This window comes from Lissotriton vulgaris, chromosome 10, assembly GCF_964263255.1.
Source record: "Lissotriton vulgaris chromosome 10, aLisVul1.2, whole genome shotgun sequence".
Taxonomy (NCBI): domain Eukaryota; kingdom Metazoa; phylum Chordata; class Amphibia; order Caudata; family Salamandridae; genus Lissotriton; species Lissotriton vulgaris.
In genome coordinates, this window is record NC_141698.1 from 610,227,041 (window position 1) to 610,461,997 (window position 234,957).

Genomic DNA, 234,957 nt, shown 5'->3' on the forward strand with positions numbered 1-234,957 from the left:
CAACAAACCTCTCTGCCTTCCTCCTCACTAGCAGACTCTCCACTATCATCCTCCTCGCTGGCAGCCTCCTGACTAGATTTAAGTAGATTCAAACGCAAATCTGTCTTAAATCCTGTGCAATCCCGCTTGGCTTTCTTCTTTTCCCTCACAACAGACTCTTCTAGGAACTTTAAGAAAAACATTTCAAAGCCTATCGGTTTAAATGAACTCAAGTCAAATACTAGTAGTGGATCAGCAGTAGCTGGGACGTGGTCCCTAAGTCTGACTGAATCAAATATTTATTCGGAGTGAACCATAAAAGTCAATAAAAAGAGCAAATATAATGCATAAAATAAATAAATAATGCATTTCCAGTGAAAAAATAAAATTGTTAAAATAGCGTTACAACGACCATTGTAGAACTTATGTGGTGTAGAGATAGCATAGTAATAAGACCCCTACAACATTCAAAAAGTAAACGTTTATGAATTATAAGAAGCTACAATTATAAAATATCTATGCAACAGCTAGTTCGGAGCAAGGTTAATGCAACGATCACAGAAGGATGATCTCATACCTCTTTCTAATAACTAATGCCCTTCTCATAAGATGTAGCACCCCATAGCATGTTTCTTTTGTAGAAATGTTCTGTTGAAAAACTAGGCCTTCCCTATGGGTTTTCAATTTGGATTTCCATAAAACGGGTATTAAAAAGGAGCGTCTACGTACTGCATATAGTTTTGCCTCATGGTCGCGCTGGCACATGACTAAATCATGTGACCATACACATTGAAGGGGAAGGTAACCTTGAAAAGTATCATGCCAAGCCTCCCCTCCCGGTCCCGGCGGCAGTCCTCCGTTTCACAGGCGTCCATAACAACCAGGACTCCACCCCTTTCTTCTTCCTTACAGGAACCAGTCCCGACGAGGCAGAAACCGGAAGTGTTTCCCCGTGACCCTGGAAGTCCCTCCCCCTGTCCAGAGGCGGACCACAGAAAAGCCGGAAGAGCGGACAACAGGGCGTTCAAGCAGGAAGACTCGTGACAGGAGACGGCGTGCGACGAACCCCGGGAGCAGAACGAGGAACCAGAAGCAGGAGACAAGGTCTGGACGGAGGACTGGTGGAGTCCAGAGGAGGAAGCTGGAGAGCGGCCGCAACTCGAGGACAGAGTTGCGGCGGGCCAAGTGAGTACCAGTTCCCCCTGTGTGTAAATAGTATAGCCTGGAAATATAATACCTGTATAGTAGCTTCTCCCCTCACCAAACACCTCGCACTGTGAAATAGTGTATATAGCTGTGTGTGTGTCACTATCACAATTGTGTATAAATAACCCACACATCCCGGCACAGAGTCCCCCTCCTCCCTACCCGTGCTGCCTCTTCGCATCTCGTACATCTCCCCTCCCTACCTCACGCTCGCTTTACTCCCCACACGCCCGGTGAAGGCAAAGGTCAAAACATTAGTTCTGACCAGAAGAACTAACGGCCACTTTTCTCTCTCTCTCTCCTTTACACACCTCCGAGGAGCCACCGTCCCGCCGCTGAACCGACTGTTACCTCAGCGGACCAGCCAAACCCAGCTTACGACCCGTGATCATCCCCATTTGAAGAACCATCACCTCGGAGTCGGAACCAGCAGCAATCCAGAACCCTCTTCTCCCTTGTACCTCACCCTTTGAACACTGTACCATAATAAATACCGGCTACGAGATAGCCCACTACATACGGCCTCCACGCCTGTTATTCCGGTCCACTCCCACCCCACGCTTACAGGTGGTGTCAGAAGTGGGATTACCCGGAAGCATGGAGGCCGCGGTGAAAAAGTTAGCGGACTCCCAGGAACAACTGGGAAAGACGATGGAGCAATTCCTAAAAACGGCCGAGGAGGACAGAGGACAGTTACACGACGTCCTGAAGGGCCAGGGCACGGCCCAAGACCAAGCATTGGGGAAACTCACCGATGTCCTAGGTCAGCAAAGACCCACTACCACTCTTCCCTCGGTGGTTCTTCAAAAGTATGTACCGGGAGAAGACCCGGATTTCTTTTTTACTAATTTTGAAAGGCTGGCCCAAGCCGCTGCCTGGCCCCCTCACCGTTGGGGTCATTATCTTGGTCCCCTACTGACTGGCGAGTTACAAGCAGCATACCAGCAAGCAGAATGCTGTTCAAACCCACCCAGTAACCAGGTATAATTTTAATGAGCTACTCACAATACAACAGACTATGGCTAGCCACAGCTGTAAGGGTCATCCCCCCATTGATCATCTCTGGGGCCCATTCTCATTCCGCTCCTGCAGATGGTCATCCCTGGGATCCACTGGCATCATTCCACACCCATTCTCCCCACCCTCACACAAGCCAATAACCTTCCACTGTGGACTTATCAATGCCAGATCTCTAGCTTGTCACGGACAAGATATCCATGACCTCATACTTTCCCACGATCTAGACGCCCTTTTCATCATCGAAACCTGGCTAAATGACGCGTCCAACCCAGACCTGGCAACCGCCCTCCCTTTTGATTTTACCATCCACAGGCGGGATAGACCTGTCGGTAGGGGAGGTGGGTTAGCTATCATCATTAAAAAATCTGTTAGGTGCCACACATTCGAACTGGCCTCGCTCAAGGACTGTGAGGGCATAGGCTTTGTGATTCATATTAACTCCTCCACCTCCTTCTCTGGAGGACTTGTCTATCGCCCCCCTGGAAACGCTACGCCATTCCTGGATTCCCTGGACGAAACTCTTGGATCACTTCTGACCCATTATCCCAACTTTACTCTTCTTGGTGATTTCAATCTTCATTTGGAATCCTGCGTAGACCCTCACACTTTCCTTGGCATCTTTGGCCTTTCTCAATTGGTTGTTCCCCCTACGCACCGGCCCGGCCACACACTAGATGGCATTTGTACAAATTCAGTCACCCTAGCTGTATCCCCCCCAATCCCACAAATATGGACTGACCACTCTTTTATACCTTTCTCTATTAAGGCAAAACCCTCATCGCAACCGTACACCAAGAACTCTCCCACAACCTTCTCGACCAACTGGAAGAAAGTAGCTGAGCACATTAAGTCACACCCTCAGCCCCTCGCCCACCCCCCCCCCCACTATCGTCGGAGACGTATCACAAGACTCCAAAAACTTCCACACTTGGATTGATAAACTGGTTCTGGCCAATTCCAATACAACCAACCAATCAAAAACCAATCCCCCGCAAAAGAAAGCCCAACGCCCCCTGGTATACCCAGGCCCTTACCGACAGCCACCATATGTGCAGGGTTCTTGAAAGAGAGTGGAGGAAAACTTATGATCATACTTCCAGAACCCTATACACCCAGCAGAGGAAACAATACCTGTCTCACAAAAAAAAAGCTAAAAAGGAGTTCTTTACCACAGCCATAGAAGTAGCCAAACAGAAACAACAAACCATTTTCAATATTGTCAAGTCTTTCACCCACTCCAAGGCCCTGGCACTGGAAATCCCTCCATCCCAAATCCTTTGCGACCAAATCGCTGATTTCTTTGATGAGAAAATTAATAACATTCACAAGGATTTCCCCTTCCCCGCTATCCCCTTACAAGCTGCCAACACTAATTCACCCTCTTTTGGTAATTTTTCTACAGTGTCCCTGTCACAAACCCAGAAGGCCATCATGACTTGTCGATCGGGAGCCCCCACGGACTCCTGCCCCCGACTATCCTCCACCTTCATATTGAGGCCGTCAACCCTCTATTCAATACCATTGTTAATGAATCCCTCAGCTCAGGCACTGTCCCCGCTGAATGGAAGAAGGCTATTGTTAAGCCTCTAATGAAAAAACAAAACAAATCCCCGACAGATCTTTCCAACATGCGCCCAATCTCCCTACTCCCGGCACTAGGCAAAATTACTGAGCAAATAGTACATGAGGAGTTAAAAGCCTTTGTGGAAAATAACCACATTCTCCATCCACAGCAATCTGGTTTCCGCCCTGGCCACTCCACTGAAACTGCTTTGATCGAGCTATCTGACACCATTAAGTTCTTGCAGGATGAGGGGAAACACGCTGTACTCATCCTGCTCGACTTAACCGCAGCATTTGATACCATCTCTCATGACATCCTCATTAACAGAATGCGCGAGATTGGTGTGACGGGTGCCGCATTAAAATGGATAACATCATTCCTTTCCAACAGATCACAAACAGTTTCACTTGGCCCCTTTCTCTCTGGCGAAAGACCCACTACATCAGGTGTGCCCCAGGGGTCCATTCTCAGTCCTCTCTTTTTTAATATCTACATGGCCCCCCTGCTCACCCTGATTGAATCCCACGGCATCCTCGTAACATCTTACGCTGACGACACCCAACTTGTCGTCACCATAGATAAAAAACTATCCGATGCCGCCCTCAGATTCCAGAATTGCCTTTCCCAAGTTTTTGCGTGGCTCAACAATAACAATCTCAAGTGCAATAGTGCCAAAACTGAAATTATACCCTTAGGCAAAGACATCCTCTTCTCTCCAAAAGATTGGTGGCCTCAACACTCTGAAGCCCCGCCGAGTGCGGTTTCCTCGGCCCGCAATCTGGGTGTCCAATTCGACTCGTCCCTCAGTTTTGACGATCATGTGCGCATCACTGCAGGGTGCTGTTTTAACCTCATTAGACAGCTAAAGAAATTCTTCGACTTTCTCCCTATCTCTGCCAGGAAATCAGTTGCCGTGGCTCTGATCTTATCCCGGCTAGATTATTGTAATGGCCTCCTGGCAGGAATAAAGAAGTCCACCCTTAAGAAGCTCCAGAGCGTCCAACACGCAGCGGCCAGGCTCGTTCTTAAACTCCCAAGAAGGTCCTCGGCCTCTGCAGCCGTCAACACTCTCCATTGGCTGCCCCTTCACAAAAGAATCCTCTTTAAACTCCTTGTCACTGTCTTCAAAGCCACCAGGAACACAGGCCCCTCCTATCTAGCTAAGCGCTTTTCGCGCTACACTCCATCGCGCTGCCTGAGGTCATCAGGAGCCAATCTGGTTACTATACCCAGGTTTAAGCTCAAAACGAAAGGTGGAAAAACTTTTTCATTCCTGGCGGCTAAGGCATGGAACGGCCTCCCCTTCAACCTCAGGCACGCCCCCACAGAAAGCCTTTTCATGAAACTCCTGAAGACGTGGATATTCCCTCAGCCCGACTCTTTGGTCCTCGCAGCCATCTGATTCCTGTTCTTACCAAGCTGGTTTCTTCTGTTTGCTCAGCGCCAAGATGCTCCTTCTGGAGCGATAGTTGCGCTATACAAATTCCAATAAATATCAAATATCAAATATCAAATACCAACAGGCCAATCTACAGGGACAGACCCCATATGGGGACATCAAGACCTGTATCCTAGAAAGACTAGGTATCGACGATGAAACCTATCGGGTACGTCTACGCCAAGCCAAAGAGGGACCACAAGAGACTCCACGAGCCCTCTCATTCAGTATCAAAGACCTGGCTGATCGTTGGCTGAAATCCTCCACGGCCACCAAAGACGAACTTCTCTCCAAAATCTATCTGGAGCAGTTCCTGGCTTCTCTCCATCCTGCCACTCAAAAATGGGTTCGTCAGCATGCCCGTCTGACACTGGAAAACGCGATAGAGATCGCCAGCGCTTACAGTCGGGCCCAGGACTATCAGAAACCCAAAGAAGAACACAGCCATAGACCCCAAGCGCATGGACACAGCCGAGCCCCGAGACCTTTCCTAGCCAGGAAGCCCGATCCTCCCCCTCTTTTTCCTTACCCGGTGATGCCCCGACCTCCTCCACCCGGTCCTCAATGCTTCAATTGTGGGGGTTATGGACACATCGCCCGGGTATGTCCCCAGAAAGAAGAACCGATGGAGGTGGGACTAGCCCGGAACTATGTGTGCCTCTTGTCGGAAACCACCCCTCCTGCTTTTCATCGCCCAGTGCGAATAGATGGACACCCGGTATTGGCCCTTGCAGACACAGGTTGCAGACAGAGCGTGCTCCGACCCCAGGAGCTACCTCACCCTGTGGGACCTATGACTGGTACGGTAGCCATCCAGTGTGTGCACGGAGACACGAAGGTTTACCCAACCGCCAGAATTAGAGTTCAACACCCCCTGGACCATGGAAGCACGTTAACTGTGGGTCTTGTACCCTCTTTGCCAGAGCAAGTAATATTGGGCAGTGATTATCCCAAACTTCCTCGCCTCCTCCAGGACACCACCGCCAGCTTAGAAAAATGGTGGTCAGAAGCCCCATTTTCCAGCAACCCTCCACCCTCAGATCCAATAACCGCCAGGCTGCATAAAACCAAAACACAAAAGAAAAAAGAGAAAAGGAACTTTTCTGCGGCTTTGCCGGTTAGGGTGGAGGAACATCCCTGGGAAATCGACAGGGAATTTCGCGCTGCCCAACAGGAGGACCCCGTCTTGCAGGAAGCATGGGGACGGGCCCTGGACAATGAAGACCCGTTGCACGTAGGTCCATACTTCTATAAAAAGAACGGCCTTTTGTATAGAAAAGGGGGACCCCAAGAAACACCCCAGTTGATAGTTCCAGGACCCTTCCGCGATAAGGTATTGTTTCTCGCCCACAGCCATCTTCTCGGGGGCCACTTCAGCGATGAGAAGACCGGGCAGGCGATCCTTGAAAAATTCTATTTGCCAGGCATCCACCAGCAAGTAAAACAGTACTGCCGCGCCTGCCCCATTTGCCAAAAAAATAGCAGATATCGACCCCCTAGAGTTCCTCTTCAACCCTTGCATCTGATAGACATTCCCTTCAGTAGGGTAGGGATGGATATAATAGGTCCCATGCTCCCATCCAGAAGCGGCTGTCGGTATGCTTTAGTCCTAGTGGACTACGCAACCCGATTCCCGGAAGCCGTACCCCTCCGATAACCCACCAGCCAGAATATAGCTAAGGCATTGATTTCCATCTTTTCCAGGGTAGGCTTCCCTAGGGAAATACTCACGGATCAGGGGACACCCTTTGTATCGGCCCTCATGAAGCAAGTATGCTCCCAATTAGGCGTTAAACAAATAAGAACTTCCGCCTATCATCCCCAAACCGACGGGCTGGTTGAGCGTTATAACGCCACTCTAAAAACCACCCTAAAGAAACTCTTAGCCTTGGAGAGCAAGAGGTGGGAGGAGATGCTACCCTTAGCTCTCTTTGCCATCCGCTGCAAGGTCCAGAGCAGCACAGGCTTCTCACCCTATGAGCTTCTGTATGGCAGACCCCCTCGGACACTGCTGGACATGGCCAAAGAGGCCTGGGAGGCCGAACCCGACCGTACCAGACCCCTCCCCGAGTACGTAGAGAACCTTGGAACCCATCTGGGACAGATAAGAGACATTGTGCGACAGAACCTGGTGACAGCCCAAGCAAAGCAAAAACAGCAATATGATAAAGGCACGAAACCCTCGGTCCTTTCTTCCTGGTGACCTAGTACTCCTCCCAATGCCCTCCTCAGATCACAAGTTGCTAGGCCAATGGCAAGGTCCCTTTCCAGTCCTGAGACAGGTGACGCCAGTGACCTATGAAATATAACTTGACCCTATCCGATGAGTTACCCAGATATTCCACGTGAACCTACTGAAGGAATGGGTGTGACCTCGTCCTGTTCTCACTAACAGAATCCCAGAAAAGGAGCTCCCCTATGAGGTCTGTATGGACGCATATCTAAGGGACGGACAGAAACAGGAACTCCGCTCCACCTTGCAGCCTTTGCAGCAGGTGTTCTCCTCCTATCCTGGCCTCACGTCGGTCATCGAGCATGCCATTCTAACTGAACCGGGCAAAACAGTACGCCAGCGACCTTATCGGCTCCCTGAGGCCCGAAGACCCATTATTAAGGAGGAGATAGCCCAGATGCTCCATATGGGGATCATCGAACCCTCCATCAGCAATTGGAACTCGCCAATTGTGTTGGTACCAAAGCCCGACGGGTCGATCAGATTTTGCATCGATTTCCGGGAAGTTAATAAGATATCATCCTTTGATACTTACCCTTTACCGCGTGTTGATGAAATGATTGAACGCATAGGAAAGGCTAAGTATATCAGCACGCTCGACCTTTGCAAAGGCTATTAGCAGATTCCCTTAAGACCTGAAGATAAAAAGAAGACGGCCTTCTCCACCCCCGAAGGACTGTACCAGTTCACGGTGATGCCCTTCGGGCTTCATGGGGCCCCTGCCACTTTCCAGAGAGCCATGAACCGGGTGTTACGACCTCATTCCCTATATGCCGGGGCTTATTTGGATAACATAATCATCTACAGTGATGACTGGGACCAACACTTATGCCACCTGAAAAGCGTCATCTCCTCCCTGGGTTCCTATGGGTTCACCATCAATCCCTCAAAAACCACCTTGGCCGCTCAGACAGTGAAGTACTTGGGATATATGTTGGGGGAAGGACTGATTCGACCTCAAAACAATAAGGTCACCGCCATCCACTCCATTCCCTTTCCCCAAACCCGGAAAGAACTGCGCGCATTCTTAGGCCTTTTAGGGTACTATAGAAGGTTCATCCCCAACTTTTCACAGGTCGCAGCCCCCCTAACAGACCTCCTAAAGAAGTCCACAAAGACAGAAGAGGCTCTAAGACAGCCTCATTCCTTCTTGCTACATGCCTTCAATAATCTTAAACACACCTTGATGTCTAGTCCTGTACTCATCAGCCCGGACTATTCGCAGCCCTTTATACTCCAGACCGACGCCTCAGAACAGGGTCTAAGGGCTGTCCTGTCGCAGAAGGACGACAACGGAGACGAGCGGCCCATTCTCTTTCTAAGCCGAAAACTATTTCCCCGGGAGAGAAACTACGCCGTAGTAGAAAAAGAGGCGCTAGCCATCAAATGGGCGGTGGAGAGCCTCCGCTACTATCTGGAAGGACGAGATTTTCTCCTTTACACTGACCATGCCCCGTTGGAATGGATGGCCAGTAACAAAGGACACAACGAAAGGGTTCTTCGTTGGTTCCTGTCCCTACAGCCCTTCAGGTTCAGGACCTTACATCGGAAAGGCGCTGATCAAGGGAACGCTGACTATCTTTCTCGATACCCTGGCCCTCCTACCCGATCAAGAAGGACAGCTAGGGGAAGGGGATGTGATGGGACCACGATCCCTACCTCGCCGATGCCAAGCCTCCCCTCCCGGTCCCGGCGGCAGTCCTCCGTTTCACGGGCGTCCATAACAACCAGAACTCCACCCCTTTCTTCTTCCTTACAGGAACCAGTCCCGACGAGGCAGAAACCGGAAGTGTTTCCCCGTGACCCCGGAAGTCCCTCCCCCTGTCCAGAGGCGGACCACAGAAAAGCCGGAAGAGCGGACAACACGGCGTTCAAGCAGGAAGACTCGTGGCAGGAGACGGCGTGCGACGAACCCCGGGAGCAGAACGAGGAACCAGAAGCAGGAGACAAGGTCTGGATGGAGGACTGGTGGAGTCCAGAGGAGGAAGCTGGAGAGCGGCCGCAACTCGAGGACAGAGTTGCGGCGGGCCAAGTGAGTACCAGTTCCCCCTGTGTGTAAATAGTATAGCCTGTAAATATAATACCTGTATAGTAGCTTCTTCCCTCACCATACACCTCGCACTGTGAAATAGTGTATATAGCTGTGTGTGTGTCACTATCACGATTGTGTATAAATAACCCACACATCCCGGCACAGAGTCACCCTCCTCCCTACCCGTGCTGCCTCTTCCCATCTCGTACCTCTCCCCTCCCTACTCACGCTCGCTTTACTCCCCACATGCCCGGTGAAGGCAAAGGTCAAAACATTAGTTCTGACCAGAAGAACTAACGGCCACTTTTCTCTCTCTCTCTCCTTTACACACCTCCGAGGAGCCACCGTCCCGCTGCTGAACCGACTGTTACCTCAGCGGACCAGCCAAACCCAGCTTACGACCCGTGATCATCCCCATTTGAAGAACCATCACCTCGGAGTCGGAACCAGCAGCAATCCAGAACCCTCTTCTCCCTTGTACCTCACCCTTTGAACACTGTAGCATAATAAATACCGGCTACGAGATAGCCCACTACATACGGCCTCCACGCCTGTTATTCCGGTCCGCTCCCACCCCACGCTTACACTTCCTCTTTACATTTAGGTGTGATCATGAGAGTATTGTCAAACTCATTTATGCCTATCAGTTTGAAGTTTTTTTTCAAATATGCAACCCACAGGATCCGCGCAACCCCTTTCAGAGATAAACAGTCAGTGATGCAAGATCTGACCAGAACACCCTCTAGGTTTACCCACGTCTTAACCCACGATAAGAGGGGTGCAAAGTCTTTCGTTTAATTTTGTCCGAGCATATGGAAAAATATGAAGATTGCCTCAATGTTCCTATTACATTGTTGTGCTCTGGCACTTAAAAAGTAAGTTCCATGCAAGAGAAGAGCGGAAGAGAAGCCCTAATTAGTTAAAATCATTCACTTTCTCAAAAGCTGATTTCCCCGTAAAAAAGTTTTTGATTTCGTACTGCGAGGTCTGCAAGTTAGTTGTCCCCAAGATTTAAATTGCAGAGCGGAGCTGCAGAGATGCTAAGAAGGAGCGAGAACACACAACGAAGCCTTGTTAGCAAATAAATGGTCTTTTTAAAGACCTGTGAAGTACTCGGGTGCTGCTGTGTGTGTGTGGCCGCGAAGTTGTCTCTGCCAGGCTGACACACAGGAGGGGGTTGGGTGTGTCTGAAGCTCTTTGATTCCATGGGCGTTGCGCGTCATTTATCTTTCCTCTGAGGCCACAGAAATACATGCCAAATTCAAAACAAGGGCTGGGGCAGCAACAAAAGGACCAGGCGCATGGCAACTCTGGGCTGAAGCACGGCCGCCTGGCAAAATTTACTAGTATTTTGCCGTTTTTACATATAAATACACACAAAGGAAAAATAGTTTTTGTCTGTATTTATATGTAAAAATCCGTTTAAACGGAAAACCGGGAGCCCTAATCATGATCAAGAATTGGGTGATACATGGGTTAATATTAGTGCTGCGAATGATAGACAAGTAGGAGGTGCTAAGCCTTAAGATATTATTACTCAACTTCCTGGTAGGATAATTACTTACATGAAGACATTGATGCCTGAAGTACGTGTTAATTGGGACAAGTTGTCTGCGTGTAAGCAGAAGAAAGATGAGACTGTGTCTGACTTTTTCACGCGGTTTGAAGAGACTTTTGTAGATCATAGTGGTCAGGAAAGGCTACTGAAGGTGGCCAGAGATTGTTCGTTGACAAATTTGTGCATAATCTGCTTCCCGAGTTGTGCACTAAGCTGAAAGATTCTGAGAGTGCTTGGGCTGTTTCCACGTCAGCCCAGATTTTAGCTACAGCCCAGTACTATGAAAATAGGCACAAAGATGAGCTAGAGAAAGAGGATAAGAAGACTAAGGAATTGAAGAATAAAATTCTTCTACAACAAGCTTATCCACCCCGTACTAATAATCAACGCGATTATCAGCAGAATCAGCAATATTCGAGAAACTCGCAAAGGAACGAGTCTTCTCAACAGCGTTTTCCGTATGGGCCTAATCAGTGTGCGTATTGTAAAAAAGAGGGCCATTTCAAGAATAGTTGTCCGGTTGTGTTACAGCGCACGAATGGTGCTTCTGGTGTGAGAGGTCGAGGTACTCAACAAGCGCCTAGAGGTAGAGGTCGCGGACAGAATGGGCGTTCTTTGCCGCCACAGAACTTGATGAAAAGTTTTGATCAGCAGCAGGGTTCGTCTGGTAGGACAGCACAGTACTATACGGACGATTACTATGTCGAAGGTGTGGAAGTGGATGGTAACGATTGCTAGGACAGCCATAGACAAAGAGAGGGAGTTGTTTCAGTTCCAGTAGATCAGAGGGGACCTTATGTTGAAGTGATTGCATCAGGTGTGTCAGAGCCTTTTCTGTTAGATACTGGTGCTACAAAGAGTTCTATAATGCACTCTAAACTCCCTGGCGCACCTTTGTCTGGCTTTGAGAATGTTTCTGTAGATTTTTCTGGAGCCCCGGTTACGAATCCGATTTCTACTCTGTTGTCTCTTTCTGTTGGACCTCGTAAATTTGAAGCACCCCTCATTTTGACTACAGGTTGTGGTGAGAACTTGTTGGGATTGGATTTATTGAAAAGATTGTATGCGACGTTGTATTGTTCTCCGTCAGGAGTACATCTTACGTTGTGTGAGAGAGTGATCTCTCCGATGTACATGTAGAAAGACAGACTTCCACCTGAATTGTCTTCTTTACCAGATTCATTTTGGGCTACTGGTCCGAACGATGTAGGTCTTTTAGAGATTCCTCCATATGTTGTGACACTGAAGGCGAATGCTAAGTTACCGCGCATTCCACAGTATCGTATTTCGAGTGATGGTGAGCGAGCACTTTTAGCGATTATTTATGATCTGATCGAAAAGGGTGTGATTGAGGAAACAAGAGGTAATGTGTGCAATAGTCCGGTTTTGCCTGTTCTGAAGAGAACTGATTCTTCACAGCCTCCTGTATATAGGTTTGTGATCGATCTTCGTGAAGTGAACAAGATTGTCCTTCCACAGTTTCCTGTCGTGCCTGATATTACAGCTTTGTTGACTCTGATTCCAGCTACGGCCACATGGTTTTCGGTGATTGACTTGAAGAATGCTTTCTTCAGCATCCCGATTGCCATGGAAAGTAGAGATATCTTTGGATTCTCTTTAGGAGGACGAAGTTTCCGCTTTAAGCGCGCTTCTCAAGGCTATAGCGAGAGTCCATCAATTTATAGTCAAGCTTTGAAAACGCAACTTAATCTGTTGGTTTTACCAGATGGTGCTGCCCTTATTCAATATGTTGATGACTTGCTAGTTGCCGCTGATAGTGAAGAGATTTGTAGAGAAGCCACTTTGTCGTTGTTACGCCACTTGTCTGATTTTCATCACAAAGTTTCTCTCTGTAAGTTGCAATATTGTCGACATGAAGTAACCTACTTAGGTCACCTCTTATCGAAGGAGGGAAGGAAACTGACCCCAGAGAGAATTCAAGCTATTGCGAAAATGAGTGTGCCTACGACACAGAGAGAAGTATGTGCGTTTTGGGGTATTACGTCGTACTGTAGACAGTGGATCCCTAATTTTTCTTTGTTAGCGAAGCCTTTGATAGCTCTTACTGTTAAAGATACTCCAAATCCTATTCCTTGGACTGGCGAATGTCAGAAGAGCTTTTCTGAGTTACGCAATGCGTTGTGTTCGGCTCCTGTGTTGGGTACTCCCGACTACAGTAAGCCTTTCACATTGTATGTTCACGAGAGAGAGGGATGTGCATTGTCAATGTTGACTCAACAGTTTGGCAATAAGCAGCATCCATGTGCTTATTTTTCATCGACCTTAGATCCGGTAGCAAGGGTGTTGCCGAGTTGCTTGAGAGCTACAGCAGCAGCGGCTGTTTCAATCCGACAGTCTGCTGGTTTGGTTTTGGACAACACGCTAGTTGTAATGGTTCCACATGCAGTGGATACCTTGTTGAACCGTACAAAGACACAGCACTTAACTAGTGCTCGGTTGTCGGGTTACGAGTTGACCTTGTTAGCGAGTCATGTGCACATTAAATGATGCAACACGTTGAATCCAGCCACGTTGTTGCCGATTTCAGTTGAGACAGATATTGAAGATCAACATGATTGTTTTCTGAGAACTGAGGAAGAAAGGAAGAAACGAAAGGGAGGATAGACCTTAGGGATACTCCTCTTCCAGAGTGTGATGGTACTTTGTGGGTTGATGGTTCATGCTTTAAGTTACCGAATGGTGATACGACTACGGCATATGCTGTTACGACTTTGCATACGATTGTTGAAGCTGCACGTATCCCACATAATTCAGCGCAAGCAGCAGAGCTGATTGCATTAACAAGAGCATGTGTGTTGGCGAAAGGAAAACGAGTGAATGTGTATACTGACAGCCAGTACGCGTTTGGTGTGGCTCATAGCTTTGGGCGTTTGTGGCGTGAACGTGGGTTCTTGACTTCGCATGGAACAAAGATTCAGCATGGGCAGTTGGTGAATGAACTTCTTGAATCTCTTACTTTGCCGTTGCAAGTAGCGATTGTGAAATGTAGTGCCCATAAGAAAGTTACGGATGATGTTGGTCGCGGAAATGCGTTTGCGGATGAAGTTGCGAAAGAAACTGCAAGAAATGTCATGAGCCGAATGTATGTTGCAGGTCCGGCGAGATGGGTTCCAGAGAAAAGTATGTGTGAAGATACGATTGAGAGTATGAAATCCATCCAAGCTGAAGCTACAGAAAAAGAGTTGAATGAATGGAGAGAAAGTAAGGGTAGATTGGATTCGAATGGTTGTTGGACTGATTTGTCTGAGCATCAAAGATGGTTGTTGCCTGACGCGTATGTGCTTCCAGTCTTTACGATGGCTCATGGTATGGCACATATTAGCGTGAAAGGAATTTGCAAGTTGCTGGCTCCAGTTTGGCAGAATGTGGGAATTCCAAAATGTGCAGAGAATTTGGTGAAGAATTGTATGGTGTGTTTGATGTACAATCCTGGTAAGGGAACTCCAACACCAGCTGGTCATTTTGCTCCTCCTACGTATCCTTTCGAGGCTTTGCAGCTAGATATCATCCACATGGAGAGGTGCAATAACCTGAAATATGTTTTAGTGGTTGTTTGCTCCTTTTCTAGATGGGTGGAAGCTTATCCTTTGAAGGACAATACTGCCTTGTCCACAGCAAAAGCCCTAATCAAGGAATTTCTTCCTAGATTTGGATGGCCGAGAATTATCTGGAGTGACAATGGGAGTGAATTTGTGGGTCAAGAGATGAAGAAAGTATGTGAGGGATTAGGAATCCGGCAGAAGTTCCACGCTGCAATTCACCCCCAATCAGCTGGTTTAGTCGAGTGCTATAATGGCACTTTGAAGCTAAAGTTAGCCAAAGTCCAAGCGAGCTCTGGTTTACAGTCGCCAGATGCTTTGCCTTTAGCGCTCTTGTCCACAAGAATGACTGTGCATTCGCGAATGGGTCTGAGTCCATACGAAGTTGTTTTTGGCCGCCCGGCGAATATTTGGGGTGTGCCAAGGCCGACTAAATTCAGCGAGATCGAATATCCTGTGTTGCTTGATTACTTGCACGAACTGACGGCTAAACTGCGTGTTTTACACCAACAGGTTCATGAGAGTTTGCCACAAGCTTCTGAAGATCCAGGCCACGCTATTGAACCTGGATCGTGGATCTTTGTTAAGAACTTCCAGCGGAACAAGAACGATCAGCCCCGTTGGACAGGACCCCATCTAGTTCTCCTGTCTACACGTTCTGCAGTTCGAGTGCAAGGCACGAAACACTGGATCCACGGCGTACACTGCAAACGGGCTCTATTGCCCTTACCGTATGACCGGTGGGTCCAGGAAGGACTCCCAGACTCTGAAACAGAAACTGTGCCACGATTTTTGCCATTCAGCGATGCCCGTCTGATTGGAACAAATTCTGAGAGAGAAAGTGACGATCTCTTGCAAGAAGCTGTGCCTCCTTTGAATGGATTGAACACTACTGAGCCTGAGTTTCTGTTCAAGGACCAAACATTGCCTGGAAAAGATCGTTATAATTTGCGACCAAGAGCCGTGGGACTAATAAAATAAATTAAGTTTTCATGATTTTTCTGTTTACAGGTTAACTCCCCACCGAGGATCTACTCATTTTTGTTTTTCGAACCGCCATCCGGGTTCAGCTGTAGGGTCGCGGTTGATAAGTCTTTGGAGTGCAAGCCCGAGACAACAGGTCAAAGGTTCTGGTTAGCCTAAGGGAGTTGCCCTGGGTTGACAGAGGCATTCCTTAGCATAGAACACCCTACCATCGCAAGCAGCATATTTAGTTAGGATGGATTTCTTCGAGTTGGAGAGACATGTAAGGACAATGAACTTTAAGAATAAGATACACAAACTAAGGAAAAGATTTTTAATACTGTGTTTGTTTTTGCTATTGAGTTTAATGATATTTTTAATTGGTTATGTGACATTCTCTTTTAAAGTGACATTTATTCCCACTGTACAACCTACACCTCCACCTACTATTTCTTCTCATTCTTTTCACCCTTTGCCTGAACATGAGGTAGTTAGACGATTGGAATTTGCCAATAATTCCTTTATTCAACTTTTGCACCAACACCAGTTAGTGATGAACACAACGAACTGTTGGATTTGTGGTCTAATGCCCCATACGACCGATAAAGGTATTCCATACTTGGCTTTGCCTTTTAGCTTAAATGGTTCTATTTGGGCTTACAGAACAATGTTTATTTACACCCATAGTGTCTATCCCCAACGTTCAGTGAAGGACAATCCGAAGAATAGTGCTCTGGTCAAGGGTATAGTTGATATGATTAGAGGGATTAGTTCATATGAGACTATTCCGAGGGATGAGACACAAGCATACATTGGTTGGAACGTTACTGGGTATGGAGTTAGTCTGAGTGTTAACCAGCGAGCGAAAAGTTCTCCACCGATTTGGATAGTGCCCCATCAGGGTCGCTATTGTCTGTAGGGTAATGGCAAGAATCTGAGAGCTCAGCTAGGGAAGAGCGTTTGTACTGACACCTACGTATTTACATCTCAGTCTTCCCCAGCATTTCTAGCCACTAAGGGTACCTACTTTGTTTGCTATGACAAAGCGTATACATGGTTGCCCCCTGATTTTTCGGGCACATGTTTTGTTTCCTTCCTGTTGCCTCCCACTTTTACAGCTGCGTCAGATTACCATGAGACGAGAGTTGCCAGAGGTGTTTTCAGTCAGGAAGACACTGCAGGGCAAGAGTTGGGAGATTTCTTTAAGGGTTTTCTGCCGTTCTGGGGACCAATGGCTAACAGCAGGAACATTCGCCAGTTGACGAGAGTGGTTGAGTCCACCATAGTCGAAACTGCCGGTGCCCTTAGTAACGTGACTGCTGAGCTCCAGTCGGATAGACTTATGACACTTCAGAATAGAGTTGCTCTTGATGTCATACTAGCAGATCGAGGTGGAGTATGTAAACTGATTCAATCGAGCTGCTGCGTTTTCATTCCGGACAACGCTCCGACAGTCTTGCAGGCCATTTCCAAGCTACATAAGATCTCCGATTCTGTCCATTTAGATAAAGGAGATTGGTTGTTGATGGGATGGTTCTGGGGATCGATATCCACTTGGGGATGGAAGATTCTGATGGTCATTGGGATGGTTTTAGCTATCCTTTTCCTGTTCTGTCTCTGTGTACAGTGTGCTCCTGCTATTTGTAGCCTCTTTGCTACTTCGTGTGCAAGGAGACCTGTCCAGAGAGAGGTACTAAGTACTAGGATGATGCTACAGCAACATATTGATGATCTGATGATGATAGATCTGGATTCAGATTAACATGGGTTTTGGGTCTGTTGCCTATGTAAGGGCAAAAGGAGGGTCTGTAGTTCCGTAGTTTGAGGGCCTGAGGTTCGGTGGTTCCGAACCCGTTCAGTAAAGGTCGTTGGAAATAGACGATTTTGGTGTCAGCGGACTGCAAATCACGAGTGTGGTGTGTACGAGTGTTTTCGCATTAATCAATCAAAGAGAACACTACGTATTTAGGGATTTAGTTTAAACCCTTGGGTTCCATTTTGTGTACGGCAGCCATTTTGTGTGGTTGCCCTCACATAGGCCGATGACTGCGGCCGAACGAGTCCTTGGGACACGTACACCTTAGCTGACTTCTGAATGACCTGGCCGAACTGACTCCCTTGCCCGAGGCTGACCTCGCTGAGCCAGTTCCTTGTTCAGCAGCTGGTCAGATAAAGATCAAAGAGCAGGACATGCCGGAGTTTATAGTACACTGCACCCACCTTTCTATCTTGCTTCCAATCTGTTTCTGCTCCTTCCTTTACGACATGATTACTGATTTGGGTTGAGGTTTTATGATGGGTTTGTCCGGCCTGATCGAACAAGAAAATGGAATGTGCTTGGTCATTTCCGGTGGGCTGGACAACGGAAAATGGGATTGTCGTCATGCGCTATGTTTGAAATGTCACAAGCTGATTGGTTAGTTTGTATGTATCGAATGCCAACTGTGGAATGTGATTTCTGGCATAAAAGACCATGCTCCGCTCATTAAATTTGTGCAGTCTCTAGCGAACCACCCATGTTGTGCTTCGTAGATCTCTGTTCCTGGTTGCAGCCAATAAACTTTGGTCTTTTACGTCATCAAGAAGCGTCCCGTGTCTCTGTTTGCCAAGGCAGGGGAACTCGAAGGCATCGGGCGTTTTCCCTGGCGCCGCTGGGTTCTAAAACCTGATCCTTCAATACTCCTCACTCGTCCCTGTCCCTACTCTAACTGCCCCTTTCCTGTCCTCGCTCCTCCTCTTCCTCCAACCCCTTAGCTCCACCCACACCCAGCTACTAGACTGTTCACATCATTACACGCCGGAGTCTTTTCCGAAGTTTGGCTGTGGTTCCGGCGTAGAGGGTGCTTCTGTAGTCCAGTTGGCTGATGACGAGTGCCTGGGTGACAATCTGCCTGGTTTCGGTGGGGATCCATCGGAAGATCTTACAGAGCATGCGCAGGGTGTTGAAGCATGATGACGAGACGGCGTTGACTTGTCTGGTCATCGAGAGGGAGGAGTCCAGGATAAAGCCCAGGTTGCGAGCATGGTCCGTTGGTTTGGGGGTGGTTCCCAGGGCAGGGGGCCACCAGGAGTCGTTCCAGGCGGAGGGCGAAGATCCCAGGATGAGGACTTCCGGCTTGTCTGAGTTCAGTTTCAGGTGGCTGTCCTTCATCCATTCGGTGACGTCTTTCATCCCTTTGTGTAGGCTGGTTCTAGGCGGTGGCGGGGTTGTTGGTAAGGGATAGGATCAGCTGGGTGTCGTCGGCGTAGGAGATGATGTTGAGGTTGTGTTTGCGTGCGATGGCTGCGAGAGGGCTCATGTAGACATTGAAGAGGGTTGGGCTGAGTGATGATCCTTGTGGTTCGCCGCAGATGACTTCAGTGGCCTCGGATCTGAACGGGGGGAGGCGGACTCTCTGGGTTCTACCGGCGAGGAACGAGATGATCCACTCCAGTGCCTTCTCTCGGATTCCGATGTTGCTGAGGCGCTGTACTAGGGTGCGGTGGCAGACAGTGTTGAACGCTGCGGAGAGGTCCAGGAGGATGAGGGCAGCTGTTTCCCCATTGTTGAGCAGGGATCTGACGTCGTCAGTGGCTGCGATGAGGGCGGTCTCGGTGCTGTGGTTGGCTCGGAAGCCGGACTGCGAGGGGTCGAGGGATCCCTTCATCTCAAGGAAGGCGGCAAGCTGTCTGTTGACTGTCTTTTCGATGACTTTGGCAGGAAAAGGGAGGAGCTAGATGGGGCGGTAGTTCTTGAGGTCGGTGGGGTCCGCCGTTGGTTTCTTCAGGAGGGCGTTGAGCTCGGCATGCTTCCAGGTCTCCGGGAAGGTGGCGGTGTTGAAGGAGGTGTTTATGATGTCCCGGAGTTGAGGTGCGATGATGGAGTTGGCCTTGTTGAAGACGTGGTGGGGGCAGGGGTCGGTTGGTGGTCCGGAGTGGATGGTGTTCATCGTGCGGGTGGTGTCTTCGGTGCTGATCGGGGTCCAGGCGCAGAGGGTGGTGGTGGGGGTCGTTGGTTCGGCGGTTGGGTGCGTGGTTGGAAGCTGTTGTGTATATCGGCGATCTTGCGGTGGAAGAACGAGGCGAGTGAGTCGCAGAGTTCTTGGGAGGCAGTGATGTTGTTGTTTACGGCGCTGGGGTTGGAGAGCTTTTTGAGGATGTTGAAGAGTTCCTTGCTGTTGTGGGCGCTGTTGTCCAGTCGTTCTTTGAATGCTGTCTTCTTGGTGGTGCGGATCAGCTGGTGGTGTTTGCGTGTGGCGTGCTTGAGGGCCTTCATGTTGTCTGTGGTCTGGTCGTGGCGCCAGGCTTTCTCGAGGGTGCAGCAGTTTTTCTTGGAGGTCTTGAGTTCGGCGGTGAACCAGGGGGCTTTCTTGCTGCCGGGTCTGCTGGGAGGGTCCTTCAGTGGTTTGATGTCATCTGCGCAGTTGGTGAGCCACTGTGTGAGGTTGCTGGCTGCTTCGTTGGGGTCCATTGTGCTGGCTCCTGCGAGGACCCTGTTGCGGGTCCTACCCATCCCAACCAAACAGCGGACCTCCTCTGTCTCTAAAGCTGCTCTTAAAAATATTATAGCAATACCTCGACACTGGCATATAAGGATGTACCTGTATCAAGATCATGTTTGATAGGGGAGGAATGAAAGCTGACAAACACAATGTCACCGCAAACTCTAGTAAATGCAGCATGTAGTTCAAAATGTAATTTATTAGTATTAGATTTGAGAGCTACAGGAAAGAAGTATCATGTATGCAAGGAACACAGTGCTGCAGGACAGCTGAATCATCTGGACAACCTAAAACAATGTTAACATAGAAGGCTGAAGAGCACCAAAAGTATTTAGAAACAATAAGATAATAAGAACACAATTTTGGACTTACTGTATTACGCCTATGGGTCAGCTTCACCTCCAAGTCAATGAATCCAGACTGGAGCGGAAATTCTAGAGAAACATAATTTCTTTCACAAATGGAAGGAGGAACAGAAACACTATATAATTTCTTCCGTAGATGGAGAGAAGATGGCAGGAACCAACAATCAAAATGGAATTTAATAAAAGAACAAAGGTAAACTCAGTGAAAGCTGTGTGTGAACTCACGTAAAGCTAAAATTCCACCAACATGAACCGTTGCAAGGCACTGTTCTGAAATTTCAACCCTCAGTGCCCAGGAAGTAAAAACAGGGAGGGCTGCCATCTTGGAATAGGAAAGGCGCATTTCCATGCACTGGACTTGCTGCCATTTTGGAAGAGACCCATTGCTACAGGAGAGGATGTAATCTAATGTGCATCCCTGACAAGGACAGCCTGAATACCACACCTGGACGCTATAGACACAATGATATCATTCTCCCTATGCTGTATCTTACTCTGACCACCATGGCCCACAATAATCCTCTGGCGTGGCTGGTGAGGTTGACCCTGACCTGACATAAAAGGGAAATACTGGAGCATGTGAAGCTGGGATGACAGCTCCTGGGCATATAATGCTGGACTTAGCACATAATGACTGTTATTTCGTGATGTGAGACTGTAGTCTCCATGGCTGACATATGAGGCTGTGCATGGACATATTAAGATGTACTTAGAAAATGAAGCTCCACCAGGGCCGGATTAAGACCTTTAGAGTCCCTAAGCACTTACAAGATGTTGGTGCCCCCATATGTATCTAATTCAAAATATAAACAATAATAAACCGTACAATAGAATAAAAATTCGAAATTAAATAAAACTTACAGAAACATGAAAATTATGTTAATTTTTGTATACTTCCACTTTATTTATAGGTTCAGCTGCACCATTTGCATTAATGGTTAATCCAACCTTGAACTCCACCTACTGTCTTATCTCAGAATGTAGGTATGGGGTGCTGTATCTAGTATAGGATGACTTAACATTGTAATATGAGGCTACACCTGGGCATGTAAGCGAGTTCACCTATTACACAGTGGATATATCTGTCGAGGGCTGGCACAAGTGACAATTCTTGTCCTTTTGCCCTTTTTCACATAGTTTTGAAATAAGAGTAACCATTTCAGGATGCCAGAATGCCACTTAAAGCGCAGTTTATAGATGTACAGCCGTTAATGCAACATTCAAAGGACAAGGGGGAAATTACTTTTCAGACGTTCAAATGCAAAGAAGATCACAAACCAGGGAAGGGACAGGTGGGGTGAAGGATTTCAGAACCAGTGGTGGCAGCACAGGGTGCAGTCTGCTGGGCTGGAAAATGACACTGAAAAAGGTCACGCCCCAGGATAGTCCAGCTCAGAAACACACAGGGTGAAATGTGCTCATTACTAAATAATAAGCACTTTGCCCTCAATTCAATCAAAGGCAGGGCACAAGTGGGGGTATGGCACTAGTTTATGGACTCCCCTCCCCCTCCCACCATTTATATAGAGAGAACTTTGTTTCCCTTACCTGAGGCACAAGGAGGTTGATTGGTACCACCTTGTGCCACAGCACTCTAGCTGCTTGCATTTGCAAATACTGTTTTTGAAACCTGGTAATATCCTCTTTATTTGTGGGGGTCACTAGTGAGGGTTATCTTTGAATCTTCATACCCTTCCGCCGGGGCTCTAATTGAGATAGAAAAAAAGTGTGTGTGTAAGAGGGAGAGAAAAGGGTTATAAAAGGGCTGTGTCCTATGTAATTAGGGTGTGGCTTGAAAATGTCACCAAAATTACAGTTTTTTCCATTGCGTGATAACTGACCAGTATTTTGGTTTTTCTCTGAGTTTTCTGTTATTTCATCCAGACATATATGACATCAAAACTAACATACACGTAAAACCAGACAGGACTATTTGCTTTGTCAGTGGTTGTTAACTGTTTAACATAATGTGTAACAACAATTTTTGTTGTTGTAAATATTTAATATAAAAATGTTTAAATTCTGAAATTTTGAGGCTGGGAATGAAATCTTGGCAGCCTGTGAATGGGGTACTGGTTTTCAGAGGAGCTATTACCATGCTGCATTGATTTGCATGGGTAATGATTTTTCACATGACATGACTAGTCAGATACCCTGTTTGTTTCATCCATTGGTCAAAAATGTCAAGACTTTTCACTCTATGTGTCTACTTTAAATGAGAACAACCTCACGTGAGTCACCACCACACTACCCGCTCCAACAGACACCATCATTATTCTCAAATGTGTGCTCCGAAATTGTACATCAGCACCTAAACTCGCTGCAGACATTGACAAACTCACCCTGGTGCAGGATCTTGACCTTGTAATGTTGATGGAAACCTGGCTTAACCCCTTAAGTGCTGCCTCGGTGCATTGGCCGACGGCAGCACTACCTCCCCAGTGCTGCGCACGACCATTGGACGTCCATTCAGCACTAGTTCCAATGGACAGCGCAGCACTGGGGAGGAATGTTTAATAGCATCTATGAGGTTAAGACTCAGCTGCCCCCTTCCTGGACCTCTTAATACCTCCCAATTATGATATCATTAGGTTGGACAGATCCTTGGGGCAAGGTGGAGGCATTGCATGTTTACATCAGAGCTATCTTACAGTGAAGGTATTACAGACTGACCTTCTGCCGTCCTGTGAATACCTATGCATTGAAGTGACTGGAGGCAACAATCACTCCTGCAAACTGCACACGTTTTACCACCCACCTCGCGACAACCTTCCTTTCACAGACCAGATCATGGACATTATTTCAGCCAATGCAGATGTCCACGGCTCCCAAATCTTCCCGGGAGATTTCAACCTCCATTGGAATTATGTAAACACTGTGGTGGTCAATAGCCTTAAAGCCTTCCTTGACCTCAACTTAATCCAAATTTGTGACAGCCCCACGCATATCAAAAGAGCTACCTTAGATCTCTTCATTGGTAAGCCGAACTCCATCCTCCTGGATTCTATCCTCCCGTGTGATTGTACAGATCACTATTACATCACCTTCCATATCCTGGATTTGGTAAGTACAAGTAAAGCCCAGCCCAAGAACCCAAAACAGTTGAAAAGATGTCTACGGAACATCAACACGCAGGATCTGACTTCTCTTTGTGATAACATCCTGCCCCCCCACCGCCCTCCACCGAACATGTTGGATGTCCACGACCTTACAGCCCATTATTATCACGCAATGTGGAATGTAATAGACACGGTCACTCCACTATAACTCAAAGGAATCTCCTCTAAACTTTCCAAACCATGGTTTACTGATAGTCTCAATTCAGAATGAAGAAACCTAATACTTGCTAAAGGTTGTGGCGGTCCAGTCCATCCCTTGAGCATCTCTTCCACCTAAGATCCCTGAGAAGCACTTATGATAAACGCATCAGATGCTCGAAGGCCACCTTTTTCAGAACTCAGATAGACCAAGCAAAACACGACCAAAAAAACTGTTCAAACACATCAAGTCCCAAGCCAATAGTCATCCGAACTTCGCATCACTGGATCAAGGGACATTGCCCAACTGCAGAGAATTCTCAAATTTCTTCACAGATAACACCAGTAAAATTGAAACTGAATTACGATCTGCCCATAACCACCTGTTGATCAGTCCACTAACCCCCCTATGCCCACCTGCTAGGGATTTCATGGTTCCGGCGCAACCACACCCCCCCAAAAACAATGCCTCTTGGAGTCACTTCCTAACCTTGGATGAATGCGCTATACGCAAAACGCTGTTGACTCTGAAACCTTCCAACCACTACAATGACCCGTTGCCTTCTAACCTTTTCCCGAAAGTTAAATCCTCCCTATTAACATTGTGGACTACGATCAATAATGCATCACTGTGGCAAGGTGCTATTACAGATTGCCGATAAATGGGTTAAGTCACGCCTATTTTAAAGAAACCTACTGCGGATCCCTCGGACCATCATAACTTCGGCCTAATCTCCAACATCCCCACCTTAGCAAAGCTCCTGGAGAAATGTGTGCTTGCCCAACTCTGCAACCATATTGGCCATTTCCAACTCCGGGACCAATGCCAATGTGGTTTCCGCTCGAGCCATAGCAGAGAGTTGGCCATAACGCACATTGTCGATGATGCTTTAAGAATGCTGGACCACAATGAGTGCCTACTGATCCTTCTTGACCTTTCGTCAGCATTTGACACTGTCAAACATGATAACCTAAATGACCTCCTGGAACACAGGATAGGGTTGTCTGGGCCTGTGCTTCTGCGCTTAACTGGTTCTCTTCGTTCCTCCTGAATAGATTCCAACGCTTCAAGGTGAACCAATTCCTGTCCCATCCTACACCGGTTACGCTGGAGGTTCCCCAAGGTTCAGCACTCTCACCCAGGCTCTTTAATTTGTTCATGGAGCCTCTAACAGAAATACTGAAATCATCCAGCATTCACTATCACATGTATGCGGACGATACTCAACTTTACCTAAAGATCGCCTCCCCTGAGGTCATTCAGTCCCTCAACTCAGTCCTGCCAGAAACACAAAGCTGGCTGACATATAACCACCTGAAACTAAATGCTCTTAAAACAGAATTCCTCCTCATCTCACCCCACAAGCAATCACCGGTCATTGAATAATGGTTGAATCAGCATTTGGCTCTTAACTGCAGAACTCACCTCGTGGACTCTGCATCCTCGCTTGGTATCATACTAGACAAGAGTCTGAACATGCAAAAGTTCCCTCACCAAAGGAGCAAACTTCCAACTCAGCATCCTTAGGAACCTCAAACGCTATCTCATGACCTAAAGGTTGCATTGCAAGCATTGGTAATCACAAAGCTATGGCAGTGCAACACTGTGTGGTCGGCCCAGAGTGAATACGGCTCCCCTTAGGGTGACCTTCAATACTGCGGCTAGGCTTGTAATGGGCACAAAAAAATTCAACCACATCTCTCCGGACCTACTAGTTCTGAAATGGCTCTCATATAAAGCTCAGATTCAGCTAAAAATTGCATGCATGACACACAAAACCATCCACCTCAAGACGCTCAGAACCTGGAGCTCTCATGTGGTTCAATAGCCTCCAGAAGTGCCAGCACACTCTTACTCAAACCTAAAAAATTCAAGAAAAAAAAGACCTATAATCGAGCATTTTCAGGTATGGCGCCAATGATCTGGAACTCTCTTCCCCCCGAAGTTAGGGTGATCTCCTCCACTGTCCTCTTCAATCAGAAGTGAAAGGGCTCTTGATTAAGAAATATCTGCCTCAGTCTGCCTTCCCCACTTGACTGCTGGGCTATCAACGCTGCTTTGTGTCCTTGAAGCTAGGTTCATGAGATTATTGGTCATTCTAAGTCTATGTACTTATCGATATGTTGAATTTCTGTGTTTGCATGTACGCGTCCTTCTGCACAATCCGAAGGCGCTCTGATACCTCAGTGGTCATGTTCACGCTATATAAAACTTTCTAAATAAATACAAATAAATAAATAAATGTGTGGCATAGAGCACTTCCAGTGACTATAAAACTGTGCCGTGATAGAGGCCCCTGCTGTCTGTGCGTAGATTCTGAGCTTAAGTAAAGTCCATCATGTGAACACCGTCAGTGTGCTCACCTTTGGTTTTCCGACACCAGCTTCAGACATTTTTCTTATTTGTAAGAGTGAATGACACAATCTCACCCTGCTCAGTTATTCCATTCAATGTCAATGGTTATGTTGGGTTATCACTACTGCTGTTTCAATAGTGTTTTCTATTTAACACAGAACAGCATTTGTCCATGTTTAATCTCCAGTTGTGCCTGCATATTAATCCGGTGTGCCTGTGCACAGAATTTCACATTTCCACAAGTTTTTCTGTTCCATAATTGAACTGTACAAGAGAGTCACATAGGGTGTTCCTAACACCTGCCTCATGGATCACCTTTGTTCCAGGATTGTCAGTTTAGCAGTGTCTGCTGGGCAGTGTTGTAATATATATTGTTAAGATCATTGATGTAGCTGGCTGTTGTTAAAGCCACTTGTGATGTGTAAGTAAATGCCTCATTCTGCATGATCACCACCCTGTTGACCAGACGTTAGTGCCTGTGTTTAAACCCTTCCAAAGTATATGTTGAATTTGCTACTCCCAACTGGCTAAAGCTAAATTACTTTAAGTCCTTAGTATATGGTAACAAAGGGCATATAAGACAGAGTGTCACCCCAGGGATTCTGTACCATATAACTCCCAGCTTCCCACTGCAGCCTAGAAGAGCAGTTTTAAGCTGGCAGTTCGACTTTGCCATTTAAACCAATGGCAAAGCCCGCACTTCCCTTAACAATTTATGTAAGTCTCCCCTAAGGAAAGCCTATGGAGCTCTGAGGAAGAGAGCTATATATTATTAAGTTGAGCAAATGTTTTTGATCTGTCCAGACAGCAACACTTCCAAATTGTTGGTTTTGCTGTGAAAAAGTTAGCAGCCCCATGGGCTAACACAGACTTACTGGCTGACCCACTCAGCCTGGATAACTTCTGAATTGGACTACTAGAATGGGCACTTCAAGGTATCAAATTACTCATGGCATTAACCCTGACGATGCCCAAATCAAAGTTAATGTCAATTTTAAGGAAAAGCAGCTTTTAGAAAGTTGCCACTCTGTAGACCAGTTTGTCCAGTGTCTTCACATAGTTGCTGGCCCCCAGTCAGATTTCTACCCTCTTGTGGACTAGTGTGAGTGACTCACAGGCTTAGGAACAATAGTAGCAAGCTGCAGAGAAAGGTGTTAGCTCCTTCTTCCAGAAAATCACTAATTGAATTGGCCCAAAAGGAGAGCTTTAAAAGAAAAAAAAGAAAAGCCATCTATGATGGGCAAATGACGATCATACTCCAGAGGGGTTGCCCTTTTATTTAGATAGACAGGCTGGTGGGGGGAATAGAGAGGGACGGCCAGTGCTTAAACTGGTTTTCCCATGGGTGTGTAGCTACAGGTAGCCACACCTCTAGGCTGGGCTACTGAGCTCCTAACATCGAAGGAAGGGTTCAGACATCTTGGGAGTGGGCAGGGTAGTGCACCCTGGGATTGCTAGATGCCACAGATAGCCAGTAATCATTATAGGGTGGGAGGGATCATGGTAGCCCATTGGCTAGTGACTGCATCATCCCTCAAGGCACATTCTGGGCATACATTGTGCACCGCTCTCAAACTGAACCTCAGATCATGTTGGAACTGAAGCAGGGGCTGAAGAAGGACTGCCACCTTGGACTGAGAGGCCACACCATCTGCTGAACTACACCTCCCACACCTTGGGCGAGCAAAGAGGGGACTGTGTCTGTAGCTCCTGGCTTGAGGAAATGCCTCTCCCAAGTCCCAGACTAAAGAAGTGATTTCAAGCGTCAATTGGCTGACCCCTAGAACCAGCACCAGGGTCATCAAAGCTGGTGCGTTCGGCGCTAACAAGGAGAGTGCACCATATTAGATTGAATGAGCTGCACCCAGGGCAGCTAAAACTCAGGCTCCCCTGGGGGCAGCGCATTCAAGTGAAATATGGAGTGGCTTTGAAGCAGCCGTTCCGTGTTTCACTGTGCAGGCGGCACAAGAGTCTGCGTCTCATCTGTAATACCAAAGCGCCCCTGGGCTCAGCCCCAGGACCAAGGTGTATTTTTTCTAGAACCACCCTCAACAAGGCCCAGTTTACCTGGTTGAATGCTTTCTCTACATCCATGCACAAGAGCGGAGCTGGTATGCTGCGCCTTTGAACTTTTTCAACCAGATAAGTTAGGCACCAAGTGTTGCCCACTCCCTGTCAGTTTCAAATAAAGCCACCCAGATCCAAATCAATCTGCCCAAGAAAAAGAGGGCCCATTTGTATTGCAAGTATTTTAGTGTAGATTTCTGCATCCATGTTTACCAGTGCAAAAGGTAAGATGCACAGTTATAGGGACCAGGGTGAGACCCAATAATGAAGCTTGACATCACTATGGTTTGTGAGGTTCCACAAACAACCCTTTTTTTCTGGAGAAGCAGGTCTGAATGGGAGTCTTTACTTTATAATTCCGAAATGCCCTTTGTGAATACCAGAAGTCGTAAAGTTAGGATTTAGTCTCAGTTAAACTTAAGTTCTGGCCTTAAGTTTAACTTAAGACCAAAACTTAAGTTTAACTGAGACAAAATCAAAACTTTACTACTCCTAAATGCCCTTTGTAAGTACTGAAAGTCGTAAAGTTAGGATTTGTTTCAAATTACTTCTGTGAATTGGGCCCGTGGCCTTTACCTGGAGGTGAAGCTGACCCATAGGCTTAATGTAGTAAGTCCAATCTTTTTGTTATTATTATCTTACTGTTTTAAAATAATTTTGTTGCTCTTGTGCCTTATTTGTCAACATTGTTTTAGGTTGTCCAGATGATTCATCTGTCCTGCAGCCCTGTGTTCTATGCGTACCATCTGCTTCTTTCCTGTTGTTCGCAAATCTATTACTAAGTACTTAGGGGCAGATTTACGAGGCCGTTGCGCCTCTTTGCGCCGCAATTGTGTCACTTTATTTGACGCAACTGCGGCGCAAACAATGCGCCCTATTTACAACGTGACGCATCTAGGAGATGCGTCACGTTGTAAAGCACTGCGCCATAAGGAGGCGTTCCTGCTCGGGGGGGGGGGGAGGGGGGCGTTCCTGCGCAGGAACGCCTCCTGAAAGTGGCTGAGTGAAATCTATGAGATTTCACTCAGTCACTTTCAGGGCAATGCTGCGTCAAAACCCTGCGACTGCTTGAAGCAGGCGTAGGTCTTGACGCAGCATTGTGCAGATGGTGTACCCCCGAGCCCTGCTGGAGCTGCGTCGCGCTTGCGATGCAACTCCAGCAATGCGCCACATTTCCGGCACAGATGCGTCACGCATCTGTGCCGTTTTTGCACCATGGTGTGCCGCATTATAAATGCCGCGCACCATGGGTGGCGGAGCTGTGGCGCACTGTGGCGCACGTTAACTGGCGCATCCCTGGGGATGCGCCAGTTAACATAAATCTGCCCCTTAAATTTTGAACAACATGCAGAGTCTTTAAGCCTTTAGGGTGCATTCAGCCGTGGTCGGTAGTGGGAGTAGCTGCCAGGTAGTGATGTGGGGAGGGGGAGGGGCAAGGTGGGGGTAGTAAACTATGGATTACGGAGGTTTACAGGAAAGTAAACATATAAATAAATAAAACTAATTTAATTGCGCGCACTGCATCTCCAAATGCGATGCAGTGCACACAATGTTATATGTTTACTTACCTGTAAAGCTCCATAATCCATAGTTTACTAGCCCCCACCCTGCCCCTCCCCCTCCCCACGTCACCGCCCAGCAGATACTCCCACTACCGACCGCGGCTATGTGAATTAGGACTGTCTGCTTCCATTCTTCCTTATCAAGCTAATCTTTGAGGATGTCTGATAGAATATCGATAGCAAAAATATCCAGGCCCAAAATGTTGAGAAGGTAGGCATAAATAGATAAGTATAGAAATGCACATTCACAATGTTTTTGTCCTCGATATTCTTGACACAAAATATTGTCCACGCAATATTTTTTCCTCAATATTTTGTCCAATCTCCAATCTTGACATAAGTACAGCCTCATATAACAGTGTCATTGATAATAAAATATATGCATCCTGAGAAACATATGTGTTGCTGAGATATCCTTGGGACAGCCTCATACACTAGGCAGAAACAAACAGGCTAAGGCACATTCTCACATGCCAAAGGTGCAGGTTGCAACCTCAGATACCAAAGTACAACTATCACAATCTAGGTTCCGCCTAATCTGAACAAGAACTGTCAATGCAGTCTCTCATGTACAGGGACTCCCATCATATGCTAGGTCAGGTTCAGTCTCACATGCCTCATTTAAGGCATTTTGGCATAGGGCGGAGTAGCAAGGTACCTTGCTGTGCAGCCCTACGCCAAAATGAAGGGCCAGAATACACTGTATTTAAGCAATACAATGCATTACTGTCCTTTCTACCTACTCTGGCATAATTTCGGCAGCCTAGGGCCAATGTAGGCCCCCTTGCACCATGATGCAAGGGTGCCTCAGTTGCTGGAAGGATTGTTTTGGTGCAAGAAGGGGCACCTTTCAGCACAAAAACAATCCAAGAGGTTTTCCTCTTTCTATGTGTGCTGCAAAATGCAGCATTTATGGACAGAGGAAAAAAACGAGGAGAAATGAATTTATATCTCCTCATTACGTCTCACCTCAGGAGGATGGCGGAGTTTGCACTTCCCCAGGTTTTCATGTTTTAGTAAATCTGGAGCAGCATCAAATTCCATGGGTGTTGCATAGGAAAAACCTACTGCAGCAGCTATGGAATGCCTTACGGGCTCAGAGTAAGATGGCACGGCGATGTGGGCTGCCTCACCTCACTCATGGTTTATGAGGACACTCAAAGCCAAGCAGGATGGCTTTGCATGGTTTCATAAATCTTTATGAGAGCCCTTCGTCACACATGTGCCACTTTATGTGGTGCAAATGTGATGCAGGGCTCTCATAAATAACCCCCAGAGTTTGCTCCAGTGTTCTTAACTACTTGCAGGGAGGAGAGCCGCAGTTTGGTTAAGCTGGGTGTAATATGTGGACATAGCTAAACTGAGAGCTGATGGTGGTTCTAATGCTACTGTGAAGTCCTTAGGGTAATATAATGAAACATAAGGAAGAATAGGAAGTGGTAGTGCTGGAACATTCTGACCACAAATCTAATCTGGTTGTCAAAGTTCACTTTTGAGCCATTCGTCCTTCCTGGGCATTTCAACTTGGTGCTGTGAGTAAATAATTAACTCCGAACAAACGTCAGATATTAAAGTAACAAAGTGTATGTGTTTTTTCAATGATTTACACAATGTCGCTTAACAGTGAAACAACATCAAGAGCACTTGGAGAATTCTACCCACCCCACATCTAACGGTCTGGAGCAGCGGCGTCCCGAACCCTCCAATTTAGCAGCTACAGCCAATATACAGTTTTTGATGGACCTAATCTGTTGGCAACTTGTCAGACGAAGACTCAAACCGGTAGATGCATCAACGTTTGAAAATGCGATTTCTTATCTGCGAAAAATAAGGAATCGCATATAAAGAATCGCAAATGGCTATGCATCAATTTTTCCGCTAAATTTTTGCGTGTCGGTAAAATTCGCATTTTTCACAAAATCGCATTTTTTATGCGATTCCTTAACTGCGAAATCGCTGTTTGCGGTATCGCATAATGCGATTTCACACACATGATGCATCTCATTTACCGCCAACTGCCTAAAAGCCAGTACAGCAATTAGGCGCAGCTGCCCCTCAGTTAGAAGGTGTGGTAAGGGCGTTCACAGTGTGAGCTGTTCGCGGCGGTTGCTGTTGGAGTCTGGGACTTGCCTTTGAAAATGGAAAACGAGAATTCCGTTGCCGAGGGGCCTGCTCGAAAACGCAAAATCAAGTTCTCTGATCAAGAACTGGAAATACTCATCGAGGAGGTGACTGCAAGACATGAGCAGCTGTTTGGAAAGCTGTCTCTTAAGGTACCTGAACCTGTGAAAAGGAACCTATGGATTGCAATACAATCAAAAGTAAATGCAGTCGGAGTGGCACATCGTGACATCAATAATCTCCTGAAAAGGTGGTATGACCTGCGTAGCCGTGCAAAAGAGAAGCTAGCCAAAAGAATGAAATCTTCAAATCTCACCGGCGGCGGAACACCCAGGGATACAGGAAACACTCCCCTAGAAGAAATGGTGGAAGCCACACTTTTGCCGGAGACTGTAGTCGGAGTGACGAACATCGACACATCGGAGATTCCAACTCCTACTGAAGGTAAGGGAATGCTATGTGTGTTAAAAAGTGTGACTTCAGTCACTGAATTAACAAGTAATGATGTGTGTGCTGCATTTTGAATTAAAACTGATCTTCCTGAGTCCCAAAGTCTCTCCCAGTCATGATTAGAAAGACTTAGGAGCAGTGCATTGTGGTAGTTGTAGGTCTTTTGTTGGACTACATAATGATGAAGATTAGCATCACATATAAACATCGCCACATGCAAATCGGAAATAAGACACGACATCATTTTGAGTCAATTCATTGTTGAACTTTATATAGATATATAGAGTAATGTCATTGCAAACAAAAAGTAACAAATGTTTTCACATTTCGTTGATCCATAGAGCAATTACAAGATCTCATCGAGCATGACTTAAGGGATATGCACCACTCAGAAGGGCCTGATAATGAAAATGAAAATGCTCCCAGTACATCTAATGCTCATTCAGTGCCAAGTGAGAGAGAGCGAGTGCGTCAACTGCTCCAGACTGATTCTGAACCAGAGCAGAATGTAAATGTGACACCAAGCCAGCCACAAACCACTCCAGCAGTGTCAAATATATCGATGAGCAGGCGTAGGAGACAGCAACAGTTCAGACTGAGTCGAAGTGCAGCGCGTGAAAGTGGAGTGGATGCTGATGGAACCTTCACAGGCAATCATGTGGAGGACAAAATTTTGAAGGTGCAGCGTCTGCAAGGGAAAGACATTCGGATTATCAAAGGCAAAATGGGTCACATAAGCGAACAAATGGGCACTCTAGCAAGCAGTATGAATGCGATGATCAATGTTATGAAAACTGGCCATGAATCAACAACATCAAAGCTTGACCGGATTGCTAACTCTTTGGAATTGATGTGCAATTTGTTTAACAAACATCAAAAGATTTCTGCAAAAAAACAGGAGAAACTCTTGAACAGCATGCAGACACATTACAAGGAAATAACTTCCCTTACTAATTGTACCCGTGCCCTCTGCAAACAAACACTATCCACACAGGTACTTTTGATGAAAACTTTCAAACACATACAAAAAGGTGTGGGGGCATCCCTAGCGACATCAGCCCAAACACAGTCCAAGGCATCCACTGGAAATGTAAATGACAATGAGGAACAGGGTGACACCAGTGCTGAGAGTGGCACATCTCAGCATGCCTTGTGTGCCACACGGAGAAGTGTAAGAAAGCAGAGTGATGCCACTCATGGCAAAATGCTTACTGTGAAAAGTCCTGGAAAGGCATTAGGAGTGCGTGGCCACAAAAAATGACATTTTGAAAAATCTTGCAGGGTATGCATGAGTGCCATTTTAGTTCAATTCTACTTGTTCATTGGACCCTGGCTGGTTTTTTGGCCGACAATTTAATTTAAATTTCAAGTTGAGTACGAGTCATGTAGCCATTCATTTCATTTGACCATTAAAATGCACACATTTATCTCAAGATGAACTGTTTGGAGTTTTTCTTACCTCTTTCAAAAATAATGCTGTGTGATCTCTGCCCTTCTCCTCCTGCCCTCTGCTGCCTCTGGTCCATGTGCTCTTGGTTGAGGTTGTGGAGGCTGATTTATGTTCGGAGGTAAGACATCGTCCTCATCAAGTTCGATTCCCCTTTCAGTTGCTAGATTATGTAGCATTGCACATGCAGCAACAATTTTGCAGCAAATGTCTGGTTGGTACTGCAATGCTCCTCCAGTTTTATGTAGAATCCTGAAGCGTGATTTCATGACTCCAAAGGTACGCTCTATGACATTCCGTGTTGAAATGTGCGCCTGGTTGTAGTGCTGCTCTTTCCTTGTAGTTGGGTTCAGGTATGGAGTTAATATGTAGGACCTCACTCCATAAGCACTATCTCCTGCAATAGAAAGCAATGTAAATGTAAGGTAAGCATACATGTGTGCAGTTCAATTCAAAGTCTGTAGAGTTGAATGAATCATTTACCTAGTAGGTATCCATCTCCAAATTCACCTGAGAGCAATCTTGCATGAATGGCACTATGTCTAAAGATGAAGGAGTCATGGGCACTTCCAGGGTAACTGGCAACTAGGTCTGTGATTATGGTTTTTGAATTGCAGATCGCTTGAATATTAAGGGAATGGAAGCATTTCCTGTTCCGATAAATATATTCATTTTCAGAGGGAGGACAAATGGGAACATGTGTACCATCTACACAACCAATTACATGAGGGAATTGTGCCATATTGTAGAAATCCAGTTTGGTCTTCATTAACTCCTGGGGTGTGGATGGGAATTGGATATGTGACCTGATTCGTTGTAACATGGCATTTAAAAAGGAATTAAAAAATCGGGAAAGGGAACTCTGAGACACGCCACCAGCAATGGCCACTACCCCCTGAAATGACCCCGATGCAAGGAGGTGCAACGAACACAATACCTGCACATGGGTAGGTATGGCTTGTGTCCTGCGTGTTTGCCTCTGCAGGATTGGGTCCAATTCCTGAATTAAATCTAATATTAAAGTGGCATTCAGCCTATATTTCTTGAATATCTCAGCCTCTGTCTGCCCCAATAACGTTATGCGCACTCTGAAGATCCTCTCCTCGATGAGCCTTCTCCTCCAACCTGCAGCTGCTCTCAGCCTCTGTCTGCGTGCCAAAAAGTAAAGTGCAGCCATCTTGAAAGGCTGGATCATGGTCTGAGAGGTCCTTATATGCAGTACAGGTGATTGACAGATCCACTCCTGCCACTTGCTGAAATTAGCACCAAGTTTGAGTTCTTCTTATTTTTGCATTTCCTAATAGCGATTTCTGACACAATCGCAAATTGCTAATTTTGATGCATAGCATTTTTTCGCTAAATGACACGAAATCGCAATGTTAGCGAACTTTTTTGGAAATCGCAACTGAAAATGCGATTCCTAAAAATGCGAAACACTGCCAAATAATGATGCATACCAATGACATGCTTTGCATTCGCAAACGGCCGTATATTGCGATTCGCACCGTTTGCGAATGCGAATCTCGTTGATGCATCTGGGCAATAATGAATGTGAAAGGGGGTGTGGGTGAGTGAATCGATGGATGGAGGGATGATGGTTTGATGATTGGATGGATGGATAGGTTTGGAGATGAATGGATAGGTTTGTGTTTCGAAGGGCAGATGGGTGATAGGATGAAACAGTGAAAGAATGAATGATGGATGAAAGAATGAATGGATGACAAAAATTAAATGTTAATAATAATAATAATAATAATAATAATAATAATAATAATAATAATCTGAGCTTATACAGCACCTGGTTACACTAGCCAGTGTGTCCCCACGCTAGTCATTCGCCCCAAACCAACCAAAATGTTAAAGCCTCCCCAATCCGCCCCAAGTGGACCTAACCCCTAGGGAATAAATAGGTTTTTAGTTCTTTATGGAAAACCACCTCTGAGGCTTCCAAACAAAGCCTGTGGGGTAGGGCATTCCAACGACGGGCAGCCAAAAATCGGAAGGATCTCCCTCCCATTATAGCTCTTCTGAATTTAGGAACCTGCATCAGGCCAGCCCCCTGCGATCTCAGAAGTCGAGTCAGAGTATAAGATGTTAATGGATTGCGAAGGAAGCAAGGACCTTTCCCCTGCGCAATCCTGTGACTGACACAGAGGGCTTTAAAGTGGACATGCTCCCTGATTGGCAGCCAGTGCAGCAATTCCAGGGCTTTTTTTGATGCGGCTCTTTTAGGCAGCATCAACACCAGGCGGGCGGCAGCATTCTGGATATATTGTAGTCTCTGGAGGCATTTCACATTTGCTCCCAAATAGAAGACATTCCCGTAGTCCAGCCTGGAAGTAACCAAAGCATGGACTAGGGCTTTCCTAGCTGTAACAGGGAGCAAATCCAATGTCTTTCTAAGACTACGCAGAATGCCAAAACAAGTACCGGCAACACGACTGGTATGATACTCATAGGATAGTTTTGTCGCCGTTCAGTCTGAGACAATTGTCGGCCATCCAAACAGCAAGGTCTTGGAGACAGAAAGCAAAATTGCTAGCTGTGTGCTCAGTTGGCTGTGCCAGAGCCACAACCAGCTGAGTATCATCTGCATAAGTCACCACTTCCACCCCATATTGCTCGGTTATTATAGCCACAGGCGCCACATAAAGATTAAAAAGGGTAGGGCTCAGGCTGGAACCTTGCAGAACCCCTTGATCCAGGTTAATAGCCTTAGACCTATGGGGCCCTTGTTAAACTCGAAAGCTGGTGGATATCAGTGGGCGGATGGAAAGATGAAAGAATGACTGAATTGATGCTTGGATGGAAGAAATAGGGGAGGGTCACAAGCGCTTTCTTCTCTTGTTTGGTGCAAAGTGGTGGGTATTGTAATTTTCTTGCTACTCCTTGGTCTGGAGTCCACCCTTAAAGGTGTACCAAAACCACCTCAACCAATATGAGGAAAGAACTCCTTAGATGAGAACAATAAAACAACCTTTATTGTGCTTGCCTCTTCTGCCACCTACAACACTGTTGAAAATACAATGCTGCTGAAAATGCTTAAAGACTGGGCACATACGTTCGGAACTGCACTGCAATGGATCCAATAATTACTCACCAACAGAAACCAACAAATCAGACTAGGATCATTGTCATCATCCACAATCCTAGTGTTTACTGGTGTTCTTCTAAGATCAACTGCAACAAAAGGTATCCAGGAGTCACACCCATGTTTTTGTACTTTAGACTGACCACCATACGACCAATAAACTAAATTGTGAGTTAAATACCGTTTGTATGTAAACACCATTCAACCACTCATACATTTGACATGCAACCAAGGTAGGAATTTTTCCCATCAGTTGCCGTTCTGTACCACCACTATCACATCATTTGGGTTCTCCTTACCCAGGAGTTAGTATTTTTTTCACGTGCACTGCTTTTTTTCAGTTGTAAATATCACACCAACACCATACTGACACCACCCAGTAAAACAACTAACATCAGTCTCCTTACTCACACAGTCCTCACTTTCCAACTAGTGTGACTGCTTTCATACTAACTCCTGGGTAAGGAGATCCCAAATGATGTGATAGTGGTGGTACAGAACGGCAACTGATGGGAAAAATTCCTACCTTGGTTGCATGTCAAATGTATGAGTGGTTGAATGGTGTTTACATACAAACGGTATTTAACTCACAATTTAATTTATTGGTCGTATGGTGGTCAGTCTAAAGTACAAAAACATGGGTGTGACTCCTGGATACCTTTTGTTGTAGTTAGTCTAATGTTGGGGGCATGTGTCCAGTTCAGAGTCATTAAACTAGCCCTTAGACCCTCATTTATATAGTGTGTGTTTCGTTCTTCTAAGATCACCATTCTTGTGTCGCTTTTCATTATTAATGCATGCCCCTATAACCATGAACTTAAGCAGGACTAGGTAAGAGTCCAAGAAATCTATGCTGACATCGCATAAATCCATTTCTGCTTTCCAAAAAGCTCAGAGGGTGTAATTAACATTATTTTGTGTTTGGATCATTTCTTCCCACTAGATGACGGTAGCTTCCTGTGAAGAATTCGCAAAGACCAATATTCAAGTAACCTGAGACTTGTAGTCCCTTTAACTGACACTTAGACATTGGAGTCCCTCCTTCCACCTCATCAAAAGTAGGAAATTTGGAAATGCTTTTTGATGCTGATCCCACTTTTTAAACTATTACTGTTGATTTATTGCCCATTTTTTGACATTCTAAGTCCCATCATCAGACTCTCACGAAAAAAGGTATCTTTTGAGTGGTCCCAAGAGGCTAATGATGTTGCCTTTAACTTACTTAAAGAGACATTTACACTGGCCCCAGTACTCAAACATTCAGACCTCTTGAAGCCTTACTTTGTGGAGGCGGATGCCTCCCAAGTGGCAGTGGGAGGTATTTTATCACAACACGACAGTACAACAGGATACATGCACTCAGTTGCCATTTTTTCTACAAAGTTATTGCCAGTGGAACACAATTGATGAATGATAGCAATTGGCAATTAAACTATGCTTTCACGAATGGTGACATTACCTTTTCGAGGCCCAGCATATTGTCACATTATACACTTATCATAAGAATCTCCAATTCCTCAGTTCTTTGAAAGCTTTGACCCCTAGACAAGTAAGGCGATTATTATTGTTCTGTGAATTTCACTTTGTTGTCACCTATCAACCAGGCACACAACAGATTAAGGCTCTTCTACTATCTATATGGGGTTACACTAATCAGGACGCTCAAGAACAGACACCACAGAACATTGTAGACTCAGATCACATAATAGGGATTTCTGACTAGGAATATTTCTTCTATAAAGTTAGGCAGAGTATGAGAAAAAAAAAGTGTATGCTTGGAAGACTAAAAAAGATAATCATTTACACAATGAGCTTCCTTACCATGGTACCACTTTACATGTCCCCAAGAAAGAATTAAGACAGAAAGCCTTAACTTGGGTTCATGACATTCCATTAGCAGGCCAGCCAGGAATCTAAAAGACCATAGCAAACTGTCAACAATGGCTTTGATGGCCCACATTGCCTAAGGATGTTCATGACTAAGTTCAGACCTGCACAATATGCTGTCAAAACAAAGCATCCCATTCCATCCCATCAGGTTATTTGTGAACCTTGTCAGTGCCCCCACATGATGTGGGGGCACTGGCAAGGTTTGTATATACTATAAGTATGTGCTTTATGACTGACCTTCCCAACTCCAATGGTTATACAACCATAAGAGTGGTAGTAGATCTTTTTTCCAAGATGGTGCATTTTATTGCCTTTAAAAAAAGTCCCACTGTTAAGACTCTCGCCATGCTGTTTAATCAACAAATCATGCAATAGCAGACTCACTTCGGTCAGCATTTCCAAAAGAGGTCCACAATTAATTTGCCGATTTTGGCGCGGCCTTTCCAAATCATTGGACATTGATGCCCGACTCTCGTCTGCCTATCACCCAAAAACTGATGGACAGATGGAGGGGGTAAATCAGGTTTTAAAACAGACACTGTGATGTCTTTTGACCTCTACTCCTAAGGGGTGGGAATCCATGTTACCTTTTACTGATTTTGCTTACAATAACACACAGCATTCAGCCCCTGGGGTTTCCCCCTTCTATTGTTTAAACGGTACGCATCAACGTATGTTACCAGAAAATGTTATAATACACTTTGAAAATGTACCTGCCATACAAGACTCTGTAAAACATCTGGCTGATTCACAACAGCAGGTGTTATCACACTTGCATCATACTAAGTTGAGAATGGAAAAATTATGCTAACAGTCATGGACAACAACAGACAGACCACAAGGTTGGAGATTAAGTTTGGCTTTCCACTAAACATCCGCAATTACAGGGGCCATATAAGCTACAACCAAGATATATGGGTCCCTTTTTATTGAATGACTCATTAACACAGTAGCTGTGAAATTACAGTTGCCAGAAGATTTACCCATGCATCCAGTGTTTCATGTATCCCTATTGAAACCTTAATGTGCCCAAACTCTCCTACCCCGCTCCCTCACCTACAACACTGGATGGTTATTTGGAATTTGAGGTACAGAGAATCTTTGATTCTGAGTGTGTGATTAGATGCTTGTTTTACTGCATAGCTTAGAAAGAGTATGGTCCTGAAGAGCACTCTTGGGAACCAGCCAGCAATGTTCATGCCCCTCGTCTATGGCGTTCCTTCCATGCCTGTCACCCATACAAATCACGCCCTATAGGTTGTTCCTTGTGGGGGTAAACTATCACAACCTCCTCCCTCTCTGTCATGACCTCCGCTGTCAAGACCCAGACATGCACTCTCTGTATAGTGGGCCCAGCTCATAGGGCTCATGTTATATTAACCCTGTGGCATTGTACAATATCATGACTAATGTCCCCCAGGACCTGTAATTCCATTGTGTTTGTGTTCCCGCAAGCATTCTCCAAATCCCATGATCACATTACGCTTGAATCACCACAAGCATCCCCTACCCCCAGGCCTGTGAACTCATACAGCATATTGTACCTGCTGTTTCAAGAGCTTGGTGTTGTTTCCCACCATTGTGCACTTTTGAGCAAGAACAATACATTTGTTTACTGTTATTGGTTCTGATTGTCATGTTGCACCTGCCCTTCCTGTAAGATAAATGTGAATACACAAAATGTTCCTTTTCTCCAAGGTTTGAGTACCTTTCAGAAGGCCACCTGCCAAACATGATCTAGCTATATTCTCTCAGCCTTCAAGAACCCTGCGCAACCCTGAATCTTGGCTTGGCCTCACTCAATGCGGAATACGCTTCCCCTTCTCACTTACCTGAAGAATCCTGCCAGAACCAAGAAGCTCTCCAGGCTCCTTCAAGTTCATATTGAACTAGTGGTTCCCGTGGCTCCAGATCATTTGAAGTTTTCCTCCTCACTTCCTCCTTCACACCTACTCTGAACCCCCTGCCTGGGTAAAAGCCACGAGATCTTCTTTGAACTTCAGTTAAGTGGAAGAACTGGGTTATGGTTTGATAGCAGGTTAGTGCTCACGAATCCTTCTATAGTTGTTAGCAGGACCAAGCACCAGTGCCTTCAAACACTACAGTCTTTTCCTCCATGCCATCTCTGTGATTTACTACAGCGCTTCTTATGTGTTCATACTCCGGACCACTTTTACAACCTTGGCGCCTGAACCGTTTGCGCAGAGACAGACTTACTCTGTGTTTCTCTGATTAACAGTATTACCAAGAGAAACCATTTCTGAGTATTTGTATAAACCTTGTACCTGAACCTGTGTACCGAATTTATCCTTGGGATTACAAGCCACACTCCAATCTGTGATTTTGGTTATTCTGCTCCCATGCAGTGCTGCTGGTGAAATCTTATATTGCATCATCACCAAACCCAGAGGTTCTGGTCCAGTGATTATCTAGCTTGCAGACAAAGAAGGTCTCAGGCGCAGCAACGCACTGTTACACAGTATAGACCAGCTGCTGAGCAGATCCAGTACCGCAAGTCTCTCTTTTTTATGTCATCCAAACCCCCCTTACCCCTGTGGACAGTGTGTGATCTAAGGTTTCATTTCCCTGACGGGCAATTCTCAGAAGAGATAGGAGGTCTAGCATCAGCTCCTGTATCATCTCTGCAGATGAGAACAAGTGAGTGCATGACATTTGTCATATGGGGGCTGGGATATCCGTCATGTTTGTTATGAAGTCCCCCATCTGCCTAACTCAAAATCAGACCCTGAACTATTAAGACTTGCCTTTAATTTATGTCAGTACAAAGAGTGATCGCAGCATATTGAACACAGTCACACAGCCTCTCCTAGTGGATTCTAACCTTCACACCTTTCATCAAGCTATATTGTTCTTTCCTTCTGACATGCAGCACTCTATAAAACTCCTTAACAAATAAATAAATACAAACATCCTCTGATGTTCCATTGATGCTTCATATACACTCCAGGCTTCTAAGTGACACATTATGAAGCCAACTGACACATTATGAAGCTAACATTAAATTACATGACATGACATAAATCTTTGGAATTTATGTTTTCACACTTGTACTACCTAAATCAAGTGATAATTCAAGCTGTCCAGTTTCTTGCTTTCAATGTGTTTTTATTGAACTTGTCCACATATGATCAAAGAAGACCATTGTTGCATTTTGATAAATTGATCATAAAGGACATATAGTGAACAGTTTCGTATTCGTTTGTTGACTGTTTCCTTGGGAGGTTGCTTCTTCATACTATTGACCGTGCACCCGAAAGATCTGAAAGAGATAGAATATAAGAATTTAATGCTGCACATTGGAATCAAGGTTTGATGGCCTCGAAGTAAAGTGCACATAACAGTAAACAGTCTTGACTTGGGCCCATTATCTGAATCATGTGGTGTAGTTAGTTCTCTCTCTTATGCTACAAGTTATTTATTGTGGTCCACGTTGTAAAATCAGCTTAGCCTCAGGGCAACAGCAATAGTTTGAAATCGGCCATTGAGCAATGTGTGGAACAAAGCTAAACAGCAGTTTTCAGCTATCAGAGGTCAGCCCACGTGGTCTTCAAGAGCAGAGGCATTCCAAAATGTCACCCTAGCCACTGACTATTTAATGATTCCTATTTGTTTCTATGCAAATTTATCTTGTGTGGCTATTCTGAACACTTGGCATGGCCGTATAAAATATATTCTATGTGGTTTGTCAGTGGTCGAACCATGAGTGACTGTGGTTTGATCATATTGTTAATGCAGATTTGATCATGGCCATGGACACATGTTGGGCGCCATTATTAAATACACTGACCACAGAGGTGAACAGATTAGTTTCCTCCGTCACTTCATTGTGGATATGCCCCCAGTGTTTTACGTATTGTGCCACTTCTATGCTAGGATGAATAAATTATGTAATTTATTCATCCTAGCATAGAAGTGGCACAATATGTAAAACTCTGGGGGGCATATCCACAATGAAGTGACGGAGCACAGTGTTAGCCTTGTTGGCTTAACGCCGTGCTCTGCCACTTCAGAAACGCAGGGCTGCACCGTATTTACAAGAATACGGTGCAGCCATGTGTTTCACCCTGCGCGGGTACTAATTGCAGCTGCCTAGCACCAACGCAGGCACCCTTGCACATTGTGCAAGAGTGCCTGCATTGCAGGGAAATATTGTGTATGTGCAGGAAGGTGTAAATATGGGGCAGCGTCAAAATCAATGGGTGTTGTGGTGGAATGCCTACCGCAACACCTATTGCCCTCCCCTTTCACGCTATGTATAGTGTGAAAGGGTGCATTATTTAAAAGGCTGAGTTAAGCCACGTTACGTGTCTTAACGCTGCCTTGTAAATAAGACAAGGCCCCTATCGCCACCACAACATCACCAAAAGTGATTTTCTGGTAGTGATAGGGACTTGTAAATATGCCCCTGGGTATGTTTAAATAGATTCAGATTTTGTGGACAGTAACAGGATGATGTGCATGTCCACACTTTGTGGCCCTGACATAAGAGGAGTCTTGGTATCCCTGTCCCAAAATGAATCGGTCCCAGGCTTTATTTTCTCATGTCATTGTTACTTCTAAAGAGCTGGCCTTAAGAACTAGAGACAATTAACTGTTTACAAGTAACTGGAAGGTTGATGATGCTAGGTCAAGATTTTTCTAGCTCCTTTGTCCATCTAACGGGAATTAAAAAAAAGGTTCCAAGAATTTCACCCACTTTGTCTACCTTACAGCATTATTAATTAGATGTCTTTGAAAAGTCATAAAAGTGAAATGTAGCAAATCAGGTTGAATATCAAGTCCTTTAGGTTGTTTGTCCTAACTTGCCCCAGGAGACATGATAGGGCACTTGGTTTTGGAACCTCAGGACCGAGGTCCGAATCAAGGTCTTGGCAGTTCTGAAAATTTGAATTGTTATTCAAAGATTTAGGTCCCCACCTCATGTACATCATCTTGTTTCATCATCTCTAACAGGGTCGTAAATGTGAAATATGCAGCACTCTGTTGCCACCTAGCTAGGTCTGAACTCTATAAAACCATATACAATACCACATATTGTATAGTCTTAATTAGTTGAGTTTCAGTTATCCAAACAGGGTTTTTTATTCTTCAAATATTTAGAACAGTGTATAAAAGTCTGATACTTTCCAGAGGTGTTTGATAAATGTATTATTTGGTACACCCTTATAGTATGAGCAAGACACAAGCCATCACATTAGAATAAACCCTCCTTGCACTTACCTCGTAAATCCAGTCGGTGAAGGCGGACACCCTGGTGAAAACCGTCGGCTTCTCATAAGTGTTGCAATACGGCACTACTCCGTAGCTCACAACCCCGTGAACTTCCCACCTACCGTCCACAAAGCAGTTCAGAGGACCGCCTGAATCACCCTGAAGTAAGGAAAGTAGAAAACAATGTTTCTAGTTATAAAAAAGAAGTGCCATCTTAATTCTGGGAACTTGATCACTGGTGATGTCATACATTGAATAAACCCTTACCTGTTGATGCTGCATGTTTCAGCAAATACGACCCAAAAGCCCCAATATTGCAAAGTTTCAGATATTTAAATGCAAACTTTTTAAAGTAAGATTCACTTCATTCCTATTTAGGTCTTGCCTTTCACAAGCATTGTGCAATTCAAAAATACAAACATTCATTTACACAGACAAGCATTTGATCAGCCCCTTTCATCCTCTGGTCTGTTCAAGTGTCTTTCATATTTGACTCTCAGCCACACAGCGCATGCCATTGCCCAGAGGGTCAGCCCACTTCAGCCATTGGCTACTTTTCACATTGAATGACAGCATGGACGCACAGGCACGTTGTGGTTAGGCATTGCTCCTGTCACGAGTCACATGTAAATGTAGAGTAGGAGTAACAAGGAGTAACAAGACTGGAGACTGAGTTCACTTTGAAAGAGGCACGACCAATTTTAATTTGCAGGTCGTGAAGAATTCGGTCTTGGTCAAGACTTTGTAGGGAGAACAGGTGCACCCCTGCAGGCCTCTCTTCCTCGTTATGATGCTTCTGAGTGAACTGTAGGGGTGAGACGTGTCACGTGTTGCGTTGTGAGATATGGGCCGGATAAAAAGGGTTGTTCTGCATTTTCTGGATGGGGAGGGCAGGACTGTTTTCCCTTCAGGTTTCCTCTACGACTTTGCACGATGTGAAATGTTTGAGTCAAAGTGAGGCAGGTGTTTGGTGAGGAGAATGGATCATAATTATGGTTGTTTCCTTTTGGCGTATGGTGGACGTTTTCAAGTAATTGGCCTCAAATGTCCTGGATTTTTCTGTCTGTTTGACTTCTGGAAAATCTCTGAGTGATTCACATCCCAGAGCTTGTGTGAGGTAAGTGAAAGACCAAATCAATCCTCTTATCCTTGCCTTGTCTGGAAAGATTGATCTACGACCTGTGTTCATGGAAGTTGGACCCCTTTTGGTTTTTTCAGCGGTAACTTTTTGTTCAGTGATGCACACCTGGGTAGAGTAAGGCAGAATCAGAAGCAAAATTCATGTCTGCCTTTACTAGAGAGGAAGGACTATGGGGCACATGCATCAACCTTTTTAGGAAGTGCAAACGGTGCGAATCGGTAAATTCGGCCGTTTGCGCTTCCTAAATACGTTTTTGGGATGCATGAAGCAATTTATCAAAATTCGCTTTTTTTTGCATTTCCAAAAAATGCAAATGCATTTAAGGAATCGCATTTGTGCGATTCCTTAAATGCAATGCATCAATTTTTTAAAAAATGCGAATTTTGAAATAGGAAGTGCAAATTAACACGAGGTTGACCCTCGTGTTAATTTGCGAAATTCTTTAAAAAAGCAAAAAAATGCATTTTGGAAAGTGTCATGTTACAGACACACATGTCCTTAAGACATGTGTGTGTGAAACATGCACTTTAAAATGCATTTCAGGGGTGCAGGGGGGGGGTCCTTTGGACCCCCCTCTGCACCCTTGCAATGCATCAACAAATTGCGAGTTCCAAAAAATAGAAATGCAAAACGGCATTGATTCCTATGGGCCCCTAGGCCCATAGGAATCAATGTAATGCCATTCCTTAATTACGATTCGCAATTAAGGAATCGCAAATTCCGAAAATTAAGAAATCCTAAAAAAAAATAGGATTTTTTGATGCATAGGATTTTGCAATTCCTAAAATTGCGATTCCTTAATTTTCGCAATTTAGGAAATTGCAAATTCCTACAATGATGCATGTTTCCCCTAAATCCTTAAGACTAAGAACAAGATCTGCTAAACCCTGCTGCAGAAAGAGGTAGATTACCTGGATAATGGACAACCTGCCTTTACAAAGCCAGTGCCTTGCACGCGTTTTGTAATGTATTTCAATTAGATACTTAAAGTCAGTAAGTCAGAGCAAAACCTGAGACTCTGCTTCAATGCCCAACCTGACCTGCGAATGCTGATCTTCTCGAATGTTGTGCTCCAGAATGGACATTTATTGCAGCTCCAAGGGTGGTGTTTGACCCCAGCATCAGCCCCATTATTTCTTGGTGGTCCATCATCTCCTGTGACTCCTGCATCCTTAGCCAAGATCGCTGAGTGCTGTACTCAACGAAGAATAATAGTAGATGCTTGACCGGCACATGTGACCACCTCACTGGCCTCATTATCTTTCTGGTGCCTCATTTCTCACATTGAGCCCCTGTACCAAATTTATTTGGGCACACATAAACAATCACTGTGAGAAGATGTCTTGGCTTCCTGAAGTCCCTGTGATTGTCGAAGAGTCCTGCATTGCAGCTTTGAGCTGCATTCCATTCCATATGATTCCAGGTACTTTATATAGCATACAGCTGCCATGAGAGGCCTCCCGGCGCTGAGACAGGCACACCTGCAAGACCTAGGCAAATCATGCTGAAGGTAGAATAGATGGGTCTCTAGCACTTTTCTTAAGGGCATTTATGGCTGTGTTAGTCTTAATTTGGCAGGGATGGCATTCCACAACTTGGCTCTTCTGACCTTGGGGATGGTCAACAGAGAGGAGCATCCTCCACCTGAACATCAACGGCTGGTCCCTGAGCAGCAAGATCAGGTGCCTGAGCCATCCACAAATGCCTCCCTCTGACATCCTTAACACCTTAGCTGCTTCGCAAATATCCCTCCCCAGTGCTGCGCTGTCCATTGGAACTAGTACTGAATGGACGTCCAATGGTCGTGCGCAGCACTGTGGAGGTAGCGCTTGTGACGACCGTTGGCCGTCAGCAGCGCTTAAGAGGTTAAGTGCTTGCACCACCACTCTGGATCCATGTGGTGATATCCACAATCCCGCACTATTTCCTCAATCCGGTGAGCCACTTATTGACAAAAGGCGAGCAGTGTCGAACTACAGCTGACAACCACCGTTACTCCCCAAGAGAGAGAACTTGACAGTAAGTAATTACTTTAGGTTCAAAAGTAGATGCTTCTCTTTGCTATAATCTCGTAGTAATGCTGAATGTATCTTTGATAGCTGTGCATACTCCACATGAAGAGCACAGGAGCATTGTAGGGCAACTCGGTACATCTTTCAAAATGCCATAAAACTTCTTAAAGTTACTGAGCATATCATGGTAATAGATATAAAAGCCTTATACTGTGTAATTAAAAGAATAACAGTGCTGATAAAAGTGCTGCCTGAACAAGAATGTTATCCCACACCACCTGTAAAGGGCCCGAGTCAACCCTGGGTGTGTGCCGCCTGGGCCTAGAACAATCAAGCTTCACAGCACTGCACACAGACACTTAATACTGGTCTTGCCAGAGAACCACTAGCGATTCTCTGGCCCTTTATTTATACCATTGAGCCAAGCCCGGCTCCTGGGTGGATGTGCAATACATTGTACAGTAGAGGTCAGGTGGCATTCTACATCCTTTCCAACCTTTATTGATGTAAAACAACAAATCAAAATAGCAAATAAAAATTACGATGACTTTTAGTTGCCAGTCCTTTGTCTTTGCAGCCATTTGTGATACCACATACACAGTCTTGTAGTCATTGACTGGGTGCTGTGTTGGGACGCAGTCCATATCTTTCACTGCTTGTATGTCCCTTTTGTCCAAGTTGTTTTCAGACCCCAATTGTGTTTACTCCAGACTTTTATCCACAGCAGTACTTGTTTTGATGTTTCACCAGGTGAGTTGATCCCTGACCACTCAAGTTTCTAATTTTCTTCTCACTCACTGCCTCTTTCATGTCCAGCACTTGTCTCTTGACCAGGCGCCTATGATCTGACTTCTTGAACCAGGAAATGTTCTTGGACACAGTCACTTCTCCTCTCTGCACTGTTATCACAGCTCTGATCACATCCACAATTACCCATATTGCCTTCTCACAGGGTGTTCGATACTGAGAGAGCGAAATTTTAGAAAAATGTATAAGTGCACCATATTTACTAGCCAGATGCACGAATTTAGTTAAATCATTTAGAAGTGTCGAAAATATATAGAAATGCATATACTCATGAATGTTTAATCAATATAGAAAGCATATTGTAGAGAGTGAAACTAATGTAGTAATGTTTAGAAATGCTAGAATGTTATTAGATTCCATGTTATGTAGCTGCTGCAGATGAAAATGTAATGCTGCTAAACGTAGAGAAATGCAGGCCTCATGGCAATATATGAAGAATGAAAACGTGCCTTTGCAGCTCACATTAGATGGATTATTACTATTACTGTTACTTTAGAGTATTATTGATCATACGTTAGAAATCATGTTTGTAGAAGTGTTTCATATAATCAGAGTGTATTGAATAGAAATGTTTTAGCTTTAAGAAATAAAGGTTCACAGAGTGCAGGCCTCGTGCAAAGTAATTTAGTAGGCCTGGAAAGATAAAGTTGCTTCTTTGATCTGCACGTGTTAGCTAGAATCGAGTCTCGTTAAGCATAAATTGTCATCTACGTTCGAAGTTTTATGACCTAAAACGGATAACTGGAGGTTGGAATTTGGGGCCCTATTCATGGGTGTCTGTTTGCAGGTGTGAGGGGGTTCCAATCAAGAGAGTGATGAATAGAGCTCTGTCCGGTGAGACAGGCACAGGCCTGGAGGAGGTTCCAGGAATTTAATGGGGGGTACCGGCGAGCGGAGAAGAAGCCTGGGAAGCAAGGTCAACGCTAACAAGAGACCCAGAGGATTATCAGTATGGAAGAAACCAGAATCGAAACCATGTGAGATGTGTACGTGAGGGGCGTCTCTAAGGGGCGTTTCGACAATACTTGTGATTTTGTATTAGGGACAGCACCCTGGGGTGGAGTTAGAGCAGATGGCCTGAGGACCCTTAGAGAGCGGATGGGTAGGCAGAGAGGGCACGACTGCAATGCACAGGATTACATCAGAGACTAAGGGAAAGTGAGTGAACTTCTTTGGAAGTCACCATGGCTGACACCTTTTTAGCTCAAGGGTTTGTTAAGTAGGGATGTCACTTAGTCTAGGGTAGGGACAGTCTAACCTGAATTTCCTTTTGTTGTAAATGACGCTTAAATTACAACTTGTGTCTATTCTTGTAAACCTGCTGATTTTCGAGCTATTCTTAGTGGTATTCTTCTGCCGCTTAAGATTATTCAGAGAATTTATGTTTGTTTTAGTGCCAGTATACCTGATGAACCTTTTATTGAGATGCTTGTATCTCCAGTTAACTTTGGCTTTATAATAAAACTTTAAAACTGATTCGTGGTAAGTAGTTCTTCAGAGTCGTGCCAATTATTGGTTTCATTAACCTGGTAGTGGATTGCTTTTTACTCTATGACAGGCAACAAAGATTCAGTCGACCTAAGTAGGGATTCAGATCTAGAGTAATCAGATAGGAGATCAAAAATCCCGCCTTTCCAGTTGGTAGCAATATAGGATGGTTGCCTTCTTGAGGAAGGTGATCTAGACTAGGTTAAGATTACCCCGAGGCCCCTAGAGATCGAGAGATGACCAGCAGAAGAATCACCTGCCGAAGAAGGTGCTGACGGCGTGAGAGAGAAAAGCAGCAGAGTCGGTCGAGAGTGAGTATAAAGGGTCATGCGTTGTCAGATTGCGGTGTTTTGTGTTGTACTGTTGTTGTAATGTCATGCGGAGATGAATGCCTGTAGTGTGATTGAGGCAGGGTTGTGAGCGTGCGCAACCTGGTGAAAATCTTAAGTTCAGAGGAGAGCTTAAGTGGTTCGGGTGAATCGGACATCCAGAGTAAATGTCAACCGTTGTGAAGGGGGTCATGAGGTACCATTGATCGCCCGCAGGACCGTGATAGTGGGAATGCAAGAGTGAGTGTATGAGTAACGGACGCTGGTCGGAAGTTACTGTGTGTAAGTAACCTATCAGTTAAGGCGATTGTCTGGACGTCTACGGAAAGACATTTCGTCAGTTGAGGTGACAATTACAGTTAAACTGTGGGCGTACAGTCAAGAAAAGTGATCGCTTGGTCGGAAGTAATAATTTTTCAGGGTATGAATGGGACGCATGCATGACCGGGATACGAGCTGAGAAAGGAGGGGAACTGCTGCGAAGGGGAGACGAGTGACGTCAGAGAGAGCCGCGCTGGGATTGGCCGGTCGGTGTAAGACCGCGCTGGGATAGGCCGGTTGTCAAAAGCCGCACTGTGATAGGCCAGTTAGCAAAAACCGCGCTAGGATTGGTGGATTGTCATCAGGAAGTAAACAAACGCAACAAAGTAGAAAATTGTAGATTTGATCATGAAGTGTTTTAGGCGCTTGAGAGCGATCTTTAAGAGAGAAAGGAGAGAATCGGTTGACGGGGAAGAGGCCCCGCCGGAGGGTACACCAGCTCATTATATGGCTACGAATGTTGGGCTGCATACTATACTGTGGATTTCTGAGTGGAGTAAGATTACAGAGGGGAATGAGGAATTGACGTTCCCGAAATACGGAACGTTTAGATTAGAAGCATTACACCAGTTAAAAGCAGTTATGACCGCAACGAGACCTCTGCCCAGACCAACACAGTTTGAAGCCCTTAATGCGTGGTTTAGGGCGGCGTACGACCGGAACCTGAACAGGCGTCAAGAAAGAGTGAGACGATCGGTAAGAGCAGTGCAGGATGCCAAATGGGATGAGGAAGCTAAAAAGTGGAGAGTGCAGAGAATCGAAGTAGATAAACTGTACCCAGTGATAGAAGTCACAGGAGACAAGAAACCACCAGAGGAGGATGATGAGAGCGAGACAGAGGACAGCCTGATAAATAGGTTGTTGATAGACAGACCGCCTCCGTACAATAGAGAGATGGAAAGTGCCGAGCTCCAAAGGGGGGAAGGGGCTGGTACAGGGGAGTATAGACCACCTCCTATAGCAGATAGAGAATACGCCAAAGGTGAGGAAGTATCTCAGCCTAATCCAGTACAGAGGGTAGTCGGAAGGTTCGTGGTACAAAGGGTGCCAGAAATGGAGCGTGCTAAGTCCTACCAATTGCCAGACGCTCTCCAAGTACCTGTTACTATAGGTCCTATAGTATCGATTTATGACCCAGAGAAAGCACGAGACGAGGAACAGGCACGGTTAGACAGGGAGAGAGCAGAAATGGAGAACAGGAACAACATGATTAATTCTCAAAGGCAGTTGTCAGGTCCAAGAGATTGGAGCACCCCATTAAATCAAACAGGGGATCCCATATTAGATCAGGGGGGTCAGAGAGGACCGATGGATCTGAGGGGACCACGGCCGAAGACCTTTAAGGAATTGAGGGCTGACTTGAGAGAGTGGGACGGTAGCACGGGAACCCAGAGTAATAGGTCAGGAGCGGAAGCCGAATGGGGAAGTCGAGGTGACGGAACACTGTCTCACTGTGGGGCTAGCGAAAGCGGCCAGGAGTGCGACGGCAAAAGTCAGGAGAATAGAGGGGCTATACGTCATTCCCTTAATGGAAATGGACAGTAGCAAGAGCATAGAAGTGCAGAATGTGGAAGGGTGTCTCGTCTCATTCACAGCGAGGGAGATCGAAGGACACAAGAGTACCGGGATAGCTTTAAGTGTACTCACCATGCACCTGGCGATAATAGACAACACTGGGATCGCCGGAACATGGGGAGTTGTGAAGGGTCTTACCATGTGTTGAGTGATACTAGGCAGCAAGGGAATTGTGAAAACAGGGAGGACAATGGAAGGTCCTATCATGCATTCAGGGAGACTGAGCAGAACAGACAAAGTGGAACGGTGGGAAATAGAGTATCATTTCATCACATGCCAAGAGGGGACGGAACTGCATGGGACCTCGAAAGATGGGAACATGGGAGGACTCCCCATAACTCGCCTGAGCCCAGGCGTAGGGCTCGGAGCTGGGATGGGAGAGATGTCAATGGACCCTCTAAGAATCACTCATTGACAGCCGAAATAAAAGCCAGGAGCTAGATGTGACTAGTTTAAAATCTGACTTGGATGAGATTATAGATGGTACGTTACCTTTAGAGAGGATTGACATGTACGAGCAGGATGAGGTACTGTTCATAGCAAAGGATATCACTCGGAAAGCGAGAGCAGTACATGAGAAATTATCTGAATTAGCAGACAAGTACATGGTAGACTTGTCGAGAACAAAGGCGTTACAGGGTAACCATAGATTGCATTATTCAGATCAGGACCTCGAAGAGAGGAGAACAATTGGATTAAAAACACACATCAGAGAACTGATTACAGGGATAAGGACATGGAGAGATCTGGATAAGTGGGAAGAAAGGTGGTCCAAGAAAGGAACCGTTAGACGGAGCACAGTTGTGATGTCCCTAGAGGGAGGGCTACAGAGAATGGAAGCTTACCCTTTGCGAGAAATAGCGAATGGGAGCTATGTGCATGTGCCATGGAGTAGGGGAGATTTAGCTGCATTTACCAATTCCTTTCCTAAATTGAGAGAGAACCCCGTGGAGTGGTATAAGCAGGTAGAGAGGTTTGTAAAAATCTCTAAAGTACTGTGGATTGATTTGAACACCCTATTTGATATCGTAGTCCCAGGAGACTTGTGGACTGCATGCAAGGTTAGTGTAGAATGGCCCACATCTGAACCAGAGAGGGATGCTCAGACTAATGGACCGTCTGAAAAGTCATGGAAAAGTACGAAAGGGTAATGACATGGCTGAAAGATAAGGTGCCACCGCAGGACATAGATTGGGTAAAGATAGACCGAACTAGGCAGTAACCCAAGGAGACAGTCCATGAATATTATGAGAGATTACTGAAGACATTCAAACAGTACAGTGGACTGGATGTAATGGATCGCAAAGACATAGGGCAGTTTGTGTCAAAATTTGTTTTGGTATTGAGACCTGATATTTGCTTGATGATACAGCAACATTTAATTTGTTGGCAAAATAAACCGTTAGATGAAATTCTGAGATATGCAAGATACTGTAGTGATGAAATTGATTCCAAAGCAAAAAAACTTAAGGAGAAACTGATGTTGGTTCAGATGCAGTGGGCTGGAAAGGGTGGACAGCAGCAACAGGGAACAGGGACCCTGGGAAGGAGGTCGAATAATCAGAATAGGGACAATGAGGAAAATCCTAGACCTAGAGTAGACCTGGCCACCTTGAAAAAGACGACAAAGTGTCACCAGTGTCACCAGGTGGGACATTGGAAACGCGAGTGTCCCTATATCCCTGAAAATGGAGAACTAGAAATTGAGGAAGAGGAAGTTCAGAGCAGTCCGGTAAAGGGGACAATGATACCCAAGGGTAAGGTGGCCAAAGGGGGGACCCCGGCTCCTCGAGCCCAGTTCCCTCAACCACCCAGAATTGCGACAGGAGGAGAGACATATAGACAGATGCCTCTTTTTGTAGGAGGAGAAGAGTGTTACTATGTTGATCCTCTAACCGGACAACGAGTGAATAGAGAGGAAGATTGCACCCTCGGGGCAGTTCTGGAAGTGGACCAAAGGGGACCCTATGTAGAGGCAGAAGTAGCAGGGTGTCCTACAACCTTCTTGGTGGACACGGGAGCCACTCGATCCACTTTGAGATCAGCAGAGGTTCCGGACCTGCCAATGTCAGGGGAAACCATTCAAGTGGTAGGAGTCGCCAATAGGAGAATAACTAGTCCTTTGACGGAGCCAGTACTAGTGAAAATAGGGAAATACAGCGATGAGCATCAGTTTGTGGTCTGTGACTCTAGTCCTGTGTGTCTGTTGGGAAGAGATTTATTGTGCAAACTAAATTGTACGATATATTGCACACCTCAGGGAGTGGAAGTACAGACTAACGATGACGATGCCGACCTTAAGGTTGCGAACTCAAGGGTATGTGTGGAGTTGTATCCTACTAATACAGTGGATGAGCTTCCATGGGACCTAAGAGACACGGTGTCATCTGAAGTGTGGGATTTCACTGGGGAAGAGATAGGACTGATCAAAGGAGTGGAGCCAGTGAAAATCATGATAAAACCAAATGTCGAACATCCAAGAACGCCACAATACGAATTGACCCCGGAGACGATTGCAGGAATAAAACCTGTGATTGACTCCATGATTAAGCAGGGAATACTGAAAGAAATCGTGGGTAGTCCATGTAACTCCCCGATTATGGGATTGCAGAAACCTAGTGGGAAATTCAGAATAGTGCAGGACCTCCGAAAGATTAATAACATAGTTGTTTTATGTTGTCCAGTGGTACCGAATCCATCAGTGATATTGTTTCAGATACCATTCCAAGCTGAGTGGTTCACAGAGATAGACCTTTGCCAGGCCTTCTTTTCAATTCCATTAGATGAAGAGAGCCAATTTCTTTTCGCTTTTAAGCTGGAAAATAGCGTATTAACATGGTGTCGTATCCCACAGGGGTGTACAGAAAGCCCATCGATTTTTAACCAGCTACTGAAGAAAAATCTTGAAAGTCTGGTACTGCCGCAGAACTCGGTTCTGGTCCAGTACATAGACGACCTACTTGTCGCGTCAGAAACAGAGGAAGCTTGTAAAATAGACACCATCACCTTGCTGAACCATTTAGCTGAGAACGGACACAAGGTGTCTCCGAGCAAGTTACAGTACTGTCTGACAGAAGTCCAGTACTTGGGTCACAGAATTGAAAAAGGGAAACGGAAGGTGTCACCAGACAGGATAGAGGCGATCATGAAAATGAATTCGCCCACGACCCAAAGAGAGGTCAGGATGTTTCTAGGAATGGTTGGTTATTGCCGACAGTGGATAGCTAACTTTTCACTGAAAGCAAAGCCTTTACAGAAACTGACGCACAAGGAGGTGAGTGATCCGGTACCATGGGACAAGGACTGTTTGATAGCATTCTTGCAGCTGAGAGAGGACTTGTGTCGTGCTCCTGCTCTGGGAATGCCGGATTACGAAAAACCATTCTTACTTTACTGCTGTGAAAGAGAAGGTTGTGCTTTGTCAGTTCTGGCCCAAATTCATGGAAGTGCCCGTAGACCAGTTGCATACTTCTCAGCTACTTTAGACCCAGTAGCCGCAGGGTTGCCCGGATGTCTCAAATCCGTTGCTGCAACGGGTGTCAGCATTGAAAGGTGCGAGAGTATAGTCATGGGACACCAGTTAGTGGTGTATGTGCCTCATTCTGTGGAGCTGTTAATGACCAGGACCAAGACACATCATCTGACAAATAACAGGCTCACGCGCTACGAGCAAGTCATTCTTGCTGCGGAGAATGTGACCCTTAAGAGATGCTCTGTTTTGAATCCTGCTACTTTGATGCCACTTCCAAATGATATAGAAGATGGAGAATGTGAAGATCACGATTGCCTTGATGTGACTGAACTATGTACCAAACCGAGACCAGATATTGTAGATGAGCCGTTGACTGACCCTGATGAAATTTTCTTTGTTGATGGCTCATGTGTAAGAGACAATATCGGTCAGTTGAGAGCAGCTTATGCTGTTTGTACCATCACCGGAGTTGTGGAAGCCGCTTGCCTGGAAGGAGTACACTCCGCTCAGGTAGCTGAAATCATTGCATTGACCCGTGCCTCTATAGCAGGCAGCAAAATTCGAGTCACCATTTACACCGACAGCCAATATGGTTTCGGGGTAGTTCATGATTACGGGCAATTGTGGTCTCAAAGAGGTTACATGACTTCTTCAGGATCACCTATTCGAAATGGGGAATTTGTACGATTGTTGTTAGAAGCATTACAAGGTCCGGCAGCTATTGCCGTTGTTAAATGTTCAGCCCATACCAAAGGAACTGATTTTGTGTCCCAGGGAAACAGGTACGCAGACGAGGTTGCACATTATTGTGCAGAGCAAGGATATTCTTTTACAGAGGTAGAAGTAGGAGGGACACAGGAAAAGACAGAGTTAACTATGATGTTGGAAACTGTAGACACCTGGGACGATTTAAAGGGCATACAAGAGAATGCAACGGATTTTGAGAAAAAGACATGGGAAACTGCAGGCTGTGTAAAAAGTGAAATGGGCTTTTGGGTTTCAGCAGATGGAAGGGCAGTGTTACCAAATGAATTAGTGATTCCAATGGCAAGGCAGATACATGGTCCGGTACACTTAGGCAGGGATGCTATGTTGCGGGTATTTAGACAGACGTGGTATAACCCCAAATTTAGAGTAGCCGCAGAAGCAGTGTGCCAGCGATGTGTGACCTACCAACAGCTGAAAGTAGGAAAGAGAACACCAGTCACGTTGAGTCACATAGGGAGGTCTGGGGGTCCGTTCAATCGGATGCAATTAGACTTCATTGAAATGCAAAAATGTAACCGCCTCAGATACGTTCTGGTGGTTGTCTGTATATTTTCCAGATGGGTCGAGGCTTACCCTACACGCAGGTGTGACACACTCACAGTAGCAAAGTTATTGCTTAGGGAGTTAATACCGCGCTTCGGGGTGCCGGCCTCTTTGGAATCAGATAGGGGAACACATTTCAACAGCGAAATTGTGAAGATGCTCTGTTCAGCATTGAACATTGATCAGAAGCTGCACTGTAGCTATCGACCAGAAGCTTCGGGAATTGTGGAGCAGATCAATGGGACGATAAAGTCCCGAATTGCCAAAGTGTGTTCATCGACATCCCTAAGCTGGCCTGATGCTCTGCCATTAGTACTTATGAGCATACGTAGCACACCAGACAGGAGAACAGGTCTCTCTCCTCATGAAGTGTTAATGGGGAGGGCTATGAGACTGCCATCAGTTCCAACAGCAGCTTTGTTGAATATCACAGATGATCTGATCCTGGATTATTGCAAGGGACTTTCTGATGCCATTCATTCTGTGTCTCTTCAGGTGCAGGCTGCTGAAATCCCATCATCCCAAGACCTGTGCCACGACCTGTGCCCTGGTGATTGGGTCGTGGTGAAGAAACACGTCAGGAAGAATTGCTTAGACGTGCGTTGGCGAGAACCCTACCAAATCATCTTAACATTGAATACTGCTGTTAAGGTCGGAGGGCTGCCCAATTGGATACACACCTCCCATACGCGGAGAGTTCCAGCACCCCTGGAAGAAACTGCTCCTCTCTCGGATGGAAATCCAGCTGTGGACGAAGAATCGATAGAGGGGACCAGCCAAGCTGTGGGGGTGTCGGAGGAAGCTGGGAGCGTGTCAGACCAAGTGGAGGAAGGGCAAGACGACAGTGAAACTGACGTTGCCACAAAAGGAGAAAGTAGCTGTGAGTACGAAACAGACACTGATCAAGCTGCAAGTGATCAAGAGTCGAGTGTGAGGACAAGGAGCAGGAGAACAAGGCGTGGAGAGACCAGTTGGCCTGAAAGAAGGAGGAGGCCGAGCCTAAAGTCAACTCCAGAGAGAACCCTTGCTCCTATATCCGAAGACTCAGATCTAGACGAAGGTGCACAGAACTCAGAAGCGGAGGGTCCACGAAGATCAAGGAGGGTGCGTGTACCCTGCAGAAGATACGCCGCTCCTGAGTGGACCTACCTGCCAGCAGATGTCGTGTGCACAGAAATCCGGGAGGGTGAGGGAGGTGACAGTGATCAGCACTGACCCCATCATCAAGGTGGAAGTAGCATTGTTGGTGCCTGGAGTTGAAGCTGAAGGGTTACTAACGCTCACCATTCCCAACCCTCCTTACCTGAGCCGAATAAGAGAACTAGTTTTAAACAGAGTAGAATTTCCGACTTTTGGTACAACAGTATCAGCACTCGAGGAGACCATTCTTCGCCTAGAAATACTAGAATACGCTATTAGAGCCGCTGGAACACGCACCATAGTAGACACTTAAAGACTTTTGTAAATAAGAAAAGATTGAGAAGATAACCTAGGGCCCAGTGGAAGAAGAGAAAATTTAGGGACTTTTCCATTTAGTTGACGGAGAAGGGCTAGGGTTGTCTGTTGTTGCGGTTCAAAAGACTGATTTCAAAGAGAGATTGCCAGCTTCCCAAGGTGTAATTCATGAAAGACTGAACAAACAAAAAGAGACTGGTGAAGAGATAAAAAGAAAGGACTTTGCTTTGGAAAAGAGACTAAAAGCTACACTGTCTGAAGAACATGGAGGCCGGCAACTCGAACCGCAAAGCGAAATGCATAATAGGTACACTTTTAGCGGGAGTTATTCTCCTCATAGTTTTAGTAGTCACTGTATCATATATATTGGGACATGAGAACGAGACGAAAGCTACAGAAGCAAAGGTTGTGGTAACATCAAAACCTACTACTGCTAGTAAAAAGGAGGACAATGCAATACAGGAGAAGGCTTTACTAGCAGCAGAAGCTCGTAGATTACATGTGGATGAGTCACAGGGAAACTTCAAGTCAAACGCTTATGCCAAACTGTTGTATGAATTAGGGGTGGGCGGAAAATCCGTTCCGCTCGCGGATTTTCGGGAAATCCGCAATCCGCGAGATTTGCGAATCTCCCGCAAAATCCGCAAATCCGCGAGCAGCGGATTTTGCTCGCACTGCTCGCACTGTTCGCGTGAGTTCGCGTGAGTTCGCGCCCCGCGAATAAGTGCAAAATTGCAGAAATACGATCTTAGCAAAACTGAAAGTAACTACTTACCAGGTTCAAAAGTTCAGGCTCATCATTAGTAGCCATTTCCTGTAGTGCTTCCTGAGGGGCCCCTCCAGAGTTCAGTTGCCAGTTGAAACTATTATGTGACCCTGCTCTGAACCTCAGAATAGTTACACATATGCCACAAAGGTCCTGAATTACAGCTAAGGGAGACAAGCAGGAGCCAGGCTGGAAGTTAAAATCCATTAATCAGCCCCTAATTCATTATTGTCAGTTGGGGCAGGGCAGGTGTTGTAACTAATTTTGCAACAATGAAAGCACTTAGCAAGTGCAAAAGATCACTAATCAGGGCGCACTAAGGAAGCAGGTGCCAGCTAAAAAAATATTCTGTGACACATTAATCAGCCCCAAATTAATTCAGGTCACTTGAGGCAGGGAAGGTGTGCTTTGCTTTGCCGAAAATAATGTACACTGGACAACCAGAGGGTGTGGTGATGAAACAGAGGGTGGCATGGGTGGGCCAGAGGGTGGCATGAGTAGTCAGAGAGTGGCAGTGGTGACAGAGAGTGGCAGTGATGAAGAAGAGTGTCCCAAACAGGCTAGACACGTAGAAACAACAAGTTCGCGAAACTTGGGACCCGACAGGTAAGTTCGCAATTTACGAAAGTGTACAAAACCCTCGCGAACTGGCAGAAACACGGGCGAACACAAAAAAAAAAAATCCGCAAATTCGCGGGAATTCGCGGATTTTGCGGATTGCGAATCCGCAAATCCGCAAAATTCGCGAACGCGAGATCCGCAAAATTCGCTCATGCCTAGTATGAATACATTGATGTTATGGAGGCGAAAGACTGTTATGTTTGCATGCAGTTACCAGCCTCTGTAGACGAAGGTATTAGGTATCATCATCTTCCATTGACTTATGGGATTACATGTAGTTTGTTGCTTAGTGTATTTTATGGACGAGATAGCTTTGAATATTATTTTTCAAATTTTGATGCAGTATTACCAGAAGTCCCAAACTATAAGCACCTGAATAAGTGGGACTATTATAAAAGTGAGGATTGATTAGGGAAATTTTTCATTCCTTGGAGAACTTTAGATACTTCACATGCCCGAAGAAATAATTTGACCTGCAAAGTATCAGAAATTGAGAAAAAGTTTATAGGGCAGGTGGATGATCGATACAGGAGGCAGAAGATTCTAAAGGCTTCTGGCCAATGGAAAACAGATTGGACTGAGGAGGAGAAGTCACACAAAAGAAAGGGTAGTAGCGGTCCAATAGCTTTAGATCGAACACAAAAAGGGAAGCTATGTATATATAGAGGCAAGACCTACTATGAAAATGTATTCGTGGGAGAAGTAAGTTGTGAACATGCCTTCCAATTAGAATACTACTCGAAGGATTTCTTAAAGGGGATGCAAGTGATCCCAAATGTGTATTTTGTTTGTGGAAGAAATGCCTACGTGAAACGACCAGATAATTGGTATGGTTCATGCTATTTGGCAATTGTTTTCCACAAAATATATCATGCTAAGGATTTAGAGATCATTGAGGGAAGAACTCAAGCCAGAGGGAGAAGGGATGTAGGCGATGCGGAGGTAGTTGGAGACGTATTCGGTGCTATGTTCCCTCTTCTAGGATTAATACTGAATGATGTTAAGATCAGGAGATTAGCAACAGTTGTAGATAGATTATCTGCCAGTACTGCTAGATCTTTAATGCTTGTCAGTGGCGGTTCGTCCATTGGGGGCGTTGGGGCATTGCCCCACTACCCATGGGCCCCATGGACGACCGTCACGTCACTGACACTGTGCATACCAACAATTTAAATTACGAGCGCAGCGCCGGCCCGACAGTCATAATAATCAATGTTTTATTTTGAGGTCGGACCGGTCGGAGTAAGTCATTAACTAGTGACATCATCGCGATCACGGAAGCGCCGAGGGTGTAGGGGGCGGGCCTGCGGCAGTGACTAGTGAGTGGTGGGCTGGCAGCAGATAGCAGCGTGGCAGGGAGGGCAGCAGCAGTGTGTGCGCAATTAGGACAAGTCATTTTTTTGACATGCCCACGCATGCGCACACACGCAGTAGCCCCTTCCCCCCTCCTCCTCCTCTAGCAGGAACACAGACAGAGACCCGGGGGAGCCGGGTCTCATAATGGGCATTATTAGCCCTGCTCTTTAACCAATCCTGGCGCAGTGGCGATGTTATGCTGCGCCAGGATTGGCTGAGTTACCGCCGCGCGTGCCCTAGAAGAATTTAAACTAGGCCCACCACGGGCACGAGGAGCCTGCACAGAAACCCGCATCTCCAGCGCTGGGTGTCCCGGCCACAGCGTCAGCGAGGCCCGGAAGATTGCTGGCCTGCGAGAGTGTCAGTAAGCAGCTCATGAAAGCTGCCCTGCAAGACCACCAGTCTGAGGAGGATACCACCACCAGGATGAGCGACAGGGCACGGCAAGCCCCGATGTGGCACTTAGAGAGAGAAGTTAACAACAACAAAAAAAAGCCAAACTGTACTCCCCGCGGCCCGCCTAAACTCTCTGTAGAGCTTGGTGAGATCAGATGAGTCCGACCTAGCATCTAACTGTCACCTGCTTTATAATGAGGGCGGCCAGGCGGGAGCTGTTAAGGTCAGGAAAGCTGAGACTGAGAGACTGGATGAGAGAGCACTGTGTAAGTGTATGCCCCCCTGGGGTCTGCCACCGAGATGCTTATGTTCTACTCGGGCAGACGGGCATGCTGTCGGACTCGGAGTCGGGGAGGAAGGAGGCCGAGATCAGGAAGAAAGTAGCAACTGTGCTAACGAGCTGCTCTGCAGCGCGCGCGCCCACACTGCACAGAGGCTGGCAACTTGTTCGTACCTCTGAGAGGCACAGCGACAGCGCTGTCGGCACACCTACATCACTCCGCGACTCCGTGAGGCTCAGACCGGTCAGTACACAACTCCACCATACCTCTATGTGAGGAACAGCACAGTCAGTACACCTAGCTGAGCTCACAGACTGACAGTTCCTTGGGTACCTCTGTGAGAGGAGCAGCACTGTCAATACACCTAGTTCACTCTGTGAGGCACACCTACATCACTCTGTGGCTCAGCACGTTCAGTGCACAGCTCCTTCACACCTTTCTTTGAGGCACAGCTACACCTGTTGGTACACCTACCACACTCGGAGGCACAGCGCAGTCAGTACACCTAGCTCAGGGCCTAGAAGCTCCTTCATACCTCTGTGAGGCGTAGCACTGACTGACGGTACACCTTGCTCACAGGCTGACAGTTCCTTAATACCTCTGTGAGGCACAGCAGGGACAGTACACCTACCTCACCGGTGGACACGTTTCATGTCTTCAGTGAATCTGCAAACTCTGCTCACGGGCTCACGGTCTGACAGCGCAGTAATCCTGCACACCCCGGACACCGCCCACGCCTCCCATGACTCCCAGGAAGATTGTGCTCTTTGCACATGGCTCACGAGCGGACATCTCCTTTACACCTCAGTGAGGCACGGTGCTGTCTGCACACTCAGCGCACCTGCAGAAAAGTCGTGTCTCCCATCGAGACAGCAGTCTCAGCACACGCAAAGCAGGTCGTGTGCTGACAGTCGGCATTCAGAGGAGGATAAAGAAGTTGGTGCAGCAGTTAGTTCATGCACAATGACAATGACTCAGCCGACCTGCTGCCTTTGGACGGGCTGAAGAAACTGGGGACATCAAAGCCGGATACTGTGAGTGAGCATTTACTAATTACATCCCTCCCTCACACTTACTTTCACTTAGGAACATCTCTCAATATGTATAAATGTTGTGACTGGAGTGGGGAAAACGTCATCCTATATGAAATGGGGGGAAATTACAACATGATTATTATATGTTTTAATAATTATAGTACTGCTGTGCTTGTGTCGAAGTTTTATAGGTTAAGCTTTGGTTTTTTATAATTTTGTGAAGTGTCACCATCCATCCAAGTCGCAGCATAACTGCTCAATTCCGAATCTTTTACTTGCTTTGTGGGACACCACATTATTGCATCAGTTTATTGAAATGCAGCCTAATCTCAATTTAAGCATACTAATAATGTATTCTTACTTACACATGAGTTTAATGAAACACCACTCGACTAGCAGGTGGCTTGACAGTACAAGGCAGCAAATTCGACATTCCAGTGCTTTGAGTCTCCGCCACATGGCATATTTTTCCACAGAAATTGTACAAAGTCCATAGGGGAAAACGAAAATGCTAATTTGTGGCTATTTATAAACATCTCTAAAATGAGTTCCCACATTTTAGAATTAGCCTGGGTGAGTGATGTCTGTGTGAGTGCAGGGTGAGTGTTGTCTGTGTGAATGCAGGGTGAGCAGTGTGCCTGTGTGAGTCCAGGGTGAGTGATGTCTGTGTGAGTGCAGGGTGAGCAGTGTGCCTGTGTGAGTCCAGGGTGAGTGATGTCTGTGTGATTGCAGGGTGAGCAGTGTGCCTGTGTGAGTCCTGGGTGAGTGATGTCTGTGTGAGTGCAGGGTGAGCAGAGTGCCTGTGTTAGGTCAGGGTGAGTGATGTGAATGGGTGAATGCTGGCTTAGTGATGTGCCAGGGAAAGGTGAGTAATGGGTCTATGAGTGCAGGGTGACTGTGCCTATATGAATGCAGGGAGAGAGATGTATCTGTGCAAGTGCAAAGAGACTTGTGTGGCTACTCCCAGAGATGTATTTGCCAAGCCACCTCTTTCTCAAATCATTGTGCTTGAGAATGCACCATTTGCCCACTTTTTTCAAAATGTTCTCGTGGGAGAATCCCCCGACCCCCCATAGGTGGTTCAGCCTCACTCTCTGCGCCCTCTCGTCACAGTGCAGTGTTTGCGCCACACCACTTTCAAATGTCACCAGCCGCCACTGATGCTTGTGGAAGGAGAGATGCAATCGATAAGGGCAATGGTTCTTCAAAACCGACTTGCTCTAGACGTTCTGTTAGCCAAAGAGGGTGGAGTCTGTAAGGCTTTGAAGGTCCAGGAATGCTGCACTTACATTCCAGACAATTCAAAACCCCTTGAGAAGTACATACGAAATATAACTGAGATACACCAAGAAATTGAGGATCTGTCAAAAGTAAATGTGTGGGGAAAAAGTGGGTCACGGAATGGGTAAAGTTGGAGGTTGGTTCGCCAACTTAGGGAAGAGCTTTGTATGGTACATTCTAAAACCTATCATCATAATAGTGATCTGTGTGATCATATTGTGGGGACTAGTGAGGTTGTACAAATGGTACAGAGCAAATAAGTTACAAAGATCCATGAGAGAACATGAGCAGAGACTAGCCGCGATGCAGGACAATCAGTACAGGAGTCTGAGGGCTCTAGAAATGATAAAGCAAGGGAGCCTTGCAACGAGCTCTGTCTGATTCGATTCAATGAGGGTGTTGTGATAGTGATGACCCCAGAAGGTCATCAAAGGGGGGAACTGAGAGAGCGAAATTTTAGAAAAATGTATAAGTGCACCATATTTACTAGCCAGATGCACAAATTTAGTTAAAGCATTTAGAAGTGTCGAAAATATATAGAAATGCATATACTCATGAATGTTTAATCAATATAGAAAGCATATTGTAGAGAGTGAAACTAATGTAGTAATGTTTAGAAATGCTAGAATGTTATTAGATTCCATGTTATGTAGCTGCTGCAGATGAAAATGTAATGCTGCTAAACGTAGAGAAATGCAGGCCTCATGGCAATATATGAAGAATGAAAACGTGCCTTTGCAGCTCACATTAGATGGATTATTACTATTACTGTTACTTTAGAGTATTATTGATCATACGTTAGAAATCATGTTTGTAGAAGTGTTTCATATAATCAGAGTGTATTGAATAGAATTGTTTTAGTTTTAAGAAATAAAGGTTCACAGAGTGCAGGCCTCGTGCAAAGTAATTTAGTAGGCCTGGAAAGATAAAGTTGCTTCTTTGATCTGCACGTGTTAGCTAGAATCAAGTCTCGTTAAGCATAAATTGTCATCTACGTTCGAAGTTTTATGACCTAAAACAGATAACTGGAGGTTGGAATTTGGGGCCCTATTCATGGGTGTCTGTTTGCAGGTGTGAGGGGGTTCCAATCAAGAGAGTGATGAATAGAGCTCTGTCCGGGGAGACAAGCACAGGCCTGGAGGAGGTTCCAGGAATTTAATGGGGGGTACCGGCGAGCGGAGAAGAAGCCTGGGAAGCAAGGTCAACGCTAACAAGAGACCCAGAGGAGTATCAGTATGGAAGAAACCAGAATCAAAACCATGTGAGATGTGTACCTGAGGGGCGTCTCTAAGGGGCGTTTCGACAATACTTGTGATTTTGTATTAGGGACAGCACCCTGGGGTGGAGTTAGAGCAGATGGCCTGAGGACCCTTAGAGAGCGGATGGGTAGGCAGAGAGGGTACGACTGCAATGCACAGGATTACATCAGAGACTAAGGGAAAGTGAGTGAACTTCTTTGGAAGTCACCACGGCTGACACCTTTTTAGCTCAAGGGTTTGTTAAGTAGGGATGTCACTTAGTCTAGGGTAGGGACAGTCTAACCTGAATTTCCTTTTGTTGTAAATGACGCTTAAATTACAACTTGTGTCTATTCTTGTAAACCTGCTGATTTTCGAGCTAGTCTTAGTGGTATTCTTCTGCCGCTTAAGATCATTCAGAGAATTTATGTTTGTTTTAATGCCAGTATACCTGATGAACCTTTGATTGAGATGCTTGTATCTCCAGTTAACTTTGGCTTTATAATAAAACTTTAAAACTGATTCGTGGTAAGTGGTTCTTCAGAGTCGTGCCAATTATTGGTTTGATTAACCTGGTAGTGGATTGCTTTTTACTCTATGACAGGCAACGAAGATTCAGTCGACCTAAGTAGGGATTCAGATCTAGAGTAATCAGATAGGAGATCAAAAATCCCGCCTTTCCAATACTTCCAACCTGGATGACGATTATTTAGGTTTACCTTGTCACCCACTTTCAAATCTTGTATCGTCGCACCTCTCGTTTGTGGCGTTCCGTTTGTCTTGTTTGTCTTGAGCTGCTTGTATATTGATTACATGGGGTTCCCGACACGGCCTCGCTGGGAGCACATCCCTGCATCAAAGTCAGTGTTGCTCCCAGTATTAACATAGAGATTATCACTACCCATTTGACGCATCATAGAGTGGTTTACAGCGTTGTCAGTCTCTCGTGTTGCTCGAAAATAATTATCCAACCTTCCAAAACACTGTCACCAAGAGGGAGCAGCCGTCGCAGGGCCTGCCAATTGAGTGAAAGGTGGTAGTGCTGCCACTAGCGCATGCGCACTATTTGGGTGCATGGGAGGGGCATCCGTCTGGTGCGAAGAGCCAGCACTCTCATCGGATGATATTGACATGGCGCTCTCTCTTTATAACACGGCGTTCCTATGCTGATTCAACTGATTATGTTGGGGCGCCTTCCTCTATGCTAGGCATTTAACTGCACCAGATGATTTGGCCTCTTGCTCCCCGGCATCCTGCACTATCCTTTCACCACTTACACTGGAACACATGCATATAGAACATTGTTCAACTCTGTTACTCGTTTGGCAACTTGCATGCAGAATCTCCACTGTATACTTTTACTGGGAGTAATGCCAAGCCGCGCCCATGTGGGCCACCTACAGGACTGCTAATGCTCCTGGTGTAAGACTGTGGGATGCAGTCTAGTGTTTGGGGGGGCGGAGTTCAGACAGGAACAGGAACAGGAGGGTCAGGGACAGGGGAAAAGTTAGTTAGAGTAGGGACGAGGAATGAGTAAGAAGTAAGGAATAAAGGGCCAGATGTATGAGAGAAAATACCGGTCGGTAACGGCCAATTTTGGCCGTTACCGACCGGTATTTAGGATTTGGCATGTAGGGGGCATCATTTTACAGAATCGGTAAATTTACCGATTCGGTAAATTTACCGATTCTGTAAAATACCGAATCAGTAATTTTACCGATTCAGTAAATCCACATGTAGGTGACACTCTCAAGAGTGTCACAGGCCCTTAAGAATCAGTATTTTACCACCCAATCCAATTGGGTGGTAAAATACCGAATTCAGGTGTGCATGCACATCTGTGCATGCACACCTGTGCAATGTGACACACAAACATGCCCTTAGGGCATGTCTGTGTGCCACATGGCATACAAGTCCGGAATTGGGGTGCTAGAGGGTGTCAAAGTGACACCCCCTGCAGGATTCGGTATTTACCGATTCTGATTCGGTATTTACCGAATCTGTAAATACCGAATCCTACCGATTCAGTAATTCTCAAATTCGAATTACCTACATCTCCCCCCTTCATATTTACCGACTCTTAAATACCGAATCGGTAATATTCGGTATTTAAGAGTCGGTAAATATGAATTACCTACATCTGGCCCAAAGCTCTTACCTGATAACGTAGTGTCTGTGTCGTGTGTAGCGGTAAGACACTACAGCTGGCGGCGAGGGTGGGATCGGGCGCACTGTGCACTCGGCGCTGATCCCGTGACTCTGCATGACCCTGTCCCCGGTGGTGCGAATGAGAAGTTTGCCCTCGCGACCACCGCGATCAAAGGGAGCGCCGCGGCGAAGATTGAGCCGCCAGAAGTATTGCCTGTCCCGAAGCTCCGTGGCTGTGAAGGCTGCGTGGAGCGTGGTATGCAGTAATCGAGTGTTTAAAGTAAGCAGTAAGCGCGATCGTGCGCAGAGGAACCAGAAGCTCACCCGAAGCGTGAGTCTTAAGACGGGAGGACGTGACGTCGGGAGTCCACCCCGGTCATCCCCATGCCATTCGCTGCTGTTGTAGGAACAGTGGCAGCCTCTGCGTCCAGGAAAGAGCCCGTGCACCCGGTGAGTATTGCGAGTGGAGCCTAGTGACTGCAACATTAAAGAAAGAGCCAAATCTTGTGAAAGACGAGATCTCACAGCGGCGGCCATCTTAAAGTCAGGCGGCTATAGACATTCTCTATGTGAAGACTGTGAGCGGCCATTTTAAGGTCAGGCCAGCTGAGCTGAGCAACAAGCATTGGCAAATGCAAAAGTTACAGCAACATGACAAGCATTGACAAATGCAAGAGCTGAACCAAAACAAGCCCAAGCAAACACAAGAAATAAGTAAAGTTAGCATTAAAGACAAACAAGCACGAGCGCAAGTAACAAAGGATGCAATGAATCAAATGTATTTTGACAACAAGCACGAGCCAAAGCAATGGTGACACGTAACAAATACCGACACATGCGAAATCAAAGATAGGCACGAGCAAAGACAAGTGACGAGTCAAGGCAATATTCAGGACATACAAGCCCAGACTAGTGCGCAGAGTGAGGTCAACAAGCACAAGTAAATGCAATGGTCCAAAGTAACAAGCTCGAGTAAATGCAATCATCTGAAGTCAACAAGCACGATCAAAGATGACGTGTGAGAACAAACAGACACCAGCAAAGACAATTAGAAAGGCAACAAGCAAGAGCCAAGACAAGACCGAACTAAAAAAGCACAAGTAAATGCAAGTTTCACATGTAAACAAACACAAGCAAATGCCAATTACAAATGCAACAAGCACCAAAACACCTGCAGCTATCACATGGCATTAAAGAAAGCAGGAACTTCCTGAGACACGAGCCGTACATCCTGCAGCTGAGTGGCAGCCATATTGAACTCACTGAAACTTACTGAGCCAGTCACGTTAAAGGGGGACACCAAGCCAGGTTGGTTGTGGATGGGAAAGGTGAAGTTGGCTGACACATTACAGTGGTCTTGGTTGTGGATGGGAAAGGTGAAGTTGGCTGACACATTACAGTGGTCACCGGTGAATGAATCGTTCAAAACAAGACCTCGACTGCAGAGGGTCATCGAATAATACGGGAAGCATAGTGAGCAGTCCTGTGACAGTAGCATACTAAAACTTTCCTCTCTCATGGTGGTGGGAAAGGCAACACAAAGGTCCAGTCCCTGCATTGAAGTACCACCCCCAGTGACGCAGACCGACAGTCACGAGTTTGGGTGCCCAATGGAGCCGGTGGCTGGAGTCACTGGATGATTTTCTTGAAACAACTGGTGAGCGAAAAGATGGAAAACTTCTACTACTACTACTTCAGCTGGTGGGTCATGAAGGCCGACGTTTAATCAGAACAATTTCACCAAAGGACACCGAGACATATGGAAAACTCAAAGAGACGCTACGCGCTCATTTCAATGCAATGGAAGATGTAGATCATGAACGCATCGTCGTCAATGCAGCACGGCAGGAACTAGGAGAATCATTACCAATCTTCATCACGAGGCTGCAAAGTCTGGTACAAGTGGATCATGAATGCATCGTCTTCAACACAGCACGGCAGGAACCAGGAGAATCACTACCAAACTTCATCACAAGGTTGCAAAGGATGGTACAATGCTGCCATTTCAACACATTCACAAATGAGGAAGCAATTCGACTCCGGATAATCGAGGGCTGTTCAAGTCCTAACACAAAGCGCAAGATCATTCGAGGGCAGTTCTCGCTAAATGAAATCATCAGGATGGCCGAAGTTGGAGAGCGGGTCAAAGCAAGAGAAATATCAAAAGAATTGCACTCGAATGCAAGAAACAAAGATAAAAGGAAGAAGATATCTCTCATGTCTGTGAATAAAGCCCAAGAGTCAAACAAAACCAGAAAGAGGGAGAGCAAAGGCAAGCCAGAGACAAGACATCATGAGAGACAAAGTGACATGAAACACTCTGATTCAACCATACACAAGACAAGGGAAGATGGCAAACAAAAGACTGAGACGATCAGGATTATGACAGCCTCACTGATATAACCTCAAGGAGTTGTTCAAATTCAAGGAGTCATTCAACAAGCGTCACAAACTACTATTCTGAGGAAGCATCAAGTGGGACAAACCACACAACTGGAACAGATGACAGCCTGCTCAACAAGTGTGAACGAAAGACAACCTACAGAAGATTGGAACAGTCATGTCGACCGTGGACACCGATACACGAACACACCGAGCAACCCACTGTCCATTAAACTTCATGGACGAGTCAGAAGTATCAAGCCATAGGAAACATCGCTCCCATGGCACAGACCTCAGTGCACCCAACAAGCGAGGAGAAGAAACAAACCGCATGAGTCGGGGTGACTCACTCAGACGCCAGAGAGGGATAGGCAAACACACTCCGGACACCCGTGACAATGAGGGAACTGAGAGGAGACAAGTAACAGAAGAGTGGGGCTGCAACAAAAGGCCTTGGGATAGAACAAAAGAAATAAACGCTTGGCTGTCAGACAATCTTTCCACTGCAGTAGCGCGGAAGACATGTCGAGAGACATACCCCAAGAAATGTCCCAAGGATAGCTCTGACTCTGAGAGCCGTCCGTCACGGCCTATCAGTTCAAGAAATGTATCAGTCAAAACACACTTGAAAGAATGGTCCCAAAGGAAAACAGCAAGATACTCCCCTGATTCAGAAGGAATGTCGGTACGATCACTCGGGTCAACAGAATCAAGTTCACAACAACGCCCATGGTATCAATCACCTGAACGCCCATTGGACTCAGAGAATGTTTTACCTGTTCAAAGCAACATATCTCACGCCGATGGCTCAGAACATTCGATCACCTCATCAAGCAACTTGTCCTGTCAGTTGCAGCCATATCCAGATCTGAGTAGGGTACCGTCACCACTGACGGGGTCTGCGAGGTTGACTCCAAGGGTTCTCAGAAGAAAAACAAACACATGGGACGCTACACACTGGTTTGGGAAAGGACTGTCTCATCACTCCGTCAAGAAGGCAAGAGGGGAAGAGAGCGGAACCTGCACATACCAGTGTGGCCAAAGAGTTCAATAATTCCGAATGCGAGTGGGAGTGGGTAAGACGGATACCCCCAGCAATTGAGTCCCAGAACCGAACCAGGACAATCAGTTCGGATAACGGCTTGCTGTCTGATACACCGGACTGTCAACATGAGGACATTGTTGCTCCTGACCGAAAAGACAAAAGAAGTGAAACTGCAAGCGGAGGCTCGAAAAAACAAGTGCCACAAAGGGAGACAGACTGTTACTACGGAGCTGAGCAATTAGCAGTCACACTGCAAGAAGGAACCGGGACCACTGCGGAATCGGAGAATAAGAAGGTCACACGCAACGTCTCGCACAAGGACGTTCGTGTTTAGACAACCGAAAGATCGACCAAAGACAGGCCCATCACTGATTCTACATTATTGATGCTTGAGGAACGAACTGAATCTGAGCTCATACCTGGAGACGTATCTCTGCGGCCTGAACTGACTGTCCGCCACCTTGTGCGGCTCATTGAAGAATTACAAACACAGTGGAAACTAAATTCATTTTGTTAAGAAAGGGGGAGATGTAAGACTGTGCGATGCAGTCTAGTGTTTGGGGGCGGAGTTCAGACAGGAATAGGAACAGGAGGGGTCAGGGACAGGGGAAAAGTTAGCTAGAGTAGGGACAAGGAATGAGTGAGAAGTAAGGAATAAAGCTCTTACCTGATAACGTAGTGTCTGTGTTGTTTTTAGCGGTAAGACACTACACCTGGCTCAACGCCTGGAATGGGTCCTGCACCTCTACCCAGGGCACCCAGGGTACCTGCAGCCATGCTGCTCAATCACTGCTCAATCACTGCTCTCTACGAAGGACCTCTGTGTCCACACGGCCTGCTCCTTCTAAGCACTGCAGCGACATGTCTCTTCAGCAGATGCTACGCAGGGAGCGCCACCACCTGCAGCCATTGAGCATTCTGACTGTGAGCATGGAAACACAATACTTCACTTCCGGACAGTATGTAAACACCCACAGCATGCTCAGCAGGAGGGGTGGCCAGGAAAGCACCGGCCACCACGGCACATACCCCATCGCAATGCACCAAACAGTTGCACAACAAAATGCACGTGGCAGCAAGGCCCTGCCATGCTACACTCCACATGAGAGGTAAGCACTCTAGCAAGCAGAGGGAACTCCAACCGCAACACCAGTGTAAAGGGCCTGAGTCAACCCTTGGTGGATCCTCAGCTCTTTATTTATACCATTCACCCGAGCCCCTTCTCCTGGGGGAATGTGCAATACATTGTCTAATAGAGGACAGGCGGCACTCTACAGCACCCTCCAAGAGAAAGCCAAAACTGGTCAACTTCACTACCCTCCAAAAGTCAAAGCCAGAAGAGGAGATACTTGGAAATTCAGTGAGCTTGTAATAGAACCATGTTCTTATGTTTCAGTGGCAAACAGTAAAACTTGTCAAATGGATTGCCTAATTGCCTTTGCACCACACAGGTGTCAGAGAAGTGAGCTAACACCTCTACTTAAATACAGTCAGGTGGACAATTCAACAGGGTTTCATGGAGGGCCAGTGCTTCTGATAGGATTGTAGGGTTATAGCAAGTAAGATTCAGTAGGGGTTACTGACATGTGACTGATTCCTAACTTTATTGTTCTATCAGATAAATAGGCCATTAGGAAATTCTCTTGATGTTCTTGAAGGTCAAAAGGACTGAGGGGCTTATTAACAAGCCTCTTGCACCATGGTGCATCGCTTTTTAATATGGGAAAAAGTGACAAGGGGCTTGCAAATAAGTCCCTGAGTGTGGGCCAATCACGTCAGATGGGTTCTGTTCCAGTATTGCCATCCTTTCAGAGATTCTGGTCTGTCAAGAAATTTCCCTGTACAGCATTCCTTCCTGGCATCCGGGTGGTAGTGGCACACATGCCATGCCTGCCCTCGTGAGCTCAAGCTCAGCATAAACGAAGGGCTTGTGAGGGACAAACCCATGTTTTGAACACCATCTGTAACATCAGTAGCTCTTACACTGCATCCAGACTTCACCCCGTCTCCGCCGGCACACACCATGGTATCCGTGGCATAATCACCCCACCAGTCGGGCTGAGCACAGATGGAATGTTCAACCACTGGAAGCAAAGCCTCTTGCAGCTTGTCAGGATAGTTGCCGTAGGCTGAAAGAGACAATTTACAGTAGTCATTGACAAAAGCAACTATCGAGTTAGAAAATACAGTATTGGTAAGAAGATTACATAAACTGGAGCCCACGTCATGTAATGAGAGATATTTTATCATTCTAATGAATACATTGGTCATCAAGAAAAATTACTGGATTCTACTGTAAGAGAAAAGTAAGATTGAGTCTTGAGTGGTAGAATAAAATCCTCCAATTTGTGAAGGAAGTACTAAAGGGTTTCTTTAGAGTTTGATTGGCTGGTAGGACAAGTCACCAGTGACATGTACTCTGCTGCCCTTGCAATAGACCGAATACCATATTTAGATTTGGATTCCAAGAAGTTGAGTTGCAAACTGATTCAAACCACTCTCTCCCTTGTAGTGAATGCAGGGACCAGGAAACTCAGAGGAACACTCACTAGACACATTTTGCCTCTTTGACTACATCTGTGTCCTGACCTCTCCTAGGGAGAGTTTTCCCGGAGATGGTCTTCCACAGGAAAACCCTGAATTGTGCAGAGCATCAGCTTGCAAAGAGGTACTTATGCTCTCCAGCACTCCACATCTGCATGACTGATTCTCTCAGAACATTCGGGTCTTGGCAGACTTCGGGCATACTCATTCACACAGCTGACTGATCATGCACTTGTTCTGTGCTGACTGGCATCCAGGACTTTCCCATGCAGTCAATCAACTAGTTCTCAAAGGCATTCTATAGTTATACTTCCCCACAATGCTGTAATAATACTGTCACATCAGGGGATCAATAGGTGCATGTACACAGTTTTCAATCTCCTAATAGTCACATTCATACCTGTCACTGAGGCACAACCCTCAATTGCCCATTACCTCTATAAGGAGGGTCAACTATTCAAGCTAATATTGGCAACCAAACAAAAGACTACAGTTTTGGATGTATTGTTTGATCTTCAAATCTCTTTAGGCAACTGGCAGTGGACCTTGGCAGCTATCTGAGTTGAAAATTGGGTTACTGGTGGACTGGGGTATAAGCCCTGGGCAAGCAGCAACCACAATCATAGTCAGGGTAAGGCACAAACAAGCCCGAAATTAGCCTGTGCTAACCCCCCTGGTGGCTTGACACATAGCAGTCAGGCTTAACTTAGAGGCAATATTGTAAATTATGTGTGCAACACCAAACAAAACGATTCCACTTCATGTCAAAAAATCAGAGCAAAATTTTATAAAGAAAACAAGATCAAAACACCAAAAATCCAATCAATAGAACCGAAGTTATGGATTTTTTAAGAATAAATTGTAAAATAGCACAGAAAACCATAAAGCATCAACCGGGGACATCTGGTTGTGCTTGACTGGGTCACAGTCAAAAGTTCAGGTCGACTGTAATGAAGCATGGGTCAGAAACAGTCCCAGATTAGTCCAGCTGAAGTCGTACGTTCTCAACTTTTTTGTTAAGAGTCTTGTTCGTGTTGGAGAGGGTGGTGGAGAGCCAGGAGAGCGTCGCTGGTGGTGGTTGGCGTGGTGCGAGGAGCAAGCCAGGAACCCCAGATGGGCAGGCTGAAGCCCCCGTTCCTCATCACCAGTGAGGCTTGCTTTTCAAAGTGATGAGCTGGCAGAGGCTTGTGCTGACTCTCTGATTGAGAGGGGCCTGTTTGTGGTCGCAAAGAGCTTAAAAACTTGATTTTAAGAGCCTGTGAGCCACACCAAGGGTCCAGAACGAACGAGGCACCATTTGGGGGTCAGGAACTCACTGAAGACGGGTCCAGAAGCTGTTGGGGAGCCTTTTATATCCATGAGGCTCAGATCAGGATGCTAGCAGACTAGCCCTTGGAGTCACTCTGGGGTCCTGAGTTCAAGATGGGTTGCAGGGCTAGTTGTTCCTCTCCAGGTAAGAGGGTAGCAGGTCAACACAGCAGAGCAGTAGCTCCTTCGGTGTAGCAGTCTAGCAGAGTGGCAGTCATTCAGCAGCACATAAATCTTTCTTCCTGGCAGAGTATCCACAGGTCCAGAAGGGTACTGAAGAGTTGATGTCAGAGGCCCTTCTTTCATACACTGGTTCTAGAAGGTAGGAGAAGTTTCTGGATAGTGTCTTTAAAGTGCATGTAATTCCTTACCTCCCCGATCTTGGCCTCAAGCTGGCTGAAGTGACAAGGCAGGGTCTCTAGGCCCTTTGTGTGAAGGCAGGACACAGTTTATTCAAGTGTAAGTGGGGGCTTTGCCTAGCTCCCCTGTGCCATGCCAGTCATGGCCCATTCAGTCCCACATAAGCTCCCTATTGTGTGTGGCTGTCTAGCAGTAATACTTTTCGGCCACATGCATCATCTGGACATTTTGCGATTCCTTATTTGCGAAAAATAGGGAATTGCAAATAAGGAATAGCAAAATGGGATGCATTCATTTATTCGCATAATTTTTGCGATTCGGTGAAAATCGCAATTTTTACCGAATCGCAAGGATTATGCGAATTCTAAATAGCGATTTCGCAATTCCCATTGATTCCTATGGGCCAAAAGGCCCATAGACATCGATGGGAAGGCATTGACATTTTGCGAATTTCTATTTGCGATTCGCAAAATGTTAATGCATTACATGGGTGCAGGAGGGGGTCCAAATGACCCCCCGCACCCCTGAAATGCATTTTTAAGTGCATGTTTCACACACACATGTCCTAAGGACATGTGCGTCTGTAACATTACAGTTTTTAAAATGCAATTTTGAGCATTTTTAAACTTCTTCGCAAATTACCACGAGGTTCAACCTCGTGGTAATTTGCACCCCCTAATTGCGAATTCGCAATTTAAAATGCAATCATGCATTGCTTTTAAGGAATCGCGAATTTGCGGTTCCTTAAAAGCAATCGCATTTTTGGAATTCGCTAAAAATAGCGATTTTCCAAAAAATGTTTGATGCATCCAAAAAAGATATTTAAGAATCGCAAACCGCCGAATTTACCGATTCGTACCGTTTGCGACTCCTAAATACCTTGATGCATGTGGGTGAAAACCCACTGCCAACTACACCCAGTCATGTGGCCAGAGACATGCTGCAGGCACCAAATGGCTAAGGTAAGAAAATGTCAACTTTTTATAACGACATTTTCAGAATTGCAATTTAAAATCTGACTTCACCATGAGTTAGGATTTTAAATTAGGACTCCAGAGGCACCAAACGTGAAGGGGTTATCTCTTCCTATTTGAAAATTACACTTACGGTAACTCCAATGTTATCCTATGGGAGAGATAGGCCTTGCAGTAGTGAAAAATGAATTTAAGAGTTTTTCACTACCAGGACAGGTCAAACTTAAAAGGAAATGTCCACCTTTTTAAATACATTGCACTCTGCCCTCTGGCCTGTCCCAGCCTTACCTTAGAGGTGACTTATATATACTTAAAAGGAAGGTTTGGGCCTGGCTAAAGTTTTTTTTAACAGGTCAAAATGGCAGATTAAACTGCAGACACAAGCTCTGTATTGGCAGCCCGGATACATGTTTAAAGGGCTACTTCAGCAGGTGGCACCATCAGTGCTGCAGGCCCACTAGTAGCATTTCATTTACAGGGCCTGGACACATGTAGTCCACTTTACTGGAGACTTACAAGACAATTAAATATGTCAATTGGGTATAAACCAATTCAATCATGTTTTAAGGAAAGAGTACAAGCACCTTAGCAGAGGTTAACAGTGGCAAAGTGCACATAGTCCCAAGGCTAACAAAAACAAATTCAGCAAAACGTAAGAGGGGGAAGGCGCAATGTTTGGGGGTGGCCCTGTCCAACATGTTGCAGTCTGTAAGCCAATGCAGAAAGCAACTGAGCAAAGCCAGCAATAAAAAACTGAAATATGTGGATGTCCTGCATTACTGCACTTAGTAAGATATCATCAAGTGTGGTAATACATTCCCATAATCGATTTTGAAATTCAACAGACGCCAAACCACTGTTTGGTGTTGAGCAAAGTAGAGTACTAGCAATCCTCTGGAAATGTAGAGCAGGATTGGTGGAATGGTGCATTGTAGTTGTACAACTAAGTGTCAGGAGGCTGAAGCAGGTTAAACACTCAATGGGGAAAAACACTCCTGACAGGTCAGTCTATTTCAGTTCATTTCTGTAATGATGATAAATGCCTGAGCTCAGCATGGTATTGCCAAACCAGCTACTACTAATATCCTACAAAGCCCTACACTACATGGGACATGCATAACTCAACCACCGCCTCTCGTTCCACACACCCACCAGAGATCTACGCTCTGCCCAACTGCCCGCCATCACACATATCCGCAAGACCATGGACAGGGTTAGATCCTTCTCCTACCTCACAACATAGACCAGAAACACCCTGTCTCTCCCCCTAAGGCAATCACCGTCACTGCCCCAATTCAGGAAGGACCACAAGACCTTGCTCTTTGACTGAACCACAGTGCCTTGCTACAGATCTTCAGTCCTCATCACTCATGATATCTTCTATGACATCATTGATAGTATCACAGCAGCATTTGCAATTTAATTATTGATAAGAAAACTGCTAATGGCGGGGGCGCACTCAAATGTACTGGGCTGAAAATTACAGCAACTTTAACATAGTGAAGTATTTTTGCTATATCGGGTGTACTAGAGCACATAAGAAGAGCTAGCAAAATTGTGATTTTTGGAATTGAGAAAGGCTGTGACCTGCCGAATTGCAAGTTCTAATAATGTTGCCAGATAGTTAGGATTTTGAATGATTTCTATGAAGTTTGTTCCAATAAATGGATGGATTCTTCTACGCCACAGTGCAAGCCCTTTTATTATGGTGAGAGGTGTTGTTTGGATGTCAGAAAGGCACTAGCTGTTGAACCCTTGCTTGCACCACCTGCGTTCAGGTGCAAACCCGTCAACCACAACTCTTTGTGTTTGGTTTTTTTGTAAGATGCTGACCTGCCCCCCTGCATTGAGAAAGACTGTTGAAGGAGAGATGGGTGAGGCAGGGGCAGTGGTTCGAACCTGGAAGTTTGGTGCTCCCTTGGCAGGGACCAGCGCTACTGAGCATTAAGACCCAGTATCCAGTCATGGAACTCCTGCTAGAGTGGGGAGCAGGGCACCACAAAGGCATTGGCTGAGCAGTGGGGAATCTAAAATTTTAAAAGTCCGGCATTGCCAGAGCTAGTTGTGCAGGATTGTGAAATACACAAACATGAATGGAACATTTTCTTTCTGCCCAGTCCTGTCACACATGAAGTGTAATTGGCTGAAAACTACTGCAACTTTAACATAGTTATGTATTTTTTCATATCTGGTATAATAGAGCACATAAAAAGAACTAACAAAATTGCAATTTTTAGAATTGAGAAAGGCTGTGACCAGCCAAAATGCTTCCTCTATTAATGTTGCCAGATTCTTTGAATTTTGGACGATTTCTAGGAGGTGTTTTGTAATAAATAGATAGATTCTTCTGCGGCAGAGTGCAAGCTCTCTTATGAGAGGTATTGTTTGGATATATCGCCAGTAGGTAGTTATAGTTAGGACCTAGTTTCCATAGGAAAAACGTTTTTTGCTTGCTAATAACTTCAGTGCCTTTTGACAAAATTCATAAAATTTTAAAAATTTGTTTGCCACTCCCTTCTTTTACTATTTGGAAAGTTTCAGTGTGATTCATAAAGTGAGGGCTGATAAAACAAGCATTTACAATGCAATCGGTCTCGCCTTTGGGACCTTATATGTATTTAGCTATGAACCACATTATTCTGGGCGCTGAAACATCTACTGTTATGAGGGAAATTGAGCACCAAACTGTGGAACATGCCAGCTATGGGAACACATATATAGAAATACTGCCTATCAGCGGGAAATATATTGTCCAAAGCTCTGTTTTTAATAAAAACTCAGGGCCTTCGGTGATCACATCACTAAAAAATACAATATTTAAAAAAACTATTATTGTCTACTGGTGCACGCAGAAGACAAGCTTCTATGGCCTGGAATCTAGGGAATGCTAAACTGATTCTGGTATTTTACTGACCTCTGTTGGTCGTTTTCAATCAAGCAAGTTAAATAGAGGAAGTTACCAGAAAAATAAAAAAGAAAGTCCCTAAGCAGAAAGCAATTTTGGTATTTTACTGGCCTCTACTGGTCGTTTTCTAGCAAGACAGTTAAATAGAGGCAGTTGAACATAAAAAAGAGTCCCTAAGCAAAAGTGGAAGCAGACAAGTCCTAGGGCTGATCTCCAGAGCCCACAAAGTACACCAACAGATCTTCCAGACAGCACAAGCGCTGTCTAGGCTCAACCTAAAAAGGGGTTCTAAAACACACCCCATGCAATTCCCCATAGGGATTTTAGACACAATTACAGCTTGAAATGCTGAACAGAATTGCACCAAATTTGTCAGAAAGCTAGATTTGGCCCAGAAGAGTGCTTTGTGTAATTTGGTGTAAAACTGTTCAGCATTTTTTGAATTAAAAAATAAAAAGAGATGTATGTATATCTAGAGACGTGGATCCACCGCTGTAGATTCGTGGATCCACACGCCAACAGCAATGCCGTGATTGACTAACTGCAACCTGAAGGAAAAGTTGTGGCTGCCATTTTGTCAATCGGGCCATGGTTCCCCGGGAGGAGATAAGTGTAAATAGGATATAAGGGGTCAGGATAGAGGTACCCTGACCCCATGGACTGATGGAGGTGCCTGTTAGAGACTCCTCTTGGGCAAGAAATTGCCCAAAAAGGTTTTCTGGGGTGCACAAGGATCTGCGAATCCACCATGATGCTCAGCTCGACCACCCGCATGAATGCACAACGGATTCATTGATCTAGATCCCAATTAAAAAATACACCCACTGACACACACTCACACACCCCCACACAACTGCTCACACATCCATGCATCTACTAACACACCCATACAGTCACTCATACACCCATACAGTCACTGCTACATATACTTACAGACCCAGAGAACTACTCACACACCCACTCACACGTCCATACACCCACTCATACACCCATACAGTCACTGATACATCCACTCACAGACCCAGACCCACTCACACCCACCCACACACTCTCTTGTACACAACCACTCACACTCACTCACACAGCTATACAACCCCTCACAAACCTAAACAGTCACTCACACACCCATATAGTCACTGATACATCCACTCAGAGACCCAGAGTATCACTCACACACCCAATCACAGGCCCACACAGGTACTCATACACCCACTTGCACACCCACACAGACACTCTGAACCACCCTGTGTGAATCTACAACAGATCCGAGGATACAGACCCAAATTAAAAAATACACTCACACACTCTCTCCCACCCCCACATAATCACTCACATACCAACTCTCACATCCATACACCCACTCACACACCCTCACAGTCACTCACACACTCGAATACAGTCACTGATACAGCCACTTACAGACTCAGAGAACCACTCACTCACCCACTCTCAGACCCCAACAGGTACTCACAAACCCACTCACACAACCTTGTACACACCCATAAAACCACTTACACACCCATTCACAGAGCCCCACAGCCAATTACATACCCACTCACACGCTCATACAGCAATAAAAAACACTGACACACCCACACAGTCACTCTCACACCCAGTTACACACCCACACATTCAGTAACACACCTACTCACACACTGCTATAACCCCTCACACACCCACACACAGGCAGTGCATCAGTTGTATACATTGTAAAAGGATATTTTTGTATTAAATGTGTTGCTTTGAATGTGCGCTTTTGGTTGGGAATGGATCAGCAGATCCATTGCAGATCAGCCTGAGACATAGCCGTTAGACCTCTTATTTGGCTGGTGACCCATGGCAGATCCGCGGATCCAAGGGAGAAATAAAAAAACAGGATTTGAAAACAAAAATAACCAGTGTTTGGGAAAAGGGTTGGCTCTGAAAACAGCCTTTGTGTTTATGGTGTGCAAATGATAAGTACACATTGAACAGGATGCAGTCTTTTAAGTTGGCGAGGAACACCCTTGTGCCTATGTCTGTGAAATGGACGTGTAAGTTGTTATGGTATATAGAGCCCATGTTGTGGTCTCAGGGAAATGCAGAAACAGCTTTATTGTTATGTTTCCTGGTCAGTATGTGGGAAAAGTGACATTAATTTTCCAAAGGTATTCTTCATTAGGATTTCCAGCCCTACCCCAGTAATTGTGAATTGTTTATTGCCACCACAGTGCAGAATCATAAGGTCTGTATATTGGCAATCTGCAATGCTTTCAACCAAAGGCATTGCTGCCACTTTAACCCTCTCTGGCCAACCCAGGTAATGTCTACTTTAGGTAAACCTAGATCCCTGCTGAGGCCACTCTTTCTAGCACTCTCTCTGACCCAAAACACAAAACTATGGGCCACAATCCAGACTCTGCCCATTTTGGAGACAAGCAGGAATAGCACACAAGAAAAGGCTGCAGCAGAATGAGATAGTTTGAAGATGAAAGGCAGTTACAAGGGAGGACAACAAGTAATTTTTGTTATTGTTATGTTTCCTGGTTTTCTCAATCTGGGGACAAAATTGGGTTACTCACTGTCGCTTCTATATTCGGCAAACAATGGAGAACACAAAGTCAGTATTTGGGAAAAGTGACATTAATTTACCAAAGGTATTCTTCATTAGGATTTCCAGCCCTACCCAGTAATTGTGAATTGGTCATTGCCACCACAGTGCAGAATCATAAGGTCTGTATATTGGCAATCTGCAATTCTTTCAACCAAAGGCATTGCTGCCACTTTAACCCTCTCTAGCCAACTCGGGTAATGTCTACTTTAGGTAAACCTAGATCCCTGTCGAGGCCACTCTTTCTAGCACGCTCTCTGACCCAAAACACAAAACTATGGGCCACAATCCAGACTCTGCCATTTTGAAGACAAGCAGGAAAAGCACACAAGAAAAGGCTGCAGCAGAATGAGGCAGTTTTGAAGATGAAAGGCAGTTACAAGGGAGGACAACAAGTAAAATATAAAATAACGCATTCGATTGGATGGTGGAGATATGCAGGGCACTGAAATTAGGTAGTGACTTTAAGAAAAAAGTGACTAACTCTGCGATTGGCTTTAGAAAAATAAAAAAAGGTATGTTTTATTTTGGATATGCTTGAAATTGCAAACAGTCAACCACACCTGCTACAGTTCATGTGAAACTAGTGTGCGGCTGAAAAAAGTCGTATGAACTTTTGATCTACTGGAAGGTAGAGACTAATGGAAACATGATTACTATGTAAACAGGACCAAAATAGTGTTGGGGGAATGGAAAAAATAGACTGCAGTGTGAAAGTGAAAAGCAGACTGTTGTACATAAATTGCTCAGTGCATGTCTTGAAATTGAAAAAATTAAAAATATATATATATAGGTGTGAACATATATATACATATATACATATATATATATATATATATATATATATATATATATATATATATATATATATATATATATATATATATATATATATATATATATATAGTCAAAATTTGTGAGCAGTTGCTCACAGTGCCTTCCCCAGCCACTTCATGGCGGCGGTCCGTGATGAGGCAGGCAGCCTCAAACAAATGCACCAAAGCCGTCTCACGCTCGAAGCAGGACAGCAATCACGGACACAGAATCTGCTGCAGTCAACCTCCGTTTATTTTCAGGTCAGAATGGCAAATAGCATTCAACGCGTTTCAGGAACACTCCCTTGTTCACGAGTGCCTGTTTTCGCGTTGCTTTCCTTTTTATACCACCACATGATTACAAAGTAACAAAAATGAAGACAGACTGGTGTTGACCTTAATTGACAAAATAAATGTTCTCTATGGCTCATAATTACATCTCTAATGCATCATTTTCATTTTATGCAATAACATTATGCCTCTGCTCATTTTGCTAACTTTTTGAATGATATTATTTAACGCAGGACATTCAGAGTGCATTTTTGCAAGTCATACTTCCGTTTCACAAAACGCTTTCGTAAAGTTGTTAAACCCATGTGGGTAATTAATAATGTCTTTGGAGCACACTACCGAAGTATATCAGGTCATTATTATAAATGTATTCTACATAAATAACGCCAAGTGGGCAGGAGCTTAATGAATGGCTTTATGTTAGAATCTTCAAGTTTAGAAATGTTTTGGTCTTCAGCTCAGTCAAATGATATCTAAAAAGTAAAATAAAATATGTGTCACCTCAAAGAAAAACAACTACGAACAGTAAAAACACATTTACATAAAAACACAATAGGCTCACGGCATAAAGATTATTGTTCTGCAAAACTAAGGAATGCATTTACAAGAATTCAACTCTCAAACACAGTCTTTACTAGAATCATCCCAGGTGGACGGCTAATTCCTCATCAAGGTTATGGCCTAATGGGGTCATTGTTTTATACTGGATGATGAGCTTGGACTCAAGTCTCCGAAGTTCTTTAAGTCTGTCACCACCTCTCACATCCAATTTAACAAAGTCAAGTACCACGAAACTTAGTAGGTTTGTGTTTTGTTCGTGGTGACTTTGGAAGTGGTGTGCTATTGGGTACGTTTTGTCCATATTTTTTATAGCACGTAAATGCTCTAAAACACAAATTTTGGCCTTATGGATGGTATTCCCGATATAGGCAAATCCGCATGGACAGAACAGCGCATACACAGCATACTCCGTGTTACATGATGTGTGTTTCTTAATAACATAGGGTCTACATGCCGAGGATAAAGTACAGTCTTTCTTATTTCTGCTATTTTTGCAGGCTTTACAGCTACGACATGTATAGAAGCCTTGAATACCAGGGATCATGGGTTTAGTTGTTTCAACAGCCCTACATAACGTATCTTGCAGCGATCTAGCCCTTTTGAAAGTAATTTGAGGATTAGATCCAGTACAACTTGCAAGGTCTTTATCTGTTCCCAATACTGGCCAATATTTGTTCAAACTTTTCCGGACCGCTTTAGTTTGTCTGCTGTATGTTGTTATAAACCTAAGGTTTTGGCTAACTCCGTTGTTATTCATTCATTCTGTTTCCTAAGATTTATCAACTAACAAAGAGTCTCTTGGTCGTTTGGATACTGCAGTTATAGCTTTTCTGATGGTTTTCTCTGTGTACCCTCTTTGTGAGAACCGTTCGCACATCACCTCCGATTCTGCAATGAATTTCTCTGCAGTACTGCAATTGCGCTTGGCTCTTAATAGTTCGCCTAATGGGATGCTCTGAATGAGTGCATTAGGATGACAGCTTTCGGCGTGAAGAAGACTGTTACCCGCCGTACTTTTCCTGAAAAGACTGCTTTCAATTTTGTTATTCTCAACAGATAGTTTGAGGTCAAGGAATTCAAGTGAGTTTTTAGACCATTGCGAAGTCAGATGGAGATTGAAATCATTTGTGTTAAGCACGGCAACAAATTCAGAAGCTTCTTCTTCATTCCCGTCCCAGATACAAAAGATGTCATCGATGTATCTGACGTACATCGGGATCTTTTCTTTGAATGTGTCCAACTTACTCACTACTTCCTCCTCCCAGTACCCCATATAGAGACCTGCAAAAGATGTTGCAAAACAGGTCCCCATAGAAGTTCTGAGGGTTTGGTGATATATTTTATTATCAAATAAGAAGTAGTTCTGCTTGAGACAGGTGGTTATCATTTCAAGCAGCATTTCAGTATGCGCCAAGTATGATGCAGATCTGTTGCTCAAAAAATGTCTGCATGCTTCTACTCCTTTATCGTGTGGTATACATGTGTATAAGCTGGACACATCCATAGTGAGTAAAGAGTATTCATGTTTCCACTTAATTTTTTGTATTTTTCGGAGAAAATCTCCGGTGTCCTTGACATATGATGGAAGTTGTTGGACTGGACCTTGGAGGAAGAAATCAACATATCTAGAAACGTTTTCTAGAAAACTCCCTCTTGATGACACTATTGGTCTCCCTGGTGGATTGAGTGGCTCTTTATGGATCTTGGGCAACAGATATAAAGCTGCCAGTTTCGGGAATTTGCAATCCAGGAATTTATACTCAGTGTCTTCGATCAGTCCCTGTCTTTTCCATTCATATAATGTTGTCTGAAATTGTCTAATAGCATGTTCGTACTCCATCCTGTTACTCCTTTCGTATTTGTCAGCCTCAGCTAACTGTCTCAGGCCTTCAGCATTATATGAATGGAAAAGACAGGGACTGATCGAAGACACTGAGTATAAATTCCTGGATTGCAAATTTTCTAGATATGTTGATTTCTTCCTCCAAGGTCCAGTCCAACAACTTCCATCATAATTCAAGGACACCAGAGATTTTCTCCAAAAAATACAAAAAATTGAGTGGAAACATGAATACTCTTTACTCACTATGGATGTGTCCAGCTTATACACATGTATACCACATGATAAAGGAGTAGAAGCATGCAGACATTTTTTGAGCAACAGATCTGCATCGAACTGAAATTCTGCTTGAAATGATAACCACCTGTCTCAAGCAGAACTACTTCTTATTTGATAATAAAATATATCACCAAACACTCGGTACTTCTATGGGGACCTGTTTTGAGCCATCTTTTGCAGGTCTCTATATGGGGTACTGGGAGGAGGAAGTAGTGAGTAAGCTGGACACATTCAAAGAAAAGATCCCGATATACGTCAGATACATCGATGACATCTTTTGTATCTGGGACGGGAATGAAGGAGAAGCTTCTGAATTTGTTGCTGTGCTTAACACAAATGATTTCAATCTCCATCTGACTTCGCAATGGTCTAAAAACTCACTTGAATTCCTTGACCTCAAACTATCTGTTGAGAATAACAAAATTGAAAGCAGTCTTTTCAGGAAAAGTACGTCGGGTAACAGTCTTCTTCACGCCGAAAGCTATCATCGTAATGCACTCATTTAGAGCATCCCATTAGGCGAACTATTAAGAGCCAAGCGCAATTGCAGTACTGCAGAGAAATTCATTGCAGAATCGGAGATGATGTGCGAACGGTTCTCACAAAGAGGGTACACAGAGAAAACCATCATAAAAGCTATCACTGCAGTATCCAAACGACCAAGAGCCTCTTTGTTAGTTGATAAATCGGAGGAAACAGAATGTATGAATAACAATGGAGTTAGCCAAAACCTTAGGTTTATAACAACATACAGCAGACAAACTAAAGCGGTCCGGAAAAGTTTGAACAAATATTGGCCAGTATTGGGAACAGATAAAGACCTTGCAAGTTGTACTGGATCTAATCCACAAATTACTTTCAAAAGGGCTAGATCGCTGCGAGATACGTTATGTAGGGCTGTTGAAACAACTAAACCCATGATCCCTTGTATTCAAGGCTTCTATACATGTCGTAGCTGTAAAGCCTGCAAAAATAGCAGAAATAAGAAAGAATGTACTTTATCCTCGGCATGTAGACCCTATGTTATTAAGAAACACACATCATGTAACACGGAGTATGCTGTGTATGCGCTGTTCGGTCCATGCGGATTAGCCTATATCGGGAGTACCATCCATAAGGCCAAAATTCGTGTTTTAGAGCATTTACGTGCTATAAAAAATATGGACAAAACGTACCCAATAGCACGCCACTTCCAAAGTCACCACGAACAAAACACGAACCTACTAAGTTTTGAGGTACTTGACTTTGTTAAATTGGATGTGAGAGGTGGTGACAGACTTAAAGAACTTTGGAGACTTGAGTCCAAGCTCATCATCCAGTCTAAAACAATGACCCCATTAGGCCATAACCTTGATGAGGAATTAGCCGTCCACCTGGGATGATTCTAGTAAAGACTGTGTTTGAGAGTTGAATTCTTGTAAATGCATTCCTTAGTTTTTCAGAACAATAATCTTTATGCCGTGAGCCTATTGTGTTTTTATGTAAAAGTCTTTTTACTGTTCGTATTTGTTTTTCTTTGAGGTGACACATATTTTATTTTACTTTTTAGATATCATTTGACTGAGCTGAAGACCAAAACATTTCTAAACTTGAAGATTCTAACATAAAGCTATTCATTAAGCTCCTGCCCACTTGGGCGTTATTTATGTAGAATACATTTATAATAATGACTTAATATACTTCGGTAGTGTGTTCCAAAGACATTATTAATTACCCACATGGGTTCAATACCTTTACGAAAGCGTTTTGTGAAACGGAAGTATGACTTGCGAAAATGCACTCTGAATGTCCTGCGTTAAATAATATTATTCAACAAGTTAGCAAAATGAGCAGAGGCATAACGTTATTGCATAAAATGAAAATGATGCATTAGAGATGTAATTATGAGCCATAGAGAACATTTATTTTGTCAATTAAGGTCAACGCCAGTCTGTCTTCATTTTTGTTACTTTGTAATCACGTGGTGGTATAAAAAGGAAAGCAACGCGAAAACAGGCACTCGTGAACAAGGGAGTGTTCCTGAAACGCGTTGAGTGCTATTTGCTATTCTGACCTGAAAATAAACGGAGGTTGACTGCAGCAGATTCTGTGTCCATGATTGCTGTCCTGCTTCGAGTGTGAGACGGCTTCGGTGCATATATATATATATATATATATATATATATATATATATATATATATATATATATCCACATTAAAAACATTAACAGCAGATTGTTGAATGCTCTTAAGGACTTCTGTGTGGATCCATGGATCCACTGCAAATTCGCTCAGAGGCCGTGCTGAACCCCGCGGTGGATCATTGGATCCATGAAATACCTACCAAATTTGGCTTCTTTCAGAAAACATGGAAAGGGTTAAACCACATAGACAATTTAGAAGTGGTGTAACAAAAATAAACGATTAAAGGAAGTCTGTGAATTGCTAAGTGCAGCAGTATGAGTGAGAGCACAGTGGGAAGGGAAGCCATTATTGGTACTTTTTTACAGAGAGTGGAGGAGGATTGTCATATTTCTGACATGACATTTGCAGTGGAAAAAAAGATGTTTACAGATATTAAAATAAAAGTTAGACAGCAGCAAAGATATTTTATAGATATGTTAATTAGATTGTACTATAAAAAAAGTATGTTAAAAGAAAAACTGAGTGAATATAAGCTGAAGGAAAATATTTAGCTTCTAGACACTGAAATAAAAGGCAAGATAGAAGGGAGGTTAGATGAGAACATTCACTAAAAATATAGTGAGCAGCAAAGGAGGAAGGGGAATTGCTGTACTGAAAATATAGTAATTTATTAAGCCAGAATAAATTAATGTGTTTGAAATTAGATGTGGGTGCTTGCTTATAGTATGTAATTTAATTGTATGTAATTTGCACCAGCTCACACAGTCAGGCAGGCACTTAGACACCCAGTTACACTCCCACCAAAGCTGCACTTATGTACCCATCCCTCATATAGACAGACAGTGACTGACACACTGCATCACACACCCATAAAACCATTAACACACCCATTTATTCACCTATACATTCACTTACATAGTCATTCACACACCCATACAGACATCGTCTAATCCACTCACATTCCTATACAGTCTAAGCATGAGCGAATTTTGCGGATCTCGCGTTCGCGAATTTTGCGGATTTGCGGATTCGCAATCCGCAAAATCCGCGAATTCCCGCGAATTTGCGGATTTTTTTTTTTTTTGTGTTCGCCCGTGTTTCTGCCAGTTCGCGAGGGTTTTGTACACTTTCGCAAATTGCGAACTTACCTGTCGGGTCGCAAGTTTCGCGAACTCTTTGTTTCTACGTGTCCAGCCTGTTTGGGACACTCTTCTTCATCACTGCCACTCTCTGTCACCACTGCCACTCTCTGACTACTCATGCCACCCTCTGGCCCACCCATGCCACCCTCTGTTTCATCACCACACCCTCTGGTTGTCCAGTGTACATTATTTTCGGCAAAGCAAAGCACACCTTCCCTGCCTCAAGTGACCTGAATTAATTTGGGGCTGATTCATGTGTCACAGAATATTTTTTTAGCTGGCACCTGCTTCCTTAGTGCGCCCTGATTAGTGATCTTTTGCACTTGCTAAGTGCTTTCATTGTTGCAAAATTAGTTACAACACCTGCCCTGCCCCAACTGACAATAATGAATTAGGGGCTGATTAATGGATTTTAACTTCCAGCCTGGCTCCTGCTTGTCTCCCTTAGCTGTAATTCAGGACCTTTGTGGCATATGTGTAACTATTCTGAGGTTCAGAGCAGGGTCACATACTAGTTTCAACTGGCAACTGAAATCTGGAGGGGCCCCTCAGGAAGCACTCCAGGAAATGGCTACTAATGATGAGCCTGAACTTTTGAACCTGGTAAGTAGTTACTTTCAGTTTTGCTAAGATCGTATTTCTGCAATTTTGCACTTATTCGCGGGGCGCGAACTCACGCGAACAGTGCGAGCAGTGCGAGCAAAATCCGCTGCTCGCGGATTTGCGGATTTTGCGGGAAATTCGCAAATCTCGCGGATTGCGGATTTCCCGAAAATCCGCAAAATCCGCGAGCGGAACGGATTTTCCGCCCACGCCTAATACAGTCATTCATGTACCCAACACTCAGACAGTCAGTTACACACACATACACCCAATTATGACCCAGTCCCCACCAATGCAGCCACTTACATACCTATTTACAAATGATACAGCCACTCATATACTCAGTGAGACAGCGACAGAGGCCCTTACATACCCACACAGCACTTACGTATCCACCACTAGTAGAGCCACTTGCACACACAATTACTCACTCAAACACCCACTATCAGCCAGTTATCAATCTAATCAGCCACTTACATACCCTTTTAGATACCTATACAGTCACTGACATACTGTCACGCCCCCCACACAGATACTTACACATCCAATGGAACACCCACAGAGGCACTGAAACACTCACTCACATATCCACTCAACTACTTGCACACCCAGTCTCCCACCCGTACAGTTACTCATATACTCATTTATTCATCCATACTTAGACACTTACACCGCCTTTTACACACTGACATAACCACTTATGTAGCTAGTTACTTGCTTATAGTGTGTAACCTAATAGGATGCAATGTGAGGCTAAATGTATTCTATATTTGCTTTTAAGATTGTTTAAAGAGAAATGGAGGATGGAACTGTGAGGTGAAATGTTTTTTACCCAATTATGCTTTTTGACAGCATCCATAAACTGGTCAACACATGACATTTTTAGTGCAACTGGAATATGGTATTTGTCACAGTGAGTGACCATGAATTACAGTGTAGGCGAAACAGCGGAGATAGTAACTATCTGGTCAGATGGTAATGGTCCCACAGATAGTCCAGCTGCTGATAATGATGTGCCACCTTACCTCTCTCTTATCATCCCGAGATACATTTATGTATGTAAGGTTTTCAGGGGTTTCCAAATAGAGGATGTGTCATATGAACACGTCTTCACTGTACTTATTGACAGTTTTGTGCTGCATATATTGCATTGGACACATTTTGGAAGAATTTTCTTTGCTCTTGAAAGAATGGAGAAATATTTTCAAACATCGAAGGAATTCTTTGGAGGTGGTAGGTCTTCTTCCTCATCCTGTTCTTCCCAGCCGCGGTCCATGCAGGTAACGGCGATGGGGCCAGGTAAGGGGGGTTTTTGAGGGACGATGCAGAGGGAAAATGTATTATTTATTTAATTTTCCCTCTGCATCGTTCCTCGAAATCCCCCCTTACCTGGCCCCACCGTCCCACTGCTGTTACCTGCACGGACTGCGGCTGATTCTTTCCCTTCTCTTCTATCTTTAGCAGAATACATTTTAACTATGAAACTCACTTCTTTTGAAGGAAAGCCAGAAAAACGATGGAGCTGTGGTTTTCAGTCTATCTCCAGAGAGATGTGAAACCAAAATAACTGATTTAGCATGTGGTTTGCAATGTGGATGGATGGAGCGGATACTATATCCAATGAAAAGTTGAGATTTGGGTGTGTTCCTGGAATTGCAGCGGATTTCTGATGGCATCACGGTGGATTTGCGGATCAATAAAATGAATACAAAGAAGAGAAAGACTTGTATTGCATTTATAGAAAGTTTACAAAAGTTACCTCACATTGATTTGTTAATTGTTACTTTTAAAATGTGAAATAAGAATAAATGTGTTAATAAAATGTATTTATAAGCTTGTAAAAATTTATATTACTGAATTAAACTTATGGGTGCAATTGCAGTGCAATTATATAAAAAAACAGTGAAATTAACTGAAAAAAACAAGGTTACAGGGACATTATAGTTAGGAAATAGCATGAAAAAAACGTAGAAATTCATAGAAAAAATAAAGTTTACAGGGATGTTATAGTTAGGAAATATAATTATAGTTAGGCTTAGAGTTTGCATGTAGAAAATCATAGAAATTCAGTAGCTATAGTTACCTGGGCTAACTATAACTTACGCCCCACAATGCACTGCTTACAACCTCACATATTACACCACCCTTGACATGGTATGTGACATCACTGATGACAAGTTTATTGTTTTGCATTGTTTTATTATCCTCCCTTCGCTTAATTTTCTGATGTTTGCCACCAATCACTTTGCCTACCCTAAGTGCACTGTTGATGTAGCCTCTGCAAAAAATAAAATATTTTATAGCACTTACGACTGGTCGCTCCCCATCCACTCACATAGCAGGAAAAACCATTGGGCAACTCGATGTTATTAGCTGGTAACTGAGCTATTGCAACAAAGCCGTTATCATAAGCAGGGGAACTCATTTGCAGCAAAGCAATATCATACCTGGAAAAAAACAGAGCAAGGCTATCAACAAATTCATTGTGCTATGCTGGCAGGTAGTCATCATAACTAAAAAAAGAACAAATGATTGCAACATTATAACAGTATTCTCTGGTCTCTTGGAAATTGTATAACTGATAATAATGGACACAAGGACTGCCAATTTGATGAGTGGAGAATGCATTGACAAAGCCAGAAGGCCTTGTATTATATTGTGAAATCATTTGATACTAATGTGCAAGGTGAAGGAATGAAGTTTACCTTACAATGTACATTCATTTAACTTGGGAACATGCAGATTTTTGGAATTTTTGTGGATACATGCATTGGAACCAGCAGGCAGATTTTATGGTGGATGAATTCCAGTGGGGAATCTGTAGGTTCTCTTTTACAGTGGGAGAAGGGCAGTTGTAGTGCTTTAGGTGCATTTGTTAAGGTGGGAGGGAGCAGTACAATTTAGGGCCAGATTACGAGTGTGACGGTGTGGCGCCAGATTACGAGTGTGACGGTGTGGCGCCAGATTACGAGTGTTTCTCATGTCTGGCAGGCTTTTTTTTTATGTTCCCACAGTGGTGCCTCCTAAAATGAGCACCACAATGGGAACGCCAAAAACAGTTACTGTACGGCACTGACTTAAAGCCCATGCTGTGCAAGAACTGGTGTGCAGCCACATGGCGTGAGGCACCAGATGGCCCTATAGGGCCCCCTTTGTTTCCTCTTCACCACAGTGTTTATGGAGGTGGAACTGCCATGAAAATCGTGACGGAAAGTAATCTTGTAATATGCTTGGTGGGAACCTGCGGTCCCACCATGCATATCAGTGCCTTTACACTGCCCGCACCGTTTCCAGTGAATGATGGTTTCCTGGCAGCAGAGGCGGGGCAATGGCAGTTCAACAACCCTAATTGGAATAGGCCAATCGGGAAACCGCCACTGCCTTGCCGCGCCCCCGCTAGTCTGTGTTCCATGGATCGCCAGACTTGTAACCATGTCCTTATAAAATGTTGATAATCCTTGGGGAATATCACAAACCTAGCATTTGTAAATACAATTCCAAGGGTTCTCCCACAAGTTCAGCAAGTAATTTTCAAACAATCAATCTCAAAGACACATTGCTTAGAACCAACACATACAACCCTGCCCATTAGAAACCTACACTCAGACCCCTTTCTCACAAACTCCTATTGCAAACAGTGAAGCAGAACAACCTGTAGGTCAGGGAAATATGTAATTACAGCATAAATTACATTTTTTCAGGCTGGGAATTTAAAGTTACGCCTTCTTTTATTTTTACCATGTATAAGCAAAATGTGAAATTCTTTACAGACAACAAACCCGATGTACAAAAGCTTTTTGTGGTCATAAAGTCATGACAAAATGTACAAAAGTTAGTTTTTGAGTCAGAAAAGTATTTTCAACACACTAAAAGAACTTTTGCAACTCATTTGTGATAGCATGAATGGGCAAAAATGAAGTTTTGTGAGTAGCAATAAAACGTATCAATGGGTTGAGACTGACATGCCACACATAGATCAGTTACTATTAAAATCCAAAATGAGTTGGGAACTGATTTGCAATGAGAAGTTGTCATCATAGTGAGTGCAGTCTACCCTTTGGAAATCAAGGAAAATGGCCTTGTGGGACGGAGACAGTTGTCTAGGGGAACTCCGTTTGCTCACCCCATTGTTATTCCTTCCAACAAAAGTTAATTTGGAAGGAACATGAATGAATAAATGGATGTATTCTGTCCCTGGAAGCCCACACACCGTTTTCACAGGTATCAGTAAGGGGTCGCAAAAGGCCTTATTAATATTGATAAAATTGGATATTTTGCGATAGGTGTATTAGCACATCAGTCACATTACAAAATAATGCTCTATTTCCAAACCTGGAATTGCCATGCAATGCTTCATGAACAAGGCTCGGGTCTAACGTTCATTGAAAGTGAAGACAAACTGGAACCCGTGGATTAACTACACTTGGTTGTTTCAGGGTCATGGAAGGTAACACTATTTTTGTCAGTGCTCTGAATACCATGTAGGAAAGAATAAGGCATGAACTTGCTTCATGTAGTGCAATTTATTATATGATAATGTATGTCTAACGAGCCTATCTAAGGTAGGAATGTAGTTGGGTGCACAGGGTTATAAGGGTTTTCGTTTTGTCTCCATTTTAGTTTTCCTTTTTAACTTAGTATCTTTACAATATGGAGACTTGAACATATTTTTCATTAACAAGACAAAATGTCACTCACGCTTTGTAATATTTAGATGTTGTTATTCTGTAGTATGCACTGTTAGTTTCAGGGACACATAGGGGCAGATTTATGTTAACTGGCGCATCCCGAGGGATGCGCCAGTTAACATGCGCCACAGTGCGCCACAGCTACGCCAACCATGGTGCGCCGCATTTATGATGCGGCGCACCATGTGGCAAAAACGGCACAGATGCGTGACGCATCTGTGCCGGAAATGTGACGCATTGCTAGAGTTGCGTCGCAAGCGCGACGCAGCTCCAGCAATGCTCTGGGGGGGGCTATTCTTTCAATGCTGCCTCAAGCCTTACGCCTGCTTCAAGCAGGCGCAGGGTTTTGACGCAGCATTGCCCTGAAAGTGACTGAGTGAAATCTCATAGATTTCACTCAGCCACTTTCAGGAGGCGTTCCTGCGCAGGAACGCCCCCCCCTGCGCAGGAACGCCTCCTCATGGCGCAGTGCTGTACAACGTGACGCATCTCCTAGATGCGTCACGCTGTAAATAGGGTGCAGGGATGCGCCACGTTTCCGTGCCGTTGCGTCACGCAACGGCGGCGTAAACGTGGCGCAAGCCCTTCATAAATCTGCCCCATACTATATTGCGATGTTCTTGCTTTGGTGTTTTGCTCGCAGGAGACAACTCTTTTACCCAGACTAAGTAAAGCTGTTTTCCTGTGTCTCTTGTAGAATGAGATAAGGCTGGTGTTTTATTATTTAAACACCTTCCATTTTGAATTCAGGCAAGAGGCACTCTACACTGCAGTTATCATGAATACTGCGGAGAGCGGTCTGCTAGTCAAGCCACAACTTAGCCTCTCCACACTGGGCAACAGTAGTTACACTCTAGAGGGAATATTTACAAGAAACTGTTGGAGCGCAGTGCTAAGTCAAAATTGTTAATGCTGTGTTCTGACAGTTTCAAAATGAAGGGATGCGCCGTATTTACAAGAATGCAGCACACCCATGTGTTTCACCTAGCACTGAAACTAAATGTAGCTGCCTAGCACCAACGCAGGTACCCTTGCACCATAGTGCAAGGGTGCCTGCATTGCAGGGAATGATTGTTTATGAGCAGGTAGGGACACCTTCCTGCTCATAAACAATCACTAATGGTGATTTGTAACTTCTAGTGTGGTGCAGAAGGCAGCACATATAGAAGTTGCAACTTTTCATTATCCAATGATTGTTTATGTGCTAAGGGTGCTAAGGGACACCTTCCTGAACATGAACAATCACTAATGGCAATTTGCTGCTTCTATGCAGCACACATAGATACAGCAAAACAAGGAGAAATTAATCATTTCGCCTCGTTGTGCTTGTTTAAGGCCAGGTTTTCCCTGGTCTCATTTTTGGTGCTGCCCCATATTTAAGCCACCCTTGTAAAGAGGGGGCAGCTTCAAAAAGCAATGGGTGTGACAGAGGAACGCCCATTGTAACACTCATTGCCAGCCCCTTTGCCGCAGCAGACAGCGGCATTAAGGGGCATATTTACAACACTTAATGCCACCATGTAAATATGGAGCAGGGCATTGCGCCACAGGAACATCATTAAAAGTGGCGTTTCTGTGGTGCTATGCCCTTGTAAATATGCCCCTAGGTTGTTCAACACCAAGTGAGATCGATGGCACGTCAGGCACGCTTTGTCTCACAAAACCTTATGCATCCTTGTGGTTTAGATCATTTGCACAAGTAGCTGCTCTCACTGGAATATTAAAACCCCAGAAATTGAGTGCATCCCTTCCCTCTGCTGTTTCAAGGTTATTATTAAATCTCATCTCACTCTTCAAAGAGGTACCAAAAGACCACCATCCTTTGTGGATCAAACAAACCCAACATCTCAATGGCTTTTTGGTCCACTCTATGTGTTTCTAGCACCTGCTAAAACATTTCATTTCTACATTTGTGAGAGCATCACAACAGTAACAAATCTAACTATAGTATCACTACTGTGGGTTACGAAAATTTGAGGATGCTGTGATATAGGTGCAAGATCATGGAGTCCCTTATGTTTTTCCTCATTCTCCATCCTTTTACCTGTTCACATTTTGAAAAGTATTTCCTTGCAAAATGTGTGTGGGCAAAATAACTTGTGAACGTTGTGTTCCTGCACACCTTTTGACAGTAAACACCTGTTTTCGACTGAATCGTGGTTACCGTAATTGCCACAATAAGGGCCTTTGTGTAGTTGTTTCACTACCGTCCACTTTCACCCTACCAATGGTCTTCTGTACTTAATTCTGACCATAAATACATAAAAGATTTCCCGGTGACTTTAGCTGTGGGAACTGATTACCTTGGTCATTCTACATCCATGCTGTAGAAAAGCTGCAAAGGTTTACTGGTTAGGAGTGACTCTTGGGTTTCAATAGTCATATGTGAGAATTATGGGCCAGATGTATGAAGCTCAAATGGGTTCGCAAACGCCTAAATTTCGGCGTTTGCGAACTTATTTGAGCAAAATGGTATGTATGTAGCAACTTTCAGTGCAAAATAAGGAATTGCAAATTTCCGATTCCTTATTTTGCGATTCCATGTAAGGAATCGCAAAATTTGCCATTCCTTAAATGCAATGTATGATGCAAAAAAAAATGCTAATTGTCCCTAAGGAATCGCAAATTACCACCAACTTCTAGTTGGTGGTAATTTGCGAATTTCTTGAAAAATGCCAATTTTTGCATTTTTCAAAGTGCCATGTGATGCACATACATGCCCTTAGGGCATGTATGTGCACCACATGTGCACCCATGCTTATTTCAGGGGTGCCACATGGTGTCCTTTGGGCACCCTTGCACCCTTGAAATTATTCTCAATGCGAATCGCAAATTGAGAATCATTTCACATTCATTCCTATGGGCCTCCTGGCCCATAGAAATGAAAGGGAAATTATTCCTTAATTGCGATGAGCAATTTGCTAATCGCAATTAAGGAATTTTAAGAAATCGCTAAAAATAGCGAATTTCTACATACATACCATTTTGCAATTCTCAAATAGCGATTCCTTAAAAATCGCTATTTGAGAATCGCAAAAGTGTATCTTGATACATCTGGCCCAAAGTCACGTAATGCCATAGAGGGAGGGTGGGAACAGTAGTAAATGTTAATATGGTTCAATTCATATTTAATCATTTAAGCAGTGAATTATAATCAAATATTTTTGGGGAAATCGAGGTTAAAATTGATAATGGTAAAATGTAATTGCAACCTCTTATATGAAGAGTTAAGAAGATAAGAAATCAGCCTTTAGTGAATTGTTTTGTTTGCTGGAAACCCTAAATCCTTTTAACTTAAATTTGAATATATTTTTATGCTAGGCCAACATGGTTCCAATTATTGCTTTGAAATGGTTCTACATTTTTGAACATTTGTTTGTAGTGTGATTTTCTTTTTACTTTAAAGCACTAAAACTATTGTGTAGTCTGCAACCTAGTTCATTTTCTGAATAGCATGTTTTCATTGTGTTGATTTTCACATTGCCGTTGCTACTGTTAACTTGTTAACGGGAAGGGCAATCTTGATGGATTAACGTAGTCTCAGGTCATGGAGCTCAGGCTGAAAAATATTTGTTGGTCCAGAGTTGGTGGAAAAAGTTCCACTAGTGTATGACTACATACAAAAAACTCACTCTGCTGTGCTCTTCTAAACACCTAGGAGTGGCCCGTGCAGGTAAGAATGGTGGGGAGGTGAGGCTGGGTTAGGGGGGATTCGACAGACGACTACGATGGAAAATTAAATAAATAAATAATTTCCCATTGTCGCCGTCTATCGAAATCCCCCTCCCACCGGCCCACACCGCTCTTACCTGCATGGGCCGCGGCTGTAAACATTATGATGCCATCAGCAAACTAAAGCCAAGCTGAGCACCCCAGACAGAGGGTCAATGGCTACAGTCCCAATCTTCCTAGAGCAATCCGGCCATATCAATGGACCTCAAAACGTATACACAAGCGTCATCTCCTAAAACTATTGCAGCAAGAATACTTTGCCATCTCAGCCACAAAGACCATAACTCTTCTATTGGGGTTGCTAGTAATCCGGATTATAAACAGATTTTAAACAAACTAAGGCATTTCCAGGACTGTTGTGTGTAAGTAACCTTGAGGAATGTTAATTAGTTCGATTTTGTTGTTGTCAATTTTCAATTTTTAATGAGTTTTGTTGCAAAAGTTGTACAAAGGTTTGGACGTTCCCATCAACAAGTCAAGTGAAACATCCCTTTTAGAGCAACCTGCATTAGTAGGCATTGCATCTGGTGGGAGAGGTGTGGGCCTATCTTCTACAACTAGCTCAAATAATATACAAATAAGGCCGTGTGATGTTATCATCTACTTCAACTGAAGCAAGCACACTTTAGTTCTCTTGCCTAGGTTTAAAGATAAACATATCTTAAGAAAAGGACATCAGACATACACGTTCTTAAAGGAAACAGTGGTACCACTTCCCAAAACATGATTAGAGGATGCGGTTGCCCCCACTGTAGATATCCACCAGTGTTTTAATATTGTTAGAGAATGTCAAGGTAACCCGGGCATTTCTGAGGGGTCACCTTGGCACATTGCAAACTTTGGTCATCAAATCAACTCAGCCATCCTTTTTTTCTTCCTTGGATCACACTACGTTTAATAAGTTTTTAAATTGTATGCACTTGTTTTGTATCTTTTATGATCTGTGATCGAAATAAAGATTTTTGAAATGAAATCTTCCTTGCACAACTTCTTTAAGTTTATCCAAACCCATGGGAACGAATCCTTGATCCCACAAAATTGGGGCTCGCCCTTAAATCTGGGCTTCCAGCGAATAAATAGTTACATAAAAGGAGCAGATTTGATGACTGCATCATGAACCAACACTTTCAGCAAAATTACATCCATTGTTTTGGTTTTGTTTGAGTCCCATTAGCATGAAAGCATTGGTCATACATTACCCGCTTCCAATGGAGTTGGGGTTCCAGCGTTCATGAATAATTATGTTTTTAATTTTGATGAAATATTCTGTGCCATCGAATTCAGAAAGACTGTGCTCGCCCAGTGACACACCATACGAGACGCCTTCGCTGAAAGTGAGTGAAGACATCATTACAATTTATTTTACAAATCTGCATTTAGGAAAACGTAATCAGTTATCTAATTTTGTATTGCGGTGCAAAATAAAATCAATACGATGACTAGAGCAGGAGGCTAAGGGCCTGAATAGCGATTGGGACAATTCCTGCCACTGTGAAGTCACCTGTATGCACAGGGGTCCAAGTTCCTAGATGTGTGGAGGTGATTGTAATTACGATGTGATAAACGCCACTACCCTGATACATTTCAGAAGGTCCAACCTGTAGGAATTTAAGAAAGGAAAAAGGTCCCTTATATGGCAGGTATGTGGGTTTTGATGCAATAAGCACCAGAATCCGCATGCCATTCCGCAGTGACTTGGAAAATTCAGATAAAATGGCATCAATGAATTCCAAACCCCAGGGTATCCAGTTTTTTGAGGTGTGCTAAAGTCCGACTACACCTAGGGGGGTCACTGGCAATCAGGATCCTCATGTCAAGCAATGTAACTGAGGATGGATGGATGTCTGTCTATCAAGATAACATTGCAAACTTCAGACAGAAGGTCGGAAGCTGTCAACTGTCCCTTCTCAATCGCCACGCATGAAGGCAGAGAGTTGACAGGATCGGGTGGGGAACCTTCCCCTCCTGATGTGACAGAAGATCCTCCTGAAGGGGCAGCTTGATCGGAGGACCGATGGTCATGCTCAACAGCTCAGGATACCAAACTCTCAGAGCCCAGTCCAGAGCCACAATAATGACTTGGCCTAGATTGTCCTAATCTGCTTGAGAACTCTGGGCAGAAAAAATAGCATACAGGAGCACTGAGCTACACTCAAGATGAAAAGTGTAGGAAAGTGCCATTTTTGACAAGCTCACCTTCACTTTTTGCCCAGTGATGATGATTTTCGACTGGAAGTGCACTGGGTCCTTGTTAACCAGGCCTCCAGTGCCAGTGCTCTTTACCCTAAAACGAGTTAAATGTCTAATTGTAACCCAATTGGAAAGTCCCTAGTAAATGGTGCCTCTGGTACCCAGGGCATGGGTAGGAAAGAGGGTCCATATAGGCTGCAGCATGTCTTACACCTCCCAAAGGGACCCACAAAAAAACTGAATGCAGCGTACCTTCGCAGGATGCGTGAAACGGTGCAAACCATTTTGAAAACACAACATGGCACACTCCCTGTGTGCCATGACCATGTACACTGCATATACTATATGTAAGTCACTCCAACAGTAGGCCTTAAAGCCCTATGGCAGGGTGCATTATATTATATATGAGGGCACCTCTCCATGAGCAGATGAGCACTAGATATTGCAAGGGAGCAGGTAGCCATCTTAAGGACATGTATTGGACACTGGTCATTATAAGATACCCTTTGCCTTCCAAATACCCCTAGGATCAAGATCACTGTGTGGTCGGAGGGGGAGATACAGGCTTTGCATCCATTTTGGAGGAAACACCTTAGAGAGAGGCTAATCCTTTCACCCAAAGAGGGTTTGGAGGCTGGTGAAGGGATGCCATCTAAAGCAGGACTAATTACAAAGAGCACCTCATCAGATAAAGAGGGCCCAACTAAGGGGCAATTTTTCAAGAACTGAAGCTTTCTTGCACCTTCAACAAATGCCCTAATGATGCCATGGGTGCCCTGTATTTACAATCCAGTGCTCCATGGCGCAAGGCTTCAGGGATGCGTCAGAAATTCTGAGGCATCTTTTGGCGCTAAAGTGACGCATTGCTGGAGTTGGTCGTAGGACTTAGGCAACTCCGGCAATGCGTTAGAACACAGAGGTGAATCCATGTAAAACGTTCTGCTTCAAACCTTATGCCTGGTTTGAGAATGCACAGGATTTTTGACGCAGTCAAGTCATAGAGTGACACAGGGAAAAGTTGTAAATTTCACAGCGCCAGTTCTATGTGGCTTATAACGTGGGCACGCCTACCCTGCATACATTATACCTGGTGCAGGTATAATGTGACGCTGGCCTCTACAAACTGACACATTAGGACCAATGTGTTCATTTGTAAATATGGAGCAATGTGATGCACTGATTGTGCTGTCACTGCGTAAAAAAACATGACGCAGTGACGGTGCTAGCTCCTTTTAAATATGCCCCTAAGTATCTGAGGGGTAATTTACTCGTTTTTTAAACAATGCAGCATAGCAAGTCACTTTGTTGTGCTGCCCTGCTTCAAAAGAAAAGGGCAGGAATGCACCATATCAATGAGATATGGCATATTCCTGTCCTCCACTGAATTGGTGCACAATTGGCTGCCTTGTGCCAATGCAGGCACCCTTGCGCCATGGTGCAAGAGTGTCTGCTTAGTAGGAATGATTGTTTTTGTGCAGGAAGGGGTACCTTCCTGCACAAAAACAATCAATGGAGACGTTTTACTCCTTCTATGTGTGCTGCAGAATGCAGAACACAAAGAAAGAGGAAAAAATGAGGAGCAATAGGACAGCATATGCTTTTGATGCATTCCCAGGTTTACAAGTTCTTATAAATCTGGGAATGCACCAAAATCCATGGGTGTTGTGTGGGCAAACCCACCAAAATGCCCGTGGAATGCCTCTTTGACACAGAGTATGGCAATGTAGCGACTTGCGCTGCTTTGACTTACTCTGTATCTACGAGGGCAGTAAGAGACTGACAAAGTGGCTTTGCGGGCCTCGTAGACATGGGTCTGCACTCTATGCCGCCAGAGCATCAAAAAAGTGTGCATCGGCGACGCAATGGCCTTGTAAATAAGCACCTGCCGTCCAGCATTAACATTTGTAATATCTCCCCTTCACTTTTTTAAGCTTTTTAAAAACAGCATAAGGAATAGAGGATCCTCATACACAACATTTAGAGGCTCTTTAGTGATAGGAACAGCTTTCGAATTAAAATCAGACAGCCTAAATGAACATTTATTATGGAAAGCAGGAATGAGGTTAGAGGAGAGCACAACAATGTCCGATGATAGATCCACAAATATTGATAATGGGGCTAGGACAATAAATCGATGCGGTCCTACTCCCACTCCTTCTCAAGAAAGTTACTGGTAATCCGGAAGAAGTTGAACCGAAAACACTTTGACACCTGTCACACCCTTATCAATTTCACTAAAGGTGGAGGTTGACATAGGATTCGAGTACCAGGCGCACTCTGCAAGCCTTGATGAGGATGAGGGCAGTTTTGGTGTAGCTGGGCCTGATGCAGTGAGTGTACAGACCAACAAAGAAAGAGAGGTGTGGCTCGAGTTATCCATAGAGAAGCTCAGAAGGAGATATGGCGAGATTATATCTAGATTTATTAGGACTGAGCAACATCAGAAAGAGACCCATGTGGCATATGTGCCCGCAGACAAGAATCTGTATGACTTATACCTGAAGACTCAAAATTAGCAACTAAGGCACCAACTAAGATGAAAGAGAATTGCCCTAACAGTTGTAAAACCCCAGGACAATGAGTTGCTACTGGTAGGAAGATGCAGGTCCATGGAAAACCAGGGGTGGCATAACAGTTTACACATAACTATTATCCCCAAGGAAACAGACGGAATGGAAATAAAAACCTTTGTGGCAAACAGGAGCGTAGCTTGGTCAGTAAGTCTATGTGGGAGGGGGGGGGGGGGGCCGGGGGGGTGCAGGGGTCAACTTCAGATTTTCCAACATTCACGCTGGCATAAAATGTTAAAATACATTAAAAGACGGATTGGTGTCGTTACAACGCAGGCTATTACAACGCCTGCTGTTACAACGCGGTTTTTACATCGCATACCACTACAACGCATAGTGCTTTTAAGCGCTGGATAGTGATTTATTTAATTTACTATTCCAACTCCAGTCCCCGTGGATAGTAGGGAAGGTGTTGGATAGTAAATTAAATATATTCCCTATCCTAGAGTGCCCCCCAGCGCAATGCGTTGTAATGGTTTGCGTTGTAATGGTTGCGTTGTAATGGTAGTGCGTTGTAATAAATGCGTTGTAAGGGATGTTGCCCATTAAAAGACAAACAGGGTGCCTGGGAGGGGCTTAAGGGGCAGTGGAAAGAGAGAGGAATGCAGATATGTAGGAGTACTAAGAGCGAAAACACAATATTTTGTAAAATACCAACTTTGCTTAGGCTTTCAAGACAGAGAGGAAGAGAGTTTGTGTGCGTTTTTGTCTATGTTTATGCAAAAATCTCAGGCGCAATCCAACAGACACCTCACCATACCCGACTGAAAGCACCTGAACCCAACTATTCATCAGAAAATATATTTATTAGGGGGTGTAACACCCCAAACGCCCCCCTGAAGCTACACCCCTGGTGGTAAAGGTGTTGATGATCTCAATCGGAAAGGAAATAATTGAGGAAGAAATGGATAATGAGATTCATAGAGTACACAGAGACCCATTGTTAGACCCGTCTGCTTCTGAGAGTCCCCTCACCACTATGATTTCTTTTGTTCCCCCGTACCTCCCAAGATTTGTCGTTTTTCTTTGTCTGCCAGGACTTTTTATGTGCTGTTTCATGGGGCTAGATGTTCCTTGATGCCCAGTTGCTCACAAGGTTTTTGGCACCTATTTATAAGGTGCCTGGCGGAACCTGTGGCATTACAAACTGGGGTTGTCAACCTGTATGAGTGGCCCTAAAATGGTGGACACCCTTTTCCCTCATGTGAGTGACTCCCATTGGAGCCTCCCTGAACTCTGGCCTTTTGAGGTTTTGGCGCCCTTTGTTTGACGCACATTCCTGATAGGAATCCCTTTGTTTTCCTCAGATACACAAAATGGCTGCTCTAGAGCCACAGTACGGTAGCTGCTAGTGACCAAGATATACCGCAAAAGTGCCAAGGCATTGTCACAGCCAGAGAAGGTTCTAGAACCTTCTGGCTCGTCACAGCACCCCAGGGCACTGGCTATAAAAGGCCCAGTCCCTGGCGGCCATTTTAGAAAGAAGAAAAGAAGAAGGAGATTCCAGACTTGACACCAGATTGACACCTGCCCTGTTGACCCCCTGAGGTGGCTGGTAGCGTGGGCAGTAGAGTAGCAAAGGTAGCTGGCGTTGTTTCTGACTGGCGTTCTAGTTAGCTGCGTGAGTGGTGACCTTGCGCCTACAGCGCCTGCCCAGCAAGTGCCTCATTGCCCCAAAGACTGTGGCCATACTTGTAGTGCCTCCCCGCCCCCCCGGTGGTGATATCGTGACTGATACTGCGTGTCGCGAGGCGAGAGCAAGTTCGCCGCAACCGCGATCTTCAGAAGTGACCCTTCACGACAGGCGCCTCCAGGGGGGAGCTCGGACGTCTCCGAGCCCCACCGCCGTAGAGCGCTTCCTGTGCGGACTGAAGGTGAGGTGATGCGCTGGGGCGGGGAAAGGCCGGCTTCATTGGGGGAGACTAGCGTCTCTGCCCCTTCCCCAGTGAGCCGGAAGCTGTAGCTGTGGGCGGGATCCACCCCGTATGAGGAAGTCGGAGGGAGGACCGTGGAGCCCCTGAAAACCCTGTCGCTGGCGTGAGAAGTGCTGTGCCCTGACTGAATCGCTTACCGATTGCAGCCGATGCGAGGTGGGCCCGTTTCTTTAGGTGGGGTGCAGCGTTGTGAAGGAACTGTGAACCGGCATTCATTTGACTGAGCGTGAAGGTTGTGTGACCCCTCCGGCAGCCCGTTCATCAGTCTAAAGACTTTGAACTGGTGCCGCTTGTGTGCTAGTGGTGTCAAAGCCTGTAGGCGCGCATAGATTCCACCGGAAAGCAGAGATCTCATCCCGGTGGCAGCGGAGTGCAAATGCTGTATTCACTGTGTTTCCTTGCCTTTTAGATACACGCGCATTACTCCCTGAGTGAACCCTAAAGAGTCTAAGGCTTATTTTGTGCCTAGGGAAGCCCGTACTCATTATCCTTGAAACCAACGTGAACTGTAAGAGTTATCTTTCCAAGCTGAAACGTATTGCAAGTGTAATCTTCCTAAAGCATTTAATTGGTGGCAGCGATACCAGAATGAACATGTGGTTATTTATTTAAATGAACCAGTATTTATTCTGCTATATAAAAGTGATATTTATTTGTGATATGTATTCCTGATATTTATTCTATTTATCTTGCTATTTATTCCTGAAGATCTATTTACAGTATTTATTTCAGTAACTGAATCCCAGAGATTTGTGACTAAAGAAATGTGAATGTGCTTTCCCAACTGATCCCTATTTACAACAGAGAACTTTTACATAAAGAAATCGTATTTTTCTACAGAAATGGTGTGGTGTCCTTCTTTTTGGTGTGACTGCGCAGAGAGTTATTATTGGGTCAGAGCCGGCTTAACACTAAAGCCTTCACTTGCCTTGTCACTTGAGCCAAGCTACCCCCCTTTGTGCTGGGCTTGCCCATCGCAGGTCCAACACCCATGTTATGTACCTAGGAAATATCAGAGTGTGTCTTTAGCCTTGGAAGAGATTCAGGGAGAGAGGTTAAAATTCACAATTTGGTCAGACCTACTACAAAGCCAAGAGGATAGGAGGCATAACCTTAACATGAGACTGGAGGGAGTGGGAACATGAGTGGCAAAAATGCATTTATGATGTATTGAGAAGTTGATGAAGATGTTGTGCATCATTAAAATGGTTACAAAAGATGATGAGCTTGAGTCAATCAAGCAGTGAATACCTGAGGGCAGATGTATTCATTTTTAGCTCAATGCAGATAAGCAACCAAAATTGCTGCACTGTTTGGCGCAGAGTTGGAAATCAGCACAGAGCTATATTTATTTAAAATGACCTACTCCTGCTGTCCCCTCCTGCACTGGTACACTAACAGGCTGCTGACTGCTACACACAGCATTTGCCACATGGAGCAGAGGTATATTCTTCATGTTTAACATAAGATTTGTACAAGAAGCATATCCTTTGACTACAACATCCAATGCTGAGACATATATAAATATGCAATGTGTAAAATATATTTGGAGAGATAAAAAAGTTTTCCCAAGTTACTGAAAGCTTCAAGGAGGCATCATTTCTTTATTCAAAGCCCAGTCTGACTCTCTTGGTGGACTGGATTTAGCGTAGAAAACTACAATGTTTGCAATGATCTGGCCATTTCACAGCCATGTAACAACCCCATAAAGGTAGAGTAAAGCAAAGCACCAGAGTGTGCTATATATGGTGAGAAAAGGGAACCTTACCAGCACAAAGTACATTTTGTGAGCAAAATAAATCAGAAGCAAAAAGCGCAAATCAAGTTTTCAGAAATCTGTTACTTACAAGCCGACACAGTGGGCAGCGGACAGGACCCAGCTTTGACTAATGAGTGACCCACCACAGATGTGAGACCAGTACTCAGGATCATCATTATAGGCTATTTGAAGGGAGACCTGTATTCAAAGATATAGCATGTTTTGAAACACAAAGCAATCTTGCAATTCAGTCAACTTAACACAACAAATGAGTATGTGTTGCAACTAGAACATAGGTTTTGTTTGAAAGAACCTGTGCTAAACTTTTTGCTGCTTGAATGTGATTACTTATTTTACAGAGCATGACTGATCATTTAAACATTCTCTCACTATCATACTGGTGCAGACATGCAGCCTAAGGCCGAAACTGCTAACCTTGTAAGTAGGGAACCAGGTTTGAATCCCAGCCCAGGCTTAGTCTATGATCTGAGCAAATTCACTTAAACTTTCCGTGCCGAAGAAAATGTGACTCATTTCATGTACAGAAATATTGGATGTACACAGCAAGAGACTAAGCAAAGTGTGTTTATGAGACTGCTGAATCTGCTTTAAGGTTTAAAACTGTGTTTGTAAAGTGTATGTAACCCTTGCTTTTGACTAGAAAAAGGGATTTGTTGAAGTGCGCGAAAAGCAGTATTTAAGTGGCTTAGATTTGGGCCTACCTACAAGGGGAACCAGGACCAGCAAAGTGTGGATTGAGCCAGTCTGTATCCAAGGAGATTCTGTTCCACAGGATCAGCTCACTGCCCCCTGGACATCAAACTGTGCTTAAGGTCACACTCTCCTTCTATAACTTTGCCATTGGACATTACATCTGTTCTCTGATTGGCTGCTGAATCTGTTTTTTTCTATTGGGCTTAGAATTAGGTTTCTAATTGGCTGATGGGTCTGGGATTCTGATTGGTTCAAGTGGTAGTGATTGTATTGGGCTGAGGGTTAGGGTTTTGATTGGTGGATAGGTTTATGGTATTGATTGGTTCCTGGGGCTAGGGTTTCTATTGGCCTATGGCTTAGGGTTTGCTCTCTGACTGGGTGCTAGGACTAGGGCTGTGATTTTCTGCAAGGGCCGTGTCCCCTATTGGTCTTATTGCTAGTGTTCTGATTGGTTAGGGCTAGGGTTTCCATTGGCCAAAGGTCACCTGACCTGGGGCTATTAAAGCTTATAATTAAGGGCATCTCAGCCCGGGTGTCGAGGCTAAGGGCGAAGAGGACAATTGCCACTGCCTGAGTGGGCCTGTTTTAGCCTGGTCGGGCATAGGGCCAGAGATTCTGCCCTTTTTTCCATTCATCAGCACCCACCTTAACCCATCCACATCCACAGACATATTAACACACTCACAACAAATGCATTCTACTCTTTTACTCCAAACCAACCCTAAACAGTTTTAATTGTCACAAAAACCACAAAAAAACCCACCACAAACCACACCGATACACCCTTTGGCACCTTAACTCACACAAAAAAAAACACTCCATTCTTTACCACAAACAAATCCACACATCACCAACACAACCTAAATTCACACTAGACCTAACTATATCCCATTGAGATACACACTCCCTGCTAATACAAAGCACCAGCTCCACCCTCTATTCACTCCTAACAGCCCTGTTTATGTTACCACCAAATCTATACTCAATGTTCCATCATTTCATCCACCAGCATCCTCCTTCTCTTTTTTAAAAAAAAACACACCCACACAACTCTAACATTACACTCTACCAGAGATATTACCTCTTCCAGCAATCATATCTAACACAAACACTCTTAACTCTTGTCCATCTCCACTCGCACACCACATATACTCCTTTCCAAAAAACATTACCACACCCTTTACCATTTCGCTTTCACTCACCAACAATACTTTACAAATAGTTCTTAGAAAACAACTACATCATCAGCTCTTCTCACTACTACTCAAAATCAAAACATAACACACACACCAGCATAACAAATTCTCACACATGCACACTACCTCACAATGCTTTCCATCACACACTAGAAACATACACCCATTTCCATCCTCCTGGCTACATAAATTAAACATACCCTAAACCAACTCTACTGCCAAGCTTTCTCTCTTCCCCTACACCTAACACATATACAGCAACACAGCAACTCTCTTTCAACTGCCTCTCATCCTTTGGACAGTTTAGAACCTTGCAAGATGACTCACATGCTGCACCACCACCCCTAATTTATACACATTACACCCTAAACAGACGCAAACAAAATAAACAACACGCCACTCTTCACATCTTTGCATCTCCATATCTACTGCACAACAAGGCTACTCTACATAAATAGCACAGTTAACCAACTCACTCTCAATGACCATCTCCACCACCTACACATGCAGATCCAACAAAATGCCTTCTTAGCCTTCTGGACGAGGAAAACAATACAGAAAAACTACACTGTTGCTATCCTCATACAAATAATACCAGCACTAGGGACACACCTGCTACAAGTCCACAAAATACTGCTCACTCTTCTACAAAACGAAGTCATACATCACCAAAATGCATGCACTCTTACCTCGACCCTAATAATAACAATGGACCATTGGACAATGCGGACTCACTTGTGAGGAAAGCCAATGGATGGAGACAATTTTCAATGAAAAGCATAGAAATAAGTGTCCCCGCAAAAACCTCAATCAGAAACAATGTAGGAAGTGGTCTCAATGCACCTTCAGTGTCTATAAGAAGCCTTTGCGAGTCCACTGACTACAAATTTGGTGGACCGGGGGAGCAGGGCTTGAAGCACACATCGCTGCCTGACCAGTGACAGGGAGGCGTGAAATGCAAATGTGTTTCATGGGGTCAAGGAGGGGCGAAGATGGAGCCCCTCCTTGACCCCACGACTAATGCATGATGAGACCAAGCTGTGGACGTAATGCCCAACAATTGTGAGGCCAGAAAAAGGAGTCTTGAATATCAAAGAATCACATCAATGCAGATTCATGAGAACAATATGCATTATAAATAAACAATTAAAACGCATATACCAATATAAATATAAAAAAAAGGAGTAGGAAACACATCTCATCTATAATCCTTAGTTTAAAAAAAGACATGCTAATACCTGTATATTTACTACCAAAGAGTCACAGCAATTCAAGTATTCTAGACCTATAGGTGGTGTAAATACACAATTGGAACAAATATAGAAAAAATAAACAAAGAAAGCTGGAATAGGAATATATTGTATTGTATTGTATTTATTATTTGTAACGCACAACTGTCACCCTACGGGTATCCTGGCGCCCAAACAGGAAGTAGTCAGATGGTACAACAATACACTAGCTGTCATGACATATAAAACAGCCGCCGGAACTATTAGATAGAATCACGGGGATTAGACTTTGGCGAACAGCCATGTTTTCAGGCTCTTTCTGAATCCCAGTAGGGTGTCAATTTGCCTGATGTTTTGGGGAAGCTCGTTCCACAGCCTAGATGCAGAAGTGCAGAAGGCTCTGCCTCCCATCCTCGATCTCCTGATCCTGGTAGCTGCTGCCAAACCCAGGCTAGAGGATCGCAGGGACCTGGTGGGCCTATACCAGGTGAGCCTTTCCTGTAAAGGAATAGGTCCCATGTTGTGCAGGGCTCTATACACAATACATAGGGACTTAAAAGCGACTCTACTCCCGATTGGAAGCCAGTGTAGGTCTCTGAGCGCCAACGTAGTGGAGGAACTGCGAGGTCTTTTAAGTGCCAGCTTGGCCGCTATAGACTGGACCCTCTGGAGCCCCTGTAAGATGTATAAGGGGGCCCCTAGATATAGGGAATTACAGTAGTTCAGTCTGGCCAGGATCACACTCCTAACCACTAGCGGTCTAGACTCATCAGGCAGAAGGGGCAAAATCTGTCTGAGCGCTTTCAGCAGTCCAAAGCAGACACTGATGGTTTTATTGGTCTGAGAGGTCATTTGGAGATTCGCATCAAACAGTACCCCTAGATTGCGCACGGTCTTGACTGGGATGCAAGGATCAGCTCCCGGCGCAAGCCTGATCTCATAGGAAGGTTGCTGACTCAGTTTGGCTGACGAGCAGTAGACTACCTCCGTCTTCCCCTCGTTAAATTGAAGGGAGTTTATTTTCAGCCACCTGGAGACCCTGCTCATGCAGTTCTGAAAGGTCTCCATGGTCACCGCCTGTCTTCCTTCTAAGGAGAACACCAGTTGGGTGTCGTCGGCGTAATTTATCAAATCTATTCCATAGGATTTAATCATGGGGATCAGAGGTTGCAGATAAAGATTAAAAAGAATAGGGCTGATCGAGGAGCCCTGAGGTACTCCATGACTGACCAGGGACTTGGGAGATGAAAAGGGTGCTAGGGTCACCACCTGTTGTCTACCTGTCAGGTAGGATTGTATCCACCTCAGGGCCTTGCCCTTCACGCCCAGTTTTTCCAGCCTACTTAGCAGAACTTCATGGCTAACTGTGTCGAATGCGGCCGACATGTCCAACAGCACCAAGACTGAGGAGTTGCCATTGTCGGCTCGCATTCGAAGGGTGTCCAACATGCTTGTACATCGTGCAGTCATGTAACTGGGAAATGTCATCAGAAGAAGCCAAGTATTTGAGGAAAATGTGACAGCAACAGAAGTTCTATTAGTGATCCAGAAAAGAAATACAATTGCACACCCTTCCATAGTGCTCAGTCCATTTTTGCATTTGTCAATCTGCGTGGGATGGTTATGTCCAGAGGAGGGGCCTGTGCTACCCATGCCACTGGATTCAAGCTATCCTGGTTAATTAGGGTTGATTCCCCGAAACCAGTCCTAGGATGCTTGTTTCTGGTCTGGGGAAGACCTGGCTTGTTACTTCAGGCTTGACTGTTCCTATGGGGAGCAGGGTCAAGCCGGATTTGCAAATGACTTGGTCCAAACTGGAATGGCATGGTGAGCCAAAAAAGATTGATTTATTCCCAGATCTCTCACTGGGGCTGAGTGTTTGACATTGTTCAGCATTCCTTCCATCAATTGTTCTTTTTGCATTTCTCACCCCAAGCGGGCGGATATGGACAGACCTGGGTCCCGTGCTCGCCATGCACTGAATAAAATCTATCCTGGCTGATGAGCGGTGATACCCTGACACTGGTTTTGAAATGCTTTATTCCAGTCCAGGGAGGACCTGGACTAACAGTGATGCCTGGACTATTCACTTGAGGAGCACGTTCAAGACTGGTTTGCATACGTTGGGTCCAAACTGGAACAGCGTGGTGACCAAACAAACAAAGGATTTAGGCCCAGATCTCTGACTGGGGGGTGAATGTTTGACATTGTTCAGAATTCCTTCCATCAATTGTTTTTGCACTTATACAAAGTTGGTATGTTTCTGCCCTTAACTCCGTGTGCCTGCATCCTGTCTATGATTGCATATCTGGGTGAGGTGACAGCTGGACTTTGTGTATCCCCTCTAGACAGTCACACACAAAGGGAACTTGGGTGTGACCTCATGGTCTAACAATGTCCTTCTGGGCCATCCAGGACAGGATGGAAGGGAGGAGCTGGGCGCAGCCCCACACTTACACATAAATAGGCTGTGTCCTGCCTGCACATAACGGACTGCATTCCCCAATAGTGAGTCTAGAGCCAGGGAAGGAAGGGAGGACCTCTGTGTACTTCAAAGACCCTTCTTTGAAGTCTCCCCCACTTCAAAGGCACAACTGGGTATAAGTACTGGACTTCTGACCCTACCACTTCAGTACACTTCGGGACCTGTGGATACTCTGCCAAGAAAAAGGACTGGTGTGCTACTAAAGGACCTCCACTCTGCTGGACTACTGCTCTTGATGAACTGCTTGTGCTGTGCTGACCTGCTGCCTCCTGCCCTCATTGCCTGGGTGAGAAGGACTGGACCCGCATCACTTGAACCCAGACCACATAGTGACTCAAAGGCCTTGTCTGTTTGCTTCCTGTTCTGAAGTCTCAGGGACATCAAAGACTTCCAACCACCGTGGTACAACACCTGGACTCTGCCACTTGTGAGTCTTGCCTTGTCAAGTGGTGCCAATGCAGTCCTGGGCCCTTCGAAGTGGGTGTAACGTGCTGTCATAGTAAAAGAAATGCATCTACGTCATTGCGCATGATGCTGTCTCATCTCCACTGCTGCAAAGATCGTGTACATTGCATCGCCGGTGGTGCATCGTCTCCATTCTAGCACATCTCTGACTTTCAGCAGCTGAGTGCCGACATGTCGCCTACATTCTAAGGATCAATGATGATGCATTGCCTCCCCTGCGCCTCGCATCTCATCCTTGACCCAATCGCAGACCAAGGTACTTTTCAGCGGGCCAAGCCTTGGGTCTGTATTTGACCTGCACTCCATCGTGGCTGGACTAAACTTTTGGATTTGACCCAATCTGGCACAACCGGTTGGCGCTTTTTTTTTTAGTACTATATTTCAATGTAATCGTTAAAAATTCATACCTCTTGTTAAACTTATTGGATGTTTGCATTTTTGGTCTTGTTTTATCCATAAATTAGGCTTTCGTTTTCTAACCAGGTATGGTATCTTTTTGTGTGGTTTTTTCACAGTTTTAATGTTTTAAGTGTTGCATGAACACTTTACACATTGCCTTTTAAATTAATCCTGACTGCTCTTTACCAAGCTCCCAGAGGGTGAGCACAGGTTAATTTAGGAAGTGCTTGTGGCTAAACCTGACTAGGAATATTGTTGCTGTGTGACGAGGGCTTCCACTCTAGTCAGCCAGGAACCCGATTTTTAACACCTACCTGGGGGTTACCATGAACCTACATTGTTGTGGCTCTTTGATAGTCAATATGCCTCTTTCTGGTCCCATAACTCTTAGGAATTTTACCAGCAGCATGGTCTCATTATGCATTAGTCCTGAAGACACACCCTCCTTCTGTGCCCGACCTTGACCCCTTGGAATGCATTGTCGGCGTCGGCAGCGGCATGAGTTTCAAGTCTTGCTCCAGTGGTCTACCATATTTGTGGGCTTCTTCCAAACACCACTGAGAAGCATCCTACATTGTCTCTTAAAGAGGTTTTGATATGGCACGTATTTATATGCCCTACATTGAGAATTATCCCCATAAATTGGCTTTCCTTACAGGTGAGTCCTTATTGTTCATTGTACCATAGTTATTATTACAAACAAATTCAATTGGCACTTATTGTATTGACCTTATCAATACTCTAGCTACTTCACTGATGAGTATCCTTATGTTTAGTTCACAGAATTACTGTTCACTCTTCATAAGCAGTACTTTCTCAATAATTCCTTGACTGCTTGCGGTTATACCCCATTCTGAGTTCAGTAGGTATCCCCTTATTACACTTTAATTCCAGCACTTAGTGGGTTTTCTATCTCACATATACTGCTGTATTTCAATATTTTCTAGGTCCCCCAGGCCATGTGTCTGTCCTGATGAGACCCTTGTACCTTTGTTGGGTAGAAACACAGTTGACAAACCTTTTGTTGTACCATAACAATGTGTGGTTAGGCAAAGAAAATGCCTGATCTAATTGGACCGCTCTTCTTAGTTGCTTGCAGACCAACATATCCACAATTGTTTCACTACTTGTTTGTTGTGGTTGTTTTTCACATGAGGGTCACCTTGCACACTTTTTAATACAATGTCTGCATAAAAGAAAGAATGCAATTTATGAAGTGAATACATTTGCATCATTGTAGTGGAAACCCACTACCTCTATTTGTCATTACACTATTGTAAAATGACTACAGTCATTTTTTCTGTGTGTATCCAGCATTTTTGTATATAAAAAGAGTTCTGTGTGAAACATTGTTACTGTTTCCAGTGTATTCTCAGTTCACATAGCCATTTGTGTGGTGTTTTCAATGTTTTACTGTTTTATAACATAACAAAGAAAACGTGTGATAACATCTGGTGCTCATGTAATGCCCTCTAATGCACTTGGGCCAAGATTGTGCTACATAAAAAGACTGAAGAAAGGAAGTATTCTACCTTGATCATTGCATGAGGGCACTCTACAGCCAAACTATATATGAATCATGATATCCTGTTTAGATATTTCACTGGTGAACAGCAGCCCACCCCTCACATGCTTTCTATGAGTCTCATCAATGGTGTCTACCAACCAGACCTTGAGCAGCTCCAAACCAAAGCGTAGATCCCCTCAAGCCAGAACTCAGCAACCTTATTCACCCAGAGGCAATAAAATATGCCCACCAGCACTCTTGCTTAGAAATACCTCCAGTGTGCTTACCTGCCATTTATAACTGTTCCTCGCGGCTTCATTGCCGCCAATCACACGGTCCGCTTGGATGTCATTATGGACGTCATGGTTGAGAATGTGACCGGAAATAAGACCTATTGTGAAGGAAAATGCAGATGATTAACATTTCTTTTTCATTATTTTGAAGCCATGTCAGTAAATCTTTATATGTGGGAATGTTAAATGGACATTGTCAGATAAATGCCCCTTACCTAGAATTCTCGAAGTAGTTACTGTATGTTAAATAGCCATGCTTCAGTTAAGATTAAGACCAACAATATAAACCCACTCAGCCATAGGTTTACAGTTTAAATGTCTTTAATGAGCATGTGGAGCAACAGAATGGAAGAGTTGTGCGGGTCATGCCCTCTTACCTATGATAAATCCCAACAGAAAGTAATGCACCGACAGCAGAGGGTGTTTTGCAAGCCTGACATACCTCCTGAAGCATCTCTTACCATAGCCACTGGCACTGTGCTTTGAGGTCAGTCTTCTCCCTCACCTGTAGAGGCTCACATGAACACCTGAGTCTTACCCCCAGGATAGTCACTTTGAGAAGACACGAAGATACAGCGCAAAAAGGGTATAAGACCATGGATCTAGAGGAACAACAGTTTGGACTAACATTTTTTAAATAATATTTTTCCTAAAGGATTTTCAAATAGCTAGGCAGTAGAACAATACAGTTTACACTTTAATCACTGAACCAGCAAGTACAGCTTAGGTTTCTCAAAAGCCCAAAGAGGAGGACTTAGGCAGCTTTTCATGTGTACTTCACAGAAATCCATTGAAGTACAAGGTCCATGCATGGTCCATTGAAGTACAAGGTCCATGCATGGTCCATTGAAGTACAAGGACCATGCATGACCACCTGGATCTCATCTGAGATGGTCGCTCCCCCCCACGCTCCCTGGCAAAGAATTCTGCTGCAAAATCGTCTGGCTGGTATCGTAGCAGCACGCTTGCTCGCACTTGCATCTGTGTCAATGCGCTTGTTTAAATAGCTGCTTTCGACTTCGCGCTCGTGTAATCTAGCCCTTTAAATATTGTGCGTCATTTATAAGGAACTAATAACATCGGACTCCATTGGAATAGCACTGTTAACATCGCGCTCGACATTTAATCACAGGGTAACTTACTGTTACAACGCAACTTTTACGTCGTAATGCTGTTACAACGCAGCTTTTACAACGCTGGTTCCATTACATTGGATGCTATTACAACGCAGGATATTACATAGCAGATGCTATTACAACGCATACCATTACATCGTAAGTATTGGTAAGTATATAATTTTTAAAAAAAAATATTTAATATTATTTAATTAATTTAATTAATATTAATTATAAATAAATATATTTATTTATGTTTTTTAATATTATAAATTAAATATATTAATTTAAGTAATTTTTAAAATAAGTATGAGTATAGGAGTATATGTTTTGGGGTACTGAGGTATATGTTTTGGGGTATAGGGGTGTTTTTAGGTTTTAGGGCTGGGTTTGGGTTTTGGGGTACAGGGGTATTTTTAGGTTTTAGGGCAGGGGTTGGGTTTTGGGGTACAGGGGTGTTTTTAGGTTTTAGGGCAGGGTTTGGGTTTTGGGGTACAGGGGTGTTTTTAGGTTTTAGGGCAGGGTTTGGGTTTTGGGGTACAGGGGTGTTTTTAGGTTTCAGGGCAGGGTTTGGGTTTTGGGGTACAGGGGTGTTTTTAGGTTTTAGGGCAGGGTTTGGGTTTTGGGGTACAGGGGTGTTTTTAGGTTTCAGGGCAGGGTTTGAGTTTTGGGGTACAGGGGTGTTTTTAGGTTTCAGGGCAGGGTTTGGGTTTTGGGGTACAGGGGTGTTTTTAGGTCTTAGGGCTGGGTTTAGGTTTTGGGGTACAGGGGTATTTTTAGGTTTTAGGGCTGGGTTTGGGTTTTGGGGATCAGGGGTATTTTTAGGGTTTATTTTTTTTAAAGTACGACTTTAATTAAATTAAATTAATTAAATAAATTATAATTAATTAAATTTATTAAATCAAATTAATTACAATTTTAAGATTAATTCAATTATATTAATTAAATTAAATTAATTAAATTTAAATAATTACTATTATAAAATTTATTAAATTAAATTAATAAAATTATATTAATTTAATTAAATTACATTAATTCCTATTTAAAATTAAATTAAACTTATTTAAATAAATTATATTAATTACATTTTTACAATTTTTTAAATTATATTAGTAAAATAAAATAAATTAAATTAACTTAATTACATTTTTTTTAAAAAGTTATACTTACCTATACTTACGATGTAATGGTATGCGTTGTAATAGCATCTGCTATGTAATATCCTGCGTTGTAATGGCATCCGATGTAATGGAACCTGCGTTGTAAAAGTTGCGAAGTTACAGCATGCGTTGTAAAATAACGCGTTGTAACATCATAGATCCAATCACAGCGCCCAAGTAATTTTGCATTGTTAAACATCGCGCACGACAGGATTAGCAAATTCACATAGCGCTTTGTTGATTCATAGCGCCGTACCTCACACTAAGCTAGCATTTTGGTAATACTTCGTGTGACTGCCGCCTTTTATAATCTGCATCTTTTTCTGCTGCCTCAATTGTGTGCACTAATGTTATTTAGCTTTGCACTGGCCAAAGGCTGCCCAAGTTTCACTTTCTAACTCCATTTTGTATCCAGGTTGTTGTCTACTCCCTTGCCCCGCCTACCCTCCCGGCTAACTCCTCCCAGCTGATCCTCCCACGCTCCGCCCCCTCCACTATCCATTTAAACCGATGTCCCAACGTGCAGCGTCCACGCGCCACGGCCGCGCCGAAGGTGCGCCAAAGGTAAGCCCACTACGCCCGTCCGCGCCTGGACCGCGCCCAGCGCCAGACCCCCTGGTCCACGCAATGCCCAGCCCACCCGCATTACATACGACTCAGCCACCCTCCTAGCACTTAATCCTGGCCGACTCCCCAACTGCGCCCAAGCCTCACCTGGACACACCCATGGACCCTTCACATGCATCTCCTGCAAGTTTGACGGCACAAAAACCAATTCGGCATCCACTAACACCAAACATAGATCTGACGCCAACCACCTTAAATGCATCCTACTCAACACCCGATCGGTCCACAGCCACGCCATCAACCTTTGGAATCTACTAGACACCATCTCTCCAGACGTCGCCTTCCTAACAGAAACATGGATGAACGCCTCTTCGGCCCCAGACATCACCATAGCCATCCCGGAAGGCTACAAGATCATCCGAAAAGATCGCCCCAAACAAACAGGAGGAGGCATCGCCATCGTCCATAAGAACTCCATCCGCATCTCAACCAGCTCAGACGACAACCTCTCTAGCGCCGAACACCTTCACTTCCAGATCCACACCGACCCCAAGACCACACTCAGAGGCACACTCCTATACAGGCCACCAGGACCCCGTGCACAATTCACTGAAGACATCACTGACTTTATCACCCAACACGCCCTCTCCTCCGAGGACTACATCCTATTGGGAGACCTCAATTTTCACCTGGAAAAGAACAACAACAACAACACCACCACCCTTATGGACAATCTCGCCAACCTAGGACTCAAACAACTTGTTAATACCCCCACACACCGCGCAGGACACACTCTCGACCCTATCTTCACCTCCAGCAAACATATTTCCTTCAGCCACACCACAGTTCTCCAATGGACGGACCACAGCTGCGTTCACTTTGTCTACAAAAAGACCACATCCCACAACCATCCTCAACCTACTCTGCAAAGAAATTGGAACAAAATCACCATCGACCAGGTCTCCACATCGTTTCTTCAAAACCCCCCTGCCCACTCATCGAACCCCAACCAAGCAGCCATCAACCTCACACAATGGCTAACCGACACTGCCGACAACCTAGCACCTTTGAAAAAACGTCAAATCAAATTAGGCAGCAAAAACGCCCCCTGGTTCAACGATGATCTTAAGAAATCCAAGAAACTCTGTCGCTCCCTTGAGAAGACCTGGAAAAAAGACCCAAACACCAACACCAGGGACGCCTTCAAAAACGCCTCCCGCATACACCACCAATTGATCCGGACTGCCAAGAAAACCGCATTCAAAGACCGACTAGACAAAAACGACCACAACAGCAAGGAACTATTCAACATCGTCAAAGAGTTTACCAACCCTATTGCCAACTCCAACGACATCACCCCCTCTCAAACCCTCTGCGACTCACTAGCTTCGTTCTTCCACGACAAAATCGCAGACATCCACAACAGCTTCAACAACCAACCCGAAGACCAACCCACCAAACCCTCTGCCGTACCTTCACCCCCCTTGAACATCCTTAATGACTGGAACCCAATCTCCACTGAGGACACCATTCGCCTGATGAACTCCATCCATTCAGGATCCCCCTCAGACCCTTGCCCTCACCACATCTTCAACAAAGCAGACTCCATCATAGCACCACACCTCCGAGACGTCATCAACTGCTCCCTCAAATCCGGCACCTTCCCAGAAAGCTGGAAACACGCCGAACTCAGCGCCCTTCTGAAAAAACCCACAGCTGACCCCACCGAACTCAAAAACTACCGCCCCATCTCGCTCCTCCCATTCCCGGCCAAAGTCATCGAGAAAGCTGTCAACAACCAGCTCGCCGCCTTCCTCGAAGCCAACAAATCCCTCAACTCCTCACAGTCCGGCTTCCGAGCCAAACACAGTACTGAGACCGCACTCATCGCAGCAACAGACGACATCCGAACTCTACTGGACAATGGAGACACAGTCGCCCTCATCCTCCTCGACCTCTCCGCAGCCTTCGACACAGTCTGTCATAACACCCTGTTACAACGACTTAGAAACATCGGAATCCAAGGAAAAGCACTGGAATGGATCACTTCTTTCCTTGCCGGAAGAACTCAGAGAGTACGCCTCCCACCATTCAAGTCAGAGGCCACTGAAGTCATCTGCGGCGTGCCACAAGGATCTTCACTCAGCCCCACCCTTTTCAACGTATACATGAGCCCCCTCGCGACCATCGCACGCCAACACAACCTCAACATCATCTCCTACGCTGATTACACTCAACTGATCCTCTCACTCACCAAAGACCCAAACATCGTCAAAACCAACCTACATGAAGGAATGAAAGAGGTAGCCGAATGGATGAAGCATAGCCGTCTGAAACTGAATTCAGACAAAACAGAAGTCTTTATCTTAGGTACCTCCCCCTCCGCCTGGGACGACTCTTGGTGGCCAGGAGCCCTTGGAAAAGCACCCATCCCAACGGATCACGCACGGAACCTAGGCGTCATCCTGGATTCCTCACTCTCGATGAACAGACAAGTCAACGCTGTCTCCTCATCTTGCTTCAACATTCTTCGCATGCTCAAAAAAACATTTTGCTGGATCCCCACCGAAACTAGAAAAACGGTCACCCACGCACTGGCTACAAGCCGCCTTGACTACGGAAACACCCTTTACGCCGGTACCACCGCAAAACTTCAGAAAAAACTCCAACGCATCCAGAACGCATCAGCCAGACTCATATTAGACATCCCGCGTAAAGAACACGTTTCTGGTCACCTGAAAAACCTCCACTGGCTCCCCGTCAATAAGAGAATAACTTTCCGCCTCCTCACCCACGCACACAAAGCTCTCTACGAACTTGGACCCGAATGCCTCAATTCACGTCTTTCCTTCTACACCCCCTCCCGCCAGCTGCGCTCTTCCAACCAAGCCCTCGCTACTGTTCCCCGCGTCAACAAAACCACCATGGGAGGAAGATCATTCTCCTACCTAGCGGCCAAAACCTGGAACTCACTTCCCATGCACCTTCGCCTCACTCAAAACCACCTAGCATTCAGAAAGCAGCTTAAAACCTGGATATTCGAGAAGTAATTCCCCACCCCTCCTCAAGCGCCTTGAGACCCTCTGGGTATGTAGCGCGCTATATAAATTTATTGACTTGACTTGACTTGACTTAATGAGAGTCTTCAGAGAGTTCTCAGTACTCAGATACCAGCACAAACCTCGCCAGGACATCTTCTAGCTTGGAGTCCATTTATAGAATCTTGAGGTGCCTGCCACGGGGTGGATGTAGGAAGGGAGGAACGACACCTCCCATTTCTCCCTGGGAGCTTGTGTTTATAGCAGTGACATGAGCTCACTTTGAGAAATGGAAGTATGCGACCGAACAGTGTTCAGTCCATTGTGACTAGCTGGGCAGTGTGTCTGCCCGACATCGTAATCAGGCCCTAAGTCTAGCATTACTGGATGACATCTTAGTACACATAATTACTAGGGGGCGTGGCTTAGCAAGCCACGATGGCGGCTGTGTCCTGCTGAGGCTCCGCGATCGGGCTAGCATCCAGCCCAGTTCCCGAGATCGCCGGGAGCCTCAGCCCACTGAATAGGCACCTGGGATCCCCCGTGCACTGGGGCGCCGCTTCAACGACCTCCGGCGGCGGCGGACGAACAGCACGGACCGACCTCTACAAGCCCGGAGCCGAGCGCCTCAATCCAAGATGGCGGGCGCGACCCTGTCCGGCGGACACTCATGCCACCGGGAGCTGACCCGGTGATTGAAAGCCCCAAGAGACAGAGCTGACGGGCGCCTACGAGGGGCCCCAGAACAACAACGGGACCGACCCCCCCGGAGTGCGCGCCGGACGGCGCCTCCCCGTGATTCAACATCCCGGTGCGCAAGATGGCGGCCGCCGCACCGGGGCTCCACTACATCGGCACTATGGCCTCACCGAGAGCCTGATCGTCCCCCCGGCACCGGCAGACTCACCAGGCGCGGAAGGTCGGCGGACGCGCTGTGGATGTGGTGGTGTGCCGTCCAGTGGTCGACAACATGCGAGCGAGGGCGGTGAGTGCCCGTCCCTCCCCCCCTCCCTCAGAGGTCTCGGCGCCTGTGGCCCCCCCCCTACAACCTCGGGGGCTCCGTGAGGCGCCGAGGCACACGCCGCTGACTGACCCGAGGACCCAGAGCGCCTCCACTACCCCGCGCCGAGCGCCAGCTCCGGGTGCCTGACCCTAAGATGGCGCCCACGGAGCCCTAGACTCCAGGAGCAGCGCGAGCCTCACCACGGGAGCAGGGGCGGCTCCTCCCAAACTCGAGTCACTGCCAACGGCCGCCCACTATTCCGGAGCCCCTTTGAACTCCCACCACCTGACCTCTGGCCCTCCCGGCCGCCACTGACGCTGTGCCACGCGCCAAGGGGGGCCCACGGGGCCTTTTTGACACCGGGACCACCGGACCCGATGGCCTCGGACCACCTCTGAACCAGAAGGCGCTCCCTGAGACGAGGAGGGACCGCCCCGGAGCCTGGGGAGACAGGAGTGGCCGGCTGCCATTGAACTTGCCCGTGGCCCAGCTGCGTCGGCCTGCTGTGCCCAGAGTACACGGCGGCCCGGTGGCCCACTTACCGGCACCTATGGGGAAGACAAAAGCCTCGCAGATGACGGCTGTCCCTGAAACGGCCGTCGAAAAGATGCCACACACAAGGACGTGGACGCAAGCCAATGCGTCGCAAACAGACCCTGCGCTTACGGCGAAACTGGACCAGGTGTTGGCGGCGATCGAAATGTCTCGCCTCTCCATGGAAGAAAGACTGGGCGCCCTGACGACGGACATTGGTCTGATCCGCGACGATCATCGTAAACTGGCGGACAGGGTGAGGGAAGGAGAACGAACTGTGACCGAGCTGCAACCCGTGGTGAAGATGCAGGAGGAAGACATGAGAGAGGTCCTACGCCGCGTGGAAGCCCTGGAAGAACGCACGGTGGACTTGGAAGGACGCTCGAGAAGATGTAATATCCGCGTTCTGGGCCTGCCGGAGGGGATTGAAAATTCGGATCCTCTGACCTATATGGAATCCTGGACTAGATCGTTCACCCCAGAGAGCGAGCGATCACCGTACTTCTCCATCGAAAGGGCCCACAGAGTCCCGGCCCGGGCGCCCAAACCCGGCCTCCCCCCACGACCCATGCTGGCTAAATTCTTGCACTTCCGTGACCGAGATGCGGTGCTCCGCGCGGCCCGGGCGGCTGGCCCCCTGCAGGTGGAGGATCAACATGTTATGGTGTTCCCAGACTACGCCCGGGAGGTCCAGCAGCGGCGTTCCACCTTCCTGGAAATCAAAAGGCGCCTTCGTGCCAACGATCTACAGTACTCCCTGCTGTTTCCAGCCCGCCTTAAAGTGCTGCACAACGGGAAAGCCCTTTTCTTCACCACGGCGGCGGAAGCACAAGATTGGACTGAATTCCACTGCCCACTGCTTCCTAAGCCCGGACCCCAGAAGACCCGCAACAACGACTCCAGGAGATCTAGACGACGGGGCGTGAGCCGCGCCCGATCCGGCCGCCCCAAAAGCCAGGGGTCTTCCCCCACGGGGTCACCCGACCTCACGCAAATCATGCAAGAACGACGGGACGCCCTACGAGCGGTGACCGAACTGCACATGTCACCCCCAGCTTCGGACCTGGAAGGTCGTCCACACCTGTTCACCCCAGAGAAAGACCGAGACAGCGATGGAACGATGTCAGGATTTGGCCCAATCTCTTCCCCCCTCCTGGCGGCACCTGCACTGGACGCTACCCTGGCCAGCCAACCTAACGCCTCGTCATAAACATTGAACTATTAATTACTGTATCCTTCCAATGGTTGCCCGCTACATTGCGCGACATCTAGGAGCCTAGATTGCTTCGCTTGACTACTGTATGCGCTGCCGAGCGATAGACTCTTCTCCTACAAGAGCCCGACCCGCGCACAGGCCCAGCAGCGACACATGCTGCCACCCCCGCATTTACCTGTTATATTTATCCCCTAGTGGGATACTAGTTTGGATATGCCACCTCCAGTGATATATCCTCAGTATTGGGACTGTTGCCCACCCAAGGTTCTATCTGTTGTTCTTCCCCTTAGTCCCTCCCCTACGATTGTGGAAGCTTGGCGCGCAGGAACACACATGACACAGACATGCTGGCGACTTTCGGGTATCCCAGGGGGACCCTCACCCTTCCCACGACACCCCAAGAATGGCAGCCCCACGCTCAGACGTTAACGTCCTCACATTGAACGTGCGGGGCCTACACACACCCAGCAAACGTTACTCTGTTTATGCCTACATTAGACGCATGTCAGCCAATATCGCACTACTACAAGAGACACATATAAACGCTACTGAACTCACTCGCCTACAGTCTAAATGGCGAGGGACTTTCTGTGCCACACAATATTCGGCGTTTGCACGCGGCGCGTTAATCTGGGTCAGGCCGGGCACTCCCTTCCGGGCGCTTCGACGGGTGGTGGACAAAGAGGGCAGATATGCGCTACTAGAGGGAATTCTGGACGGGCAGGGAATACTCCTTGGCAGCATTTATGCCCCTAACGTGGACCAGGATAAATTCTGGGACCATCTCACTGGCGTCTTGGCCCAATTCACTACGGTCCCATGGATACTAGGAGGCGACTTTAACTGCACGTTGGACCCCACCCTAGACCGCTCCCATCCCCCTCCCGCACATTCCCCGGCCCCCCGGCAGGCAGAACTCTTTAGGACATGGGTTACACACTGGGCGCTCACTGATGCATGGCGACATCTACACCCACTGGCTCGCATATACTCCTTCCACTCGATCCCACACAACCTCCGGGTCCGCCTAGACCGCTTCCTCTGTTCTACACCAATTCTCCCTAAGATCACGTCTACAGAATACCTGGGCCGGATCCTCTCGGATCATGACGCCCACATTATACGCCTAACCTGGCGCCCCCCCCACCCACCGGTCCCCACCTGGCGCCTCCCTAAGGATTGCCTGACCGACCCCGTCTTCAGAGACACACACAAAACCAGCATACAGGACTACTTCACACATAATGCAAACACGGCGTCGTCGGTACTAGTGGAATGGGACGCGTTTAAGGTGGTGGCCAGGGGAGACTGCATCAAACAGGTGGTAGGGGTGCGCCGCACCTTGGAGCGGACACTCCTAACCTCGGAGCAGGCTCTGGCCGCACTCACTAAGCGACCTGACGACTCGGAAGAACACGCTGTACTCACGGCCGAGGCTAAGACGGAATACCAGGCCGCCTGCGCTGACCTCCGGAAATATAATTTTAGGGCTTACGCCTCCAGAGTGCATAAGGACAGGGACAAAGCAGGGGCACTGCTAGCCTGGATGGCGAGACAGGACACCGAACTCAAACCCATCACGGATATTATCGACCCGGACGGTGTGCTGGTGCGCTCACAGGCCGAGATCCTTCTGGCGTTCCACCGTCATTATGCACAGGTGTACGAGGCCCCAACCCAGCCCTCCCTGTCCTCCGTAGACAATTTTCTGGACCCCCTGACTTTACCCACAATATCGGACGTCGACAAGCGCTCCCTCGACGCCAAGATTGTCCCGTCCGACATCACCCAGGCGATACGGGCCATGTCCCGCAATAAAGCGCCGGGGTTGGACGGCTTCCCACTAGAATACTACTCGTCCTTTTCCCCCTTGCTGGTCCCCCGCCTCTCACGGGTATTCGGGGCATCTCTTCATCTTGGTAGGCTACCCCAGTCAATGCGAGAATCCGTGATCGTCACCTTCCCCAAACCCCACAGAGATCCACTTCACATGGGGTCGTATCGCCCCATCACGCTCCTGTCGGCCGACTGTAAACTCCTGGGGAGAATCCTTGCGGATCGATACGCGCAGATCATTCGCCCCTTGGTCCACCCCGACCAATGCGGCTTTGTGCCGGGAAGGAACACCTCCCAGAATCTCCGCCGCGTCTTCCATGTTCAGGATCAGGTGCGTGACCGATTTCCTCGCGCCGCCTGTCTCATCATGGACCTGGAGAAGGCGTTCGACACCCTCACCTGGCCTTATCTCTTTTCGGTCCTACGCCGACTCAATATCGGCCCGACACTCATGGCGTACACGCGCCTCCTGTACACCGATCTCACCTCTCGGGTGCGTATCGGGAAACGCATATCACCGGCATTCGGAGTTTGGCGGGGCACAAGGCAGGGGTGCCCCCTGTCGCCTCTCTTATTCGCTTTGGCGGTCGAGCCGCTGGCGGTCCGGCTGCGCCTGGAGGGTGTGGAATGGGGTATTCCTCTCGCGGATGACACACATTGCGTGTCCATGTACGCGGATGATCTCCTCATATACGTCCGAGACATCGAAATGGACCTGGCCCCCATAGGGGCGGCGCTGGCGGACTTTGCAGATGCCTCGGGACTCCGAGTGAACTGGGACAAGTCCACAGTCTATCCTCTACACCCGAACCTACCCCCCCGAGAAGTCGAGCTCGGTCCGCACACGCTCTCGTGGTCCGCGGAGGCTCCCAGGTACCTCGGGGTCCGCTTGTACCACTCTCCAGCAGCCATGTTTGAGGGCAACCACCGCGTAGTACTTGCTAGTCTGCGCCCTACGGTCGCCTTCTGGAATAAACTCCCGCTGGCCCCGATAGGACGGATAGCCCTGGCTAAAATGGTGATGCTCCCCCGACTCCTTTACCATTTCACAAACTTGCCGGTTATACCACCCAGGTCCTTCTTCCGCGAGGTCGACTCCCTCCTAGGGACCCTTATCTGGGGCGAGGGTCGTCACAGGGTTGCCTTGAAAACCCTCCAACTTCCCACAACTCAGGGAGGGCTCGGAGCCCCATCCTTCGAGGCATACTTCCTCGCGGCACAGCTCCAATGGCTATCCTACTGGACGGCGGATCGCTACCCTCAGGAGACCGTCACCCCGACCGGCAGAATCGCAACCCCAGAACTCACTCGTCTTCTCCTCCCGGGCACCAAGCCACGGCGCACATACCCCCTTCAAGTGGCGATAGCGCGCCGGTGCATGATGCGGATCCACCGGTTGTCCCCCGGTAGACCTCCATACTCCCCGCTGCTACCACTGATAGGCAGCCCTAGGCAGGACTCCTACTTCACCGCTCCGCTGTTCGCTGAGTGGTCCCTCTGTGGCATCACGGATCTGGAATCGCTCTTCGAGGAAGGCCAGCTAAAATCGCTTGACCGCCTGATCGCTGAATACGGACTCTCCCCAGGCCAATTCCTCAGATATAGACAGCTACTCGACGGATACCGGCCCCACTTTAATCTCTGCACTGGCGAGCCAGACACGCATCCAGTAATACATACAATCCTACATATGGGGGTGGGACGCCATTTAATCACCTGGTTATATAAATCCATCCGGGAACTCTCGCACGCTCCTCTTACGACCCTGCGGGCTACTTGGGAGGAGGACATAGGCCGCGCACTGCACGACTCTGAATGGACTAAAGCACTTGAAGCCCCAAAACGCGTCTCTAGAAACGCCCGCTTCAAGAACATCCAATACTATATCCTACACAGGGCATACCTCACCCCAGCGCGATTGCAGAAGTTCTATCCCTCCACACCATTTCTCTGCCCCAGATGTTGCTCCCCTGCGGCAGATTTCCGACACATGTTCTGGAGTTGCCCCGACCTTCACCCCTTTTGGCGGGCGGTGCACGACACTTTGACGGGATTAACGGGCCTCACTACCCTAGCCACCTGGGAGTCCAGCGCACTAGGCATCTTCCATGGTCCTAAGCGAGACCCGGTACACAGGCGCTTCGTGTCCCTAGCACTCCTGTTGGCCAACCGATGTATAACCATGCGCTGGCGTTCCCCGGAGGGTCCCTCTGTGGCGGCATGGAAGGGCGCGGTTGGTAAATGGGCGGCGGCGGAGGAAGATGCCCTTAGAGAGGAAGAAGCCAGGGGTGCGCGTAAAATTCCCATATCCATGGAATGGGCCATGCTCCTCCACAGCTTCCGGCAGTCCACACATGTAGAAGAACCACCTACTCCTCCCCCCCCTCCCACCCCTGAGAACCAGTAGCCTCTACATGGTGTCTACCCTCCTGGGACCGTCCCCTGGTACCTCCTACTTCTTGATCAAACTCTCATATTACATGTCACCCACCTCGGTGCCCGCATACACGTGGGGTGTTCACCCCCCGGCCCCACTCCTCCCCCCCCCCCCTCCCCCCCCTCGGAGCGTAGACTGACTGGCCCCGTGAAAATCCCCCCCTCCCCGACGCCCGTCGCCAGCATCCTCCTACTTGGACCCTGCCAGCGCCCACATGCTTCTCTCCCACAGTTTTGTTCCCCTTGTTCTTAGGTGCCTCCACTGTATGAACAGTACAGACCTCGATCCTACGCTTTCGAGGCGGGATCCTACATACCTGCAGTTACCCACTGCCCCATTAGGAGTGCAGACTCGCTGCTTCCCGACCTGCGAACATATATGTACGATTTACACTGATTATCCTTGGAAATTGTAATTTTGCACCAGTTGTATAAAAACAAGAAAACGTTGCGCGCTTGGCTGTTCGTGGCTGAATGTTGAGGCCACGTCAGTAGATCATTTACACTGTACTTGTATACTTTAATGCAACAATAAAACAAATGTCAACAAAAAAAAAAAAAACATAATTACTACATGGCCAGTTCTCATGCTGGACAATCTTCACACAGTGATCAGTAGAGATAGGACACCGGATGTCCACCATAGGACAGAGAAAATGTTTTCAAAAGAGGTCCAGATTCCAGAGTTCTTTTGAGGAACACCTCCCATAGGTCATGCGAGGCTCTCGACAGTCTGGCTTGAAGCAAGAAGTGTTCTGTGTGGATCCCCATCTGTGAGCACACCCTGTAGCAAAAGTTTATCTGCAATCCCCTGACACTCCAGAGTGTCCGGGAAACGCTGATCCAAGAAGTATAGGGTGACATTATGGTGAGATGTGTCATTATCCTTTACAAAGAAAACAAGAGTCTGTCTGCTCGGAAGAGGACTGCCTGCTGGTAAATTGATTTCCTAAACTGTGCTCCTTTCTGTAGCAAAGGGAGTGGGAAAAAAGTGAGTGGGGGAAACGGAGCTGCTGACCAGGGCAGTGAGCAAAATAACAACAATACTGGCATTTGTAAAGCGCACAGCTACCTCCGGAGAGGTGTCCCGGTGCTGTGGGCCCTCGTAAAGATTAAGGGAGCTACTGCCCTGAGTCACATGATGCTGGGCTAACCTGCGGCTGGAGTCGGGGATCGAACCGTGAGCCCCGTGGTCTGAAGTCAAGCACCCTGACCGCTGCACCACAGCCCTTCACAGTCCATGACGGCCTAATATCTCCTATTGGTATCATTGGCTAGAACATGGCGCCACTTACACAAGAGAGCCTGGGTTGGCCTGGGATCCCAGACATCCGGGGCTACTTGAATAGAATTGCCAGCCCTGTGAATGGGACTGGCTGTTGTACACAAGGACAGAATAGGAGTGACCACAAACAATTCTGGAGACTAGATCACAGAGACTGTCTATGCATGCAGAAGAAGCCTGAAAGGAAGGATCAAAGCGTCCACAAATCAGCTGTGGTGTTCAGGGGTCACAAGGTAGGTGCCTATAATACCTCTTTTATGGTATGTTTTCTGCACCCATGGCAAACATGCTAGACTCATTGGCACTGAAATCTGATTACGCCTAAGGGTGTCCCTGTCCCATTCTACCCTGATTTGATTTGATTTATGGTTTTGTAAAGCTCGCGTATGCCCGTGGGCGTCTTGGCGCTGGAGGTACAGAAAGACTAGTGCGGCAGTGAGAGGACCAGCTAACCGGAAGAGATTAGCCGTGTTTTTACCCATTTCCTGAAAGAAAACAGGGAGGTGCTGTTTTTGATTGCAAATGGGAGCCGGTTCCGGTCTGGCACTCTCTGTGAAGGTACATAGTGTTGCTGTTTCCAGAAGTTTGATAACATATTTGAATACACATGCCCAGTTCTCTATATTTTCAGCCACATGTAAAAAATATCTTAGTACAGTGGAGGGCTCGCTCTTTATGCTTTACCTTAAGTGTGATGATCAATGTTTTAAATGCTAAAATACCAAAAAGCACAGCTTGATTTGTACTCTATAAAACGAATTGCAATGTGAGGTCTTGAAATAATAGTTCTCGTATAACTGTTTTGTAATGCATTGTTAGACCTGGCACCATTGGAGTGGGTCTCCCTTCCATTTTTCGCTTTTGTATCCTCTGTGTTGGCTGGTGTTAGATGCTCAGGGTGCTGTGCCACTGCCATTCAGTGCCACAGCGCGAATTCTCCCTATTGTAAATTGACTATATGAATTGGTATAATCCTAATTGACCCAAGGAAAATGCTAGGAAAGTCAAATTTAGTATGCCTGAGCTCCAAACATGAAAGTGCATCTTTTAGTGACCATTATTTTTATATTCTGTGTTTAAAACTAAAACTTTTGGTAAGTAGGTATTTTCTGGCCTAAGCCTTCCCATGTCCTCTGCTGTTATGTGTATTGGCTGTCTGGTTTTGGAGGGTACAGGGCAGACTGAGACCGACCTGGATTGAATGGAGAGCTCTGAAGTTGGAGTATGGGGAGGGGTGACCCTTTGATCTGAGCAGAGCTGCACCTGGCAAGGTGAATGATGGCTCCACCTCCCACTGTGCGGCTGAAGGCTGCCCCCTCTCCCTGAAAGGGAGGATGCAGCCTCGTAAATAAAGTGATCCATGACGACACCAAACTGGTTCTGGCTGGGTTCAGTGATTTGTGACTTTTCTGAGAACAAAGACTTTTGGGGTATAAAGATCTGTGCTAAAACCCCTGCAGGGTGTGTTACTTCGGGATGTCAAGATGAACCTCTATCCTTGTAACTAGAGGGAAAGGACTCTGAAATGTTCATCCTTCTTGCTGAAGCAACTACCCAAGGGCCTGATTTGAGCTTGCCTTCTGCCGAAATCTCAGGGAAATTAGACTTCACGCATCAGCCGTCCGGATTCCTATTTGAGGGGGATTCTACTCGCAGGTGAGGCCTCTATTGAGAATTCCAGAGCCTCTGGTTCTACTTCAGGGAACGCGGGATGAAAGTCATTGCATCGCTATTGTGGGCCACCGCAGTTGAGGAGTTATTGCTGCTGAGAGCCCGCATTTGCCTGTGTTACCAAAGTCATCGTGATCACTATTGTGGGCTGCCGCAGCTGAGGAGCTATTGCTGCTGAGAGCCCTCATTTGCCTGTGTTACCAAAGTCATTGTGATCACTATTGTGGGCCGCCGCAGCTGAGGAGCTGTTGCTGCTGAGAGCCCGCATTTGCCTGTGTTACCAAAGTCATTGTGATTGCTATTGTGGGCTGCTGCAGATGAGGAGCTGTTGCCGCTGAGAGCCCCCATTTGCCTGGGTTACCAAAGTCATCGTGATCGCTACTGTGGGCCGCTGCAGCTGAGGAGCTTTGCCGCTGATTGCCCGCATTTGCTGTCCTACGAGAATCACCGCTATCATCATTGTGGGCCGTGGCAGCTAAGGAGCTGTGCCGCTAAGTGCCCGCATTTGCTGTCCTACGAGAATCACCACTATCACTATTGTGGGCCGCTGCGGAGCAGTGCCGCTGAGTGCCCGTATTTGCCGTCCTATGAGAATCATCGCAATCCCTATTGTGGGCGGCTGCAGCTGAGGAGCTGTGCCACTGAGTGCCCGCATTTGCCGTCCTACGAGAATCATCACAATCGCTATTGTGGGCCGCTGCAGCTAAGGAGCTGTGCCGCTGAGTGCCCACACTAGTCACCACCTTGAGGATCTTGTGTTCACCTGCTTGTGCCGCTGGGTGCCTGCCTTTAAGTACGGTCCCAGGATTATCGTGAGTGCAAGCCGCGGAACGCTGCAGGTGGGAGCTGTGGCTGATGCGAGTCCGCCTGTCATCACCGTGGCTTCCTTGCGAGGCTGCGTGCCGTGCCCCTTTAAATCTCAGGTACATTGTGCATCGACGGGTCGCGTGGACCCCGGCCTCGAACTAAGTTCTTTTCACGCGCTTTTTGAGTCCTCTATTTCTTTTGAAGTGAATCTGTAATTATATGGATTGTGGTTTCTTGATCGCTTTTGAGCCTTGTGTTAAGCCTATATAAAGATACTTATTTTTCTATAGCTACTTGTGTGGTGCCCCTTTGTAGTGTCTTCACTGTGTTTTTGTGTATGGTAATAAATGCTTCACACACTGCCTCTGAGATAGGCCTGTCTGCTCGTGCTACGTTACCAGAGGTTTGAGCAGGGTTTATCAAAGGGTGTAGCCCCCTTACTCTGACTTAGGAAGAAGAATCCCTATTTGGACCTTGGCCCCAGCTGCTGTCAACTAGAGATCCCATTTCTAAACTGCATCAAATGTGAAGCTGAGTTATTATAAACAATAGAAAAGGGAGTCAGTTTAATTGACAAGGCTAGAGGATTAAGCAGGTATAGGCCTTTGCTATCATAGCGTAAGAACAGGGGAGAGGGGCATCTACTTGTGATTGATCACACCTAGCCCAATTAATAAAAGAATTTGCAAAACTAAATTTAAATTAGTGGTGCAAATGTTCTCAGTTACGATCAAATGTCAACCATAACCACAAATTTAGGAATAGTGTTGGTTCTTCAGAGTCACTACCTGTAAAAGTAGGCCAGCATCCACAAACTACTAAGGTTGTGGGTATTTATGTAGCCCTTAAACATAGTTTTGCATCCTGAAACACTTTTGAGTAAAGGCAGGACTAAAAAAGGTTTGAGGTTTGGGAATGAGCTAGAAACATCCCCAAATTTAATAGGTGTGTAGCAGAAAGATTTTTTACCACAGAAAAAACATCTTTGTCTGTGAAAAAACAAAAAAACGTTAAATGTCACACTGCACATTTGCATCACATTTTTGAATGAAGAAATTTGAGTTTGCAAATGTTAAGGACAGGGATACTCCTGGAAATCGATGACTGGCATTGTTTTACAGACATATAGCCATACATTTGTCTTTAATATATAGGTGATACTACAGGAGCAATTTATTTGACTTGCCCTGGTGGTTTTGAATGACAGCGGATCAGCAAAAATAGGAGTGATGGAAATACAGCAGCAGCAGAAGAAAGTTAGTGATCAGTTTGAGCATTTGGACAAAATATCAACTTTTAAATATCAATTTGCAGGAATATCGGACAAAATATTGTGATGGAGGAATATCCTCAAGAATATTGATTTCGCAGGTAAGCAATATTGCTGTCAAGAATATTGTTGTTTTAATATTGTTTCCAATAATATAGTTGTAAATAAATGTTTAATTATGTTTATGTGTTTTAGTTTACATATTAACTATATGTGTTATTATTCTTTATATAATTGTTAAGAATATTTTTAAATATAGTTTGTAATTTATAATTGTTAATGTGATTGCTAATAGTAATTTATAGTGTTGTACTGTGTTGCTAGATTTGTAGGGGTGTAGTTTGGAAAGCTACTTGAGTATAATTATCACAATTCATTATTACCTTACCATTAATTATTTAATTGATTAATAATTGTGTTAATTGCATAACAATTTTTTAAAGTTATATATTAGGTGCAGGCTGCTTGGTTTGTAGGGGTATAGGTTGATTAAGTAATAATAATTACCAATTATTTATTATTTTATTATTAAGTTAGTAAGTAATTAAAATGTGTAATAATATTTTTTGAATTATACATAGGTGCATGCAGCTGGGTTTGTTAGGGGTATGGGTTGGGAACTTAATAATTAAATCTTTAATTACCAATTAATTATTAATTACATAATAATTATGTAATTGATAATTAATCATCTAAATTGTATAACAATTATATTTTTTTGTTATATATTAGGTATGTGCTGTTGGATTTGTATGGGTATAGGGTGAGAAGTCAATTAAGTTATAATGAATTAACAATTAATTAACAATTAATTCATAAATATTTACCTGATTATTAATTTGGTAAATTGTGTAAGAATTATTTTATTGAAGTTATATATTAGATGCAGGCTGTTGGGTTTGTAATATATATACACACATATATATACATGCATATATACATGTATGCATATATATACACACATTTATATAAGATATATAATATATATATATATATATATATATATATATATATATATATATATATATATATAGATATATATATATATATATATATATATATATACACATACATAAATATATATTTATATATCAGACAGGGGACAGGCAGGGGTTTTGATCCTGCTTGACCTGTCTGCCGCCTTCGACACGGTGAACCATGATATTTTGCTGGGCAGGCTGAGAGAGGTTGGAGTTGTGGGGAGTGCTCTACGATGGTTTGAGTCCTTCCTTCAAGGCAGGACTCATATGACGCAGTGTGCATATATATACACACATTTATATAAGATATATAATATATATATATATATATATATATATATATATATATATATATACATACATAAATATATATTTATATATCAGACAGGGGACAGGCAGGGGTTTTGATCCTGCTTGACCTGTCTGCCGCCTTCGACACGGTGAACCATGATATTTTGCTGGGCAGGCTGAGAGAGGTTGGAGTTGTGGGGAGTGCTCTACGATGGTTTGAGTCCTTCCTTCAAGGCAGGGAACAGGCTGTTTCCCTTCCGCCCTTTCAATCTGCCTTCTCCAACGTCTCGCATGGCGTTCCACAGAGCTCAGCGGTTAGCCCAGTTCTCTTTAACATCTATATGAAGCCCTTAATAGCGGTCATCAAACATTTTAAGATCGAAATTGTCAACTACGCTGATGACACACAGCTGATTCTGTCCTTGGAGGGGAATGATCATACCTCCTTGTAGGAATTCCACAGCTGCATGCGAGCCACTGCAGAATGGCTGGAAGCCAATTCGCTGCAATTTAACTCGGGGAAGACCGAGGTGCTCTATTGCCCTAGGCCTAGGATAAGTTCCTCCTTACCTGACAACTTTTGGCCGAAGGACTTTACCTCATTGGTCCAGCCGGTGAAGGTAGTTCGGAACCTGGGGGTCATGTTCAACAGTGATCTCTCCTTGGAGGCGCAGGTCTCTAAGGTGGTAGCTAGTTGTATGGCTATTATTCGCCCTCTGAGAAAAATCTTGCCCCTGTTACCGCCCACTGCACGGTTAGAGGTGGTACGTTGCACTGTGCTAAGCAGGTTAGATTACTGCAACGCCCTGCTGCTGGAGTCCCCGAGCTACCTCATGAATAGGCTTCAGAGGCTCCAGTCCGCAGCTGCCAAACTGGCCTTAGGTTGGCCTCCGAGATCCTCTTCTGCTACGGCCTTGGCTCAGCTACATTGGCTCCCAGTGAGGGAGAGGGTGACCTTTAAGTCCTTATGTCTGACCTTCAAAGCCATTCATGGGCTGGGCCCGGTCTGCCTTCAAAGGATGTTTTTTTGGTATGTACCGGCTCGTTGGTTGCGCTCCTCCCTGGCCAGGGTGGTGGCTGTACCTAGGTTTAAAAGATCTAGAGCTGGAGGCAGATCATTTAGTGTGGCTGCGGCCAAGCTTTGGAATTCTCTGCCCTTGGAACTTAGGCAGATTGATTGCCTTCCTGCTTTTAGGCAGCAGCTAAAAACGTAGCTTTTTCCACGCTTGCCGTAACCTTCCGTTGCCTCCAACTGCCCTTCCTTTCTGCTTTTGTCACTGCCAGCGCCAGGATGCCTCTTGAGGTGATAGCGCGCTTTACAAGTGCAATAAATAAATAAATAAATAAATCATTGCAGGAGAGCCCCACGAAGACAAGCCACAAGAAGTTGCAGATCACTCGTTTTATTTCATTTCACCGCTTGCCAGCAGACGGTAAGGTGGGTACAGGTCTCAAAAGTTCTTGAAATAGCCAGACACGTTTCAGGATACACATAATCCTTTCTTCAGTGGCTTCGAGCAAAGGGATGAAAGCACTCTTACTTCCTGCACCTTATTAATGTTCCAATTATCGACCTCAGTGGGTGGGGCTTCTGTGCAAAGCCTCCTGGTCATTGTAGTGCGGAGTCTTGTTCCCCTAGTGGGGGAGGCTTTCAGTTCCAATTTGTATTCTGCTAAAACGTATTTTCCAAGTGGAGTAGAGAAACTGTACCTCCTGCCATCTACCCCGCTTTGTAGATAATTGGAACATTAATAAGGTGCAGGAAGTAAGAGTGCTTTCATCCCTTTGCTTGAAGCCACTGAGGAAAGGATTGTGTGTATCCTGAAACGCGTCTGGCTATTTCAAGGTGCCCCTTCCTTCACAAAAGCAATCTCCCCATGGCGCATGCATCCTTGCACCATGGTGCAAGGGTCCCTGCGCCGGCGCATGGCTGCTGTTTCTGCGCCAGCGCTGGGGAGAGCACAGGAATGAGACATCTTTGTAGATATGTTGCATTCCTGTGCTCTGAAAGCGCCGCAGCTTGGCGCAGCCACTGGGCTTGCGGTGCCACGCTGCAGCACTTTTTTGTAGACCTGCCCCTCAGTATTTTGTTTACATAATATATAAAAACTTGTTACGTTGAAGTATGTCATGCTATATTTTAATATATTATACAGTTGTTATTTTGATATCTTAAAATGTTTATACATTAGTGTGTGATGTATTGTATTACTTTTCTTCGGCAATTGCCCCCTTCAGACCAAAAGCCTCTTCGTGCTTTGATAGTTGCAAGTGTGCATCATCTGAGTTTCTCCCTTAATCACACTTTCTTCATAAATAGATGTAAGTTTGGAGATCTTACGTACATTGGTGGATTCTCAATAGCATGGAGAAACGCATATGGTATCCGTTTGCCCATTTTCTCTATAGTGCAGGGATTCAATTCTGTCCCCACACAAGAACCCACAATCAACAAATGTAAGAAATTTGATTTCTTGAAATTGAAGAGTCCTGAAGGAATACATAGGTGGGGTTCCCTTTGAACTACATGTACTCTTAAGATGGTATGTGTTTATCTTGGATTAATTTCCAAGGGGTACAAAAATCTGCAGGTAATTTAATGGAGAAAGAAAAAATAAAGTAAAAAAAAACTTTGAGATAATACATAAGCATTAGGGGTTAGCTGTTAGAAAGTATGGATCTTTAATTTTAATTTTCCTAAAAGCAGAGAACAATTTAAGGCAGTCTCGGGGTTCGCCCCCGTTAATTAATAAAATATATAGTTACACAGAGGAATTAATATGTAGGTTTACAAATACATAAACATTATATATAATGCAGTTAGAAAATGTTTGCAGATGGAGCAGCACTGCCATCTAGCGACTAATAGAAAAAAGAAATTCAGAGGTTTATATTACCATTCATACCTTAGTTAATGCATGAACAATTAAATATGGACCCGGAAATAATATATTTAAAATTAATCTTCCGTTTTTAGCACTGAAGTAGTTAAAAGCCCCAAGGTAGACATATGCAATTGGTCCTCCATCAGGGAAATACAAGAGAAATATGTTTTAGGGATTATACAGAAATTAGAAAACCTTCAATCACGATAAATTAGGCTTTCTTCCCCACAATTACATTTTTTTTTTTTTGGTAGTGCAGATTTTCAAACTTGTTGTGCTTTTTTTTTTTTATTAAATTTATACTTTATTGCACTTCCAAGTTACATACACAGCCGACATCGCCTACAACCCGGGGGCCGGCGGCAACAAAGAAAAAAACCCATTCTCCAATCCCCGGGTGCGGGTAAGTTACACAGCCATAAAGACCAACAGCCTAAGGGCCTGGCGGCGAAACTGCAGGTGTTGAACAGGTGTACAGAAGCAATCGATCGTAGCATCTACTATTGGATGACCGCAACTCATAAGCAGGATGCACACCCCACCGCACCAACAATATCAGACCCCAGGGGAGCAGGACGCGCCAGATTGGCAGGATCAAAATAGCCACCTGTGAAGAACTGCGTAGAAACCCAGAATCTAGGGGAACAGCAACAAGTATTCAGGGAATGGTGAATAAAGGGAAGGGGACCCCCCAAACAATAGCAAACCCACCCACCCCAAGAAAGAACAAGCCAGACTACCGAAACCCGTGCCCACTACCCACCACCCGCCCCGTACCTCAACCATGTGTCCCTCAGACAGACCAAGGGAGATCAGCAAGCGCCCGCTAGGGCGGGATTACGCCCTGGGAAGGGGACAGAGGTCGCCATAAACCAGAACAGCTGTCACAAGCAACTCTTAACGCAGAAACATCTCAAACAGTCAGGCACGAATCACCACACTGTCACAACTGTAAGATCTTCAGCCGGCACACTCCTCAACCACCGCTGACTCAGCCCCCTCCTCCTGCAACAAATCTGCCTCCACACTCTCAGGATCCGACTCACCATCCTCTTTCGCACTTTGAAACGCTCGAAACAAACCCCAAAAGTTTTTGGGCCTACTCTTTGGAGGTAGGAGTTCGCTATACACCTCTGATTGCGTGCAGCAGTAAAGCAAGTCTGTTTCCCACCGTTTTCTAGTCGGGACTGGTCCCCGCATCCAGCATAACGCCACCAGTCGCTTTGCCGTCAATAACGCCATGTCCGCTAGTCGCCGCATAGCCACAGGAAGTGGTTTTGAAAAACTAAGTAAGGCGAGCGCCGGGTTAGGCAAGATCGTGTCACCGAGGATAGCACTGAGGCCCGCAAAGACCTCAACCCAGTACTTATGTATGGCAGGACAGGTCCAGGCCATATGGAGAAAGTCTGCTGTGTGAAAGTGGCAACGCTCACACTCCGCTGACTCTCTAAGGCCATACCTATGCAGCCTCTCGGGCGTATAGTAGACACGCTGTAGGAATTTAAAATGCACCAGACGGTGCCTGCCATTGAGCGAGATTTTCTTGGTATTAGTCGCACAATAACGCCACATGTCGTCTGAGATGGGAGATTGGAGGTCAGCCTGCCAGGCCAAACGGGCCTTGGAGGGGGGATATTTCCGTTGCCTGTCACCCAGTGAGCGAAGGGCCGTGATCAGTTTGCGAGCGGAGGGGGTCTTGATGACATAGGTGAGTTCCGGGACCTCCGGCGGCTCAGCCAGGTCCGGGCCTAAAACGGCAAGGGCCGCTCTACGAACCCTGTGATATTGAAAACTATGAAGCAGCGTTGACCCGGGGCAGGAGTGAAGGACCTGCTGCAGCGTTTTCAGAGTGCCGTTTAAGAAGAGATCACCCATGGTAAGAATGCCTAGGTCACGGAGTGCCTTCAGGACGCCCTTCTCAGTCAGCGGAGCCAGCCAGGCCGCCCATTCTACCCGGAGCAAAGGTGAATACAGCAGCTTGCAATCCCGGGAGCCAATCAGTGCATGCCAAGCATGATTCGTGGTGGCTATAGAGTCCAGATTGCCGACCCTTCTATCAGGTGGATAACACACTGTCGCCGGAAGCGGGACAGGGTCTGCAAAGAGTCTCTCCAGTTTCACATGAGGGATACCCGGGTCCCCATGAATCCAAGTATGCAGGTGTGCGCCCTGAGCAAGTCTGTAGTATCGCTCCAGATCCGGTGCCCCAAGGCCTCCCTGGTCGTACGGAAGGGTGAGTGTTTGCCACTGCACCCGCGGCTGTTTGCCCCCCCACGCCAGGCGGACGAGTGTTTGGGTGAGTTGCCGGAAGAAAGCCTTGGAGAGGACTACTGGAATATTCACAAAGAGGAAGAGGAACCTGGGGAGTACCACCATTTTCATGAGCGCAATCCTGCCCATGAGCGAAAGCGGGAGCCTAGACCACACTTCGACGTCGTCTACCAGTTTGGAGTAGGCCACACCATAGTTCTCGCGTATCAGGACTTCCGGGTCCGTATGTATGCGTATCCCCAAATAGCGGATAGCATCCGTGGTCCATTGCAAGGGGTACTCCGAGTCGAAAGGGAGCGTCACCGGCGTCAGGGGCAACGCTACTGACTTATTCCAGTTGACGCGAAGACCAGAAAGAGCCCCGAACCTAACCACCTCCCGTAGCACCGCAGAGAGATTAGTCTCCGGGTCCCGAACATATAGCAGAGTGTCGTCCGCATAAGTGGAGATACCGATCTGGTACGTCGGGAAGTTGATCCCTTCAAACCGGTGGTACTCTCGTATAGCGCAGGCGAGCGGCTCCGCTACCAAGGCATACAGCAGGGGAGAGAGGGGGCAGCCTTGACGTGTGCCCCTCCCAATATCGATGGGAGCAGTGACCAGGCTACCTATCTTTAGCCTCGCAGTAGGTTTGTAGTATAGGGCGCTCAACATTTGCAAAAACGGCTCTCCTAGGCCAAATTTACGGAGGACTCTCAGCATAAACGGCCACTCAACGGAGTCAAAGGCCTTCTCCATATCCAAGAAGATGGCCACCGCTTTGTGTTCGTGTTTGACATGCTGGATTGTGCCCAGGACCGTGCGAATATTATAAGTGAGATTGCGTGAGGGGACAAATCCCGCCTGCTCCGGGGCAACCAGATCCGGAACCAGCAACGCCAAACGAGTCGCAAGAACTTTAGCATACAGCTTCGCGTCCACATTTATCAGCGATAGCGGCCGGTAGGAGCCACACTGATTCGGGGGCTTGCCAGGTTTCGGGATGGTAATAAGCAACGCCTCTCTCATGGATTTCGACATGCTGCCCTGCTGGCAGATGTCATCGAACAAGAGCATCAAGTACGGGACCAGTTGCTCCTGGAAGGCCTTATAGAAGGACACCGTGAGACCGTCCGCACCAGGAGCGCTACCAGATTTCATGCCCTCCAGCGCTTCCGTTATCTCCTCTTTCTGAATGGGGGCCATTAGAAACTCCCTCTGCCAGTCAGCTAGGAAGGGCATTCGGATGTAGCTCAAGTAGTCGTCTATTTCGTCCTCAAGGCGTGCGTCCCTCGAGGAGTAGAGGGCAGTGTAGTAGGCATGAAATTCCGCCAAGATGTCCTGCTCCTCCGTAACCACCGCCCCAGTAGCCGTCTCCAACTCCTCGATAACCAATGGGGGCCTACTGTTGCGCATAAGTTTGGCTAGGAGTGCACCAGGCCGCTCCCGTTCCCCATACACACGCGCCGTCGCGTATTTGCCCATATGCTTAATTTCCCTGTCCGCCTCCTCCTGAAATTCATCTAGCAGGGACTTAAGCGTGACCATATTGGCTGCGTCCCCCGTGTCTACCGCCTGATTATCCAGGCTAGAGAGCTGAGTCTCGAGCACTTGCAGGCGTCGCCTGATAGCCTTGAGCACCCCAGAGTGTTTCGCCATAGTCATCCCTCTGATGAAAACTTTAAAAGCGTCCCAGAGAACTTGGACGCTGTCCACTGAGCCCACATTGGTCGCGAAATAGGTCTCTATGTCTTCGGCGAGTTCCCCTCTGAAAACCTCATCTAAGAGGGAGTACGGGGGGAACCTCCACGTGAAGGGGGGGATCCTCCTGGGAGGAGCCACCAGTTGCAAGAGCAAGGGCGAGTGATCAGACAGCGTGCGCGGGAAAACCGTGCAGGCTTTCACCATATCTAGCAAAGAGCGGGAAACAAACCAATAATCTATACGTGTGTGAATGTTGTGATAGGCCGAGTAGTGAGTGAACCCACCCCGCCCCGAGTGTCTATGTCGCCACACATCAAGCAAATCAAGTTTCACACATTCCGACAAAAGGAGGGACGCAGAAGCAGCAGGGGACCTAGGGGGGCCCGCAGATCTGTCAAGGTCCGGGTTCAGCACTAAGTTAAAGTCCCCCCCCCACAGCATTCTAGCGCCCACAAACTGCCTGCAACTGTCAGCAAGCGAAGCATAGAACTCCGGGGAGTCGTAATTTGGGCCATACACATTCACCAGCAGAAGATCATGATCCTTTCCAACACAGCGCGCAACCACAAACCTCCCTTCAGGGTCTACCGCCAGTCGGGTCAGTGACAAACGGGATTTGGGATTAGCCCATATGAGCACCCCCCTAGCGTGTGTCGTGAACCCCGCAGCGACACAAGCGGGGCCAAGGCCCCTCACCTGTAACATAGGGCTGGATAGTGGCAAATGTGTTTCCTGCAGTAACGCAAGGTCAATGTGATGTCGATGCAAATAGGCTAAGACCTTCCTGAGCTTGCGGAAATCGTTGAGCCCCCTTACATTCCAGGACAGTAATCGCAGGGAGCTCGGGGAGCACTCCGCATTCAATGATTCAACAGTCGACATGGTAGATTAGAAGGAAAATGTTGCAGAGCAGACAGCGTGGCAGACACAGTGCAGTAGTCGGCAAAAACATACCCCCCACCCGGCAAACCCTGAACCCCAAACAGCATGGCAGCAAGAATACACAAGCACAACCAACAGCCACCCACCCACAGCCGACCAACCCCAACCCGGTCAGACAGAGCTTAGCACTACCCACCCTGAACCCACCCGAAACACCCCACTACAAACCCAGGACCCCCTAGAGGGTCGAAAAGCCGAAAGCGCAGGGGCAGAGGTACTGGCCAGACAACAATATACTCCAACAAAGGCCAGAAACAGTCGGTGCTCCCAGCCCTACCCCCATAGCGTTCGGCACCCCACCCACGCCCCAGCAATAGAACAAGCAGAGTGGCGAATAATCAGTCCCTACATACCATCGGGGGCACCCTTCCGACAACCAAGGAAGAACAGCAAAAGTTCGAGCCCCATTATGTGGCACCACCCCGAACCAGGCAGATTAAGGGGCACAAACCAACATGTCGTGAAGGCAAAGGAGAGTCATATCAAAAACTGGAATCCAATACATACAGTGACAGTAAAATAGCCAAGCCAAGCCACGCAGCGTGAGACAGTTCAGCCTTGGCCCTCCGAAGATCTAGCCTCCTCATCCTCCGGACGCTGACCCCTCGGGTTGTTGCGCTGTTCTTTGGCCCATTCCTTAAGCGACTTTTTCAGATCAGCCGGGTCGGTGAAAAAATGCGAATGTCCTTGTTTATTTATCCGAAGTCTCGCCGGGTATAGCATGGCGTAGTCGAGCCCCATGTCTCGCATCTGTTTCTTGTAGGGAGCGAACCGCTTTCGCTCCTCCTGCACCCTAGCAGTGAAGTCAGGATAGAGGGAGATGTTCATTCCTTCAAACTGCAATTCCCCCTTCTCTCGCGCCAGACGGAGGGCCAGGTCGCGGTCCCTGTAATTCAAAAGTTTTGCGATGATTGGTCTCGGCGGGAGGCCAGGCTGCGGCTGGGGTCCGAGAGTGCGATGTGCCCGTTCAACAATAAACATGGGGGAGAAGACGTCCTCCCCCAGGAGCTTGTGAAGCAGCTTCTCGACAAACAGTTCCATCTTACCGGTGTTGGTGGATTCCGCAACCCCCGTGATGCGGATGTTGGAGCGCCGCGAGCGCGCTTCCAAATCCTCCGTTTTGTCTTGTATGACCTGGAGAAGACGGCCGAAGTGCTTACGGTCCCTATCCCACTCCGTTTGGGCCTCCTCTGCCTCCGTCAGCCTACGCTCCGCCATGTCCAAACGTTCCGCATGTTTGTCCACCCTTTCGGACATCCGGTCCATACGGAATGATAAGGCGTCGATTTTCGAGCCGATCGCCGACATACTGTCCTGCAGGCCTTTCTCCATGGCGCCTAGCATCTCACGAATGTCCGCACAGAGCGAGCCCTCCGCCGCCTGCGCTGATGTTTCCGGAGGAGCATTCTCCGCGCCCTTCGGCCTCCGCTGGTCGAACGTGAGCTTCGGTTGATTTCTGTCTCCTTTCACCATGGCAGAGGTCCCAGAAGATATGGCAAGCAAAGAGCAAGAGGTGGCTCGACGTAGGAGAAGAGCCAGGGGAGCAAACTCCGCGAAGCAGTCCGGAGCAAAGCAGGGGACGACGGCCAAAGATGGCGGCCGCGAGCCTCGTGGCACAGACTAGTCCAAGGGGAGAAGCCCAAACTCCAGTGTCACACTACGGTGCAGGGCACACCGCGGGGTGTCGAGAAGCGCCAGTACACACAGAAGCACACGGCCCAATACCAGTGTCTTTCCAGTCCTCGGGGCAATCCGAGTTGCGGTGGAGCCCGTCAACCGGCAGCAGTAGGGCGCTACTTCCCGCGGTCCAGCCAGTAGGTCACTTCAGGGAGCCCCAGGTCTCCACCAAGGGGTCGCAGCAAACACACACGAGGCAGAGGGGCCACAGTGAACTGGCACTGGTGATGACCGGTCCAGAAACCGCACAGGGTAGTGGGTCGTCCGGCAGGACGGGGCCACGCAGGAACCTCACGCCGCACGTCGCGTTACGCAGGGCAGGCAGCCCCCAAGGATAGTCCGCGGATTGCGGCCTGGTCCGCAACTCCAAACACCGCCGGTCCGGTGATCGATGCCACCACCGATTTCGATCAGGAAAGGTGCCCCCAGCAGCTCCAGGGGTCGTAGAAGCAAATTCCGCTCTCGCTGGAGACCGCGAGGTGCCAAAAAGGATCAGTTTGATGGATATTAAAGGGGCTCAGGCGAGGAGCTCAGCACTCACACGTCTTGCATGGACGCCAGCAAGCTCCGCCCCCCCCAACTTGTTGTGCTTTTTATGGTCCTATGAGATTCCTGAGATGATATGTTTCATCAATGGACCGTTACACCAAGTCAACATTTCAGCTCAAGTTTATTTTTAGGCTGAGCCTTCCAGACAGCAGTCTGGCTGCAAAATATGTATTGCCATAGATATGTGGGCTTACCAAACACATACAGAGGCTAACCATTGGTTAGCTTTCCTGTCACTTTCATTTGTCTGATTTGTGTTCATGTCTCATCTTGTCAATCACGTGATTGTCCCTCTCATGGAATATATCCTTTCTGCCATTTATTTTGATGGACTACCTTCTACGCTTTCAGTGCTGGCTTTTTGAGCAATGGATTTATTTATTTATTTATCCATTTGTAAAGCGCCTGGTTACACCTTCGGTGTGTCCCTGCGCTAGAGCAGACTCTCAGTAAGGTTGGCAGAAGCTATTGAAGAGTATCCGGAGGCAAACAGCAGCACTTGAGGATCACGATACTAGTTTGAAGGTGGAAACAGCAATGTCTTTAATCCTTTACGAAAAATACTTTCGCGAGGTTCAGTTCTTAGATCCACAGGCAGCGTATTCCAGACCTTGGCTGCGAGGTATCCAAAGGAGCGTACTCCCATCCTCGCTTTCTGTATTCTCGGCACAGTAACCAATGCCCTGTCTTTAGATCTTAGATTCCGTGCCGGTGTGTAAGTTGTTATCATAGACTGGAGATGGCGAGGACCTTTTTTACGCAGAATTCTGTGGCAGTAGCACATGGCTTTAAATGTGATCCTCTTCTCCACAGGCAGCCAGTGCGGGGTTGCCAGGGCCCTCGCAGCTGTTGCTCTTTTTGGGAGGTTCACAAATAAGCGAGCTGCCGCATTCTGGATCGACTGTAGCTTGGTCTGTCCTTTTTTAGATGCTCCCAGATAGAGAAAGTTACCATAGTTCATCTGGGAGGTGACCAAGGCATGTACAATTGTCTTCCTCGCAGTGATGGGTAAACGGTCAAGGAGTTTTCTTAGGACTTTCCGGGGCATATTTACAATTACTGGCGCATCCCTGCATATCAGCAGGGATGCGCCAGTAATTGTGCGCCATGCCTCCGCCACCCATGATGCACCGCATTTACAATGCGGCGCACCATGGGGCAAAAACGGTACAGATGCGTCACGCATCTGTGCCGTAAAGGTATCGCATTGCTGGAGTTGCGTCGCATGCGCGACGCAGCTCCAGCAATGCTCTGGGGGGCCCATTCTACTAATGCTGCGTCAAGCCTTATGCCTGCTTCAAGCAGGCGCAGGGTTTTGACGCAGCATGGGCCCAAAAGTGACTGAGTGAAATCTTGTAGATTTCACTCAGCCACTTTTAGGAGGTGTTCCTGTGCCAGAACACCCCCTCCCCTCCCCCCGCACCAGAACGCCTCCTTAAGGCGCAGGGCTTTACAACGTGACGCATCTCCCAGATGCATCACGTTATAAATAGCCCGGACCATGGCGCATCTTTTGCGCCGCCGCTGCGTCACAAAAGTGACAAAACGGCGGCGCAAAAGAGGCGCAAGGGGTTTGTAAATATGCCCCTAAGAGTCCCTAAACATTTCCCCGCCACCTTCTGGATTTGGCTTTCAAACGTTAGTTTTGAATTGAACCAGACCCCAAGGTTCTTTACTTCTACTTTTGGGGCAGGTTTTTGTCCTAACGTCTCAGGCCACCATGCTGATGTCCATATCAAGGGGCTCTTTCCGACTATCAGCACCTCCATTTTGTTACCATTGAGTTTTAAGCAATGGTTGGATATCCATGCGGGTAGCTTCTCAAGACATAGAGAGAATTGGTGAGCTGTCCATTCTGGATTCTGAGACAAAGTGACAATCAGTTGTTTATCATCAGCGTATAATACAACAGTCGTGTTGTGTTTTTCCACTAACTCTGCAAGTGGGCCCATATAGACATTAAACAACGTGGGGCTCAGAGTTGAGCCCTGTGGGACCCCCTGCAGCAGGGGAATGCTCTTAGATGTATGGGGTGCTGTACAGCTTGAAAGCACTGTGATGAGAGAAAGGACGTCATCCAGCATAGAGGTGAGCCCCTGCCCTGCACTTCCATAATCTTTTAAGAAGAAGGCCATGTGATACAGTGTCAAATGCCGTGCTGACATCTCACAGGATCAGCACAGCAGTCTGCCCTGCATCTGCACATTTCCTTAGGGATTCCTTAGCAAGGAGTAGCGCTGACTCTGTGGAGTGGGCGGCTCTAAAACCAGATTGTGAGGGATGAAACAAGTACTTCAGGTTAATATGATTAACTAGGTGCTTGTTAGTTACTTTATCTGCGATTTTTGCAGAGTGGTAGTACCGAAATAGGGTGCAAATTTTCTAGCACTGAGTAGTCTATTAGTGATTTTTTCTGCAAGGGTCACACTATCGATTGTTTCCATTTCGGGGAATTTCCCCCAGATGAAAGGAACGAGCAATTATCTGTGAGACATAGGGCAGAATGACATTGCCTCCTTGCATTAAGATCTTAGGAAGGGCTGGGTCCAGGGGAGATCCTGATTTAATCACCCTGGCTATTAAAATTCTATTGTATTTATGGCTGAGCACTTCATAAAACCTCAGGGTCCTGCCTCACACTAAACGCATGCGTAAGGCAGTCACAGAAAAATAAAATGATTTTTTATTATCATTTTTATATTTCTGTGACTGACGAGTGGAGCCGCCCCTGCCACATTATTCTTGCCTGCTGCCTCTCCTCTCTCACCACGCTCTCTGTATTGTTTTTGTCTCTCCCGAGCTTCGGTGGTGCCTCCCCCTAACCACGCCCTGCTTCTCTAATGCTTCCCCTCCACAGCCCCGTGTTGCTCCCCCCACCCGCTCCCTCCTTCACTGTCACTTGTTGCTTCCCCTCCACAGTCCCTGCATTGCTTCCTCAGTCCACATCCTCCATGTTGTTAACTCATCTCCTGCGGTTCAAGAAAACGTCTTTGTACATGTTTTCTTTTATTTGCTAATCTAACTCGAACCGTCAAAGGAAAGGGGAAAAAATGGTTGCCCAGGCAGGCAGTGGCATCATACTCTATGTTTTCTCATTTGGCCATGCTGCACAGCATCAGGGATGCTATACAGCATGGCTGACAAAGCCAATAGGTCTCAAAGGTCACACCTATTGGCTTTAAAAATGCTTGTTAAACTATGCACCCTGTTTAGTGCCTTTTGGCACCCCAACTTTATCCACCACCTATATATGTGTGTCTAATAACCCACAATCAATAAGTCGAGAGGTATGCACTTTATCATTTGCCATAAACAATGTACACTGGAAGGGAGACAGAAGAGAACAGGGCCGTCACAAGGTGTTAGCAGCAGAGGCTTCTTTACCCCTGACCTTAATTTGTGCGGGCCTCGACTCTGACACAGATACATGTATATATTATTAAAGCAGGTCTGCGTTGATGATACATTCATAATGATTCAGGTATGCTGGCCGCCACTAGATAGCAACGCATACTGTCCCTGCCTCGAAATATGTCCAAGTACACTGTTTTCTCTTTGAATGACACCTTCATGCACTAGTGAGGAGCCCACTCCCTGCAAGGGCCCTGCATGACTTTGGCGATCCAGGCCCTACACAGGGCCGGCCTTAGGCATGTGCAAGCTGTGCACCTGCACAGGGCCGCCAAACCCCAGGGGCCGCCACGAGGAATCGGATACAATACATATTCGTGGGCGTGGCGGCCCCTGGCAGGGATTTGGCGGCCTCCGGCTTCCACTAACTTGCAAACACCTGACCCCCCCCCCCCCTTCACCCCCTCCCCTTCACTGGCCTTCGGCTCCGTACCTGTGTTCCTCGTTCCTGATTGGCAGTCAGTGGCTCCGGGGTGTTTCAATCTCACCAAGGGCGTCGCAGCTGACAGACGTCGGAAGCCGGGGATTAGAGTGATCTGCGAAGACTCAACCTCCTCATACTGCTACTAGACCGTAAGTGACCCCGGCCATCAGCACACAATGGCCCGGACTTGAAAGGGCCCCGCCGGCCTCTCCGGCTTTGCCCAGGGCCTGCTGCTGCCCAGGCCGGCTCCGGCCCCGCTAACGTGCGGCTGGGTTTGGGTTTTGGGGTACAGGGGTATTTTTAGGTTTTAGGGCAGGGGTTGGGTTTTGGGGTACAGGGGTGTTTTTAGGTTTTAGGGCAGGGTTTGGGTTTTGGGGTTGTGAGCTTTTCGAGGCTTTCGGCGCTCGCAGAGAAGGGCAAGAGGCGGGTCTTCGTTACAAGGGGTTTTATTGAAAGCAATAGGTGATCAGAACAAGTCCGTCTCACTACTGGCGTTCTCCGGGGAGACCGGCTTCTGGATCTTCTCCTTCTCCGGGGTTCTGGTTCGGTCGTCCTCCGATGGCCCGTCAGGCTCCGTCGGGCTAGGGCGTCTTCTGGCTCCGTCTTGAAGCGGGTCCCCTCGAGGGTAGCAGGAAGAAACAAACACAAAGGGAACTCGTGAGAGTACTATCCGGTAATCTACCGGCGGTCGGGGAAAAGGAGTGAGGGATTCCAACCACGCGTGCACCCATTACCCCAAATCACAGTGAAGGGTGTGTAAGGGAAGGGTTCGGTGCTTAAGGTGGGGGTAAACCGGGACCCAGTGCAGGCGTAGGTACAGCCGTACCTCCCTTACGTCCCACCCAGCCCCTGAGCCGGTTACGCACCTGTACGAGCCACGCACCTCCCCCGGGTGAGTGGCTGGGCGACTCGTGGGGTCGTTGGCCTCCGGGCGTCTCCCAATCCGGCAAGGCTCCTCGATCCCGTCCCGATGCTTCCTCCTTCACGTTCTCCAGGTTCACTCGGCGTTTCCTCTCCTCCTCGTCACTCCGGGTGTACAAGCACACCTGTGTGTTCCGGACGTCCTCTTTTGACTGCCTCCGGTCAGTCCATGACTCCGCCCACTCCGTATCTCCTGGGCAGTTAAAGGGCCAGTCGCTCTCCTCCTGCTGCACGGCAAAGTCCTCCCCCGAGCTGTGATAGTCGGACTGCTGTGGGATAGAAGAGGGGTTAGAGACAACAGCTTCTCGGTCTCTGGGCACATGGGTCCGTAGTTCGGATCCCGACCTGGACACGGGGCTTACGGTCACGGGTGCCCCGTTACAGACCTCCCCCCTAGGACGCTCACGATCGGGGAGCGGATGACGGGACAGAAAGTCGGCTCCCACGTTGTCAGACCCCTTCTCATGTTTCACAGTGAAGGTGTAAGGTTGGAGAGACAGGAACCAGCGCATTACACGCGCATTGTTGGATTTGTTCCTGGCCATCCAAAGGAGGGGGGCGTGATCAGTGAACAGGGTAAACGGATGACCTTCTAGATAGTACGTGAGCTTCTCCACCGCCCACTTTACTGCCAAACACTCCTTTTCAATTGTGGCATAGCGCAGTTCGCGCGGGAACAGCTTACGGCTGACATACAGTATGGGGTGTACCTTACCATCAGGACCCACCTGAGAGAGCACCGCCCCAATACCATATTCCGAAGCATCAGTATGTAATATGAAGGGCTTCCTGAAATCAGGGGAGGTGAGCACCGGGGCAGAAGTGATGATGCGCTTGAGGTCGGAAAAAGCAGCCAGCATGGCCTCAGTGGGATGCAAGGGGGTAGAGGATTTCCCTGGGTGTCGCAAGGCATCTGACAGGGGGGCGGCTACCTGAGAGAACTGAGGAATAAAGCGCCTGTAATACCCCACCAGTCCCAGGAACGCCCTCAGCTGTTTACGGTTGGTGGGGAATGGGTATTCTGCGATAGCTCTGATTTTCTCTATCTGTGGCTCGATGAGGCCGTGACCCAATACATATCCCAGGTATTTGACCTTCTGATACGCTATCCGGGATTTTTTTGCATTCACCTTCAGTCCCGCTTTTTCCAGGGCCCTAAACACCTCATGAATATGTTGCAGATGGTCCTTCCAAGATGGACTGTGGATGACGATATCGTCCAGATACGCGGAGGCGAACTGGGATACGTCCTTCAGTACTGTATTCATGAGGCGCTGGAAGGTGGCAGGAGCCCCATGAAGACCAAAGGGAAGGACCGTAAACTCATAATGGCCTTCGTGAGTACTGAAGGCCGTTTTACATCGGTCTTCTTCCCGGAGTGGCACCTGCCAGTATCCTTTGGTGAGGTCGAGCGTGGTTATATATTGCGCCTCACCAAGTCGCTCTATCAATTCGTCGACTCGCGGGAGGGGGTAGGCATCAAAGCTGGAAATCTCATTCAGGGCCCTGAAGTCCATACAGAACCGACGAGACCCATCGGGTTTGGGGATCATGACGATTGGGCTCGACCAATTGCTCTTGGACGGCCGAATGACTCCCAAATCTAGCATATCTTCCACCTCCTTCTGTATAGCTCTCCTTCTGGATTCTGGTACACGGTACGGCCTTATTTTTACCAATTTCCCGGGAGGGGTTTCGATACAGTGTTCAGCAAGGGTGGTTCTCCCAGGGACACCTGAGAATAGGGTTTCATGGGAGGTTAACACGGTCTTCAGTTCCTCTTGTTGTTTCTCTGTTAAGTCCTCGTTGATTTGTAGTTCGTGTTGGGTAGAATGCCCTTTTCCTGGGGCAACCATGTGGACGTCTGCGGGTACAGGCCCCAACCATTTCTTCAGAATATTAATATGGTAGACCTGTGTTTTGTGGGGGCCCACCTGAAGTCGATAGCTGGTGTTTCCTATGGAGGCGACTACTTTGTGGGGGCCTACCCACTCGGCTCGAAATTTCTGGGTGGAGGACGGCAGGAGAATTAATGCCCAATCATTGATCTGCAATCTTCTCCATTTCTTTCCTTTGTCGTAACAGGCTTTTTGGCGCTGCTGATGCGTTTCGAGGTGTGTATAGGCGAGATCACGTAACTTCCCCAGTCTGGACTTCAGGCTCTGGGCGTATTCTAGAGTGGTCGCAGTTTCTTCGGGTAGTTCGTTCTCCCAGGCGTCCTTCGTCATTTCCATCAGGGATCGCGGGTGCCTTCCATACAAGAGTTCGAAGGAAGACACCCCAAGGCTACTCTGGCGCTGGCCTCGGATGACGTATAGAGCCAGGGGCAAGAGGTGGTCCCATTCTGCTCCGCTAACCTCCAGCATCTTCCTTAATGTCGTTTTAAGGGTACGGTTATACCTTTCCACAAGGCCGTCCGTTTGCGGATGGTACGCAGAGGTGCGTATCTGGTGTATATCCAGGTTTTTACATATTTCTCCCATGAGTTTTGAGACGAACGGCGTGCCTTGGTCCGTCAGGATTTCTTTAGGGAACCCGACCCGGCTGAAGACTTCGATCATTTTCTCGGCTACTTGCTTGGTGGTCGTGGCGGTTAGAGGGAAGGCTTCTGGAAACCGGGTCGCGTAATCGACCATTACCAACACATGTTGGTACCCCTTTCGGGTCTTAGGTAGGGGGCCAATGATGTCCATGCCAACCCTTTCGAAGGGTTTCCCTATAATGGGAAGGGGTTGTAATGGGACCTGAGGGGGCCTGGTCATGTTCTTCCTCTGACAGATACTGCATTCCTGACAGTACACTGCCGTGTCTTTGTAGATACCGGGCCAGTAAAAGTGTCGTAATATAGATTGAGTGGTCTTTTCTCCTCCCGTGTGTCCCGCTAACAAATGGCTATGGGCGAAGAACAAGACTTGACTACGAAAGGGGACGGGTACCAGTAGTTGGGCCTCCTCATTGGGTTTCCCCTCCCTGTATAGCAGGTCTTGTTTGATGGTAAAGCGCGGGTACCTATCTGGGTTATGTCCCAACCCCTGATGAGCTTGTTCCCAGGCATTGAAAAGAGAGGGATCACTCGACTGGGCGTATCTGAAGCTTCGATCTATTAGCCAGGGTTCAGGGGTGAGTAGAGCCGGAGAGGGGCGACTGGGACTATTCTCTCTTGCACCTGGTACCGAGGGACAATCAGTGCTGTTTCTGAATAGGGACAAAAAGCGAGGGTTGTCCGTGCCTATGATGAGATCTTCGGGTAAGGAAGCCAATACCCCCACCCTTATGGTCTGGGTGTCCCCTTTTCGTATCTGTATGGGAATACTGGCAACTGGGTAGGGTCGCACATCCCCATGGACGCACCTAATGTTAACCGTTTGTCTAGGAAGGTATTGGGATAAGGGAACATGCTGGGTCTTGACCACTGACTGCCTACACCCCGAGTCTAGTAAGGCAGATATTAAGGTCCCGTTTACCCTGACACTTACTCTGTACGAGCCTCCCATCTCAGCGGAGAAAAGAACCGGTTTCGGGAGATATCCCACTTCCATCGGCTCCTCCGGAGGTCTTCTTTTGGGGCAGTGTCTTGCAATGTGGCCCCAATTACCACAATCGAAGCATTGCGGGCCTGAGGTACCCGGCGTAGGGGGTTGCCAGGCTCGTGGTCTAGGGGATTCCCCTTGTCTGATAGGTTTTCTGTCCGGTTTGGGAGCCGGCCTCGGGGCTTTCTCGCTCTCCCATCCGGGGTTTCGGGGCTGAGCCCTGGAGAAGGAAGAGGCCATATCGATGGCTTGGGCGGCCGTCAGGTTGTGATGCTGTCTCAGCCATCTCTGCGTGGGGTAAGGGAGGGCCTCCAGATACTGCTCCAGGTAGATGCGGTCCATGATCTCCTCTTTGGAGCTTACTGAAGGAGTCAGCCACTTGTCAGCCGCCATTCGGAGTCGTACAAACAGGGTTCTGGGATTCTCCCCAGGGGCCCCCCTCTCCTTCCGGAATCGAAGCCGATAGGCCTCAGCGTCCAGTCCGAGATGCTCCAGGATAATTTTCTTCACTTCCAGGTACGGGGTATCGCCCCGGGGATTCGCCACCTGATAGGCTGCCTGTGCCTCCCCCACCAGGAGAGGGGCCAGAAAGAAAGGCCATTTCCCCACCGGCCATCCACAGGCCCTGGCGGCCCGCTCGAAGTTGAGGAGGAAAGCGTCCGGATCCTCTCCCGGTAGAAACTTCTGAAGAGCTATTGCCGCCGATCCATGGGGGATGATTCGTTCTGTTGTTCCACTGGGTAATACCGGGTCCACCCACGGGGCGGGGTCCCTTGCGGCCAGGGCCTCCTTTAACAAGTCTCTATTGGCCTGTGCTGCGCTCAGCTGTTGTTCGGCTACCCACCCTAGCCGTTCCTGTCCTTTGGCTAGCTGTTCAATTACGGTTTCCATCTTCTGTTGGCAGATGGCGTCTATGCCCGCATTCTCCACCACTGTGAGCTTTTCGAGGCTTTCGGCGCTCGCAGAGAAGGGCAAGAGGCGGGTCTTCGTTACAAGGGGTTTTATTGAAAGCAATAGGTGATCAGAACAAGTCCGTCTCACTACTGGCGTTCTCCGGGGAGACCGGCTTCTGGATCTTCTCCTTCTCCGGGGTTCTGGTTCGGTCGTCCTCCGATGGCCCGTCAGGCTCCGTCGGGCTAGGGCGTCTTCTGGCTCCGTCTTGAAGCGGGTCCCCTCGAGGGTAGCAGGAAGAAACAAACACAAAGGGAACTCGTGAGAGTACTATCCGGTAATCTACCGGCGGTCGGGGAAAAGGAGTGAGGGATTCCAACCACGCGTGCACCCGTTACCCCAAATCACAGTGAAGGGTGTGTAAGGGAAGGGTTCGGTGCTTAAGGTGGGGGTAAACCGGGACCCAGTGCAGGCGTAGGTACAGCCGTACCTCCCTTACGTCCCACCCAGCCCCTGAGCCGGTTACGCACCTGTACGAGCCACGCACCTCCCCCGGGTGAGTGGCTGGGCGACTCGTGGGGTCGTTGGCCTCCGGGCGTCTCCCAATCCGGCAAGGCTCCTCGATCCCGTCCCGATGCTTCCTCCTTCACGTTCTCCAGGTTCACTCGGCGTTTCCTCTCCTCCTCGTCACTCCGGGTGTACAAGCACACCTGTGTGTTCCGGACGTCCTCTTTTGACTGCCTCCGGTCAGTCCATGACTCCGCCCACTCCGTATCTCCTGGGCAGTTAAAGGGCCAGTCGCTCTCCTCCTGCTGCACGGCAAAGTCCTCCCCCGAGCTGTGATAGTCGGACTGCTGTGGGATAGAAGAGGGGTTAGAGACAACAGCTTCTCGGTCTCTGGGCACATGGGTCCGTAGTTCGGATCCCGACCTGGACACGGGGCTTACGGTCACGGGTGCCCCGTTACAGGGGTACAGGGGTGTTTTTAGGTTTTAGGGCAGGGTTTGGGTTTTGGGGTACAGGGGTGTTTTTAGGTTTCAGGGCAGGGTTTGGGTTTTGGGGTACAGGGGTGTTTTTAGGTTTTAGGGCAGGGTTTGGGTTTTGGGGTACAGGGGTGTTTTTAGGTTTCAGGGCAGGGTTTGAGTTTTGGGGTACAGGGGTGTTTTTAGGTTTCAGGGCAGGGTTTGGGTTTTGGGGTACAGGGGTGTTTTTAGGTCTTAGGGCTGGGTTTAGGTTTTGGGGTACAGGGGTATTTTTAGGTTTTAGGGCTGGGTTTGGGTTTTGGGGTTCAGGGGTATTTTTAGGGTTTATTTTTTTTAAAGTACGACTTTAATTAAATTAAATTAATTAAATAAATTATAATTAATTAAATTTATTAAATCAAATTAATTACAATTTTAAGATTAATTCAATTATATTAATTACATTAAATTAATTAAATTTAAATAATTACTATTATAAAATTTATTAAATTAAATTAATAAAATTATATTAATTTAATTAAATTACATTAATTCCTATTTAAAATTAAATTAAACTTATTTAAATAAATTATATTAATTACATTTTTACAATTTTTTAAATTATATTAGTAAAATAAAATAAATTAAATTAACTTAATTACATTTTTTTTAAAAAGTTATACTTACCTATACTTACGATGTAATGGTATGCGTTGTAATAGCATCTGCTATGTAATATCCTGCGTTGTAATGGCATCCGATGTAATGGAACCTGCGTTGTAAAAGTTGCGATGTTACAGCATGCGTTGTAAAATAACGCGTTGTAACATCATAGATCCAATCACAGCGCCCAAGTAATTTTGCATTGTTAAACATCGCGCACGACAGGATTAGCAAATTCACATAGCGCTGTGTTGATTCATAGCGCCGTACCTCACACTAAGCTAGCATTTTGGTAATACTTTGTGTGACTGCCGCCTTTTATAATCTGCATCTTTTTCTGCTGCCTCAATTGTGTGCACTAATGTTATTTAGCTTTGCACTGACCAAAGGCTGCCCAAGTTTCACTTTCTAACTCCATTTTGTATCCAGGTTGTTGTCTACTCCCTTGCCCCGCCTACCCTCCCGGCTAACTCCTCCCAGCTGACCCTCCCACGCTCCGCCCCCTCCACTATCCATTTAAACCGATGTCCCAACGTGCAGCGTCCACGCGCCACGGCCGCGCCGAAGGTGCGCCAAAGGTAAGCCCACTACGCCCGTCCGCGCCTGGACCGCGCCCAGCGCCAGACCCCCTGGTCCACGCAATGCCCAGCCCACCCGCATTACATACGACTCAGCCACCCTCCTAGCACTTAATCCTGGCCGACTCCCCAACTGCGCCCAAGCCTCACCTGGACACACCCATGGACCCTTCACATGCATCTCCTGCAAGTTTGACGGCACAAAAACCAATTCCGCATCCACTAACACCAAACATAGATCTGACGCCAACCACCTTAAATGCATCCTACTCAACACCCGATCGGTCCACAGCCACGCCATCAACCTTTGGAATCTACTAGACACCATCTCTCCAGACGTCGCCTTCCTAACAGAAACATGGATGAACGCCTCTTCGGCCCCAGACATCACCATAGCCATCCCGGAAGGCTACAAGATCATCCGAAAAGATCGCCCCAAACAAACAGGAGGAGGCATGGCCATCGTCCATAAGAACTCCATCCGCATCTCAACCAGCTCAGACGACAACCTCTCTAGCGCCGAACACCTTCACTTCCAGATCCACACCGACCCCAAGACCACACTCAGAGGCACACTCCTATACAGGCCACCAGGACCCCGTGCACAATTCACTGAAGACATCACTGACTTTATCACCCAACACGCCCTCTCCTCCGAGGACTACATCCTATTGGGAGACCTCAATTTTCACCTGGAAAAGAACAACAACAACAACACCACCACCCTTATGGACAATCTCGCCAACCTAGGACTCAAACAACTTGTTAATACCCCCACACACCGCGCAGGACACACTCTCGACCCTATCTTCACCTCCAGCAAACATATTTCCTTCAGCCACACCACAGTTCTCCAATGGACGGACCACAGGAGAAGTGTGGCTCAGGGGTTAGAGGCGGCAGACCCGGAAGCTGAGATCGGTCCTGGACCAGGGTTCAATTCCCCGCCTCGGCGGGTCTTGGGCTAAAAATTCCACGGACTCGATAATTCTCGCTCCGGTGCCTTCTCGACTCACGGGTTCACACTCTGCGACTCTGGGCAATAGCTTGCTTAATCTCCACAACGGCCCCTCGCGGCGGGATGCCTGACTTTCACCTTGTGGATACCCGCTGGGGCTATTACACAGGGGAATATCAGGACGGGTTCCCTAAGCAAGCGCCGGGACACCCACTGCGGGTAGCTGTGCGCTATATAAGCTCAACTACATTTACATTTACATACACAGCTGCGTTCACTTTGTCTACAAAAAGACCACATCCCACAACCATCCTCAACCTACTCTGCAAAGAAATTGGAACAAAATCACCATCGACCAGGTCTCCACATCGTTTCTTCAAAACCCCCCTGCCCACTCATCGAACCCCAACCAAGCAGCCATCAACCTCACACAATGGCTAACCGACACTGCCGACAACCTAGCACCTTTGAAAAAACGTCAAATCAAATTAGGCAGCAAAAACGCCCCCTGGTTCAACGATGATCTTAAGAAATCCAAGAAACTCTGTCGCTCCCTTGAGAAGATCTGGAAAAAAGACCCAAACACCAACACCAGGGACGCCTTCAAAAACGCCTCCCGCATACACCACCAATTGATCCGGACTGCCAAGAAAACCGCATTCAAAGACCGACTAGACAAAAACGCCCACAACAGCAAGGAACTATTCAACATCGTCAAAGAGTTTACCAACCCTATTGCCAACTCCAACGACATCACCCCCTCTCAAACCCTCTGCGACTCACTAGCTTCGTTCTTCCACGACAAAATCGCAGACATCCACAACAGCTTCAACAACCAACCCGAAGACCAACCCACCAAACCCTCTGCCGTACCTTCACCCCCCTTGAACATCCTTAATGACTGGAACCCAATCTCCACTGAGGACACCATTCGCCTGATGAACTCCATCCATTCAGGATCCCCCTCAGACCCTTGCCCTCACCACATCTTCAACAAAGCAGACTCCATCATAGCACCACACCTCCGAGACGTCATCAACTGCTCCCTCAAATCCGGCACCTTCCCAGAAAGCTGGAAACACGCCGAACTCAGCGCCCTTCTGAAAAAACCCACAGCTGACCCCACCGAACTCAAAAACTACCGCCCCATCTCGCTCCTCCCATTCCCGGCCAAAGTCATCGAGAAAGCTGTCAACAACCAGCTCGCCGCCTTCCTCGAAGCCAACAAATCCCTCAACTCCTCACAGTCCGGCTTCCGAGCCAAACACAGTACTGAGACCGCACTCATCGCAGCAACAGACGACATCCGAACTCTACTGGACAATGGAGACACAGTCGCCCTCATCCTCCTCGACCTCTCCGCAGCCTTCGACACAGTCTGTCATAACACCCTGTTACAACGACTTAGAAACATCGGAATCCAAGGAAAAGCACTGGAATGGATCACTTCTTTCCTTGCCGGAAGAACTCAGAGAGTACGCCTCCCACCATTCAAGTCAGAGGCCACTGAAGTCATCTGCGGCGTGCCACAAGGATCTTCACTCAGCCCCACCCTTTTCAACGTATACATGAGCCCCCTCGCGACCATCGCACGCCAACACAACCTCAACATCATCTCCTACGCTGATGACACTCAACTGATCCTCTCACTCACCAAAGACCCAAACATCGTCAAAACCAACCTACATGAAGGAATGAAAGAGGTAGCCGAATGGATGAAGCATAGCCGTCTGAAACTGAATTCAGACAAAACAGAAGTCTTTATCTTAGGGACCTCCCCCTCCGCCTGGGACGACTCTTGGTGGCCAGGAGCCCTTGGAAAAGCACCCATCCCAACGGATCACGCACGGAACCTAGGCGTCATCCTGGATTCCTCACTCTCGATGAACAGACAAGTCAACGCCGTCTCCTCATCTTGCTTCAACATTCTTCGCATGCTCAAAAAAACATTTTGCTGGATCCCCACCGAAACTAGAAAAACGGTCACCCACGCACTGGTTACAAGCCGCCTTGACTACGGAAACACCCTTTACGCCGGTACCACCGCAAAACTTCAGAAAAAACTCCAACGCATCCAAAACGCATCAGCCAGACTCATATTAGACATCCCGCGTAAAGAACACGTTTCTGGTCACCTGAAAAACCTCCACTGGCTCCCCGTCAATAAGAGAATAACTTTCCGCCTCCTCACCCACGCACACAAAGCTCTCTACGAACTTGGACCCGAATGCCTCAATTCACGTCTTTCCTTCTACACCCCCTCCCGCCAGCTGCGCTCTTCCAACCAAGCCCTCGCTACTGTTCCCCGCGTCAACAAAACCACCATGGGAGGAAGATCATTCTCCTACCTAGCGGCCAAAACCTGGAACTCACTTCCCATGCACCTTCGCCTCACTCAAAACCACCTAGCATTCAGAAAGCAGCTTAAAACCTGGATATTCGAGAAGTAATTCCCCACCCCTCCTCAAGCGCCTTGAGACCCTCTGGGTATGTAGCGCGCTATATAAATTTATTGACTTGACTTGACTTGACTTAATGAGAGTCTTCAGAGAGTTCTCAGTACTCAGATACCAGCACAAACCTCGCCAGGACATCTTCTAGCTTGGAGTCCATTTATAGAATCTTGAGGTGCCTGCCACGGGGTGGATGTAGGAAGGGAGGAACGACACCTCCCATTTCTCCCTGGGAGCTTGTGTTTATAGCAGTGACATGAGCTCACTTTGAGAAATGGAAGTATGCGACCGAACAGTGTTCAGTCCATTGTGACTAGCTGGGCAGTGCGTCTGCCCGACATCGTAATCAGGCCCTAAGTCTAGCATTACTGGATGACATCTTAGTACACATAATTACTACATGGCCAGTTCTCATGCTGGACAATCTTCACACAGTGATCAGTAGAGATAGGACACCGGATGTCCACCATAGGACAGAGAAAATGTTTTCAAAAGAGGTCCAGATTCCAGAGTTCTTTTGAGGAACACCTCCCATAGGTCATGCGAGGCTCTCGACAGTCTGGCTTGAAGCAAGAAGTGTTCTGTGTGGATCCCCATCTGTGAGCACACCCTGTACCAAAAGTTTATCTGCAATCCCCTGACACTCCAGAGTGTCCGGGAAACGCTGATCCAAGAAGTATAGGGTGACATTATGGTGAGATGTGTCATTATCCTTTACAAAGAAAACAAGAGTCTGTCTGCTCGGAAGAGGACTGCCTGCTGGTAAATTGATTTCCTAAACTGTGCTCCTTTCTGTAGCAAAGGGAGTGGGAAAAAAGTGAGTGGGGGAAACGGAGCTGCTGACCAGGGCAGTGAGCAAAATAACAACAATACTGGCATTTGTAAAGCGCACAGCTACCTCCGGAGAGGTGTCCCGGTGCTGTGGGCCCTCGTAAAGATTAAGGGAGCTACTGCCCTGAGTCACATGATGCTGGGCTAACCTGCGGCTGGAGTCGGGGATCGAACCGTGAGCCCCGTGGTCTGAAGTCAAGCACCCTGACCGCTGCACCACAGCCCTTCACAGTCCATGACGGCTTAATATCTCCTATTGGTGTCATTGGCTAGAACATGGCGCCACCTACACAAGAGAGCCTGGGTTGGCCTGGGATCCCAGACATCCGGGGCTACTTGAATAGAATTGCCAGCCCTGTGAATGGGACTGGCTGTTGTACACAAGGACAGAATAGGAGTGACCACAAACAATTCTGGAGACTAGATCACAGAGACTGTCTATGCATGCAGAAGAAGCCTGAAAGGAAGGATCAAAGCGTCCACAAATCAGCTGTGGTGTTCAGGGGTCACAAGGTAGGTGCCTATAATACCTCTTTTATGGTATGTTTTCTGCACCCATGGCAAACATGCTAGACTCATTGGCACTGAAATCTGATTACGCCTAAGGGTGTCCCTGTCCCATTCTACCCTGATTTGATTTGATTTATGGTTTTGTAAAGCTCGCGTATGCCCGTGGGCGTCTTGGCGCTGGAGGTACAGAAAGACTAGTGCGGCAGTGAGAGGACCAGCTAACCGGAAGAGAACAGCCGTGTTTTTACCCATTTCCTGAAAGAAAACAGGGAGGTGCTGTTTTTGATTGCAAATGGGAGCCGGTTCCGGTCTGGCACTCTCTGTGAAGGTACATAGTGTTGCTGTTTCCAGAAGTTTGATAACATATTTGAATACACATGCCCAGTTCTCTATATTTTCAGCCACATGTAAAAAATATCTTAGTACAGTGGAGGGCTCGCTCTTTATGCTTTACCTTAAGTGTGATGATCAATGTTTTAAATGCTAAAATACCAAAAAGCACAGCTTGATTTGTACTCTATAAAACTAATTGCAATGTGAGGTCTTGAAATAATAGTTCTCGTATAACTGTTTTGTAATGCATTGTTAGACCTGGCACCATTGGAGTGGGTCTCCCTTCCATTTTTCGCTTTTGTATCCTCTGTGTTGGCTGGTGTTAGATGCTCAGGGTGCTGTGCCACTGCCATTCAGTGCCACAGCGCGAATTCTCCCTATTGTAAATTGACTATATGAATTGGTATAATCCTAATTGACCCAAGGAAAATGCTAGGAAAGTCAAATTTAGTATGCCTGAGCTCCAAACATGAAAGTGCATCTTTTAGTGACCATTATTTTTATATTCTGTGTTTAAAACTAAAACTTTTGGTAAGTAGGTATTTTCTGGCCTAAGCCTTCCCATGTGCTCTGCTGTTATGTGTATTGGCTGTCTGGTTTTGGAGGGTACAGGGCAGACTGAGACCGACCTGGATTGAATGGAGAGCTCTGAAGTTGGAGTATGGGGAGGGGTGACCCTTTGATCTGAGCAGAGCTGCACCTGGCAAGGTGAATGATGGCTCCACCTCCCACTGTGCGGCTGAAGGCTGCCCCCTCTCCCTGAAAGGGAGGATGCAGCCTCGTAAATAAAGTGATCCATGACGACACCAAACTGGTTCTGGCTGGGTTCAGTGATTTGTGACTTTTCTGAGAACAAAGACTTTTGGGGTATAAAGATCTGTGCTAAAACCCCTGCAGGGTGTGTTACTTCGGGATGTCAAGATGAACCTCTATCCTTGTAACTAGAGGGAAAGGACTCTGAAATGTTCATCCTTCTTGCTGAAGCAACTACCCAAGGGCCTGATTTGAGCTTGCCTTCTGCCGAAATCTCAGGGAAATTAGACTTCACGCATCAGCCGTCCGGATTCCTATTTGAGGGGGATTCTACTCGCAGGTGAGGCCTCTATTGAGAATTCCAGAGCCTCTGGTTCTACTTCAGGGAACGCGGGATGAAAGTCATTGCATCGCTATTGTGGGCCACCGCACTTGAGGAGTTATTGCTGCTGAGAGCCCGCATTTGCCTGTGTTACCAAAGTCATCGTGATCACTATTGTGGGCTGCCGCAGCTGAGGAGCTATTGCTGCTGAGAGCCCTCATTTGCCTGTGTTACCAAAGTCATTGTGATCACTATTGTGGGCCGCCGCAGCTGAGGAGCTGTTGCTGCTGAGAGCCCGCATTTGCCTGTGTTACCAAAGTCATTGTGATTGCTATTGTGGGCTGCTGCAGATGAGGAGCTGTTGCCGCTGAGAGCCCCCATTTGCCTGGGTTACCAAAGTCATCGTGATCGCTACTGTGGGCCGCTGCAGCTGAGGAGCTTTGCCGCTGATTGCCCGCATTTGCTGTCCTACGAGAATCACTGCTATCATCATTGTGGGCCGTGGCAGCTAAGGAGCTGTGCCGCTAAGTGCCCGCATTTGCTGTCCTACGAGAATCACCACTATCACTATTGTGGGCCGCTGCGGAGCAGTGCCGCTGAGTGCCCGTATTTGCCGTCCTATGAGAATCATCGCAATCCCTATTGTGGGCGGCTGCAGCTGAGGAGCTGTGCCACTGAGTGCCCGCATTTGCCGTCCTACGAGAATCATCACAATCGCTATTGTGGGCCGCTGCAGCTAAGGAGCTGTGCCGCTGAGTGCCCACACTAGTCACCACCTCGAGGATCTTGTGTTCACCTGCTTGTGCCGCTGGGTGCCTGCCTTTAAGTACGGTCCCAGGATTATCGTGAGTGCAAGCCGCGGAACGCTGCAGGTGGGAGCTGTGGCTGATGCGAGTCCGCCTGTCATCACCGTGGCTTCCTTGCGAGGCTGCGTGCCGTGCCCCTTTAAATCTCAGGTACATTGTGCATCGACGGGTCGCGTGGACCCCGGCCTCGAACTAAGTTCTTTTCACGCGCTTTTTGAGTCCTCTATTTCTTTTGAAGTGAATCTGTAATTATATGGATTGTGGTTTCTTGATCGCTTTTGAGCCTTGTGTTAAGCCTATATAAAGATACTTATTTTTCTATAGCTACTTGTGTGGTGCCCCTTTGTAGTGTCTTCACTGTGTTTTTGTGTATGGTAATAAATGCTTCACACACTGCCTCTGAGATAGGCCTGTCTGCTCGTGCTACGTTACCAGAGGTTTGAGCAGGGTTTATCAAAGGGTGTAGCCCCCTTACTCTGACTTAGGAAGAAGAATCCCTATTTGGACCTTGGCCCCAGCTGCTGTCAACTAGAGATCCCATTTCTAAACTGCATCAAATGTGAAGCTGAGTTATTATAAACAATAGAAAAGGGAGTCAGTTTAATTGACAAGGCTAGAGGATTAAGCAGGTATAGGCCTTTGCTATCATAGCGTAAGAACAGGGGAGAGGGGCATCTACTTGTGATTGATCACACCTAGCCCAATTAATAAAAGAATTTGCAAAACTAAATTTAAATTAGTGGTGCAAATGTTCTCAGTTACGATCAAATGTCAACCATAACCACAAATTTAGGAATAGTGTTGGTTCTTCAGAGTCACTACCTGTAAAAGTAGGCCAGCATCCACAAACTACTAAGGTTGTGGGTATTTATGTAGCCCTTAAACATAGTTTTGCATCCTGAAACACTTTTGAGTAAAGGCAGGACTAAAAAAGGTTTGAGGTTTGGGAATGAGCTAGAAACATCCCCAAATTTAATAGGTGTGTAGCAGAAAGATTTTTTACCACAGAAAAAACATCTTTGTCTGTGAAAAAACAAAAAAACGTTAAATGTCACACTGCACATTTGCATCACATTTTTTTAAGTTTGATTTATTGAGAAATAAAGGGAAAGGGAAGGGAAGGGGAAGGAAAGAGAAGAATTACAATAAGCAGGTGGTAGAAGTAAACATTAAAGTAAATTTTGAATGAAGAAATTTGAGTTTGCAAATGTTAAGGACAGGGATACTCCTGGAAATCGATGACTGGCATTGTTTTACAGACATATAGCCATACATTTGTCTTTAATATATAGGTGATACTACAGGAGCAATTTATTTGACTTGCCCTGGTGGTTTTGAATGACAGCGGATCAGCAAAAATAGGAGTGATGGAAATACAGCAGCAGCAGAAGAAAGTTAGTGATCAGTTTGAGCATTTGGACAAAATATCAACTTTTAAATATCAATTTGCAGGAATATCGGACAAAATATTGTGATGGAGGAATATCCTCAAGAATATTGATTTCGCAGGTAAGCAATATTGCTGTCAAGAATATTGTTGTTTTAATATTGTTTCCAATAATATAGTTGTAAATAAATGTTTAATTATGTTTATGTGTTTTAGTTTACATATTAACTATATGTGTTATTATTCTTTATATAATTGTTAAGAATATTTTTAAATATAGTTTGTAATTTATAATTGTTAATGTGATTGCTAATAGTAATTTATAGTGTTGTACTGTGTTGCTAGATTTGTAGGGGTGTAGTTTGGAAAGCTACTTGAGTATAATTATCACAATTCATTATTACCTTACCATTAATTATTTAATTGATTAATAATTGTGTTAATTGCATAACAATTGTTTAAAGTTATATATTAGGTGCAGGCTGCTTGGTTTGTAGGGGTATAGGTTGATTAAGTAATAATAATTACCAATTATTTATTATTTTATTATTAAGTTAGTAAGTAATTAAAATGTGTAATAATATTTTTTGAATTATACATATGTGCATGCAGCTGGGTTTGTTAGGGGTATGGGTTGGGAACTTAATAATTAAATCTTTAATTACCAATTAATTATTAATTACATAATAATTATGTAATTGATAATTAATCATCTAATTTGTATAACAATTATATTTTTTGTTATATATTAGGTATGTGCTGTTGGATTTGTATGGGTATAGGGTGAGAAGTCAATTAAGTTATAATGAATTAACAATTAATTAACAATTAATTCATAAATATTTACCTGATTATTAATTTGGTAAATTGTGTAAGAATTATTTTATTGAAGTTATATATTAGATGCAGGCTGTTGGGTTTGTAATATATATACACACATATATATACATGCATATATACATGTATGCATATATATACACACATTTATATAAGATATATAATAAATATATATATATATATATTACCTACTGGCGGTCGCCAGTAGGTAGTTATAGTTAGGATTTTTTTCAATGTTAAATCTCAAAATTCTATTTGGAATAACTTTGGCGCCGGTTGACGAATCTGCCTGAAAATTTCCTGAAAATGGCCTCGCGGGGTTCGGGTCCTTCCCTGAAAGTTTGGGGGGGATACGTTAAGCGGGGGCCGAGATAAAAGGGGGGTCCCAAAACGCGTTTTCCCCATGTTAATTTCCATAGGGCGGTCGATTTCACTTTTAGCCCGAACGGCTGAATAGATTTCCACGAAACTTGGCAAAATTGTAGGGACTGGTAGCCCGATGTGCCTTTGCTATGTCTCAAGATATGTGCTCCAGTGGATTTTGAGTAATTTAGGTTCAAAAAAATATATATATCTATAGGCGCTCTCCCGTGCGCGCACCGGAGTGCGCTCCAGGCGCGACACGCGACTTGCGCGCAGGAAGCTGATTGGCTCTCAGTTGTCTGTAAACATTCTAAACAGTCCGGAGCGGCCGCCATCTTGTGTCTCGGTAAAATCGAGACACAAGGGGTTTGAAAAAAAAAGGGGCAAATGACCATAAGGGGGAAGAGTAGACCCCCTCTGACCCCCTAGGTTTGATGTAGGGACTAAAATAGGGTCCTGCAGGGCATTAAAAAAAAAATTCGTTTTGCGCGGGGGAAGCGCATGGTACGCGCACCGGCGAAGCACGGGGAAAATCCAGGACCATATTTATGAAGGCCTTGCGCTGTTAGTTTTGCGCTTCTTGTGCGTCAATTTTTGTGACGCACCAGCGGTGTAAAAAAATGCGCATTGTTATGCAATATTTAAAAAGTGACGCATCTATCTAGATGCGTCACTTTTTAAATATAGTGCAACGAGGTACATTTTATTACACTGCTGGTGTTATGCGTCACTTTTCTGTGCGCACTCCTTATGACATTCCAGATGTGTCATATTTAATGTATGACGAATCATGTTGCAAGGAGTTACAGATACGTCAGTATTTCTGACATATCTGTAAACATAAAAGTGATGCGAGGCAGGTGCAAGATTTTGACGCAACAGCATCATAAAAGTGACGCAGAGAAATCTTATAGATTTCAGTACGTCGTTATTACCAAGCTTTTTGCGGGGGAATGCCCCCTTTGCATACATTATACCTGACGCAGATATAATGTGGCGCAGAGTTTTAAAAAGTGACCCATGTACCTAGATGCGTCACTTTTTAAAAATAGCGTCAGGTATAATGCATGCAGAGGGGGTGTTCTCCCGCAAAAAGCTTTGTAATAGCGACGCAGTGAAATCTTTGAGATTTCACTGCGTCAGTTTTAGGATGCTGTTGCGTCAAAATCTTGTGCCTGCTTTACAGCAGGTATTAGACTGAGGCAAGACCTTTCACATGCTGCTTTCCACATTTGAAAGGACACATTACTGGAGTTGCGTCACTTTTGTGACGCACTCCAGCAATGCGTTACTTGGAATGTCATAAGGAGTGCGCACAGAAAAGTGACGCATCGCACCAGTAGTGTAAAAAAATGTGCCTCGTTGCGTTATATTTAAAAAGTGAGGTATCTAGGTAGATGGGTCACTTTTTAAAATCAAGCGCCACATTATATCTGCGTGAGGTATAATGCATGCAGAGGGGGTGTTCCCCGACTAAAAGCTTTGTAATAGCGACGCAGTGAAATGTTTGAGATTTCACTGCGTCACTTTTAGGATGCTGTTGCATCCTTTAAATATAGTGCAACGAGGCACATTTTATTACACTGCTGGTGTGATGCGTCACTTTTCTGTCCACAGTCCTTATGACATTCCAGATGTGTCATATTTAATGTATGACGAATCATGTTGCAAGGAGTTACAGATACGTCAGTATTTCTGACATATCTGTAAACATAAAAGTGATGCGAGGCCGGCGCAAGATTTTGACGCAACAGCATCCTAAAAGTGACGCAGAGAAATCTCATAGATTTCAGTACGTCGTTATTACCAAGCTTTTTGCGAGGGATTGCCCCCTCTGCATACATTATACCTGATGCAGATACAATATGGCGCAGAGTTTTAAAAAGTGACCCATGTACCTAGATGCGTCACTTTTTAAAAAATAGTGTCAGGTATAATGCATGCAGAGGGGGTGTTCCTTGCAAAAAGCTTGGTAATAATGACGCAGTGCGTCACTTTTAGGATGCAGTTGCGCCAAAATCTTGCGCCTGCTTCACAGCAAACCTTTCACATGGTGCTTTTTCCATGTGAAAGGACACATTACTGGAGTTGCGTCACTTTTGTGACGCACTCCTGCAATGCGTTACTTTTGTGTTTACAGATATGTCAGAAATACTGACATATCTGTAACTCCTTGCGAATTGATTAGTCATATATTAAATATGACATATCTGGAATGTCATAAGGAGTGCGTCCAGAAAAGTGACGCATCGCTGTTTTCACGTAGCGATGCGTCACTTTTCAGAAATGAGGCCTCCAGTTTATTCACTGTGTCATAACTTTCTTTTCTAACACTCACCTTCTTTCATTCCTCCTACTTCACTTCCTTTCACCTCTCATACCTTTCTGTTCTTTCTTACTCATTCTCCTTTCAATTATCAATGCACTATATTTCACTTACTCTTCATTTTTTAAGATTATAGCTCTTTGATGAGAATTGGAGGTAGTTCTGAAAAGAACTTTTGGTTTTCTTCTTTTAACTGAACAGGAACAAAAACAGGGAATAGAAACTGCTCAACAGGAGCAAAAAGAAAAGAAAAAAATTAGGGGTGGGAAGGGCAGTGATGGTTCTCCAATGCCCGAACCATGAGCAGGACACTTTGCTCCCCATAGGTGAGGAGTTGATTGCAGTATCTGCATCTGACGACCCCATGGTTAAATGCAGGTTGAATGTTTGCTACCTGCCCCTGTGATTGTTCTCTTCCAGAAGAAGTTGCTCCTCCTGTTGATGTAGAGGCCCCATCTCTGGGAACCTCTTGTGCCAGAGCCCTGACACTTTCCCGGGCAAAATTCTGGGGGTGCCTCCTCTCCACATGGCGAATCATGGTGAAGTTGCCAAAAGAGTATTTTTTTGGGGGGTTACCCCGTGACAGGACCTGTTTGCAGATCCTGCACTCTACTTTTGGTGCATTCACCTTCTTCTGGTCTGCTGGAAACTTTAAAAATTTCCAGATGAAATGTTCTTTGACCTTCGGCTGAGGAGGCTCTTCATCAATGAAATCATTGGAGTCATCTTCACTGCTGGATGGTCTGGCAGCCATGATGAATCCAGGAATATGGAGCAGCAAAAAAGGCAGGTCTTTCAGTCACAAAAGTGAAAGAAGAAGTGAAGGAAATGGGTGGGGATTTCATTCATTGTAAAAAAAAACTGTTAGCAACCAATGAAAAGTGTTATTTTAGGGTCACATGACCCGACGCGTTTACGCTGCGCGCTCCGGAGCACTTCCGGTGCGTTTACGCAGCGCGATCGTAGGCGCTTCCGGGGCGCAAACGTGGCGCGATCGTAGGCGCTTTTGCGTGCGTTTAGGCGCCGCGCACGTAGGCGCTTCCGAGGGCACTTACGTTGCGCGCCGAAGTGACGTCATCAATCTTTTATAGAAATGCATAATCATTTTCCATATTAAAAAAAACAAATTTTATTTGTATGGTACGAAATGTTTTGCATTATTATTAACTTTTCATTCATATTTTTTTTTCACGAACGACAGTTGCGCTCTGGGTGCGCTTTCAGATGAGCTCTCGGAGAAGCTTACAGGAGAGCTTAGCTGAAAGCTTCCCGGAGCGCGCACCCAGAGCGCAAAAGAAAAAAATTATATAAAAAAAATGAATACTTAAAAAAAACCAGCAAATTGTAAAAAAAAAAAAAGGTTAGAAACTCGATATACAAAGGAATTAGCATTTAAAAAACCTATGAAATTCACTGAAAAAACCATAGGTTTCACACCAGTTATAGTTAGGAATTAGCATTTAAAAAACCTATGAAATTCACTGAAAAAACCATAGGTTTCACACCAGTTATAGTTAGGAATTAGCATTTAAAAAACCTATTAAATTCACTGAAAAAAACATAGGTTTCACACCAGTTATAGTTAGCTGGAAATTTTACTGATATAAAACCATTGAAATTCCCACGTTATAGTTAGATGGACTCACTATAACTTGCGCGTGCAATGCACTGCTGATGATGTCTTATTAAGCCAGTTAACCAATCAATTTTTAAAAACCATCCATTTAGACACTTATTTAAACATTTATTCTTCCATCAACTTTTACATATACATATATAAAATATATTTATTTTTCAGAAAGACACACATTCACTGGATGGTGTCATCAGTGATGTCATGAGTGATGTCACTCACCATGTCATGAGTGATGTAATATGTGATGTCATCAGCAGTGCATTGCACGCGCAAGTTATAGTGAGTCCATCTAACTATAACGTGGGAATTTCAATGGTTTTATATCAGTAAAATTTCCAGCTAACTGGTGTGAAACCTATGGTTTTTTCAGTGAATTTAATAGGTTTTTTAAATGCTAATTCCTAACTATAACTGGTGTGAAACCTATGGTTTTTTCAGTGAATATATATATATATATATATATATACATACATAAATATATATTTATATATCAGACAGGGGACAGGCAGGGGTTTTGATCCTGCTTGACCTGTCTGCCGCCTTCGACACGGTGAACCATGATATTTTGCTGGGCAGGCTGAGAGAGGTTGGAGTTGTGGGGAGTGCTCTACGATGGTTTGAGTCCTTCCTTCAAGGCAGGGAACAGGCTGTTTCCCTTCCGCCCTTTCAATCTGCCTTCTCCAACGTCTCGCATGGCGTTCCACAGAGCTCAGCGGTTAGCCCAGTTCTCTTTAACATCTATATGAAGCCCTTAATAGCGGTCATCAAACATTTTAAGATCGAAATTGTCAACTACGCTGATGACACACAGCTGATTCTGTCCTTGGAGGGGAATGATCATACCTCCTTGTAGGAATTCCACAGCTGCATGCGAGCCACTGCAGAATGGCTGGAAGCCAATTCGCTGCAATTTAACTCGGGGAAGACCGAGGTGCTCTATTGCCCTAGGCCTAGGATAAGTTCCTCCTTACCTGACAACTTTTGGCCGAAGGACTTTACCTCATTGGTCCAGCCGGTGAAGGTAGTTCGGAACCTGGGGGTCATGTTCAACAGTGATCTCTCCTTGGAGGCGCAGGTCTCTAAGGTGGTAGCTAGTTGTATGGCTATTATTCGCCCTCTGAGAAAAATCTTGCCCCTGTTACCGCCCACTGCACGGTTAGAGGTGGTACGTTGCACTGTGCTAAGCAGGTTAGATTACTGCAACGCCCTGCTGCTGGAGTCCCCGAGCTACCTCATGAATAGGCTTCAGAGGCTCCAGTCCGCAGCTGCCAAACTGGCCTTAGGTTGGCCTCCGAGATCCTCTTCTGCTACGGCCTTGGCTCAGCTACATTGGCTCCCAGTGAGGGAGAGGGTGACCTTTAAGTCCTTATGTCTGACCTTCAAAGCCATTCATGGGCTGGGCCCGGTCTGCCTTCAAAGGATGTTTTTTTGGTATGTACCGGCTCGTTGGTTGCGCTCCTCCCTGGCCAGGGTGGTGGCTGTACCTAGGTTTAAAAGATCTAGAGCTGGAGGCAGATCATTTAGTGTGGCTGCGGCCAAGCTTTGGAATTCTCTGCCCTTGGAACTTAGGCAGATTGATTGCCTTCCTGCTTTTAGGCAGCAGCTAAAAACGTAGCTTTTTCCACGCTTGCCGTAACCTTCCGTTGCCTCCAACTGCCCTTCCTTTCTGCTTTTGTCACTGCCAGCGCCAGGATGCCTCTTGAGGTGATAGCGCGCTTTACAAGTGCAATAAATAAATAAATAAATAAATCATTGCAGGAGAGCCCCACGAAGACAAGCCACAAGAAGTTGCAGATCACTCGTTTTATTTCATTTCACCGCTTGCCAGCAGACGGTAAGGTGGGTACAGGTCTCAAAAGTTCTTGAAATAGCCAGACACGTTTCAGGATACACATAATCCTTTCTTCAGTGGCTTCGAGCAAAGGGATGAAAGCACTCTTACTTCCTGCACCTTATTAATGTTCCAATTATCGACCTCAGTGGGTGGGGCTTCTGTGCAAAGCCTCCTGGTCATTGTAGTGCGGAGTCTTGTTCCCCTAGTGGGGGAGGCTTTCAGTTCCAATTTGTATTCTGCTAAAACGTATTTTCCAAGTGGAGTAGAGAAACTGTACCTCCTGCCATCTACCCCGCTTTGTAGATAATTGGAACATTAATAAGGTGCAGGAAGTAAGAGTGCTTTCATCCCTTTGCTTGAAGCCACTGAGGAAAGGATTGTGTGTATCCTGAAACGCGTCTGGCTATTTCAAGGTGCCCCTTCCTTCACAAAAGCAATCTCCCCATGGCGCATGCATCCTTGCACCATGGTGCAAGGGTCCCTGCGCCGGCGCATGGCTGCTGTTTCTGCGCCAGCGCTGGGGAGAGCACAGGAATGAGACATCTTTGTAGATATGTTGCATTCCTGTGCTCTGAAAGCGCCGCAGCTTGGCGCAGCCACTGGGCTTGCGGTGCCACGCTGCAGCACTTTTTTGTAGACCTGCCCCTCAGTATTTTGTTTACATAATATATAAAAACTTGTTACGTTGAAGTATGTCATGCTATATTTTAATATATTATACAGTTGTTATTTTGATATCTTAAAATGTTTATACATTAGTGTGTGATGTATTGTATTACTTTTCTTCGGCAATTGCCCCCTTCAGACCAAAAGCCTCTTCGTGCTTTGATAGTTGCAAGTGTGCATCATCTGAGTTTCTCCCTTAATCACACTTTCTTCATAAATAGATGTAAGTTTGGAGATCTTACGTACATTGGTGGATTCTCAATAGCATGGAGAAACGCATATGGTATCCGTTTGCCCATTTTCTCTATAGTGCAGGGATTCAATTCTGTCCCCACACAAGAACCCACAATCAACAAATGTAAGAAATTTGATTTCTTGAAATTGAAGAGTCCTGAAGGAATACATAGGTGGGGTTCCCTTTGAACTACATGTACTCTTAAGATGGTATGTGTTTATCTTGGATTAATTTCCAAGGGGTACAAAAATCTGCAGGTAATTTAATGGAGAAAGAAAAAATAAAGTAAAAAAAAACTTTGAGATAATACATAAGCATTAGGGGTTAGCTGTTAGAAAGTATGGATCTTTAATTTTAATTTTCCTAAAAGCAGAGAACAATTTAAGGCAGTCTCGGGGTTCGCCCCCGTTAATTAATAAAATATATAGTTACACAGAGGAATTAATATGTAGGTTTACAAATACATAAACATTATATATAATGCAGTTAGAAAATGTTTGCAGATGGAGCAGCACTGCCATCTAGCGACTAATAGAAAAAAGAAATTCAGAGGTTTATATTACCATTCATACCTTAGTTAATGCATGAACAATTAAATATGGACCCGGAAATAATATATTTAAAATTAATCTTCCGTTTTTAGCACTGAAGTAGTTAAAAGCCCCAAGGTAGACATATGCAATTGGTCCTCCATCAGGGAAATACAAGAGAAATATGTTTTAGGGATTATACAGAAATTAGAAAACCTTCAATCACGATAAATTAGGCTTTCTTCCCCACAATTACATTTTTTTTTTTTTGGTAGTGCAGATTTTCAAACTTGTTGTGCTTTTTATGGTCCTATGAGATTCCTGAGATGATATGTTTCATCAATGGACCGTTACACCAAGTCAACATTTCAGCTCAAGTTTATTTTTAGGCTGAGCCTTCCAGACAGCAGTCTGGCTGCAAAATATGTATTGCCATAGATATGTGGGCTTACCAAACACATACAGAGGCTAACCATTGGTTAGCTTTCCTGTCACTTTCATTTGTCTGATTTGTGTTCATGTCTCATCTTGTCAATCACGTGATTGTCCCTCTCATGGAATATATCCTTTCTGCCATTTATTTTGATGGACTACCTTCTACGCTTTCAGTGCTGGCTTTTTGAGCAATGGATTTATTTATTTATTTATCCATTTGTAAAGCGCCTGGTTACACCTTCGGTGTGTCCCTGCGCTAGAGCAGACTCTCAGTAAGGTTGGCAGAAGCTATTGAAGAGTATCCGGAGGCAAACAGCAGCACTTGAGGATCACGATACTAGTTTGAAGGTGGAAACAGCAATGTCTTTAATCCTTTACGAAAAATACTTTCGCGAGGTTCAGTTCTTAGATCCACAGGCAGCGTATTCCAGACCTTGGCTGCGAGGTATCCAAAGGAGCGTACTCCCATCCTCGCTTTCTGTATTCTCGGCACAGTAACCAATGCCCTGTCTTTAGATCTTAGATTCCGTGCCGGTGTGTAAGTTGTTATCATAGACTGGAGATGGCGAGGACCTTTTTTACGCAGAATTCTGTGGCAGTAGCACATGGCTTTAAATGTGATCCTCTTCTCCACAGGCAGCCAGTGCGGGGTTGCCAGGGCCCTCGCAGCTGTTGCTCTTTTTGGGAGGTTCACAAATAAGCGAGCTGCCGCATTCTGGATCGACTGTAGCTTGGTCTGTCCTTTTTTAGATGCTCCCAGATAGAGAAAGTTACCATAGTTCATCTGGGAGGTGACCAAGGCATGTACAATTGTCTTCCTCGCAGTGATGGGTAAACGGTCAAGGAGTTTTCTTAGGACTTTCCGGGGCATATTTACAATTACTGGCGCATCCCTGCATATCAGCAGGGATGCGCCAGTAATTGTGCGCCATGCCTCCGCCACCCATGATGCACCGCATTTACAATGCGGCGCACCATGGGGCAAAAACGGTACAGATGCGTCACGCATCTGTGCCGTAAAGGTATCGCATTGCTGGAGTTGCGTCGCATGCGCGACGCAGCTCCAGCAATGCTCTGGGGGGCCCATTCTACTAATGCTGCGTCAAGCCTTATGCCTGCTTCAAGCAGGCGCAGGGTTTTGACGCAGCATGGGCCCAAAAGTGACTGAGTGAAATCTTGTAGATTTCACTCAGCCACTTTTAGGAGGTGTTCCTGTGCCAGAACACCCCCTCCCCTCCCCCCGCACCAGAACGCCTCCTTAAGGCGCAGGGCTTTACAACGTGACGCATCTCCCAGATGCATCACGTTATAAATAGCCCGGACCATGGCACATCTTTTGCGCCGCCGCTGCGTCACAAAAGTGACAAAACGGCGGCGCAAAAGAGGCGCAAGGGGTTTGTAAATATGCCCCTAAGAGTCCCTAAACATTTCCCCGCCACCTTCTGGATTTGGCTTTCAAACGTTAGTTTTGAATTGAACCAGACCCCAAGGTTCTTTACTTCTACTTTTGGGGCAGGTTTTTGTCCTAACGTCTCAGGCCACCATGCTGATGTCCATATCAAGGGGCTCTTTCCGACTATCAGCACCTCCATTTTGTTACCATTGAGTTTTAAGCAATGGTTGGATATCCATGCGGGTAGCTTCTCAAGACATAGAGAGAATTGGTGAGCTGTCCATTCTGGATTCTGAGACAAAGTGACAATCAGTTGTTTATCATCAGCGTATAATACAACAGTCGTGTTGTGTTTTTCCACTAACTCTGCAAGTGGGCCCATATAGACATTAAACAACGTGGGGCTCAGAGTTGAGCCCTGTGGGACCCCCTGCAGCAGGGGAATGCTCTTAGATGTATGGGGTGCTGTACAGCTTGAAAGCACTGTGATGAGAGAAAGGACGTCATCCAGCATAGAGGTGAGCCCCTGCCCTGCACTTCCATAATCTTTTAAGAAGAAGGCCATGTGATACAGTGTCAAATGCCGTGCTGACATCTCACAGGATCAGCACAGCAGTCTGCCCTGCATCTGCACATTTCCTTAGGGATTCCTTAGCAAGGAGTAGCGCTGACTCTGTGGAGTGGGCGGCTCTAAAACCAGATTGTGAGGGATGAAACAAGTACTTCAGGTTAATATGATTAACTAGGTGCTTGTTAGTTACTTTATCTGCGATTTTTGCAGAGTGGTAGTACCGAAATAGGGTGCAAATTTTCTAGCACTGAGTAGTCTATTAGTGATTTTTTCTGCAAGGGTCACACTATCGATTGTTTCCATTTCGGGGAATTTCCCCCAGATGAAAGGAACGAGCAATTATCTGTGAGACATAGGGCAGAATGACATTGCCTCCTTGCATTAAGATCTTAGGAAGGGCTGGGTCCAGGGGAGATCCTGATTTAATCACCCTGGCTATTAAAATTCTATTGTATTTATGGCTGAGCACTTCATAAAACCTCAGGGTCCTGCCTCACACTAAACGCATGCGTAAGGCAGTCACAGAAAAATAAAATGATTTTTTATTATCATTTTTATATTTCTGTGACTGACGAGTGGAGCCGCCCCTGCCACATTATTCTTGCCTGCTGCCTCTCCTCTCTCACCACGCTCTCTGTATTGTTTTTGTCTCTCCCGAGCTTCGGTGGTGCCTCCCCCTAACCACGCCCTGCTTCTCTAATGCTTCCCCTCCACAGCCCCGTGTTGCTCCCCCCACCCGCTCCCTCCTTCACTGTCACTTGTTGCTTCCCCTCCACAGTCCCTGCATTGCTTCCTCAGTCCACATCCTCCATGTTGTTAACTCATCTCCTGCGGTTCAAGAAAACGTCTTTGTACATGTTTTCTTTTATTTGCTAATCTAACTCGAACCGTCAAAGGAAAGGGGAAAAAATGGTTGCCCAGGCAGGCAGTGGCATCATACTCTATGTTTTCTCATTTGGCCATGCTGCACAGCATCAGGGATGCTATACAGCATGGCTGACAAAGCCAATAGGTCTCAAAGGTCACACCTATTGGCTTTAAAAATGCTTGTTAAACTATGCACCCTGTTTAGTGCCTTTTGGCACCCCAACTTTATCCACCACCTATATATGTGTGTCTAATAACCCACAATCAATAAGTCGAGAGGTATGCACTTTATCATTTGCCATAAACAATGTACACTGGAAGGGAGACAGAAGAGAACAGGGCCGTCACAAGGTGTTAGCAGCAGAGGCTTCTTTACCCCTGACCTTAATTTGTGCGGGCCTCGACTCTGACACAGATACATGTATATATTATTAAAGCAGGTCTGCGTTGATGATACATTCATAATGATTCAGGTATGCTGGCCGCCACTAGATAGCAACGCATACTGTCCCTGCCTCGAAATATGTCCAAGTACACTGTTTTCTCTTTGAATGACACCTTCATGCACTAGTGAGGAGCCCACTCCCTGCAAGGGCCCTGCATGACTTTGGCGATCCAGGCCCTACACAGGGCCGGCCTTAGGCATGTGCAAGCTGTGCACCTGCACAGGGCCGCCAAACCCCAGGGGCCGCCACGAGGAATCGGATACAATACATATTCGTGGGCGTGGCGGCCCCTGGCAGGGATTTGGCGGCCTCCGGCTTCCACTAACTTGCAAACACCTGACCCCCCCCCCCCCTTCACCCCCTCCCCTTCACTGGCCTTCGGCTCCGTACCTGTGTTCCTCGTTCCTGATTGGCAGTCAGTGGCTCCGGGGTGTTTCAATCTCACCAAGGGCGTCGCAGCTGACAGACGTCGGAAGCCGGGGATTAGAGTGATCTGCGAAGACTCAACCTCCTCATACTGCTACTAGACCGTAAGTGACCCCGGCCATCAGCACACAATGGCCCGGACTTGAAAGGGCCCCGCCGGCCTCTCCGGCTTTGCCCAGGGCCTGCTGCTGCCCAGGCCGGCTCCGGCCCCGCTAACGTGCGGCTGGGTTTGGGTTTTGGGGTACAGGGGTATTTTTAGGTTTTAGGGCAGGGGTTGGGTTTTGGGGTACAGGGGTGTTTTTAGGTTTTAGGGCAGGGTTTGGGTTTTGGGGTTGTGAGCTTTTCGAGGCTTTCGGCGCTCGCAGAGAAGGGCAAGAGGCGGGTCTTCGTTACAAGGGGTTTTATTGAAAGCAATAGGTGATCAGAACAAGTCCGTCTCACTACTGGCGTTCTCCGGGGAGACCGGCTTCTGGATCTTCTCCTTCTCCGGGGTTCTGGTTCGGTCGTCCTCCGATGGCCCGTCAGGCTCCGTCGGGCTAGGGCGTCTTCTGGCTCCGTCTTGAAGCGGGTCCCCTCGAGGGTAGCAGGAAGAAACAAACACAAAGGGAACTCGTGAGAGTACTATCCGGTAATCTACCGGCGGTCGGGGAAAAGGAGTGAGGGATTCCAACCACGCGTGCACCCATTACCCCAAATCACAGTGAAGGGTGTGTAAGGGAAGGGTTCGGTGCTTAAGGTGGGGGTAAACCGGGACCCAGTGCAGGCGTAGGTACAGCCGTACCTCCCTTACGTCCCACCCAGCCCCTGAGCCGGTTACGCACCTGTACGAGCCACGCACCTCCCCCGGGTGAGTGGCTGGGCGACTCGTGGGGTCGTTGGCCTCCGGGCGTCTCCCAATCCGGCAAGGCTCCTCGATCCCGTCCCGATGCTTCCTCCTTCACGTTCTCCAGGTTCACTCGGCGTTTCCTCTCCTCCTCGTCACTCCGGGTGTACAAGCACACCTGTGTGTTCCGGACGTCCTCTTTTGACTGCCTCCGGTCAGTCCATGACTCCGCCCACTCCGTATCTCCTGGGCAGTTAAAGGGCCAGTCGCTCTCCTCCTGCTGCACGGCAAAGTCCTCCCCCGAGCTGTGATAGTCGGACTGCTGTGGGATAGAAGAGGGGTTAGAGACAACAGCTTCTCGGTCTCTGGGCACATGGGTCCGTAGTTCGGATCCCGACCTGGACACGGGGCTTACGGTCACGGGTGCCCCGTTACAGACCTCCCCCCTAGGACGCTCACGATCGGGGAGCGGATGACGGGACAGAAAGTCGGCTCCCACGTTGTCAGACCCCTTCTCATGTTTCACAGTGAAGGTGTAAGGTTGGAGAGACAGGAACCAGCGCATTACACGCGCATTGTTGGATTTGTTCCTGGCCATCCAAAGGAGGGGGGCGTGATCAGTGAACAGGGTAAACGGATGACCTTCTAGATAGTACGTGAGCTTCTCCACCGCCCACTTTACTGCCAAACACTCCTTTTCAATTGTGGCATAGCGCAGTTCGCGCGGGAACAGCTTACGGCTGACATACAGTATGGGGTGTACCTTACCATCAGGACCCACCTGAGAGAGCACCGCCCCAATACCATATTCCGAAGCATCAGTATGTAATATGAAGGGCTTCCTGAAATCAGGGGAGGTGAGCACCGGGGCAGAAGTGATGATGCGCTTGAGGTCGGAAAAAGCAGCCAGCATGGCCTCAGTGGGATGCAAGGGGGTAGAGGATTTCCCTGGGTGTCGCAAGGCATCTGACAGGGGGGCGGCTACCTGAGAGAACTGAGGAATAAAGCGCCTGTAATACCCCACCAGTCCCAGGAACGCCCTCAGCTGTTTACGGTTGGTGGGGAATGGGTATTCTGCGATAGCTCTGATTTTCTCTATCTGTGGCTCGATGAGGCCGTGACCCAATACATATCCCAGGTATTTGACCTTCTGATACGCTATCCGGGATTTTTTTGCATTCACCTTCAGTCCCGCTTTTTCCAGGGCCCTAAACACCTCATGAATATGTTGCAGATGGTCCTTCCAAGATGGACTGTGGATGACGATATCGTCCAGATACGCGGAGGCGAACTGGGATACGTCCTTCAGTACTGTATTCATGAGGCGCTGGAAGGTGGCAGGAGCCCCATGAAGACCAAAGGGAAGGACCGTAAACTCATAATGGCCTTCGTGAGTACTGAAGGCCGTTTTACATCGGTCTTCTTCCCGGAGTGGCACCTGCCAGTATCCTTTGGTGAGGTCGAGCGTGGTTATATATTGCGCCTCACCAAGTCGCTCTATCAATTCGTCGACTCGCGGGAGGGGGTAGGCATCAAAGCTGGAAATCTCATTCAGGGCCCTGAAGTCCATACAGAACCGACGAGACCCATCGGGTTTGGGGATCATGACGATTGGGCTCGACCAATTGCTCTTGGACGGCCGAATGACTCCCAAATCTAGCATATCTTCCACCTCCTTCTGTATAGCTCTCCTTCTGGATTCTGGTACACGGTACGGCCTTATTTTTACCAATTTCCCGGGAGGGGTTTCGATACAGTGTTCAGCAAGGGTGGTTCTCCCAGGGACACCTGAGAATAGGGTTTCATGGGAGGTTAACACGGTCTTCAGTTCCTCTTGTTGTTTCTCTGTTAAGTCCTCGTTGATTTGTAGTTCGTGTTGGGTAGAATGCCCTTTTCCTGGGGCAACCATGTGGACGTCTGCGGGTACAGGCCCCAACCATTTCTTCAGAATATTAATATGGTAGACCTGTGTTTTGTGGGGGCCCACCTGAAGTCGATAGCTGGTGTTTCCTATGGAGGCGACTACTTTGTGGGGGCCTACCCACTCGGCTCGAAATTTCTGGGTGGAGGACGGCAGGAGAATTAATGCCCAATCATTGATCTGCAATCTTCTCCATTTCTTTCCTTTGTCGTAACAGGCTTTTTGGCGCTGCTGATGCGTTTCGAGGTGTGTATAGGCGAGATCACGTAACTTCCCCAGTCTGGACTTCAGGCTCTGGGCGTATTCTAGAGTGGTCGCAGTTTCTTCGGGTAGTTCGTTCTCCCAGGCGTCCTTCGTCATTTCCATCAGGGATCGCGGGTGCCTTCCATACAAGAGTTCGAAGGAAGACACCCCAAGGCTACTCTGGCGCTGGCCTCGGATGACGTATAGAGCCAGGGGCAAGAGGTGGTCCCATTCTGCTCCGCTAACCTCCAGCATCTTCCTTAATGTCGTTTTAAGGGTACGGTTATACCTTTCCACAAGGCCGTCCGTTTGCGGATGGTACGCAGAGGTGCGTATCTGGTGTATATCCAGGTTTTTACATATTTCTCCCATGAGTTTTGAGACGAACGGCGTGCCTTGGTCCGTCAGGATTTCTTTAGGGAACCCGACCCGGCTGAAGACTTCGATCATTTTCTCGGCTACTTGCTTGGTGGTCGTGGCGGTTAGAGGGAAGGCTTCTGGAAACCGGGTCGCGTAATCGACCATTACCAACACATGTTGGTACCCCTTTCGGGTCTTAGGTAGGGGGCCAATGATGTCCATGCCAACCCTTTCGAAGGGTTTCCCTATAATGGGAAGGGGTTGTAATGGGACCTGAGGGGGCCTGGTCATGTTCTTCCTCTGACAGATACTGCATTCCTGACAGTACACTGCCGTGTCTTTGTAGATACCGGGCCAGTAAAAGTGTCGTAATATAGATTGAGTGGTCTTTTCTCCTCCCGTGTGTCCCGCTAACAAATGGCTATGGGCGAAGAACAAGACTTGACTACGAAAGGGGACGGGTACCAGTAGTTGGGCCTCCTCATTGGGTTTCCCCTCCCTGTATAGCAGGTCTTGTTTGATGGTAAAGCGCGGGTACCTATCTGGGTTATGTCCCAACCCCTGATGAGCTTGTTCCCAGGCATTGAAAAGAGAGGGATCACTCGACTGGGCGTATCTGAAGCTTCGATCTATTAGCCAGGGTTCAGGGGTGAGTAGAGCCGGAGAGGGGCGACTGGGACTATTCTCTCTTGCACCTGGTACCGAGGGACAATCAGTGCTGTTTCTGAATAGGGACAAAAAGCGAGGGTTGTCCGTGCCTATGATGAGATCTTCGGGTAAGGAAGCCAATACCCCCACCCTTATGGTCTGGGTGTCCCCTTTTCGTATCTGTATGGGAATACTGGCAACTGGGTAGGGTCGCACATCCCCATGGACGCACCTAATGTTAACCGTTTGTCTAGGAAGGTATTGGGATAAGGGAACATGCTGGGTCTTGACCACTGACTGCCTACACCCCGAGTCTAGTAAGGCAGATATTAAGGTCCCGTTTACCCTGACACTTACTCTGTACGAGCCTCCCATCTCAGCGGAGAAAAGAACCGGTTTCGGGAGATATCCCACTTCCATCGGCTCCTCCGGAGGTCTTCTTTTGGGGCAGTGTCTTGCAATGTGGCCCCAATTACCACAATCGAAGCATTGCGGGCCTGAGGTACCCGGCGTAGGGGGTTGCCAGGCTCGTGGTCTAGGGGATTCCCCTTGTCTGATAGGTTTTCTGTCCGGTTTGGGAGCCGGCCTCGGGGCTTTCTCGCTCTCCCATCCGGGGTTTCGGGGCTGAGCCCTGGAGAAGGAAGAGGCCATATCGATGGCTTGGGCGGCCGTCAGGTTGTGATGCTGTCTCAGCCATCTCTGCGTGGGGTAAGGGAGGGCCTCCAGATACTGCTCCAGGTAGATGCGGTCCATGATCTCCTCTTTGGAGCTTACTGAAGGAGTCAGCCACTTGTCAGCCGCCATTCGGAGTCGTACAAACAGGGTTCTGGGATTCTCCCTAGGGGCCCCCCTCTCCTTCCGGAATCGAAGCCGATAGGCCTCAGCGTCCAGTCCGAGATGCTCCAGGATAATTTTCTTCACTTCCAGGTACGGGGTATCGCCCCGGGGATTCGCCACCTGATAGGCTGCCTGTGCCTCCCCCACCAGGAGAGGGGCCAGAAAGAAAGGCCATTTCCCCACCGGCCATCCACAGGCCCTGGCGGCCCGCTCGAAGTTGAGGAGGAAAGCGTCCGGATCCTCTCCCGGTAGAAACTTCTGAAGAGCTATTGCCGCCGATCCATGGGGGATGATTCGTTCTGTTGTTCCACTGGGTAATACCGGGTCCACCCACGGGGCGGGGTCCCTTGCGGCCAGGGCCTCCTTTAACAAGTCTCTATTGGCCTGTGCTGCGCTCAGCTGTTGTTCGGCTACCCACCCTAGCCGTTCCTGTCCTTTGGCTAGCTGTTCAATTACGGTTTCCATCTTCTGTTGGCAGATGGCGTCTATGCCCGCATTCTCCACCACTGTGAGCTTTTCGAGGCTTTCGGCGCTCGCAGAGAAGGGCAAGAGGCGGGTCTTCGTTACAAGGGGTTTTATTGAAAGCAATAGGTGATCAGAACAAGTCCGTCTCACTACTGGCGTTCTCCGGGGAGACCGGCTTCTGGATCTTCTCCTTCTCCGGGGTTCTGGTTCGGTCGTCCTCCGATGGCCCGTCAGGCTCCGTCGGGCTAGGGCGTCTTCTGGCTCCGTCTTGAAGCGGGTCCCCTCGAGGGTAGCAGGAAGAAACAAACACAAAGGGAACTCGTGAGAGTACTATCCGGTAATCTACCGGCGGTCGGGGAAAAGGAGTGAGGGATTCCAACCACGCGTGCACCCGTTACCCCAAATCACAGTGAAGGGTGTGTAAGGGAAGGGTTCGGTGCTTAAGGTGGGGGTAAACCGGGACCCAGTGCAGGCGTAGGTACAGCCGTACCTCCCTTACGTCCCACCCAGCCCCTGAGCCGGTTACGCACCTGTACGAGCCACGCACCTCCCCCGGGTGAGTGGCTGGCCGACTCGTGGGGTCGTTGGCCTCCGGGCGTCTCCCAATCCGGCAAGGCTCCTCGATCCCGTCCCGATGCTTCCTCCTTCACGTTCTCCAGGTTCACTCGGCGTTTCCTCTCCTCCTCGTCACTCCGGGTGTACAAGCACACCTGTGTGTTCCGGACGTCCTCTTTTGACTGCCTCCGGTCAGTCCATGACTCCGCCCACTCCGTATCTCCTGGGCAGTTAAAGGGCCAGTCGCTCTCCTCCTGCTGCACGGCAAAGTCCTCCCCCGAGCTGTGATAGTCGGACTGCTGTGGGATAGAAGAGGGGTTAGAGACAACAGCTTCTCGGTCTCTGGGCACATGGGTCCGTAGTTCGGATCCCGACCTGGACACGGGGCTTACGGTCACGGGTGCCCCGTTACAGGGGTACAGGGGTGTTTTTAGGTTTTAGGGCAGGGTTTGGGTTTTGGGGTACAGGGGTGTTTTTAGGTTTCAGGGCAGGGTTTGGGTTTTGGGGTACAGGGGTGTTTTTAGGTTTTAGGGCAGGGTTTGGGTTTTGGGGTACAGGGGTGTTTTTAGGTTTCAGGGCAGGGTTTGAGTTTTGGGGTACAGGGGTGTTTTTAGGTTTCAGGGCAGGGTTTGGGTTTTGGGGTACAGGGGTGTTTTTAGGTCTTAGGGCTGGGTTTAGGTTTTGGGGTACAGGGGTATTTTTAGGTTTTAGGGCTGGGTTTGGGTTTTGGGGTTCAGGGGTATTTTTAGGGTTTATTTTTTTTAAAGTACGACTTTAATTAAATTAAATTAATTAAATAAATTATAATTAATTAAATTTATTAAATCAAATTAATTACAATTTTAAGATTAATTCAATTATATTAATTACATTAAATTAATTAAATTTAAATAATTACTATTATAAAATTTATTAAATTAAATTAATAAAATTATATTAATTTAATTAAATTACATTAATTCCTATTTAAAATTAAATTAAACTTATTTAAATAAATTATATTAATTACATTTTTACAATTTTTTAAATTATATTAGTAAAATAAAATAAATTAAATTAACTTAATTACATTTTTTTTAAAAAGTTATACTTACCTATACTTACGATGTAATGGTATGCGTTGTAATAGCATCTGCTATGTAATATCCTGCGTTGTAATGGCATCCGATGTAATGGAACCTGCGTTGTAAAAGTTGCGATGTTACAGCATGCGTTGTAAAATAACGCGTTGTAACATCATAGATCCAATCACAGCGCCCAAGTAATTTTGCATTGTTAAACATCGCGCACGACAGGATTAGCAAATTCACATAGCGCTGTGTTGATTCATAGCGCCGTACCTCACACTAAGCTAGCATTTTGGTAATACTTTGTGTGACTGCCGCCTTTTATAATCTGCATCTTTTTCTGCTGCCTCAATTGTGTGCACTAATGTTATTTAGCTTTGCACTGACCAAAGGCTGCCCAAGTTTCACTTTCTAACTCCATTTTGTATCCAGGTTGTTGTCTACTCCCTTGCCCCGCCTACCCTCCCGGCTAACTCCTCCCAGCTGACCCTCCCACGCTCCGCCCCCTCCACTATCCATTTAAACCGATGTCCCAACGTGCAGCGTCCACGCGCCACGGCCGCGCCGAAGGTGCGCCAAAGGTAAGCCCACTACGCCCGTCCGCGCCTGGACCGCGCCCAGCGCCAGACCCCCTGGTCCACGCAATGCCCAGCCCACCCGCATTACATACGACTCAGCCACCCTCCTAGCACTTAATCCTGGCCGACTCCCCAACTGCGCCCAAGCCTCACCTGGACACACCCATGGACCCTTCACATGCATCTCCTGCAAGTTTGACGGCACAAAAACCAATTCCGCATCCACTAACACCAAACATAGATCTGACGCCAACCACCTTAAATGCATCCTACTCAACACCCGATCGGTCCACAGCCACGCCATCAACCTTTGGAATCTACTAGACACCATCTCTCCAGACGTCGCCTTCCTAACAGAAACATGGATGAACGCCTCTTCGGCCCCAGACATCACCATAGCCATCCCGGAAGGCTACAAGATCATCCGAAAAGATCGCCCCAAACAAACAGGAGGAGGCATGGCCATCGTCCATAAGAACTCCATCCGCATCTCAACCAGCTCAGACGACAACCTCTCTAGCGCCGAACACCTTCACTTCCAGATCCACACCGACCCCAAGACCACACTCAGAGGCACACTCCTATACAGGCTACCAGGACCCCGTGCACAATTCACTGAAGACATCACTGACTTTATCACCCAACACGCCCTCTCCTCCGAGGACTACATCCTATTGGGAGACCTCAATTTTCACCTGGAAAAGAACAACAACAACAACACCACCACCCTTATGGACAATCTCGCCAACCTAGGACTCAAACAACTTGTTAATACCCCCACACACCGCGCAGGACACACTCTCGACCCTATCTTCACCTCCAGCAAACATATTTCCTTCAGCCACACCACAGTTCTCCAATGGACGGACCACAGGAGAAGTGTGGCTCAGGGGTTAGAGGCGGCAGACCCGGAAGCTGAGATCGGTCCTGGACCAGGGTTCAATTCCCCGCCTCGGCGGGTCTTGGGCTAAAAATTCCACGGACTCGATAATTCTCGCTCCGGTGCCTTCTCGACTCACGGGTTCACACTCTGCGACTCTGGGCAATAGCTTGCTTAATCTCCACAACGGCCCCTCGCGGCGGGATGCCTGACTTTCACCTTGTGGATACCCGCTGGGGCTATTACACAGGGGAATATCAGGACGGGTTCCCTAAGCAAGCGCCGGGACACCCACTGCGGGTAGCTGTGCGCTATATAAGCTCAACTACATTTACATTTACATACACAGCTGCGTTCACTTTGTCTACAAAAAGACCACATCCCACAACCATCCTCAACCTACTCTGCAAAGAAATTGGAACAAAATCACCATCGACCAGGTCTCCACATCGTTTCTTCAAAACCCCCCTGCCCACTCATCGAACCCCAACCAAGCAGCCATCAACCTCACACAATGGCTAACCGACACTGCCGACAACCTAGCACCTTTGAAAAAACGTCAAATCAAATTAGGCAGCAAAAACGCCCCCTGGTTCAACGATGATCTTAAGAAATCCAAGAAACTCTGTCGCTCCCTTGAGAAGATCTGGAAAAAAGACCCAAACACCAACACCAGGGACGCCTTCAAAAACGCCTCCCGCATACACCACCAATTGATCCGGACTGCCAAGAAAACCGCATTCAAAGACCGACTAGACAAAAACGCCCACAACAGCAAGGAACTATTCAACATCGTCAAAGAGTTTACCAACCCTATTGCCAACTCCAACGACATCACCCCCTCTCAAACCCTCTGCGACTCACTAGCTTCGTTCTTCCACGACAAAATCGCAGACATCCACAACAGCTTCAACAACCAACCCGAAGACCAACCCACCAAACCCTCTGCCGTACCTTCACCCCCCTTGAACATCCTTAATGACTGGAACCCAATCTCCACTGAGGACACCATTCGCCTGATGAACTCCATCCATTCAGGATCCCCCTCAGACCCTTGCCCTCACCACATCTTCAACAAAGCAGACTCCATCATAGCACCACACCTCCGAGACGTCATCAACTGCTCCCTCAAATCCGGCACCTTCCCAGAAAGCTGGAAACACGCCGAACTCAGCGCCCTTCTGAAAAAACCCACAGCTGACCCCACCGAACTCAAAAACTACCGCCCCATCTCGCTCCTCCCATTCCCGGCCAAAGTCATCGAGAAAGCTGTCAACAACCAGCTCGCCGCCTTCCTCGAAGCCAACAAATCCCTCAACTCCTCACAGTCCGGCTTCCGAGCCAAACACAGTACTGAGACCGCACTCATCGCAGCAACAGACGACATCCGAACTCTACTGGACAATGGAGACACAGTCGCCCTCATCCTCCTCGACCTCTCCGCAGCCTTCGACACAGTCTGTCATAACACCCTGTTACAACGACTTAGAAACATCGGAATCCAAGGAAAAGCACTGGAATGGATCACTTCTTTCCTTGCCGGAAGAACTCAGAGAGTACGCCTCCCACCATTCAAGTCAGAGGCCACTGAAGTCATCTGCGGCGTGCCACAAGGATCTTCACTCAGCCCCACCCTTTTCAACGTATACATGAGCCCCCTCGCGACCATCGCACGCCAACACAACCTCAACATCATCTCCTACGCTGATGACACTCAACTGATCCTCTCACTCACCAAAGACCCAAACATCGTCAAAACCAACCTACATGAAGGAATGAAAGAGGTAGCCGAATGGATGAAGCATAGCCGTCTGAAACTGAATTCAGACAAAACAGAAGTCTTTATCTTAGGGACCTCCCCCTCCGCCTGGGACGACTCTTGGTGGCCAGGAGCCCTTGGAAAAGCACCCATCCCAACGGATCACGCACGGAACCTAGGCGTCATCCTGGATTCCTCACTCTCGATGAACAGACAAGTCAACGCCGTCTCCTCATCTTGCTTCAACATTCTTCGCATGCTCAAAAAAACATTTTGCTGGATCCCCACCGAAACTAGAAAAACGGTCACCCACGCACTGGTTACAAGCCGCCTTGACTACGGAAACACCCTTTACGCCGGTACCACCGCAAAACTTCAGAAAAAACTCCAACGCATCCAAAACGCATCAGCCAGACTCATATTAGACATCCCGCGTAAAGAACACGTTTCTGGTCACCTGAAAAACCTCCACTGGCTCCCCGTCAATAAGAGAATAACTTTCCGCCTCCTCACCCACGCACACAAAGCTCTCTACGAACTTGGACCCGAATGCCTCAATTCACGTCTTTCCTTCTACACCCCCTCCCGCCAGCTGCGCTCTTCCAACCAAGCCCTCGCTACTGTTCCCCGCGTCAACAAAACCACCATGGGAGGAAGATCATTCTCCTACCTAGCGGCCAAAACCTGGAACTCACTTCCCATGCACCTTCGCCTCACTCAAAACCACCTAGCATTCAGAAAGCAGCTTAAAACCTGGATATTCGAGAAGTAATTCCCCACCCCTCCTCAAGCGCCTTGAGACCCTCTGGGTATGTAGCGCGCTATATAAATTTATTGACTTGACTTGACTTGACTTAATGAGAGTCTTCAGAGAGTTCTCAGTACTCAGATACCAGCACAAACCTCGCCAGGACATCTTCTAGCTTGGAGTCCATTTATAGAATCTTGAGGTGCCTGCCACGGGGTGGATGTAGGAAGGGAGGAACGACACCTCCCATTTCTCCCTGGGAGCTTGTGTTTATAGCAGTGACATGAGCTCACTTTGAGAAATGGAAGTATGCGACCGAACAGTGTTCAGTCCATTGTGACTAGCTGGGCAGTGCGTCTGCCCGACATCGTAATCAGGCCCTAAGTCTAGCATTACTGGATGACATCTTAGTACACATAATTACTACATGGCCAGTTCTCATGCTGGACAATCTTCACACAGTGATCAGTAGAGATAGGACACCGGATGTCCACCATAGGACAGAGAAAATGTTTTCAAAAGAGGTCCAGATTCCAGAGTTCTTTTGAGGAACACCTCCCATAGGTCATGCGAGGCTCTCGACAGTCTGGCTTGAAGCAAGAAGTGTTCTGTGTGGATCCCCATCTGTGAGCACACCCTGTACCAAAAGTTTATCTGCAATCCCCTGACACTCCAGAGTGTCCGGGAAACGCTGATCCAAGAAGTATAGGGTGACATTATGGTGAGATGTGTCATTATCCTTTACAAAGAAAACAAGAGTCTGTCTGCTCGGAAGAGGACTGCCTGCTGGTAAATTGATTTCCTAAACTGTGCTCCTTTCTGTAGCAAAGGGAGTGGGAAAAAAGTGAGTGGGGGAAACGGAGCTGCTGACCAGGGCAGTGAGCAAAATAACAACAATACTGGCATTTGTAAAGCGCACAGCTACCTCCGGAGAGGTGTCCCGGTGCTGTGGGCCCTCGTAAAGATTAAGGGAGCTACTGCCCTGAGTCACATGATGCTGGGCTAACCTGCGGCTGGAGTCGGGGATCGAACCGTGAGCCCCGTGGTCTGAAGTCAAGCACCCTGACCGCTGCACCACAGCCCTTCACAGTCCATGACGGCTTAATATCTCCTATTGGTGTCATTGGCTAGAACATGGCGCCACCTACACAAGAGAGCCTGGGTTGGCCTGGGATCCCAGACATCCGGGGCTACTTGAATAGAATTGCCAGCCCTGTGAATGGGACTGGCTGTTGTACACAAGGACAGAATAGGAGTGACCACAAACAATTCTGGAGACTAGATCACAGAGACTGTCTATGCATGCAGAAGAAGCCTGAAAGGAAGGATCAAAGCGTCCACAAATCAGCTGTGGTGTTCAGGGGTCACAAGGTAGGTGCCTATAATACCTCTTTTATGGTATGTTTTCTGCACCCATGGCAAACATGCTAGACTCATTGGCACTGAAATCTGATTACGCCTAAGGGTGTCCCTGTCCCATTCTACCCTGATTTGATTTGATTTATGGTTTTGTAAAGCTCGCGTATGCCCGTGGGCGTCTTGGCGCTGGAGGTACAGAAAGACTAGTGCGGCAGTGAGAGGACCAGCTAACCGGAAGAGAACAGCCGTGTTTTTACCCATTTCCTGAAAGAAAACAGGGAGGTGCTGTTTTTGATTGCAAATGGGAGCCGGTTCCGGTCTGGCACTCTCTGTGAAGGTACATAGTGTTGCTGTTTCCAGAAGTTTGATAACATATTTGAATACACATGCCCAGTTCTCTATATTTTCAGCCACATGTAAAAAATATCTTAGTACAGTGGAGGGCTCGCTCTTTATGCTTTACCTTAAGTGTGATGATCAATGTTTTAAATGCTAAAATACCAAAAAGCACAGCTTGATTTGTACTCTATAAAACTAATTGCAATGTGAGGTCTTGAAATAATAGTTCTCGTATAACTGTTTTGTAATGCATTGTTAGACCTGGCACCATTGGAGTGGGTCTCCCTTCCATTTTTCGCTTTTGTATCCTCTGTGTTGGCTGGTGTTAGATGCTCAGGGTGCTGTGCCACTGCCATTCAGTGCCACAGCGCGAATTCTCCCTATTGTAAATTGACTATATGAATTGGTATAATCCTAATTGACCCAAGGAAAATGCTAGGAAAGTCAAATTTAGTATGCCTGAGCTCCAAACATGAAAGTGCATCTTTTAGTGACCATTATTTTTATATTCTGTGTTTAAAACTAAAACTTTTGGTAAGTAGGTATTTTCTGGCCTAAGCCTTCCCATGTGCTCTGCTGTTATGTGTATTGGCTGTCTGGTTTTGGAGGGTACAGGGCAGACTGAGACCGACCTGGATTGAATGGAGAGCTCTGAAGTTGGAGTATGGGGAGGGGTGACCCTTTGATCTGAGCAGAGCTGCACCTGGCAAGGTGAATGATGGCTCCACCTCCCACTGTGCGGCTGAAGGCTGCCCCCTCTCCCTGAAAGGGAGGATGCAGCCTCGTAAATAAAGTGATCCATGACGACACCAAACTGGTTCTGGCTGGGTTCAGTGATTTGTGACTTTTCTGAGAACAAAGACTTTTGGGGTATAAAGATCTGTGCTAAAACCCCTGCAGGGTGTGTTACTTCGGGATGTCAAGATGAACCTCTATCCTTGTAACTAGAGGGAAAGGACTCTGAAATGTTCATCCTTCTTGCTGAAGCAACTACCCAAGGGCCTGATTTGAGCTTGCCTTCTGCCGAAATCTCAGGGAAATTAGACTTCACGCATCAGCCGTCCGGATTCCTATTTGAGGGGGATTCTACTCGCAGGTGAGGCCTCTATTGAGAATTCCAGAGCCTCTGGTTCTACTTCAGGGAACGCGGGATGAAAGTCATTGCATCGCTATTGTGGGCCACCGCACTTGAGGAGTTATTGCTGCTGAGAGCCCGCATTTGCCTGTGTTACCAAAGTCATCGTGATCACTATTGTGGGCTGCCGCAGCTGAGGAGCTATTGCTGCTGAGAGCCCTCATTTGCCTGTGTTACCAAAGTCATTGTGATCACTATTGTGGGCCGCCGCAGCTGAGGAGCTGTTGCTGCTGAGAGCCCGCATTTGCCTGTGTTACCAAAGTCATTGTGATTGCTATTGTGGGCTGCTGCAGATGAGGAGCTGTTGCCGCTGAGAGCCCCCATTTGCCTGGGTTACCAAAGTCATCGTGATCGCTACTGTGGGCCGCTGCAGCTGAGGAGCTTTGCCGCTGATTGCCCGCATTTGCTGTCCTACGAGAATCACTGCTATCATCATTGTGGGCCGTGGCAGCTAAGGAGCTGTGCCGCTAAGTGCCCGCATTTGCTGTCCTACGAGAATCACCACTATCACTATTGTGGGCCGCTGCGGAGCAGTGCCGCTGAGTGCCCGTATTTGCCGTCCTATGAGAATCATCGCAATCCCTATTGTGGGCGGCTGCAGCTGAGGAGCTGTGCCACTGAGTGCCCGCATTTGCCGTCCTACGAGAATCATCACAATCGCTATTGTGGGCCGCTGCAGCTAAGGAGCTGTGCCGCTGAGTGCCCACACTAGTCACCACCTCGAGGATCTTGTGTTCACCTGCTTGTGCCGCTGGGTGCCTGCCTTTAAGTACGGTCCCAGGATTATCGTGAGTGCAAGCCGCGGAACGCTGCAGGTGGGAGCTGTGGCTGATGCGAGTCCGCCTGTCATCACCGTGGCTTCCTTGCGAGGCTGCGTGCCGTGCCCCTTTAAATCTCAGGTACATTGTGCATCGACGGGTCGCGTGGACCCCGGCCTCGAACTAAGTTCTTTTCACGCGCTTTTTGAGTCCTCTATTTCTTTTGAAGTGAATCTGTAATTATATGGATTGTGGTTTCTTGATCGCTTTTGAGCCTTGTGTTAAGCCTATATAAAGATACTTATTTTTCTATAGCTACTTGTGTGGTGCCCCTTTGTAGTGTCTTCACTGTGTTTTTGTGTATGGTAATAAATGCTTCACACACTGCCTCTGAGATAGGCCTGTCTGCTCGTGCTACGTTACCAGAGGTTTGAGCAGGGTTTATCAAAGGGTGTAGCCCCCTTACTCTGACTTAGGAAGAAGAATCCCTATTTGGACCTTGGCCCCAGCTGCTGTCAACTAGAGATCCCATTTCTAAACTGCATCAAATGTGAAGCTGAGTTATTATAAACAATAGAAAAGGGAGTCAGTTTAATTGACAAGGCTAGAGGATTAAGCAGGTATAGGCCTTTGCTATCATAGCGTAAGAACAGGGGAGAGGGGCATCTACTTGTGATTGATCACACCTAGCCCAATTAATAAAAGAATTTGCAAAACTAAATTTAAATTAGTGGTGCAAATGTTCTCAGTTACGATCAAATGTCAACCATAACCACAAATTTAGGAATAGTGTTGGTTCTTCAGAGTCACTACCTGTAAAAGTAGGCCAGCATCCACAAACTACTAAGGTTGTGGGTATTTATGTAGCCCTTAAACATAGTTTTGCATCCTGAAACACTTTTGAGTAAAGGCAGGACTAAAAAAGGTTTGAGGTTTGGGAATGAGCTAGAAACATCCCCAAATTTAATAGGTGTGTAGCAGAAAGATTTTTTACCACAGAAAAAACATCTTTGTCTGTGAAAAAACAAAAAAACGTTAAATGTCACACTGCACATTTGCATCACATTTTTTTAAGTTTGATTTATTGAGAAATAAAGGGAAAGGGAAGGGAAGGGGAAGGAAAGAGAAGAATTACAATAAGCAGGTGGTAGAAGTAAACATTAAAGTAAATTTTGAATGAAGAAATTTGAGTTTGCAAATGTTAAGGACAGGGATACTCCTGGAAATCGATGACTGGCATTGTTTTACAGACATATAGCCATACATTTGTCTTTAATATATAGGTGATACTACAGGAGCAATTTATTTGACTTGCCCTGGTGGTTTTGAATGACAGCGGATCAGCAAAAATAGGAGTGATGGAAATACAGCAGCAGCAGAAGAAAGTTAGTGATCAGTTTGAGCATTTGGACAAAATATCAACTTTTAAATATCAATTTGCAGGAATATCGGACAAAATATTGTGATGGAGGAATATCCTCAAGAATATTGATTTCGCAGGTAAGCAATATTGCTGTCAAGAATATTGTTGTTTTAATATTGTTTCCAATAATATAGTTGTAAATAAATGTTTAATTATGTTTATGTGTTTTAGTTTACATATTAACTATATGTGTTATTATTCTTTATATAATTGTTAAGAATATTTTTAAATATAGTTTGTAATTTATAATTGTTAATGTGATTGCTAATAGTAATTTATAGTGTTGTACTGTGTTGCTAGATTTGTAGGGGTGTAGTTTGGAAAGCTACTTGAGTATAATTATCACAATTCATTATTACCTTACCATTAATTATTTAATTGATTAATAATTGTGTTAATTGCATAACAATTTTTTAAAGTTATATATTAGGTGCAGGCTGCTTGGTTTGTAGGGGTATAGGTTGATTAAGTAATAATAATTACCAATTATTTATTATTTTATTATTAAGTTAGTAAGTAATTAAAATGTGTAATAATATTTTTTGAATTATACATATGTGCATGCAGCTGGGTTTGTTAGGGGTATGGGTTGGGAACTTAATAATTAAATCTTTAATTACCAATTAATTATTAATTACATAATAATTATGTAATTGATAATTAATCATCTAATTTGTATAACAATTATATTTTTTGTTATATATTAGGTATGTGCTGTTGGATTTGTATGGGTATAGGGTGAGAAGTCAATTAAGTTATAATGAATTAACAATTAATTAACAATTAATTCATAAATATTTACCTGATTATTAATTTGGTAAATTGTGTAAGAATTATTTTATTGAAGTTATATATTAGATGCAGGCTGTTGGGTTTGTAATATATATACACACATATATATACATGCATATATACATGTATGCATATATATACACACATTTATATAAGATATATAATAAATATATATATATATATATTACCTACTGGCGGTCGCCAGTAGGTAGTTATAGTTAGGATTTTTTTCAATGTTAAATCTCAAAATTCTATTTGGAATAACTTTGGCGCCGGTTGACGAATCTGCCTGAAAATTTCCTGAAAATGGCCTCGCGGGGTTCGGGTCCTTCCCTGAAAGTTTGGGGGGGATACGTTAAGCGGGGGCCGAGATAAAAGGGGGGTCCCAAAACGCGTTTTCCCCATGTTAATTTCCATAGGGCGGTCGATTTCACTTTTAGCCCGAACGGCTGAATAGATTTCCACGAAACTTGGCAAAATTGTAGGGACTGGTAGCCCGATGTGCCTTTGCTATGTCTCAAGATATGTGCTCCAGTGGATTTTGAGTAATTTAGGTTCAAAAAAATATATATATCTATAGGCGCTCTCCCGTGCGCGCACCGGAGTGCGCTCCAGGCGCGACACGCGACTTGCGCGCAGGAAGCTGATTGGCTCTCAGTTGTCTGTAAACATTCTAAACAGTCCGGAGCGGCCGCCATCTTGTGTCTCGGTAAAATCGAGACACAAGGGGTTTGAAAAAAAAAGGGGCAAATGACCATAAGGGGGAAGAGTAGACCCCCTCTCACCCCCTAGGTTTGATGTAGGGACTAAAATAGGGTCCTGCAGGGCATTAAAAAAAAATTTCGTTTTGCGCGGGGGAAGCGCATGGTACGCGCACCGGCGAAGCACGGGGAAAATCCAGGACCATATTTATGAAGGCCTTGCGCTGTTAGTTTTGCGCTTCTTGTGCGTCAATTTTTGTGACGCACCAGCGGTGTAAAAAAATGCGCATTGTTATGCAATATTTAAAAAGTGACGCATCTATCTAGATGCGTCACTTTTTAAATATAGTGCAACGAGGTACATTTTATTACACTGCTGGTGTTATGCGTCACTTTTCTGTGCGCACTCCTTATGACATTCCAGATGTGTCATATTTAATGTATGACGAATCATGTTGCAAGGAGTTACAGATACGTCAGTATTTCTGACATATCTGTAAACATAAAAGTGATGCGAGGCAGGTGCAAGATTTTGACGCAACAGCATCATAAAAGTGACGCAGAGAAATCTTATAGATTTCAGTACGTCGTTATTACCAAGCTTTTTGCGGGGGAATGCCCCCTTTGCATACATTATACCTGACGCAGATATAATGTGGCGCAGAGTTTTAAAAAGTGACCCATGTACCTAGATGCGTCACTTTTTAAAAATAGCGTCAGGTATAATGCATGCAGAGGGGGTGTTCTCCCGCAAAAAGCTTTGTAATAGCGACGCAGTGAAATCTTTGAGATTTCACTGCGTCAGTTTTAGGATGCTGTTGCGTCAAAATCTTGTGCCTGCTTTACAGCAGGTATTAGACTGAGGCAAGACCTTTCACATGCTGCTTTCCACATTTGAAAGGACACATTACTGGAGTTGCGTCACTTTTGTGACGCACTCCAGCAATGCGTTACTTGGAATGTCATAAGGAGTGCGCACAGAAAAGTGACGCATCGCACCAGTAGTGTAAAAAAATGTGCCTCGTTGCGTTATATTTAAAAAGTGAGGTATCTAGGTAGATGGGTCACTTTTTAAAATCAAGCGCCACATTATATCTGCGTGAGGTATAATGCATGCAGAGGGGGTGTTCCCCGACTAAAAGCTTTGTAATAGCGACGCAGTGAAATGTTTGAGATTTCACTGCGTCACTTTTAGGATGCTGTTGCATCCTTTAAATATAGTGCAACGAGGCACATTTTATTACACTGCTGGTGTGATGCGTCACTTTTCTGTCCACAGTCCTTATGACATTCCAGATGTGTCATATTTAATGTATGACGAATCATGTTGCAAGGAGTTACAGATACGTCAGTATTTCTGACATATCTGTAAACATAAAAGTGATGCGAGGCCGGCGCAAGATTTTGACGCAACAGCATCCTAAAAGTGACGCAGAGAAATCTCATAGATTTCAGTACGTCGTTATTACCAAGCTTTTTGCGAGGGATTGCCCCCTCTGCATACATTATACCTGATGCAGATACAATATGGCGCAGAGTTTTAAAAAGTGACCCATGTACCTAGATGCGTCACTTTTTAAAAAATAGTGTCAGGTATAATGCATGCAGAGGGGGTGTTCCTTGCAAAAAGCTTGGTAATAATGACGCAGTGCGTCACTTTTAGGATGCAGTTGCGCCAAAATCTTGCGCCTGCTTCACAGCAAACCTTTCACATGGTGCTTTTTCCATGTGAAAGGACACATTACTGGAGTTGCGTCACTTTTGTGACGCACTCCTGCAATGCGTTACTTTTGTGTTTACAGATATGTCAGAAATACTGACATATCTGTAACTCCTTGCGAATTGATTAGTCATATATTAAATATGACATATCTGGAATGTCATAAGGAGTGCGTCCAGAAAAGTGACGCATCGCTGTTTTCACGTAGCGATGCGTCACTTTTCAGAAATGAGGCCTCCAGTTTATTCACTGTGTCATAACTTTCTTTTCTAACACTCACCTTCTTTCATTCCTCCTACTTCACTTCCTTTCACCTCTCATACCTTTCTGTTCTTTCTTACTCATTCTCCTTTCAATTATCAATGCACTATATTTCACTTACTCTTCATTTTTTAAGATTATAGCTCTTTGATGAGAATTGGAGGTAGTTCTGAAAAGAACTTTTGGTTTTCTTCTTTTAACTGAACAGGAACAAAAACAGGGAATAGAAACTGCTCAACAGGAGCAAAAAGAAAAGAAAAAAATTAGGGGTGGGAAGGGCAGTGATGGTTCTCCAATGCCCGAACCATGAGCAGGACACTTTGCTCCCCATAGGTGAGGAGTTGATTGCAGTATCTGCATCTGACGACCCCATGGTTAAATGCAGGTTGAATGTTTGCTACCTGCCCCTGTGATTGTTCTCTTCCAGAAGAAGTTGCTCCTCCTGTTGATGTAGAGGCCCCATCTCTGGGAACCTCTTGTGCCAGAGCCCTGACACTTTCCCGGGCAAAATTCTGGGGGTGCCTCCTCTCCACATGGCGAATCATGGTGAAGTTGCCAAAAGAGTATTTTTTTTGGGGGTTACCCCGTGACAGGACCTGTTTGCAGATCCTGCACTCTACTTTTGGTGCATTCACCTTCTTCTGGTCTGCTGGAAACTTTAAAAATTTCCAGATGAAATGTTCTTTGACCTTCGGCTGAGGAGGCTCTTCATCAATGAAATCATTGGAGTCATCTTCACTGCTGGATGGTCTGGCAGCCATGATGAATCCAGGAATATGGAGCAGCAAAAAAGGCAGGTCTTTCAGTCACAAAAGTGAAAGAAGAAGTGAAGGAAATGGGTGGGGATTTCATTCATTGTAAAAAAAAACTGTTAGCAACCAATGAAAAGTGTTATTTTAGGGTCACATGACCCGACGCGTTTACGCTGCGCGCTCCGGAGCACTTCCGGTGCGTTTACGCAGCGCGATCGTAGGCGCTTCCGGGGCGCAAACGTGGCGCGATCGTAGGCGCTTTTGCGTGCGTTTAGGCGCCGCGCACGTAGGCGCTTCCGAGGGCACTTACGTTGCGCGCCGAAGTGACGTCATCAATCTTTTATAGAAATGCATAATCATTTTCCATATTAAAAAAAACAAATTTTATTTGTATGGTACGAAATGTTTTGCATTATTATTAACTTTTCATTCATATTTTTTTTTCACGAACGACAGTTGCGCTCTGGGTGCGCTTTCAGATGAGCTCTCGGAGAAGCTTACAGGAGAGCTTAGCTGAAAGCTTCCCGGAGCGCGCACCCAGAGCGCAAAAGAAAAAAATTATATAAAAAAAATGAATACTTAAAAAAAAACAGCAAATTGTAAAAAAAAAAAAAGGTTAGAAACTCGATATACAAAGGAATTAGCATTTAAAAAACCTATGAAATTCACTGAAAAAACCATAGGTTTCACACCAGTTATAGTTAGGAATTAGCATTTAAAAAACCTATGAAATTCACTGAAAAAACCATAGGTTTCACACCAGTTATAGTTAGGAATTAGCATTTAAAAAACCTATTAAATTCACTGAAAAAAACATAGGTTTCACACCAGTTATAGTTAGCTGGAAATTTTACTGATATAAAACCATTGAAATTCCCACGTTATAGTTAGATGGACTCACTATAACTTGCGCGTGCAATGCACTGCTGATGATGTCTTATTAAGCCAGTTAACCAATCAATTTTTAAAAACCATCCATTTAGACACTTATTTAAACATTTATTCTTCCATCAACTTTTACATATACATATATAAAATATATTTATTTTTCAGAAAGACACACATTCACTGGATGGTGTCATCAGTGATGTCATGAGTGATGTCACTCACCATGTCATGAGTGATGTAATATGTGATGTCATCAGCAGTGCATTGCACGCGCAAGTTATAGTGAGTCCATCTAACTATAACGTGGGAATTTCAATGGTTTTATATCAGTAAAATTTCCAGCTAACTGGTGTGAAACCTATGGTTTTTTCAGTGAATTTAATAGGTTTTTTAAATGCTAATTCCTAACTATAACTGGTGTGAAACCTATGGTTTTTTCAGTGAATATATATATATATATATATATATACATACATAAATATATATTTATATATCAGACAGGGGACAGGCAGGGGTTTTGATCCTGCTTGACCTGTCTGCCGCCTTCGACACGGTGAACCATGATATTTTGCTGGGCAGGCTGAGAGAGGTTGGAGTTGTGGGGAGTGCTCTACGATGGTTTGAGTCCTTCCTTCAAGGCAGGGAACAGGCTGTTTCCCTTCCGCCCTTTCAATCTGCCTTCTCCAACGTCTCGCATGGCGTTCCACAGAGCTCAGCGGTTAGCCCAGTTCTCTTTAACATCTATATGAAGCCCTTAATAGCGGTCATCAAACATTTTAAGATCGAAATTGTCAACTACGCTGATGACACACAGCTGATTCTGTCCTTGGAGGGGAATGATCATACCTCCTTGTAGGAATTCCACAGCTGCATGCGAGCCACTGCAGAATGGCTGGAAGCCAATTCGCTGCAATTTAACTCGGGGAAGACCGAGGTGCTCTATTGCCCTAGGCCTAGGATAAGTTCCTCCTTACCTGACAACTTTTGGCCGAAGGACTTTACCTCATTGGTCCAGCCGGTGAAGGTAGTTCGGAACCTGGGGGTCATGTTCAACAGTGATCTCTCCTTGGAGGCGCAGGTCTCTAAGGTGGTAGCTAGTTGTATGGCTATTATTCGCCCTCTGAGAAAAATCTTGCCCCTGTTACCGCCCACTGCACGGTTAGAGGTGGTACGTTGCACTGTGCTAAGCAGGTTAGATTACTGCAACGCCCTGCTGCTGGAGTCCCCGAGCTACCTCATGAATAGGCTTCAGAGGCTCCAGTCCGCAGCTGCCAAACTGGCCTTAGGTTGGCCTCCGAGATCCTCTTCTGCTACGGCCTTGGCTCAGCTACATTGGCTCCCAGTGAGGGAGAGGGTGACCTTTAAGTCCTTATGTCTGACCTTCAAAGCCATTCATGGGCTGGGCCCGGTCTGCCTTCAAAGGATGTTTTTTTGGTATGTACCGGCTCGTTGGTTGCGCTCCTCCCTGGCCAGGGTGGTGGCTGTACCTAGGTTTAAAAGATCTAGAGCTGGAGGCAGATCATTTAGTGTGGCTGCGGCCAAGCTTTGGAATTCTCTGCCCTTGGAACTTAGGCAGATTGATTGCCTTCCTGCTTTTAGGAAGCAGCTAAAAATGTAGCTTTTTCCACGCTTGCCGTAACCTTCCGTTGCCTCCAACTGCCCTTCCTTTCTGCTTTTGTCACTGCCAGCGCCAGGATGCCTCTTGAGGTGATAGCGCGCTTTACAAGTGCAATAAATAAATAAATAAATAAATCATTGCAGGAGAGCCCCACGAAGACAAGCCACAAGAAGTTGCAGATCACTCGTTTTATTTCATTTCACCGCTTGCCAGCAGACGGTAAGGTGGGTACAGGTCTCAAAAGTTCTTGAAATAGCCAGACACGTTTCAGGATACACATAATCCTTTCTTCAGTGGCTTCGAGCAAAGGGATGAAAGCACTCTTACTTCCTGCACCTTATTAATGTTCCAATTATCGACCTCAGTGGGTGGGGCTTCTGTGCAAAGCCTCCTGGTCATTGTAGTGCGGAGTCTTGTTCCCCTAGTGGGGGAGGCTTTCAGTTCCAATTTGTATTCTGCTAAAACGTATTTTCCAAGTGGAGTAGAGAAACTGTACCTCCTGCCATCTACCCCGCTTTGTAGATAATTGGAACATTAATAAGGTGCAGGAAGTAAGAGTGCTTTCATCCCTTTGCTTGAAGCCACTGAGGAAAGGATTGTGTGTATCCTGAAACGCGTCTGGCTATTTCAAGGTGCCCCTTCCTTCACAAAAGCAATCTCCCCATGGCGCATGCATCCTTGCACCATGGTGCAAGGGTCCCTGCGCCGGCGCATGGCTGCTGTTTCTGCGCCAGCGCTGGGGAGAGCACAGGAATGAGACATCTTTGTAGATATGTTGCATTCCTGTGCTCTGAAAGCGCCGCAGCTTGGCGCAGCCACTGGGCTTGCGGTGCCACGCTGCAGCACTTTTTTGTAGACCTGCCCCTCAGTATTTTGTTTACATAATATATAAAAACTTGTTACGTTGAAGTATGTCATGCTATATTTTAATATATTATACAGTTGTTATTTTGATATCTTAAAATGTTTATACATTAGTGTGTGATGTATTGTATTACTTTTCTTCGGCAATTGCCCCCTTCAGACCAAAAGCCTCTTCGTGCTTTGATAGTTGCAAGTGTGCATCATCTGAGTTTCTCCCTTAATCACACTTTCTTCATAAATAGATGTAAGTTTGGAGATCTTACGTACATTGGTGGATTCTCAATAGCATGGAGAAACGCATATGGTATCCGTTTGCCCATTTTCTCTATAGTGCAGGGATTCAATTCTGTCCCCACACAAGAACCCACAATCAACAAATGTAAGAAATTTGATTTCTTGAAATTGAAGAGTCCTGAAGGAATACATAGGTGGGGTTCCCTTTGAACTACATGTACTCTTAAGATGGTATGTGTTTATCTTGGATTAATTTCCAAGGGGTACAAAAATCTGCAGGTAATTTAATGGAGAAAGAAAAAATAAAGTAAAAAAAAACTTTGAGATAATACATAAGCATTAGGGGTTAGCTGTTAGAAAGTATGGATCTTTAATTTTAATTTTCCTAAAAGCAGAGAACAATTTAAGGCAGTCTCGGGGTTCGCCCCCGTTAATTAATAAAATATATAGTTACACAGAGGAATTAATATGTAGGTTTACAAATACATAAACATTATATATAATGCAGTTAGAAAATGTTTGCAGATGGAGCAGCACTGCCATCTAGCGACTAATAGAAAAAAGAAATTCAGAGGTTTATATTACCATTCATACCTTAGTTAATGCATGAACAATTAAATATGGACCCGGAAATAATATATTTAAAATTAATCTTCCGTTTTTAGCACTGAAGTAGTTAAAAGCCCCAAGGTAGACATATGCAATTTGTCCTCCATCAGGGAAATACAAGAGAAATATGTTTTAGGGATTATACAGAAATTAGAAAACCTTCAATCACGATAAATTAGGCTTTCTTCCCCACAATTACATTTTTTTTTTTTTGGTAGTGCAGATTTTCAAACTTGTTGTGCTTTTTATGGTCCTATGAGATTCCTGAGATGATATGTTTCATCAATGGACCGTTACACCAAGTCAACATTTCAGCTCAAGTTTATTTTTAGGCTGAGCCTTCCAGACAGCAGTCTGGCTGCAAAATATGTATTGCCATAGATATGTGGGCTTACCAAACACATACAGAGGCTAACCATTGGTTAGCTTTCCTGTCACTTTCATTTGTCTGATTTGTGTTCATGTCTCATCTTGTCAATCACGTGATTGTCCCTCTCATGGAATATATCCTTTCTGCCATTTATTTTGATGGACTACCTTCTACGCTTTCAGTGCTGGCTTTTTGAGCAATGGATTTATTTATTTATTTATCCATTTGTAAAGCGCCTGGTTACACCTTCGGTGTGTCCCTGCGCTAGAGCAGACTCTCAGTAAGGTTGGCAGAAGCTATTGAAGAGTATCCGGAGGCAAACAGCAGCACTTGAGGATCACGATACTAGTTTGAAGGTGGAAACAGCAATGTCTTTAATCCTTTACGAAAAATACTTTCGCGAGGTTCAGTTCTTAGATCCACAGGCAGCGTATTCCAGACCTTGGCTGCGAGGTATCCAAAGGAGCGTACTCCCATCCTCGCTTTCTGTATTCTCGGCACAGTAACCAATGCCCTGTCTTTAGATCTTAGATTCCGTGCCGGTGTGTAAGTTGTTATCATAGACTGGAGATGGCGAGGACCTTTTTTACGCAGAATTCTGTGGCAGTAGCACATGGCTTTAAATGTGATCCTCTTCTCCACAGGCAGCCAGTGCGGGGTTGCCAGGGCCCTCGCAGCTGTTGCTCTTTTTGGGAGGTTCACAAATAAGCGAGCTGCCGCATTCTGGATCGACTGTAGCTTGGTCTGTCCTTTTTTAGATGCTCCCAGATAGAGAAAGTTACCATAGTTCATCTGGGAGGTGACCAAGGCATGTACAATTGTCTTCCTCGCAGTGATGGGTAAACGGTCAAGGAGTTTTCTTAGGACTTTCCGGGGCATATTTACAATTACTGGCGCATCCCTGCATATCAGCAGGGATGCGCCAGTAATTGTGCGCCATGCCTCCGCCACCCATGATGCACCGCATTTACAATGCGGCGCACCATGGGGCAAAAACGGTACAGATGCGTCACGCATCTGTGCCGTAAAGGTATCGCATTGCTGGAGTTGCGTCGCATGCGCGACGCAGCTCCAGCAATGCTCTGGGGGGCCCATTCTACTAATGCTGCGTCAAGCCTTATGCCTGCTTCAAGCAGGCGCAGGGTTTTGACGCAGCATGGGCCCAAAAGTGACTGAGTGAAATCTTGTAGATTTCACTCAGCCACTTTTAGGAGGTGTTCCTGTGCCAGAACACCCCCTCCCCTCCCCCCGCACCAGAACGCCTCCTTAAGGCGCAGGGCTTTACAACGTGACGCATCTCCCAGATGCATCACGTTATAAATAGCCCGGACCATGGCGCATCTTTTGCGCCGCCGCTGCGTCACAAAAGTGACAAAACGGCGGCGCAAAAGAGGCGCAAGGGGTTTGTAAATATGCCCCTAAGAGTCCCTAAACATTTCCCCGCCACCTTCTGGATTTGGCTTTCAAACGTTAGTTTTGAATTGAACCAGACCCCAAGGTTCTTTACTTCTACTTTTGGGGCAGGTTTTTGTCCTAACGTCTCAGGCCACCATGCTGATGTCCATATCAAGGGGCTCTTTCCGACTATCAGCACCTCCATTTTGTTACCATTGAGTTTTAAGCAATGGTTGGATATCCATGCGGGTAGCTTCTCAAGACATAGAGAGAATTGGTGAGCTGTCCATTCTGGATTCTGAGACAAAGTGACAATCAGTTGTTTATCATCAGCGTATAATACAACAGTCGTGTTGTGTTTTTCCACTAACTCTGCAAGTGGGCCCATATAGACATTAAACAACGTGGGGCTCAGAGTTGAGCCCTGTGGGACCCCCTGCAGCAGGGGAATGCTCTTAGATGTATGGGGTGCTGTACAGCTTGAAAGCACTGTGATGAGAGAAAGGACGTCATCCAGCATAGAGGTGAGCCCCTGCCCTGCACTTCCATAATCTTTTAAGAAGAAGGCCATGTGATACAGTGTCAAATGCCGTGCTGACATCTCACAGGATCAGCACAGCAGTCTGCCCTGCATCTGCACATTTCCTTAGGGATTCCTTAGCAAGGAGTAGCGCTGACTCTGTGGAGTGGGCGGCTCTAAAACCAGATTGTGAGGGATGAAACAAGTACTTCAGGTTAATATGATTAACTAGGTGCTTGTTAGTTACTTTATCTGCGATTTTTGCAGAGTGGTAGTACCGAAATAGGGTGCAAATTTTCTAGCACTGAGTAGTCTATTAGTGATTTTTTCTGCAAGGGTCACACTATCGATTGTTTCCATTTCGGGGAATTTCCCCCAGATGAAAGGAACGAGCAATTATCTGTGAGACATAGGGCAGAATGACATTGCCTCCTTGCATTAAGATCTTAGGAAGGGCTGGGTCCAGGGGAGATCCTGATTTAATCACCCTGGCTATTAAAATTCTATTGTATTTATGGCTGAGCACTTCATAAAACCTCAGGGTCCTGCCTCACACTAAACGCATGCGTAAGGCAGTCACAGAAAAATAAAATGATTTTTTATTATCATTTTTATATTTCTGTGACTGACGAGTGGAGCCGCCCCTGCCACATTATTCTTGCCTGCTGCCTCTCCTCTCTCACCACGCTCTCTGTATTGTTTTTGTCTCTCCCGAGCTTCGGTGGTGCCTCCCCCTAACCACGCCCTGCTTCTCTAATGCTTCCCCTCCACAGCCCCGTGTTGCTCCCCCCACCCGCTCCCTCCTTCACTGTCACTTGTTGCTTCCCCTCCACAGTCCCTGCATTGCTTCCTCAGTCCACATCCTCCATGTTGTTAACTCATCTCCTGCGGTTCAAGAAAACGTCTTTGTACATGTTTTCTTTTATTTGCTAATCTAACTCGAACCGTCAAAGGAAAGGGGAAAAAATGGTTGCCCAGGCAGGCAGTGGCATCATACTCTATGTTTTCTCATTTGGCCATGCTGCACAGCATCAGGGATGCTATACAGCATGGCTGACAAAGCCAATAGGTCTCAAAGGTCACACCTATTGGCTTTAAAAATGCTTGTTAAACTATGCACCCTGTTTAGTGCCTTTTGGCACCCCAACTTTATCCACCACCTATATATGTGTGTCTAATAACCCACAATCAATAAGTCGAGAGGTATGCACTTTATCATTTGCCATAAACAATGTACACTGGAAGGGAGACAGAAGAGAACAGGGCCGTCACAAGGTGTTAGCAGCAGAGGCTTCTTTACCCCTGACCTTAATTTGTGCGGGCCTCGACTCTGACACAGATACATGTATATATTATTAAAGCAGGTCTGCGTTGATGATACATTCATAATGATTCAGGTATGCTGGCCGCCACTAGATAGCAACGCATACTGTCCCTGCCTCGAAATATGTCCAAGTACACTGTTTTCTCTTTGAATGACACCTTCATGCACTAGTGAGGAGCCCACTCCCTGCAAGGGCCCTGCATGACTTTGGCGATCCAGGCCCTACACAGGGCCGGCCTTAGGCATGTGCAAGCTGTGCACCTGCACAGGGCCGCCAAACCCCAGGGGCCGCCACGAGGAATCGGATACAATACATATTCGTGGGCGTGGCGGCCCCTGGCAGGGATTTGGCGGCCTCCGGCTTCCACTAACTTGCAAACACCTGACCCCCCCCCCCCCTTCACCCCCTCCCCTTCACTGGCCTTCGGCTCCGTACCTGTGTTCCTCGTTCCTGATTGGCAGTCAGTGGCTCCGGGGTGTTTCAATCTCACCAAGGGCGTCGCAGCTGACAGACGTCGGAAGCCGGGGATTAGAGTGATCTGCGAAGACTCAACCTCCTCATACTGCTACTAGACCGTAAGTGACCCCGGCCATCAGCACACAATGGCCCGGACTTGAAAGGGCCCCGCCGGCCTCTCCGGCTTTGCCCAGGGCCTGCTGCTGCCCAGGCCGGCTCCGGCCCCGCTAACGTGCGGCTGGGTTTGGGTTTTGGGGTACAGGGGTATTTTTAGGTTTTAGGGCAGGGGTTGGGTTTTGGGGTACAGGGGTGTTTTTAGGTTTTAGGGCAGGGTTTGGGTTTTGGGGTACAGGGGTGTTTTTAGGTTTTAGGGCAGGGTTTGGGTTTTGGGGTACAGGGGTGTTTTTAGGTTTCAGGGCAGGGTTTGGGTTTTGGGGTACAGGGGTGTTTTTAGGTTTTAGGGCAGGGTTTGGGTTTTGGGGTACAGGGGTGTTTTTAGGTTTCAGGGCAGGGTTTGAGTTTTGGGGTACAGGGGTGTTTTTAGGTTTCAGGGCAGGGTTTGGGTTTTGGGGTACAGGGGTGTTTTTAGGTCTTAGGGCTGGGTTTAGGTTTTGGGGTACAGGGGTATTTTTAGGTTTTAGGGCTGGGTTTGGGTTTTGGGGTTCAGGGGTATTTTTAGGGTTTATTTTTTTTAAAGTACGACTTTAATTAAATTAAATTAATTAAATAAATTATAATTAATTAAATTTATTAAATCAAATTAATTACAATTTTAAGATTAATTCAATTATATTAATTACATTAAATTAATTAAATTTAAATAATTACTATTATAAAATTTATTAAATTAAATTAATAAAATTATATTAATTTAATTAAATTACATTAATTCCTATTTAAAATTAAATTAAACTTATTTAAATAAATTATATTAATTACATTTTTACAATTTTTTAAATTATATTAGTAAAATAAAATAAATTAAATTAACTTAATTACATTTTTTTTAAAAAGTTATACTTACCTATACTTACGATGTAATGGTATGCGTTGTAATAGCATCTGCTATGTAATATCCTGCGTTGTAATGGCATCCGATGTAATGGAACCTGCGTTGTAAAAGTTGCGATGTTACAGCATGCGTTGTAAAATAACGCGTTGTAACATCATAGATCCAATCACAGCGCCCAAGTAATTTTGCATTGTTAAACATCGCGCACGACAGGATTAGCAAATTCACATAGCGCTTTGTTGATTCATAGCGCCGTACCTCACACTAAGCTAGCATTTTGGTAATACTTTGTGTGACTGCCGCCTTTTATAATCTGCATCTTTTTCTGCTGCCTCAATTGTGTGCACTAATGTTATTTAGCTTTGCACTGACCAAAGGCTGCCCAAGTTTCACTTTCTAACTCCATTTTGTATCCAGGTTGTTGTCTACTCCCTTGCCCCGCCTACCCTCCCGGCTAACTCCTCCCAGCTGACCCTCCCACGCTCCGCCCCCTCCACTATCCATTTAAACCGATGTCCCAACGTGCAGCGTCCACGCGCCACGGCCGCGCCGAAGGTGCGCCAAAGGTAAGCCCACTACGCCCGTCCGCGCCTGGACCGCGCCCAGCGCCAGACCCCCTGGTCCACGCAATGCCCAGCCCACCCGCATTACATACGACTCAGCCACCCTCCTAGCACTTAATCCTGGCCGACTCCCCAACTGCGCCCAAGCCTCACCTGGACACACCCATGGACCCTTCACATGCATCTCCTGCAAGTTTGACGGCACAAAAACCAATTCCGCATCCACTAACACCAAACATAGATCTGACGCCAACCACCTTAAATGCATCCTACTCAACACCCGATCGGTCCACAGCCACGCCATCAACCTTTGGAATCTACTAGACACCATCTCTCCAGACGTCGCCTTCCTAACAGAAACATGGATGAACGCCTCTTCGGCCCCAGACATCACCATAGCCATCCCGGAAGGCTACAAGATCATCCGAAAAGATCGCCCCAAACAAACAGGAGGAGGCATGGCCATCGTCCATAAGAACTCCATCCGCATCTCAACCAGCTCAGACGACAACCTCTCTAGCGCCGAACACCTTCACTTCCAGATCCACACCGACCCCAAGACCACACTCAGAGGCACACTCCTATACAGGCCACCAGGACCCCGTGCACAATTCACTGAAGACATCACTGACTTTATCACCCAACACGCCCTCTCCTCCGAGGACTACATCCTATTGGGAGACCTCAATTTTCACCTGGAAAAGAACAACAACAACAACACCACCACCCTTATGGACAATCTCGCCAACCTAGGACTCAAACAACTTGTTAATACCCCCACACACCGCGCAGGACACACTCTCGACCCTATCTTCACCTCCAGCAAACATATTTCCTTCAGCCACACCACAGTTCTCCAATGGACGGACCACAGCTGCGTTCACTTTGTCTACAAAAAGACCACATCCCACAACCATCCTCAACCTACTCTGCAAAGAAATTGGAACAAAATCACCATCGACCAGGTCTCCACATCGTTTCTTCAAAACCCCCCTGCCCACTCATCGAACCCCAACCAAGCAGCCATCAACCTCACACAATGGCTAACCGACACTGCCGACAACCTAGCACCTTTGAAAAAACGTCAAATCAAATTAGGCAGCAAAAACGCCCCCTGGTTCAACGATGATCTTAAGAAATCCAAGAAACTCTGTCGCTCCCTTGAGAAGATCTGGAAAAAAGACCCAAACACCAACACCAGGGACGCCTTCAAAAACGCCTCCCGCATACACCACCAATTGATCCGGACTGCCAAGAAAACCGCATTCAAAGACCGACTAGACAAAAACGCCCACAACAGCAAGGAACTATTCAACATCGTCAAAGAGTTTACCAACCCTATTGCCAACTCCAACGACATCACCCCCTCTCAAACCCTCTGCGACTCACTAGCTTCGTTCTTCCACGACAAAATCGCAGACATCCACAACAGCTTCAACAACCAACCCGAAGACCAACCCACCAAACCCTCTGCCGTACCTTCACCCCCCTTGAACATCCTTAATGACTGGAACCCAATCTCCACTGAGGACACCATTCGCCTGATGAACTCCATCCATTCAGGATCCCCCTCAGACCCTTGCCCTCACCACATCTTCAACAAAGCAGACTCCATCATAGCACCACACCTCCGAGACGTCATCAACTGCTCCCTCAAATCCGGCACCTTCCCAGAAAGCTGGAAACACGCCGAACTCAGCGCCCTTCTGAAAAAACCCACAGCTGACCCCACCGAACTCAAAAACTACCGCCCCATCTCGCTCCTCCCATTCCCGGCCAAAGTCATCGAGAAAGCTGTCAACAACCAGCTCGCCGCCTTCCTCGAAGCCAACAAATCCCTCAACTCCTCACAGTCCGGCTTCCGAGCCAAACACAGTACTGAGACCGCACTCATCGCAGCAACAGACGACATCCGAACTCTACTGGACAATGGAGACACAGTCGCCCTCATCCTCCTCGACCTCTCCGCAGCCTTCGACACAGTCTGTCATAACACCCTGTTACAACGACTTAGAAACATCGGAATCCAAGGAAAAGCACTGGAATGGATCACTTCTTTCCTTGCCGGAAGAACTCAGAGAGTACGCCTCCCACCATTCAAGTCAGAGGCCACTGAAGTCATCTGCGGCGTGCCACAAGGATCTTCACTCAGCCCCACCCTTTTCAACGTATACATGAGCCCCCTCGCGACCATCGCACGCCAACACAACCTCAACATCATCTCCTACGCTGATGACACTCAACTGATCCTCTCACTCACCAAAGACCCAAACATCGTCAAAACCAACCTACATGAAGGAATGAAAGAGGTAGCCGAATGGATGAAGCATAGCCGTCTGAAACTGAATTCAGACAAAACAGAAGTCTTTATCTTAGGTACCTCCCCCTCCGCCTGGGACGACTCTTGGTGGCCAGGAGCCCTTGGAAAAGCACCCATCCCAACGGATCACGCACGGAACCTAGGCGTCATCCTGGATTCCTCACTCTCGATGAACAGACAAGTCAACGCCGTCTCCTCATCTTGCTTCAACATTCTTCGCATGCTCAAAAAAACATTTTGCTGGATCCCCACCGAAACTAGAAAAACGGTCACCCACGCACTGGTTACAAGCCGCCTTGACTACGGAAACACCCTTTACGCCGGTACCACCGCAAAACTTCAGAAAAAACTCCAACGCATCCAGAACGCATCAGCCAGACTCATATTAGACATCCCGCGTAAAGAACACGTTTCTGGTCACCTGAAAAACCTCCACTGGCTCCCCGTCAATAAGAGAATAACTTTCCGCCTCCTCACCCACGCACACAAAGCTCTCTACGAACTTGGACCCGAATGCCTCAATTCACGTCTTTCCTTCTACACCCCCTCCCGCCAGCTGCGCTCTTCCAACCAAGCCCTCGCTACTGTTCCCCGCGTCAACAAAACCACCATGGGAGGAAGATCATTCTCCTACCTAGCGGCCAAAACCTGGAACTCACTTCCCATGCACCTTCGCCTCACTCAAAACCACCTAGCATTCAGAAAGCAGCTTAAAACCTGGATATTCGAGAAGTAATTCCCCACCCCTCCTCAAGCGCCTTGAGACCCTCTGGGTATGTAGCGCGCTATATAAATTTATTGACTTGACTTGACTTGACTTAATGAGAGTCTTCAGAGAGTTCTCAGTACTCAGATACCAGCACAAACCTCGCCAGGACATCTTCTAGCTTGGAGTCCATTTATAGAATCTTGAGGTGCCTGCCACGGGGTGGATGTAGGAAGGGAGGAACGACACCTCCCATTTCTCCCTGGGAGCTTGTGTTTATAGCAGTGACATGAGCTCACTTTGAGAAATGGAAGTATGCGACCGAACAGTGTTCAGTCCATTGTGACTAGCTGGGCAGTGCGTCTGCCCGACATCGTAATCAGGCCCTAAGTCTAGCATTACTGGATGACATCTTAGTACACATAATTACTACATGGCCAGTTCTCATGCTGGACAATCTTCACACAGTGATCAGTAGAGATAGGACACCGGATGTCCACCATAGGACAGAGAAAATGTTTTCAAAAGAGGTCCAGATTCCAGAGTTCTTTTGAGGAACACCTCCCATAGGTCATGCGAGGCTCTCGACAGTCTGGCTTGAAGCAAGAAGTGTTCTGTGTGGATCCCCATCTGTGAGCACACCCTGTACCAAAAGTTTATCTGCAATCCCCTGACACTCCAGAGTGTCCGGGAAACGCTGATCCAAGAAGTATAGGGTGACATTATGGTGAGATGTGTCATTATCCTTTACAAAGAAAACAAGAGTCTGTCTGCTCGGAAGAGGACTGCCTGCTGGTAAATTGATTTCCTAAACTGTGCTCCTTTCTGTAGCAAAGGGAGTGGGAAAAAAGTGAGTGGGGGAAACGGAGCTGCTGACCAGGGCAGTGAGCAAAATAACAACAATACTGGCATTTGTAAAGCGCACAGCTACCTCCGGAGAGGTGTCCCGGTGCTGTGGGCCCTCGTAAAGATTAAGGGAGCTACTGCCCTGAGTCACATGATGCTGGGCTAACCTGCGGCTGGAGTCGGGGATCGAACCGTGAGCCCCGTGGTCTGAAGTCAAGCACCCTGACCGCTGCACCACAGCCCTTCACAGTCCATGACGGCTTAATATCTCCTATTGGTGTCATTGGCTAGAACATGGCGCCACCTACACAAGAGAGCCTGGGTTGGCCTGGGATCCCAGACATCCGGGGCTACTTGAATAGAATTGCCAGCCCTGTGAATGGGACTGGCTGTTGTACACAAGGACAGAATAGGAGTGACCACAAACAATTCTGGAGACTAGATCACAGAGACTGTCTATGCATGCAGAAGAAGCCTGAAAGGAAGGATCAAAGCGTCCACAAATCAGCTGTGGTGTTCAGGGGTCACAAGGTAGGTGCCTATAATACCTCTTTTATGGTATGTTTTCTGCACCCATGGCAAACATGCTAGACTCATTGGCACTGAAATCTGATTACGCCTAAGGGTGTCCCTGTCCCATTCTACCCTGATTTGATTTGATTTATGGTTTTGTAAAGCTCGCGTATGCCCGTGGGCGTCTTGGCGCTGGAGGTACAGAAAGACTAGTGCGGCAGTGAGAGGACCAGCTAACCGGAAGAGAACAGCCGTGTTTTTACCCATTTCCTGAAAGAAAACAGGGAGGTGCTGTTTTTGATTGCAAATGGGAGCCGGTTCCGGTCTGGCACTCTCTGTGAAGGTACATAGTGTTGCTGTTTCCAGAAGTTTGATAACATATTTGAATACACATGCCCAGTTCTCTATATTTTCAGCCACATGTAAAAAATATCTTAGTACAGTGGAGGGCTCGCTCTTTATGCTTTACCTTAAGTGTGATGATCAATGTTTTAAATGCTAAAATACCAAAAAGCACAGCTTGATTTGTACTCTATAAAACTAATTGCAATGTGAGGTCTTGAAATAATAGTTCTCGTATAACTGTTTTGTAATGCATTGTTAGACCTGGCACCATTGGAGTGGGTCTCCCTTCCATTTTTCGCTTTTGTATCCTCTGTGTTGGCTGGTGTTAGATGCTCAGGGTGCTGTGCCACTGCCATTCAGTGCCACAGCGCGAATTCTCCCTATTGTAAATTGACTATATGAATTGGTATAATCCTAATTGACCCAAGGAAAATGCTAGGAAAGTCAAATTTAGTATGCCTGAGCTCCAAACATGAAAGTGCATCTTTTAGTGACCATTATTTTTATATTCTGTGTTTAAAACTAAAACTTTTGGTAAGTAGGTATTTTCTGGCCTAAGCCTTCCCATGTGCTCTGCTGTTATGTGTATTGGCTGTCTGGTTTTGGAGGGTACAGGGCAGACTGAGACCGACCTGGATTGAATGGAGAGCTCTGAAGTTGGAGTATGGGGAGGGGTGACCCTTTGATCTGAGCAGAGCTGCACCTGGCAAGGTGAATGATGGCTCCACCTCCCACTGTGCGGCTGAAGGCTGCCCCCTCTCCCTGAAAGGGAGGATGCAGCCTCGTAAATAAAGTGATCCATGACGACACCAAACTGGTTCTGGCTGGGTTCAGTGATTTGTGACTTTTCTGAGAACAAAGACTTTTGGGGTATAAAGATCTGTGCTAAAACCCCTGCAGGGTGTGTTACTTCGGGATGTCAAGATGAACCTCTATCCTTGTAACTAGAGGGAAAGGACTCTGAAATGTTCATCCTTCTTGCTGAAGCAACTACCCAAGGGCCTGATTTGAGCTTGCCTTCTGCCGAAATCTCAGGGAAATTAGACTTCACGCATCAGCCGTCCGGATTCCTATTTGAGGGGGATTCTACTCGCAGGTGAGGCCTCTATTGAGAATTCCAGAGCCTCTGGTTCTACTTCAGGGAACGCGGGATGAAAGTCATTGCATCGCTATTGTGGGCCACCGCACTTGAGGAGTTATTGCTGCTGAGAGCCCGCATTTGCCTGTGTTACCAAAGTCATCGTGATCACTATTGTGGGCTGCCGCAGCTGAGGAGCTATTGCTGCTGAGAGCCCTCATTTGCCTGTGTTACCAAAGTCATTGTGATCACTATTGTGGGCCGCCGCAGCTGAGGAGCTGTTGCTGCTGAGAGCCCGCATTTGCCTGTGTTACCAAAGTCATTGTGATTGCTATTGTGGGCTGCTGCAGATGAGGAGCTGTTGCCGCTGAGAGCCCCCATTTGCCTGGGTTACCAAAGTCATCGTGATCGCTACTGTGGGCCGCTGCAGCTGAGGAGCTTTGCCGCTGATTGCCCGCATTTGCTGTCCTACGAGAATCACTGCTATCATCATTGTGGGCCGTGGCAGCTAAGGAGCTGTGCCGCTAAGTGCCCGCATTTGCTGTCCTACGAGAATCACCACTATCACTATTGTGGGCCGCTGCGGAGCAGTGCCGCTGAGTGCCCGTATTTGCCGTCCTATGAGAATCATCGCAATCCCTATTGTGGGCGGCTGCAGCTGAGGAGCTGTGCCACTGAGTGCCCGCATTTGCCGTCCTACGAGAATCATCACAATCGCTATTGTGGGCCGCTGCAGCTAAGGAGCTGTGCCGCTGAGTGCCCACACTAGTCACCACCTCGAGGATCTTGTGTTCACCTGCTTGTGCCGCTGGGTGCCTGCCTTTAAGTACGGTCCCAGGATTATCGTGAGTGCAAGCCGCGGAACGCTGCAGGTGGGAGCTGTGGCTGATGCGAGTCCGCCTGTCATCACCGTGGCTTCCTTGCGAGGCTGCGTGCCGTGCCCCTTTAAATCTCAGGTACATTGTGCATCGACGGGTCGCGTGGACCCCGGCCTCGAACTAAGTTCTTTTCACGCGCTTTTTGAGTCCTCTATTTCTTTTGAAGTGAATCTGTAATTATATGGATTGTGGTTTCTTGATCGCTTTTGAGCCTTGTGTTAAGCCTATATAAAGATACTTATTTTTCTATAGCTACTTGTGTGGTGCCCCTTTGTAGTGTCTTCACTGTGTTTTTGTGTATGGTAATAAATGCTTCACACACTGCCTCTGAGATAGGCCTGTCTGCTCGTGCTACGTTACCAGAGGTTTGAGCAGGGTTTATCAAAGGGTGTAGCCCCCTTACTCTGACTTAGGAAGAAGAATCCCTATTTGGACCTTGGCCCCAGCTGCTGTCAACTAGAGATCCCATTTCTAAACTGCATCAAATGTGAAGCTGAGTTATTATAAACAATAGAAAAGGGAGTCAGTTTAATTGACAAGGCTAGAGGATTAAGCAGGTATAGGCCTTTGCTATCATAGCGTAAGAACAGGGGAGAGGGGCATCTACTTGTGATTGATCACACCTAGCCCAATTAATAAAAGAATTTGCAAAACTAAATTTAAATTAGTGGTGCAAATGTTCTCAGTTACGATCAAATGTCAACCATAACCACAAATTTAGGAATAGTGTTGGTTCTTCAGAGTCACTACCTGTAAAAGTAGGCCAGCATCCACAAACTACTAAGGTTGTGGGTATTTATGTAGCCCTTAAACATAGTTTTGCATCCTGAAACACTTTTGAGTAAAGGCAGGACTAAAAAAGGTTTGAGGTTTGGGAATGAGCTAGAAACATCCCCAAATTTAATAGGTGTGTAGCAGAAAGATTTTTTACCACAGAAAAAACATCTTTGTCTGTGAAAAAACAAAAAAACGTTAAATGTCACACTGCACATTTGCATCACATTTTTTTAAGTTTGATTTATTGAGAAATAAAGGGAAAGGGAAGGGAAGGGGAAGGAAAGAGAAGAATTACAATAAGCAGGTGGTAGAAGTAAACATTAAAGTAAATTTTGAATGAAGAAATTTGAGTTTGCAAATGTTAAGGACAGGGATACTCCTGGAAATCGATGACTGGCATTGTTTTACAGACATATAGCCATACATTTGTCTTTAATATATAGGTGATACTACAGGAGCAATTTATTTGACTTGCCCTGGTGGTTTTGAATGACAGCGGATCAGCAAAAATAGGAGTGATGGAAATACAGCAGCAGCAGAAGAAAGTTAGTGATCAGTTTGAGCATTTGGACAAAATATCAACTTTTAAATATCAATTTGCAGGAATATCGGACAAAATATTGTGATGGAGGAATATCCTCAAGAATATTGATTTCGCAGGTAAGCAATATTGCTGTCAAGAATATTGTTGTTTTAATATTGTTTCCAATAATATAGTTGTAAATAAATGTTTAATTATGTTTATGTGTTTTAGTTTACATATTAACTATATGTGTTATTATTCTTTATATAATTGTTAAGAATATTTTTAAATATAGTTTGTAATTTATAATTGTTAATGTGATTGCTAATAGTAATTTATAGTGTTGTACTGTGTTGCTAGATTTGTAGGGGTGTAGTTTGGAAAGCTACTTGAGTATAATTATCACAATTCATTATTACCTTACCATTAATTATTTAATTGATTAATAATTGTGTTAATTGCATAACAATTTTTTAAAGTTATATATTAGGTGCAGGCTGCTTGGTTTGTAGGGGTATAGGTTGATTAAGTAATAATAATTACCAATTATTTATTATTTTATTATTAAGTTAGTAAGTAATTAAAATGTGTAATAATATTTTTTGAATTATACATATGTGCATGCAGCTGGGTTTGTTAGGGGTATGGGTTGGGAACTTAATAATTAAATCTTTAATTACCAATTAATTATTAATTACATAATAATTATGTAATTGATAATTAATCATCTAATTTGTATAACAATTATATTTTTTGTTATATATTAGGTATGTGCTGTTGGATTTGTATGGGTATAGGGTGAGAAGTCAATTAAGTTATAATGAATTAACAATTAATTCATAAATATTTACCTGATTATTAATTTGGTAAATTGTGTAAGAATTATTTTATTGAAGTTATATATTAGATGCAGGCTGTTGGGTTTGTAATATATATACACACATATATATACATGCATATATACATGTATGCATATATATACACACATTTATATAAGATATATAATAAATATATATATATATATATTACCTACTGGCGGTCGCCAGTAGGTAGTTATAGTTAGGATTTTTTTCAATGTTAAATCTCAAAATTCTATTTGGAATAACTTTGGCGCCGGTTGACGAATCTGCCTGAAAATTTCCTGAAAATGGCCTCGCGGGGTTCCGGTCCTTCCCTGAAAGTTTGGGGGGGATACGTTAAGCGGGGGCCGAGATAAAAGGGGGGTCCCAAAACGCGTTTTCCCCATGTTAATTTCCATAGGGCGGTCGATTTCACTTTTAGCCCGAACGGCTGAATAGATTTCCACGAAACTTGGCAAAATTGTAGGGACTGGTAGCCCGATGTGCCTTTGCTATGTCTCAAGATATGTGCTCCAGTGGATTTTGAGTAATTTAGGTTCAAAAAAATATATATATCTATAGGCGCTCTCCCGTGCGCGCACCGGAGTGCGCTCCAGGCGCGACACGCGACTTGCGCGCAGGAAGCTGATTGGCTCTCAGTTGTCTGTAAACATTCTAAACAGTCCGGAGCGGCCGCCATCTTGTGTCTCGGTAAAATCGAGACACAAGGGGTTTGAAAAAAAAAGGGGCAAATGACCATAAGGGGGAAGAGTAGACCCCCTCTGACCCCCTAGGTTTGATGTAGGGACTAAAATAGGGTCCTGCAGGGCATTAAAAAAAAATTTCGTTTTGCGCGGGGGAAGCGCATGGTACGCGCACCGGCGAAGCACGGGGAAAATCCAGGACCATATTTATGAAGGCCTTGCGCTGTTAGTTTTGCGCTTCTTGTGCGTCAATTTTTGTGACGCACCAGCGGTGTAAAAAAATGCGCATTGTTATGCAATATTTAAAAAGTGACGCATCTATCTAGATGCGTCACTTTTTAAATATAGTGCAACGAGGTACATTTTATTACACTGCTGGTGTTATGCGTCACTTTTCTGTGCGCACTCCTTATGACATTCCAGATGTGTCATATTTAATGTATGACGAATCATGTTGCAAGGAGTTACAGATACGTCAGTATTTCTGACATATCTGTAAACATAAAAGTGATGCGAGGCAGGTGCAAGATTTTGACGCAACAGCATCATAAAAGTGACGCAGAGAAATCTTATAGATTTCAGTACGTCGTTATTACCAAGCTTTTTGCGGGGGAATGCCCCCTTTGCATACATTATACCTGACGCAGATATAATGTGGCGCAGAGTTTTAAAAAGTGACCCATGTACCTAGATGCGTCACTTTTTAAAAATAGCGTCAGGTATAATGCATGCAGAGGGGGTGTTCTCCCGCAAAAAGCTTTGTAATAGCGACGCAGTGAAATCTTTGAGATTTCACTGCGTCAGTTTTAGGATGCTGTTGCGTCAAAATCTTGTGCCTGCTTTACAGCAGGTATTAGACTGAGGCAAGACCTTTCACATGCTGCTTTCCACATTTGAAAGGACACATTACTGGAGTTGCGTCACTTTTGTGACGCACTCCAGCAATGCGTTACTTGGAATGTCATAAGGAGTGCGCACAGAAAAGTGACGCATCGCACCAGTAGTGTAAAAAAATGTGCCTCGTTGCGTTATATTTAAAAAGTGAGGTATCTAGGTAGATGGGTCACTTTTTAAAATCAAGCGCCACATTATATCTGCGTGAGGTATAATGCATGCAGAGGGGGTGTTCCCCCACTAAAAGCTTTGTAATAGCGACGCAGTGAAATGTTTGAGATTTCACTGCGTCACTTTTAGGATGCTGTTGCATCCTTTAAATATAGTGCAACGAGGCACATTTTATTACACTGCTGGTGTGATGCGTCACTTTTCTGTCCACAGTCCTTATGACATTCCAGATGTGTCATATTTAATGTATGACGAATCATGTTGCAAGGAGTTACAGATACGTCAGTATTTCTGACATATCTGTAAACATAAAAGTGATGCGAGGCCGGCGCAAGATTTTGACGCAACAGCATCCTAAAAGTGACGCAGAGAAATCTCATAGATTTCAGTACGTCGTTATTACCAAGCTTTTTGCGAGGGATTGCCCCCTCTGCATACATTATACCTGATGCAGATACAATATGGCGCAGAGTTTTAAAAAGTGACCCATGTACCTAGATGCGTCACTTTTTAAAAAATAGTGTCGGGTATAATGCATGCAGAGGGGGTGTTCCTTGCAAAAAGCTTGGTAATAATGACGCAGTGCGTCACTTTTAGGATGCAGTTGCGCCAAAATCTTGCGCCTGCTTCACAGCAAACCTTTCACATGGTGCTTTTTCCATGTGAAAGGACACATTACTGGAGTTGCGTCACTTTTGTGACGCACTCCTGCAATGCGTTACTTTTGTGTTTACAGATATGTCAGAAATACTGACATATCTGTAACTCCTTGCGAATTGATTAGTCATATATTAAATATGACATATCTGGAATGTCATAAGGAGTGCGTCCAGAAAAGTGACGCATCGCTGTTTTCACGTAGCGATGCGTCACTTTTCAGAAATGAGGCCTCCAGTTTATTCACTGTGTCATAACTTTCTTTTCTAACACTCACCTTCTTTCATTCCTCCTACTTCACTTCCTTTCACCTCTCATACCTTTCTGTTCTTTCTTACTCATTCTCCTTTCAATTATCAATGCACTATATTTCACTTACTCTTCATTTTTTAAGATTATAGCTCTTTGATGAGAATTGGAGGTAGTTCTGAAAAGAACTTTTGGTTTTCTTCTTTTAACTGAACAGGAACAAAAACAGGGAATAGAAACTGCTCAACAGGAGCAAAAAGAAAAGAAAAAAATTAGGGGTGGGAAGGGCAGTGATGGTTCTCCAATGCCCGAACCATGAGCAGGACACTTTGCTCCCCATAGGTGAGGAGTTGATTGCAGTATCTGCATCTGACGACCCCATGGTTAAATGCAGGTTGAATGTTTGCTACCTGCCCCTGTGATTGTTCTCTTCCAGAAGAAGTTGCTCCTCCTGTTGATGTAGAGGCCCCATCTCTGGGAACCTCTTGTGCCAGAGCCCTGACACTTTCCCGGGCAAAATTCTGGGGGTGCCTCCTCTCCACATGGCGAATCATGGTGAAGTTGCCAAAAGAGTATTTTTTTTGGGGGTTACCCCGTGACAGGACCTGTTTGCAGATCCTGCACTCTACTTTTGGTGCATTCACCTTCTTCTGGTCTGCTGGAAACTTTAAAAATTTCCAGATGAAATGTTCTTTGACCTTCGGCTGAGGAGGCTCTTCATCAATGAAATCATTGGAGTCATCTTCACTGCTGGATGGTCTGGCAGCCATGATGAATCCAGGAATATGGAGCAGCAAAAAAGGCAGGTCTTTCAGTCACAAAAGTGAAAGAAGAAGTGAAGGAAATGGGTGGGGATTTCATTCATTGTAAAAAAAAACTGTTAGCAACCAATGAAAAGTGTTATTTTAGGGTCACATGACCCGACGCGTTTACGCTGCGCGCTCCGGAGCACTTCCGGTGCGTTTACGCAGCGCGATCGTAGGCGCTTCCGGGGCGCAAACGTGGCGCGATCGTAGGCGCTTTTGCGTGCGTTTAGGCGCCGCGCACGTAGGCGCTTCCGAGGGCACTTACGTTGCGCGCCGAAGTGACGTCATCAATCTTTTATAGAAATGCATAATCATTTTCCATATTAAAAAAAACAAATTTTATTTGTATGGTACGAAATGTTTTGCATTATTATTAACTTTTCATTCATATTTTTTTTTCACGAACGACAGTTGCGCTCTGGGTGCGCTTTCAGATGAGCTCTCGGAGAAGCTTACAGGAGAGCTTAGCTGAAAGCTTCCCGGAGCGCGCACCCAGAGCGCAAAAGAAAAAAATTATATAAAAAAAATGAATACTTAAAAAAAAACAGCAAATTGTAAAAAAAAAAAAAGGTTAGAAACTCGATATACAAAGGAATTAGCATTTAAAAAACCTATGAAATTCACTGAAAAAACCATAGGTTTCACACCAGTTATAGTTAGGAATTAGCATTTAAAAAACCTATGAAATTCACTGAAAAAACCATAGGTTTCACACCAGTTATAGTTAGGAATTAGCATTTAAAAAACCTATTAAATTCACTGAAAAAAACATAGGTTTCACACCAGTTATAGTTAGCTGGAAATTTTACTGATATAAAACCATTGAAATTCCCACGTTATAGTTAGATGGACTCACTATAACTTGCGCGTGCAATGCACTGCTGATGATGTCTTATTAAGCCAGTTAACCAATCAATTTTTAAAAACCATCCATTTAGACACTTATTTAAACATTTATTCTTCCATCAACTTTTACATATACATATATAAAATATATTTATTTTTCAGAAAGACACACATTCACTGGATGGTGTCATCAGTGATGTCATGAGTGATGTCACTCACCATGTCATGAGTGATGTAATATGTGATGTCATCAGCAGTGCATTGCACGCGCAAGTTATAGTGAGTCCATCTAACTATAACGTGGGAATTTCAATGGTTTTATATCAGTAAAATTTCCAGCTAACTGGTGTGAAACCTATGGTTTTTTCAGTGAATTTAATAGGTTTTTTAAATGCTAATTCCTAACTATAACTGGTGTGAAACCTATGGTTTTTTCAGTGAATATATATATATATATATATATATATATATATACATACATAAATATATATTTATATATCAGACAGGGGACAGGCAGGGGTTTTGATCCTGCTTGACCTGTCTGCCGCCTTCGACACGGTGAACCATGATATTTTGCTGGGCAGGCTGAGAGAGGTTGGAGTTGTGGGGAGTGCTCTACGATGGTTTGAGTCCTTCCTTCAAGGCAGGGAACAGGCTGTTTCCCTTCCGCCCTTTCAATCTGCCTTCTCCAACGTCTCGCATGGCGTTCCACAGAGCTCAGCGGTTAGCCCAGTTCTCTTTAACATCTATATGAAGCCCTTAATAGCGGTCATCAAACATTTTAAGATCGAAATTGTCAACTACGCTGATGACACACAGCTGATTCTGTCCTTGGAGGGGAATGATCATACCTCCTTGTAGGAATTCCACAGCTGCATGCGAGCCACTGCAGAATGGCTGGAAGCCAATTCGCTGCAATTTAACTCGGGGAAGACCGAGGTGCTCTATTGCCCTAGGCCTAGGAGAAGTTCCTCCTTACCTGACAACTTTTGGCCGAAGGACTTTACCTCATTGGTCCAGCCGGTGAAGGTAGTTCGGAACCTGGGGGTCATGTTCAACAGTGATCTCTCCTTGGAGGCGCAGGTCTCTAAGGTGGTAGCTAGTTGTATGGCTATTATTCGCCCTCTGAGAAAAATCTTGCCCCTGTTACCGCCCACTGCACGGTTAGAGGTGGTACGTTGCACTGTGCTAAGCAGGTTAGATTACTGCAACGCCCTGCTGCTGGAGTCCCCGAGCTACCTCATGAATAGGCTTCAGAGGCTCCAGTCCGCAGCTGCCAAACTGGCCTTAGGTTGGCCTCCGAGATCCTCTTCTGCTACGGCCTTGGCTCAGCTACATTGGCTCCCAGTGAGGGAGAGGGTGACCTTTAAGTCCTTATGTCTGACCTTCAAAGCCATTCATGGGCTGGGCCCGGTCTGCCTTCAAAGGATGTTTTTTTGGTATGTACCGGCTCGTTGGTTGCGCTCCTCCCTGGCCAGGGTGGTGGCTGTACCTAGGTTTAAAAGATCTAGAGCTGGAGGCAGATCATTTAGTGTGGCTGCGGCCAAGCTTTGGAATTCTCTGCCCTTGGAACTTAGGCAGATTGATTGCCTTCCTGCTTTTAGGAAGCAGCTAAAAATGTAGCTTTTTCCACGCTTGCCGTAACCTTCCGTTGCCTCCAACTGCCCTTCCTTTCTGCTTTTGTCACTGCCAGCGCCAGGATGCCTCTTGAGGTGATAGCGCGCTTTACAAGTGCAATAAATAAATAAATAAATAAATCATTGCAGGAGAGCCCCACGAAGACAAGCCACAAGAAGTTGCAGATCACTCGTTTTATTTCATTTCACCGCTTGCCAGCAGACGGTAAGGTGGGTACAGGTCTCAAAAGTTCTTGAAATAGCCAGACACGTTTCAGGATACACATAATCCTTTCTTCAGTGGCTTCGAGCAAAGGGATGAAAGCACTCTTACTTCCTGCACCTTATTAATGTTCCAATTATCGACCTCAGTGGGTGGGGCTTCTGTGCAAAGCCTCCTGGTCATTGTAGTGCGGAGTCTTGTTCCCCTAGTGGGGGAGGCTTTCAGTTCCAATTTGTATTCTGCTAAAACGTATTTTCCAAGTGGAGTAGAGAAACTGTACCTCCTGCCATCTACCCCGCTTTGTAGATAATTGGAACATTAATAAGGTGCAGGAAGTAAGAGTGCTTTCATCCCTTTGCTTGAAGCCACTGAGGAAAGGATTGTGTGTATCCTGAAACGCGTCTGGCTATTTCAAGGTGCCCCTTCCTTCACAAAAGCAATCTCCCCATGGCGCATGCATCCTTGCACCATGGTGCAAGGGTCCCTGCGCCGGCGCATGGCTGCTGTTTCTGCGCCAGCGCTGGGGAGAGCACAGGAATGAGACATCTTTGTAGATATGTTGCATTCCTGTGCTCTGAAAGCGCCGCAGCTTGGCGCAGCCACTGGGCTTGCGGTGCCACGCTGCAGCACTTTTTTGTAGACCTGCCCCTCAGTATTTTGTTTACATAATATATAAAAACTTGTTACGTTGAAGTATGTCATGCTATATTTTAATATATTATACAGTTGTTATTTTGATATCTTAAAATGTTTATACATTAGTGTGTGATGTATTGTATTACTTTTCTTCGGCAATTGCCCCCTTCAGACCAAAAGCCTCTTCCTGCTTTGATAGTTGCAAGTGTGCATCATCTGAGTTTCTCCCTTAATCACACTTTCTTCATAAATAGATGTAAGTTTGGAGATCTTACGTACATTGGTGGATTCTCAATAGCATGGAGAAACGCATATGGTATCCGTTTGCCCATTTTCTCTATAGTGCAGGGATTCAATTCTGTCCCCACACAAGAACCCACAATCAACAAATGTAAGAAATTTGATTTCTTGAAATTGAAGAGTCCTGAAGGAATACATAGGTGGGGTTCCCTTTGAACTACATGTACTCTTAAGATGGTATGTGTTTATCTTGGATTAATTTCCAAGGGGTACAAAAATCTGCAGGTAATTTAATGGAGAAAGAAAAAATAAAGTAAAAAAAAACTTTGAGATAATACATAAGCATTAGGGGTTAGCTGTTAGAAAGTATGGATCTTTAATTTTAATTTTCCTAAAAGCAGAGAACAATTTAAGGCAGTCTCGGGGTTCGCCCCCGTTAATTAATAAAATATATAGTTACACAGAGGAATTAATATGTAGGTTTACAAATACATAAACATTATATATAATGCAGTTAGAAAATGTTTGCAGATGGAGCAGCACTGCCATCTAGCGACTAATAGAAAAAAGAAATTCAGAGGTTTATATTACCATTCATACCTTAGTTAATGCATGAACAATTAAATATGGACCCGGAAATAATATATTTAAAATTAATCTTCCGTTTTTAGCACTGAAGTAGTTAAAAGCCCCAAGGTAGACATATGCAATTGGTCCTCCATCAGGGAAATACAAGAGAAATATGTTTTAGGGATTATACAGAAATTAGAAAACCTTCAATCACGATAAATTAGGCTTTCTTCCCCACAATTACATTTTTTTTTTTTGGTAGTGCAGATTTTCAAACTTGTTGTGCTTTTTATGGTCCTATGAGATTCCTGAGATGATATGTTTCATCAATGGACCGTTACACCAAGTCAGCATTTCAGCTCAAGTTTATTTTTAGGCTGAGCCTTCCAGACAGCAGTCTGGCTGCAAAATATGTATTGCCATAGATATGTGGGCTTACCAAACACATACAGAGGCTAACCATTGGTTAGCTTTCCTGTCACTTTCATTTGTCTGATTTGTGTTCATGTCTCATCTTGTCAATCACGTGATTGTCCCTCTCATGGAATATATCCTTTCTGCCATTTATTTTGATGGACTACCTTCTACGCTTTCAGTGCTGGCTTTTTGAGCAATGGATTTATTTATTTATTTATCCATTTGTAAAGCGCCTGGTTACACCTTCGGTGTGTCCCTGCGCTAGAGCAGACTCTCAGTAAGGTTGGCAGAAGCTATTGAAGAGTATCCGGAGGCAAACAGCAGCACTTGAGGATCACGATACTAGTTTGAAGGTGGAAACAGCAATGTCTTTAATCCTTTGCGAAAAATACTTTCGCGAGGTTCAGTTCTTAGATCCACAGGCAGCGTATTCCAGACCTTGGCTGCGAGGTATCCAAAGGAGCGTACTCCCATCCTCGCTTTCTGTATTCTCGGCACAGTAACCAATGCCCTGTCTTTAGATCTTAGATTCCGTGCCGGTGTGTAAGTTGTTATCATAGACTGGAGATGGCGAGGACCTTTTTTACGCAGAATTCTGTGGCAGTAGCACATGGCTTTAAATGTGATCCTCTTCTCCACAGGCAGCCAGTGCGGGGTTGCCAGGGCCCTCGCAGCTGTTGCTCTTTTTGGGAGGTTCACAAATAAGCGAGCTGCCGCATTCTGGATCGACTGTAGCTTGGTCTGTCCTTTTTTAGATGCTCCCAGATAGAGAAAGTTACCATAGTTCATCTGGGAGGTGACCAAGGCATGTACAATTGTCTTCCTCGCAGTGATGGGTAAACGGTCAAGGAGTTTTCTTAGGACTTTCCGGGGCATATTCACAATTACTGGCGCATCCCTGCATATCAGCAGGGATGCGCCAGTAATTGTGCGCCACGCCTCCGCCACCCATGATGCACCGCATTTACACTGCGGCGCACCATGGGGCAAAAACGGCACAGATGCGTCACGCATCTGTGCCGTAAAGGTATCGCATTGCTGGAGTTGCGTTGCATGCGCGACGCAGCTCCAGCAATGCTCTGGGGGGCCCATTCTACCAATGCTGCGTCAAGCCTTACGCCTGCTTCAAGCAGGCGCAAGGTTTTGACGCAGCATGGGCCCAAAAGTGAATGAGTGAAATCTTGTAGATTTCACTCAGCCACTTTTAGGAGGCGTTCCTGCGCCGGAACGCCCCCCCCCCCCCCCCCTGCACCAGAACACCTCCCTAAGGCGCAGGGCTTTACAACGTGCATCTTTTGCGCCGCCTCTGTGTCACAAAAGTGACGCAACGGCGGCGCAAAAGAGGCGCAAGGGGTTTGTAAATATGCCCCTAAGAGTCCCTAAACATTTCCCCGCCAGCTTCTGGATTTGGCTTTCAAACGTTAGTTCTGAATTGAACCAGACCCCAAGGTTCTTTACTTCTACTTTTGGGGCAGGTATTTGTCCTAACGTCCCAGGCCACCATGCTGATGTCCATATCAAGGGGCCCTTTCCGACTATCAGCACCTCCATTTTGTTACCATTGAGTTTTAAGCAATGGTTGGATATCCATGCGGGTAGCTCCTCAAGACATAGAGAGAATTGGTGAGCTGTCCATTCTGGATTCTGAGATAAAGTGACAATCAGTTGTTTATCATCAGCGTATAATACAACAGTCGTGTTGTGTTTTTCCACTAACTCTGCAAGTGGGCCCATATAGACATTAAACAACGTGGGGCTCAGAGTTGAGCCCTGTGGGACCCCCTGCAGCAGGGGAATGCTCTTAGATGTATGGGGTGCTGTACAGCTTGAAAGCACTGTGATGAGAGAAAGGACGTCATCCAGCATAGAGGTGAGCCCCTGCCCTGCACTTCCATAATCTTTTAAGAAGAAGGCCATGTGATACGGTGTCAAATGCCGTGCTGACATCTCACAGGATCAGCACAGCAGTCTGCCCTGCATCTGCACATTTCCTTAGGGATTCCTTAGCAAGGAGTAGCGCTGACTCTGTGGAGTGGGCGGCTCTAAAACCAGATTGTGAGGGATGAAACAAGTAATTCAGATTAATATGATTAACTAGGTGCTTGTTGGTTACTTTCTCTGCGATTTTTGCAAAGAATGGTAGTAACAAAATAGGGCGCAAATTTTCTAGCACTGAGTAGTCTATTCGTGTTTTTTTCTGCAAAGGTCACACTATCGCTTGTTTCCACTTCGGGGAATTTCACCCAGATGAAAGGAACAAGCAATTATCTGTGAGACATAGGGCAGAATGACATTGCCTCCTTGCCTTAAGATCTTAGGAAGGGCTGGGTCAGGGGAGATCCTGATTTAATCACCCTGGCTATTAAAATTCTATTGTATTTATGGCTGAGCACTTCATAAGACTGCATGTGTTTTCCAGCTGTCTCTCGTGAGGACTTCTCTCACCCTGCACTCAGTTCCGCCCGTTTGTTGCTCCCTACTCCTCCGTGTTGTCCTTGCGCTCATGCCCTTCAGTCAGTTGCTTGATCATCTATGTGCTCCTCCTTAATTCGCTCCACATTGCAGTAGCTGCCGCCATAAAATGAAAATGGGTGGGAAAGGGGGAAAAAATACATTTTTTTTAAACATACCTTTCCTTTTGATACAGCTACCCCGATGCCCCCCTCGGAGCTCTCCCTGCAGTCTGGGAAAGCCAGCTCCCTACCCAATCCAGACGCTGCTCTTATGTTGAGAGCAGAGCCAGGATTGGTCTGAGTGGCCTGCTCAGTCCCTGGGAGCCTGAAGCTTTTCTCCAACCCAGTGGCGTAGAAAAGGGGAGCAATATGCGATCCGCCCGGGTGGCACGCACACACACACACACTTATATGGGGAGCTGGGTTGGAAAAATAGAAATGCGCCTGTCTGGCGTAGGATATCCGGCCAAACTATCGTGCACACTTCTAAGTACCCACCACTCCTCACGGTCCTGCCTCACACTAACCGCATGCGTAAGGCAGTCACAGAAAAATAAAATGATTTTTTATTATCATTTTTATATTTCTGTGACTGACGAGTGGAGCCGCCCCTGCCACATTATTCTTGCCTGCTGCCTCTCCTCTCTCACCACGCTCTCTGTATTGTTTTTGTCTCTCCCGAGCTTCGGTGGTGCCTCCCCCTAACCACGCCCTGCTTCTCTAATGCTTCCCCTCCACAGCCCCGTGTTGCTCCCCCCACCCGCTCCCTCCTTCACTGTCACTTGTTGCTTCCCCTCCACAGTCCCTGCATTGCTTCCTCAGTCCACATCCTCCATGTTGTTATCTCATCTCCTGCGGTTCAAGAAAACGTCTTTGTACATTTTTCCTTGTATTTGCTAATCTAACTCGAACCGTCAAAGGAAAGGGGAAAAAAATGGTTGCCCAGGCAGGCAGTGGCATCATACTCTATATTTTCTCATTTGGCCATGCTGCACAGCATCAGGGATGCTATACAGCATGGCTGACAAAGCCAATAGGTCTCAAAGGTCACACCTATTGGCTTTAAAAATGCTTGTTAAACTATGCACCCTGTTTAGTGCCTTTTGGCACCCCAACTTTATCCAAAACCTATATATGTGTGTCTAATAACCCACAATCAATAAGTCGAGAGGTATGCACTTTATCATTTGCCATAAACAATGTACACTGGAAGGGAGACAGAAGAGAACAGGGCCGTCACAAGGTGTTAGCAGCAGAGGCTTCTTTACCCCTGACCTTAATTTGTGCGGGCCTCCACTCTGACACAGATACATGTATATTAAAGCAGGTCTGCGTTGATGATACATTCGTAATGAGGCAGGTATGCCGCCCGCCACTAGATAGCAACGCATACTGGCTCTGCCTCTTAATCTGTCCAAGTACATTGTTTTCTCTTTGAATGACACCTTCATGCACAAGTGAGGAGCCCGCTCCCTGCAAGGGCCCTGCATGACTTTGGCGGTCCAGGCCCTACAAACGTTTCTGCTAGGCCTGAAAGAGTAAATATATTGGGAGATAGTTTCAAGATACTGTAAGGCTACATGCTGCTTGCTATCTTGCCACTTATCAGCTTTGAGAGGCCTGGCACTCGGCAATGTACTCATATGAGTGAGCATAACTTTGAATGGAATGCTTTTTCAATTTCCTTATAGATTTAAGTCATTAAATGACAGGGTGACAAATTAGTATTTCAGCGTGAGCCCCGTGAATACAATCAGTTTAACACCCGTGAGCTGCACAAACCACGTTTGATATCCCCACACTATGAATTGTTGGAAATTGGAATACATACGAAGATCCACAATCTCGTCACATGAATTATGGAGTTATTAAAAATATTGTTGAGGTTCTGGGTTAGCATGAACCACTCGGGAAGTGGGTTTGTGCTTTTTTGGCACCGTACTCCTCTGTGACTAATAACATCCTTAAAAAAAACTTCTTTATACTCTTCTGTGATATATTTTTATATGGGTGGGGCGTTTTGACGCCAGGAAGCGCGTATAGTAAGAACATTGCGTCACTACTCGCTTCCGGTAATTTTTTGCAGGCATTTAGTGATGTCACTGTGCCCTGTCCTGCACATCTGCTAGTAGCTGACTCCCTTATTTCTACAGAAACTGTGAGAGAAGGTGCGTGGCTGACTGAACCCACTCTCCTCGCGAACGGTAGCGAAAAATGCAAGAGGCGCTATGTTATATGTGATATCTACTACCAATCATGTTTTTTTTTTTTTTGCCAACATCATGCTTCGTTCTGGAATTTGTAATCTGGATTTTTATATTGATAATTTGGATTAAACAAGCATTAGAAATGCAATAGGTCTCGCAGCATTAGAGTTAGTGCTTTTAGAATTGTTAATGGGTTTTTTTGTAAATCTTTAGCATGAGGTTGAGGGTGAGTGAGGGTGAGTGTGAGGGTGAGGGTGGGTGTGAGGGTGAGTGAGTGAGGGTGAGTGAGGGTGAGTGAGGGTGAGTGAGGGTGGGTGAGTGTGAGTGTGGGTGAGGGTGAGGGATTGAGGGTGAGGGGTTGAGGGTGAGGGAGGGTGAGGGGTTGAGGGTGAGTGAGGGTGAGGGGTTGAGGGTGAGTGAGGGTGAGGGGTTGAGGGTGAGTGAGGGTGAGTGGGGGTGGGGTGAGTGAGGGTGAGGGTGAGTGAGGGTGAGTGTGGGTGAGTGTGGGTGAGTGTGGGTGAGTGTGGGTGAGGGTGAGGGGTTGAGGGTGAGGGGTTTAGGGTGAGGGTGAGTGAAGGTGGGTGAGGGGTTGAGGGTGATTGAGGGTGAGGGGTTGAGGGTGAGTGAGGGTGAGGGGTTGAGGGTGAGTGAAGGTGAGGGGTTGAGGGTGAGTGAGGGTGAGGGGTTGAGGGTGAGTGAGGGTGAGGGGTTGAGGGTGAGTGAGGATGAGTGAGAGTGAGGGTGAGTGAGGGGTTGAGGGTGAGGGGTTGAGGGTGAGTGAGGGGTTGAGGGTGAGGGGTTGAGTGTGAGTGAGGGTGAGGGGTTGAGGGTGAGTGAGGGTGAGGTGTTGAGGGTGAGTGAGGGTGAGGGTAGGTGAGGGGTTGAGGGTGAGTGAGGGGTTGAGGGTGAGTGTGGGTGAGGGTGAGTGTGGGTGAGGGAGGGTGAGGGGTTGAGGGTGAGTGAGGGTGAGTGAGGGTGAGGGGGTGAGGGGTTGAGGGTGAGGTGTTGAGGGTGACATGGGCGTCCCAAAAGTGGGGACCCCGGTCAATTGCAGCCTCTTATGTGCCGTTGGAGGACGATGAAGGCATCCCACGGGACAGGTTGTTCAACGTCCTCAGCCCAAGAGGGTCAGCAGCTGTTTGCGCTCACACGTGGGAAATGGGGCCTCCTCTGCCACAAAACGCTTAGAAGATCAAACAAGCAGCTCAGCTAGTATTCTAGCACTGATCAGTACCTCATGTCAACACTTTGACTGCGGGTGACATGCCTGGCCGCCATCTTGAATTGTCGTGTATTCCGATGAGCTGCAATACAAGTACGCCTACTTCTCGGGTCTACATCATAAAAGCATAACGTTCGTACTATCGGCAGGGCTCGGCACTACGTAATACATATGAGGCGAAACCTACTATTTTAACATAATGTATTTACTGTTATACCTAACAATTATTAACTAAGATCTTAAGAGTAATTTCAATGATTTAGTAACGTTTGTAGTACTTTACGCTAATGTGCTCAAGAAGTACCCCATTCTAAAATGGCCGCTAGATTTGCAGTTTTCGGTCATCAAACCCACGATAACCAACATCAAATTGGTTTCTATCTCAGTTAAGGCTCATTGAAGTACAACCTTTGTATTCCTAGTTAATATATGTTTATGCAATCAAGAGCATTTCGAAGCGGCCGTCACAGGTTATCAACTTCAACTTTAGCCTCTCCTCAACCGCGCCTTCCCTCTATCTGCAATCCATTCAGATCGAGTAAGACACAATCCATGTGGCTCGGGGAGTACTATAAAACTGAAAGCGTTTGTGATTGGCTGTGGTAGAGCGAGCGCTCACTGTCCGGCTATCCGATTTGCTGTCATTGTGCGTAATTAAATATGCTTTGCTACTGTGTTTGTGACTGGCTCAATATTCCATGAGCAGCTGTGCCATTAATACAAAACTTTTGAGGAAGGACTGATGAGTAATGGAGCCTGCCGTTAATAATCGCGCTCCTAATTTTGAAGGGATGTCCTCCCCTATAGGGGGTGGCCCGTGTGCCCTGTGCATGACAGTCCCTTCGCGCTATACCTGCCCCCGATGTAACGTGTCTTACTGTGGCTTGAGCTGTTACCGTGGCGTGCGGCATCGTACTTGTTCCGAGGCTTTCTACCGGGATGAGGTGCTTCGGGGACTACAGGAGGCAGCTAGGAGCGAAGGGCGAAAAGGGGATATAGAAGGTATATTAACAAGGTGGAGATGAGGGTGAGCGAGGAGGGGACGGGGGGCGGGGGGGGGGAGGACTTTCACATCGAAGGGCGGTGGGGCCAGGGAGACGAGAAAGGAGCAGCGAATGGAAACTAGCGGCAGGCAGGCAGGGGAGGAGAGGAGGAGGGGGGAGGAGAGTAGGGGAGGCACGGCTCATGACCATAGCCGTGTTCGGGTAGTCAAGTAATGGCCGTCAGCCAGGCAGGATTAGATGAGGGCCGGGGGTGACATTCCTGTGCGGTTTGGGGTTTAATCGCGTCATTGTTGTCTCCATCGCGGCCATCAGAAGCACAGATATTTCTGCTCGCCATTGGAGCCGGCTCCGACATGGAGATCAAAGCAAGGTGGGGGGAGGAAGCAGAGGGGGCGCCCGAATGCAGCATTGTAACATGGCGGGCAGGGGAGGGGGCGGGGAGGGGGCGGAGAGGGGAGAGGTGCGACACGGCAGGAAGACGGAAGGAAGAGAGGGGAGGGGGTGGAGAAATGTAAGTGCAGGGGAGAGTGGGTGTGGACGAATTTATTTGGCATGTCTGCAGAGCACATTACCTCCTGCACCTCGTGTATATGGAGAGTGCAATCTGTTGTCACTAAATGTGCTATTTGATGGTAAAAATGAAGTGTGCTGGGGAAACAAAAAAGAAGCCGGAGGGAAGAGAGGGGAGGGGGGAGGAGAGCGAAAGGATCGGAGACACGGCGGGTAAAATAAACAAAAAAAAAGCCGTAGGGGAGGGGGGAGGAGAAATGCGACACGGCGGGAAGGGGAGGGGGCGGAACGGGGGCGACACGATGGGTGATTGCCAGTGGTCCACAAAACCAGCCTCTCTTGAGTGGTAAAGATCTACGATGATCTTAAAGTACGGTATACACTGTGGTGTTTTGTGAGTTGATGCCAGATGAACTAGTCACAAGTGCTCCCATTCATTTTCTGCTCGTGTGCATTGTTGCAGTGAAGTCGCACAAGCTTATGCACGGAGGGCACTAAATAGCACGAGGGGCTGCATGAAAGATACATGTTTGCCTCAGTTATTTAAAACGCACAAACACCGAGTGCAACAGAAGGACAAAGAGGGAAAAAAACAGCTCAGTGCTGTGCCAGGCACGAAAGGCCCAATCATCTCCCCCCAGATAAATCTCACAGCTAACGCTAGTTAGTAAAGTCCTGCCGTGAGGGCTATTAAATGGTTCAGCATATTGGGTACTGTCCCAGGGCATCCTCTAACGTGAAATGTGCACAACTGCCTTCTTACTGGGATAATAAACATGGCCGACGCTTCTCACGTGCGCTTGGTGCCCTCAGCAACGTTACCCAAGGGCTCCTGCAACCAGCCGCATGCCAGAGACTGTTCGGTCGCGTTCATTAATTGGTGCGGGCGCAGTAGTATATTGCATGGCGGGATTACTGGCCGCTTTGTTTCCTGAGAGGTTGCGGCGGCTTTGTGTTGGAGGCCGCTCCATCGACGGGAGAAGGTATTTACCATGATTAGCAGTGTCTGAAGATTACAGGTTGGGCCCGTCGGTATCATGCTTTCGGGGCGAACTTCAGTATGCCGTAAATGCAGGATCCAGCCAAAGTGTACGTCTTGGCAGAGAGCTTAAGAACAGTTGTTTGCCATGAAGCCTGAGTCAGACCTCGGGAGGAGGAGAGGAGACCTAGCTAATAAAATACAGGCTTTCAAATCAGAGTGCAGGCATGATCTGCCAAAGACAGTGCAGGCATCTGTTGTCACTAAATCGGCGGGTAAAATAAACAAAAACAAAAAAAAAAGCCGGAGGGAAGAGAGGGGAGGGGGGAGGAGAAATGCGACACGGCGGGAAGGGGAGGGGGCGGAACGGGGGCGGAGAGGGGAGAGAGAGAGAGTAGGCAAGGGTAAACAAACACGGACGTGCACGCGCCCGTGACTTTTAAGGTCAATGCGCATGCGCATAAGCTTAATGCGCATGCGCATTGACCTTAAAAGTCACGGGCACTGCAAGGAATCGCCACGATTCCTTGCAGTTGGATAAAGAGTGGATGAGCCCCTATAGTCTCGCTTGCTCGATGCGCATGCGCATCGACAGGCGAGACCTAAAAATGCGAGCATCCAAAGTGCTTTTGGTTAAAAAGTCAGCCTGTCAAAAAGTATCCAACATGATGCATACCCACTTGGCCGCGGCAGAAACCATACAAGTGGAACAAACAGACTGCACATGAGACAACAGGGCCATACAAAATAAGAATTTAAATATTGCTATCCATTGTTCAAAATGATATTGCAAGTCACCTCGGGGTCCCCGACTATATAAGGGCATTTAGCCATAGCCCTCGAGTCTCTATATGGCCCACGAACTCCTCAGTGACTTGAAATAACCTTGTAACGTACAGTTAGGGCTAGTTGCTCATATATATATATATATACATTGCAGCCTGTAGTACCTGTTTAAAAGTGTACCTCTAATTTCCTCATTATAGGCAACTTGTGACACACTGAATCATCTCAAATAAAAAAAATGAGGTAGCCTCACAATTGTAATAACTTATTACAGTTGAGTTCTGAGGTCCCAATGCTGCTACTAGAGCCAGCAGACAGGGAAAAGCAGGGCCACACATTATAATGTAATCAGCAGTTTCAGAAAAGACAATGAAGTGTAGCTTTTTGTTCTTCTGCTTTATTTTTCCTCCACCGCGCAAGTAAGGGAAATTCCACCACATTTGGAACTCATTCATGAGGGTGGCAGAGTATTCACAACTAAAGTTTCAGTCACCAAAATGGAGGTCGGAATTCCTACAATGCCAGGTTTTGCATTGTAGAATCTCTGCAATCCATGTGGAAATGGGCTATCAAAGTGGGGCTTGCTGGGTGTGTCTTAGTTAAGTTCAGTTAAAATCTGCCAAGCTCTTCATGGCTACATTTCACAGGACTAACTCCACCAAACATGGCAGTATGGAAGATACCTTAGATTAATCAATCAACCAGGATTATTACAGAGCGCAGCTAATTACCTGTTAGGATCTCAAGGCGCTGGGGGGATGGGGGGGGGGGGGGGGGCGGAGTTCTGCAGTTCAGCCGAAGAGCCATGTCTTGAGGTCCTTGCTAAATTGAGGCGGTGAGGGTGATTGCCTGGGATGTAGAGGAAGAAAGTTCCAGGTCTTTGCGGTGAGGTAGGAGAAGGATCTTCCTCCCGCCGTGGTCTTAGGATCCGTGAGATAGTGACCAGGGCCAGGTTGGCGGATCGGAGGTGTCTGGTGGGAGTGTAGAAGGAGAGGTGGTGGTTGAGTTGCGCGGGTCCAATGTTGTGGGGGGTCTTGTAGGCTTGCAGGTGATTCTTTTGTTGATAGGGAGCCAGTTGAGATTTCTCAGGTGACCGGTGATGTGGCTGCGGAGGGGTATGTCCAAGATAAGTCTTGAGGTGGCGTTCTGAATTATTTTCAATTTCCTTTGGAGCATCTGAGTGGTACTGGCATAGAGTGCGTTGCCATAATCAAGTTTGCTGCTCACAAGCACCTTGGTGACCTTTTTTCTGGACTCTATGGGGATCCATTAAAGATCTTTCAAAGCAGGCAGAGTGTGTGGAAGTAGGAGGATGAGACGGCGTTGATTTGGTGGTTCATTGAGAGCGAGGAGACAAGGATGATGCTGAGGTTACGTGCATGGTCGATGGTTGTGGAAGGGGCCTCTGAGTGCTGCGGGCGACCAGGAGTTGTCCCAGGCAGCAGGGATGGTTCCCAGGATGAGGACTTTGGTTTTGTTGGAGTTGGGTTTGAGGCAGCTGTCCTTCATCCAGGTGGTTACTGCCTTCATCCCGTTGTGGAAGTTGTTCTTTGCGTCTGTAGTTCATCAGTGAGGTAGAGGATCAGTTGGGTGTCATTGGCATAGGAAACAATTTTTAGTCCGTGTCTCAGACACCACAACTGGCAGAGCAGACATTGCAACTTTGTGGACCCAATGGTGGAGAAAGATGATTTCCCATTGGCTGGTCACCATCACCCCCTGATGAAGGGAACTCATAACAGGGCCATTCAACTATCACAGACAGGGAATATGTTGTTTTGGTGGATTCTACATTCTCGCTCTCTTCTAAAACAACCAGTTTGTCTCTGAGCCTTTGAATAATGAAAAGACAAAACCAGACAATCCAACTCAAACAATGCCCTTTCCTACAACATTATTCACCCTATGAAAGGCAAACAACAACCTAAACAGTCCATTGTGCCATTGGGTGTTCATTGCTAGATCAACAACAAAAGCCTGCAAATCTGGAGATAAAATATGCTTCTAAAGCCATAATTTTGTTATAGGAAAACACCGACGATCTACTATGTAAATGAACATGTTTTAGTATTCCTTTGACTACAGACGACCTGCTGTACTTGTAATGATTGAATGATTGGTTTGATTATGATCTACTAGGTTGTCCAATAAAGTCTAAGGCAAGCTCTTATTTGATCGTACAGTACAAGTTCTCTAATTCTTGAGTATGAACACTGGTGACATTGACCGCCGTGTGGTTCCTCTATTGTACAACTGTAAGACAAGTCAATCTGCATTCAAGTTTAACATTTATAAACAGAAACATTTTAACTCACCAACAAAGCCCAAAAGAAACAGGCACGCCAACATTTTTGCAAGGCTAGAACTGAGGGTGTGTCAGAGGAGGTTTTATACAGAGGCACTTGATAAGAGTTTCTTAACTGTAACCGACTAATAATAGAACTAATCAGCTGAAATCAAGGTTAGCCCACCCCACTGTTATCAGGATTTAGAAAAAGAATTTGTGGAAAAGCTGCTGGCAAGGCAACGCTCTAATTTCTACACCTGCTTATTTCCCAAGGAACCTATAAACAGACACTTTATCAAGGATTTGAAAGCAAACAGAAGACGTAACGCAACGCTTTGAAGCCAAATAAATGTACATTTTCATCGCCCCTTAATTATCAAATGTCAGAGAATGCAGCTACAAGGCAATCTTTATTGTCCATATAATACTCACTCACATTTTTGTCGAGTTGTGTGTGGAAGCAGTTTGCACTGTAGTGAGTTGGGGGCCATAGGGAGTTGAAAATTGTTTTGGGTAGATAATGTAAAGGATTTGTCAGCCTACATAATGAATTTACACTGCACCAATAAATAATATTGGTCGCCTCTTGAGGAATTTTTCTCACTGCAGCGACAATGATCCACCTCGGCCATGTGTGAGTCACATCGACTCTAGATGGATTTGGGTGGCAGGTGGAGGAAAATACCAGGTGATCATGAGGTGTGCCCTCAAAAAATATGATCAGGAGAGAATCCCGGCTCTGGGAATTACTGATCCTGGAGATATCTGTAAATCCTGGGGCCAGTTTAGTTTAATAGGTCTTTTAGGACCATGTTTTAGGCTTTGTGATCAAAAGAGGCCATCTAGTGCATAGTTGCAGTTCTAGGCTGGCTAACATGCTGTACAGGTAAATATTTAGAAGTAGAGCACCTTCAGTCAGCAAGTGGTGACCTTTGGTGGAGGAAGAAGCACACAGGGCAGGCCTCTCTGCAGTGTTCAGACATACTTAGAGACCCTTCTGAAGCATAAGAGGATCAGAGAGCTGGCACCACCAGAGGTCCACCAGGCTCTAGCATTCTTCGGAGGTTGCCATGACGCCAACATCTCACTGTACCACAGAGTATAAGAACTTGCCAACCGCTCTGCTGGTACACTTCCTTGATGAGGAGGAGAATCTGCCCCTGGTCTCCTACACCCAACATTTGGGATCTCAGGATACCAGCGTAGTAAATGTTTTGTGTCTATTGAGGACACACTTTCCAGCAAATTTGACCCTGGATGGCTTTTCCATCCTCAAAAGAGGGTAAAAGTTGTCACCCAGACAGTGGGTCATTTCGTGGCCAAGTAGACCATCTC

General features: G+C 46.2%; 1 protein-coding gene across 1 annotated transcript; it reads right to left on the bottom strand.

The window, feature by feature from the left end:
• Positions 1-41,575: 41,575 nt before the first annotated feature.
• LOC147688589 (elastase-1-like) lies at positions 41,576-233,779 on the bottom strand. The gene is made up of 8 exons (XM_086941449.1): positions 233,651-233,779; positions 113,823-113,926; positions 105,629-105,738; positions 98,287-98,415; positions 90,978-91,114; positions 72,315-72,460; positions 43,882-44,031; positions 41,576-41,920 (listed from the first exon to the last, which is right to left on the bottom strand). Exons 1-8 carry the CDS (start codon positions 233,682-233,684, stop codon positions 41,897-41,899), a joined length of 834 nt encoding a protein of 277 aa, XP_086797575.1. The 5' UTR covers positions 233,685-233,779; the 3' UTR covers positions 41,576-41,896.
• Positions 233,780-234,957: the final 1,178 nt, after the last annotated feature.

Bases quoted from the DNA above. Each gene is read 5' to 3' on its own strand.
- LOC147688589 (XM_086941449.1), bottom strand. From the start codon at position 233,684: ATGTTGGCGTGCCTGTTTCTTTTGGGCTTTGTTG. The intron at 72,461-90,977 runs GTAAGTGCTATA...TGTCTCTTTCAG, and splicing joins TGGATGGGGAGCGACCAGTC to CCTACGGCAACTATCCTGAC. The intron at 44,032-72,314 runs GTAAGAGCTACT...TCCTTACTTCAG, and splicing joins GGGTGAAGTCTGGATGCAGT to GGTGATTCAGGCGGTCCTCT.